The sequence below is a fragment of the Triturus cristatus genome, chromosome 3_1, assembly GCF_964204655.1.
Source record: "Triturus cristatus chromosome 3_1, aTriCri1.1, whole genome shotgun sequence".
Classification (NCBI taxonomy): Eukaryota; Metazoa; Chordata; class Amphibia; order Caudata; family Salamandridae; genus Triturus; species Triturus cristatus.
Window position 1 is genome coordinate 969,869,335 of NC_140583.1, and position 253,998 is coordinate 970,123,332.

A 253,998-nucleotide genomic window follows, 5' to 3' on the forward strand; every position below is an offset into this window, starting at 1 on the left:
TAGGGTTATTTTTTATTTTTGGGGCCGGGTTCAGGGTGGTGGGGATGCAGTTTCTCCGTGGTGTAGTGGGAGGTGGAAGTAATGTTTTTTTCTTTGGGTGGGTTTTTTGGGGCTGAGTTCAGGGTGGGGATGCTGTTCCTCTGGGAATGAGTGGGAAGGAGAAGGGATGGGTGTGGGTGTGGGAGAGGTAAATGGCACTTTGGGGTGGGGCTGGTATCACAGGGGAAAAGGCATGGGCAAACAAGACATTCTCATGGGGAAAATGGGTATGGTATTTGAAATGGAGTTCAGGTTGGGAGGAAGAGGGAGTGGAAGTGTGCACTGTGTCTGCACTGTTTGTTGTGTTGGTGTCTGTTGTGTGGGTGAGTGTGTGTGTTTTGTGCCTGTATGTGATATAGATGCGCTCGGTGTTGTTGAAGGGGCTGTGTGTGCTTCTGTGTCATTGGCGGGTATGGGTGTGTCTGTGGAGGGCTCTGTGTGTGTTGTTGGGTTGTGTGTGGGTATAGGTGTGTTTGGAGGGCTCTTTGTGTTTTGCTGTGTTGTCTTTGAGTATGGGTGTCTCTGCGCATAGTTCTAGGTGTGTTGCTGTATCATTTGCAGGTATGAGTGTGTCTGCGGAGGGTTCTGGGTGTGTTGGTGTGGGGTCTGGGTGTATGGGTGTTTCTGTGGAGGGCTCAGGGTGTGTTGCTGTGGTTTCTGGGAGTAATCTGGTATTGGTAGGGGAGGTGAGGGCGGTGACTGCTGTGTACATGCATGTTTGAGTTTTTTGACTGTTTTGTGTTTGTGTGTGTTACTTGTATCTGATGAAGTGTGAGCATGCTTAGGTGTGCTTGGGATAGGAACGGGAATAGCGAATGTGGATGGGGAAGGGGCAGGAGGTTGGGTGGATGGCAGCCATGAGGGAGGAGGCCAGAGCCTGAAAAGATCTTTGAAGGGCAAAGATTACTGTGAAAATGCCTTCCAGGCAAGCCACCATCTGGTTCAGCTGGTTGCTTTCCTCCTGGATGGCATTCAGGACTGCATTCTGACCCACCCAGATGTGCCTCAGGATTTCAATAGCCTCCTCAGGGCAGTGGGCTAACACGGTTAGCGGCTGAGGTGCCTGGAGCGAAGGAGATCAGTCCCCTCTTAAAGGAGTGGAAACTCTCAACTTATTGGAGGACAACAGGCAGGGTGTCAATGGAAGTCAGGTTGGCAGACACAGATGAAGCTGGTAATGATCCTGTGGGGTCCGCCACCAATTGGGAGTGTCCATTGGTGATAGCTCAAAGGTTGTAGAGCTTGTGTTGCTGTCCTCCAAGGCACTCCTGACACCCTCCGGTTACTGGGTCCCTCCGTGTCTAATGTCTTATGTCTGGAATCGCTGAAACCAGCTGTGTCCACATCATGGTTGGTCCCTTCTCCTCCGCCTGTCCTGGATGTATCAGTAATGACATGTAACATAGGTTTACTGCAACTGCGTTGCCACGCCTGCCCATCACAAATCAACAGAAAACATTGAAGAAGTCCACATATCACACCAGCTTCATGGTTCACTCTAGAGGCTTCCAAGTTAGCATGAGCACATGTATGCATGCCACATAGCCTCCAAAGTGTTGGGGCCACTAATTTCATAACCCCAGACGGGGTCAAATGCATTGATGGAGTTGTCTATACTGCATCCTTATGTCCATACTAGAATAGTTGGTTCACTTGCATACTTTGGTGCTTGTAGTATGCCATTGTACAATGATGTCACCAAATAGGATGGAAACAAGTGTGAGATTTACACAAGGCCCAGAGTGAAACACATCCACCTATTACTCGATGCACAGCACGATGTGCTGAAGGTCAGGTTCAACACCAATGTACCACCAATTAGTGTTGTGGCAGATAACATGTTACATGCAAATGCTCATTGCACACTGACAATACTTTGCACTCAAAATCACATCATATGGCCATTACCTGAAAAGTCAAATGAAAGCTGTAAACTTGTAGTTTTGCTGTGTTTCACATTTACCATATAAAGTTCCTTGAAAACATTGAGGTCCAAACATTTGGGAGATAGATACATTGAATTCACACAGCACAGGATACCATATAAGGATATGAACATCCCCAGTCCTGCTTGGTACCGGTCATGTCGCCAGTCATAGATTGTATATCCACAAGCCAATACACCTTTGAAGGTTTTGGGTGTCACTGATTACCTATAATGTGAAGATGTGGGATCACTAGAGTCCCAAAGGGCAGGCAGATCAAACCACTCTTTGGTATTGCATACTCAGATTGCCTTGTAAGGGTCAGTCTACGTACTCACATATGATACATACAGTTCTACATCTCACTCACTCATGCATGTCACCAATCATTGAACAAGTCTTTTGAAACACTATTGCAGATGAACCACAACTGGTAAATGCACACTGGCCCACATGTAGGCACTAATGCTGATGACACCACTGATCTTTGCACCCTCATTTCACTGTATAACCAGTACTTACCAATGGTAACCGTGGTACAGGCACATGTAATAGGGCCACCATCATATGATAGACAATACTAAGGGAACATCACTCCTCACACAAGCAAGACAAGTTGCCTGTGTGGTACAATCATCGCCCAGATTCACTAAGAACGTGAAATGATAACTTAATTCACTAAACCAAGTGTCTGCACAAAAGGAGAAAAATTGATTTTGACTGAAGTCTGCTGTGTACCAGGTCTGTTGATAGCAGCAATCTCAGGAGGCAAGTGAGTTACTTTTTGAACTGCAGTGTACATGCACGCCATGTACGCTGTCATCACCATCAGCGTACACAGCCATTGGACTATGACTATCGCCATCACCAGTGTGATGGCTGTGACCACCGTGCATGCAACTGCCCACGGGGAGGTCGACTTCCACCAGTGGTGAATGTTTAAATTGTCCTAATAGTGAGGGCAGGCATCTGCCATGTTTGCGGTAGGGAAAACCGTATTAGTGACAGTTAGCTGTGTCATCACCGCTACCAATGAGGGCAAACATTTACTTTTGAAAATAAATCTCCTTTCCCATGTCATATCACATCATCTGTGTAGTGCATTACTGTGCACATATGCAGGATGTGCTTGGTGCTGTGTACACCACGGTTGGCGATATTTCACATGAAATCTAATGATACCCTCATTATAGTGCAAAATGACAAATCCTCCTTTGATGATGTGCACAGTTCTCTTACAGACATGTGAATGCCTCATTGGGGATGACTGATGGATGTTCAACATTTGGCAATAATGATGTGAAATGTGTAATACTTCATGAACCATTTAGTTTAAGTTACATGACTTTTACCTTACTCTTCACATATGTTACTGTGCACACTGTGACCAATATACATTTTTACTGTTACTCCTCACATAGACCTGGGAGAGGGAGGAGATGCAATGCTCCAGTGTACCACCTATTTACAGACCATCAGAACATGGAAGAGCGACATGTCATACAAAAGTTTTGTTTGAATTGTCAAACAATGCTGGACTTATGTCATCAGTTGGAACCTGACAGCCTACCTCACGTAAATAATCCTACATCAATTCCACCACTTGTTAAAATTATATGTCTATTGCATTTTTTGGCCACAGTTCACTCTCGCTATTTCAGGTAAAATGTTGCAACTTATGTTCAGTCGGGTAGTCCAAGAGGTGCTAGCAGCACTTCTGAGACACGTGGACAGCTACATCCAGTTCCCCAAGAGTCAGGATTTAGCCACTGTGAAAGCAGATTTCTATCCTTTTGGTCACATCCCACTTGTGATTGGATCCATTGATGGCATGCATATTGCCTTAGTACCACCACAAAACAGGGAACAAGTGTCCTGTAACAGAAAGCACTTCCATCTAACAATGTGCAAGTTGCCTGCTTATTGGATTTGTACATCTCAAACATCTGTGCCTGGTTCCCAGGATCAGCACGATTCCTGCAGAACAGTAGTTTACCCCAGCTGATGTCACAACTACTACCGGAGAGGTCCTGGCTTGTAGGTAAGTGTGATCTTTCCTGTTTTTGTGTGGATGATGTCAGGTAGTATAATTTGAAAGTGTGTAACTCATTGTTACACCGCTGTTGATCTTACAGCTAGGAGGCTCAGCGTATCCCAACCAGCCATGGTTGTTCGAACCACTGAGGAATCCTACTATGCCAGATGAAGTCCACTTCAAAATGGCCCATGAACGAACACGGCATCCAGTGGAGTGGGATTTGGGGATTCTGAAAACCAGATTCAGATTTCTGGGCAAGACAGGGGAGCCCTCCTCTACTCACCTGTGATGTTGTGTAAGATCACTGTGGCCTGCTGCATGCTCCACAACATTGTCCTGCGACGGAACATCCCTTACATCGCAGAGGATGTAGGCCATGAACAGCCACCTGGTTGGAACCTGAAATGCCGAGTGTAAGTATGGTGTGAGATGTGATGACTTTGACTATTATTGCTACCCTTGTAATGGCGTTGTGAGGAGGATGTCAACGCTACATACTGGGAATCTATGTGTCTGGCAATATATGGGAAAAGGGGTTTGTTTTTAAAGCGTAGCTTTATTCAGCTGTAAATATTGTCTGGGACTGTGTTCTCTAGGAGTTAACTATGCGATTTGTGCCATTTGTATGGTTGCATGACTAATCCCTCTCTTTGTTGGTCTGTTTCAGATTCCTTCACCATGGCATCTTTTTAGGCACATTTCAGAGTTTTGACATCAGCAGATATATGATGCTGTGCAGACATACGAAGTGGACATGGATTGGTTCTGTCACAGTCTTTTGGTATACAAAGCCAGTTCCAAGACAGCATGCACAATGATAGGATGGAAATTATGTGGCTTCCATTCCTTGTGGTGTATTGGTACTTATGCAATATGTATGCCATCATGTAATCCAACAAAAATGGTGTGTTGGGCTCAATTCATGGTATCCTACCTTCACATTGGCGAATTTCTCATTGTGTATGAACTGTATGTTGCTGTTGTCGCCCCTCATTGTAGGCCAAAGTGCTTGTGGCACATCACTGACTTTGTTTGTAACATTCTAGCAAATGCAAGGAGCACAGCATTGAAATGCCCCTGTGGTCAGAAACTGTTGTATTGGCGTGTGTCTATTTATTTGTTTATTTGATGTGGGATTTGTTTTGTGAGGTAGGCAATATGGTTCAGGCTGATGATGTAGACCTAATTTATTTTTGCCCATTGTGTAGTATATTGTCAGATGTATCCCCTCCTTCCATGTTGTGAAAGTCTGTCAGTGATTATGTTGTCAGTGACAGATTAACTGAGTCATGTCTTATTTGCTATATTTCTGACATCATGTCAGCCTGTGAGTCGAACAATGGAATACAGATGCTATCAGCCCAGACACTTGTATGTAGTGTTGTTGTGACATGGTATTGATCCTGAGTTGAACATTGTTTATATACAACATACACATGCTTCCCGAAGTACCTAGTTTAGACATTGCAAAGTTCACGTGCTAGTACATTCACATTGTTATATGTGAGATTCACAACAGAAGACTATGGTTTGGTGACATGCGTTTTTAATGAAGTGAACAAGGATAAGAGGAATAAATGTACTTATAATTACACAGTGACAACAGAAAGTGAACTATTTAGTCATGGTGGATGAAACCATTGTAGTAGAGTCCAAATTGTCTGGAGTCCAAAGTCCAACATACTGCTCCAATTAGATATGGAAAAGTGGGTAGGTGTAGTCCACAAAGTGAATGTATACAACACATTAGGGGCAAGGTTTATTACTGGTGGTGGTGGGTGTCTTGCCATCCCCACCTCCTGGAATCTTGCGTGGATGTCCCCTCTTTCTGACAGAGTGAGGATGTGTAGCTGCTGAGACAGAGGTGCATGCAGGCATGTCCTCCTTTGGCAGGGCCTCCCTTCCTGTGGCTGTGGCAGATGTTGACAGCCTGGCTGAAGTTTGACCACAGGAATGGGTAGATGCAGGTATAAAAGACCTACAAGCAGCACCCCAACCATGGAGACCATGTTGGTGTGCATGCCGACCACCTCGATCTGTATGCTGGCAACCCCCTGGTATGTGTCCCACTGCAGCTCCTTCATTTCCCGGATTTCGGTCGATACCTGGCCCATGACACTTTGGGAGTCATGGTAGACTCCCAGGACTTGGGTGATGGAAGCCTGTGTGTCCGTGGCCCCGGTGGGCTCACTCTGATGACGGACAGTTACCCTACCATGATGTCCCTTACACTCACAGGCTTGTGCCCATGGCACAGAGTGCACCCTCTCTCTGAGTCCTTGTTCCTCCTTGACTGGGGTGGTGATACCTGCCACAGAACCCAGGACTGGGGGGCAAAGGATGGTGCTGACTGTGCTAGGTACACAGGTTGTGGGTGCAGTGGTTGGCTTTGTTGTAACCGCTTTGGTGGGAGGTTGTGTTGTGGGCATAGGGAGCCCCACTGTTGCTGTCTGCCCAGGCTGACCTGAAGGGCAGGACCATCATCCACATTCACATTTGCAGGACCGTTGTCATCACTGAAGGAATCATCCTGGGGTAGAGAGGAACTCTGTTCAGCTTCCAACCTCTGTGCAGGTACTATGACCGATCGACTTGTTGAGAAATCGAGAACATTGTTATTGGTGGCAATGAGGTATCTACATCCATGTTGTTTGTGTCAAAGTGAATAGGGACCTAGAATGAAACAACATAGGTAGAGATTAGCATTGTCATCTATTTGCGTGGAGTTGAAGTTGGTTACTAGACATTTGAAGACATTCAATTCATGTAGTAGATTTCAACAGTTCATCAGCTGTGCCGATATGTGGCATTTTGGCTTTAGGGATAGACATGACATCTACGAAAAATTCAACAAACACTGTGTAGTCGTAACATCCATTTTTCCATTCCCTGGCCTAGTTGTATATAATACAGGCAAACACACAGCTTGGTTGTATAGTTAGCATTGTTCATCATCTGAGGAATGCAGAGTCCCGGGGTCACCCGTGATGTTGTGGAAATTGCTTCTTATTTGTAGGTGTGCATTATAATCACCCGCATATAATCTTTTGTCTTAGTAACATATGGTATTATAATTGTGAAATGTTTTACTTTGTAACATAATGTGCTTAGGCCTTTGAGAATTAACGTAGAAAGTGAATGCAACTAGCAGAAAACATTAACGTGAAATCTCGTGTTATGGAATTGATATTTATTCATGTACTAAATGTGCTTTTTAATTGTGTCATTTTAGATGTAGGTAAATGTATTAATTGGATGTGCCTTATTTTCCTATGAAAATTCATAAAGCTCAGACACTGGTTTCTTATGTTAGCTGAATCTTGTAGGCCTGAAATGCATTTCCCTGGAAACTCTCCCTTTCGAATAAATAGCTGAATTTCATGGGTGCTGTGGAATTTGTTCTTTCTCATGTTTGTGTTACAGGTGAAAGAAGTGTCAGTGTTAGCTAGAATAATGTCTTTGTTTTACTAGTCAGGCAAGGAGAGAAGAAGTTACAATTGCACAGCCTGAGTCGATAAAGATGGGTCGTTGCGCTTCACACAGGACCAGGCCTGGGAACCAAGAACAAACTGTTGCAAGAAGAAGAACACCGTTATCCCATGGAAAACTACCTTTAGGATTATACTCGGAGCAGATGGCTGGACCCACAAAGACTCTTGGAAAAGATACCTGAAATGATGTGCTGTTGGTAGTAGGGAAAGTGCCCTCTTCTTCTTTTGCTTTCGGAGAAAGAACATCTTAGGACAAGCTGTGTCTCAATAGTTTTATGCTATTGACCCATCGGAGAGAATTCTCAGGATGACTCCACATGCTGACACCTTATATACCTCCTTTATGAAGGTGCTTAGGTATAGATGTCATCTTAGAGTTAGTGTAGGGTTAGATTAATACTTTATACTCATCAACCCTCAATGCAGGGAAACTTGGATTCATGCTTTCTGATACCATGCATCCTGCTTTTTGAATTGTTCTGCCTATGTTAACATCTCAATTGGATACGCAGATTTGGCTTTATGCTGATTCCGATGTACTTTTACACTCTCGTCTTGAGGTGTCTTTATGTCCAACTATTTCTGGCTTTTTAATAAATTAACTAACCGTACGCAGTTGTATGTGGTTACAATGTGTCCAAGGGATTTCTTGTTGATTGGATTGGCAAAAATAACAAATTTTGTTCCCTCTATGCTTCCATGCTGCTAAAAAGAACAATCTGATTGTGATTCTAGAATGAGTCCAGAACTTATGGGCCCGGCCCTTTCACCTACCACTGCTAATCAGTTGACTTTCCTTCATGGCTTACATTAATTAGGGGTACACTGTTATTATTGTGTCAATCATGCCATCAATAGTTTCAGTTAAAACTATTGCATCAAGCAAAGTAGAGCATTGTTTGTGCATTACACAGTCCATTATGAGTGTAGATCAGTTGTAGCTTGTCAGACAAGTGAGAAGGGGCAAAGGGAGTCAAGCATCTTGGTTAGAGTTCCAGTGACTGGGTCACATGGTAGTTGTAGTCACTTCAATCTCACTTTAGCAAGACTTGACAAATGATAACCTGCATGATAAATGAATATCAGTTGTAACATGGCAGACAAGTGAGAAGGGGCAAAAGGAGTCTAGCATCTCGCTTAACGTTCCAGTGTCAGGGTCTCATGGTAATTGTAGTGATTGCTATGTGGGCTTACCAAGACTTGACAAATGGTAAGCTGCATGATAAGTGGACATCATTTTTTACATGGCAGACATGTGAGTAGGGGGAAAAAGAGTCTGGCATCTTGATTAGAGTTCCAGTGACTGGGCCTCATGGTAGTGGCGGTAGCTTTTCTATCTCACTTTTGTAAGACTTATCAAATGGTAAGCTGCATGATAAGTGGAGTATAGTTGTGACATGGCAGACAAGTGTGAAGGGGCAAAAGAAGTCTAGCATATTGGTTAGAGTTCCAATCACAGGGCCTCATGGTAATTGTATTCACTTCAATCTCTCTCTTTACCAACACTTGGCAAACGTTTAGTGTACCACACGTGTTGGCAACATGCATTTGGGATGGACCATACATTTGCATTTTAACACATATCAAGGTTCCTAAAATTATATTTTATAGTTATCCACTTACAGACAGCATTGCAACATGTGGCATGTCATGGAATTGGGCACATGTGCTCTAATATGCAACAATACACATTGACACAGACAAACCAACATCTCAGATACTTTGAGTACTGCATGTTAGGAAAGTAGCTGAAGAACACAATAGCAAAACCAGATTTGAGAGCAAAAAATACATTGTGATATTATGCGAGTTATTGAAGTGCAGTGTACCAGAGTCCCCTCCCCCAGCTATTCTTGCTAAGCCCTCAGTATGCAGGATGGCAAAGGTCTTCGCCTCCCCAGGAAAGAATTTTAATGGGGCGCTGGGAGGGCCACCGCCAGTCCTCTTAGCCTTCAGGTGATGGTTGTTGTACCGTGTACACATCCTTAACCTGAGGTCAGCCCACGTCCTCCTGATGTTGTTTTATGTGCACAGAGTGGTATCAACAGCATTCGCTCTGTTGACTATCCTGTCCCACATTTCAGTTTTACTACTGAGAGGAGTATGGTAGACTTGAGAACCCAAAAGTTGGGGCTCTATTCTAATGATTTCATCCACTGTGAAGAGTGACTTTCTTTTGGGCGCTGTGAGTGACTATATGAAAGATAAAACAAACAAGTGATACAGGTAAAAACGTGCAAAACAAAAATGACAGGTGGTGGAGAGTGCTAAATGGGAAGATGAAAAAAGGGGTGCCTTATTTCCAAATGTACAAAACTGTGGTGCCTGTCTTGTGGGCTGCAGTTGAGAAGCAAATGATCATGGTCAGGAATGGGATGTGTTTTATAGTGTTCTTTGCAGGTGTGTCCACTTGACCAAAGCACATTAGTTGTGTAGTTTTTAAATCCATCCAATGTTCACTGTTGTGGTGCTTTTCTGCTTGCGTACCCCATTAGTCTACTACCATTGAGTAACCACCGCTGGGAGACCGCCAGTACAACTGGAAAGGTGCAATAGGCTTGGCGGTACACTGTGGCCCTGACAGCATCGTTGGATGTCACTGCCAACATTGCAGACCGCTGCAGTTCCGGCTGGAAGAGCGCCGTGGCCATGGTTAGTGTTTCAGGCAGCACATCTTGTAATATAGCTGGCGGTAGACCGCCGGCGCTGTGGTGTCTTGGAGGACACGGATGCGACAGTCAGGCGGTCGGACTGCCAAACTCCTAATCGGCCCCTTAGCGCGAACATTAATAATAAGCTGCAGAAACAGTATTTTTATTAATTGTGCGCTGATTCTTTCTGGGTTTGAGCATTTCGTCCTCAATTTTACCATCAGATAAAGGTTGTTGGCAAATATGACCACTCAATGTATTTTCCTCACAATTATCGATAGTGAAAAAGCAGGTGTACCTTTTTCTAGTCTCGATTACCTAGTAGCTACTGAAGGTACAGATTATTCATGATGTAGCTATAAAATTAGCTCAAAAACATTTTGCACCTGTACTTAAGCTACTCCAACCTCTAAATACCCTGATTTTGAGTGTGTAGTAAATTTATTTAAGAAGCTTATAAAGCGCGCAGCTACCCCCGAGGGGGTGTCCCGGCACTGTAGACCTAAATGCTTAGAAGAGAGACAGCTTAATGAAAGGAGAACAACCAGGTTTTCAAGTTGCTGCGAAAGAGGGATTCTGATGGGAGAAACCTAAGCTCAAGTGGTAGGTTGCTCCAAAGTTTAGCCGTCATGACGGTAAAAGATCTACCGCCCATTCTGGAGCGACGGAAACGAGGAACCGTCAAAAGGCGAAGGTTATTAGATCGCAGAGATCTAACCGATTGGGAAAGCACAAGTCTCTTTCTCAAATAACCTGGGCCTGATCCATTAAGGGCGCGGAAGGCAAAAATCAGCATCTTGAACTGAATACGACGAGAAATGGGGAGCCAATGCAACTGCTTGAGATACGACGCAACCGACTGACGATAGGGGATATTGCCAATAAGTCTTGCCGCCGCATTCTGGACAATCTGGAGACGTCCAATTAGGTACAAGGGAGCTCCAGCATAAAGGTTATTGGCATAATCCAAATGTGAAGTGATCAGGGCATGAATAACAGTTCTACGAGCATCCAAAGGCAAATATGGGAGGATCTTCCTAATCATACGCAGCTTCCCAAAACATGCTGCCGTGACCTTATTGATTTGAGCCTTACAGGAGAGGTCATTGTCAAATTGAAAGCCCAGGTTGCGAGCTGTTAGAGCAGGTACAGGAGGGGGGTTGAGCACAGATGGCCACCACAGAGTGGCAGGAGGGATGGATTTCTGATTGAAAAATAAGACCTCAGTCTTATCGGTGTTGAGTCTGAGATGGTTGGCAGACATCCAAAAGCATATGTCGCTCAAACACTTGCGAAATCTGGCGAAGCTGGAATCTGAGTGATCACTGAAGGAGAACATAAGCTGAGTATCGTCAGCGTAGGAGATCACCCTAATACCCCAAGACTCCACTGTCTCGGCCAGGGGTGCAAGATACACATTAAAAAATAGAGGACTGAGTGAGGAGCCCTGAGGCACCCCACATAAAAGGGGTTGACTCTCTGATACAAACGGGTCAAGAAGGACTTTCTGGGTGCGTCCGGTAAGAAAGGAGGCAATCCAAGCTAAAGCAGAGCCTCCCAGTCCAAACTGCATTAGACGATCCAGTAGGATTTCATGAGAGACTGTATCAAATGCGGCGGATAGGTCGAGGAGGACCAGCATGGCCTCCTCTCCCCTATCCACACACTCACGGATCGTTTCAGAGACCTCTAAAAGAGCAGTCTCCGTACTAAAGCCAGTTCTGAAACCTGATTGTGAATCATGCAGTAAAGAGTTGGTTTCTAAGTACTCTGCCAATTGTAGCTGCACAGCCTTTTCAAGAACCTTCGCAGGCTTGGGTAGAAGGGAGATGGGTCGATAGTTACAAAATTGCATAGGGTCCACATCCACTTTCTTCAAAATGGGAACTAATAAAGCCTCCTTCCAAGCAGACGGAAACTGGCCCGAGCGCAGTGAGGAATTCCAGATGGAGAGGAAAGGACCAATCAACAGAGGGGCCAAATTACTCATAGTTTTGGCAGGAACAGGATCAAGAGGAGAGCCCGACTTACACTGAATGAGCAAATTAAATGCAGTCTCAGTGGTAAGTTCTTTAAAAGCCATAATTGATGGGCTAGCAGTATCATACGTGCTAGAGATATCAGAGGTGGACACCGCAGGAAAAGAGGACGTAATGTTGGCAATTTTGTCGTAGAAATAAGCCGACAGACCATTACACAGAACCTGGCTGGAGGGATTCTGAGGTACCATAGCAGGGGGTTTAACAAAGTCTTTTACGATCTTAAAAAGAGTTTTAGATGAATTATCTGCATTATTGATTTGTAGGGTAAAAAAATCTCGCATCGTGGATTTTTTCAATTTAGAAAAAGTTTTTAAGGCGGATTTATAAACATTCTTAGCCTCTGGATCATAATTTAGACGCCAATTGCGTTCTAATTTTTTACAGCGGCTCTTTTCCAAGCGAAGGGCTAGGGAGAACCAGGGAGCAGCAGGGCGAGATCTGGCAGAAGTGACGTGTTGAACCGGGGCGATAGCATCAATAGACAACAATAAAGCCGAGTTGAGCTGAGCCACGCAAACATCAACATCTGAGGACAAGGAATCAGATGGATAAACAAAAAAAGGGTCCAAAGCCGAGCAAGAGACTTTATGCCATTTTCTCCTAACCACCCCGTCAGGCACCCCCGGGCCAGACGCCACAGAGAAAGTGAGATCGAAAGGAATAAGGAAGTGGTCTGACCACGTGAGGGGGAGAGGAGAGTGGACAGTAATATCAGAATGATTAAAAAAGATTAGGTCGAGAGTGTGGCCTGCAATGTGTGTCGGGCCCTGGACTAATTGGGTCAGATTTAGACCCTGTAGAGTGTCTATTAGCTGATTGGCCTGGGAGCAGGACGGATTGTCGGCATGAAGGTTAAAATCACCGAGAACTAGGAAATGTGAATGTTTAAGGGATAAATCAGCTATCTGATGTATCAATGGTAGCAAAGAAGAAGCTGAGGCATTGGGGGGATTGTAAACTAAGATGCCTGCTAAAATGACAGAAGCCGAGTCTGAGATAGTGAAATACATGGCTTCAATAGAACCAATGTGCATAAGTTTGTTAGTAGTTAAATGAAAGTGGGATTTTAATATGATGGCAAGGCCCCCACCAGTTTTATTTCCCCCACGATTAATGCCCGAGAGGAGATAGCCAGGGGGCAAGGCAAGATGAATATCCGGGTTGGAGGAATCTTTTAACCAAGATTCGGTGAGAAACAGAATATCCCAAGAGTGGGAATCAAGAGATGACCAGATATCACTGGCATGACGAGGAAGAGAGCGGCAGTTAATTAAACCAGCCTTAACCAACAAAGGGAGAGTAGGTCTCTTAATAGAGTGGGAGCGAGGTGAGGCCAATTTCCTCATGGGGGGGAGCTCCAAGTCACACTGATAGCAGGAAAAAGGGCTACCCTCCAACCCACACGGATCGCAGCAACGGCGAGGCAGACACATACCCACTTGCAGTTGCAGAAGCTGTTCTCTGGTCCAGCCTAACGAAGTATTTGCAGAGGAGTTGGTAGGGGGACCAGCCCTAAGCCCGGAACTGGCGCGGACGGGCGCAGACGGGCGCAGACGGGCTTGCCTTAGGCGCGCCTTCGGCGCGCCATCGGCGCGCCCGCCCGCTGCGCGGACGGGGAGGTCGCTTAGTTATAGACATAGAGAGGAGGGTGGGAGGCGTCCAAGATCTGGACCGCTACCCTGCCTTCCCCTAAGATGGCGTCGTCAATCCTCAGCGTGCAGCGTCAGCGCCAGAGATAGGACTGCGACAGTGGCCACAGAGGAATGAGGAATGCGGATCTAGTGGATTTCACAAGCAGGCACAGGTAAATCACACAGTGAAAATATAGAGTTATAAAAAACGATTTAAAATATACACAGTTATTAAAAAAACGATTTAAAAGCAATAGCAGGTAATAGCGTAGCAGGTAATGAGGAGCTAGTAAGTACCCCCGGCTTCCGCCTCAGGGGAAAAATTAAGCAATCAGTCAGTAAAGGGTGAGGCAATAACTGCACCGGTTAAATACAGGTACCTAAGAGTGAGGTATTTACTAGGTGCTGTAAACACTTCCGTATTCATTCAGAAAATGAGAAATTAAATGCAGAATATACGTTTACAAGCTGGGTTTTGACACCGCCCCGCCCCCCTCCACCCATCCTCCAAATTTGTCTTGGACAAAATGCAGGTGGAATGAGTTTATTGAAAAATGTGCAGGTCCGAGCCCTGTGCAAACCCTTGCTCGGGAAAGTATGAAAAAATTACCCCCATCGTTGAATTATTTTACTATGCGTCAATGTATATTACATTTTATTAATCAAATTCATTATCGATTTTTTTTGCTCCAAAACTACTTTGAAAAGCTATAGTTTCCCTTTTTTGCTTCTGTAAGAAAAAATTCTGGCGACTCTCGCGGTTTTGGGGTGCTGAAAATAAATACTTACTTCTCAGTTCAGCCTTTTGAATTGTGTTAAAATGTGCATCTCAGAAGTCATTTGAGGCAAATGTTTTTAATATTGTACATTCTGCACCCTACAATCAAATGGAATCCTATTATACTGCAAGTCTGAAAAGCATATTTTGAGCTCCCAGAAGGATATACTTGGGAAACTGAGGGGCGTACTTTTTTGCTAGGTCTATTTATATTTTACAGATTCAAGAACTGGGCCTTCAATTATTTTCTAGCTGCTCTGCTGCTCCACAGAACTTACTTCACGGATCTTTGAAACAATACATCTTCAAAACAGATGTGAAGCAAAGACCGGAGACATATTCATATTTTAAACGCGAGACTGAGGAACAGAGTTTTGACGTTTCTAAATGAATAATAAAACAAACCATTCTAGTTAAAATGAGATGCCAGACTCGCTACCGCACACTTATAAACCCACACTGCTTTAGATTCTGTGAATTAGCAGCAAATTCAGTTGCTCCCTGCAATTAATTATTAAGAACTCTCTGAAAAAGCTACTTATCAGATAAAACCCACAAAGAATTACCAGGATGCCTTTCTGTCACACCGAATTGAGCACCATGTCACATATTCATCAGTCTACAGATCACAGTAATGTATTGAAAATGACGGCAAAAAAAAGGGCAGGAATGAGCCGTATCTATTAGATATGGCGCATTCCTGTCCTTTTCCCCTGCGCCGGTGCACAATGGGCTGCCTTGCTCCAACGCGGACACCTTTGCACCATGGTGCAAGGGTGCCTGCGTTGCGGCATGATTTTTTTTGTGCAGGAAGAGAAACCTTCCTGCACAAAAACAAGCACAAGAGGCTTTTTCCTCTTTCTATGTCTGCTGCATTCAGCACATATAGAAAGAGAAAAAACTGTAAAGACGCCTCCCCACCATGGGTAGGGACATGGAAAAAGGGCCTTGATTTCTGCATAGGTCTAGAATTACCAATATCAAGTCAAGTCAATTAAGCTTTATTCGGTGTAAATGATACCACCATAAAAGCATTCTATTCAGAGGAAACAGTTAAAATTACAGTTTTAAAGACCTAAAAATATACAATCAAAAGATAAAATCGACATTTCATAATCATACAGTATGTCGATCTACAATACAATTTTAAATGAAAATGCAATCTGACCAATAGCTACACAATCAAAGGGTACGATCAATGATTCATAAGCATTCAGGTACATAAAATGCAAGGTGTTCAAGTGTATAAGAATAATTCTGTCTCCATATCTTCATACACAGTGAAGAGCAAGCAGGATAGCCTTTGTCATACAAATATATAAAGTGCATAGTGCTATTGTGTGTACCACAACTACGTGCAGTCATCTGTTTTTTCATACGACAGTGCGTCCAGATGTGCATAGACCTTTCTTCTCCTTAATGCCAGTTGTATACACAAAAAACCTGCATTTGTCATTTTCTGGTTTTCCGGGCTATATACAAAATTAAAAGTATGTTTATAATAAAAAAGCGTCTTAGATAAAAACAGAGGTTTTAAAATGGATTTCCGGATATCCATATAAAAACTACAAAAAAATAAAAAGAGCAACGTAGATTGGGGGGACTTTCTGTCACATTGGCAATTCTGAAGTTTATGGTAACACTTTTCCTGTTTGGGGAATGCTATTAAATAGTGAAGGGTGCCAAACCTAAGCCTTGTCAAATAAAATCTGTGTTGTATATTTTGCACCTGTATTAAATAGGTTTGTGTGCCCCTTACAGAAGGGATTTCACAGTAGGAATTAACGCTATGTTTTTGACTAGCTTCAACCTCTCTAGCACCTTCCATAACTTTCATATAACTTGTCTTCAGGTCTCTTTTACTATAGTCTAAACTTGCTTCTGGGTTATTTCTATCAATATACACCCTACAGCGTGCCAGAAGGGTATGTATATGCTCAAGCCAGGGAATTTTACTACTGTGATCAAGAGCTAGACAGTCTAAAATAATATCCTTTGTGAATTTGGTCTCATCTTTAGTCCATATTACTTGTCAAAGAGTGAGACCAGCCATGTTTATCAAGCAGGTCAGGAATGGTACAGATAATACTTTATGTATTATATGATTCGTGGTGAAACTAGGAACTGCCAGCAGTCTTTTTAAGAATGTATTTTTGTGGATTTGTAGAGGGACGGTGTTGGTTCTCCCCAATAATGCAGCCCCATAGCAAACACCTGTGACACACTTACTACGCTACGGGTGAGGATTTCCCGTATGGGTTTATTTCCTATTTTGGCAGAAAATCTTAGAATGCCCCCAGTGGTTCTTAAAAATGTCAGATTGCACAGTTCCATATGTGTGTTCCATGTACCATTCCTGTTAAAAGTCAAACCCAGGTATGAAAAAGTTGAGACTGTTGATGGCTACCCCTCCCTCGTGGTGTTGTCTGTTCTTCAGTTTGATGCTCCCACATGTCATAACAAATGTTTTTTTAGATTTATCTGAAGATCTTTTTCAGACATGAACAGGGCAAAGTTGCCTAGAATACATTGCAGACCATTAGCTGTCCTTGATAACAGGACAGTGTCGTCTGCGTAAAGAAGAACGGGGGTCAGGCACGCCCTAACTTTTGGTACATCTGCAACTAGGTTTTGTAAAAAAAGGTCTACATTACTAATATATAAAGAAAATTAAAGGGGCGCTAAAACACAGCCTTGCCGGATTCCGTGTGTTACTCTGGAGTGCATTTCCCCATTGTACCGAACCGTACTCTGGAAGGTAAAAAGGTGTAAATCTGGGCTAAATATATAATTATATCGTTAGGGGCACCTAGCGCCTTTAGTGTCTGCCATAATTTAGAGTGGTTAATAAGATCGAAGACGCTAGTAGGGTCAACAAAACAAAGGTGCAAAACCCCGTCCTAAGCTAAGGTATACTTCCCTATCAATAGCTCCAGATTGACGCATTGTTCCAACGTCCCAATACCCTTTCTGAATCCATACTGGGCCTCAGTCAAGATGTTATTATCGTTGGCCCAGTTTTCTAGCCTTTCCAACATTATTCTCCCCTACAGTTTGGAGGTGGAGTCAAGAAGGGATATGGGACGATAGCAGTTAGCCTTCCCTCTGTCCCCTTTTTAGGTCTCGGCCTGGCGTCGGAGCGCGCATGCGCCCCTCGCCTGCGAGAGCTATAGTAAGCACTCGAAGAAAGGGACTTAAATCCACACCCCTGTATCCAAATCGTTTATGATTCGCTTGTGTCCTGATTTATGTTTCATTCTGGCTTTCAATTGGCTGGACGTCATTTTTGTTACCGCCCTTGCAGTTTTCGCCCATCGGGACAAACACATCTGTTTTCACTCAGCCCAGACGCAAAGACAAGCGGCTGAATGAAAACAGATGGTCTCTTTGTGCTTCACGACTGTTGTGTGAAGATTTTAAGAATAGTCTTCACAAGGGCTGTGAAGCAGAGAGGCACGGCGCACAGGCATTCCGAGGGCGCATGTTGCTTCCCTCTCGGTGTTGTCTTTCTCAGTGAAGCTTGTTTCAGTGCTGCATGTACATTAAGGCCGAGCGCAATTCACTTCTCCAGTATAACAGCCACCACCCTAGAGGTCTTAGAGAGGTCTTCGAGACAATCTGCCGTATGGACAGTTCCTACGTATCCGCAGGAACTGCTCCTTGAAACAACATTACATGGAAGAATCGGATGACCTTGCGGACCGTTTGATTGAACGGGGTTACCCTAAAAGACTGGTCAAAAAGGCCAGAAAACGCGCTTGGTTCAGTCCTCGCGAAACTCTCCTTCAACCTAGAAAACGTGCTGAAACGCATGACCAGAGGATGTGTTACTACTTTTTCCACTAAGAGTAACGCAATAAAGAAAGTTATTAACAAACACTGGGGGCTTATTTCCGATGATCTTCTACAGGACGGGTTGCCTATGCACTCGTACAAAAAGGCTAAAAGCATCAAAGATCATGTGGTGCGTTCCTTCCTTGAACCATCTGACCCCAGAACTGTTCTGTCTCTCTGGAATCTACCACTCATTATCGGGCATCACAGATGTGGGCAATGCAAGGCCTGTTCCATGACTATCCAGACCAAAGAATTCAATCATAATCAACATAAGATTGTCCTTAAAACCTACACTAACTGCAATACAAGCAACGTCATTTACGGGATTGTCTGCCCGTGCAGTTTGATCTATATTGGGCAGACCCAACAGAAGATAAAAGCAAGGGTGCTGCAACATTGTAGCCGTATCCGCTGTGAGACAGTAGGGGCCCCTTTGGTAGACCATTTTAAAAGACAGAGCCATGCCCCTGATAGTTTTAAATGGATCGTCCTTGAGAATACCACCCTGGGACCTAGGGGTGGGAACATTGGAGATATATTGGACATCTGTGAATCCAAATGGATGTGCTTTTTTGATTCCATAACCAATGGTTTGAACGAGGTAGACAGAAGTAATGCTCAGTTAGCAACATTATATCCTTAGATTTAGACATCTTATACCGTTTAACACTCTGGTATGGTTTGTTGTTACCTATGCTCTGTTTTTCTAATAGTTTTGACTCTCCTAGTTTGGAAGCTTATCTTGGTTTGATTAACCTGTGTTCCATTACATTCTATTTGGACAACTTACCCTCCTGCGTGAGAGGTTCTTGTCCTACATCTTACTTTCTCAATTTAAAGTTTCCTTGAGGGATATGTGACGTTTTTACCCCCATGCTTGGGTGGTACAGGCCACAGGGCTCAAGTGAATGTTGGCCTTTGCAGCCTATTCTGGCTTTGTACCTATTTGCAATATGTTCAAAGTTGCCATGTTTCTGGGTGTATCCTTCAACGCCTCAATTGTTTTTCTGGACTACAATAACTCACTTGCGTCTTTACCTTCCTGTGAGAAAGGTACACGCATTAACATGGTTTTAATCTGTCACCACTATTCGACTCAATTTCTCTCTCCAGGTCTTGGCACTTTATTTATTTATCCATACATTTCTCCAGTCTTTAAATATATATATGGATTTGCCATGTATTCATTTTTCATCAATACACCTTGGTTATAGGCACCGAGTCTTCCTTTCCTCTCAGTCTCCGCGTCGAGCGTGAGACTACGTGCTCACGCGCCACGTTTCAATAATATACGGCATTTAAACTGTGCCGCCGGATAGTACTCCTTCCTGCCTTTTAAATCGTATGGCCCCCTAGGATGACGGATTGACTCCAGCCCACAGGTATTCAATGGTATTAGACCACGTCAACCATGCGGTTGGCATCTTGCACGCCTAACCCTCTGTACTTGGGTTTGAGGCGTTTGTTTAATTTTGGGTTTTGTTTGTGTATTCCCCAATTAGATTAGCTGACCGTTTTCCGGCGGCTTCACAACCACGAGGTCGGTGACTTTTCAGCCCTTCCCTCGTAAGTTGTTTGACCTTCACATTCTAAATTCGTTCGATTAGGCGCCCTTAGTTCGAGTAATATAGCAATGAGGCTTTTGATTTAATTAACTGTTAGGTTTGATCTTTGCTCATTGCGTGCTTCTAATTCGTGTTCTTTATGAATGGCGCTTTTACTCTTTTTATACTTTCTCATAGATATTTGCACTGACGTTACTCGTATCCACATGGATTTTTCCTGACCCATGACCCGTGTGAAACAAGATCCACAGTAATAATAACAATAATACATTTTTCCACAGTTTATCTTTTGTCAACACTCCGGATCATTCTAGACCTTTTTTTATTTTTGATCCCATTTTTTCGTAATTTAGGTGATCTGCCCCCAGCTTCCCCTGTCCTGAGGAAGACCCTCCTACAAGGTCCAATTGTTTCCTATCATTTTGTGGGGTCGAAACGTCGACAACTGGTCCATTTGCCAGCTTCTACCCAGATTGGATTGATTCATACAAGAATTTTAAAAGCATGGCTTGACACAAATTATGAACATTTATTGTACATCACTCTGGCTCTGTGCTGAAGCCAGGATTCATAATTGTTTTAATTAAGGTCGTATGACCTTCCCTCTTTCACTCACCTAATCCTGCACTATTCTTTTTCTTGACACTCTCCTTCCCTCACCCTGTGGGACACCATTGCTTTTGATGATGACATTTTTGCAATTTGTGTGTAATACATTGTCAGATGGCGCATTGTGATTAAATAACAGTGTTCCTTTCAACTTTTTTAGTGTTACTAGTTATTTATTAATAACTGTTTGTGATTTACATTGTACTGGGACCCCTTCCCTTTTGTACTGGCATGTACATTAAGGCTTATGTTGCTTCTGAAGAACGTGGTGCCTGATTAGTTAGAGAAAATACTTGGTAGGTTAGCAGCTGTTGCTATAGCAGCAACCTGCTTCCCAGTGCAGAGCTTCGTTGCATGCCTTAGTCTGACCTCATAGGGGTACGTCATCTTCTTTCAGACGTTCGCCAGAGGTTTCCAGTTTTGGCTTACATGCTGCATTATTGTAGCATGCGGCAACTAAAAGCCATCACAGCCCACTTGGTGTGGTTCGGAAGGTTTCCTAGCATTCATTTACTGCCTCTCCCTCGTATTCTGGTGTCACACGTTCCTTTGTTATTCCTGCGCCTAAAGATGGGCCCCAACTGTCGAGTGCCCAGTTGTGCCTATCTGTTCAAACATACGGCTACTTGTTGACTCGTTTAACAGCAAAGGAGAGAGTCGGAGGGCAAAGGTGGTTTCAGTGATATAATAAAGGAGCCCACAGATCCTCAAGGCGCTTCTACTTGCACACTTTAGGCATGATATCTGTTGTTGGAGGGATTTTATTTTTTCATTTTCTGCCTCGGGATGGTTGTCAATTACCTGCATTAATTTCAAAGCCTTTTTAAACAGTTGACTTAAAGAGACATTTAAACACAATGGCTAGAGCTTCAGACTTCAGTAGCGAAATTAAGAGCAACAAGTTGGCCTTTCGTGCAGCACAGAAATTACAGCTACGTTTGCCATCTAGTTACTTAAATCTGACTAGTAAAGGTTCTGCGAAGTTTACAGGTGCAAATGACCAGGTTTTGTTGCTCGTCCTCATGAGAAGATTAGGGTTCCTATGACAAAACTAATCAGGCAGGCTCAGACTGGGGAAGAATTAGGGCCTGGGCAACAAATTAAGAATACCCCAATTTGCAAATCAGGAAGTAAAAAAAAAAAAAAACACAAATATGGCTACATTTTCAAATGGCGGTAACTCCGAACTTACTAACACATACGTAATGCAATGTTGGACTACACAGAAGTGTGGCTCAGTGGAGAAGTGTGGCTCAATGATTAGAGCAGCAGACCCTGATGCAGAGGTCTAGCCCGGGACCAGGGTTCAATTCCCTGCCTTGGCGGGTCTTGGGCTAAAAAATTCCACGGACATGATAATTCTCGCCTCGGTGCCTATTCCAATCATGGAGTCCCACTCTGCAACTCTGGGCAATAGCTTGCTTAATCTCCACAACAGCCCCCACAACGCTAAGGATGCCTGGCCTCCACCTTGGGGGTGCCCAGGAGTGAACGCCTCACAGGGAAAGCCAGGATGGGTTCCACAGCGGTATTCGTACAAGCGCCTTGAGACGCTTGCGGGTGAGTAGTGCGCTATACAAGTATCAATTTACATTTACACAAAACCCGCTTAGAAATCTCTCTCGAGGAGATTAAGAGATTTGCTCAGAATCACAGGATGTTGAGCCCCCACCGAGACTCGAGGGGTGATTTATAGTAAGATCTAAATAATATATATACTAAAGAGTGCATATATAGGCATTCCATTTTTTATATACACTGAAACTAGTTCTGTGTTTAGTATGTTTGCAAACTCTACAAATTTGGTGTGTATGTAAGCCCAAACAAGGAGTAAAGTGCCTGGTCCAGGGTCACATAATTTTATCATGTGGGTGCGCCATGATTGGCACTCAGGTGTTCAGGTCTCTTAAGAAAAACTTTAGCTTCTGCCAGGCCCCATTATTTTAATGGCGAAATGACACCCTCTGCTAAGATTACATTGCATATGAGAACTGCACATTTTATTGGCCAAGTCCGTTATTTAGATAGCACTATATACGCAGCATGTGACATATTTGTAAGTACTCCTAGGGTTGGCATACTGGGGCAGAGGAACACTGAGATGATGTAATTTGTCCAGGATCACAGGTTGTGTGGTCATGTGGCACAGCCTGAGCTAGCACTCAATCCTGGTGGATACACATTCACACATTAGTCTCTAGAACATGCCATGTATGGGAGTCAAAGCATTTTATTTATTTTCTCCTTGCTAAATTCTGTCAAATAAATACAATTGGATAGTAAAAATGAAATGTCTTGGTGTGAAAGAGGGGGTGCCACGGACGATTCGAAAAAAAACCCATGCTTGTCACTAATGAGCTTTTAATCTGGATAAAAGGCTGCTTAATCGGTTGAATCCGCAATTTGTAGTTGGGGGGTGAATGATGTAGTGGCATATTGTGCTTGCAATAGCAAGCAAAATGGCTCTGCGCACTAAGTGTTATTATCTACTAAACAAGTGCAATGTTCAAGTCACAAGCTCTGATCCCGGCAGGAACAACTCGGAATTTCACCCGGGAGTCCTGACACAACCCTATTCGGAATAAAAATATTACAGCTACTGAGTTAAACACACTGCTATAGAGCTCAACAAAGTAAGAGGATACCTCACTCAATTTATAGCAAACATTCGTGACACTCACCGGCATGGTAACCAAAACGATGTTTATTAGTACCAAGGTCTGTGAACTCCATGTAAAGCTATGGCCGCCATATATATGGCCCAAAAGCTAATCACGTGGTAATCATGTGTTCCATTTGACCACCATGAGCTTGATTGCCAGATTCCCGTGAGTGACTGCGCGTCCTGGCAGTCGTTTCTTGCTTTTTTTGTTTATTCAAAAATAAAACAAGCATTTGCAATGCAATAGGTCTCGCCTTAGAGTTTGAGCTATTGTCATTGTAAATGACAATGCCTTTCATTTATGTGTTTTGAAAACCTGTAAGCGGTCCGTAAACACGCAGTTTGTACTAATAGCTGGCAGTAAAAAAGGCGCAGTTACTGCCAGCCTTGCTTCTCGTACGCAACGACTAGAAGTACAAAGTGTGTGTTTACGCACCTCTTGCAGGTTTTCAAAACACATAAATAAAAGGCATTGTCATTTACAATGCCAATAGCTCAAACTCTCGCAAAGGCGATACCTATTGCATTGCAATTGCTTGTTTAAATATTGGTACGATTACACTTTCCACCCAGGGTGCAGACAGCACTCCCCCTAAGGTGGCATTAAAAACGATTAATAAAATTGGAATCCAGAAATCCATGTTATGTTTAAAAATGTCGATAGGAACCCCATACGGTACTGTGGGTTTACAATTAACACTTTTTTGTAAGGCGGATATTATTTAATCTGACGTCATAGGGGATAATGTTACTGGCTCCACTACGATGCAATTGGCATTATTACTCTTGGTTACTTTAACAGCATCAGGATTAAAAATGCTCTCGAAATGTGATGTCCAATCTTCTAAAGGGACAACTGTATCAATTTTTACTGCAGTATTTTCCCTGAAAAAGGTGTGGTCAATTGTTTTACGGAACAGAGTTGCATTTCGTGTCTCAGCAGCCTATATTAGTGTATTCCAAGCCTCCTCACGGATCTCTTGTTTCCTTTCTTTCAGGGCATTTTTATAAATTTTCCTTAAAAATGTAATCCTTGCACTATCTCTTGGTCTTAATTTCATGGCCTTTTTTAAATCCCCATTTAGCCTTGAACTAATCTGATTAAACCATCTGGGGTTAAAATCACAACCGTTCTTTCTCCTCTTGGAGGTCAAGTTGCTAGCTATTTCGGTTGTGATATTGCAAAATGCATTTATAACAGCCGGGTTTGTTGAGGTGCTATCAGAGCATGTAGCTAAATCTCTCTGTTTTTGCCCCTTAAGATTTTCATAAAGGAAATAGGCTCAACACCTGTCCACCGTATGGTAGTAACATTATTACCCTGAATCCTGATATTTGAGTCCATAGTCTTGCCCCTTTCTTGGCGTGTCAGGGTAAGCCTCAGGGTCAAAATTTGTGGGTGGTGATCACTTAGAAGACTCTCACGAATCAGAAATTTTTCCACCAAGTCCCCACAATTTGCCGAAACAATAAAGTGATCAATATTGGACGATGACCTAGCCCCCATAAATGTTTGTAAGTTTGTTACTCCAACAGGGATAGTAGGGTCCACGACAACTAGATTATATTTATGAACAACATGGTTAATTGCCTCGCCATAGGGCTCATGTGGAAAATGGGGGATTCGTTCACCAAAGTGGTCACAATATCCACAGGGTTCTCCCGCTTCAATATCACATTAATCACAATTTAAGTCACCCGCCCAAACTAATACATAATCCCCTCTCACTTCCTCCAAAAAGTGGTCCAGATCTTCTTCCAATAGCTTAATGACGATGTCTCTTGTTTTATCAAACATATTGTTATAAAAATTGATTACAATAAAAGACTGTTTTCCCTCTGAAAAGAAATGCAAAAATTGATAAAACTCTGACGTAATGTTGGCTTTCTTTAGATTTAAAGGTGATTTTATCGCAATTAATGCCACTAGGCCACCTTTAGCTCTCCCCATTCTTGATGGGCTGGCGTTGGTACACACAATTTGAAAGCCATCAATAAAAAAGGGCTCAGTATGCCAAGTCTCCTGTATTAGGATTAAGGAACATCCCTCTAACTTTTTTAGCCATACCTCATCATCTATTTTATTTTTAATCCCTGCAATATTCCATGTCATAATACAGAGAGACTCGTCAGATCGATTTAAAAAGGAACTGGTGCCTAATTGAGTGTGAAGACCAATTTCCGACTGGTCACAAATAGGGGGGGTGATCCTTATCATTGGTCTGTGACTCATCTATGGCCCCGTTCAAAACGTATTCACTTATTTCAGCCAATGACTGATTATGCACTAGAGTGTGAACCTGGCCCTGAGATTGTACCATATACCCCTTCTCAGCTTGTAAGCTAGGGTCGACATTTAAATTTTTGCAAGTTGCCATAGGTTCAAATTTCCCAACTGGCGGGGCAGCCAACACCCCTAACAGACAATCAATTTCACTACATCTACGCAGGGGTGCATACCTATTAAACAGTGGGACCATCACACTTGAGTTTTACGTAAGCATTATTTTAGCTATACTATATCTAGGTCTATAAAAAAAAGCCTAGTGGAGTAGCTATTATATGTTCTTGTGGTTGGGACCAGACTCAGTGGCATTATTATGGAGAACTTCCAACAAATTCCCTACAAATTCTCTACTTCGAAAATTCACCACGACACAGTCACCCTGGTATAAGTTTCTGGAACTGCCCACCCAGTGCACCCTCCTCAGCATTATAATGTTCTGGTGTAACACGTTTATGCCAAAGTTAGACCTTCCCGATATCCAGTGTACCACCCGGTTTTTTTAATGTCTCGTATGATTCACTCTGATTTACTGCTAATGTTGGAACATTGTTCAGAACTATAACATACGGAGTAGCTTGTGAAGGAAGATGTAGCGGCTCATCAGTGTTGTTATCAGGGTGCATGACTCTATTTGTTTTGTCCTCCAAGTTAGATTTTGCAAAACTCAGAGGGGGAGCCTTAACTTCTTTATTAGTCCTTAAATCATGAGTGGGTTGGTCAGTCCGACAACCCCTAGTGGAAGGAGCAGGGGTAGGCTCTCTTTGGTTGTTTTCGCCAGCACACATGGACATGCCTACTCCTTCTTTTGATCCATCCATTGGTTTATGCATTCTAATATTTTTATTCAAAGTTTGAAGGGGCAGTAGTTCAGAGATCAGATCTCTTAAAAAAGCCACATCCTGTTGAACCAACTTAATTTCAGGTTTACTATGTAACTTTTTAGAGAACATTTCATTCAAGATCTTGCGGTCTCTGTACATAGTTTGAGGTGTTAATGTCCTCCCTTGTCGCCCCCGCATTTTTACCTCCTTTTTATTTGCTTTGGTTTAGTTTTACCCTTGACTGATTTGTTTCTCTACAGAGCCATTGTCCTTTAATGGGTGTTGTTTCACTTTTTTTGCTGGCGGAGATGGCAAATCGGAACCGTTTGATAACACTGTGATTTCCAGAGGGGTTGTTAGTATTCAGGGGTTGACCAGATTACATATTGAGTCCTTATTGGTAGTTGCAATGGGTTGTAAAGGTTCTAACTCAATGGCCTCGGCAGCCTTGTCTCTCTCTTTGTTCATAAGAACTGAGAATTCGGACCTGCCTGCAGATGTAGAGTCCTTTAAGCCAGCATCTAGTGCAATTTTAGGGGCTGCCAGTTGTTCCTCTAACTTTTTTAGCCATACCTCATCATCTATTTTATTTTTAATCCCTGCAATATTCCATGTCATAATACAGAGAGACTCGTCAGATCGATTTAAAAAGGAACTGGTGCCTAATTGAGTGTGAAGACCAATTTCCGACTGGTCACAAATAGGGGGGGTGATCCTTATCATTGGTCTGTGACTCATCTATGGCCCCGTTCAAAACGTATTCACTTATTTCAGCCAATGACTGATTATGCACTAGAGTGTGAACCTGGCCCTGAGATTGTACCATATACCCCTTCTCAGCTTGTAAGCTAGGGTCGACATTTAAATTTTTGCAAGTTGCCATAGGTTCAAATTTCCCAACTGGCGGGGCAGCCAACACCCCTAACAGACAATCAATTTCACTACATCTACGCAGGGGTGCATACCTATTAAACAGTGGGACCATCACACTTGAGTTTTACGTAAGCATTATTTTAGCTATACTATATCTAGGTCTATAAAAAAAAGCCTAGTGGAGTAGCTATTATATGTTCTTGTGGTTGGGACCAGACTCAGTGGCATTATTATGGAGAACTTCCAACAAATTCCCTACAAATTCTCTACTTCGAAAATTCACCACGACACAGTCACCCTGGTATAAGTTTCTGGAACTGCCCACCCAGTGCACCCTCCTCAGCATTATAATGTTCTGGTGTAACACGTTTATGCCAAAGTTAGACCTTCCCGATATCCAGTGTACCACCCGGTTTTTTTAATGTCTCGTATGATTCACTCTGATTTACTGCTAATGTTGGAACATTGTTCAGAACTATAACATACGGAGTAGCTTGTGAAGGAAGATGTAGCGGCTCATCAGTGTTGTTATCAGGGTGCATGACTCTATTTGTTTTGTCCTCCAAGTTAGATTTTGCAAAACTCAGAGGGGGAGCCTTAACTTCTTTATTAGTCCTTAAATCATGAGTGGGTTGGTCAGTCCGACAACCCCTAGTGGAAGGAGCAGGGGTAGGCTCTCTTTGGTTGTTTTCGCCAGCACACATGGACATGCCTACTCCTTCTTTTGATCCATCCATTGGTTTATGCATTCTAATATTTTTATTCAAAGTTTGAAGGGGCAGTAGTTCAGAGATCAGATCTCTTAAAAAAGCCACATCCTGTTGAACCAACTTAATTTCAGCTTTACTATGTAACTTTTTAGAGAACATTTCATTCAAGATCTTGCGGTCTCTGTACATAGTTTGAGGTGTTAATGTCCTCCCTTGTCGCCCCCGCATTTTTACCTCCTTTTTATTTGCTTTGGTTTAGTTTTACCCTTGACTGATTTGTTTCTCTACAGAGCCATTGTCCTTTAATGGGTGTTGTTTCGCTTTTTTTGCTGGCGGAGATGGCAAATCGGAACCGTTTGATAACACTGTGATTTCCAGAGGGGTTGTTAGTATTCAGGGGTTGACCAGATTACATATTGAGTCCTTATTGGTAGTTGCAATGGGTTGTAAAGGTTCTAACTCAATGGCCTCGGCAGCCTTGTCTCTCTCTTTGTTCATAAGAACTGAGAATTCGGACCTGCCTTCAGATGTAGAGTCCTTTAAGGCAGCATCTAGTGCAATTTTAGGGGCTGCCAGTTGTTCCTCCACGTGCACTATCACACTATTAAACAACCCCAAAGCATTTTTCAGGTACTTGGTAATTGGTGCACTCTTTATGGGCCTTTTCTTCTCACAAGGTGACACTTTCCTTTTACCCATGGTATAACACAAGGGTATTCAATTGGGGTAAGAATACAAACAAAAGATGGATCAGCTTACCATGAGTTAACTGGTTCACAGCTCCCATGGTGAGGAACCAAGGGGGGTGGCCCAGTCCAGCCTCGGCAAGTCGCAGACGGGCACAGATGGGCCGGCCATTGGCCCGGCCTTCGCCCGGGTGCGCCCGCGCGCATCCTGCGAAGCGGGGCCCGCAAGCTGTTTAAATGCGCCTACGGGCGCGCTGTGAGGATGATGGCGCTTCCTGGCGCAAAAAGCAGGGCAGTCTGGGGGCTGTAGTCCCCCCTGCAGTAAGATGCCAGTGCCGGTGTGCCTGAAGCGAGAGGATGTCCCCAGTAACGTCCCAAGATCTGGATGAGAAGGGCAGACTATCGGTAATTATATGTGGAACCTATCCGAACTGAATTGTTCGATTAGTAGTGGGTGAAAAGGCTGTATTGTGGATGGGAGAATACGGCTGTCATTGTATAGGTATGCTACATGGGTGGCGAGGAAGGGCATGCATTGTATTGTTTATTAGATATATGACACTCTTGTTTATGGTTGTCGGAATATATTTGATTGTATTCAATTTTGAACAGTTATATTGCAATTCAAAAGTAGACATTACTATTGCTACACTGTCTATTGGGCTACTGGTTAACCAGGCCTGGCCAGGCTTGGTTCGGCTGTTGACAATAACATTTTGTTGTGAAAAAAAGGAAAAACAAGGGGAAATATAGATATTTCTCCTTGTTCTGCCTCCCTTACGCCTCTCCTAGGGAGGCGTAAGATTTTGGCGCTGCCTCAGACTTACGATTTCTCCTAAATCTGGGGCAGTGTCAAAAAGCTATGGATGTTGCTGGGAACGCCCCCAGCAACACCCATTGAACGACCCTTTCATGCAGTTTTCTGCGTAAATAGGGCACATTTTTATAAGGCCATGAAAAGCCACGTAACATGGCTTTACGTGGCCTTATAAATATGCCCATGGCATATTGCACCACCGGAACGTCAAAAAAGTGACGTTCCATTCGCGCAAAAGTGCTAAATATTTTTGAGTTTTGAATATATCTACAACTTGGTTTTATAGGTATCACCTGGTGCAAAATCATGGCTAAATGCCCAAATATTTACGCAACGAAAACAAATGATTATGATGTTCATTAGTTCAGTATTGATTATATCCTCAGTTAATTTGACAGCTAATTAAAAATGCTGTGCAACAAAATATTTTACTGTATATATTGATAGCAAATGCTTAGTGAGGCAAAAGTGTGGTATCCAAGTACCTTCCTAAATGAGTCAATCTTTGGAACAAGCGGCTGATTTTGACCTCACTTCTCTTACTTGGCTAAAGGACACAGAGTGGTATATGTACAAGAACTGACGCTAATGCTAGTTAGCTGGAGTTTTCTTAATGCGGCCTATCACCAAAAACTATCGCCCTGTTAACGATGCTAACACTAACGTGAAGGTGATACAAATCACGTTCGCAAAAGACGTTAGCAGGCGAAAACTGACGGAAGGCCCATTAGTGTAAAAAAAAATCACGTTAGTCGGCCCAACGTGACTTTTTTTGCCTCTAGAGGCAAAAATAGCCTGTATGTCCACCTCCAATAAAAAATAGGCAACAAAACCAATGGAATGCAGAATGGAGCAGACTGGGCTAAGTGCAGCACAGATCAGCAACCCCCCTGAACCCCTCAACAGCCAGGATGACCAGACAAAGTCCCAGGGGAAGAGGAAATTCAGGGCTACAATCATGAAAAGACGCGCATCGCTGGGCAAAACCAGTGATGCATCACTTATTATTGCGCACTCCTTGCAACACCATGGCATCCAAAACGTTGAAAGCGCGGAGAGTCCCCGGGGTCTAGAGGCCTCGGTGGGCCTGTGCCTGGGACCTGGAGTGGGATGCGGAGATGCTGTGGAGTTGCTAGGCCATGGCGGTAGACATTGAGGCGTCGTCGATCGCCCTTACCTGGTGGTGAGGTGTGCCAGGTCGCATGGAGACACGTTGCTGACCTGTGTGAGAAGACCGCCTGGTGCCCCTTGGAGGTGTGAACGGTAGAGGCGTTCCTGCGCACCATCGTAGGGAGGTCTGCATCACATACCACGCGCCACCACTACACTGGGGTGCACAGAGGGGCTCGCCAATGGTGGGCCACGCCTCTCTGAATCACAAGCTGGAGGACGTGGCACTGCCTTGATGCTGTGGAGGATGAGGCCCCAGAGCAGCGCCGAACTAGTGTGGCTGGAGTGCTGCAACTTCACGCATAAGGGGCCCTGTTGCATCACCTGTATCAGGAGGTTCCCCAGCGGGCTTGATGGCGACTGCTGTACCCAGGCTTGTGAAATCCCGCCTGGCTGAGGCTCCTGTTGGCTGAGTCACAGATTTGGAGAAAGTGCAGCGTATTGCGCCACTGTGTCAATGTCCAGGTGAGGAGAAGATGGGACACATAGTGGAGGAGGCCCAGGGATCAAGTCGGGCAGAGGCCTAGCACGTGTGGGTGACGCACCCCCAGTTGCGGCTCATCCACTATGGCGGAAGATTGTCGCCACACTGCTTTCAAGCAGTGCAAGAAGAGGAAACATAACATGATGATAACTTTCTGATGTACTCATACTATGTTTTCTTTGCAGGAGTTGCCTTTGTTTGGGGCTGCTCTACTCATGGAGCAGAGCAGGGGCCGAGTGGAATACCCACTCAAGTGCGCAATGACTGTTTGGTCAGCCTTCTCAGGCTGCCTAAAACAATCATGCGCACGTCTCTGTTTGCAATGCAGGCTGCATTCCAACCTGCATAGAGTACACGCCTACCCCTCCAGCCCCTGGCTGAACGCCTTGTCACGTCGCTCAAGAACAATCACAACGCTGCATTGCAGCGTTGTGATTGGCTTAGGGGAGGGAGCCTGGCTGCCTGCTTCCTGTTCCTAGAACCAGACTCAGGAGAGCAGGAGCAAAGAAGATGCAGAACCCAGCATCGAGGTAAGAATTATTTAATAATATATTTACAACCCCCGCTCCCCCGTGTCCCCGCCACCTCCAGTGTCCTTTCCCATGTTTCCCACCTCCAACTGTCTTGTTCCCCCACAGCACTACTTAATGGTGGCTGTTGTGCCACCATGCGCAGTGGGCGTACCACTGGTGCGCCAAAGGCAAGCCTGTCTGCATCCGTCAGTCCCTGGACCGAACCCAGCACCAAGACCCTTCCTCTTGGACACTCCACCACTATGACGCCAACACCCTCCTCGCCATCAAACCTGGATGCCACACCGCCTACCATCTAGCAACACTGTAGAATTCTCTTGCACCCTGCGCCTGTCGAAACTGCAAAAAAACTTCTACCACATCAGCACACCAGCTCCTCCTGCTGCCCAGCCGAACAACAGCGCAGCCAACGGGCTCAACTACATCCTCCTCAATGTGCTGTCCCTCCACAAACACGTAACAGAAATCTGGGACCTCCTCGACGCCACCTCTTCAGACATCGTCTTGGCACGGAAACCTGGACCAACCTCTGCTCCGGACCGGACATCGCCATCACCCTCCATGGCAGCTACAAATTCACCTGCACGGACCACCCCAAAGCAACCCGGAGGAGACATTGCCATCGTCTACAAAAGCACACTCCGACTGTCCATGCACTCTAATGACCTGACAGTGACCATGGAACACCTCCACTTCAGATCCAGACCAACTCCAACACCACCCTCCATGGCACCCTCATCTACATGCCCCCAGGGCCATGAACCCCCATTCACTGATGCCATTGTAGACCTCCTTGCACCCCAGGCTCTCCCATCCACCGACTACATTCTACTCTGAGACCTCAAGTTCCACCTGGACAACCCCAGTGACCAGAACACCACCCCCCTCCTAGGGAACCTCACCAACATTGGAATCTACAGTCACACAGGGGGTGCCTCCCTGTTCCACCACGGATCGTTCCATTTGAGTGGCGGGAGTCGACACCACCCGGAAGTGACGTACAGAAACTCAACCTCATTCACAGGTCAGCAGTTCAGCTGCCTGATAGTATAAAACTCGATGGTGGGACCAACGCGCTTGAGGCAACCAAATCAGGTGTCAGATACAGAAAGATTGGCACTGCAGCACTGGGAGTGCCTAGGTAAGGGCTCCTCGGAATCTTTGAAATGTGCTTTGGTGCTAGCTCGCCTTAGAAAACCACCTTTGTAAGAAATCACTCGTGCCTAAGAAAAAAGTAACTATCACTGCTTTAAAATTGCACAATTGTTTTTACCAGCTACTTTTTAAAAACGTTCACTTGCTCTATTGTCTGCACTTACCAGTCACACAGGGGGTGCCTCCCCGTTTCAACGCGGATCATTCCGTTTGAGTGAAGGGAGTCGACACCACCCGGAAGTGATGTTCAGAACCTCAACCTCATTCACAGGTCAGCAGTTCAGCTGCCTGATAGTATAAAACTCGATGGTGGGACCGACGCGCAGCGGACGCGCGCAGAGGGCGCGCCTAAGGCAAGCCCGTCTGCGCCCGTCCGTGCCTGGATGTTGCCAGGAGCCAGACCCGCACCGGTTTCGACAGGGATCAGGTAAACAGCCCCGTAACCTGCCTGAACTATTCCAGCCAAGACTTGTTAAAAATCAGGGACAAACAATGAGGACTCTGTTTGAAAAAAAACAATCTATGTCCCAGCCCAATAGAACTCGAAGGCCCTTTCGCATGTGGAACATGTGGCTATCAGAGTATGCTACCCACACAACCCAAGATCAACGCCACATTAGCCAAGTCTAATACTAAAACTAAAAACTTACATGGGCCCAATAAGAAACAGTTAAGTCCTTCACTTCCCATCGGTAATACTGCTAGTTGGGACTGCTTTTTGGCAAACGTAAGATCCCTCCCCAAACACGCCATCAACATATGGGACATGCTTTCCTCTTCCCTTCCCCCACATCGGGTTCCTGATGGAAACTTGGATTAAACCATCTTCCAATCCTGCTATTACTCCAGCACTACCCAATGGCTATCACATCCAAAAATTGGATAGACCCCTAAGGGCGGGGGGAGGGGTAGCTATAATATATAAAGATCCCATCAAAGTCACAATCTTAGACCAACTTTGCAAGGACAAAATTGAAATTCTTGTGTTTAAAATTGATTTAAATGCACAACTCAGCTGGAAAGGAGCCCTAGTATATCGCCCCTCATGACCACTCCTCGACTCGGTTAACATTCTCATGGACCTAATCTCCCCTTATGTCCTCTCATCTAAAAAAAATGTTTACTCCTCGGAGATCTGAACCTACATAGCGATAACCCTAGTGATCTCGACGCCTCCTCCCTTCTGACAGAGCTATCCACGCTTGAGCTGACCAAAATCAACAAAGAACCCTCTCACACATGTTCGATTTAATCCTCTCTAACTCGCCCAATATTGTTTGTGGAACAACATGCCCTCTCACATGGTCCGACCACTCCAAAATAGAATTCTGTATTATGGGACCTAAAGAACACAATGCCCCTAAAATACATACCATCAGAAGCAACAAACAGTGCCACAAATTGACGCCCGCTCTCTTCCAAGATACCTTTGTTCCACAACAATTTGCTGACTCCGACAATGTAGAAACACGTTTTACAGCCTTACATGCAAGCATGAAATCTACTATTGACACGCTGATACCACTAAAAACATCCTGTGCATTCTCTAAAGGCCCACAAACACCTTGGTACACCACTAACCTCCGAACTGAAAAAAGCCAGTGCAAAAAACTAGAAAGACACTGGTGACGCACACACGATCCCCTCGATAAAGAAAGATTCAAATCTGCCCTAACAAATTACCACAGCAACTATAAAGCCACCCGAAAACTGCATATTGCAAACCTAATTGATCAGGCAGATAATTCCCCCAAAGTACTATTTCAGGTCCTTAAATCATTCACCAACCATAAAGCGTGCAACACGGAAGAGGAGCCATCTCAGTCCCTATGTGACAATATTGCAGGATACTTCACCTCAAAAATAGATAATATCTATAATAAGATCACAGTGGCTAATGGTACCCAATCCAACAGCAAAATCAAACCCCCCGCTATCACGCCTAGCGCACATAAATTAGAGGAATTTCATATGCTCTCCCCTGAGGAAACTGCATCCATACTAAAAAAGTCTAAATCTGGCTCTCCTTTAGACCTAATCCCAGAAAAGATCTCTGCCTCACTCGCCAATCACCTTGCTGTCCCTCTTGGTTCCATCCTAAACAGCTCCTTAAAGAAAGGTGAGCTCCCTAAAGAATGGAAAGCAGCCCAGATCTTGCCTATTAGGAAAAATCCCAACCTCCCCCCAGATGATGTCACTAACTACCGTCCTATTTCACTACTCCCCCTGCTACTAGAGAAGCACATAAATAAACACCTGTCCAGCTTCATAGAATCCCCCAACTGCCTGGATTCCTCACAATCAGGATTTTGGCCCAGACACAGTACATAGTTGGCATTGGTGACAACATCCGAATGCTGGCAGACAATGGTCAGGCAGTGCTTCTCATCCTGCTTGACCTGTCTGCAGCATTCAATACCATCTCCCACCAGATCTTACTGGGAAGACTCAGAGAGATAGGTATCGTGGGGAATGCACTAAAATGGCTGACTAATTTTCTGGCCGAGAGAACCCAAACCATTAACCTAGGCCCTTTTAGATCACAGACCACCAAGGTTACTAAGGGAGTTCCCCAGGGCTCGTGTGTGAGCCCTACCCTGTTCAACGTATATGTTACCCCGCTTGCTAACTTACTGAGAAACTCTGGGTTCATACCAATCTCCTATGCCGATGACACACAACTGCTTCTTTCTTTTGACAAAAATAACACCAGCATTCAGGCTATCTTCTCAGAGGGCATGAAAACCATAACTGACTGGATGAGTAACAACTTCCTTCAGTTGAATACGGAGAAGACAGAATTCATGTTATTTAAAGAAGCAGTAATAAAGTGGTCCTCTAATTGGTGGCCAGGAGAACTGAGTCCGTCCCCAAAACAAGTGGTAAAGAACCTAGGGGTCCAAATTGACCAAAAGCTAAACTTGGAGGAACATGCAACTTCTACTGCAAGAGCCTGTTTCCACATACTAAGCCTACTTTGCAGAGTCTTCCCCCTACTCCCGCTGTCCACACGGAAAACACTGATACAAGCATTGGTCACTAGTCATCTGGACTACTGCAATGTGCTGTTGATTTCAGCCAAGGAATCCTCCTTAAACAGACTGCAAGTAGTCCAGAACACGGCAGCTCAATTAGTGACCAACACCCCCCCTTCCCCAGAACAGCTTCACTTCCACTTCTCCGCAAACTGCACTGGCTCCCTATTCGTAAAAGGATTAGATTCAAATTTGCTGTATGGTCTACAAAGCCCTTAACATCCTGGGACCAAGCTACATTACTGACAAACAGCTCAGATATACCCCCTCAAGGACCCTTCGCTCAGGGTCCAAAGACCTTCTTCTTATGCCTCGCATAAAACAGGCTAGGTTGGGGGGGAAATCCTTCGCTTATCTAGCCCCATTGTATTGGAATCAACTGTCCATCTACCTTCGACGCTGCACTAATTACACATCCTTCAGAAAGCTGTTAAAAACCGCACTATTCTGATCATCCTGTACTGGTAGCCAAGGAACGTTACAGGGCAGAGATACCCCGGATGGGGTGATTCATGCGCTTTATAAATGACTCAAATAAATAAAAATCAAGCAGCGTGTCACTGCACCAACCCACATAGCCTGACACATGCTCAAAACCGTGTTCTCCACCAGCAAGAACTTCAACTGCAGCCACACCACAGGACTCTCCTGTACCGACCATCATTGTTTACATCATGCCTTTACCTTGCCCACCGTACACCATCGCCATCATTGCCCCCCCCCCCCGGTCGCAGCTGGATCAAGGCCACCAAAGAACTTCCCGTCAACTCCTTCAGCAACACCACTCCACCATTTCTTACAGACTCCAACACCGCAGCGCGCAACCTCCACCGATGGATCTCCAACTGCGCCGACACCCTGGCACCCCTCAAGAAAAGACCAGGCAAACAATACTCCAATAACGCCAAATGGTTCACTCCCACCCTCCACTAGTCCAGCCCCACCTTTAGCGTCTTGAGAAGTGATGGAGCCACAACATCAATCAACTCCGCAACTCAGTCACCCTTGCACCATGGCGCAAGGGTGCCTGCGTTGGCGCATGGCAGCCTTTGTGCACCAACGTAGGGGAAAAAGACGGGGGCTTATTCATGAGCCCCTTCTCACAGTTTCACCCCGCCTGTGTGTCCTTTTCCTGACATACTTGCAGCGTGATTCTTGCACCACTTTGAGCCGCATTTGCAAAGTGACGGATCTAAACATATGCGTGACCTTGTGAAGCCCTGTGCCACATTATACCTGCATCAGGTATGAGGTATGCAGGGTAGGCTTTCCCATGCAACAAAATCTCAAAGGAGTGGCACAGTGAAGTCCACCAGATTTAACTGCAACAATTGTAGGACACCACTGCATCTTTACCTTATGCCTGCCTCATGGCAGGCGTATGGTTGACACATTGTCACAGGGATAGACTGGCCCCATGCATTGCTAGAGTTGCGTCATGCTAGTGACACAACTGCAGCAATGCGTCACTTTAGCGCTGCCAGATACGTCAGGATTCCAGACGTATCTGTCCTTAATTGTGACATGGAGAGCCATACAATGAATAGGGTGCATCCATGGTGTCGCAAGAAGGGCGTAGTGAAAAGTGTTGTGACGCTGTTTTGTTGCATGGCTAAGCGTTGTGGGCAAAACGTGGACTTCTTTTTGAGGCCACTAAAGTTTCTTTCATTGCTCTCATTATATTCTGCAAAAAAGATTTTCAATCTAATTTTCCTGAGGAAATGTAATACTTCAGTTTTGGTATCTACAGGGTCTTGCATAACTGTAGGTACAAACGACAACCCTTTACGGAGAACTGCAGTTTCTACATCAGACAAAGGGTGTTGAGACAAATTATATATAGGCATTAACTCCAGACTCGTATTAATGTGACTCTCATTGTGATTCATCGTCTGTACACTCTCTGACGTGTCCTGAAGAATCCCTGCTCTTGATTCTGTGGCATCGGAGTGCCCCATCCTCTTCGAAACCCGCGGCCCCTGGGCCTGCCTCTGTCTAAAAAAGGGGGTGGGTGTTGGTAAGACTGAGGATATTGATAATAGGGCTGGTACGTCGGGTAGGTTTGGGCGGGGGTACCTTCTCCTGATTCTGAGTCAGATGAAGAAGTGGAGAAGGTTACAAATTTGGTACGGGATCTGCCTCTATATTGTAAATTGAGGTTACTTGGATTATTGTTTTTGAAGAAATCCTCTTTTAAATATGGATACACCCACTCTAGTTTGTAATTCTTGATGTCTTTCACTACTTTAGTAGTTTTCAAATTAACTGTGTGGGTTTTGAAATCCGCCAATGTTTTTTCGATAGTTTCTAACAGTGATTTTGCATCTGTTATAGTTGTATCGTCTCCAATTTCTTCTTCTAATCTCTTAATTTCCTTAAGTTCCTCTTCACTAATCCTTAAAGCAGTTTGGATAGATAACACAATCCAATCCCGGGAACACTTAGTTCCTACCCCACTGAAATCAACCAAGTAAGTTTTGTCGTTTATGAAAATCACAGGAATATTTTTGACCTGCAAGCCTGCAGGTATGGTGTTGGATTTTAGATATTCCAGTAATACTTGTGCATGTAGTTGCGTCCTAGTGTTCTTTTTTCTAAGTTGGATCAACCGTTCACCTTTGTCTGAACTCAAGTTGGTTAATCCAGCAGTATCTACTCCCAACAGTGATGGTATCTGCTTCAGTTTGTTAATGTCCTCCTCTGAATAACTCACCATATAGGGCTCAGACATCCTCAACAATAATGGCTAAAACACAGCACAAATTATACATTAACATTCACTTAACACAAAAAGTGACATATAACAATTTTAACAAAGAAGAAAAAAATCTGTCTCTCAATTGCAAGACGTCGTACCTGTGAAAACGAGTGTATAACTTACTATCCACATCCAATGTGTTATAATTTGAGACGAACCTCACACTTAACAAAGTGTAACTAAACTGATCAAAAACAACAGGGCTATACCCAAATCACCCTATGATACCTGGGTATAAGGGACAATATATATATATAGAAAAGGGGTATCACGGAAAAAATACGTACAATTATTCATAGAGAGAGCACATTTAATTACCCTTTCAGAATTATTAAATAATAATAGCATACATCTGGCATCATTTACAGTATATCACAAGGAAACAGGCGTTTATACAAAGAAAGATACAGACACATATATAACATACCATCAATACAATATATAACAACAGACAATTAACCCAAAAGAAAACATTTTTATGGGAGTGTCCCCTTAAGAGGTATCAGGCGGACCACTCGGAGGTAGTCAAACTGAATAATAGGGAACACAAGCAATGTGGGCAAATATAACCCGAACTTTGTAACATGTGTCCCAGCGACAGTCTGTGAATCACTGAAACTCAAGTGACTCCTCCATTCAATATCTGTCGACGTGACCACGTTTCAGCCACAATGAACTTCAGGCCTCTTCAGGACAGGGGTTAAATGGCAACTAAAAAAATGTATATATATATATATAAGAGGGGGGTTGCCAATAAAATATTTACAATAATATAGAACTAAGGGTGGTTACCAAGTCGTGCGCACAAGCCCAATAGCCAACAAAAAAACAGATAACTCCCTGTATGCCAACGTGATTTATAAAGAGAAGAGAGTGATAAATATTGGTCATGCAACGCAAGGTGCCTGGGAATATCTAATAACAACCCTAACCTTAGTGTCAACAGACATTAATAAAGTGTAGGCCAAACTTCAAATGAAATCTCTTATATAGCCACCATCCATGCGTGCTGTATATGTGTGCCCAATAAGAAACCTTATATCCCTACTCATACAGAACATGGATACACTTGCATGTATCTTCCAAAATTAGGTCCAAAAGTAAACTCACTCGCAATTGATGGGAGCGTTCTGTAATGGAGGTCAAAAAGGAGGAACAACGTGTCAGCAACGCTGCTGGGGGGGAAAAATATAAAGTCCACAGGGCATACTATCGTGACAAACATCAAAATGCACCTACCTAGTGGTGACTTAATTGCGCTTCAAAATTATGCCTACGGCAGAGATCGAAACACCGTTTCACCGACTGATTCGCACTTCGTCACTAAGCCTTCGTCAAAGCTCAAAGCACCGTATCGCCAACAGATTCTAAAATAGGAATGGAGACAGCTATTTCAATGTGCTCCGTTTTTTACTAAGCCTATCTAAGACGATCTGTCCAGGGAGAGGGGGGCACTTACTAGGTCGAACACGGGCAGTCTATAGACTCGAATCCTCAAAGTAACTCCAATCCACACACACGCGGGTTCCGAAGTAACGGAGCCAGACGCGTCCGACCCGGAACTAAATACTCGCGCTGTACAAGGGTCCCTCCCGCTGCCAACGAAAACATGGATATAGAGAGAGGACTGCAAGGCATCTAAGGCTCATAGCGATCTCGGGTGTTCGAGTTCCATGAGTTGTAGGTAAACTCCTTAGATTATGTTCAATCATAGGACAAAGATATATCCAGGCACATACAGAGAAAGTCTATTTAAACTAACTTTAAAACTAACGCCACCATAGCGCAAGAAATCTCAGGCTCATAGGAATCTCGTGTCTTCGAGTTCCATAAGTAGGGAACGAACACGGGGCACCAGTATACATAAAACAATTCAAAAAAGGATATATTGAAATAACGACACCGTAGCAAAAAGAATTCTCAGCTACATTCATTACAACTACTCACTCAGTCCCTCAAAAAAAGAAAGAAAGAAGAGGAAATTTATGAGTGGGCATTGTGAGCACAACACGGTGACACACCAAGGAAATCCCACCACTCACTAATATACAAAGAATCTGTATAATATATACAGTTACACTGAACAAATCTCTTTACAAAAAAATCTAAGTACATAGCCACAAATGAGGGGAGAAGCGCCCTACAGGTGGCTCATCAGTCTGATACAGCAAGGTCATATAACGGTCAGTTTATAGTTTTGGCCAAGAATAAACTTACATACAGAACCTTACGAAAGCAAGGGTCCCCCTAGACAATTATATAGCACATCCAGTCAGAAATTGCCTAGGGAAAATCAAATCTAAGTAGGATTAATTTCCAATCAACGACCAAACCTCATCGCGGTCATTGAGCCCCCTACTACTAGAGGTCTGAAATCTTTCAATAAGACGTGCTTCTAGAGTATTCAGTTTTTTCTGTAGTAGTATTTTAGTGGTAGCCTTCACTATTGCAAGGACAGTCCACTCCAGCTCGTTTTCACCATGTTCTTTTTCCAAAAAGTGTTGGACCATGGGAGCCCCCAAGGTCTTGCACCGAATGCGGGATTTGTGTTGGATAATCCGCATTTTGACTGCTTGTGTGGTCTGTCCTATATAAGAACACCCACACGGACATGTTACGCAATATACGACATTTTTCGTATTGCAATTTGAAAACATCAACTGTCTATGTATTTTACCATGAATCGTGACTGTTTTGGAATCCTTGGTATGTACACATACAGCACAATTGTTACACTTGAAGTGTCCTACAATTTTAGGTAACCCCAGTAGACCTCTAGTGTCTGTGGGCATAGGTGCTTGCCTGGAAGCTTTAACAAGCTGGTTTCTCAAGTTCCTACCGCGCCTGAAGGCGAACAGTGGCTTGGGAATATTTAGATGGTCCAGTAATCTCAAGTTCCTCAAGATAATCTGTTTGACTTTGTTGGCTTTCGGGCTGAAGGTCAATACACATACCAATTGTTCTGTGTCCTTTTTAGTTTTAGGTGTAAGGAGATTTTCCCGGGGTGTGTACCACGCCCGTTTAAGTGCTCCCTTTACCAATCGCTTGGGGTAACCTCTATTTACCAATTTTTCTTGTAGATTTTTTGCATTCCTGAAGTAGTCGTGTTTTTCTGTGCAGTTCCGTCGTACCCTCAGGAACTGCCCGTAAGGCAAGTTGTCCCTGAGGTTACGCGGGTGTCCGGATGAATAGTCTAATAGAGTATTTCTATCAGTAGGCTTAGTGAATAAATCCACTTCCAACTTGCCGTTTCTAGCAATAATCCATACGTCCAGAAAGTTAATGCGTATATTGCTCACATTTTTGGTAAATTTGAGGTCAGGAGTACGGTTATTGAGCCATATGTGGAATAGTTCTAGTTCTTCATGCGTGCCCTTCCATACCATAAATACATCGTCAATGAAGCGTACCCACTCATGGATGTGTTCCCTGAATGGGGTCTCCTCATTGAAGATGTACCTATTTTCAAAGAAATCCATCACCAGATTAGCGATTTCGGGGGCAAAACAACATCCCATCCCTACACCTTTAACTTGCAAAAACAAATCAGATTTAAAGGCAAAGAAATTGTTTTTCAAACAGAGAGTGGCCAATTCAAGAAGGAATTCTGAAGGAACTTGGTGAGGTCTCTGTCTAGTGTCCAATACATGTCTCATCACCAGTAGTGCTTCATCTTGTGGTATATTCGTGTAGAGACTCTCGATGTCCAAGGAGACCAGCAACTGTTGGTCTCCATCGAACTCCGAGAGCTCCACTTTAGAGATGAGGTCCATTGTATCTCTCACGTAAGCTTTCGTTAATGGGACGAATGGCTTAAGGAACACATCAATGTATTTTGCTAGTGGTTCCAAAATTGAACCACAAGCGGCAATAATGGGTCTACCTGGGGGTTTGGAAGCATCTTTATGTATTTTTGGTAATACATATATATTTGGTATTTTCTGTTCGGTGACATTTAGAAACTCGTATTCCTTTTGACATAGATATCCTGCTTCCATAGCTTCTGTAGTTAAATGTAAGATTTGGGCTTTTAATCTAGCTGTGGGGTTGTCATTTATCGGTCGATAGTGCTCTCTGTTGCTTAACTGCTTATTAATTTCCTCATCATAGTTTTTTGCATCCCAAAGAACTATTCCTCCGCCCTTATCCGCTGGCTTAATAACCGTAAGGGGGTTGCTAGCTAGTTCTTGTAGCGCCAGTTGTTCTTGTTTATTAAAGTTAGATCTGAACGCAATATGTTTAGCGTTCAACAGATCTATTTCGCGCAAGGTTTGATCTTCAAAGAACAAAATTTCTTCAGGCATGGCTAAGCGTTGTGGGCAAAACGTGGACTTCTTTTTGAGGCCACTAAAGTTTCTTTCATTGCTCTCATTATATTCTGCAAAAAAGATTTTCAATCTAATTTTCCTGAGGAAATGTAATACTTCAGTTTTGGTATCTACAGGGTCTTGCATAACTGTAGGTACAAACGACAACCCTTTACGGAGAACTGCAGTTTCTACATCAGACAAAGGGTGTTGAGACAAATTATATATAGGCATTAACTCCAGACTCGTATTAATGTGACTCTCATTGTGATTCATCGTCTGTACACTCTCTGACGTGTCCTGAAGAATCCCTGCTCTTGATTCTGTGGCATCGGAGTGCCCCATCCTCTTCGAAACCCGCGGCCCCTGGGCCTGCCTCTGTCTAAAAAAGGGGGTGGGTGTTGGTAAGACTGAGGATATTGATAATAGGGCTGGTACGTCGGGTAGGTTTGGGCGGGGGTACCTTCTCCTGATTCTGAGTCAGATGAAGAAGTGGAGAAGGTTACAAATTTGGTACGGGATCTGCCTCTATATTGTAAATTGAGGTTACTTGGATTATTGTTTTTGAAGAAATCCTCTTTTAAATACGGATACACCCACTCTAGTTTGTAATTCTTGATGTCTTTCACTACTTTAGTAGTTTTCAAATTAACTGTGTGGGTTTTGAAATCCGCCAATGTTTTTTCGATAGTTTCTAACAGTGATTTTGCATCTGTTATAGTTGTATCGTCTCCAATTTCTTCTTCTAATCTCTTAATTTCCTTAAGTTCCTCTTCACTAATCCTTAAAGCAGTTTGGATAGATAACACAATCCAATCCCGGGAACACTTAGTTCCTACCCCACTGAAATCAACCAAGTAAGTTTTGTCGTTTATGAAAATCACAGGAATATTTTTGACCTGCAAGCCTGCAGGTATGGTGTTGGATTTTAGATATTCCAGTAATACTTGTGCATGTAGTTGCGTCCTAGTGTTCTTTTTTCTAAGTTGGATCAACCGTTCACCTTTGTCTGAACTCAAGTTGGTTAATCCAGCAGTATCTACTCCCAACAGTGATGGTATCTGCTTCAGTTTGTTAATGTCCTCCTCTGAATAACTCACCATATAGGGCTCAGACATCCTCAACAATAATGGCTAAAACACAGCACAAATTATACATTAACATTCACTTAACACAAAAAGTGACATATAACAATTTTAACAAAGAAGAAAAAAATCTGTCTCTCAATTGCAAGACGTCGTACCTGTGAAAACGAGTGTATAACTTACTATCCACATCCAATGTGTTATAATTTGAGACGAACCTCACACTTAACAAAGTGTAACTAAACTGATCAAAAACAACAGGGCTATACCCAAATCACCCTATGATACCTGGGTATAAGGGACAATATATATATATAGAAAAGGGGTATCACGGAAAAAATACGTACAATTATTCATAGAGAGAGCACATTTAATTACCCTTTCAGAATTATTAAATAATAATAGCATACATCTGGCATCATTTACAGTATATCACAAGGAAACAGGCGTTTATACAAAGAAAGATACAGACACATATATAACATACCATCAATACAATATATAACAACAGACAATTAACCCAAAAGAAAACATTTTTATGGGAGTGTCCCCTTAAGAGGTATCAGGCGGACCACTCGGAGGTAGTCAAACTGAATAATAGGGAACACAAGCAATGTGGGCAAATATAACCCGAACTTTGTAACATGTGTCCCAGCGACAGTCTGTGAATCACTGAAACTCAAGTGACTCCTCCATTCAATATCTGTCGACGTGACCACGTTTCAGCCACAATGAACTTCAGGCCTCTTCAGGACAGGGGTTAAATGGCAACTAAAAAAATGTATATATATATATATAAGAGGGGGGTTGCCAATAAAATATTTACAATAATATAGAACTAAGGGTGGTTACCAAGTCGTGCGCACAAGCCCAATAGCCAACAAAAAAACAGATAACTCCCTGTATGCCAACGTGATTTATAAAGAGAAGAGAGTGATAAATATTGGTCATGCAACGCAAGGTGCCTGGGAATATCTAATAACAACCCTAACCTTAGTGTCAACAGACATTAATAAAGTGTAGGCCAAACTTCAAATGAAATCTCTTATATAGCCACCATCCATGCGTGCTGTATATGTGTGCCCAATAAGAAACCTTATATCCCTACTCATACAGAACATGGATACACTTACATGTATCTTCCAAAATTAGGTCCAAAAGTAAACTCACTCGCAATTGATGGGAGCGTTCTGTAATGGAGGTCAAAAAGGAGGAACAACGTGTCAGCAACGCTGCTGGGGGGGAAAAATATAAAGTCCACAGGGCATACTATCGTGACAAACATCAAAATGCACCTACCTAGTGGTGACTTAATTGCGCTTCAAAATTATGCCTACGGCAGAGATCGAAACACCGTTTCACCGACTGATTCGCACTTCGTCACTAAGCCTTCGTCAAAGCACCGTATCGCCAACAGATTCTAAAATAGGAATGGAGACAGCTATTTCAATGTGCTCCGTTTTTTACTAAGCCTATCTAAGACGATCTGTCCAGGGAGAGGGGGGCACTTACTAGGTCGAACACGGGCAGTCTATAGACTCGAATCCTCAAAGTAACTCCAATCCACACACACGCGGGTTCCGAAGTAACGGAGCCAGACGCGTCCGACCCGGAACTAAATACTCGCGCTGTACAAGGGTCCCTCCCGCTGCCAACGAAAACATGGATATAGAGAGAGGACTGCAAGGCATCTAAGGCTCATAGCGATCTCGGGTGTTCGAGTTCCATGAGTTGTAGGTAAACTCCTTAGATTATGTTCAATCATAGGACAAAGATATATCCAGGCACATACAGAGAAAGTCTATTTAAACTAACTTTAAAACTAACGCCACCATAGCGCAAGAAATCTCAGGCTCATAGGAATCTCGTGTCTTCGAGTTCCATAAGTAGGGAACGAACACGGGGCACCAGTATACATAAAACAATTCAAAAAAGGATATATTGAAATAACGACACCGTAGCAAAAAGAATTCTCAGCTACATTCATTACAACTACTCACTCAGTCCCTCAAAAAAAGAAAGAAAGAAGAGGAAATTTATGAGTGGGCATTGTGAGCACAACACGGTAACACACCAAGGAAATCCCACCACTCACTAATATACAAAGAATCTGTATAATATATACAGTTACACTGAACAAATCTCTTTACAAAAAAATCTAAGTACATAGCCACAAATGAGGGGAGAAGCGCCCTACAGGTGGCTCATCAGTCTGATACAGCAAGGTCATATAACGGTCAGTTTATAGTTTTGGCCAAGAATAAACTTACATACAGAACCTTACGAAAGCAAGGGTCCCCCTAGACAATTATATAGCACATCCAGTCAGAAATTGCCTAGGGAAAATCAAATCTAAGTAGGATTAATTTCCAATCAACGACCAAACCTCATCGCGGTCATTGAGCCCCCTACTACTAGAGGTCTGAAATCTTTCAATAAGACGTGCTTCTAGAGTATTCAGTTTTTTCTGTAGTAGTATTTTAGTGGTAGCCTTCACTATTGCAAGGACAGTCCACTCCAGCTCGTTTTCACCATGTTCTTTTTCCAAAAAGTGTTGGACCATGGGAGCCCCCAAGGTCTTGCACCGAATGCGGGATTTGTGTTGGATAATCCGCATTTTGACTGCTTGTGTGGTCTGTCCTATATAAGAACACCCACACGGACATGTTACGCAATATACGACATTTTTCGTATTGCAATTTGAAAACATCAACTGTCTATGTATTTTACCATGAATCGTGACTGTTTTGGAATCCTTGGTATGTACACATACAGCACAATTGTTACACTTGAAGTGTCCTACAATTTTAGGTAACCCCAGTAGACCTCTAGTGTCTGTGGGCATAGGTGCTTGCCTGGAAGCTTTAACAAGCTGGTTTCTCAAGTTCCTACCGCGCCTGAAGGCGAACAGTGGCTTGGGAATATTTAGATGGTCCAGTAATCTCAAGTTCCTCAAGATAATCTGTTTGACTTTGTTGGCTTTCGGGCTGAAGGTCAATACACATACCAATTGTTCTGTGTCCTTTTTAGTTTTAGGTGTAAGGAGATTTTCCCGGGGTGTGTACCACGCCCGTTTAAGTGCTCCCTTTACCAATCGCTTGGGGTAACCTCTATTTACCAATTTTTCTTGTAGATTTTTTGCATTCCTGAAGTAGTCGTGTTTTTCTGTGCAGTTCCGTCGTACCCTCAGGAACTGCCCGTAAGGCAAGTTGTCCCTGAGGTTACGCGGGTGTCCGGATGAATACTCTAATAGAGTATTTCTATCAGTAGGCTTAGTGAATAAATCCACTTCCAACTTGCCGTTTCTAGCAATAATCCATACGTCCAGAAAGTTAATGCGTATATTGCTCACATTTTTGGTAAATTTGAGGTCAGGAGTACGGTTATTGAGCCATATGTGGAATAGTTCTAGTTCTTCATGCGTGCCCTTCCATACCATAAATACATCGTCAATGAAGCGTACCCACTCATGGATGTGTTCCCTGAATGGGGTCTCCTCATTGAAGATGTACCTATTTTCAAAGAAATCCATCACCAGATTAGCGATTTCGGGGGCAAAACAACATCCCATCCCTACACCTTTAACTTGCAAAAACAAATCAGATTTAAAGGCAAAGAAATTGTTTTTCAAACAGAGAGTGGCCAATTCAAGAAGGAATTCTGAAGGAACTTGGTGAGGTCTCTGTCTAGTGTCCAATACATGTCTCATCACCAGTAGTGCTTCATCTTGTGGTATATTCGTGTAGAGACTCTCGATGTCCAAGGAGACCAGCAACTGTTGGTCTCCATCGAACTCCGAGAGCTCCACTTTAGAGATGAGGTCCATTGTATCTCTCACGTAAGCTTTCGTTAACGGGACGAATGGCTTAAGGAACACATCAATGTATTTTGCTAGTGGTTCCAAAATTGAACCACAAGCGGCAATAATGGGTCTACCTGGGGGTTTGGAAGCATCTTTATGTATTTTTGGTAATACATATATATTTGGTATTTTCTGTTCGGTGACATTTAGAAACTCGTATTCCTTTTGACATAGATATCCTGCTTCCATAGCTTCTGTAGTTAAATGTAAGATTTGGGCTTTTAATCTAGCTGTGGGGTTGTCATTTATCGGTCGATAGTGCTCTCTGTTGCTTAACTGCTTATTAATTTCCTCATCATAGTTTTTTGCATCCCAAAGAACTATTCCTCCGCCCTTATCCGCTGGCTTAATAACCGTAAGGGGGTTGCTAGCTAGTTCTTGTAGCGCCAGTTGTTCTTGTTTATTAAAGTTAGATCTGAACGCAATATGTTTAGCGTTCAACAGATCTATTTCGCGCAAGGTTTGATCTTCAAAGAACAAAATTTCTTCAGGCATGGCTAAGCGTTGTGGGCAAAACGTGGACTTCTTTTTGAGGCCACTAAAGTTTCTTTCATTGCTCTCATTATATTCTGCAAAAAAGATTTTCAATCTAATTTTCCTGAGGAAATGTAATACTTCAGTTTTGGTATCTACAGGGTCTTGCATAACTGTAGGTACAAACGACAACCCTTTACGGAGAACTGCAGTTTCTACATCAGACAAAGGGTGTTGAGACAAATTATATATAGGCATTAACTCCAGACTCGTATTAATGTGACTCTCATTGTGATTCATCGTCTCTACACTCTCTGACGTGTCCTGACGTGGGCTGGCATTCACAATGGGCTCGCAAATTGCGAGAGGCTCATTAATATTAATGAGCCTCGCAATTTGTGACCCCATTGGGAATCGCAAAACAGTGTAAACACACTGTTGTACATTTCATTTAGCTCAAGAAGAGGGTATGCAGTTCCTTAGGTGTGTCAAGAAAAGTGTGGAGAGATACACTACATAGGGTTGTCACTAGGGGGCCTCCAATGATCCGCCTGCGGAGAGATACTCCTTTCGGAACTAGGGCCCTCACACACCCAGCCAGCTAGGTGTCATGCTTCATCATATGGGCCTGCTCCTCGTCGGGTCGGTGCTGCAATACCCAACGGGCACCCATTGAGGGGCTCTTTAGCGGAGATCTTTTGTTCCTTGCCTTTTGGTTCAGTGTCGGTGAGGGACCTGAGGAGTGTAGATGTAGTATAATGAAAGTGGTTAAAACAGGTTGGGGAGTCCAAAAAATGGCTTTTATTCAAGTTGGCTCTCCACCTGTTTAAAAAGGGGGGGACGAGTTGCGACTATCTGAAATTTAGGGTACAGGATAAATGCGCTCTACTCTCAAGGGGTCGACATGTTTCTTGCCATAATTGTCAGGAGGATCAGTGGCAATTCATCAGGACCTAGTGGAAAACTATCTACACGCCATGGAAGATGGAAAACCTACCTACCACATGTAAAATCTGTGGGTAAGGTACCTACAGCTGCGGAGGATGACCGAAATATTCTAAGAGTCTTGCCTCAACAGTGTCTGGCAAGCGTTGGAGACATATTAAGTGTTGTGCCCAGGAGTCCAACGAGGTGGTCGGAATGACCTACCCCTCTCTGCCACAACCGGGTGGTACCTCGCAATTTGTGACTCGCAATGTGTCGCAAATCGCGAGGCGCTAGATGAAAGTGTCGTACAACTGGCTCTAAGTCTCCTTCTTGAATCGAGGTGCGTAGGTGATCTTTCTAATATTTGGTGGGAATGAATTCCAAATTCTTGGTGCAGCCCCCGTGAACGCTCGATCATAACTTCTCTTCTTCCGGAAGAAAGCTTTTTTCAGTGAAAAATCTCCGGCACCCCTAGAGGATCTGCTACCTCCAGACAACGTGATTTTCTGGGCAAGGTACCGTGGAGTAGTATGGTGTAGTGCCATGTGTGCAATACATGCAATCTTTAGCTGTATTCTTGCCTCATACGGGAGTCAATTGAGGGCTTTCAGATGTGGCGTGATATGGTCACATTTTTTAGAGCCTGCTGCAGCATTGAGACAAGCTTTTAGGGGAGCAGTTGAAATATTAGGAAGACCTAAGAGTTGTGCAACCATACTCATTTCTTGATCTGACCAGCGCCTGGATTGCCGTTTTCAGGTCATCTGTATCAATAAACGGCTTCAATTTTCTAAAGTAGCTCAGATGGAAGCGGGCATTTTTAGCCATTGTGTTGATGTGGGTACGCATGTTTAATTCCTTATCCAGCGTGATTTCTAGAGACATAGTTGAATCAACCAGAATCGTGGAGCTTTTTAGTGCAGTGATCATCTTGGTCCATTACTTAACCCTGGTGGCGCTTTTAGGATGGGAGAGTAGAAGGAATTCTGTTTTCTGCGAGTTGAGATGATTGCAAGATAGCCATTGAACAGTCTTCTGTAGATCATAGTTCATTATGTTGATCTCTTCCACTAATGTAATCTTCATATACAGCATATAAAGCTGAGTGTCATCTGCATACATGTGGAAGGAAATGTTAGCTTGCTGTAATACTTCTGTTAATGGTTCAATGTACAGATTGAAAAGGGAAGGAGATAGAGTTGATCCTTGTGGAACTCCAATTTGAATCTAGAATGACGGGGATAGCTTGTGGTTCACCAGGAATCTCTGCGATCTGTTCTCTAAGAAGGAATAAAACCATTTTAAGACTGTTCCCTGTTCTCCAGACGGTCTAATAGCTTAGCATGATTTATGGTGTCAAATGTGGTGTCAAATACGGACGATAGGTCTAGCAGGACAAGGAGGTTTTGTTACGGTCTAGAGCAAGAAGAGTGTCCTCTACTATGTGCAAAATAGCTGTTTGCGTACTGTGATCTGGTCTGAAGCCCGATTGGCAATCGTTTAGTAGCTTAAATTCAGTAATGTGTTGGTCCAATTGTTGTTGAGCGCATTTTTATAGTACTTTGGCCGGTATGGGAATGTTTGTTACAGTCCGAAAGTTGTTAGGGTCCAAAGAGTTCTCAGTATGTTTTTTCAATAGAGGGATGACCTGGCAAGTTTTTAGACAGTCCGTAAAGGATCCATGGTTAGCGAAGCATTGATTATCTTAGTCCAAAGTGGTTGATTGTAGGCCAACATTTTGAGGGAAGAGGATCATTGGAATGGTTGTTTCAAAGTTAGTATGGTTTTGCCAGTGTCATTCTGGTCGTATAGTTTGAAGGTTGACCAATGAGCATTATTTTTAGGCATTGTTTGTTCAGGTTGTGCTGGATGCTCCACCAGTGTACTCATTAGATTCAAAGCTTTGTCAGCGGTAATCTTGAGTTCTCTCTCAAGTGAACTGGCTTTAGCTGTAAAGAATGATGAAAAGCCTTCACAGCTCAAATCCGATTTAGATGTTAGGAGGGAGGATTTGGCCAATTTGTTCGATTGATCTTTTAGCAGTTCAGAAAGCTTTCTTGGTCTGTTCTTTGAGTTATCCAAATTACCTCCTCATCAGTCCAATCCTTTCATCAAGAGGTGTGTCCAGACTACAAAAACAAGCATCTCACTGCCTACCTAAAAGAAAAAGAAAATAAAGTCATTGATCCACTTGGTGCGCCTATAAAGGACCATTTCTATAAAGAATGCTCCAGTTTTCTCTGTCTCCTTCATGAGTCACTCACCCAGTGCTTCTTGACTCTGGGTCGGAGTTTCTGCTTGTCTTGTAACTGCATTTTATGCTTGCTGTTTGTGCCTGTTGGAGATTGAGTTCCCACATTTGCTTGCATCCTGGACCCCTGTTCTATGTGTGCCGTGGGTTGAACTAGCAGTTTGCATACCTAGGCCTCCTTGGTTTGTTTTTTTAATTTGTTTATTGAGTTTTACCTCACAATCACAAAATGTTCAGTCAATACAAATAACACATTTACAGACACACAAAGAAGGGAGATATATATTATAAGTAGTAGTACCCTTAACAGTGATAATATAGGTTGTGGGCAGGGTGGATATGTCTGAAAGCCAAGCTCAGGAGGTGAGAGACAAGTGCCTATAAGAGGCAAGGACCGGGAGTTGTGACCTGAGTTACGTAGGATCAAATTAGTGTCGAGATGTCTGAGGGGCGCAAAGGAGGGGCTGACGCTTTAGTGGAATTGGGAACAGGAAATCTAGAGGGCGAAGAGATTTCCTTGGATGAGAAAGCAACAGGAACAAAGCATGGAGAAGCACAGAGCAATTTGGGATTTCTTTGGAAACTTTCTTTTAAGACGGGCTGTCTTCAAGAATGCCCAGCCAGATGCTAAACTAGGTGTCGACAGTTGTTCATTCTTCACCAGACCTGTTTTTGTCATGCTACAGTCGAGAGACGCTGGAGGTTGAGACAGCTGGTTAAGACTTAAAGTTCTCAGAAATGACAAGGTTCACATCTTTGACTCTGAGGTTAAGGCTAAAGAATTTCTGGCACAAATGACCTGAGGGCTTCTATAGTAATAGTATAATGCCAGAGGGACTTGGCAGACTGGCATTGGACAAGGGATAAAGCTGTTGTGGAGACAGACGATAAGACCTTTGAACAGATTCAGTGGTGGTTCAGGGACCGATCTGTTTCACGAGTTCTATCCATGCCTATTTCTTTTTTCCTGATGGGTGTCTTCTTTCCTTTTTTTCTTTTTTGGTTATTTCTTGGTTTATTTGTTGAGTAACGTGGGCTATCTGGCCTGCATTTGCTAAAGTAAGGCCACAGTGATTGACATTTTTGAGATTTGGTGCAAGGGAAGAGCGCACCTTCCATAGACCGAACCAGCATATGTCCAAAAAGCTTAACTGGGGTGGGAGAGTTGTGGGGGGGAGTTTGGTGAGGGGATGGAGATGGATGGATGGGTTGGCAGGCACCAGGAAGGAGGATGGGATGGAGGGGGTGTTTACTAAATCAAAATTCTGAAGTGATGATGACTATCATCAAAACAGTACTGCCAGCTATCATGAACTAATAGATGCAAGGAGCCTCTACAATCTAGTGGACAGGGGCAAAACAAAGGCCCCCGCAGACCCGTGGTGTGAGGGGTCCTCCCAGGCTTAACTATCCTGAAGGAGGCCCCCTCAGCCCCTACTGATTTGAGTATGGGGGGCCCGTTCAGCATATCGTGCAGGGGGGCCCCCTTGCATTTTATGTCACTGCTTCTGGGTCAATAGTGTTCTGAAAATGACTAACGATGTGCGCTAAGAAAGTTTCTATATGCACTGCTTGTTCGACATAGGGATTAGCTTCAAAAGGGGGGTCACTCTTTTGGCCAGAAATGATCATAGTTAAACGGTCTCTAGAAGATAAGCTGTGGTGATGGGTGATTGTGCAATGCCAAATTGGGGCGGGGGGAGTCATATTCACTATTTGCTCTATCCGTCACTTTAATATAGACCAGGCGTTAGTTATACATAGTCTGGATGTTGAGCTAGCTTCTTGGCCAGCTGCTTTAGTAGTTTGGGGGGATCTGAATATTCATATCGAATTCAGCCAGGACCGGGGCCGTCCGGGAACTACCACAGGAAAAAGACCAGGGCATACAGGATTCTCAATCAGTTGCCAGAGGATCATGTGCTGGTTGATGTCTGGGCTAGGCTCAAAGCTCCTGACCGGGTTACACCTATTTTTCCCATCCACATAAGAAATATGTGCGACTTGACTATTTTCTAGTCTCTGCAGTCGTAGAATTAGGAGGCTTCCCAGGGTTTTCGCAGACCATAACCCACTGATTTTGGAAGTGAGGATTTGGGGACAAAGAGGACAACACAGTGCTGAACAATTGATAGATAGCTACTTCCGAACATGAGCTGTGTGTAGCACATGAGGAGATGGCTGGTTGGGTTTCTGGCTATTAATCGGAACAGTGCAGCAGAGGATGGTATGGTATGGTATGGTCTGGGATGGTTAAAGGAGGTATTAGAGGGGAGACCTTAAGCTTCAGACTTCATAATCAAAGGTTAGGCTAATGAAATCTGTAGTCTCTACAGGGATTTGTCTGAATTTGAAAGGCAGCACATGATATTGATCAGAGAGAAACAGGATGATTAGGAACTTCAGCAGAGAATGATTGTGGTTAAGGCTAGGATTATTTTATCATAGTCGGATTCGTGCTGAAAAGTTTAAAACTCATAGAGCCGAAGCATATGAATGAGGAAAGTGTTGGAACATCACTGGCCCTGCATACATGGCACAGGAAGTTGAATAGGTGAATAGAAGCTTGCTCAGATAGGAAAGGACCCGGATTAGTACTTCGATGGCTATCTCAAGGACTACTACCAAGTCCTTTAACAGGAGGATGTGACCCCCACTAATGGATCAGTGAAAGCTTACCTAGATGATGGAACCATATCAAGGTTGGGAATCGAAGATCATGAAATTCTAGATAGTGTGTTTATCATAGATTAAGTCAAAATAGCACTATTTTCACTGGCACTTGATAAATTGGCTGGGCCAGATAAAATCCATAAGCCCCTCTGATTTAGTAGTAAATATGCCCCATTTTGGAACCACTCCTCCTGTTCCATGCACATTTAATACTAAGTACTAAAGTTACATGTGTGGGGATCTCCCCATAGAAAATATAGAGAGATGGAGGTGGAGATTTACACTTGTAGGTTTGTGAATAGCATTTTGGAGTACTTTAGTAGTGCTTTTGTACTACTACTAAATATACTATAAAATGCTCTCTGTGAATAAGCCCCAAAATTGGCTAGCATCATGTACAAAAGTTTTTTTTTTTTTCTAAATGGAGGATAATCATAAGGCTTGGCGAGTGAGGCCAATGCCTTCACACTCTTGTCCCTTTATTCCCAGCTGGGTCGTCTTGCATCGTCTAGTTCAAACTCAAGGCCATCCATCAACAAACATAATGAAAAAACCCCAAAAAGAATAACAATTGATAGCCATAAGATAGCAGTAAGATTTTGCCAATATTTTGGGGCCATTGATATTTTCATTTTATTTTTCTGCTGTTTTGAATGTAATTTGATTACTAGATTACTTAATAATATTTAAATAGAGAAGCGAAGGCAAATAAATGTACATTTATTAAATTATGCTGTTTAGTATGAGTTGCAGGTATGAGTTTGGAGGGGAGTGGCTTAAAGGCTGTCGATGGCGGACGCGTGAGCTAACAGCTCCGCGCCAGCCTGTACAGTTATCCTGCTTTGCGTGGAATCCACCCGTGCCTGGGGACCTGCTTTCATGAACCTGGTACGCCGGTGAATCTGGGGACCCGACTCCGGTCTCCGGTGCCGGACAAGAGAGCAGAGCGAGCTGTTGGGGGCTGAGAGAGGCGAGCGCTGCTCCGGCAAAATGGTAGCTTGAGGGACCGACGGAACAGCAGACACGGAGGAAGCCGAGAGCTGATGCCGAGATTGACCGGTGGCGACTGGGTGCGGGTGACCGGAGCCATAGCGATGTGCCGGTGAGCTGTGACCCGATCAGAGGAGCTACGCGCCGCATCTGTGGAAGGCTGTGGGCTTGACGGTTCTCCCTGAGGCGATCCCGCTGTCTGGGGTGAGGAGGAGAGAGCGTGGGACGGATCCTGGGGCCACTTCCTTGGAGGCTTCATCGGCGAGTGTGGTGCAAGGTACGGACATTGCTGGACTGCACTGGGGGATGCCTGCCTGGATGTTTATGGTTCAGTGATTCCGGACGCGTGATTGCAGGGTTCAGCAATTCCTGCTGCGCAGGGCGAGCGTGACCTTTTGGAAGAGGTGAAGTCGGCTTGCAGGCCGGAGGAGTGAGCTGATACTGAGGGCTCATGGCACCAGTGATTCGGGGCCCCTGCATGCTGGCACAGCGGCTGAGCGCAGGGGTATTGCTGGAGGAGACAGCAGTTTCCAGAGGCCTTCAGGAACTGTGGAGGTGAGCCCATCTGTGGTGGTTGGGAGCCTGCTGCTGTTGTAGTGCCACCACCCGAGGCCGGACAGGGTTGAGCTTCAGTGTGCTGGCTGGTGCACGCGGTGGCCTTGGAGGGGCAAGTAGCTGGTGTATCCCTCCCTCATGACAATTAATTGTCTGGATTCATGATGGGTGCGCTATGTTGCGGCCTTCCTGGGCGAGAAGCGGTGTAACCGTCTGGTGGTAGGGCGAGGGGTTGCTTTCACTGCAATATTGGCCAAGCACCCCTAGTAACCACTGGATGTTTTCCAGACTCATATGCTGCACTACACCAGATGTAGTCCATGTAGCAACGTGGTAGCGTCTCAGGCTTTGATTTTCTATGATCATCAGCGTAGTCTCCCTATCACAGAACCCCTAGATCAGCGATGGCCAGGAGGCTTGGCCGAACCTGGACTATTTTGCCTTGATTGAAGAAATGGACTGACGTGGCGCATAGGCTTTACTGGGGTGGAGCAGCCTAAACTGGACTCTGGTGGTATAAGGCGCTTAAACAGTCTGACGGCTGCCCTTGGGGGGCGGGTGCTGGGCCACCGTGGATCAGGCCTAGTTGCTTCCGGCTGGAAGACAGGAGGTATCGAATAATCCACACGCTGGAGTGGGGGCTGCCTGGGTTGGTGGTGACTCCTCACCCCCAGAGAGTGGTTCTTACCCGCTCGGAGGTTGTTACACATACGGAATTGGATATGGCAAAGCTTAAAGGGAGACCGCGACGGATTCGGTGCTTAAAGACCTTGGAGGTGACCCTGCGGAGGGGCCGATGCACCAACAGTTTGCAAAGATTCTGGAGACCATTGCTGACACTAAGGCAACGCTGCATCAGGACATTAGTACAGTGGCAGTGGGCCTGGGCCTGTTGCGGGCGTAACATGGCAAATTGTCAGACCGGGTGAAACAAACGACCCTCGAGGAGTTTGCTCCGGCCCACCAGACACTGGCTGCCACAGTGAAAGACATTTCGGGGAGGTTGGAGGTGTTGGAGCGTCGAGCAGAGGACGCCGAAGGCCGCAATCGTCACAACAACGTGCGGGTACTGGGCCTGCCGGAAGGAGTGGAGGGGCACGATATGCTCGCCTACTTGGAGACATGGCTCAGAGAAGTGGTGGCGCCGGAGGGCCTCTCGCAGTTCTACACCCTAGAGCGAGCCCACCGGGTGCCTAATAGACCACCGGCACCAGATCTCCCTCCGAGACTGGTGGTGGCTAGATTGCTGCATTACCGGGATAGAGACTCGTTGCTGCAGAAGGCACTCACAAAGGGACCGTATGTTGTAGAGAACAGGGTGTCATTATTCCCGGACTACACACTGGAGGTTCAACGGCGCCGTACCTCTTTTTTAGAGGTTAAGCGAGCACTGAGAGACGAGGGCATTCAATACTCGTTGATGTTCCCGGCTAGGCTTCGGATTGTGTTAGACGGGAAGACACATTTTTGTGATGATCCGAAATCTGCTTGGGACTGGATTGAAGATTACAAAAAGGAAGGCCAGGGTGTGGCCGGTCCCAGTCAGTGCAGGCCGGAAGCGGGGGAGCCTGGCAAGCGGCCCCGGAGACTGCAACGACGAAGAGCTACTAAGAAACCGAGTCCAAGGACGGCAGCGGAGAGGGCAAGTGCACTACAGGCCGTTGCGGAAATGCTATGGTCCACAGAGTCCTCGCAGGAAAAAGGTTCAGACTCACATCATGGGATGGAGAACTCCGGTACAGACACATCTCATGGTGGCGACGACGGCATGCCAGACGGGACTCCCCAGACGGCGGATGAGATCATCGGATAAATGACTGGTTCTTTTTCACCTCTTTTGTTTCTTCCGCTTCCCTCGTCTTCTTTTTCTTCTTCCTCTCTCTCGGTAGCTTCCCTCCCCTTTCCTCCCAGGTTCTTATGTTACTATTTTTGGACAGATTGCCAGGGTTTTTTTTGTGGCTGACCATAGATGGCAGCTTCTGGTGGAGGTGGGGAGTGGGTGAGGGGGTGGGGGGGCTGGGAGGGTTTCTGGGCACGGGTAGGAATGACCGGCTGTGCGGTTTTGCATATTGCATTGATTTTAGTCAGATACTAGAGGTTTTGGCCACGCTCCCTCGTAGGTCCTTGGTGGTTAAATGGGGCCTTGATGTCTTGCTCTAAGATTGTACTATGCGAACGTTTTGTAAGTTTGGGCAGCTGATTGTTGTCAGTCCGCTCGTAGGGGTGGGCGTTAACTGGTTGGGGTTGTTGTTGCACACCAGGAGGTCCATGATAAATGTGCGGGCTCGTTGGGGGGGGGGACCCGGGTAGGATGTGGTTTTCCATGTGATGACACACCAGAAGGATAAGGTGGTGGGGTTTAAGCTCCTTACACGGAACATACAAGGTATGGGTTCACCTGCAAAATGCTTTCACATTATTTCCCTCTATGTTGATGATGATTCTGCTATATTTGCGGGATGGAGCTGTGGGGGTATGGGAGATGTTGAGCATTTTGAAAGACTTTGAGGAGCCCTTGGGCCTGTGACTAAACAGGCGGAAGACACATGTCTTTCCATTGCGCCCCTGCCTGTTGAGACCCCTGACTATCCCACTGGACCTGGATTGGGCATCCATTACCTTTAAGTATTTAGGGTTTAAGATTTATCATACGCAGACTGACTTGTTGGACGGTAATTTAGGGGGAGCATTGCGGGGGCTTCGACAGACTGTGGCCTTCTGGCGTACTTTGAAACTCCCGGTGATGGCTAGGGTGGCACTGTCTAAGATGGTGATGTTGCCCCGCCTCCTGTACTATTTAGTTAATCTGCCAGTCATCATACCACGGAGTTGGTTTAAGACGCTAGATACGCTACTCAGAGATCTGGTATGGAACGGTAAACGGAATAGGATGTCTTTGCAAACCCTGCGGCTCCCATTGTCAGGAGGGGGATTGGGGGCCCCGGATTTCGAGGCATATTATTTGGCGGCCCAACAGCAATGGCTGGCACGGTGGTTAGATGAGAGGGGACTGGAAGTTTTATCTTCACTTCCTGGCTCACCTACGGAGATCTTGCTGACTAGGATGCTAGACCATCACCACAAGATGAAGCATGTGGGGGTGTTACTTTCTGTCGCGATGGCGTGCTGGGTTCCGGAGCATGGCTAGCTCTAGAGACGTGCAGCTCTATTCACCTTGTGTTCCCCTGGGGGGCCTGCCACAGGCAGGAAGGGCCCGGCCTCTTAAAAGGAGTCCGTTACAGGGCTGGGACGACGTTGGAGTACTGACAGTGGGGGACTGTTACCGAGATGGGGAATTGCTGCCACTTGACGACTTCCTTGAATACCACGAGTTGCCTCCGGGACAATTCCTTAATTACCATAAGATACGAGGGGCGATAGCAGAGATATGGGGGAGAGGGATGGCTAAACCAGATACTCGTGCAGTTCTACAGGCAATGGTGTGTTATTGGGTTCGGCTGGGCGTTTATTAAAGTGGCTCTACCAGGCGATAATGGAGATGACTACTCATTCGTTACCTCGGCTTAGGGAGAGATGGGAGGGTACACTATATAAACAGTTGACAGATAAAGAGTGGGGCAAGGTTTTGGTAGGTCCCAAGAAGGTGTCTCGCAATGCAGCATTTAAATACTTGCAGTTCAGCTGGCTTCATAGAACCTACCTTATGCCACATCGGCTTAATGTGGTGTATGAGGGAGAGGAGCAGGAGTGCGCCCGTTGTGCGCAGAGGGACGCAGACTTTGATCATATCGTTTGGTTCTGCCCGCGGCTCCATGATTTTTGGATGCGGGTAGTGGAGCTGATAAACAAAGTATTGTCTTTGGGGCTGGCATGTCTGCCGGGGTCTGCCTGCTGGGACTATTTCCCAGACCTAAAGCTAAAAAGGATGAGGCTGAGGTTTGTGGACTTGGTGTTACTCCTGGCTCAGACGTGCATAGCCATGAGATGGAAGGCACAGCAGGCTCTGTTAGTGACTAAATGTGAGGATGATGTCTCCTGTTGGGCGAGAGCTGAGGAAAGGACCTTGATTAAGGAAGACAGGATCACTAAACGGCGTAAACCACTTGCGGAACCCTGGGCAGACCTAGTTAAAGCTTGGGATACACGCCGCATCACCTTGCCATCCTCGGAGGCCACTCCGGTTGACTCGGAAGATTAGGGTGGGGCACGTTTCTGATCTGTCTCGAGACTGGAGCACATTTGATCCCATACTTTGGCCCTCAAACAACTGAGTTGCCTGTGGATGGACGGTGCTGGGGAGGGGCACCTGGGTGAATAAGTGTGGGTAGGAAGGTAGGGGCGCTCCGCCGCCAGGGTCCCCTCATGCCCCTGTTGATACTATTGGCCCGTAAAATGTATGCGACTTACACGGATTTAGGACCCCTGGTAGCTGGTTATGTAGTTTAGTTTTTATATATATAAAGAGAGACACGAAGTGGTACGCTTGTGTTATGTTTCGTTTTAAATGTAAATGTGGCTGTCGCTGCTTGCTGCACTCAGACTGTATTCTGGTTCACATTGTAGTCATGTGCATCAGTGAGATTATTATACAGCACTGAGGAGGAGGGTGGTGGCTTACCTTGGAATATTTCCAAACGACAAAATGATTATGTGGATGGAGACTCCTGTTTTCTCTCTTTAATTTTTGGTTTCGTTTCCGTTGATGGTGGAACAGTTGTACAGATGTGGAAGCTGAACACTGTCACTCTTTTGGAAACAAGGGGTTTAAGTTTATTGCAGGACACACTCCCCATACACTGTTAGTCGAATGAGTTAAATGCTGTACCGCTTCTTGTGTTCAAAGATGAGACGCATGTATGATACCCAGAGGCGTAATTATAGACCAAATGAAACAATATAGCCTTATAGCCCGCCGTAGCAGGCTATACTGGCTGTTAAAGGCCCGCTGCAGCGTTAAAGGCCCGAGCCGAAGGCGAGGGACTTTAACAACAGCAACGGGACTTTAAAAGCCGGTATAGCCCTGCTATGAAGGGCTATAAGGCTATTAGAACATTCTGCCACTAGAGGGCAGAATGTTCTAACAAAACGAAGCCTTCAGGGAGCGCGAGGGGATTCAAATCCCCTCAGGCTCCCTGAAGTCTTTGTTCACAGCCAGAGCTGTGAACAAAGACACATTGGAATGTTGGCGCTCCGGGCTTATATCAGCCATTATAAGCCCGGAGCACTCCATTGTTTTCAATGGAGCTGCCAACATTCCAATGTTCTAAAATGTTATATATGTGTAATATCTGTTTGAAATACTATAAATGCCAATAAAAACAATAGTTTAAAAAAAAGAGTTACCTTCAGTTTCAAGCGAGAATATTCAGGAAAAGGTGATGAGGAAAGAGATGCAGAAGGATGTTCAAGCATCTATCAAATATGTGGATTTTATTTGGTGATGGAAAAGGAAATCGGAGGAAGGATCCAATATTGATGAGGAGTTTTTGATGGTGACCCACGAGAGATTGAAAAAAGGGGCAAAAGAAAGAGGAAGACAAAACATGTATAGAATGGTGAAGAAGAGGTTTTATACTCCAAAGAAGTGGGTTGTCTAAAGCACACTAAGAGATGATGGTGTCCCTAGTGTCACAAAGGAAGATTGGGTATTTCCAATAATAAGGTGGATGATGAGTACATTTTGGAGCACTTTAATGATGATTACATGTGGGATTAGATCGAGCTACTAAGGAAATTGACAATTATAATAAGGGTATTATTAAAGATCTTCAGGGTGAGGATATGTTCTGTTTTGACATGATTAGGAACCATAGGAGTGCAGATTCATGGGATTTGAATCACTTAGCAGATTTTTTAAAACAATGGATGCAATAATAATCTGAATATTGCATTTTATTGTAGGATTATGCCTATAAAAGCACCATTGCTCTTACAAAGCAGGCAGGGAGAAGGACAGAAATGATTGAATTGGTTGTCCTCATGTGCCATCAAAAGTATATTTTTATACACTTAAAAAAACAAGCAATTTAAATTTAATTGATTGATTTGTTTCAAACAAAAGCTCTTGAAATTTGTTCAGTGCATTAAGATTTCTGTTCAAATTGAATTGAAGTTCCTAGTTTTTATTGATGAAAGATAAGCTTTTTGTACCAATGTACTAAATCAATTATATATAAATGCACTTTATATTAAGTAGACTTTTGAAAAGAGTTTGCAAATGCTATAATGTTCTAGTTGTAATGTATCTCTCTCAACGCAGAGTTGCAAACAGCAATCTAATCATTAACTTCAAATGGCCAAACATAGCTGCAATACAATATCACTATTGTACGTCAAAATGTTTATTCATGAGTGTTTTCACTGATAATTATTGTAATTTTCTGCAGCTTGTTTTCAAACTGTGATATATGCAAGCATGCCTGTGTCCTTATCCTTCAATGGCGATTTTCTATATCATTAGCCTGTCTGGGGATAATTAATCTGAATGTGAAATCAAGTATATAACTACATTTCAGACATGTTTTCAAGCACTAGTAGCCTTATAATAGAACTGAACTGACCATCTACATTAATGTAAGAGCGAAGCATTGTACCTTCTTATTATATGTACTGTGCACTGCTTGACAAGCCAAATTAACAATTATTAAAATAACAACACGTTGCCATTCAATGTATGCAGTGACGAAAATATATTTTATGTCACATTAAGGCTAAAAATAAAAATGCTTGTAATCGAGTTTTTGTGATCACTGAGAAATCTAAATGGAAAAAAGAAGTCACGATGACAAGCCTTTCACCCGAAGAATGTAGTAAAAGGCCATTGAGATCAATGCTCGCTGTGGTGCAACTGTACATCAGCTAGGGCTAACTTTTTTTTTTTTTTCTAAATTCTTTTTATTAAACATGTGCAGCTTATCCAACATAGGTACAGTTCCATCAGATCAATGACAGGGAACACAGCGATATCAAGGTATGTAAACTTGGGAGGATGATAGTACATATATAGCCATGATATGCATTCCAAGGAGACCAGATCCTAGACCACTTTCGGGGACAGCCCCTAGCTGCATATACTGTTTTTTTCCCGGAGCATACACCAGTCAAGGTCCGTCTCCCAATCCACAACCCTTGGGGCTTGTGTTGCCCCCCAGAGTTGAGCAATGTTTCTTTTGGCAATCCTGCAGCCCAGTGTGACCCATTGTATAGCATGTGAGTTTAGGTCAGTAGGTTCCCAGATATTAAGGAGGCATCTGGGAGCTTCAGGCCTTATAGTAAGCTCCAGTGCCTGGCTCATAATGTTATGAATATCTCGCCAGTAAGCCTGTATTGGGTCGCAGTGCCATATTATGTGAATAAACGTACCCATCTGGGTGCATCCCCTTCTACAATACCCATCCGCTGAGCCACCCATGTGTATCAATTGGGGACCCGTGATGTAGACTCTGTGTAGTATTTTTAGTTGTACGAGATGGAGGCGCGCCGGGATGGCGACAGTTTTGGGGGAGGAGACTGCAGTCTGCCAATTTTCATCGTCAAGCTCGATACCGTCCTTCACCCATTTCTCTCACAGTAGCATCAGTGGGTCATCCATATTGTTAATGAGTTTCCTAAATGTTAGGGAGATGGCTCTCTCGGGCAGATAGCCATCTTGCAGTCTGTCCTCCAGTGGTGAATAGTCAGGTGGGGAAGTGTCACGAGGTAGTGCTGTTTGCAATGCGTGGCGAATTTGCAAGTAGCGAAAACGTTCTGATTCCGCCACGGAATATTGGAGTTGGAGAGAGTCAAAAGACTTAATACCATTTTTGTCCCACAAATCTCTGATGTATGAAATGCCAATTAGGTCCCACTTATCAAATCCCTGTGAGTTTCCCAAGTCTACGAGTCTCTTGGAGTCCCACAGGGGCATGGACAGAGTCAATTTGTTGGTCCAACCCAGCGAGGCAGTCGCCGTGTGCCAGATATGGACGGAGTGCTTGGTGGGGCCAGTGAGGGGGTATCTATTTGGCTTAGAGTAAAGGGCCCTGGTAAAGGAACCGTTAGGAAGGAGCAGTCTGTCCATACCAAACCCGGGGTCGTCAGGCCGCCCATAGGTGCTGTGGTTTATTGCCATTAGGTGTGAGGCCCAATAGTATTTCCTTATGTCAGGTAATCCAATCCCCCCGTCAAACCAGTTGAGGGTGAGTTTTTTGAGAGCGATACGAGGCCTCCCTTTCCAGAGGAGGTCTCGTTGAAGTCCCTCTATTTGTTGAAAGTAAGAATTTGGTACTGGATCTGCCGAATTCTGAAGGACATAGAGGAAGCGGGGTAGGGACATCATTTTGAAGAGGGCCGCTTTGCCCAGTAAGGAGAGGGGAAGCGATTTCCAGTTTGCAATGTCCTGCTTTAGGCGTTGTATCGGGGGAGCAAGATTTCGGGTGAAACGGAGATTTTGTCTAGCGAAATAAAAATGCCCAGATATTTGAAGCCGTCTGAGACTATTGGTATGGGACAATTTCGGGGTATTGGGGGTCCTTCCCGCTTAAGACGTAAAGGAGAGATTTTTGCCAGTTGATGCCAAACCCGGAGTATCTATCAAAAACGGAAAGGATATCAAATAAAGCAATAAGGGATCATTTAGGGGATGCGAGGTATAACAGAATATCGTCCGCGTACAGGGATATTCGGTCTTCCCAGTCGGTCGACCACCGCAACCCACGGATCATTACATCCCTGCGGATCCAGGCCGCGAGGGGCTCAAGGGCTAGGGCAAACAATAGAGGGGGCACCCCTGACGGGTCCCTCGGCTAAGTAGAAAGGAGTCGGATTTCCTGTTGTTTACAATTACTTGAGCCGTTGGGGCGCTGTATAGCAATCGTACCCATTGACTAAAGCCCGGCCAAAATCCTAATTTCGTGAGCACTGCGAAGAGATAGGGGCATTCAAGTGTATCAAAGGCCATTGTGGCGTCTAAGGAGACCACAATGGCGTCCTCGCGCAATGTCGACGCCCTGCCCAAGACCCCATGCAGTCTGCGAAGGTTAAGGGCAGTATTTCGCCGCGGCATGAACCCCGATTGGTCAGGGTGCACTAGGCCACCTATAACCTTGATCAGTCTATTAGCGAGCACCTTAGCCAATATTTTGGGCTCAGCATTCAACAATGAGATAGGCCTATAAGAGGCACAATCAGTTTTGGGTTTCCCTTCTTTCTGAATCGCGACGATAGTCGCGATTCGCTGGTCCAGGGGAAGTGATCCCTGCTCAAGACTAGTCTCAAACATTGATTTCAGATGCGGTACTAGTCTGTCTGGGCGGAGTTTGTAGAGTTCGATCGGGATGCCATTGGGGCCCAGGGCCTTGCCCGGGCGGAGTGTTCTGATTGCGGTTGCAATCTTGTCCCCTATAAGGGCGCTGTCCATAAAAGCAAGGTCACTGTCAGATAGCACCGGTAAAGAGATGTCTCGAAAAAGTTCAGAGGAATCCGCTTTGGCGTGAGGCGCTATGGAGCGGTAGACTGTACGGAAGTGGGCTGCGAAGTGGTCAACTATTTCTTGGGGATCCACTATGGCGGATCCTCCAGGATTCCTTAGTTCAGGAACTAGTCGGCTAGCTTGCTTCTTTTTATCTAGCCAGGCAATTAATTTCCCGGCTTTGTCACCCCAGTCATAAACCCGTCCCAGTTTGCACTGTCCTAGGATCTTAGCGCGGTCGGTGACCAGGGCACGGTATTCCTCCTGCCGGAGTTGCAGAGCGTGGAGGGCCTCCGGCGAGGGGTCAGGATCAAGATCATTTTCCAGACGATAAATGTCTTGTTCTATATCAGAGACCACCGCTAGCTTGTCTTTTTTGGACCCCGCTATTAAGGAGAGGGCTTCGCCCCGTACCAGTGCTTTGAAGGCTTCCCACAATGTCTGCGGGGAGTCAACCGAGTGTTCATTATCCAGAAAATAATTGTCGATGGATTTAATAAGACCGGTCCGTATTTTAGAGCACTTAAGGTGCCAGGGGTTGATTGGGGCGATGCGTCCCACCGGGGAGTCGTCAAATACGATATGGGCCCAAAGGGGAGAATGGTCGGAAAGGCCTCTGGCCAAGTGCCGTATCTCATGTACGTTCGTCACCTGAGGGGCGGGGACAATGATATAGTCTGGTCGCGAAAGGCTGTTATGGGCACCCGAGTGGAAGGTGTGTTGGATCTTGTCAGGGTGATAAGCCCTCCAGCAATCCTCAAGTCCCATCGCTTCCAGAAAACTAAAGAAAGAGTGAGCGGTGGGCGGCAACGTACGTGGGGGGTATCTGTCCAGTGTGCCTGATACTACTGAGTTAAAGTCTCCCCCGAACACTAGATGTCCCTCTGGCAATGTCAACAGCACAGCGCTGAGGTTGGAGAATGTGGTGGCCTGCAACCCCGGGGGGGCATAGAACGACATGAAGGTGATGGTTATTCCCTCCCATGTGCCTGTGACACCCACGTATCTACCTCGGTTGTCCATATGAGTGGAAGCAGGTAAGAAAGGGAATAATTTATTTTGTATGATGCCCACCCCTCTAGAATTAGACGCAAACCCCGAATGGGTGTGCATGGAATAGCCCCATCTGTGCATGGCTTTACATGTGTGACCGATGAGGTGGGTTTCCTGGAGTAGGACAATATCCGGCGACAGCCTCCGAATCTGTTGCAACACTATACTGCGTTTGATTTTGTCCCCCAACCCATTCACGTTCCAGCTTAGGATTCTAACTTCCTTGCTACACCGTACCCCCATCAATGCATTTGCGGAGAGTGGGATTGATACCCATTAAGAAAAGGAACTGTACCATCGTCATAGCAACAAATTCAACAAACAAAAAACTAACAAACAAAAAACCCCCTACCCAACAACCCCCCGCCCTGCTCCCCTGCCCTTCGGGTTCAAAACTGCCCATTAACAACTTGCAGAGTGCCTGTCGCCCTAGAAAGTTCAAAGAAAGAAGGAAAAAACAATCCAGGGGGTAAAGCGGGGAGCTCCGTGCCCATGCCCTTAGTCTACATCTATGTCACACCATAATTGTTACTTTAACGTATGTCCAACATTAGGTCAAAAGTCCCATTTTAGGTTGGAAACCGTGGATCCCACCCATCCCCCAACCCCCCAGCCCCCCCACCCCCAAACCACGAAGTAACCTGTCCTCGTCGAGGTACCCCTTCAGGTCGGCGCATTGTCATCAGGGCCGCCAGCTCTCCCTGTCCCAGAGTTTTTGGTGTCCCGATACTCGATCCAATCAGCCACGTCCTCAGGCCGATCAAAAAACCAAGCTCTCCCTTCCACCTCGACACGGAGGCGGGCCGAGAACAGCATCGAGTACTTGAGGCCTTTCTCTCTGAGGACACGCTTGATAGAGAAAAATAGTCTTAGTTGTTTCTGTACTCTTTGTATGAAGTCCGGGAAGAAAGAGATATCTGCGTTTTCATAGAGGAGGGGGGTGCCGGCCCTGGAGTTTTGGAGAATCACATTGCGGTCTCGATAGTTGAGGATGCGGGCCAACATAGGCCGCGGGGGAGCGCCCGACTTGGGTCGGCCACCCGGGAGCGCCCGGCTTGGGTCGGCCGCCCGGGACCCTGTGGGCCCGCTCGATCACAAAGAATTTACTGAGTCCCTTGGGTCGTAGGTGCTTCAGGATGAGGTCCTTGACAAATGGGTCAGGGGTCTGTCCCTCTGCCTTCTTCGGGACACCTATGATGCGGAGGTTGTTGCGACGAAGACGGCCCTCATAGTCGTCCAGTTTAAGGTCTGTGACATTCCGGGAGTCCTGCAGGTCGCGGACTTCCCTCTGCAGCTGAGCCACGTCACTCACCAGGCCCGCGGTCGTGACCTCCACCTGCTTCACCTTTTCATTAAGTTTCCACAGGTCGGCCCTGATAAGATTGACGTCGACAGCCACCGAGTCCAAAAAGGTCCTAACCCCTGTTATTGCCTCCATGCCATCTTTAAGAGAGAGTTCCTGCTCCTCAGGTCCAGGTCCACCCCGTTCGCCGTCCTCCTGCTGGTGCCCTCGCTGCGGGTCCCTAGAGAACGTGTATCTGTCAAGTTTATTCGTTTGGACCGACTTTGCTGTCCTGGCACCAGATCCCTTGACGCGGTCCGCCATGGCATCAGATGTCAACCAACTCCATGTAGGCAACAGAGCGGACAAAGCGGTACCCACCGCTCTCCGGTCGGGGCGTCCGGGGTCCGCCCGGGCTCCGCCACACCAGCGGCCCACACAATCAAGGCGCCGCTTACCAGGCGCTAGATGGCGATTCGCGCTGAGGCCGGATTCCGCACTCGAAAGGGCCCACCAACAAAGCCACTGTCCACTCCGGATGGGCAGTCACCAGCGATGCCACACCAGGGCCAACAGCGCCACCGCGTCCAGCTACAGTCCACTGCGGCAGCCCAAGGCACCCGGCGTCATCCACCCTTCGTCTGGCACCGCGCGCCCCCAATGCCCGGCAGTCCCCACGGCACACTGCTTAACGGGAGCGAGAGAGTCTCCACTGCAGGCCGCCAGCATTAATGGTAAGTCACCTGATAGTTCGCCTCAGTTGGGTCGGGCCCTGTATTGAGACTATACTTGCTGAGTCACTGCAGGACCAGGCTGCTCCCCATACTCTGCACGGTCTCTCCTCAAGCAGTATTGCGATTGCTCCAGCCGTCCCGTAAGTTGAGGCAAGTCAGCTATACCTCAGGTAGGTAGGTTGTTCGGCATCACTAAACTCAGCTACTATGGCGGCGCCAAGCGGGCCCTTCACTCCCAGCGCCATACCGCCACCATTTTGGGACCCGCGGCTGGCTCGCTCCGGATAAATCGCGTCGAGGAGTGTTTACAGCTCTCCCAGACTCATCGGGGGCATCACAGTCCCTCCGGGGCGGCTCAGGACTCAAAGGCAATGTCAGCAGCCGTTGGGGGGGAGCCCCCACGCCGCCGCTCAGGCCGCGGCTTCAGCAGCAGGAAGGGAGGAGTGGCATGGATCTTCATAGCGGCCGCAGCCGCGACCACAGGACCCGGCTTCTGGGATGTGAGCAGGCCGCGATCTCGCGGAAGCCCCCACCGCCTCGCCGCCGGTCTTCCACACACCGGGCCACAGCAGAGGGGCTCCGCCGGCGACCCGACACTCGGGATCGCTTCCAGGTGGTTCGGATAGACAGTCAGGATGGTTAGGGGCTGAGTTGGACAACGGAGCTCACACGCTACGCGGCCATCTCCAGTCTCTCCTAGGGCTAATTTTAAGCAACCCAGCTGACCAAAGGAGAGCCATTCAAATATTTTGCTTTAATATATTTCAAGGGCTTGATTTATATTTCGGCAGACAGGATATTCCTCACCATTGCGTAGGAGTAACCCATCCGCCACAATCTACATCAGACCCTTAGTCTAATGAAGCTTGATGCCTGTACATCATTGTGGACCTACTGAGTGTCTTACAATAGGTATAAATATTCACTCATGCAGATCAAACTACTAGAATGCAAATGACCTGATTTCAGTCTTATCTAATGACTTGTACATGGACATATCAAGTTTACTAAGTGACACCTCTTAGGGACAGCTCACGAGTGTCCCGGTCAGGGGTGGACTGTAATACCAGGTGTGGAATTACTGTTACCATGCCATATTCCTGCCTTTGTGCCAAGCTATTATAATATATAACAGTTCTACACTTAGGTCCTGATTACGATGGCAGTCATCACTGCGGGATGGAGACTGCCCGACATGTGGTTGGCGGCTCCGCCCACCATATTACGATCCGCCTGCCGTGAAGGCGGTCGGAAACATGCAGTCTACTATTGCAGCTTGTGCTGCGGCCCGGAAAAGAGCTGCAGCACAAGCTGCAATAGTAAAATGCAGAAATACAAACATCCATGCACCGTGTGCCAGGCACCATGTGGTACCTGGCACATGGTGCATGGATGCTTGGGGGGCACCACATGTGCCCCCCAGCCCCATAGCAGAGGTGCAAATCGCTAAAAACCGCTGGTTTCTTAATCTGGCACTTGGTGAAATACACTGGATGTCGGTCAGACTGCTACCGACAGCGTGTCGGTGGTGGTCCACCTGACATCCTAATGAGGCCCTGAGAATGGGGAATAAAATGCAGAAATAAATATTCCCATGATGATACCCTCATGTTATTCTCCATTTCAGCTAGATTTTCATCAAGACAACTTTATCTGCTTATAGCAGGTAAAATGGCTGGGGCGGAAAACTCCAATTCTGAAGTGCGTCGCCAACATATTTTATTGCAGTGCTGCAAATTCAGAACTTTAAAACTGAATAAAGCAGAGAGATGATGACGAGCTCATGATCGCACAGTCTGTCAGGCACTGAAGTGGGACTTGTGTTTGCAATGCCATGATTGCAATCCCTATACTAAACTTTATCTTTCACTGTAGATGGGCATGTACCTCTGAGGCTTCTTTCAAAAGTGAGCAGTATGAACTTTCTGTGGAGTATACAGTTATTTCTCCTTGATACAAGTAGGCCATGCAATAATAAATCCTGATGTTGCAAGCTTTGTCTTATTGTGATAAAGTGATGTAAACATTTTCTTGTATCACTGACATAATATCCATCACACCAATATCGTGATACAGAAATATCATGTCAAAAAATGTGATTACACAAATATTGATTGCCTATACTCAAAAATATTGAAAAAAAATCATTTTACAATTATATCATTAAAAAACATACAAAAATATCATTTTGTGAAGTAAACATTGTTTAAAATAGTACATCTTAAATATTGTAATACACAACATTAATATAATGTAAATTAAACAAATGTAAGTAACATTTAACACTATATACATACACATATCTACTTATGTAAACATACACTCAAACATATATAATATAATACTATTAAAAAATATATTTTACATTATATTGAAGTCCTTTTTTTTTAAATAATATACAAAATAATATCAAATTAAAAGCAAAATATTAAATAAATTACCAAATGAAATAAATACAGAAAAGCTTTTTAAAAATTATATATAATATGTACTTATATAATCATACATGTATGTGTCTGTATGCTTATTTATACATATTTAATATAACACTACTATTAAAAAATATATTTTACATTGTAATAAAGTTTATTTATTTGCTGCTATAAAAAGCTCATTTTTCTAGTCCGAGTAGAAGTTGGAAGCGAGTTGTGCTATAAATATATATATGTATATATTATCTACTGGCGGTCGCCAGTAGATAGTTATAGTTAGGACCGAGTTCCCATAGGAAATCTGAAAATCCTATTTTGAATAACTTTGGCGCCGGTTGACTTATCTTCGTGAAATTTTCAAAACTAATGGGGTGCTCCGCTCAGCTCCTACCCTGAAAGTCTCAGGGTGATTCGTCAAGCGGGGGCTGAGAAAAAAGGGGGGTCCCAACACACGTTTTCCCCATGCATTTTCCCATAGGACCTTTAGTCGAAGGTACAGCCCGAACGGCTGAACAGAATTACATGAAATTTGGCAAAGAGGTAGTCCTCAGGTCAGGCATGTGCCATTTGCATATATGGTGTCAATCTGTTCAGTAGTTCCTGAGAAAATTGCAGTTAAAAGTACATAAATATCTATATGCGCGCACCGTGCGCGCACGGGGCGCGCACCAAATGTCCGCGAGCGTAATTCTGATTGGTGGTTAGATGTCAGTCAACATTCCAATCGTCGAAATCAGGAAGTGTTGGACGCCATTTTGTGTGTGACAGTGAAAAAGAAAGGTGGAGAACGTGAAAAGGGGGCAGGGTAGAGAGTTCCTGACCCCCTAGCCGTTGTCAGGGGGTCCCTGAAGGACCCCGAAGAGGGAAAAAAACATTTTATATTTTTTCAAAAAATCGCGGGGTGCGCGCACGGTGCGCGCACGGTGCGCGCACCGTGAAAAACCCTTAAAAAAAACAAAAAACATTTTAAACTGTTTATAAGTTTGTAGAAGATATTAACTATGCTGTTCAACTTTATCCAAATTCAAAATAAAAGAGCTGAGCCATTCCATATTAAAGGATACAGTCAATCTATAACTATATACATAGGTAGTTTATTGTAAAATAAATATATAAAAAATATAATAATACATACATAAATTAGCATTTAAAAAACCTTACAAATTCACTAACAAAAAGCATAGGTTTCACACACGTTATAGTTAGAAATTAGCATTTAAAAAACCTTGCAAATTCACTGAAAAAACCATAGGTTTCACACATGTTATAGTTAGCTGGACATTTCACTCGTAAAATACCATTGAAATTCCCCCGTTATAGTTAGTTCAGCTAACTATAACTTGCGCGACCGCAATCCACTGCTGATGACATCACATATTACATCACTATTTTATGGTTATCGATCCGCGGATGGATTCCAAGATGTTAAGGAAATCAGTAGTGTCCTTTATGTAGGTAGTCATAGATTGTACTGAAGCCTGGAGATGTTTATCCAAATATTTTCCAATAGGTTCATGGAGTGAATTAATGGTGGAAACAATAGGTCTGAACGGAGGTTTTGTGGCATGCTTATGGATCTTGGGCAGCATGTAGATGTAAGGAGTGGATGGATTGGTTTTGATGAGGTATTTTTTGTCTTCTTCAGAAATGGTACCGTTTTCAAGAGCGGTGTTAATGATGGTTTTGAGAATGTCAAGAAAGTTATTTGTAGGGTCACTAGGTACGGGCATGTATGTTCGTACATCCTTGACATGTTCATCCACACTTTCAACGTAGAAGGTTGTATCCATGATTACTAGTGCCCCTCCTTTGTCAGCTTGACGGATGGTAATTTCAGACCTGTTGGCGAGTGTATTAAGAATTTGTTCTTCTTTTTTGGTGATATTCTTAAATTTCTTTTTGTTGTGGTAACCAATTTTTTGGAGCTCCTTTAAGACGATTGTCTCAAAAGCATCAAGTACTTTATGACTAGTCGGTGCGTTGTAGGTGCTTTTATTCCGAAGTCCTAGCAAGGTGTTTTGTCTTGGAATGTCCGGTAGTTTCAGTATGTTGTTAAAGTAGTGTTTGAGTCTGAGAACACGCAGGAACTTAAAGAGGCTGATTTCAGTCTCCAATGCGTTTGAATGGTAAGTGGGAACAAAAGAAGTTCCTTTTTGTAAAGTCGTAGTTTCGAGTTTAGTAAGATCATAGCTGGAGATGTTGATCACAAGGCTTTCTGGCTGCGTGTGTTCTTCGCTACCGATTTTGTGTGTGTTTTTCCTCCTGGATCTTCTAGTGGTCTGGTGCCTGCCCCTAAAAAATGCGGTTGTCTGGGTGCACTGATGGTAGACTCCTCATTGGCTGCTGATTGTAGATCTCCTGTTTCGGCTGGTCTTTCTGTTGACTGTGAGGTTGAAAAAGTTCTGGGAACTCTGTCCCTGGAAGAAGAATCATCAGAGGACGTAGCATCTGTCTCAGATCTTTGTCCAGTTTGTTTGCGTTGATGTCTTTTGTAGGCGTAAGCCTCGGCCCAAGTGTATACCTCTCCTAATTTGTAATCCAAATTGTCACGTTTGAATTTTCTTAGTTTTCTTTCGTTGATCTCTTTAGTGTAGTCATCCAGTTGTTTATTAAGGTCTGCTAAAGTGGCATTCCAATCTGTGTCTGACATTTTGTTGGAGACTTCTTGCCGGAGTTCATCAAGTTCTTTGTTAAGGTCTTCAAGTAGTATGGATAATTCTTCCACAATAAGTAGTATTAAATCCAAGGAGCATTTGTTAAGGATCGCTTCCCATTTTTCAGAAAACCGTGAGTTGTTTTTGCACAGGGTAGACTTTAGGGCAATTCTGAGTCCTCTTGGAATTCGCTGGACTTTATGGTATCGTATGAGAGTACTAGCGTGTAGTTTCTGGTTGATTGCTCGTTTGGATGTGTATAATAGTTGTTTGATGTTCGATTGGATGGATGTGGTGCTGGTGCTGGGTCCTGTAGTGTCCTCGAATAGTGCATAGATCCGTTGGGTTTCTTCATTGGTATACATAAAAGTATTCGTTCTCCGATCAGATATATTTTCTAGTTCATCCATCGGGGTACTTTGTTTAAAACACGGAGTGCGCCCATTTCTGTTTCTTTCTTATCGTGAAATTGACTATTCCCACTTCAGTCTTTGCAACAGTAGAGAAAGCGTTGGACTTCAGAGGGGTAAAATTTACTATTTTCACTCCAGTCTAAGCAATAGTAGGAAAAGTGCTTGACTCCGGAGGGGTGACAATTACTATTGCCACTCCAGTCTGTTCAACAGTAGGGAAAGTACTTCATTTCAAACAAATAACATATATGAACCATAACCCTATTAATTTATAGTAAATGTAAAAATCTTATTGTGAACTTTATTAATTAACCAAAATAAATATATATAAATATAAAATTAAAATAATGAAACAATGAACATGATTAGTGAAAAAATTAATAAGTAATTATCAATTTTAAAGCAAATTCATGTATTCATTACTTAATTAACTTACCACACTATACCCGCAGAAACATACCAGCTCACACTTAACATATAACTAAAATAAATAACACAATTAACCTAATTAATAATCAATTCAATAATTATTCATAAGTTAATCAATTAACAATTAATTATCAAATAATAATTAGCTTTCCACCCTATCCCCTTACAAGCCCAATAGCCCACACCTAATATATAACTTAAAAATATAATTGTTAAACAATTTACATATTTACTGGTCAATTAAACCATTAATAATAAATTGTTAATTAATTGTTAATCAATTATTTCTTAGTTAACTTCCCACTCTATAGTCCTAAAAACCAAGCAGCTCTCACCTAATATATAACGTAAAAAATATAATTATTACACAATTACATATTTATTAATCAAATGACTTAATAATGAATTAATTATAATTATCAAACTTCCAATCCTGCACCCTTACAAACCAAGCAACGTGCTACGACAATATAAAGTACTTTTAGTAACTAAATTAAAAACGTATAAATCACTTACAATTACAAACTATATTTCAGAATGTGATTAACAAATTTAAAAAATAATATAACATTTATATATGAACTAACACATAAAAATAAATTAAAAAACAATATTTTTTTACAGATATAATATTGAAAACAATATTAACAACAATGATATTATTGAAAACGATATTACCTACCGCAAAAAATAAAAATTCTTGACAACAATATTTCTGCATCTCGATAGTTCTAACGCGATATTTTGTCCAAATGCACATTTTCCTTAACTATTGGGGATATTGAGCTTGTGTAAAGATGAATGGAGGAGCAAATTTGAACTCTGCCCCTCATTTTTTGTTCTCAAGGCCCAACACTACCACTGCTCTCTTGACTGGAGGTCAACGAATTTTTGTGATCTGAGCTGCTCAAAGTCTATCCTAGGCCAGGGCCCATATCAAGTATTTACTAAAATCCTACTTGCAGAAATACATATTATTTAAAGTAGGCTACCATTTCATGGTTATAGATGCAGGGCAAACACAAGGAGATGATGGATGGAGTGCTGACATTTTTCAGACACTCCCCCCCCGGCCCCAGTCACAGTAGCTACCAGATTGAACTGATTTTACGCGTAGACTATCTTAACAAGGTTATCTGACATAACACTACTTAACCCCTATTGTGGGGTATTCCCTAAATTGCAGCGTGTATATATGGAGCTATACCCTCCTATCTGACACCCCAGGAAACTAGATGAGTGCTTTTGTTGGCCTTCATTAAGAAGTTTTACCCTGAGCTATTTTACATGAATACCGTGATGCTATTCTTCATGTTACACTCTTAGCCAACGCATTTCCTTCCTATGTTGGAACTTCATCAGGGCTAAGGGCCATTTTAAAATTTTGAATACAAATAAAGAAAACTGCTGGACTCATTTGGATGATTCTGACTCCTTTCCTGGGGCACCTTCCTTTCTCACGAGAATCTGAACTTCTAAATCAGGCCCTACATTTCTAAACCATGCAATAAACACCCTGTGTCATATTTTATATAATGCTAGATTTGGTTGGTTACGATCTTGTTGTAATAATTTTTAACAACTTTCTGATATCTGGTTAGATCTAAGATACCAAGGTTGGCTTCATTCTCTATATTTGTGTGGTAACGTTGAAATGTATGGAGAGCAGTCAGTTTTGCATGATTTATGATGCTGCTTTATATACTGTTTTACTTTCTCCATGGCTAGAGGGCCCCAAATCCTGTTATCCCTGTCAGAGATCGATGGGGGTTTTTCTTCCCACATACTGCAACTATGGTCTGGACAGCCCCTACCAGTGATTTCCTGGTTGTTTCTCCCTTATTGATTTCTATGACCTCCTTCCCAGGATTGATAAGTGTAATGATCATGCATTCAGTATGGATAGAAAGTCTAGGATTTATTCTTGGGACAAAACTCTCAAGCATGGTGCTCCCTCCACCAGTCAGGGAGTAACTGCCAACAAAAGTAATATACACAATAACCTAGGAATGCCAAAGATAAGGACATTCTATTCTTAAAGTAAAACCAATAGTTTAATAGAAAGAAGATTGCAACATATTCACCTGCCTTATCAATACAAGATACAAGTAAGGACAAAGAGAAACTTATGGAACAACCAATGAGTAATGGAAACAATGTGAAAGAAAGTTTGAAACGAGTATTAAAAAAATTCAACTTATAAACTCTTGCAGATAACTCTGAGGTCTCCTTACTCTGGGAGTTCTTTCCACTCTATTGGCAACCTTTTTCCACGCTTCTCTTTTCTACACATGGCATGCCATATTTTGCAACCCTCTGCAGATTTCACCACTCAACAGTGGCCAAAACCACTTGCCACTGATATACTTCTTTCAGAAATTTGCTCAACACCTTCTTCACATGCGGAGAATGTATCTTGAACCAATCACCAGGTGGAATCCTCCCTCGGAAATTGGTTCCACAGATAAAATCAATGCAAACACTATGTCAAAACTGTCCGGGATCATGAATACCACCTAAATCTACCAGAGAATCAACTTGGAGTATTTCCTCACACTCCTTACACTCATCACAGTGTTCCACTCAGGATACTACATCATCTTCCATCCCCAGCCACCAGAATTCCATCCTTAATCTCTTTTGGATAATAGTTTGCCCCAAATTCCATTCATGTGTGTTTTCAAATAATCTCTTCCACACATTACTAGGCAGGACAATTGTATCCCCATGCATTATACCGTACCGTCCACATTGAACGACTCATCCAAACCATTAGCATTATGTTGCAACGCATTGGGCAACATACTCTCTCTCCTACCTTTCTCGATCATCTCCAAGACTGCTTCAGCACCTCATCATTACTCATTGCACTGGTACACTCCAAGACACTAACAGCTCCTTGACTCCAATGAGCAATATTCCCTGCACTTGCCACTGCACCTTCCTTTTCACAACAAATCACACCTTTCTCATCATCACACTTCCAATCCAACAGCATACGAGACCAGCAATACACCTGGACATTCCTCCACCCTGGTGTATGTTCAATATTAAAATGGTATTCTTGCAAACGCAAGGCCAACCTGGCAAGTCTTGCCGAACCCTTCCCAGCTCCTCATGGAGAAAAGATTTTCATGAGGAGCTTTGATTGGTACAGAGAACAATGTGACATCCCCATACATACGTGTTTAAAATATTCTACCTCCCACGCTGCAGCAAGTGGCTCTCTCTCAATTACAGAATAATTACGCTCTGTCATAGTTAGAGAATGTGAGGCAAAAGCAACAGGTTTTTCTGAGGAACAATACATTTGTGATAACATTGCCCCAATACCAGCAGCACTTCCATCAATAGTGATAATTAAATTTCTTTTTGTGTCATAAGGAAGCAAGATCCGAGTATTGCGCACCTCCTATTTAATATTTTTAAGACAGGTGTGCTGGTCTTGACCCCATGTAAAATTGACACCCTTTCTCATTAGCACTATAAAGCATTCCGTTTAGACAAATTTGGAATAGTACTCAATCAGCCCAAAACAAGATCACAATTGATCCCTATCTTGAGGCTTGGGTGCCAACCTTATAGCGGTTAGCAAATCCTTCTTTGGTTTGACACTTTCAGCTTATAAAGTTTGTCCCAAATACTACATTTCGTTTACCAAGCATACACACTAATCTTTCCGAAGTGTTAAACCTGAGTCTGACAGTCTATCCAAAGTTTGTTTCAGTGCAATATTGTGATTTTCCACGCTATCACCAAACACCACAATGTCATTCTGGAAATTGATGACATCCTGGTAAACTGGTAAGTGCCTTACATACTTATGAACGCTGTCAAGGGCTTGGGAGCAATTGTGAAAACAAATCTGCTGATATGCATGCTTAAGATCCAACTTTTAGAATCATTTTCCCCCTTTAAGCAACAGAACAAGTTAATTTATGTTTGGCAGAGGGAAATTGTCAGTGGTGATTTTCTGATTAAAACTCCTTATGTCCACACAGAACCTCAAATTCCCGTCAGCTTTCTCCATTATAACTACCACCACCTCTTCTTCTAATTTATCCACATCTGACACTTTGCTGCTCCACAGAGAACCTCAAATTCCTATCACAATTCTCCATTATAACTACCACCACCTCCCCTTCTAATTTATCCACAGCTGACACTTTGCTGCCCCCTATGACATCCCTCCTTTCCATTTCTTGCATGCAATATGCTGACTTTTCCACTACTTTGGCTATTTCAATTGTATCTTTCAAAGAAGGATTTTTAGCAGTCCACAATCTCTCTTGCATCGTCCTGCCCCTACATTGCACAATGAATTGATCTCTTATCATCTCCTTTGACATAGAACCAAATTTGCACTTGACTTTCAATTCCCGCAACCTAGTCAGAAAGTCATCCACAGATTCATTAGCTCTCTGTGGCTGTGTGTAAATATTTTATCGCCTCATTTCCCCATTTGAACTTTTGGTAGATCTTAGTTCAAGTCTCTTTCTTGCTTCACAGTACACATCTTTTACAGATTGTCTCTTCAGATTAATGGCTGGAGGCAAATACTTGAAAATGTGCTGCCCTTACTTCCCCAAATCACTAGAGAATTGCTTTTTTCTGACTTGGTCGAAAGTCCTGCCCATTAAGTGACTCCAAATAGTTATCAAATATACCCACTCACTCCTCCCACTCTATGGGTGGCACGCCTGGTGATGCGAAGAAGAGTGGTGATGGTGTTATGGAAGACACTTCCTTTGCTAATTATAAAAACCTTGAAAAATTGAGCAAAAATTTATGTTTTTAATCCATATGAACTCGAAGTGAGTAAGCACAAGGGTATTTCCTTTAAGCCTCGTGAGGAGTCGTAACCAAGAACCTCGATTTTCCTCTGCCAACAGGGCTTTTTCTTTCATTCTGAGATGCTTTTCCTTTAATGCTCGTGGGAAGGCGTGAATAAGAGCCTGGAGGTCCATTTGCCAAAAGGATTTTTCCTCTAATGCTTGGATGAGTGTGGTGATATCTAGGCCTGGGCAAAGCACTACGCTACGCTCGCGAAGTTTGCGAAGTTCGCGCTACTTCGCACTACGCGAATTGCACATAGCACAGTGCGAACACGCGTAGCGTAGTCTTGCGTAGTGCTGCGGTCATTTTTTGCTTGCTCGCGGTCCTCAACGTCAAGTTGGCGACCGCGAGCAAGCAAAATGACATCCCGGCGAGACTTTTTCCTTGTTCGCGATCAGCAACATCAAGTTGGCGATCGCGAACAAGGAAAATAAACCTCCCGGCGAGATTCCCAACGCGAGGAGGTCAGGTTTCTCATTGCGAGGGGTCGCGTATGCTCGCGACCGCTTGCGATGAGAAACTACCAGTTCGCGTTGAGAAAGCTGCCGCTCGAGTAAAAATCTCCTCGAGCAGCAGAAAACTACAGCTCGCACTGTGCAAGATGCCATTTTCAATGATTGCACAGTGCCGGTTGCTTGTCCGCACTGTGCAATCATTGAAAACAACATCTTGCACAGTGCGAACATGTTACTACGCAGTTCGCGAAGTGCTACGCGAAGCTCGCGTAGTGCGAACTGCACTTTGCGTAGCTTCGCGAAGTGCTACTTCGCGAACTACGCCCACCCTTAGTAAGATCACACAAATGACAAAGCACGTCGCTCTTCACAGCAGTAAGCGGTGCAAATGCTGTGTGTCTGCAATATCGACTCCTCACACACAAGCTCACCTCGCACCTGAAAAGCAGCATCCAGCTTGCAAGACATCTACCAATTTCAGTGAGTACAGCCAGCGCTTGCTGCAGAGTGCATGGAGCCTGTATTGAAGCAAGATTCTGGAGATTGCACGTGGGAAGGCTCAAGGTACAGTTGTACCATATGCCTGGTTAAACAGCAGCGCAACATATGCGTGAGCAGAGCTGAATCATAGGGATGCTTCAACAGAGTGAAATAATTTAGAAATGTACAGTGAAAACATACTCAACACCCCCAAGAACAGCCCGGAAGTCTCTCCTAAATGAACTTCAAGGGTATATGCCATGGGTTCATTGCATCCAGTGGTAGAGAGTTAATTCAGTGAATCATCTCACTGAACATTGGCTGGACTGGCAACTCGTTGCCAAAATTATGTAATGATCACGCATTCAGTATTAATAGATAGTCCAGGAGTTTTGGGTTCTCCGTCCAGCAGTCAGCGAGCAGCTGCCAGTGAAAGGAATATACGCACAAAACACAATAACCTCAGAATGCCAAAGATAAGGACATTGCATTCTTAAAGTAAATCCAATAATATAATGGAAAGATGATTACATCAGTAAGCCTGAAAGAATAACTCCTAGATCTCTCAGTGTGGAAATGTTAACCTCTTTCTCCATTTCCTTGATCATCTCATCTCAATACAGAACCAATTTCAGACAGTGCTGCAACAGGTGAGACCGATATGGCTCCACAACCTCTTCAATATTCCTCTTTCCTTGTCTTGTCCCACTCTGCAAACCTTTGCAGTGCTCTATACCAATACATAAGAAATGTATATTGTGTCTCCTTCATTTAAAAGCTCCATGCTGATATTTGAGCTCAGTTGTACAGTCTGCCCTACTTTTTATCTGTGAGACTTCTACCCAATTCTAGTTCCCATCTCTGTTTAGCTGATATTTTACGTGTCGTCTAACCTACTAATAAGTACTAACATAAAACCAAAATGGCATAAGTGTGATGTGTGGTATTCTTGAGACATTACTCAAAAGAGGTAAGCTGTGTTAGACTGTTTTCCTTTTCATTGGCTGAAGTACCCAGTGTCTGATATGAAAATAGGAAAATCTCTCAATTTCTGGAAGATTGTATTAGTGCTTAAGCTCTTTCAATTGTTTGATTTGGCGATTCTTACAAAAAGACTCGCCATCACCCATCTATTTTTGCTCTACTTTTGAATGGAATGCTCAGCACTTCTGAAAAGAATGTTCAGGTTTGAACCCTGGGTTAATACATACAGGAGTAATAGGAGAGGAAAATGTTGTGAGATCCTTTATGGACTGCTACCTTGTCATATATCACTATGGTTCCCTGCATAATGGGGGAAGAGTACAAACCACAGATTCTTTGAATTCTAGGGAGCCATGGAACCTTCTAAAGTGAAATGCCCATATCTAGATTCTCTATCTCACACCAGTGCTTTCAGCTTTCCATTTTCCTCCATTCCACCAGAAACCCCACCATTATGGCCCGATATTAAGGATAAATGTGTGGAACTGCTAACCCACCCTGTAAGAAATTGGGTTATTGGTTGAGGCGAGTTGCAGCACCATGGATCCCTCCTACATATAAAAAACAGTTAACACAATACTGAGACAACATGAAGCAATTATTAATTAACAAAAGAGAAATAAGAGGCCTTAAGGGTGTTCCTCAACGTCCATTACAGCAAGAAACAAAGGAAGGTAAATTCCCCGATGAGGGTCTCATCTATGGTATTGTTTACATTTCAGTCCTTTATAGGTGATTCATTGGGACCATTATCAGGCTTGGTGAGGTACCAACATATTAAAGATGCTAGTGAAAGCAAAATATAAAAAGGAGAATCAATAAACATTACATTTTATGATTAACAATGTAAGAAACTGTGGTTAATGGTTGAGGAAGTCCCACTTAGGCAACAATACAATCCTTGTCAGGCTGAACCACAAAGTCACTAAATTAACCTATGCTTAACCCGTTGATAGCTTGGCACAAAGCAATCAGGCTTAACTTAGAGGCAATGTGTAAAGTATTTATTCATCATCTCAAACAATAATAAAGTAAAAACACAACACAAGAAAAATTCCAAACCAATTTAGAGAAATAGTCAATTTTAACAAATCCATTGAAACCAGAACAACAAAAATCTAATCACTAGAACCTTAGATAGGCAATTTCAAAGATTTACATAGAAATAGCACCTGAAAACACACAGTGCCACTCATGGTGATCTGGTCATACTAGACCGGGAGAAAGTCACAACTTCAGACTGACTGAGATGGAGCATGTGCCAGGCACAGGTTTCAGGGGAGTCCCACTGTAAAAGTTACCTTTTCAAAGTCCAGCGCAAAGAGTTCTATTCGGGGTGGAGGAGGTCGAGAGGAGCGGGACAGCATCGCGGATGGTCGTCTTGTAGCACGAAGATTCTGTCGAGCATCACAGATGCCATTGCTGGAGCATTACGTTGGCAATCGTTGCTGTAGCGTGAAGTTTAGATCTTGTGCTGTCGATCATCAATGATGGCCGCTTAGGCGCATAAGTCTGGTTTACCAGAGCTTCACATTGGTAGTCATTGCAGAGGGAAGAATTTCAGTGCGAACGGCCTGTTCTCAGTCACAATGAGCTCAAAACGTCAGGATTTCACCTTCTTTCATAGGAGGAGTTCAACTGATGCCAGTCAAGGGTTCAAGACCTGGGAAGGCACCTCTTGGGGATCAGTAACTCACCCCAGCAGAGGCCAGCAGGTCTCAAGCAGGTTCAGTTGCAGGTCCAGGCGGGCCCAGTGCAGCAGGTCAGCTGGGCAATGCACAGAGGCCTCTGGAGCGTATTGTGGCCCTGTAGCTTAGACAGGAGGTCAGCCAACTGACCTTTGAAGTCACTCAGGTAGCCTAGGATGAAGCGAGCAGTTCCAGTGTTCCTTCTCAGAGAGCAGAGCAGTCCTGAGGCCTCTGGTGATCAAGGCAGTCCTCAAGCAGCAGGGCAGTCCCCTGGTATTGGCAGGGCAGCCCTCAGGGGAACAAGGCAGACCTCAAGCAGCAAGGCGGTCTTCTGGGGAACAAGGCAATCCTTCTTTTGTAATGTCCACAGGTCGAGGAGTGTCCTCAAAAGTGGCTCTGGTGGTCCAATATATATATACCTTGTGCAAGCGTTTGAGGTGGGGGGATTCCCTATACTATCCACACATCTGATTCTGGAAAATTCTTCACTTCCCCTGTCAAGGCTCCAAGAAGTCTGGAGTGAGAAAAAAACTAGTGTTCCTTTATGTGTGCTAGCCCTTTGGAGTATAAGTGGGGTAAAGCACAGCTCTGACGCCAGCCATCCTGGCAGGATGGCCCATCCTGCCCACATCTAGTCCTGTTTTGCCTCACTGTCTGGGAGCAATACAAAAATCCAACAGCAGAGCGATTCATAGTCATGTAACCCAGGACACCGGCTAAGGCACAAATGGTTAGGACAAGAAAACGCCAACCTTCTAAATGTGGCATTTTATGAATTGTAACTTAAATTCCAACTTTAGCATTAAAGAGGGTTTTAAATTACAATTCATTTGAGTGCAAACACCATATTCCTATCTGCTACCAATCAAAATGTATCCTTTATAAAAATAATACAGTAACCCAATGATGTTCAATTGGAGAGATAGGCCTTACAATAGTGTATGGCCTTCAACCCCCATCCTAGCTTTCGAGGGAAAAAGGTATTCATGAATGGCCAACCACTAGAGATGGTTAACAACTTCACGTACCTTGGCATGCACCTAGCAAATGATAACAAATGGCGCAAACACATTGAAATGGCCACCCTGCGATTTAAACAATTATCCGGTGCCTTAAGCAGGGAATTCAACAAATCTTTTACAAAACCAATAAACCCTGTACTACAAGTTTATGAAGCCAAGGCCTTAAGCTCTGTGCTTTATGGGGCAGAGCTATGGGGTTTTGACCAGTTAGCAACTTTATCCAGCGTTGAACATAAATTCTTTCGAAGTATAACTGGTCTTCCCCAGAGCACTCCTCTGATTCCTCTTAGATATGAATTAGGTAGGAGGTCTATTCTGGATATTGCAAAACTTCGACCGGTTCTATACTGGCGGAGACTCTGGACTACTCCTGAGCTCTCCCATTATGCTAACGGTCTTATGGACATTATAAAAACAGATGTTTTCCATAAAATTGGTTGGCTGAAGAACCTGCATGAGACACTGAAAGACATGGGTATGGAGGGGTTATGGTGTGACCCGGTGGCCGCTCCGTTTCCATCAAAGAGATCCCTCAAAATGGCATACTGGGAAAGAGTTGAATTCCAGGTATGGAGTAGAGATTCTGGGATGTCCGGTAGCTATTTAGAGGCTAAAATTACTCCTGCACTAGAATCATATTGGGATTCGGTTACTAATGTCGGTGACAGGAAACTTTACTTCCAGTTCAGAGCTGGTTCTCTGCCTCTTCGGTCTTTGACTGGAAGGTGGGCTAGGGCACAGGAGGAACCATGCCCTGCTTGTGGGGCACAAACAGAAACAACTGCCCACTTTTTGTTTGCCTGTCCGGCATTTACTATCCCAAGGCGCGTTTGGCTCTCTCCCATGTGTAAGATCCTTGGTACCAGGAGCAGCGCTGTGGCATTACGAATCCTGCGCACTAGCTCCCTAACAATCATTTCTGTGGCCTTAGCTAAATATCTGGGATGGGCGTGGTCTCCACGGAGAAAAGCGATCAAGCACACCTTAGAAGTCCCCTAATTAAATTGGAGCTTGGGTCTCTTCTGTGCCTCAAGACCTGTTTTATAATCTAGTGATCAAGATTTCACAGTAGTTTGTGAGTCTTTTTAACCTTGTACATCTTTTCGTCAGTATTTTGACTTGTTTAATGTTTTTTTAACATACTTTTTAATGTATTTATTAATGTTTTGTACTTTCGTGGGCACAAAATATTGTGCTCTTTGTTTTATGTTTGTGTCTTTTATGATTCATTTTAAATCGAATAAAGACTGATGATGATGATGATAATGAATAGTGTAAAACAACTTCAGGATTTTTTTCACGGACATATTAAACTTAAAAACACATGTTCTACTTTTTAAATACAATGCACCCTGCCATACGAGCCTTTAGGGCCTACTTTAGGGGTGACTTAGATGTATTAAAAAGGAAGGATTATAACTAGCAAAAGGTTTACTTTGTCAGGTTGAAATGGCAATTCAAAACTGCACTACAGGCTACAATGGCAGACCTGAGGCATGTTTTTAAAGACTACTTTAGGGTGTGGCACAATTAGTGCGGCAGGCCCACTAGTAGCATTTGATTACAGGCCCTAGGTACATGTAGTATGATTTACTAAAGATCTACAAGTTGATTATATGTGCCAGTTAGGTGTAGGCCAATTCTATCATGTTTTAGGGAGAAAGCACAAGCACTTTACCACTGGTTAGCAGGGACAAAGTGCAAAGAGGCTTAATGCCAACAAAAATGGGTTCAGCAACAAAAGGCAAAAAAGGGTCAGATCCAACATACCCTATGACACCAGTCTCTATGTATATTTCACCGCTATTCTCAGAGTTTTGTACAATCAAATATATCTGTTTATCAGGACCTGCAAAGGCTATAGGATCATTTGAGGTAGAGTGTGGTATGGTAAACCAGGGATGTTGAATGTATAACGTAGTAATGGAATATAATGTATAAACGTAGTAGTGGAATTGTATTACAGGGATGGAATGTAGAATGATGTGAGGCTTGGAGAAGGAGCTGCGCAGTGAGCTGGAGGTGTCTGCACACCTCTTCGGTATACACCGCTGTTCTCTCAGACCTGGTGCTGAATAAAGGAACTTAACCTCACTGAAGTGTGCTATGTTCATTTACGAACTAGAGTAATCAGCAGTGTCTGAAAAAGATAGAGGATCTTTGTTAGAATCCTCTTTTTAATTATTGTAACTCTGTCAAGCCAGGAGAAGTGCTGCAGTCTGAAGATCAGTTGTTAATTCTTTCAGTAGTTGGGATTTGTTTAATGTTACCAATTGTGGGATAGAGGGGCCAAATTTGACCCACAAGCATGCTATTGCTGTTGCCCTCATTTAATTGGTAATAATTTCTTGAGGTCCTGTGTTTGATTTGGGTGTGGGTGTAGTAGTAAGGTCTCTGACTTCCCCACGTTCATCTTAACTCCTGAAACAGATCTGTATAGTTCCATGTCCTCTAGGAGGGGCTCCACAATGTCATCTGCGAACTTAGTCAAAAAAAGACACCTTACACCATTTTGACCCCCTTTATCTTTTCTCTATCTCTAAATGCATTGGCAGGGCTCTAAGATTAGTGCAAATATCAGAGTTGAGAGTGGGCACCCCTGGCTCGTGCTTTGTTCGATACGGAGCAACTCAAAGTTTGTGCAGTCACCTGGAAATGAGTCATTGGGGATTGGGAGCTAGCTAGAGCTCTGTTTTGGAATCCATGCCCAACACTCATTGCCTGTAGAACCTGTTTCATGATCATCCAGTCAACTCTGATGAATGCCATATGTGTATCCATTGAGTGCAACAGGATGCTCTTGTGTTTCACTTGGTCATTCTCTGATATGTAGCAGCTTTTAATACTGTTATGCATTGGTGGCCAGGAATAAAGCTGACCAAGTTAGGCAGAGAAGCTACCAAGCTTTTGCGAAAATGCTTGTGAAGATTTCTATATCAATATTTAAAAATGAAATTAGCATAGAGGAGGGACAGAGTGTCGGACTTTTGGGATAAGTAGAAAAGTAGACTGTGTCATTGTCTCTGCAATATCCTATGCATCCCCAAAACTGTTATATATATGTATATATAGATTAGTTACTATCAGTTCTATTGATGTACAAAATGTTTTAGAAAAAAGCACATATTACTTCTTCTATAGCAATGGGTTAATCCAAGTTATTCCTCCAGTCTAGAGGAATGTTGCATTGGAGTACCTCTAGAGCTATTGATGAATTGTCTGAGGTGTTGTGAGTTCTTTGTTATACAGTGAATCTCTAACACTGTTTTGCATGTCATGTCTCTCATTTGTACCTCCCCTAAGCATCTATGATGTTATGCACTCTCCTAACTGTAATTGTCACCTTCAGTTGTGATACCAGATGTTTTCTAGCCATTTTCGCAGCTGAAATATACTTCTGCATTGTATGCAGAAGAACGTGCTCTGCCTTATCAAAGTCCATCGCTTTCACTTGGGCATGCATATTCAGAATTTGCCACCTTATTTTGTTAGATCCTGATTGCTTATGATTCCCCAATAGTTCCTGAAAGCTGAGTTTCCAGATCTTCCCTCAATTGTGCTTTGAGACTTCTCATGTAAGAATTTATTGATAGCAGCTTGCCCATTGGGACAAGCTTTGATGAAGGTTCCCTATCTCTCATTGAAGACACAATCACAGGACCAATGATGGCAACATATGTAGTGCATTACATAAAGGGCAAGTGGGCATATAGCAATTAATAACCAATGGCTCTCAACCACTATGGCCGGAATGTTTTGGACATGCACACTGGGTTTTTGAATTCATAGTGGCCAAAACGGAGAACCCCAGTATGACATGAGGATCACAAGATGGCTGAATAAAACCAAGAGCGATATCTCTATAAAAGAGATGCTGAGAGCGAAAGGGGAAAAGCACAAAGGTGAAGGACAATTTCATTACAAGACCGGAGACTATCATTATGCAGCAAATGCTAGCCTCCGTTTGTCTTTAATGAAATCAAGATTCTCTCTGCATAATAATTGGAGAATCGTCATTCCCCTATCTAGGCATTCCCAGTCTTGAGAAACTGAATAAATATATGTGACAAGGCTCTCAAAATACTTCTTGCAACAATTGCTATAGATGATATGGGAGTAAGTGGCAGCAATCAGAGGTGCTGAAAGACTATCTGAGAGACAGAGAAATATATCAACAAACGAGCATACAGTGGATGATCAATTGGAGGAGAGCCATCATATCCGCATCAGACTTGTGAGAAGCGGATTGATGCCCATGAATTAATACCAGTGGAATAAGGTGTGTTCAAAAGAGGGCACACAACACTGGACTACTGATTTAGCCCACGTCTATTGTCTGGAAATGTATTGAAATCATGTTGCTTTTTTATTATCTTTAAGGTGGCATTTGACATGGTAAACTGAGCAATACTTTGGGAAACACTTATGGCCATATTTATCATTTCTTCACACAACGTAACACAGCAAGACAAGTTGCTGTGCTGTGTTATGTGAAAAAGAGAGGGCAGGAAGGCACCACATCTATCAAGATATGGCTCATTCCTGCTCTCTCTTTGTGCTGGTGCACTTTTGGCTACCTAGTGCCAATGTCGGCACCCTTGTACCATGGTCCAAGGATGCCTACATTGCAGGCAGGATTGTTTTTGTGCAGGGAGGGACACCTACCTACACAAAAAAAAGGTCCTTTGAGCTTTTTCCTCCTTCTACATGTGCTGCAGAATGTAGAACACATAGAAAGAAGGAAAACAAGGTGAAATAAAGATATTTCTCCTTGTTGCGTCACACTTGGGAAGGTGTAGCATTTTGATGCTTTCCTAGGTCTACCTCTCATGGTTAATCTGGGAATGTACCAAAATCCATGGGTAAATGCGTGGGAATACCGACACTCCACCCATGGAACATCTCTCTGGAGCAGAGTAACGCACAGCAGCGACTTGCGCTGCCTTGAGATACTCCAGATTTGCCAAGCACATCAGGGCCACACAAGCTGGCCTTGCATGACTTGGTAAACCTCATCTAGGTTTTGCATCACTCTTACATTACTTGCATGGTGCAAGGGCAGTGCAAACCTGGAATACTGTCAATTCTTCAAAATACGCATAGGGGAAATTGGGTTAGAGTAGAATTAAATCAAGACGGTCCGTTGTCAAGAAAAGTTCCCATCAAGAATTCCTTACACCAGGGTTGTGTACTGGCCCTGACTGCATTTGCGCTTTACCTTATGGATTGGCCCACTATACCATTGGGCTCACTTTCTTTTTCAGCTAAAATAGGAGGATGGCACGTACCCTGCCTTTTATACTCTGATGACTTGGTTGTTATAGAGACAACTCAAATAAGTTTACCAAGGAAATTGAATGCTTCTGCTAAATTTCGTTAAAAAAAAAGATTTCAACAATTAATATGAAAAATATCAAAACAATGGTTTTTAGGCATAAGAAGAAAAAGCACTAATTGTTTATAAGCAAATTAAGGGTAGAGGAAATGTTCGCCTATAGATAACTTGAAATCCTTTATACCTCCAATTTGGATTGGAAGATTAAGTAAAATCCAGGGCTTTACCAGTGTAAGGTTATGGAAGTTTAATAGGGACCCTCCCTTCTATCAGTGTTAAATGCATTCAAAGCATTTGTACAGAATGACTATAGATGAGTGGGTTTTAAAATTGGAACAGATTTGAGGGCATGTGTATAAAAGCATTTTCAAATCATCCTAAGTATTCTATAATTTAAATAATAAGGTTGAAAACAAGATTAGTATCTTCATACTTTATAATTATGAACTTTATTCTGAAATTTTGGAATAGATTACTATCATGAGGATAAAATTGTGTTTTATTGTAAAAATGAATTGTTGTATAGTGACCGGAGGTGGACTAAGAGTGTAAGAGGACTGAAGAAAATGAGAGTTGGTCTGGTTTCTTTAGACTCACCATCCTCTGATGCTCCTGTGAGAATCTCTCGATCTGACCTAAATATGAAAATAGAAATTATATCTTGGGTTCAGGATCTACAATATTTGCAATTAAAGAACTCGTTTTCCCACTTTATAGACTCTTGAATTAACGATTCAACATTTCTGTTCATGTCAATGCTTCCGGACCAAACCATGTGACAGAAATTAAAAATATAGGAACGGAGCTCACCCTATATTTGCTTCGGACTATGTTAGACAATAGGATACCGAAAGCAGGAGTGGGCATTTTAGACAACATATCTATTACCACTAAAATAGTTGTGTGTTTATTGGATTGGGGCAGATCAGTAATTAAATCAATACCAAGTTTTGCCATGGTAGTGGCAGAATTGGCAAAGGTTACAGCAACCTAGAAGAGGCAATATGTTATGCTTTATTACGGGGATAGGTGGGGCAGATAGAGACATTGTGATACACATCCTGATGAATGGATTCCCACCAGAAGGTATGTAAGCAATTGTCCAGGGTTTAATGTATTCCTGGATGCCCAGGAAGGGGAGTTTCATAACTCCAAGTCTTGGTCTGGTATGTATAGTGTATAGTTTGTCTGCATGGAAATAGTATCTTTCTTTTATAGTGTTGTGTGGTTTCTTGATCCATGTTTCTGGGGAATGTTTTTTGTATTGGTCCTTTACTCTGTCCATAAAGGTATTCACATCACTTGTGATGGCCACTATCTTGCCTGGAGGAATTATATTGGGTGGCATGTCGGTGTCATAAGTGCCTTCTGGGTGTCCTAACCTATTGCAATTGTTTAGCCTCTGGGCAATATGTGATAAGGAAGTCAAAGTCACTAAAGAAGTGAAGCCAGTGCATTTGCCGTGGGGTAAGGACCTTCAGGGAGGACCTGGCTTGGCAGTTCGGGCTGGACTGTTCCCACAAGGAACAGGGTCAAGACTGATTTGCATATGGCTAGGTCCAAACTGGGGTGGTGCGGTGAGCAAAAGAATGATGGATTAAACGCAGATCCTTGTGACTGGGGGGTGAATGTTTGCATTGTCCAGCATTCCGTCCATCAATTGTTTCTTTTGCATATGTCACCCTAAGTGGGAAGGGTATGCCCAGACGTGGGTCCCGTGCTCACTGCACCACTGGCTGATGAAGGGTGATGCCCTGAAACCGATCCCAGGATGCTTGTTTCCGGTCCAGGGAGGACCTGACTTGGCAGTTCGGGCTGGACTGTTCTCATACAGGGTCAGGACTGATTTGCATATGGCTAGGTCCATACTGGGGTGGTGTAATGAGCAAAAGAATGATGGATTGAACCTAGATCCTTGTGACTGGGGATGAATGTTTGCATTGTCCAGCATGCTGTCCATCAATTGTTTCTTTTGCATATCTCTTCCTGAAGGGCCTGAACAATGGCAGTTAACTGTTCTGTGTCAGGGAAGAATTAATGTAAGGCTTGTGCTAAGGGGTCCATGACCACATCGCCAAGGGTAACCTAAATGTTGTGGCTTGGCTTTCTGTTGCGAGCCACTCAACTGAACTCCAGGCTCTTACGATGGGGTAACATTATTCCCTCAATCCCAGTGGAATCTAACACGGCAGCAATGATTAGACACACTGCGTCCTTGTGTGTTCCCAGGGGGAGGGGTTTGGGATAGGAGAGAAAGAAATCACCAGCTCTTCCAATGGGGCGGATTCTCTATGTCAGGGCTGCTGGGCTCAGGACAACGTGTAGGGTATTGACTCTGAATACTAGACCACCAAAACCGGGATTAATTGTATTGAAGGATGCTTGTCCTGCAATGAAAAGTACTAATTACCACTGCTTTTGTGATGACAGCATAACATACTTGTATACATATTACAGTGACATTCACATGATACTCAGCGTAGTCCTAACATCTCTTTCTCAGGAAGAGGTTTCCAGCAGTAATATGCCATGAGCACCAATAGTTTTGCTGCAGATCCAAAGAAGAAACAAGTTCAAGGTATAATAAACACTCCGTCTCTTAACCATGCAATTTCTCTTCCAAGTACAACCAACACTCACTATCCGTGCAATTTGTGCCTCAGTGTCTCTTCCAAGTACAACCAACATTCAGTTTCTTAAAGCCTTCAGATTGACTGCAGTTCGTGGCTCAAAGTCTCAATATTCCTTTGTTTTTATAGGTGCAGCTATTAGAGAAATTACGTCTTTCTAAATTTCTTGGTCAACCTCAAGTGTTACTGTCACTGATTCTGATAAGGGGAAAGGCACTCTTCCATGAAAATACAATACGGAAATCAAGCACTGCATAAATAAGACGGGCCGCACTGTCTCTGCGCGCGAAGACGTGACCTTGTTTTAGCTTGTTCGTGGCCTTTTGAATCGCGTTTGCCTAAACGTGATGAGCATGGTCTATTTCACCTTTCTTGTGTTTCCAATTTATAGGGAATGCGGTAGATGCACCTGAAGTCTAGAGTGGAGGCGGAGCACCAGAACATGATCAGACCCCTGGAGAGTCGCCGCGGCAGTGGGACGGGAAGCTGGAGGAGCGGACTCTGCCGCAGGAGCCAGGTGAGTGGTTGCCAGGATCAAACCAAGTCAAGCAATGGGTTCTTGGGCAAAGCGACTTAAATAGTCTCGGGTGGCTGAGTCAGTGCACATGTCTGATTGTCAGAAATTAGTACACTAGTGAAATTATCCACTTGTCTTTCCTACAGGTTGTGCACATATTTGGCGGTTTGCACATCGGCACGTAGAAGCAGTGCTAACTCGTGAATGTCGGCAGTTAGCACACTGGTGTAATTATCCATTTATTTTTCCTATACGTTTTGACGGTTTGCGCAAGGGCACGTGGAAGGAATGCCAACTCGTGAAAGGCACATTGTAAACAAGCAGTACTAAATAGTTCTCATGCTTATTAGCATATGAATCGTCATCCACTCGATATACAGTGTGAATAAACAACCATTGGCACCTACCACTGCCACCAGGGTTACCATAGGAAAATAAGTAGTTGTTTCTCGCCACTACTACACAATGTTTACTGCTACCGCTACCAGCATTAAGGGGCACAGTTCAGAGGTATGTGGCTGTGCGGTGGCCCATACAGTGTGATGTGGTGTGACACATGACATACGGGGTGACCATTCTCCTCACCATCCATGAATGGACCACTCTGGTCTACCTATAAGCTTGCGCCAAGCACGCAATCCTACTCCCCCCTATGGCCCATTCATTGAGACAGATCTGAAATGTATCCTCAACTGTTTGTATCCTAGAATACTGTTGAGACATACTCTAACTCACAAAAGGGTTGTTGTTTGCATTGAGGACCTGATTTGGATTAAATCTGGAAGCATTTGTATTTAGTTGTGGTCTTGGGGCTTATGGAACCTGCATTACCTGAGGTTGGGGAACCAGAAGATTTTGCGGGCTTTGCCTCTGTACATGCTGTGTTTCAACTGGATTATTATTTTGAGGTTGCAAATTAACATTCCCGCTTCTAGTGGCCCAAATTGCTGCAAACGTGATAAGGATTTGACGTCTTCAAAGTCGCCACATCAATCCCTGTTCTCAGATCAATTGGAAAACCACAACCTCTACCTTGTTGTGGAAACCCTTGCATTATTAGGACTCCCTGTTGATACACTTCCTGCATGGGATCAACATTCCCAACTAACTGTAAAATCTGACCTCGCTGTGCAGCTTTTATCTGTACCACCATCAACTTCTCCTTCAGTTTCTTGTGCTTCATCTCCAATTCATTAGTGCAATACTGCGCATACCTCAAGAACTCATCAATTGAATTCTGCCAACAAATCAGATGCTGTTGAGTCATGCTAATTTCATGTTTCAATCCCTGCACAAAATGTCCCAAGCCTGTGGGTTCAATAGTCTCGGTACCACTGTACTGTTTTAATGCTTGCAGCATTTTCTCATAATAGGAATGCATTGTTTCTTTGGACTCGTGGGTCATTCTGTCAATCTCTAGCCAATCAATATCTTTAGGGGATACCTTCGATTTTAAAAATGTAATCACCTGCTAATACTTTTTCATCACTACTAGCGATGTAGCCTTTGTAACAGGATGAATCATTGGCTCCTTATCAGGCCATTCTACAGCTACTTACAATCAGCCCACAAGTCTCTCAGAACAACTTCAATCAAAGTTTTCAAATCTGTCCACAAAAACACTGATATTTTCACAAACCAATCAACCTGTTTGTACCACTCCACTGGTTTCTCTCTCAGTTTTAGGAAATCATTTATGATTGACGCAAGATCACTCCTACTCAAAGGCACATAGAAATTACCATCACCGGGCACTTTTCTCAATGGAAAATTCGATGCACCCTCTTTGTCTTATATAGATAGATGCAGCTCTACCCTTGGTTTCTTTTGTTTTTAATTTATTTCCCATCGACCTTCCCTTCTATCTAGTTCACTCCACTTTCGGATAAGGCTAATTAATTCCTTAATTTGGAATTTAATTCCTGATGTTCTGATGCTAGTGATGTCCTCGTCATTAAAGCATGCACAGTAACTTTTCTGCAATGTTTTGATCCTATTCAAATCAATTTTGTATTTCTCAGCCAACTCGGACAACCTTTCATAAACCTGTCCTGCATGCCTTCTAACATCTTTACACTTGAACACAAGTTCATTCTCATGGTATGTAGCTAATTGGGGCAACTTAAGAGTTCCAAGTATGAATTATTCAAATTCCACTTTTAATTTGGCAACATCCACTTTGTTCTCTCTCACTTGAGACTGAAAAGTCTTGGTCCTGATCTTTCACCTTCAGTCAAGGTTTCTATTTGCTTAATCCAGTCATCAAGTTCTCGAGCACTAAACCCAGGTTGTTCTGCATGGGTATTTAACAATTATTCTGGATTTGCATTGGGTGGTGAATTCAAAGGAAGCATATCAGAACTTGGCAAAGCCATAGGTATTTATGTCCTGGGGTACAGTAATTAACACTTTTTTAAATGTATTTATTTTTATTTGTTTATTGGCATTTAAGTAAAAGTACAGCAAGTCAAAGTTAAAGCATATGGTGCCAAATGTTACATGGAAAAAAATGATATCTAGAACATAACAAATAGAACACAACCAGAGCAGAAGCAGCATATTGTGATTACATGTGTAGGGGAGAATTCAACATCGCACATCAGCAGAGACAGCATGAGTATACAGAAATGAGTTGCACAATGATGATCGGCAGGAGAGAGCAATGAGAGAATAGCATAATACAATGGCAATGAACAAATCTCAAAGCATCTGGTTGAACATGAGTTGGAGGTTGGAGTGACTCAATGTTAGGAGTAGAATCGCGAGCAGTAGTTGAGCTTCGGGCTGCCAATCAAGCTATAAACGGACCCCAAATGTCTTTGGGCCTAGACGCTAATGGTAGTAGTTCCCAATATATACTTAGTTGTTCCTGACAGAATGTGGAGTCAAGGACCCAGGCTTTAATGTCGGGGTTTGCGCTTGCCCCAATGCATCGCAATCCTGTGCTTGGCTAGTAGCAGGAGCATAGCAAGAAAATTACGGTGTCCCATGGGGGCCTCCTTGACATACCCCAATAAGCACATTTTAGGAGAAGGCAACATGTTAATCCCCAGGATTGAATTGATTGAGTTTAATATCGCTTCCCAAAAGTTTGCTATGTCCGGGCAGCACCAGGCCATATGTAAGAATGAATAGTTTGGAAGCCTGCATCTCCAACAGTCCGCATCTGGGGAATACGAATATCCATATGCTTAAGTTGGAAAGGAGTTCTATAGATGCGGTGTAGGTATTTAAAATGTATTTAACGCAGTCTATAGTTGGGAGAGAGCATCTCTAGCTGCTCACAGCAGAATAGCCAATGTGCATCTGAAATGGGATCATCGAGTTCCTCATTCCAGCTCGCCAAGGCCTTGCGGTGTATTATTGGGAATGAAAGCTGCATAACACTGTACAGCCGGGTAATGAGCCTGTCTGAAGATTAATTTGTGAGCATAGAGTCTACTGCCGGAAGCGAGGGCGGGTGGCGGAAATGTGTCGTATAGTCTGCAACATGTCCCTCTGATGCTATAATACAATAATAGGTTTGAGAATCTTGAAGTATTGCCCGGCTCTGTTGTCGGGGGAGGTATGAAATTGTCATTGGGGTATATATCTACGAACGTGTCCCATCCCATGCTGTGCGCACGTGTTCCATTGCCCTTGTCTGAGAGTATTGGCGTCATTGGGTTTTGCGCTAGTGCAATGGATGGTGCAAATAGTACCGAGTGTCCCGCGCAGAGGCGGAGTCTATCCCAGCCCCAACGTAGTGTGTGTGAAGTGTCCAGTGTGGCATGTTGGCGTTTAAAGGGTTGATGTAGCACCACTGCTAATGTTAAAGGGGCTACACTGTCTGCCTAAACTGCAACATGGGATTGAAAGTGGGTGGGAAAGATCCAGTGGTGGAGAAACTGGGTCGGTGCACAAAAATTTTGACCAAATAATCAGTCTATCTTCTAGCCACGCGATTGTACGGCTGAAGTTCATGTCCCAGAGATCTTGGATGTCAGTGCTTAACCATATCCCCAAGTAGCAGACGGGCCGGCCGCCCATTGAATAGGATAGTCTGTGTCAAATGGGAGTGTGGTAGTGGTGAGTGGGAGCAGGGTGGATTTGGACCAATTGGTTTGTATGCCTGAAAGGCATCCAAATTTGGTAAGCTCGCGTAGGACTGGGTTTAGGTTATCTGTATGATCTCTCTGATATAATGTTATGTAATCAGAGTATAGCGATATAATCACATCTCTGGTGGGGAAGTTGAAGCCTCAAGTTTTATGGTGTTGTTGAATTCTTGCAGCAAGAGGTTTGAAATGATGTAGGAGGCAGCAGGTTGATTGTAGAAGAGGTTACTTTATTAAGTATAAGTAGTAGTAACACTCCAGCCTCAGTAGCTGATCTGGCATCAGGCTCAGATCCGGGCTCCTTGTAACTGACTCACTTCAAAACCTAACATTCTATTACTAAGGACAACCAGAATGCATTACAAACATTCAAATGGGCTAACACTAATTTACAACATACATCAGTGTTAGCAATAGGATACTACAGGGTTCCATTGCAATGGCAAACAGGAGGGGGGCAAAGGACACCTCTGCCTAGTGCCTTGAATGACATCAAATGGAGCTGAGATCAGTCCATTTGCGCGCAGCCTGGCAATGGGCTTAGAATACAGCAGCCTGATCTGACCAATAAATGAAGGGCTGAGACTGAGCCTAATAAGGATAGTGAAAAGATATGGCCATTCGAGTGAATCAAATGCCTTGGTGGCGTCAAACGCCGCCAGGGCGGGCGTCTGTGGGTCTATATGATGCAGGATAGAGAAAAAAGTTCATAAATTGTGGGCTGTGGAGCGCCTGGACAGTAATTAACACTTGGAGGCACTGTTGTGGTGGGCATGAAAAAAGGTGGCGATCTTTGGGGAAACCTTACGTGTGGGGAAAACCATGTCTGAATTAAAGTTGGATCTTCACTTGCGGCACATGGAGTATTCACTTGTGTCGGAACCAAAGGAACTTGAGAAACCCTTTGCATTTTCTGGCCAGCAGGAGTGTTACCTGTGGCAAATATTTCAGTAGGAACTGCAAGAGTATGTGTACTATTTCCTGTCAATCCAGGGTTATACAGTGGGACCTATGGTGACCGAAACAGTAATTTCATCTGGAGTATACAAAGCAATCTAGATAATGGGGGTACTGGCCCCTATATTCCCTCCTATCACAATAGAACGTGTAACTCACTTGTGCTGTAGCTATTCCTGTAATTCAATTGACGCCTGCATCACTCATTCCTACTTGTTGAGGTTCATTAAATGAGGGTGGACAGGTCAACAATAACTTGTTCAAAAGGTCATCACTAGAATCACAATGACAAGCATCATCTTCACTCACAGCATTTTCTGTTATTTTCCCCTTTTCCTTTCCTGTTTCTGTCTCTTCACTTGTTAAATTTAATTGTCAAAGATTGCCGTGCACTCCTGTTTTAACTATTCCTTTTCAGCTGGGTTTTTTTCAAACTCTAAGTTGTATACGTACTCCCTGGAGTACGTGATCTGCCCCTTTTCACATCAACAATTGCAACATCAAAAATGGAGCGATACTGCACTCCAATCCAGGTGCACAGCTGGTGTCGTGATTCTCACACATTCAATATCAATAGCTTTGTCACTTTTAGCAATAATTACTCCATGTGATCCAAAACTTTCCTTAATTCCATTTTATTTTCATTGTTCTTTTCGCACATGATTTGCTTATGTTTTAACAACTTCTCATGCCGGCGGATATGCCCATCCAGGCCTTTTTCCGGGCACGCCAAAAAACATAAAACATCCTTGGTTGCAAGTTCTTATATTACCCACTGCATTTCGGACTGTTAAAAGTCCTTCTTCAGGGGTTCACTACAAAATAAAAGAACGTTGCTATTAAAATCAGACTTCAGATCACTGTAATCAACACTGTCCATTTTCATACCAACAACGCCATGTTATGTTTGAAATTAACCTATATGCAGCGCTTTCCCTCTAAACCCGGAGCTGTATGCTCCCGTAATTAAACCTGGGAAATACTCTAACCAACCTCTTTACCCTGTGTTTTTTATCCTTCCTTAACATTACGTGACACCCCAAATCTTAAAAGCTAGTTTGCTCCTCCCTCCTCCTTCCTGCTACCAACTTTCCATTCCCCAGATTGCGTCCACTTAAACTCTTACCTACGCAACTTTAATTCGCGTTCTTTCTTACACCAACAATTCTCTCGCTCTGGCGGCATTTAACGATACGCCATGTTTTCCCACTACTTTAACTCCTGTGAAGTTGCCCCACCTCTTAAACTTGACCTATCACAGCCTTTCAATTAACACTGTTATAATCACTCGTCCTATATTACCCATAATTCACCTCTTCTTAAATCTTTCAACCTCCATGTTTATGGCTGATCCTTTATGTATCACTTTTCCAATTTCCTAATTTCCCAGGTGATACAATACTCTACCCCGCCCTCCCTGTCGATGTTTTCTATTGCGCCATAACTCCAATATAAGAATTCACTTCATAATTTTGATACTACTGATAACACAACGTGTACGGTATTCAAAAGCTGTTACAAAAAGAAGATGTTACGGAAAATAAATCGTGTCTATAAACTTGTTGAAGTCAAATATTCACTCGCAAAAAAGGAATAGTTAAAACAGGAGTGCTCGGCAATCTTTGACAATGAAATTTGATACAACTGCCCCACTTGCAAGTAGCACCCACAGAGAAGATCAACGGATAACAGATTATTCATGGATATGAGCACACACGTGAGATGCACATCAAGGGAATAGAAGAAACTTGCGAGTGAATATTTGACTTCAACAAGTTTATAGACACGATTTATTTTCCGTAACATCTTCTTTTTGTAACGCGTGAAGACACGGCGCTCACAGATACAATTGGGCACCCTGAAGTTAAGGACGCACTCTGTTGAATTTAGCAGTGGGAACCAGCTGACTGTGACCACTATCTGGGTTGCTTTCTATCGGCATAACAAAATCAGGGAAATGGCTTCAAAAAATCAGCGGGCTGCAAGGGGGTTAAGGGAGCTCGGAGAAAAAGAGAAAGACTCCCAGAACGATAGCCTGGTACATAGCGACCCCGGTGCCCCCACAGACAATTTGAGAGCCAAGACTCGCCTGAAAAGCCAGGCTCAGCCTCCGGTACAGAAGGATTGGGTTAAAAATAACGGCGTGGAGAGAAACGAGAAGATCTTCGGGAGTGCCCTAAAGAAGGAAAAATAACTTAAGAAAATGAAGGCTTTACCGGGCAAGAGAGCCGCTAAAGAGCGATCAGCCGACACAGGGACAGGGTTGTCTGGAGTCGAAGGAGTGAAAAATACGGTGCTTAGTCAGCCTACCTTGATGGAAGCTTTTTCCGCCTCAACAACAGTAATACCGGCTCCTCGGGGATCGGTCCAGGATCAAGAAAAGGCATTTCCTCCTCCGTCGCCCCTCATCGATACTGCCGAAAAAAAAGCTGGCAGCAACACAGACTCACGCATGCAGGGTGAGAAGACGAGCGGTGAGCTATCGGCCGAGCCAGAAACGCAGTTCACGGACTACGCATCAGGAGTTCAGAGCGCGAGCGTAAAGCAGATGCCTATCGGTGGGGGTGTTGAGAACTCAACAGTGTTGGATTTGGAGCAGCAGCAACACGAGAATGAAACCAATCTGTTCCCTGCCAACGCTCCTACGAACACCCAGGTACAGACACAGCTACGGGGGGCAGCGAAAATGTGAGTTTACATTTGGCACATGGAGGGCCCTTAGCAGAAATTGTTACTAACTTGCCTTGCAAAGCTATAGAGACTGAGCCTATGACTGAATTGGGCACAAGAGCTGCTGCTATGGGGGAAACAGGTGAAAGGCAAAATTTAGATGAGTCTTTAATTGAACCTGCTCAGACTATTACTGATGGCAAGCAAATAACACAATCTTTAAAACAACAAAGGGTCATGACACTGAAGATATTCGGGGCATTAATGACCTCACTGTGCAGGGAGTAACTATCCCGGGCTCACCAACTGATGAATGCTTTTATTCAGTTGATGACGATGAGGAGGATGATGCGGGCAAAAATAAGGGCAAGGGCACTTCCCTCACAGACTTAAATATAGAGTCAGCCTCAGAATTAAGCGAAAGATCGGATAGATCTGACTCATATTCAGACTCAGGCTCACCCTCACTTTCACCGGGACATCAGACCAGAAACTCTGAGATCGAAACGTCAGAAGTAGAAGTAGAAAGGACAATGGGGAGTGGAGACCTCAGATGTCGGAGGTCGAAGAGTGCTAGAAAGAGGTCGCATGTAAGAGTACAGGACTCAGCACAGAACTTATCGAGCCCTACGCAGCGGGAAGTGGCTAAGAAGCTGGACTGGGACTACTCAGCTACATCACAGGTTTATCATGAGGGAACCATTCACTCTCAAACCCAGCAATCTCTTCAACATTGTCAAGTGGAGCAGTTAACGACCCAGAACCCCAATTTTGACTTGCTACTTGGGACATTAAAACAGATGCAGAGCGAAGCAAGGGCAGAAGGTCGAAGAGCTAGACAGGCTAATAAAAAAATAGAAGGATCCCTGCGGAAAGTGAACAAACTATATGCAGATATGGCTGGTAGAGTCACAGAGGTAGAGGAGAGGACTGGGAAGCTGGAGGATGTAGTTGCCAAGCTTCAGGAAGATAAACATGTTCAGGAGAAAACAGTAACAGATGTCCTTTGGAAATTTGAGGAGTTTGAGAACCGGCAAAGGCGGAACAATATAAGACTCCTTGGCGTGGAGGAAGGCAAGGAAGGCCAGGACGTACGTGCCTTTGTGGTGGAGCTGTTTAGGGGTGCATTCCCTGAAATTACTAAATGCAGTTGGGAAAATGAGATTCAGCGGGCCCACCGTTTTCCTCAAATCCAGAAAAGAGGAAATACAGATGGTAAACCAAGGGCGATTCTCATGTATGTTGGCAACTTTCTGGCAAGAGAGGAGATTATGAGCAAGGCAAAGCCAGCGGCCAAGAGATCTTATAACACTTCTTCGCTCGGCCAGACTTTTGTCACACTACCGTCGAAAGAAGGTGGCGGATGAGACAATTAATAACTCCCTTTCAAAATGCAGGATGTGAAGCCTATTTGATGTTCCCCTGCCGTCTTAGAGTAGTAGTTAATGGGCAACACAGGGTGTTTTTCTCTCAGGTACTGGCTCAGGAATATCTGTCAGCATTGAAGGAGAAAAGGGGTCAAAAAAGTCAAACAACTACTTCAGATGCAATTTGATTAAGAAGTTGAACAATAGGATGTTTATAAACTAAATTAATCTGTAGGCATGAGCACAAACTGGGTAACAAGGATGATACACGGGTGGTTATAGTGGTAGCACATGGGTTTAAGGTAGGAAAAGGGTAGTAGGTGAGAGGGGGGAGGAGACGGACATCCTAGGTTTTAGGTTGCCATACATAGGTCAGGATTGACCTATTTGCCAGTAAGGGGGGAGGGCTTGTAGGGGGGGGATCGGGGAGGGGAGGGGTGGAGTGAAGAGGGGAGGGCACGACAAACTAAGAGCTGCACAATTGAAGAAATGCAAGTATGGGAAGGATTAGGAATGTTTTGTACTTTAAGAATAGAGGGAAAATCATTTGAACAGAAATCAGAAAACAGTATTAGATGTAATGCAATGACATCTTTGAAGCGAAGTCTCTTTAACTTCTGTCTCTTTTTGGGAATATCAATCTTATTTGATCTACAATGGCTATTAGAGTAGCGACGTGGAACGTCAGTGGCCTGAACGATCGCCAGAAAAGACAAAGGATTGCCGTGTCATTAAAACAAATCAATGCCGACTTTATATTCCTACAAGAAACTCATATCATGGCCTCACAGGCATATCTTTTAGATCAATTAGGCTTTCAAGTATTAGCATACTCAAAACAAGGCTCTAGACACAGAGGGGTTGCAATATTATCAAAGAGTAGAAATGTGAATACCGGAAAAAAGCTAGAAGACCAATGGGGTAGGTGGGCATTAATTGAATGTCTTATTGAGGGAGAGTGGTGTACCCTTGGGGTAATTTACGGGTCAATGGTGGACGATCCAGAGAGTCTCGAATTCTTAGATGCAGAATTATCCTCCTGGGCACCTCGGATTATACTGGGAGGGGATTTTAATATAAATGGTGCAGATGGGCTAGGTGTAGAGACAGGATCATATGGGAGGTATCAGGGAAGAAAGAAAAGAGAACATCGAGCACTAGGAGAGCTTGTGAGAAACAATATGTTGTCAGATGTCTGGGGGAAGCTAAAAAATGGGGATAGTGGATTTACGTACTACTCTGCCCCTCATCAGGTCTGCGCGAGACTAGATTACTTTTTTGCCTCTAACTCCATGATCTCCTATGTAAAGATAGATAGACTTCCCCGTATACTCAGCGATCATAATCCTTTGATCCTGAGCTTGAATATGCCCACACGACCCAGGAAAGTTAGAATATGGACATTTGAGCGTGGGCTTCTTCAGGACCAAAAATATATTCAGTATATGACGCGATGGATTAAGGAGTTCTTTGAAAATAATAGAGGCAGTGCAGAGACAGGAATAGTTTGGGATGCTTTCAAGGCAGGGATACGTGGGGAAACTTTAAGTTTTAATACCTTTAAACGAAAACAAGAGCAATTCAGATCTAGAGAACTAACTGGGGCAGTCTTGGATGCGGAGGAGGAGCTGCAACACTGTGTCTTAGTAGGGGCTTCTTTAGATCAGGCTCTTCTAAAATTAACAAAGGCAAAAATGGATGCTGGAGAGGTTATTGCGAATAAGGCAGCTAAGATATACTTGACCAACAGAGAGAGGTGCCACGAATTTAGTGAAGCAGCTGGGCGAACATTAGCTATTCGTACAAGACAAAGGACTGCTTTAGATGAGGTAAGAGAAATCACAGACTCTGAAGGTAATTTGCGCACAGACCCAGATGAAATAAGAGAGGTATTTAGAAAATTCTATACCTCGCTATATGATGAGCAAAATGGTCGGGATCTGGATGAGATAGGGACATACTTGGAAGATATCCCAGTGGTGCGACTGACAGAGGAAGAATCAGAGGGGTTGGAAGAACTATTGGACCTAGAAGAGATTAAAAATGCTATAGCGAATCTCCCTTCGGGTAAAGCGTCAGGCCCTGACCAAATACCAATTGAATTTTATAAAGTATTCTGGGATGTTCTTTTTCAAGATCTGGCGACAACGATGCAGAAAGCACAATCTGGGGTCTCTATACCAGGGTCATGGGGTGGCGCTGAAATAGTGGTAATTTTGAAAAAAGGAAAGCCTCCCACCATGCCGGCATCATATAGGCCAATCACTCTCATGAATTCTGACGCCCAAATTTTTTCTAAGATATTAGCAACAAGATTTGCTCAAATAATAGGTTCCCTCGTGAGCAGTAACCAGCATGGGTTTATTCCGGGTAGGGGTACGACTCACCATACTCGCAAGGTTATCACACTGTTTGACGCCATGGAGGTCTCAGGAGACCCGATGGCTGTAATGTTACTAGATGCAGAAAAAGCATTTGATCGGGTCTCCTGGAACTATCTGTGGCATACCTTGAAAAGAGCAGGTTTTAAAGATGGATACATTAAGGCAATCCAAACACTATATAGAGCTCCGAGCACTGTAATCCGGATTAATTCAGGCTTAACTAATTCTTTCCAAATTAAGAGAGGTACCAGACAGGGCTGTCCTTGTTCTCCGCTTTTATTTGCGATGTATATCGACCCTCTGATCCGAAGATTAGAGAGATGCGATAGGATTTCCCCAGTGTATACGCGCATAGGATATTGTAAGGTGCTCGCATATGCTGATGATGTGGCAGTGATTACATCTAATCCCACAGAGGCTATAGGGCAGGTTGAAATTGAGGCCACTAGATTTGGACAGGTATCAGGTTATAAATTGAACTCCAATAAGACACAGATAATTAAGAATAAATATGTAGATTGCTCTGATTATCGAGTGGTACAGGATGGGGTGTATTTGGGGGTAATTATTTCTTCCGATTTAGACACTCTGGTAGAGAAAAATACCACACCGGTTTTTTCTAAAGTGAGAAAGGATTTAGATAGGCTTGAGAATCTCCATCTCTCAATTGTGGGGCGCACTAACATCATAAAGATGTTGATCCTACCTAAGTTTTTATATCTCTTTAGAGCAATACCACTACTTTTTGAATCAAGATGGTTTAAGGGATGTGAATATATGATCAATAGATTCATCTGGGCAAAGGGAAAGACAAGGAGAGCTCTTAGGTATATGGCATTGCCTCGGGATAGGGGTGGATGGTCGCTTCCGGATTTAAAATTATATTATTGGGCAGCGGCCCTACAGAACATGGTGGGCAGAGATCGAAGGACAGGACGAGTTTGGCACGTTAGCAATCTATGGCTTAGTCATGGGGGTAGAAGCCGAGAACTTATTTTTGAAACAAACCGATTTTTGTTACTTTAAAAGGACGCGATTCAAGAGGATTTTAGCGGCTTATAATATATGGAAAGCATTTGCAAAAAGCTTTGGTTTGGGGAAATATAATGCATACACTAGAATGAATGCGAACCCTACTTTACCAGTAGATATTTTTACAGGTTGGGTTTTTGGAGAATGGGGAAGGAAGGGGATAAGGATGATGGGAGACATTAGGACTACACAAGGGATATTGCAATTCTCGGAGTTACAGGCAAACTATGGTATAGAGACAAGGCATTTTTTTAAGTTCTTGGTTTGGTAGGATTCCAATTATGGATTTAGTACAAGCAGGATCAGACTGCACTATTAGGAGGTTCTATTCAGAATTGATAAAAGCTAAACAGGATGACAAGGATAGAATGACGCAGAAATGGGCGACAAAGCTAGACATAGTAGAAGAGTGCTTTCTTGTATCGCTAGAGCTGGGACAGAGTATTTTATGCTCTGCATCCCTACAGGCACAGCACTATAAAACTATTTATCATTTCTACTATACTCCTGCGAGAATCGCACAGTGGGGAGGGATCTCGGGGATTAGATGTCCCAGATGTGGAAGTTCAGAGGCTGATTTGGTACATATGCTCGCAACATGTATTCATCTGCAACCAACTCAAAAGAATATCGAGGAATTTCTTTCCAGAGTGTTGTCTGTTGAAATAACCTTGTCTCCATCGATAATTCTTCTTGGTGTTATTCATTACGATATACACATGAAGGGGGGATATCTTATATTTGTTGTAATGGCAGTATTAAGACTATGCATAACTTCCGCCTGGCTAGATCCTATACCGCCAACGTATCATCAGTGGCTAGCTCGATTATTGGCAATATACAATCTAGAGAATGCAATATATGCTAGAAAGGGGAAAAGAGGGAGAAAACTAGGGGAAAAAATTTGGGATCCAATTAAGCAATGGAAAGAGGAATCTAACTTTCTCCTTATCTGAGCTTTGAAACAATAAGAGTATTTTATAAGATTTGTCTTTATTTTGTACAGAAAGGGTACTTATTTGGTTATTGTTTTGCACAATATTTCATTTCAAATGTGTCGTGCCCTGTTTATATATTTATATATGTATATCAGAAACTCAAATAAAAAAAATTTAAAAAAAGGAAACATAGGCAGGGAGGGCGGGGTAGAGTATTGTATCACCTGGGAAATTATGAAATTGGAAAAGTGATACATAAAGGATCAGCCATAAACATGGAGGTTGAAATATTTAAGAAGAGGTGAATTATGGGTAATGTAGGACGAGTGATTATAACCGTGTTAATTGAAAGGCTGTGATAGGTCAAGTCTAAGAGGTGGGGCAACTTCACAGGAGTTAAAGTAGTGGGAAAACATGGCGTATCGTTAAATGCCGCCAGAGCGAGAGAATTGTTGGTGTAAGAAAGAACACGAATTAAAGTTGCGTAGGTAAGAGTTTAAGTGGACGCAATCTGGGGAATGGAAAGATGGTAGCAGGAAGGAGGAGGGAGGAGCAAACTAGCTTTTAAGATTTGGGGTGTCACGTAATATTAAGGGAGGATAAAAAACACAGGGTAAAGAGGTTGGGTAGAGGATTTCCCAGGTATAATTACGGGAGCATACAGCTCCGGGTTTAGAGGGAAAGCGCTGCATATAGGTTAATTTCAAACATAACATGGCGTTGTTGGTATGAAAATGGACAGTGTTGATTATAGTGATCTGAAGTCTGATTTTAATAGCAACGTTCTTTTATTTTGTAGTGAATCCCTGAAGAAGGACTTTTAACAGTCCGAAATGCATTGGGTAATATAAGAACTTGCAACCAAGGATGTTTTATGTTTTTTGGCGTGCCCGGAAAAAGGCCTGGATGGGCATATCCGCCGGCATGAGAAGTTGTTAAAACATAAGCAAATCACGTGCGAAAAGAACAATGAAAATAAAATGGAATTAAGGAAAGTTTTGGATCACATGGAGTAATTATTGCTAAAAGTGACAAAGCTATTGATATTGAATGTGTGAGAATCACGACACCAGCTGTGCACCTGGATTGGAGTTCAGTATCGCTCCATTTTTGATGTCTTCACTTGTTAAGGCAGGGTACAATCTAGCTCCTTCTATCATATAGTTTCTCCACCTCTTTTGCTCTGCATTCCATCTAGCATCGGCTTAAGTCCGTCCTGCCTTTCTAGCTCTCCCCTGAAATATTTTCTTCTGCCTTTCCTGAGTTGCTCACTCCCAAGCATTAAGTGCTTTGTACTGTGCACGTCTAGGAGGTGGTTTCATGTTGTACAGTACTTTCCTCAGATTTTCAATGATTCTCAAATAAATGTGCCAAAGAGCGGAAACATCATTGCACCTTCTTCTCAGTGATCTTATGCCATTGGTTAAGCCAAATACATGTATGGATTCCTAAAATATATCGTCATAGTATGACCTTCTGTGTATCCTCAGATGGTGCCTCTTCTCCCTCACAAATAGGTATCTTTACATCTCTCCTAAACATGTCTCACACAATTTTGTTTTTCAATAGTATATTAACAATTTCAATACATCTTTTCATTTCAAACCACAAAATACTTTCTTTACCCACAGTTCTCATTCAGCATCAACAACCAATACCAGCATGGCACTCTATGGCGTAAACAACCAATCTCAGCATGGCTTAACAACCACCAACCAATCCCAGAGCGGCACAGTGTGACGTCAACCTCACTCCTTACAGCGGCTCACCCTCTTTTACAATTCTTCACAAATGTGTTCTCTCAGCAATTTTTCACACAAAACAAATGCAAACAATTTTAACAACTAACTTTGCCTATATCTCTAAAAAATTAAAGTATTCATACACACATGAACCGGTCTGGAGTAACACTTTCCGACCTACCCTGACGCATACTCAAATGAAACATCGACCAACGGGGTCTCACTCAGATTGATACAGTTCCTCCCTGTGCACTGGGATTTACTATACCAATCACACCTCACAATAACGCAAAGATTAAATCTCTATCTCAATTGTACTGTCAACAACATCTCGCAACTAGCACTACAACATAGCAAACAACTACAATATAGTGTATTCTACACTTTTTAATACCATCCATGGATCTTAGGCCACGTTGAATCCAATAACTACTTTGATTTTGCTGCATTAAGTGCCACATTCACACAACAACTTAAAACATCTCCACAGAACACCACAAATTCACAGCAAGATACTGCAAGCCAAGCATAAGCAATTGCAACGTTCAACCCTATTAATGCTCACACCTCTGCTGTTACAAATTGCTCCTGAACTGCTGGAACTCCATCAATCCTTCACTCAGGAGGATTGCAACAAACCACGGGCTTTAAGGGTTTGGTATGGGTTTGGACAATTTCTAAATGGGACACCTGAACTCCCTCACTTCAGTGAAAACCATCGGACAATGCCACCAGTTGATCCAACAGAGGGCCAACATCATACCATAGGTTGTCGGATGGGTCTTTATGTGTGACTGAGAGGTGATGGGAGTTAGCAATTTGGCAACACAATAAGGACCACAAATCAGAAAATAAAGTCAATAAATGTTACTATGCACTAGCAGTTAGGTTAATGTAAATTAATCTCAATACTATGCTTTAAAGGTACCGAATAACAACTGGATAGCCAAACCTCGTGAAGAAGTTCAGGTGCATCAATATGAGAAAAACAAGCAGTTCAGCCACAGCAATAAAAAGAATTAACAGCAGAATCTGAAGCTAAGAGAAGAGTCTTTGAACTTCTCTCCTAAACATGAGCGATATCTAAAGTCATCTAGAGTCTAAAACTAATAAGGAATGTGTTCAGTCTAAAAGGATTAAAACAATTTGGAAAATTGCAGAAAAAGAGAAAAATATGGGAAGTTCTTAGAAGATTGTCAGCATTTCAGAAGCTCAGTCAAGAGTCTTCTATGGTTAGGGTCAAGAGTCTTCTATGGAAAGGGAAATACGTGATAGCCTAAGCCACACTTCAGCAAAGAGTCAAAGGGATAAGCATGTAGGCCTGTACCTCTCAAAGTCCAAGGGAAAAGTAGCCAGCATCAACCTGTGGGAACACTAGTTCATATCACAAGAAGCATCTGGGCAACACCCATTGATCACACCATCAGTAGCTCCATTGTCCTTTCCATTCTCACGCTGTGAGCTGCAACATTAGCAGATTCTCCCAGGGCAGTCCTGCGAACGGCATCGTCCTTGGGTACCTGTAACTCCTCGCAACGTTGCTGAATAGACCCTGCCAGTAAACGCTCTGGCTCTCCATGTTCTTTGTCACCGTGCTCTTTTCAGGATTTCTCTTGCTAATACGGTGTTACACCAATAGTCAAACTAACAAACCATGTAAATGTACCTTCAAGGGAAACGTCACGCAAGCAGAAATGGAAAACAGTATTTTATGCAGAAAGAAATACAGGCCTATTCATGCTAACTTAACATGTTAACTCAATGGTCCACATTTAATATGTGTGTGCACATACAACTATAAATGAAATAGGAAATGGCAGTACATTAGATTCAGAAATAAATTCATATTACAGTATAAGTATTGGTATTGTAAGGCGTCCTCAGTCATCTGGATGATAACGCTCATCTAGATGGCGCGATTGACCGGCACTTGTCTTTACCGGTGAGCGTTATCATGCGCGGTGACTTTGAGGACGCCTAACAATAACTAATGATATGGATGCATCATTATCGTGATTTATACCGGTTGACCTTATGTTTGGTCACGTATTTGCTTGACTTAGAAGATTACCCTGACTTTAGCCATTTACATGGTGTGGACTTTCAACTTTATATGTACCTATTTCTCTAAGCTTGTCATCGGACTCCATCATTTATACTTTCAATCGATAGCCTTGAGAAACTCTGTAGTACTGACAAGTACTGACGAAACACGTGTTGGCTGTGCTCTATCTTGGATATTGATTTCTCTAAGAAATAAAAAAAAGAAGATCTTCTACTGACATCACGTGGACCTTTCATCACATTTTGTTGGATCTTGGACTGTCATATATGACTTGTTGATGTATGAAAATGCTCATTTGACTTTGAACGACGTAAGGTCCCCATTACTGGTCATTCAGCTGGACCTTCTTACATGATTTGTGGATGTGCTGTATTAGCTTTTGTTTTTCACAGTTGATAATATAATGACTTGACTATGGCTTTTGTAGATGTAGAGTAATAAGCAAAGTTTAAAGTTGACTTAGGTTCTTATAATGATTGAGTGTGGATTCAGCCTAACGTCAATCTTCCATACTAATTTAATGAACCTCCACCGCCAGGGTATTTTTGACACTTTCTACAGTATTGAGCGTTTCACCTACAAGTCAAACTGTTTTAGTTCAATGGTAGTATAATAGAACTGCACCACCCAGATTCACAAGGTTCACACACATATGTCTAGGCCTGGAGACGGTGTCCTTAACTACCAGGTGGGTGGTGGTTGTAGTGTTGTATGTTTATGTGCCGTAGGATCCTTGTGATCCCTGCCGGGCTTCTTTCAAAGTTACAAAATCAGTTGGGTGGTGTCTGGGTGTGGTTAATAAAGTTTATGACATAGTTCATTCAGTTAACGGTGGCATGCCGAAGAATAGACACTTGTGTTATGGAGCTGTGTGTGTGGCATGGTCATTTGAATGCTCCAGAGCTGGGGAGGACGCGACAGTGGTCACCCAGGTAGACAAAGAAGTCTTCTTCAAAGGAAATCTGCCAATCATACCATATGATTATTTGAAAGTCCCCTTCATTGTGAAACAGTTGAGTTTCTCATGCATCCATTAATCTTCTTGTGGGGGATTTTTCCTTGTAAGTCCTGTCCCCACATGTCTGGCACTGCCCACCAAATCAAGTGGAAAATGTTCATTATTTCAACTAATATCATTAGTCACATATTTATGATTTTCTGGGCAGGTGGCAACTAATTGGACTCAATTAGCATCATGTTCATATCAAGTGATGCGCATAGAGGCTGACCACATTTTCAATTAAAAATTAATTAGCCATTTTAGACAAAACGTCATAGTAAAATATTTAATTTTAAGATTTCTCAAGGTTAACATTTGAGACTTAAGAGAGAAAGGTTAACTTAAAACATCAGAGATCAATTCACCACCCCCCCTGAATATTCTTAGAATTGTCAGGTACTAATAACAATATTGCTATATAAATAGATTTGTACTGTAGACCCACAATGCCAGATAACAAAAAGAGGAAAGAGGAAACAATGATCAAGACAGACTGTGAATGTTCCAAGAGACTTCAGAATCCCAATGACAGAAAATGTACAAAGATGCAACTGATTCTCCTGACGAAATAAACCTTTTTAAGGCTTTAGAAAAGGACATTTTTAAGTCTTAGGTAAATTATACTTTGTACAAATATTTGTTATTGAAACTGCTGTTAGTAGACAGATAAGACTGGAAAAGACAGCCTCGCCACATTTCCAGATGACAAAATCAATCTTTCCGAGGCAAAGGATTCACAGGCAGATGTGAAATGGTATTTTCTGGTTGAAAATCTAGCGATTTGCTAAATTACAGGGTTTTCACTGCAAAATCCTATTTTCTATTGGACTAGCCACATTTGAGATTCAGAAAAGTTTTTTCAAATTGCGAAATGGGCGTTCTGACACCCACCAGATTGCAATTTGGAAGGGGTGTGTTTTGGGTGCTCTTTCCAACATGTGTGTTGGTTAGGTAAGAGTCAATAGTTTGCGACTACAATTCCAGTTGTAAATCACTCACCAGTTACCATCAATGGTAACTGATTTGTAAAGGGGAAAGACTCTAGTTTGGGCACCATCCCATTTGGGAATCTGGGTGGCACTGTCAGGGGTGGAGGGAAGTAGGCAGTGGTCAAGAGGGCCACTGCCAATTCTCACTAACTTTTTCAATTGGAATTTGTTTTGAAAAGATGCGCTCGTTCTTTTAACAAACTCAGGCTACTTTAAGAAAAAGATTAGGGAAGTAGTCATGGGAAAGTGGTCTACTGTCCCTTTGAGACAATCATCCTTGGGATTGTAGCCAATCGCAGGGGGTCATAAATCGCAACCTTTCTGATGAAAATTAATTATGATGATATTAATGTATACTGGATTCCTTATTTTGAGAAACAGCCTATTAGTACTAGGGTTGGTTTGCAAAATACAATACTGGTTACAAACGTCGGTGAGTAATTTGCAACTAATTTTTCAACCAGAACAAAAGTACTTCTTGCCCAGGTTTCTTTGAATAAAAAAGAGAATTCCCTCTCTAACAAGAAACTTGCTGGCAATCTCTTAGGAATGTGCATGCTAAACACCTTGTTAATGCACTATGTGCAAAACCTCTCCTTCACGGACATATTCCAAAGCGATTACCTCCAGATACTGTTCCAAACAAATTTCTCTCACATAATGAGGTGTATGATGTGCTCCAAAACATGGGTTAAAATGGTTCCATGTATGCCTGACAGCAATCTTCAAAGGGAATCTGTGAGTTGTAAAGGATTTTACTACTGCATAATTGTATGCCACAACTCTGTACTGTTGGTATATGTTCCTGCATCATATTGCAAGTGTAGCTAAGCACAAAATACTACACAAACAAATGCTACCTCACGACAGAAAATGATCTACTCATCATCATTCTCTGTTTCAGTTCTCAAAAAGATCTGGGATCACATATTGCCCCTCTGTTTTCCCAGCCTCTCTAGAGTTGAATAGCGTTATCGGAATTGTGGACCCTTCAGCTGCATCAGCTGTTTTTAGCACAAATGTATAAAAGGGACCATTTTCTCTTAAGTTGTTTTTTTTGCTGGTTAATAATTTTGATCCTTGGACTAACGGAATACTTTTCTTCCGTAGTAACCCTCATTTCTATTGATCATAGAATACCCTGTGCCACCTGCATGTTCCTGTAACTATATTCTCAGGACCATTTTCCATGATACCAGATACCGGGGCTCCTGTCCTGATGATGACCTTTCAGTAACTAAGGTGCTCATTACGATGGCGGGCGAACATGAGTCTGCCCGCCATCTTGCAGTGGTTGGGACCGCCCACCAGTAATGCGGCGGTCCCACCACACATATTACGATGTCCGGGCCCTTAACATTGCGGACTGTGCTGCTGGCTGCAGCACTGTTCGCAATGTTAAAATGGCATGTGCTACATTTCCCTGCACTGCGTGGCAGGCACCACGTGGTGCCTGCCACGCAGTGTAGGGAAATCCCCCCTAAGTGCTGCAACACCTCCCCCCAGAACAAGAGGAGCCCGCAAATGGCCCCCAAACCCCATCCTCGCCAGCCTTTCTATGGCGGCATTGCTGCCATAGAAAGGGCTCTTCTCCACAATATCCTAATTTGGTGGATGGTGCCTGCTAGGCACCGCCACCATTTTAGGCACCCTGCACCGTCTGCCAGGCAATCGGTACGATTGCCTTTGGCGGTGTAGTGGCAGATGCACTTTGCATCCGCTGTGGTACCCACCGCCATCCTAATTGGGCGGTGGGTAAATCGCTTAGTGATGGCGGAAGGAGCGCCACCCCCGGGCCCAGCAGTGGTGGGCCTTCTGCCATCCTAATCTGCCCCTAAGGTCGAAACACCGTTGACAATGGACTTATATAGATTCCAAGCACATTGTTAAAATTAAAAAAATGAATTATATGTCTGTTTAATTGTGATGCATTTTGTATCTAAGCTTACTCTCTTCACTGCACTTTTTTCTTCACTATTTGCATTTGCACTGGATCTTCTAAAAACAGTGAAAAGTTATTCTGTTTTTTGCTTTTACAAATATGCAGTGAAAAAAGTAATTGCAAAATATACTTGCCCATATTGTATACCTTGGTACAATATACATTTTTTCCACAAACGTCTACTACGAGAAGTCTTCTTATGTATACAATTATGATTTTAACCCTACTGAACCAATGTTTCTCATAATATAACTTTCTAAAAGTGCCAGTTTTAGAACTGTGACTTAAAATCTGACATCAGTTCCTGTGATGTCACTAAGGTTCTTGGGTGTGATGTAACTTCTGCTACTCCTGGCCATTAAGTAGATTGACACCCATGGAGAGACAGATCTAAACTAAAATATGTAATAGGCAGTTTCCTTTAACCTAAAGTGAAGGAACTACTCATGAAAATGAAAGGGGCAAAGTGGATTTTAAATATAGACTATAAACAGCTATACATGCATTCCAAGGGTAGTTAAATGACTGCATTCATAATGCTTGAAAGAAAGTCAGTTATGAATTGTGATGGATGTCACTTCATCACAAGCAAGGCCAGCTATAGCACTGGTGGCGCCCTGTGCGACAATGTTTGTTGGTGCCCCCCACTGACCACCTCTGCCACGGATTCCCTCACTACCACCATTTAAAAGTGCCCCTGAAGTCTCCATAACCACTCTTTCTCAGATTCACTTAGTTTTATAGCACCACTCATGCAAGTGTAGGGTGGCAGAGTACTTTAAATCACACACACACTACACAGAGACAATCATACGTGTGTAAATCAGTGCATAGGAAATGTTACATAAGTCAGAGGGCAACAAGGTTTAGGAGTCACATGTTATCCATACTGGTAGGCAGTATAGTTTAACAGTCCTTGGTCTGGAAAAGCAAGCACAAATTCGGAATTTAAAAAGTAACACCATTGTTTGGGGTTCTCTATAATAATAAGAATTAGTTTCTACCCAAATGAACCCTTTTTGCAAGATTAGGATAATGAAAGACTGGGCAAAAAGACATATAGCTCTAATGTATACCTTGCAATGTGCATGCAGCTTTTTGATGACAGTTAATAGCTCACTGTTCTAAATTAGTTTTTTAGCTTATAAACTGCAAGTAACAGAAGGGTCTCCCTGACAAAAGCAGTAACCCACTGACCTATTTAAATTATATAAACTTTGTGATGTGCATGGTACAGGCTCTTAGCAGCAGGCATATTAACCCTCTGCGCTACTTTATGATGAGTCCCAACTCCCACTAAAAATTGCTGGAGGCAAGGTACGGGTAGCAGGTACTTTTAATACGATAATATACTTGCAAACATGGCGCCCCCCAAATCAGCGCCCAGTGAGGTAGTACTGATCGCACCACTCTAGAGCCGGCCCTGGTCACAAGGAATAAGACCACAATCTTGTCACAATACAAAACAGTTTCAATAATTTAAGCCAGTGCTCAATCACAGGTAGGTAGGGCACAGAGCAGACAGGATTAATTTAGAAAAATGTGTATAAAGTATTTAGCAGTAACCAAACACTTACAAAGTCAAAACAGAACACAATAACAAATCCCACACAAATGTCTAAACATAAAGGGATATTTAATGAAAACATTTACAAAAATAAGATACGCAGAACCCGAGATACGAATTTTTAAAACTTGACAGTTAATGACTGAAAGGTAAAATTAAAAAAAAAAAGTAAAGTGGTAGTTAGTAGGCTCAATTTCAGACCAACCACAATGGATCATCAGATTCAACTGTCATCTAAGATGCATGGGTAGCTGATTCCAGAACTTGCAACTGGAATATATCATGCTTCCACCGTCCCACGAGGCAGTATTGATTCTGGGTACTCTGACAGTTTTGGAAGCTGCTGATCTAAGGCATGTTCTGAGGGTGTACCAAGAGAATTTGTTCTTCAGGTAGTTTGGACCTGCTGGTTGCACCTGGTACCATATACTAGGGATATGTAGGCAAATTAAATTATCTCATCAGGTGTATACCAATATTACCATTTTGAAAGGAACAGCACAAGCACTTTCCCACTGGTCAGCAGGGGTAAAGTGCACAGAGTTCTGTAGCCAATTAATATAGTGTTCAGCAGAAAGGCAAAATAATCTGGGGTGACCCTGCAGAAAGAGTAAATAGACAACAACTGGATTTTTAATAAACATTCAAAATAGTGTTTGAATTGGTCAGATAACATGCCTGAACCTTAGTTTTTCTCATAGGACAGCTACTGCCCTTTACAGTGAAAATAGGTTTTGGAGGCTATTCACTGTAGGAACACTCCAACATTAAATTCTTCTATGTAACACTTTTAGGCACCCTACCTTGTAGGCCTACGCAGCAGTGACATATATAATACATGAAAGGAGGGTTCTTTTCTTTCAAAAAAGGATATTTTGGCAGGCACCCATGCAGGTTTAAAAGCTGCAGGAGTCAGGCTACACAGGTAAGCCTCAAGTCATGTTTCCTTTTGTAAGCCTGGTGGATGCCACAACATGTGATGTCGTCTAAGGGTGACATTTATCTTTCCAAGTAATTGGTGTATTTCCTGCACCATAAACTATGACCTTATTGGGATGTTAAATATGCCAATTAGAAGTTTGCCAATTTTACTATATTTTAGGGGATTAGATAGCAGTGCCGTAGGGTGCAGCATTAAAAAACGAGCAGCATCAGTCCACAAAAAATGTGGATGACCATGCAAAAATACGCACTTGCTCAGAATGTCCATAGGAAGTTGTCAATTCTCAAGCAAGCTTTTTTGGGCTGGCATCAGATAAATCCGTTTACCAATGGTTAATGTACAAACTAATTAAAGAGGTGAAAGAAGTCTCTACTTTCAAGGTTATATCCTGTTTATGGATAAAACTAAAGTGGAGCATGTTTCAAGGCTTTCAGAATCCTTGGGAATTTTGGACAGGAAGCGTCTAGTCAGAGAAATTAGCAAATGTAAATTTGTGTAATACAATGTAATTTACTTGGGTCATCAAGTGAGTGGTGAAGGTATGTAACTGAAACACACTCTAACTGTACTAATCAAAGATGAAGCAGCACCTATGGACAAGGACACTTTGGGGCTGATTCCGATCCGAGTCGGAAGGGCACCGACCGCGATCCGGCCGGAAAAACTATGAGCCGTACGCGTGTTTTCCGGCCGACTCGTACAGCTGTACGAGCGAGCAAGTACGATGGGAGCTACGTGAGATTCACCGACCGAGTCGTTTCCGGGTCCGAACCGCTCTGTACGTCTCGGTTGGAAGCTAACCGTGGCGTGCAATGGTTGCGATATACAACCGAGCCAGTACGATGCACGCGTCGGACAGCCTGCGCGAGCCGGAGTGTCCGGCTCGCAAAAGCTCCTGGAGTCGGACTTCGGGCGTCGGACCCCCTGACACCCACAGCCCTACAACTCGGACACAGGGGGAGACCTATGGGTCTCCCCAACACAGGCATGTACGGTGCGGATGGCACCAACGCGTACCCACTGTAGAGGGCGCACTTGTTCGAGACGTACCCATTCAGTCAATGGGAGCACATGTACGCGTCGTACAACTGGCACCCATTGACTTCTATGGGAGTCCGACCGAACCGAGTCCGACAGCATAGGTGCGCATCGTACTCACTTGGTCGGACTGTAGGGTCCGGCTCAGTCGGAAAACACTCCGGATCCGACTCGGTCGGAGTGCTTCCCGACACGGATCGGAATCGGCCCCTTTGTGATCTTTCTAAGGATTATCAGAATTTTACACTATGGAAAGTGGAAATTTGCTGAGAAAACATAGGGGCATATTTGCAAGAGGTTTTCTCCACCAAAACGTCACTTGTTTTGACGTTCTGTGGCAATAACCCCTTCAACTTATTTAGAAGGTGGGGAATTAACGTGGCTTAACACCACCTTGCAAAAAATGCCTCTATTCACGCAGCACTTAGCGGGAAAGGGGCAGGCAATGGATGTTGCAGTTGGCGTTCTGCCACAATACCCATTGCTTTTTGACGCTGCCCCCTTTTTACAAGGCTGGCGTAAATATGGTACAGTGCCAAAAATAAGACCAGGGAAAACCTGGTCTTAAACTGGTGCAACGTAGAAGAGCAAATCGCCGTTAGTGATTGTTCATGTACAGGAAGGTGCACATAAACAATCATTAGATAATGACAGTTGAAACTTCTATATGTGCTGCATTCTGCTGCACACATAGAAGTTACAAATTGCCATTAGTGATTGTACGTATGTAAAGTTGGCTTACACATGATTAGCATATTTATTGTTCCTTTAGACCCCTAGTAAAGTGAAATACCACATACCCACGGCCTGTAAATTAAATGCTACAAGTGGCCATGCAGCACTTATTGTGCCACCCACTTAAGTAGCCCCTTAAAACATGTCCCAGGTTTGGTCTGCCATTGCAGCCTGTATGCAGTTTTCGATTTGGCAAAATAACTCCCTAGACAAGCCTTAAATTCCCCTCTTATTGTATATAAATAACCCCTAAGGTAGGCCCTAGACAGCCCATGGGGCAGGACTCATTGTAATTAACAGGTGGGACATGTACTTTTAAGTTTTACATGTCCTGGTAGTGAAAAATTCACAATTTCATTTTTCACTACTATGAGACCTACCTCTCCCGTAAGATAACATTGAGTTGCCTTATTTCACTTATTAAGTCTTAACTTTTGATTGGGAGCAGGTAGAAAGTATATTTTTGGTGTCTGAGATTGTGATTCTAAATCCTCTTTAATGATAAAGTCCTATTTTAAATCACAGTTTTGAAAATACCACGTTTAGAATGGCATGGGGAGCAAAAAAACAATGGATTTAGGGCCAGATCTCTGTACTGGGGTGAATGTATGACCTTGTTCTACATTCTGTCCATTAATTGAAACCCCGAAACCAGTCCTAGGATGCTTGTTTCCAGTCCAGGCAGGACCTGGCCTGGCAGTTCGGGCTGGACTGTTCGCATTGGGTGCAAGGTCAAGACTGATTTGCATATACTTGTATCTTTTCGGAATTGTAATAAAGGTTTTCAAAAAAAAAAAGACTGATTTGCATATGGCTGGGTTCAAACTGGAATGGCATGATGGATTTAGGCCCAGATCTCTGTACTGGGATGAATTACCTCTACGCAGGTATCTCGGCCAAACACTTACGACGATTGCAATGCATTCAAAACGCATCCGCCAGACTGATCCTCAACGTCCCTCGCCACAGCCACATCACCCCCCACCTGAAAAACCTACACTGGCTCCCCGTCGAAAAGAGGATCACCTTCAAGCTACTCACCCACGCACACAAAGCCCTCCACAACACTGGACCAGCCTAACTCAACGGACGACTCAGCTTCTACACCCCCACCCAACAGCTCCGCTCCACCAGCCTCGCCCTCGCCGCTGTCCCCCGCATCCAGCGTACAACCTCCGGTGGCAGATCCTTCTCCTTTCTCTCCGCCAAGACCTGGAACACCCTCCCCACCCACCTACGACTGACCCAGGACCTGCTCATCTTCCCCCCCCCCACAGCGCCTTGAGACCCTCACGGGTATGTAATGCGCTCTATAAGTACTATGATTTTGATTGATTGAATGTATGACATTGTTCTGCATTCTGTCCATCAATTGTTGTTTTTACATTTAGAAAGTTGGCATTTTCCTGCCCTAACTGTTTGGTGACTGCAGTCTGTACCTGGGTCACATGACAGGCTGCAGTTGGCAGATGGACTTTGTTTATAGTTGTGCCTGGATGTGCCATTACTGGCAGGATGGGGGCGGAGCTGGGCACAGCCCTCGTACAAGTCAATAGACTGTGCCCTGCCTTCCCACAAAGGTTTTCAAACTAGCCCATTATGCATAGAGCCAGGCTGGGATCAAGGTAGGGGATGCAGGAAACTCTACGTATTTCAAAGAAAAATCATTAGAAACTTCTCCTACTTCTCATCCAGGGGCAAGATGGCCTCTGAGTGAGGCCACCGCTTACTTCTCTCCTCTTCCTGGCTTACGGAGAGTGTCATGCACTGGAGCTGGGGCCGGTTCGGAGATCCCTTCGGGATTACTCCGGCTGAGCGGCAAGTCATGCACTAGGCACGCTCTCGCTAGATGTAAAACATATAGATGAAAACATATACAATGCAAAAATATCAACTCCGTATACTTAAACAGGCAAATACAAAAATATCAAGAAAAAAATATCAGTCAAAAATATAGTTGTACAAGATATATATATATATATATATATATATATATATATAACTATAACTACCTACTGGCGGTCGCCAGTAGGTAGTTATAGTTAGGACCCTGTTTCCATAGGAATTCCGCAACATTCTATTTGGAATAACTTTGGCGCCTGTCGACGAATCCTCGCGAAATTTTCAAAACTAATGGGGCGCTACGCTACGCTCCTACCCTGAAAGTCTCGGGGGGATTCGTCAAGCGGGGGCTGAGAAAAAAGGGGGGTCCCAAAACGCATTTTCCCCATGCATTTTTCCATAGGACCTTTAGACACAGCTACAGCCCGAACGGCTGAACAGAATTACTTGTAATTTGTCAGAGAGGTAGTCCTCAGGTCAAAGAAGTGCCTTTTGTAGGTCTGGTGTAAATCTGTTCAGTAGTTCCTGAGAAAATAGCATTTAAATCAATATATATATCTGTAAGCGCGCTCCGAGCGCGCACCGTAAGCTTACCGTACGGTGCCGTGCGCGAGCGCGATTCTGATTGGCTGTTAGATCTTAGTAAACATTCGAATCAGTCGAAACCAGGAAGTGTCGGCCGCCATTTTCTCTCTCGCACTCTGGGGGGGGGGGAGGAAAAACAAAGTTGGATATCATGAAAAGGGGCAGGCTAGACTGCTCCTAACCACCTAGCCTTGGTTATGGTGTCCCAGAAGGCCATCCAAGGCCAAAAATTAAAAAATATTTTTTTTTTGAAAAAACGCCGAATGCGCTTACCGTACGCGTACGGCAAAAAATAAATAAAAAAAAACCAAAATCCATATTTTTCCCCCCCCCCGTGTGCAAAATGTTCCCGCAGGGCACCTTTTGTGCATGGCATATTTTTGCTGTGAACATTTAATAGATAACCTTTCACAACGAAGCGCATAATATGTCCTCCGTGTGCGGACGGTGCGCGAAGGGCATCGTGCGTACATGGCCCATCCAGCGTAACGTGGGACGCGGTGCGCGTAGCGCACCGCGTGCCCACCGTGCGTGCACGGCACTAACTGCATTAAGTGGGCGCGCGGTGCGCGAAGCGCACCGCGTGCGTGCGCGCACGGAACGAACTGCGTGAAGTGGGCGCGCACGGCACGAACGGCGTAAAGTAACTTAGTATTTAAAAAAACGTACAAATTCACTGAAAAAACCATAGGTTTCACACACGTTATAGTTAGGAATTAGCATTTAAAAAACCTTGCAAATTCACTGAAAAAACCATAGGTTTCACACAAGTTATAGTTAGCTGTACATTTCACTCGTAAAAAACCAATGAAAAACGTTAAAGTTAGTGCAGGCAACTATAACTCACGCGACCGCAATCCTCTGCTGATGCTAATACTGTATTTAGACACTTATTTGCCCATGTCTTCTTCCATTAAATTTTAGCTATACATATATTACAAATATTTTTTTTTCATAAAGACACATATGTCATTAGCAGAGGATTGCGGTCGCGTGAGTTATAGTTGCCTGCACTAACTATAACGTGGAATTTCATTGGTTTTTTACGGGTGAAATGTACAGCTAACTATAACTTGTGTGAAACCTATGGTTTTTTCAGTGAATATATATATATATATATATATATATATATATATATATATATATATATATATATAAAATAAATAATTACTATTAAATATATTAAATAAAAAAATGAATTAAAAAAAATAAAGTAGATTTAATATACATTTTAACAAATATAACAAATAAACTTCATTTGAAAAAGTTAAATACCATACATAATAATTAATATATATATTTACTTTAACCCCTTCGACGCGCATGACGGAACGGTTCCGTCATGCACGTCGGTTGCGCTGTGCGCATGACGGAACCGTTCCGTCATGGCCCTGCCTGTGCACGGAACCTTCAGCGTGGCGCGGAAATCCGCGCCGCGCTGAAGGGGTTAAAAGAATTAATGAACTATTAATTGAATTTTATAATTTAAAATTATATATACATTTTCAAATATATATATATCTCAATAACATAAAATCTAATAAAAAACATTCTATTATAAACTAAAACATTAAACTATTTAAAAATCTTTAAACATAAATGTATCCCTCCAGTCAGTGCAACAGTAGGGAAAGTGTTGGATAGCGGTGGGGTACAAATTACTATTCCCACTCCAGTGAGTGCAACAGTAGGGAAAGGATTGGATAGTGGCGGGATAAAATTTACCATTCCCACTGCAATCAGTGCAACAGTAGGGAAAGTGTTGGATTGCAGAGGGGTACCATTAATATCCTCACTCCAGTCAGTTCAAAATTAAAAACAAACAAAATATTAACAACAAAAATATTTAAAAAACAAAATAAATAAAACAAATATATAAATATGTTAATAATTTAAATGCAAATATATTCAATATAAAAACATATTATAATGTTAAATACATTTGACAAATACGTACAAAAATGTTATATTACATAAAATAAAAATTAATTTTCAAATAAATATTTTTAATTAGAAATTTAGAAACAAAAACATGAATTTACTTTTTTTATTTCCTACCCTATAATACTACACAATTCACAACCCACATCTAAATTTTAAAACCAATGTACTTTTATGATTAACATAATTAATTACCAGTTAAAGAAATATTATTAATTAAAAACCAAATTAAAACTCAAAATAATTTATTAAATCCCCACATTTCACCTCTATAATCCCCACAACCCACAGCTAAAATCAAACTGTAAAAAATGAATTACACTGTTAAAACTTAATTTCAATTAAAACAGTAATAGTATTTCACAAGTAATTATAAAGTAAGTAAAATTAATTTACTCCCCACCCTTTACGCCTATAAAAGTAAAACCCCCACAAAAAAATATAAACTATTACGTAAACAATAATTATACAAAAAAAATACATCACATACATTTAAAATATAAACTAAAATACATAACACATAAAAAAATTGATATTTTAAACAACTATATTTTTGCAAACGATATTAATGACTTCTATATTTTTAGGTCTCGCATAGGGCAGCGCATGCGCTGCCTCCACAAGGCATGAAGTAATCTGGATATGTGTAGAATCTCCGCCTACTGCAGCTGTTTGTTAGTAATTGGTTCCTGAGCTTGTCTGTTTTCTTGTCTTCGTTTTTGACAGGCTAATGCGCTTTGTAGATCAGCCTTTATTTTTTCAGGAACGCCCATGCAGCACCGCCTAACTACAGTAAACATTCAGTAAGTGGCCTGAAGTGTTTCTGTTGGAACTCTTTTGTTTCTTTCGTGACTATTGCTTTCTGCTATGTAGTGTTTATTTTGGGGGGGATATACTTGCGTTCATTTTATTTTTCTTCTTTATCGGTATTTAAGGAGTTTCTTTGCTCTGTATTTGCAGTGTTTGATGTCTTAGTTGCAAAGCACACTAGGATCCTGATCTATCCGGGTCATTCGACGTTGCCTAACAACCCCCCTCCATGCCGATTCCAACAAGAGGGCATGAGGCACATGATGTAGCACGTGTGACCCTCCCTTCGAAATTTCACTCTAGTTGCGCCTCTGCACCTTGTCCAGGTTAGATGACGCCACAAGTAAAGACAGTCAAACACGTCACCAAAAGGCAAGTACCAATCTCTCAATGGTCCTAGTTGAACATATACCTGCCTGCGCATGCTGAATTGTTCTTGTGGCAGCTTGCATAGCAAAATTGTTGTATTTATCGCACATTTTTTGACTTTCCCGGGTTGCACGTATTGAAACGGTGCTCATAAAGGATTGTTTAAAAGCGTCTTTAAATAACTTATTACAATTTTGAGATTTACACGCTTATTTTCTAGCATTGGTCATGTTGCGTTACGCTCTGCAAAATTGTTAGTATTTCATTGCGAATTTATTTGCGCTTTCCCAGCCTGCACGCATTAAAACTGTGTATTTAAGATGTGTTGGAAGGATTGTAAAAGAGTGCCTGTAGCTAACTTTTTACAATTTCTATGTTTACACACACATTTGCTAATATTTCTGTTCCTGCACAAATTTTAAGCTTAAACCTTCTGATTAAAAAATCCTTTCCTAGGGCTTAATTTGTAACACATCTAATGCTAGTGCGCCTATTAATGAGCAGATTTAAATAGTATACTTTATTTACGGGTAGCTTGCTTAATATTTACCCCTGAAACTGTGGAATGGGCAGGACTAGTGATTTAAAATCTTAAACATAGATATTTATTGCATTAATGATGATTGAATACTCATTTTCTTACTGCTGCGTTTACTGTGATTAATTTGTGTTCTTTAGTGTTGCCGGGAGTCTTATTAAATTGTTCCTTGTAATGTTAGCAGAGATCCTATTAACAGGTTTGGCATGGTTCACACTTCAGATGTATGCGTATACATAACTGGTGCAGCAGGTGCAGTGACACCAAACCATAGGCTATTAACTATTTATTTTTTATTGGACGCCCATATGCACAAAAATAAAGACTAAGAGGTCCATTAGGATGTAGGGCGGAAAAACACCCCGACCGCCATGGAAGCGGAAAACAACCGCCCCCCGGTCCCGTGGGAAAACCGGCGGCCAAATTAGCATTAACCGCCAAAAAAATCAGACCACGGCGGTACGAGGCCCAGAATAATCAACCGTCGTGGGCAGAGATGGCCAAAATTCATCCGTGGCGGTCGGAATCGCGGCGGAAAAACAACAACCCGCCGCAAGTATAGCGGAGACACCACCCCGGAAATTAGTACATCCCCGACGGTCCCGCGGTACGTACCGCCGTCTCCGACCGCCGCGGTCGCACAATGGGATGAATGGGAGAGCCAGCGGAAGAGCTGAAGCACAGCCACCGCGGCGGACAAACCGTCAAAAATATGGCGGACGAAGCCAAAACCCCACAAGAAGGCCAAAAAGTGCACACAGAAAACTAGACACGCCTCCGACATACACACAACACACACCCCAATGACACAACCACATGGCAAAACGAAAAATGCAAATCCCAGGACTACATACCTGTCAGCAACACCCCAATTGGACACACCCACATAGCTGTGTATAAAACCAGCCCTTCACTGACCACAATCCCTTGCAAAACTCCAGGAGAGAAGGGACACATACCCCAGCTGACAGGAGAGGCAAAGGACACAACATCACCAGCCACACCACACACAGCACCACCACCACCTCCAAACCAGCACAACTAACCCCCCTGCACAACACACACCATACACAGCACAACCACAACTACCACTCACACACCTGCACCCACAATCACTTTGCACACCACACACCATGGCCACACAGTAAATGCCCAAATTCACTGTGAATGAGTTGAAGGTCATGGTAGATGAGATAGTCAGAGTGGAACCACAGCTTTTTGGTACCCTGGTCCAACAGACACCATTAGCCACAAGGACACAAATGTGGGCTAGGATAGTCCAAAGGGTCAATGCAGTAGGGACCACCCCAAGATCAAAAAAGGAGATCATGAAGCGGTGGCATGACCTGAAGAGGGTGGTCAAGGAGAGGAGGAGCAAGTACCGTGAGCTGCCTCAGAGGACTGGCGGTGGCCTTCCCATTCCACAAAAAACATTCACACCATGGGAGGAGAAGGTGCTTGCCATACTGCATCCAGAGAGTCTCACAGGAGTAGCCGGGGGAGTGGAGGCTGGTAAGTACAAACAAATGACTACCGCCACTCTGCTATGTATTGCCTTGCACAACTACAAAGCTACACCACCTAGGACTCACACCATCCATCTGCACCACACACTCAGAAAAACATGGCTCACAGATCCAACATTCACCCACTCCCATTAACCGCAAACATAGCTAACAACATAACCATGGGGGCATGTGTACAGGCAGATAGCACTACAACAACCACCAGGCCCCCTGGCCCACACCTGAGCAGGATGGATCCCTCCCCCACCCCACCCAGGAGCAGTTGGAAGCCATTGCAGTACACCAAAAAAACTTACAGGTAGGTAGCCATCTTCACAATGAGGGTGTTTGTGTCAGGGAGGGCTGCACTACTACTCCCACCATGTCCCCTGTCCCACATCTGAGCAGGATGGATCCCTCCCCCACCCCACCCAAATTAAATGGTGCCATATGACAACACCAGCACTCACATTGCACAAAGAGCCGTACCTACCCCATTGCAAAGCACAGTGTGCACACAGGTAAGCCAAGGAAACTGTCACAACCACCAAAGTGTGACACACCAATGCACAAGTAGAAGAACGCCTGGGCACCTTCATGCACAGCAACTAGTTACATGTGCCTCACCATGGGGCAAGTGCAACAAGGATCATTCTCAAAATATGAAAGCATGTGTGGTGGCACAAATCAAGATATGCACATGACAGGACAAAGGGATGCAGGAGATGACAATGGGCAGTCCATGGCCAGATGTGACATCTGCTAGATCAGACAACTAAACCATGAGTCCACAATTAAACACATGTTGTGTCAGGCCCTAGATGGCAACAAGTCCCAGTAAACCTAAATTGGACACGGTTCGCATGGTATGCCCTGACACCTTGCACCATGGACAAGTAATGCTTGTACCACTGAATCATGTCAGGGAGCACAGTACTGCACACAGTCAACAATGTGATGATATGTCAATTGTGCAGTGTACAAAATGTGAATGACACACAGCTAACCCAAAGCTTGCCGGGTGCACTGCAATGACCATTTCCCATCTGACCCACAGGTGACCAAGAACTCACTGCAGAGGACAACACCAGCAACCTGCAGAGCCAGTCTCCACCCCCTGTACAAGGACTCTCGGATGTTGACTCCCAGGATTCCGTGGACGATGAGCTCGAGGCCGGCCCATCTGGTGTCCCAGGGAGCAACAGGTCCCAGGACCCCAGCATCCCCCCACCACATCTGCGGCAACAACAACTCCACAGCAGACCCCTGCTGTCATGGCTGTGCGGCCACCGCCGCCACCACCACCACCACCACCACCACCAGTGCTGCCGGCAACACCCTCCCTGTCCCAGAGGATGCCCTGCACATACCACCCATGGAGGAGGGCAGGGAGAGGATGCGGGGGCCCACAGTGGTGAGGCAACAGGTCCGTGGCAGTAGGGCAGGTGGGAGGGGCAGGGTCACCCAGGGACACCAGGAGGCTGGGACCCACTCCCTGGAACACATCACCAGAGTCCTGGGCGCATACGAACAGGCCTTGTGAATGGCATCTGCCTGTTGGACTGGGTCACCACAGCAATGTCATCTACCACGACTGTCAACTCACTCCCCCAATGGAAATGTACACCCCCCTTGCATCTCACCATAGTAAATAAAATATCCTCACACACGTTGTCGTGTCTGCTCCGTCTTTATTGCAGGGTGTACAGTCTTCAACATGATCACAATGTACCAGGACCATGGGCTGTATGTAGGCAAGGAGAAGTCGAAGGCACCTAGGGAAACACAACAGAACAACTGTCACTGGTCTGGGTGTGGCATCACAGACATCACACAAGCCCTAACACCAGGATAACCCAACATGCACATGTCACAATGGCCCGAGTGTCAACATACATGTCCCGTTGATGTTCCCAAATGACATGTCCTAGAAACATTTCCAACCACCACTGAGTCTACAACTGGCTGATGCTACAATTCTCACATGCCCCTTTACGACAACAGCAATCTCATCAGACAATGGGTATGTTGCATATTGCCACCCACCGTCAAGTGAAGTAGCGGGTGATGAGCTGTTCACGCAGGTCAACACCTTCCTCCTCTCCACTGTCCTCATCACTGGACACGGCTTGGTTTGCAGGCTGGGGCCTTGGGTCCTCACCATCATCCAGGAGCTGGGGAATCTCCCTGCGAATGGCTAGGTTGTGAAGCATGCAGCATGAAACAACAATCTGACACACCTTCCCGGGCGAGTATGCCAGTGCACCTCCGGTCTTGTCCAGGCACCGGAAACGTGACTTGAGCAGGCCAAAAGTGTGCTCCACCACACAACGTGTCCTCCCATGGGCCTCATTGTAGCAGACTTCAGCCGGGGACCTGGGATTCCGCAGTGGGCTCAGCAACCAGGGACGGTTGGGATATGCAGAGTCACCTAGGTATGACAAACACAAATAGACATTGCAATGTCGCAGAGTCCCAGGGGAGCAGGTCACACACACAGCACGCCACACGACTAGGCATACTCACCAACAATCCATGCACGCTCTGGAATAAGATTAGCCATCAGCTGGGGCACTATGCTGTTCCTCAGGATGTAGGAGTCGTGGGCCGAGCCTGGGAATTTGGCACACACCTGCGAGATGGTCATATCTGCCAGGCACACCACCTGCACATTGATGGAGTGGTAATGCTTGTGATTGTGGTAAATGTGCTCACTTTCCTGTGGTGCCACAAGAGCGACATGGGTGCAGTCAATGGCCCCAACAACATTGGGGATGTGTCCAAGGGGATAGAAGTCTCCCTTCACAGCTGGTAATTCAGCACCCCTGGGGAAATGGATGTATCTGTCCTTGTATAGCATCATGGCGGACAGTACATCACGCAGCACCATGCTGAACATTGGTTGTGACATCCCACCAGCGCTGGCCACCGTCTCCTGGAACAATCCTGTGGCAAAAAAATGCAGGGCTGCCATCACCTTATACGTAGGGGTGAAAGCTGTTGGATATGTCCTGCGTGGCTGCAGGTGGGGCTCCAACACATCACAAAGGGTCTTCAGGGTGGCTCTGTCCAGGCGGCATTTGCGTATGATCGCTACATCCTCCATGTCCTCCAGCACCGTCAAGTGACGAATCAAATTTGGCCTCCTCCTATTGGAGTTGATAGTGGACACATGTCAATACAATACACCAAGAGATGTGCACAGCATATCACATTCTGGATAACACAACAACAACAATGACTGACATCTAGAGTGAGTAACAGACCAGCTTACATGGAGGGACACCTTCAGCTACACAAAGGGCACACCTGTCAACTTACACAAGTCAAGTTCCTCAAACACCAACTTGGTCAATGTGAATGCACATAGGGAGATAGCCACATTTCACATGGGCACGCCTGGGAGTATAGCATCCAGCATATGTGCAACAAATCAAACCCACTGTCTCATACCTAGCTGCTGTACCGGTCACACCTTAATGCGTCATTACAACCTGGCACAGATCCATCACACAATGACCACCGTCGGCACAGGAATGACAAATGTGTGCATGAGCAGACATGAGAGGCAATGCAAAATGGATCATCATTCATTAAGATGAGCATTGCTGTGATTGTCACTGCACGTCAACACATTGACATGTGTACACATTGTAGAGTCCAGAACAACACTGTCCTGCCCACCCAACCATCAAATCCATAAGTGACATGTGAGTGAGTACAGGCCAATCTATGAAATCATACACACAAACATGGCATGTGTAGCCATCAGTGGAGTAAATGGAACATTGGCATTGTGTGCACAATGATGTGCCATTGACCATGTGGGCACTGTGCACTGTTGATGGTTGCCAGATGGCCATTGCGATTGTATGGCACCCATATCGCGGTAGCTACTGCCTGGCCCCGGCGGTGTATCACCATCACCCCCATTCACACAAGTGCGGTAGTGATAGGCATGGATACATGTGGAAATGGCGGTTGGCATGCTCCGCCGCCAGAATGGCGGTGCCTCGTGTCAATGCATGGCACCCATATCGCGGTAGCTACTGCCTGGCACCGGCGGTGTGTCACCAGCACCCCCATTCACACCAGTGCAGTAGTCATAGGCATGGAGACATGTGGAAATGGCGGTTGACATGCTCCACCGCCAGAATGGCGGTGCCTCGTGTCAATGCATGGCACCCATATCGCGGTAGCTGCCACCTGCACCGGCGGTGTGTCACCAGCACCCCCATTCACACAAGTGCGGTAGTGATAGGCATGGAGACAAGTGGAAATGGTGGTTGGCATGCTCTGCCACTAAAATCGTGGTAGCGCACCCCGGGCCCCAGCGTTGTTACACCGCCATGGAGCTCGCCCTAGAGCCAATGGGAAGCTCGATAGCGGTGGCAAGATTCAATTTTGAAGGTCGCGGTAGGCGTGCTCCGCAGCTGCGCAGGCGGTCATTGGATGCATTTGAAAGAGGCAGACATGGACCACCAATTGCTGCAGCTTGGCACCTTTGAAATGATCCCAGGGGGCTATATATGTGGGAGTGAGCCTCACATTGCCACTGCTCACAGAGCCTGCTGACTGAGACCCATCACCTGCTGCTGCCTCCAGGGAATGCTGCCTGACACCCCTCACCTGCTGCTGCCTCCAGGGACTGCTGCCTGACACCCCTCACCTGCTGCTGCCTCCAGGGACTGCTGCCTGGGGACCGTCACCACCAGAATCCCATGCTGTTGTCTCACGTCCACAGTGATGGCAAGGACAGAGAAGATCCGTGCCAGTCCCTTCACGAGCGAGGAGCTGGAGGTCCTGGTGGACGAGGTGCTCACGCAGTACCCAAGGCTATATGGTGCCCCAAATGTCCTGGTGAGTCTTAAACAGTGTTGTGGTAGGGCAGGGGGCCACACATGTAGTGGACTGATGCAGTATGTGTCTGGGAGTGTGGGGTAGTGTAATGCACTGCCTGACATGCTGTCTCCAGTGGGATGGTGTGAGTACCCAATGCCACAGCTTTCCCTCCCTGCACATGTAAGTATGAGTGACCTGTGTTGTGTTGTCAGCCATACAGTGACACAGAAGGTTGTTCATGCTGTAGTCAGGACAGTGATTGCTTGGCTGGATGGCTGTGTGTGCCCCTGTAGTCCATCTCAGTGTGAGCCCAGCTGAACAGCACAGTCCCCGTCTACAAAGACAAGGACACATCACTTCACTTACAGAGTATGACATCAGTCTTTTCACATTGCACTCCAGCTGTGGCCCATCTCAGCACTGTAGATTGCACACAACCGCCCTTGTGAAGGGCATTTTGTATTTGTGACATCATGTCCCTCAATGTGACATCCATGACACAGTTATCTATTCACAGGGTAGGGACATTGAGGGCTGCGCAGTCTTGGACACAGTGGGTCACCCCCCAAACACAGGTTGATATGTGATGTATGTGTTGCTCAACCCAACAATTGACTGGAGATGTGGGCAGACAGGTTTCAGTGCTGGCATCCTGCATGTGTGTGAGATGTGTAGGGACTGTGTTCCCCCTCACACCTGCATGCTTTAACATCAGCTTTTCCCATGCAGGGGTCACATGTGGGCTGTACTATAGTCTCTGATTAATCTATTGTTGGATATGTGATTTGGTTGTATTTTGCTGCTATACTGATAGATGTCAGTACATGGCACTGTACACCTGATCATTTCTCCCTCTTGTCTCCCATGCCTGCAGCTCAAGGTACACCAGCATAAGGCTGTGTGAAGGGCCATTGCAGCGAAGGTGCAAGCCCTGGGGGTCTCAAACCGACGACGCACCCTCTGCCACAAGAGATGGGATGACATCAGCCGGCTGGCAAAGAATGTGGCGGAGATGACCCTGGGGCTGCTTCCTCGCACTGGGCGTCTGGCACGGCACAGCATGACACCACTAATTGGGTGCATCCTGGCGGTGACACAGCCTGAGCTGGATGCACGTTTGAAGGAGCATCAGCAGCAAGCCAGGGGTGAGCATTTGGGGAGTCTGACTTTGGATGGGAGTGGCTGCATGTGTACAGAGCCTGTGCCAGCGCTGGCCTCTGTGATGTTCGTAGTGTGATGCTGTGGCATGTAAGTGGCTGCTGGCCTGGGTGCCTGTGGCATGCATTTGCCCTACCTGTACTTACAAAGTTGATTTGGAAGCTGTGCCTTCACATTACATTCTGAGTTGTGCTCTTCAGGGCTCTTCTGCATTGGTGTAGTCTTGGGAATCCCATGGGAGGGAACGGCAGTGTGCCCAATCTGACTGTGCGTACATCAATGCGTCCATTGCATGCACCCATATTGGGGAGGGCTAGATATCTTACAGCAATGTGCAGCATTCTGTTGTCCCCAAGGTACGACATGGTGGGTGGCATGGGCTAATGTCCATTGTGGACTATCATGTTGTAGTCTGGGTCTGTATTGTCCCCTCCTGTTACATCCAGTTCTGTCATTGGCAACAAGTTGTGTGCCCCCATCATGTCCCTAGGTGTGCTCAGAACTAGTTGTGTGTCTGTTTGAAAAGAGCCATAAGCAGGGTGTTGTGCTGTGTGGTCATCACATGGCTCACTCGTGCCTGAGTTTCCAGTTTCCATGCACTGCTTGAGTCTATGTAGTGAGTTGGCACGATGTGATTGCACAGGGTGGTGTGCAACATGTAGATTTGCTCAACTTTTGTCATGCATTGCTTGCATATGTTTGTTCTGGTTTTGCCACTGACCTGACCCTACATCTCTCTCTCCCATGCAGCATCACCTGTGGTTACGGAGGGACAGGAGACGGACACCAGAGGGGGTGAAACTAGCACCACAGCTGCCCAGGAGCCCAGTGACACAGATGTCACCAGCACATCAGACGGGGACAGGAGTCTGCTGGAGGAGTCCCAGCCTGAGACTCAAAGCATCACATCATCCGATGCCAGCGGGGATGCATCCATGTTGGAGGGCACAGGGAACGGGGACTCTGCATCAACTTCCACCACACAGCAGCCATTGCCCACCCTCCCATCCACTTCCTCTGGCACTGCCCGTGTCCACCTCAGTAAGAGGGGAAGAGTGTCCTTCACCCCTGGCATGGCTGCCCCTGCCCCCCCCACTGCCATCAGTGCTGAGTCTGTGGACCTTTTGCGCCAGCTGTGTGTGGGCCAGACAGCTCTCCTAAATGCCTTCATTGACCACGACAAGAAATTGGCCCAGGTGGTTGCTTTCATGGAGGTCATACATTCCAACATGGGTGGGCTGCATCGGACAGTCCAGGCTTTGTCATCAACAGTGACGTCTGCCCTGCAACAGGCACATTCTCACAGTCCAGCTCCATTCCCTTTGTCCACCACCCAGGCAGTGGCCACCTCTGACGATAGTGACCACGGTCCACATACATCAAAGTCACGATACAGCACACGGAGCACACAGCAGCAACAACCCAAGCGGTTCCGTGCGCAGACACCATCCCCACAGAAGACCAAAGGCACCCCAGAGCGTAGGGAGAAAAGCCCGTCAGGCGACACCAGGGGACAAGTAGCAAAGCAGCAGACCTCAGGCACACATGCCTCAGTGGCATCCCCATCCAAGGACTCTCCTGCCCCTAAGGCATCGCGCAAAGATAATCGTACAGTGTCTGTGCCCACCAAGGAGGTGGTGCATGCCAAGGGTACACACGGGAAGGGCTCAAAGGCAGTATCACCAACCACCTCAGCTCCTATTCCAGTCCCAGTGAAGCAGGGGCCGGAGGGGACTGTATGGGTGACACCTAGTAAACAGGGGAAGGGGGGGCAGAGGCGAAGCAAGGCAAAGCATTCAGCTGGGTCCAGCACATCACCAGAGGGGCTGCCAGCGCCTGCACCTGCTGCAGCAGTGGTGGTGAGTGCGCCTGTTGTGCCCACACCACTTCCCATTGATCCCAAGTCAGGCAAGCATTTAGGATCCCCAAGAAGTGGAAGGGCACCCCTCCACAATCTCCCAGCCACATTGTGACTCCCGTCTGCATGACTCCACCTCCACGTGACACTACACCACCTGGTCCAAGCAACCCTCCAGCCTGCCAAGACACTTATCCCTCTACCTCAGCTGTTCCCCTCTCTCCCCCTTTAAGTGCCCCGACTGTCCCCGAGGCACAGCCAGCACCCAGTCCGCCTGACAGCCAAGTCTGAGTGGTAGTCACCCTCACACACCTGTGTCTCACACAGGAGGGCCTGTACTGCACATTGTTGCCCTCTGACTGTGTTGCTGGCCATGGAAAGGTACAGTCTCATACATTCCCTGTGCAGCTTCTCATGGACTCAGTCTGCACTTTGTCATGCCCACTGGCCTTGCCGTTCACCGCTGTGTTGGACCCTTGCCTGTGCAGCTTCTCGTGGGCATACTCTGCACTCTGCCCTGGCCACTGGCCTTGCTGTTTTGCCCTTGCCTGTGCAGCTTCTCATGGACATACTCTGCACTCTGCCCTGGCCACTGGCCTTGTTGTTCACTGCTGTGTTGGACCCTTGCCTGTGCAGCTTCTAATGGACATACTCTGCACTCTGCCCTGACCACTGGCCTTGCTGTTTTGCCCTTGCCTGTGCAGATTCCCATGGACATACTCTGCACTTTGCCCTGTCCACTGGCCTTGATGTTCACTGCTAGTTTGCCCTTGCCTGTGCAGCTTCTCATGGACATTTTGTGCCTTACTCTTCTCTTCTCATGGTGCCTATCTGTGCAATTTGTGAATAAAAAACAGTTGCTCCAGTTGTCTATTTTGTCAGTGTCCTAAAACAGTTGCTCCAGTTGTCTATTTTGTCAGTGTCCTTACTGAATAAAGTTATTTTGCTGTGTGTAAATGGTTTACTGTGCCACATGTACTGCGTGGCACTTCAACATGTTCAATGTTGGGGCTCACTTGCTCTCTTTTTTTCAGGGTTGACAGGATCTTCAGTTCTTCTTGGCCCAGATACTTGTGGTGGCAATGGTGGCAATTTTGAATGTTTAGCAGTAGTCATTTACTTGATTAGTTCATGTTTGCTCTATTGTACACATGTCAGGTTGGGGGGCACTGCCAGCACAGGGTGGGTTTCTGCACACAGTTTTGCAGGCAGGCTGTCCAGGGTCATCATGTGTGTGTTCTTCCCAAATGTGTGCCCAGTGGTGTATGTGTGTGGTCATCTTGTGATAGCCAGCCATCCTAGTCCCATGGCTTACTTTCCATGTGTGCTCTTGGATGGCCAGGTATTGTGTAGTGTGAAGGGGGTGAGTTTGTGGGGAGTGTTGATATGTGCATGCCTCTGCAATGTCAACTACACACATGTCACCCAGGAGTTGTGTGCCTGTTGTTTTGATTGTTCATCCCTGTGAATGTGGTTGTAGGCCCATGTGTGAGTTGTATGTTGTGCACTGTGCAGTGTGTTTGTGTGTCCTTGCAGTTCTGTCTGACTCCTACTTGTTGTTTGTGTCACTTGTGAGTATACAGGGGGTGTTACTGGCAATTCAGTGTTGTTTTGTTGCACATCTCTGTGTCTGGTGGCTGTTTGTGGGGTCTGTGCAGTCCTGCTGCTCCACACTGCCATTGTGGTTGTGTTTTCTCATGCCTTGCTGTCCCATGGTGCCTTCTTGCCTCCAGTGTGGCATGTTGTGTGTGTTGTCATACCATCCCCTATCTGTGCTTCAGCTGCCTACCCATTGTGGGTCTGCGCTCCCTCTCTTTGTGTATGGTACACTCCTGCCATGTCCCCTACTGACATGCAGTACACTTCACTTTGGTGTGAACTGTCCCCTTGGTTTGTATGTGTGTGTGCCTCCCCATGACTTCATTTGTGCCACTGAGCTTTGTGGTGCAGATCTTTGTCCAGGGTCAATGTGTCACTCAGTGCATTTCCCCAATGGGCCCTGTGTGATCTTCTGGTGCTGTTTGTCAGTCATGGTTGCTGCTATGCAGTTCAACTGTGTGTGCTGCCCAGTCCTGTGGTCAAGTTGTTTCCACCTTTGTGTCCCAGACTTGTGCATCTATTGGGTGTTGTGTTGGATGTATGTGTGTTGTTTGTGTTATTGCTTCACTTCCTGGGTGTGCTGTTGTCTTTATGCTGTGCTGTATGGCGTTGTGTGGGTTGCTGTGCTGTCACTGATGTCTGTGTGTGTCTGGTATGCTTGGTGTGCACACACAGCTTGGTGTGCTTGCTGTGCTGTGTGTATGTTGCCTTGTGATTGCCTGTTGTGCATCCCCTGATGTCGTGCTATGTTTGCTATGTGATTGTTCTGCCTGTGCATCTGTTGTTTGTTTGCTGTGGCTGTGTTGGTCTGTGATGGTTTATTTCTTGTGTGTGTTGTGGAATGTTGTCTGTGCATTGTTCCTGAGTGATGAGGTTGTGCACTCCTGTTGTGTCTGTGCTCCCATTGCCTTTCCCCAGTTTAGCTGCACATGGCATGTCTGTTGTTGTTGTTGTGGCTCTGTGTGTGTTTCAGTTGGGTTATGTGTTTGTCTGTTGTATTTGTTTCCACATTTGTGGTGGCATCCCTGTGTGTGTATGTGTGTGATGTTTGTGGCTGTGCCCAGGGTGTGTGGTTGTTTGTGTGTGTATTGCCTGTCAAGTATTGGCAGCCTTCAGTGTGTTTGGCACTGGTGTTGTGTGATGCTGGTGTGAGGGGGGTTTGTGTGTAGATTCTTACTGGTGTTTGTCAGTCCTGAGGTGTGTAGATGGTCCCTGTGTGTAGTGCTGCTTGTGTACTTCTGTGAAGTAGTTGTATGTATGTGTGGCTGTTCCCAGTTTGACTTCAGGGCCTTCCTTTCATCCGTGTGCCTATACATGGTTTGCCTTGCTGTCTCCCTGTGTGGTTGCACTGAGCTGTCTGTGGTTTGATTTCACTGACTGCCAGCCATGTGTGCTTTGATGGTGTGAGGGTGTTCCTTGTGTTGATGTGATGTACACATGCTTGTTGTGTGTCTCCACGGCCTTCCATTTGTGTGCAGACCACTTTGGTTTCCCTATTTGTTGTGCTCCATTGCTGTTGGCATGTGGGGTGTGTATGTGTGTCTGTCAGTCTGTGATATGTATGTTGATTCCTTGTGTGTGTTCATTTGTTGCTTGTCCTTATTGCTTTTTCCCTGAGTGTGGCATAGTGTGTGTTTCCCTGGCCCTGTGCCACTGTGCTGTGTGTTGTGTGTTCCTGTGCAGCCACTCCTGCATTGTGTGTCTCCACGATTGTTTGTTGTGTGGTGCAGGGTATGTATTGCCCTGGCTTGTTGTTGTGCATGGGGTGCACAGGGGGGGCACATGGCATGTGCCTTCATGGGGTGTGCTAGTGTGTGGGTATGGCCATGTGGTCTTTGTGCCCTGCCCATGCCTGGCGCTGGCCCTCCCTTCTGCATTGCACATGTATTTGCTTGTGTTCGCCGATGCGGTGACGTGAACGGGACATTGCTGCATGGTGGCAGTAGCTGTGTGTCCAGGATGCAGCGGGGTGCATTTGTGGCAGGTGGGTGATGTGTGGGTGCCCTTGTGGATGTGTCCCTATCCCCCTTAGGGTGTCTGATGTGGATTTGGACCCTGTGTCAGGCCGTGGGTTGTGTGTTGTGTGTTGTGTTATTGCGTACCTGCGGCGTTGTCCTCGGCGGTCCATGAGTTCCTGGTGATGTAGCAGGTACAGCACCAGAAAGACTTGTAGAGCTGGGTCCATTGCGGTCGTGTCCGGGTGGTGTGGACCGGGACTCTGGTTTCGCGCTCCGCTGTCGAGTTTCCGCCGTATCTGATTGGGCGGTGTCTCCGCTGCGGTGCGTCTGCTTGCTTGGCTCATCCTAATTTGTGGACCAGGGCGGACGTCATTTCGCACGGCGGAGGGTCTCCATTGGCTCCCACCGCCGCGGTGGCAGGCGCACTTTGATGGCGGTGCGCGTCGCACCGCGGCGGTCGGGATTGGCCAATGTTTGACCATACTGAAATGGCGGCCATGATGTCCACTGCTAGCGGGCAGAAATAGGCAGTTTTCCGCAATGCCAGCGCGGCGGTGGTCCCACCGCCCTACATCCTAATGGGCCCCAAATATTTTAAGTAAAGCAAATTTTTTAATGTACCTGGGCGTAGCGCCTTGTTTTAGTGCTTTCTTGTAATTTATTTTACGGCTTTTAACGGAGTTTCTTGGGTCCGTACTCTTTGTAAAATATAGGCAAACATGAACTATTTTTATTTCTTGATGACAACAAAGTAATAGCATTTTGTGTGCATTTGAAAGTATCCGATTGCGAAGGGGGGAGTTGTGTTTTTAGCCCTTCCTTCAGCAGTGACTTCCATTTTTTTTCGGAGCTTAGCATCCTGCTTTTAGTTGTTTTGCATCTCCCAGATGCTGCCAGGCACCAGATTACAATATTTACTACACGGCTTAAAGCACTTAATTAGCCTTAATCAGACTGGTGAAAACATGTCCCACTATAGCAGACTTTCAGGCTGTGTTTTTCGTTTGAACTAAATGGGAATGCATTACAATAGTTTTGCCCAGTTACAAAATAAATGTACGCAAATTGTTTTGTTTAAATTGTTTAAAGCGTATTGCCTAAAACATATACTTTTTTTGTAAACACGAAACTGATTATATTTTTCTACACTTTTAAAAGCGGAGCTGCAAAATTCTTTTTATAAGTTGTTATTTCGTCAAGAAAAATAAAGTACCTGGGTTCACATTATTTGGCAGTTTAACGCAATGTTTTCAGCTTCCTGGATTATATTTCTTTTGTTAGTTTATGTTACAGAGAGCTCATAAAGTATACATAATGTGGCTTAAAAAGAGACTTAATCAGTAATTGGCATTTCCCTCATTATTTAGACCGCAATAAGACGCAAATGCACAACTAACTTTTCCTCCCACCAACTCATATTGAGACGAACCCTGAGTCATTAAATATGGATTGCGACTACCTTTAACCAACAGCGCTACTAGAAAAGAGGCTAAATCAATAATTGGCATTTCCCTCATTATTTAAGCCGCAACAAGACGCAAATGCACAACTAACTTCTCCTCCCACCGATTCATATTGAGACGAACCCTCAGTCATTAAATATGACCCCGCCAAACCACACCCGGAACTCTAAACTCCGGCGCTACGGACCCAACTCATGGCCCATAAATTACCCAGAAAATATGACCAATTATGCAAAAAAGAACCTAAAGCACAGAACCTTAAAACAGCACCCAGAAACACTTATAGTAGACAACTACCACACCGCGACTAATGGAAAGACGAAAACTAAATTCATCCTTTACACAAATCGCCCAACCAAGTGGAAAAACACCTTCCTTCTTTACTTTCAAGTCGCCAAGTCAGTAAACATTCCCAATGGAGAAAAAAATCTCCACTACCATCTCCCCTAACTTTAAAGGGGAACTCACAATCTCCATCTTCAGAACAGGAAACATTCTCATACAGGCCACGTACCCGCACCTCACCATTTGTGATCGACACTTCACAACATTACTCTCCTCTCAAATTCTTCAGGATCCTCAAACCAAATCTCCTCTATCCCCCCTCACCCTGACAGCAAACCCTGAACCAATCCAATCTCCCACCCTAGACGACCCACATCACAACTCATGGACATCCACCATCACTAATTATAACCTCAATACTCCTATCATCACACTCCGCCGTCAAACACCCATTACAATGGCTCCAACCGATACCACCAGGTCCAGCAAAAACACAGTTAAGATCCTAAGCTAAACAGATCAGACTCAATTGACAATCCTTCAGTTTCTGAACTCACTACAGATATCCCCCCAACTTCAGGAGTCCCGACTCTACCCTGGCAAATTATCCACAACTCCATTACTGTCCCTACTCCACCTAACCAAATCATCTCCATATCCAACGCCACCGATAAGCCCTTGGGCACTGACTCCCCTCAAACCACGGCACACTCACCCTCCCCCGACCGACCGCCACATGCCCAAACAGCCCACACTCCCAATCCCACTGCCAGTCCCCTTGGCACGGACCTCCTCCTAACCACTGCTCAGTCCTCGCCCTTGGTCCCAAGACCCACTACACCTCTGCCTAACCCCTTGACCAGAAGCAACAGCAACCCGACTCCTCATGTCTAATCTATACCCACTGCTAATCCTAATGATGCCTCTCAATCCCACAACCTACTATTCTCTCCTTCTACTGACTCTAGTCATACACTGCTACAGATGAAGGCATTATGCCCTTTCAACATTCTTACCCAGTTACTGACCCGAATGGAGCAGAAAATAGACTCCCTAGCGGCAGATATCCTGCACCTACAACAAGACCTCCCCAACCAAATTAAGCCACCATGCTCACACAATCCGGGTAGCTTCACACCTTCCCCCAGACAACCTCATCCATGACCCCGCCTGGTACACCATGGCCCACCAACCTTATGAGGAATCAGGCTCATCGACCTAGCCAAACTCTCTGCCCTATCTCAGAACGAGAAGCAGAGGAGATCAACGAATCGTACCTCGCAATAAGCCAGAATACGGCCCATTTTGCCATCCCGGTTATAGTGAGCACAAATAGAATCCCTAGACCTACTAGCTTGCCAAGACCCCCTATACTATACACGTCTATACATACAGAACACACCAACACTGAGGCTCCCCGTCCTCTATAGTGCATGCTCCTCAACTGCAGATCAGCAGTACAACACACCACAGATATTGCGGAAGTTATACTTGCGGAAGAATTAGACATTGCATTCCTCACAGAATCCTGGCTCAATGACCATTCTACCCCCATCCTAGACCTTCTCACCCCTCCAGGCTACAACATCATCAGACACGACAGACCAATCAAAACAGGTGGCAGCCTAGCTATCATTCACAAAGAAGGAATACAGTTTACCAGATTAAAATCCACCGAATACCAGACTCTCGGGTACCTAGGTGTTGAACTTACAATCAAAGGCACCACTCCCATTAAATTTCACACCATCTACTATCCTCCTGGTGATCGTGCCATCTCCACTGAAGAACTAACCGACCTAATAACTCACTTCTCCCTAACAGACACAGAAGACGTGTTCCTGGGTGACTTCAATATTCACTGGAACAACCCAGAAGACACCACTACACAGAACCTCTCCAACCTGCTTGAAATAACCAACCTCAAACAACTTTGCAATGGACCAACACACATCAAAGGAGCAACACTGGATACGATCATTACCATAAAGGAGCTGATCCCGCTGAGATCGATTTCTCCCATTGACTGGTCCGACCACCACCTCATACTATTTAATATTGACTCACATGTCAGAAACCAACCAATACGATCTGACAAACCAAAGCACTGGACCAGGAATATCAAAGGAGTCCCTATAACTGAACTGGAATCCAGGATTCATGCCCACCTACAACCCCAACATTCCAATATGACGGCTGATAATCTTGCAGCCCATTTTAATTCCGCAATGACAGAGGTGTTAGATCAAGTAGCTCCACTCAAACTCAAAAATTTGAGATCTACCAAATCTAAATCCTGGTTCAATGTAGATCTTAATAATGAAAGACGACAACTCAGACAATCGGAAAGGACTTGGAGACTAAACCCTTCGACTCTCCACCTAGCGCAACTTAGGTCAACCCGACAGGCATATAAAAAACACATCTTTAGCGAAAAGGACACGTTCTTCCACTCCCGAATAGACCTAGAGAACTCTTCAACATTATAAAAAGTCAAACAAACGTCACACACCCACAAGAAAGAATAGCCACCAAGGATCAATGCGAAGAAATTGCCAGCCTCTTCACAGATAAAGTCACAAAAATTGAGCAATCCTTCATCCAAACCCCAAAGCCTCCCTCCCCCGCAAGCTGCCCCCTTTTAACCACCCCTGACCAAACAGATCAAAATCATACCATGGACAACTTCTTGCAACTGAAGAATTGCGCCAATTGGTCGAACTTCGAACTCATGTCAGAAATCGAAGTCTTCAATACAATTGCTAGCTTAAAGCCTACTTCCCACACTTTGGACCCCTTCCTATCCACAATAGTAAAAAATCTCAACCACATCATTGCCCCTTTCTGGACTAAAATCATCAACGCCTCTCTCACCTCAGGTGGTGTCCCAGACTCCCTACAACTAGGACAAATCACCCCTATACTCAAGAAACCAGGGGCCGACCCCAACGAGCTCAACAACGTCAGACCTATCTCAAACCTTCCGGTTCTAGCTAAAACATTAGAGAAATGCGTTCTCCAACAACTCACCAAACATATTGATGGCTTCAACCTGCTGGACACCTTTCAGTTGGGTTTTAGGAAAGGCTGTAGCACTGGAATAGCGATGCTCAATATTTCAAACGATATCCACAGAGCCTTAGATGAAGGTGAGGCCTGTCTCCTCATTCTTATTGACTTATCAGCGGATTTTGACACTATAAACCACCCAGCTTTACTTGCGACTCTGAAGAGGCGTTCTGGCATTAATGGCACTGTACTAGAATGATTCACGTCCTTCCTCCAGCACCGCTTGCAACAAATTAAAATCAAATCCTGCCTCTCGGCTCCACTACGAGTCAAACTTGGAGTCCCGCAAGAATCGATCCTCTCACTATCCCTCTTCAATCTCTTCATGGAACCCCTTGCAATTATTTTGAAGCAAGCAGGGGTTCAATACCACCTTTATGCAGATGACACTCAAATATACCACAAAATCAAATCACCCAAGGATGTCCAACACCTCAATGCCACGTTAACCAAGATTCAAACCTGGTTTAACGCAAACCATTTAAAGCTCAACCCGGAAAAAACAGAATTAATACTGTTCTCTCTGAAAAGTAACCACCGACCAATCCAAGACTGGCTCAAGAAGCTTGATGCCCTAAACTGCCCCCTCGTCTTATCTGACTTTGTAAAATTACTAGGCATTACCCTGGATAAGAACCTGTCAATGAAAGACCACATCAAGAACTCTGCAAAAGGTGCGCTTTACTCTCTAAAACATCTCAAGAAAATTAAACCTCTCATTCCCCAGGATGATCTTAAGACAATTGTACAATCCCTAGCCCTTTCTAAACTGGACTACGGGAACGCCATTCTAACAGGTGCTCCAAAAGCTCCCCTAGCCACACTAAGGTCAGTCCTTAACATGGCGGCCCGACTCATAACTGGCGGAAAAAGATTTGAACACATCTCACCAACCCTCTCAACTGGGTTCCCATGGAATTTAGATGTATTTACAAACTGGCCTGCATTACACACAAGGCCCTCCACGCCCAATCCCCCAATTACCTGAACAGCAAACTGGTAAAAGCAGGAAACTCAAGAACTCTGAGAAGCACCAACTCACTGCTTCTCATCCCCCAGAAATTGAAAAGGAAAGCGACCCAATGCCGTTCCTTCTCTGGTAATGTTCCCAGGATATGGAACACACTCCCTACGGACCTTTAGATGCAACCCCTCCTTCCCCTGCTTCAAAAAGGACCTGGAACTCCTGCTCCTCAACCAATACTTCTCTGACCAAGCCAACCAACCTAGGCATCAATAGACTAATGGACTCGTCTCTCACGCTGACTTTCAATGATGGGGGTTACCTGAATGTTCCAACCACCTGCGTTTTCCACTCCTTCACTGTATACTTAAGTGTGATGTCTTTGCTTATATATTTATACATCCTCATGTCCTGTGATGTAGTGCAACTTTTTCTTGTCCTTTGTGTTTGTAAAGTGCTCTGATATCCATGGGTCTAGCTAGTGCTATATAAAACTTTACAAATAAATATTGTTACAATATCGTCTGAAACTACAGCTAAATAATGGCTTTGTTACATTTGCTTTTATAGCGCTTAATTTGTAGCTATAGTGGTGCAGGGGCTATTATAAAAAGTCAGTCTTTTACAGTGTATTTTGGGAGGTTAATTTATTGAACAGTGCGCATACAAACTGTGCACATGTGTTGGTAAAGTTGTTTTGGAGCTCAAACTGCCAATGCTTATGTTGCAGTGCCCATGGGCCAGCGCTTTTTGTATTGTGATTACTTTGTTTTATTTCCCGGCATTTTACAAAGTTTCCCGGCTCTGGACTCTTTGCTCAATTTATAAACTTTTTAAAGTTCACGGAAACAGTGTAATTGGCTGCGCGCACCCTGTACGGATTAGGGAAGGGTACACCGTTGCACATTTTAAAAGCAATCAACCTAAACCTCGCTTCCATCTATAGCCACAAGTGTTTCTGTAATGCTGGATTTAGTACAGTGCTTGTTTGTTTCTATTTCTTATGACGTGGTGAAAGGCTTTAAAATGTGTACTAGAATGTTAGCAAATATCTTATTGAGAGCATGGACATGGTTTAGAGTTCACCTTTATGCGTATGGATTAGTGGTGCAGCAGGTGCAGTGACACCAAGACACAAAGGACCGAGGGGCCTGCCAAACAGTGGTTATATGCATTTTAAGCACCAGCACAACAGCTAGAGACGAATTAAATTACTGCACTCCTTGAAACATCTTATTAACAGATCCTTTCCTAGGGCTTAACTGGTGCCACATCTAATGCTAGTGCGTTTATTAATTTTCCGGTTTAAATAGCATACTTTATTTAGGGGTAGCTTGCTTAACATTTAGCACAGAAACTGTAGGAATGGGCAAAAGACATGCTTTAAAGGCTAAAACAGAACTATTTATTGAATTATCTACAATTTATTACTATCTCTCTTACAGCTGCGTTTACTGGACTGAAATTGTATTTTTAGTGTTGCCGGGGCTTTTGTTAAATTGTTCTTTGTAATGTTAGGAGAGATCCCATTAACAGCATGGGCATGGTTCACACTTCAGATTTAGGCGTATACATCAGTGGTGCAGCAGGTGCAGTGACACCAAGACACACAGGACAGTGGGATTCTTAATCACTGGTTATCTGCATTTTAAGATTCTGAACTATAATAATTAAATGGATACTGGTTGCTACCCTTTTTTGCATAGCAGTGTTTTATGTACGTTTGTTGTGGCCCGACTGTTATCACCATTATCATACCTAGTTACACACCTTCAGTGTCCACAACTGTTTACCCTTTTTTTTTTTAAAAACAATAATTAATGCTTCAAAGTTGCCGAGACTCCTATTTAAATATGCACCGGAATATTAGCAGAGATCATATTAAGAACATGGGCATGCTTCAGTGTTCACATTTATGCGTATGCGTTATTGGTGTAGCAGGTGCAGTGACACCAAGACACATAAGACAAAAGTGCAGGACAAACAGTGGTCGTATGCATTTTAAGCACCAGCACAACGGATACAGATGAGCTTAATTGCTGCACTCCCTGACACGTCTCATTAACAGATCCTTTCCTAGGGCTTAATATGTAACACGCATTGATCAGAAACAATGCTTACATTTATAGCCACAATTTTTTCTTTAATGCTGTTTTAGCACAGTGCTTTTTTTCTATATGTTATAATTGGTTAGTGGGCTTGGGAATGTGCACTGGAATGTTAGCAGAGATCCTATTAAGAACATGGGCATGCGTCAGTGTTCAGATTTATGCGTATGCATTATTGGTGCAGCAGGTGCAGTGACACCAAGGCACATAAGACAGAGGAGCCGTACAAACAGTGGTCATATGCATTTTAAGCACCTGTACAACGGATAGAGATGAGCTAAATTGCTGCACTCCCTGAAACGTCTCATTAACAGATCCTTTCCTAGGGCTTAATTTGTGACACATTTAATGCTAGGTCGCTTATTAATTTGCCGGGCTTAAAAAACATCCTTTATTTAGGGGTAGCTTGTTTAATATGTAGCCCAGAAACTGAATGAATGTGTAGGAGTAGTGCTTTAAAAGCTAAAACATATAATATTAATATAGTATTCACCTTTAATATTAACACTACAATATAATGTATATATAAATATATATATATATAGATATTATATAATAGTGTTCAAATTTAAGGTGAAAGCTAAATAAATGCCAAAAAAAAAATGTTTTATACGTATATATATATATTTTTTTTAAATATATATATATACATGTATTTTTAATATACAATAAATATATATATTACTGTTTTCTAAATAAACATAAAAAAATTAAAAGTTGAATAATATTATGTTCATAAGTTTACAGTTTATATATTAAAGTTAAAATATCGAAATAAATATATATTATAAATACATTATATATATATATATATATATATATATATATATATATATATATATAAATATTCACTGTAAAAACCATAGGTTTCAGGCACGTTATAGTTAGGAATTAGCATTTAAAAAACCTTAGAAATTCACTGAAAAAACCAATGGTTTTGTACGAGTGAAAAGTCCAGCTAACTATAACGCCCCTGAAACCTATGGTTTTTTCAGTGAATTTCTAAGGTTTTTTAAATGCTAATTCCTAACTAGAACGTGCCTGAAACCTATGGTTTTTTCAGTGAATTTCAAAGGTTTTTTAAATGCTAATTTCTAACTATGCCTACAGAGATAGAACATGTGAAGAAAGAAGAAAAAACGCACAGAAAGAAAAAAAAGAAATGCAGAAAGAAGCAACAGAAGTCCTCAAAGACGAAAAAAAGTGCAGGAAGAAGGATAACGTGCAGAAAGAACAAACAGAAGAGCAGAAAGAAGCCTTGTTGCAAAATCATCCTGTACCCTCAACTTTTTCAGACGGATACTGGTGGTAACTGAGTCTGACTAACCAGTCCTAGAGCCAGTGCTATGTTAAAAGACACTCAGAATACAGTGAAAACACCTACATACACTAGGGAATACTATGCGTTGGGGTCCCCCTGTGATCAGCATGACCTCCTCTGTAAGCCCCTAGTATATAATAGGGCAGGGGATTAAAACTACCTCTTAAAACGCGCCACAGGGCGTGTTTGCACACGTCACCTCAGGCCCCGTCCCCTCACTTCCCCACTGTGTAAACACGCCATGTGGCCGTTTTAAGTTGGGAGATTAAGTCCCCTTGAATCCTGAGGGTCCCTAGGGTCCAACTAGACCCCTAGGTACCTCCAGTAAGCGCCACAGAGCTGCGTTGCAGAGAGATGTAAAAAGGGGCACGGCCTAGAACACCTCTCTGCAACTCAGCGGAGTGGTGCTTACTGGAAGCACCTGGTGGGCTAGTTGGCCCCCAGGGTCCCTCAGGATTGAAGGGGAATTATTTCCCCAACTTAAAAAGCGCCACAGGGCTTGTTTGCACACGTTAACTCAGGCCCCGTCCCCTCCCTTCACCACTGTGTAAACACGCCCTGTGGCTGTTTTTAGTTGGGAGATTAAGTTAATTTGAATCCTGAGGGTCCCTAGGGTCCAACTAGCCCACTAGGTACCTCCAGTATGCGCCACAGAGCTGCGTTGCAGAGAGATGTAAAAAGTGGCACGGCCTGGACCACCTCTCTGCAACGCAGCTCAGTGGCGCTTACTGGAAGCACCTGGTGGGCTAGTTAGCCCCCAGGGGCCCTCAGGATTGAAGGGGAATTATTTCCCCAACTTAAAACGCGCCACAGGGCTTGTTTGCACACGTTAACTCAGGCCCCGTCCCCTCCCTTCACCACTGTGTAAACACGCCCTGTGGCCGTTTTTAGTTGGGAGATTAAGTTAATTTGAATCCTGAGGGTCCCTAGGGTCCAACTAGCCCACTAGGTACCTCCAGTATGCGCCACAGAGCTGCGTTTCAGAGAGGTGTAAAAAGTGGCACGGCCTGGACCACCTCTCTGCAACGCAGCTCAGTGGCGCTTACTGGAAGCACCTGGTGGGCTAGTTAGCCCCCAGGGGCCCTCAGGATTGAAGGCGAATTATTTCCCCAACTTAAAACGCGCCATAGGGCGTGTTTGCACACGTCACCTCAGGCCCCATCCCCTTCCTTCCCCACTGTGTAAACATGCCCTGTGGCCGTTTTTTAAGTTGGGAGATTAAATCCCCTTGAATCCTAGGATCCCTAGGGGCAAAACAGCCCACTAGGTACGTTCAGTAAGCGCCATTGCAGAGAGGTGTAAAAAGGGGCACGGCCTGCACCACCTCTCTGCAACGCAGAGCAGTGGCACTTACTGGAAGCACTTTGTGGGCTAGTTGGCCCCCAGGGTCCCTCAGGATCGAAAGGGAATTATTTCCCCAACTTAAAACGCGCCACAGGGCGTGTTTGCACACGTCACCTCAGGCCCCGTCCCCTCCCTTCTCCACTGTGTAAACGCGCCCTGTGGCCGTTCTAAGTTGAGAGATTAAGTCCCCTTGAATCCTAAGGATCCCTAGGGTCAAACTAGCCCACTAGGTACCACCAGTAAGCGCCACAGAGCTGCATTGCATAGAGGTGTAAAAAGGGGCATGGCCTCAGAACACCTGCCTGCAACGCAGCTCCCTGGCACACACTGGAGATACCTGTTGGGCTAGTTGGCCCTCAGGGACCCTCAGTATTGAAGGGGAATTAATTCCCCAACTTACAACTGGCCAGGGGGCGCGTTTACAGAGCGCGATGCCGGTTTTTTATTTATTTTATTTTTTTAAGACGGAGGGCTGTGTGGCCCCCCCCTTCTTTTTCTAATTTACTGGCCCTGGAGACCCCATCCCCCAGGGCCTGCACCCTAATTATTTTTGTTGAAAAAAAATAATTTGGCCCTCCCAAGGCCTTAATCGGCCCAGGGGACCCCAACCCCCGGGACATGGCCTTTTTTTAATTTAAATTCTTTAGGAGGGGGCTGCGTTGCCCCCCCCTCAGGCCACTTATGGCTCTGGGGACCCCATCCCCCGGGGCCGGCCTTTGTTTTTTATTATTTAAAAAAAATATATATTTATAGAAACGCCTAGGACATGCTGGACAAACCGTATGTACCTATCACCATGACGATTTGCGTGATATTCATTAAAAGGCGACTATGCATAGAATGAATCCACATGGAATGTATTTGCACCGCTAGTGAAGCTCTGATGTGTCTGACGCCCTACCGTGCCTAATCCCGGCGCCCCCGCCGATGGGTACTCTCCAAGTAGACACCCTTGTCGTTTATTTATACCAACATGGGTAGCTATTGACGGGCACATTTAATATACACGCACACCAAGCCATTCAAAAGGGATTCGACAAAAATTCGACCAAACTATGCAAGAAACCCCCCTCACGATTAATAAAAAACACATCCACCGCCGGATGTGTAATACTTTTTATTTTACTCTCTGGAAAGGAGACGAACCTCACTTGAGAGTCACAGCGTGCTCCTGGCTGAGCCCAATGCTGTCTTACACCCACCAGTGCCCGCCGATTGCCTCACACCTCTGTGTTGTATTCCACCAGCTAGTGCGTATGCTATGACACTCTCTAGCCCATGTGCACTGTAACACCACCCCTTGAATATGTCATGCCACACTTGCCTTCGCAAGGGTTATATTGCCCCATCTAACGTGCCTTCCTCGATGTGTATGTTATAACGCACAGCGCTATGCCATACATATTACAATCTGGGATCCATATCTTTGTCACAGTGCATATGCAACGTTACACTCCCCAGCACATATTTTATATTACAACTTTAGAGACTAGTAATGTTACACAACACTGCCCTGTGCATATTACACTCCAAGGCGCATATCGCATAGCACGCGCTAGTGCCTGTGCTATCTCGCGCTCTCCAATGAATCTGTCATTGCGCACAATGTATTCCATATTATATTTCACGCCCCGGTTCATCTTATATCACACTTTTTGGTGCATAGTTTATACCATATTCTACATCTAGTTTTCATTTTCAATCGTGCTCTCAGGACTATGTTCTATATAACAATGCGTCCACCTACCCTTTTCACGGGCATTACATTTTGCGATGGGGTGGAGGGTCATGGGGTGTTTCTGCCAAGTGAGCCCGGAGTCACAGTCACAAACGTCCTCTTCTTCCTGAATAAAAGTGAGATTATGCTGCATACTTGTTCATATTTTAAGTAGTTCGCAAGACACACATTTTAAAAACAATAAAGTTCCTAATACCCACCTTCTCTGAACAGTTAGCTTGCTGCCCCATCCACCTCCTCCCTATCCTCTGTTGTCTGAATCCATGGACTAGCCTCCTCCCTCCTGCCATGCATGGTCTGATGTGCTGCCACTGCCCTCCATTTAGCATGATGTATCAGTCCACTCCTCCTGCCCTCCATTGCCCAATTCTATGGCCCATCATTGACCTCCTGCTTAGCCTCTGTGCTTAGCTTGCTGCCCCTATTCTCCTTCCCCCTGCCCTCCGATGTCTTTGTGCATGCCCCTGCTCCATCCTTTTTGCCCACTATGTTCCATGGACCTGCCACTCCTATCTACTCTGAGTGTTCTGTTAAGCTGCCACTCCCCTCCCACCTGCCTAGCATTGTCAGATGACTGTAACCTGTCCCTGCCACCTCCACCCTGCCTGTCCACATGCCATGCCCCTATCCCCTTCCTCCTGTCCTCCATGGTCCATTTTACTGCCACACCCTTCTGCCCTCCCTGATCTGTTGTGCTGCAGCTGCTCCTCCTGCCTGCCCCACGCGGTCTGTTGTGAGGCCCCTTCCCCTGAACTCTCTTGTCTGTGCCCAGGTCCTGACCCTCCCTTCTATCCTCCATGGTCCTTTGTGCACCCTCCTTCTTGCCCATCATAGCCATTGTGCTGCCACTAACCCTCCCACTTGCCATGCATGGTCTTCTGTGCTGCCATGGCCCCTCCCACCTTCCCTGTGTGGTCAGCTAGCTGCCCCTGACCCCCTCCCACCTTCCCTCCATGGTCTGTGTGTATGCCACCATAGTCTCATTGTTGCTCTCTATGGTGTGTCTTGTTTCTAGTGCCCATCCTGCCTGACCTCCATGGTCATCTTGCTGCTCCTGCCCTGCCACCTTGCCCCCAGCCCTCTGTTTCCATGTGCAGACCCCCTATTCCCTCCCTCCTGGCTTGTCTGTTCCATTGTAATGCCCCTGATCCGTCCCTCCTGCCCTTTATGGTCTGTTATGCTGCAGCTTTCTCTCCTGTCTGTCCATTATGGTCAGCTAGCTACCATTGCCTCTTTCCCATCTGTTCTCTGTTGTCCATGTGCATGGTCCTGTCCCCTCCCTATTGCTTTCTATGGATTGTTGTGCTGCACTCCCGTCCCGCATGCGCTGTGTGGTGTATTGTGCTGCTGCAAACCCTGATGCCTGCCCTGTAGGGTCAGTTTGGTGCACCTCTCCATGTTCCTCCTGTTCTCTGTTATCCGAGTCCATGTCCCTACCCCAATTCCTCCTGCCTACCATGATTCAATTTACCATACTTGCGAACATTTTGAACTTGGTAAGAGGGAGATTTTGAAAAAAAACTGGGGTATTGATTTTCCCCTTTGAGTTACATTGAAAAAGAGAAGATTGTAGACAGGAGACAGATCAAATAAAGCCCATTTGAGCTTAAAAACATTGGACGTTTCCTGGCTGAAACGGGTCTGTTGGCATGTATGGTTGTACTACCACTGCCTCTTCCTTCTGCCCACAATGGTCTATTATATTGCCACAGCCTCTCTTGCCAGTCCTGTATTGTTGGTTTGTTGCCCCTGCCCCCCTTTCCACTGCCCTCCATAGTCTGTTGTGCTGCCACTGCCCTTCCTGCCTGCCCAGTGTGGTCAAATTGTTGCTTCTGCACTCTCCTATCTGCCTTCAATTTTCAGAGTCCGTGCCCCTGGCCTCTGCATCTCAACAGTATCCCAATGAACAACTAGATTGCTAACATTCTATATTTATTACAAAAGTGTGGAACGCCTGACGTCATCTTGATGTAATCAAAACTGTAATACCTAGAGTATTTCCTTTCGAAATTACATATATGAGAGAGTCTTATTTGCATCAAAATTATGGTTAGTGCTCTAAAAAACTAAAATGAGGACATATTTTCTGAGTTTTCAAATAGCGACAAAGAACTTTTAAATTATTTGTAATCTTTATGTTTTTTTATCCAGTTGACCACTTGATTAAATGTTGCACCTTGGCGAGAGGATGTGGTGTTTCTTCCAGAGCTGCAGACTTTGCAACTGGGGAACCAGGTTGGAGTTTCTGCTTCAGCTCAACATTCTGTGATTGTGGTCAAATCACTTAATCTCCCCATGTCTACAACCAAAATGAATTTGATCTTGTGTGATGTAACCAATGCTCATGTAAAGCATTCCAATACCTGACAAGTCTGCACTATATAAAACTGCAAATACACAAAAAATAAGTGTTTTGAACACTTCTGTCATTGGGCTACATGTGGGCTACATCTGGGTGATATTTGTGCTGCATTTAGGCTCTTTTGTGTCTGGTGGCCATCTTGGGGGATTTATTTGTTATGAAGCTTCCTAATTTCCTCATTTACTGCAGTCTCCTCAGTAGGAAATGCTTTCAGTTTTTTACTTTGATTCCATCAAGAAGGTATTCAGATATGTCACACGTTTGCCATAAATTCTGAATGTTAGCACTCTAGTTGCTCATTAGATCACTGTAGTAAAGCTACTGCTCACCACGGAAGTCTGCTGCTGGTATTAAAAGTGCATGTTTCAGTCTGCATATCAGAATTTTTTTATGAAATAGAAGAGGATTTGAGAAGTCACTCAAAATGTGCCCTAATTTTTCTTTCTTCAGCACTAATCATAATTTCTATGGCAAAATGAACCCCCTCATTGTGTTCCTTTTTATATTAAATGTTTTAAGTGTTACCAGTTTATTCCAATCAAGATGGCTTCAGGTGTGCCATACTTTTGTCATAAGTAAGACAGTAAGCGCTCTAGTTGTTCTTAAGAACACTCTGGGACATTCTGTCATTAGGCTATACTTGGGCTACATCTGGGTGATATTTGGGCTACATTTGGGCTCTTTTGTCTCTGGTGGCCATCTTGGGATATTTATTTGTTATGAAGTTTCCCAATTTCCTCATTTACTGCAGTCTCCTCAGTGGGAATACTTTCAGTTTTTTATTTTGTTTCCATCAAGAAGGCATTCAGATGTGTCACACATTTGCCATGTTAGCACTCTAGTTGCTCATTAGATCACTGTAGTAAAACTACTGCTCACCAGGGAAGTCTGCTGCTGATATTCAAAGTGCCTGTTTCAGTCTGCATGTCAGAATTTGTTTATGAAATAGAAGAGTATTTGAGAAGTCAAAATGTGCCCTAATTTTTCTTTCTTCAGCACTAATCATAATTTCTATGGCAAAATGAACCCCCTCATTGTGTTCCTTTTTATATTAAATGTTTTAAGTGTTACCACTTTATTCCAATCAAGATGGCTTCAGGTGTGCCATACTTTTGTCACAAGTAAGACTGTTAGCGCTCTAGTTGTTCGTTAGAACATTCTGGGACATTCTGTCATTGGGCTATACTTGGGCTACATCTGGGTGATATTTGGGCTACATTTGGGCTCTTTTGTCTCTGGTGGCCATCTTGGGAGATTTATTTGTTATGAAGTTTCCTAATTTCCTCATTTACTGCAGTCTCCTCAGTAGGAAATACTTTCAGTTTTTTACTTGGTTCCATCAAGAAGGCATTCAGATGTGTCACACATTTGCCATAAATTCTGAATGTTAGCACTCTAGTTGCTCATTAGATCACTGTAGTAAAGCTACTGCTCACCAGGGAAGTCTGCTGCTGGTATTCAAAGTGCACGTTTCAGTCTGCATGTCAGAATTTTTTTATGACATAGAAGAGGATTTGAGAAGTCAAAATGTGCCCTAATTTTTCTTTCTGCAGCACTAATCATACTTTCTATGGCAAAATGAATCCCCTCATTGTGTTCCTTTTAAAATTAAATGTTTTAAGAATTACCACTTTATTCCAACCAAGATGGCTTCAGGTGTGCCATACGTTTGTCATAAGTAGGACTGTTAGCGCTCTAGTTGTTCTTTAGAACACTCTGGGAAGCTGCAGTAGAACGCAAAGGAATCAACTGACAGTCTCTGCCCTTTTTGGATGTACATGTTTTACTGAGAATGTCAGACTTCATTCTCACATGACTGAGAAAGATAATGTGAATTTACAGAAAATATGCTCTCAGTTAGCTTATAGATCACCTTCCAAACCTCTGTGGGAAAAGCATGAGAAAATAGTTTTCTCTCAAACATGATTCATGATATCACAGCAGAAGGCTTTTTCACATGGTAAAATCACCCCTAGAACACACCACAATTCCTAAAATGAGTATGGTACCATCAACAAATGATTTATAATGTAACTAAAGTCTTAAAACCTTCTATTAACTGCAATGCTTTTTAATGAGGTGCTATCATGTATATTGGTCCCAAGATGGCTGCCAACACTTGTTGGATGAAGTGCTGACCGCCAATCAGATCTCACGATGAGATGTGTGGTTAGGCTCCGCCCAGATATATATGTGATTTTACTTTTGATTTTCTCAGGAACTACTGAACGGATTTACACCATTTAAGCAAAAGGCACATGCCTGACCTGAGGACTACCTCTTTGCCAAATTTCAAGTAATTCTGTTCTGCCGTTCGGGCTGTACCTTCGACTAAAGGTTCTATGGGAAAATGCATGGGGAAAATGCATTTTGGGACCCCCCTTTTTTCTCAGCCCATGCTTGACGAATCACCCCGAGACTTTCAGGGTAGTAGCTGAGCGGAGCGCCCCATTCGTTTTGAAAATTTCACGAAGATAAGTCAACCGGCGCCAAAGTTATTCAAAATAGAATTTTCAGATTTCCTATGGGAACTCTGTCCTAACTATAACTATCTACTGGCGACCGCCAGTAGATAATACATATATATATATATATATATATATATATATATATATATATATATATATATATATCTATATATATTTATATGTATAGATATATATGTGTAAAATTTACAATGCCAACAACTCTAAATTTTGCAAATGCAAGACCTATTGCATTGGAAATGCTTGTTTTACATGATATTTCTTACCTTAACTTTGATATTCTTGACCACGATATTCTTGCTGTCAATATTTCTGTGTCACGATATTTCCAACTCGATATTTGTGTAAGTAAACATTTCCAACTCGATATTTTGTCTGAATACCAGTTTGCGGACAGTGATTGCTCTCAGAAAAACAGACCGATTGGAGGGCCAGATAAGATGGCTAACCGTGGCAAGGGGAAATCTCGGTCGGTGCCCCCTGCTATCTCTAACTTAAGACACAAAGGTATTGACAGAAAACAAGGTGGCAAAAAAGCAGAAGCTCATACCGGTAAGGGGGATAAGCCGATTGGGGACAAAAGCGATCTACATACAAAAACAGCTTCACGATATATGCCGCCATCTGGGGTGTTATTGGGGCGACAACCTTCCAATCTAAGCAATTTCTCACCCCAAAAGACTGAGGGGAAAAAAGAAAAGGATGGGCAGGAAAGTCTACAAAAGTGCAGTAATGGGAAAATGGACGATTCGGTTCTTACTGCTTCTGTTACATTCAAAGACCAATGGAAGGAGTCTGAGAACATCTCTGCTAAAAGTGTGAGCCCCTGGACAGCAAATAGTGACATTACTGTCTTAGAGGCACCCCTACATACCAGTTTGGTGGTGGAAACAACCAGCGACCCCTGCTTTCCCCCATGCTTCTTGACAGACCAATCAATAAGATTGTTTTTTGACACCAGATGTAGCAAGTGGGGGCAGATCCTGCACATCTGGGGGGGTGACATTAGAAGGAAAACCACTGAGGCAGGATGTTTGTCCCCAGGTTCTTTGGAAAAACATTTTTCCTTGACTGAAGATTCAGAGGTGTCTGATACAAGTCTATCTGTAATAAGAGATGGTGGGGCTTCCCCCTCAAGCAACAGCAGCGAAGGTTGTCATTCCCAAGACGCCTAAACGGGGATCCGGGAGAAAAGTCCACAAGAAGAGCCTGGGTGGTATGGAGACCTATGGTAAAGAGACGGCTGAGGAATTGGGATGGGACTACTCAGCTACACAATTGCTCCCCCCAGAGACAGCAAAAGAAATGGAGAAGCTTTCAACTGAGAACTCAGTGGGGGATGCGGAGTCATCAAACGATGGAAAATAGGCTGAACCTTTGCTAGCTTTAATTCTATAATCCCTGTGATCATTTGGGGAGGATGTCAAATCCGATATTCGACAGGCATGGCTGGCTTCGAAAAAGCCCCAAGGGTCCATACGGAAGTTAGGGAAAATTTGCACTGATATTTCGGGGAAACTAAACATGGTCGAAACACGAACAGAAGCACTTGAAAATGAAGTTGAAACACTCAAAGCTCAGACCACATTACAGGAGGGTACTCTAAAAGATGTTATGTGGAAACTAGAGGATTATGAAAACCGCCAGCGGCGTAACAATTTAAAGCTTCTTGATGTCCCAAGAGCCCTGAGGGTAGTGACATAAGGAAATATGTAATCAATATGCAGAAGGGTTCCCTCCCCGAACTATCCTCCTGGGATTGGGACAATGAGGTCCAAAGTGTCCATCGATTTCCTTTGTCACTGTCAAGGCAGGCATCCAGTGAGCCTGCACGCCCTTGCGCTGTATTGGTTTATTTTGGTAATTTTTTGTTGTGTCAGGCAGTTTATGATGTAGCCAGACCTCATGCCAAAAGAAGCTTTGAGGGGTTTTCATTCTTCTCTAGAACAGATTTTGCACATGCCACTGTGGAGAGGAGATGGAGGCTTAGATAGCTTATATCCCCTCTTCAGTCTGCAGGAGCAGTAGTATTTTTACAAAACTCTGCAAGGCTGAAAGCAGTTTATTATGGTCAGAATTTCAGTTTCACATCTGAAATTCAAGCCCAGAAGCTTCTGGATGATGTTCTAGTGGGGGCCTTTGGGGTTAAAAAATAAGTTTGAATTTGTGTTGGCCTTACGTTGAAATTGTGCTTTATGGGGAGATTGTATATGCTACTGATTATTTGAGGTGGAAAAACAAAGGGGGGGAGAGAGGTGGTGGGAGAGGAGGAGTGGTTCAAACGTTATCACGCATGCTCATGGTTGAGGCTGGTTGCCTAAAGTGGTGGTGGTGGGTGGGAGGGAGAGGGTGGAGGGAAGGGACCCCCGAACAGGTGAAAAAAAGAAAGTGTTTAATTGTGTTTGTTTTCACTTTTCGTGATCTGTTTTTTTTTTTGGTGGGATGGTTGTGTAGTTGTGTGGCTCCAGAGTCAGGTCTTATAAATAGGTATGGGTAGAATTAGAGTGGCCACTATTAACATTTGTGGACTCAACGATGTCAAGAAAAGACAGAAGGTTGCGACTGGGCTACAAATTTTTGGAGTAAATATTATTTGTATGCAGGGAACGCATTTGAGCAGTCACAATTGCATCTATTAAAATCATTGGGGTATAGGCTAATTAGTGCAACAACGCAGGGGGACAGGGTTAGGGGTGTAGCCATTCTGACCAAAGGAAGTGGGATTCAATTTCCACGATCATGTTCGGACAAGTATAGCCGGTGGGTTATCACAGAGTGCCAATTAAGTGTGGGAGAGAAACTGACACTTTGTACACTATATGGGAGTAACAGTGATGACCCTTGTGTCCTTGATACCATTTCTAGTAAACTTGCCCAATGGCCACTCCCACTTATTTTATGTGGGGACTGTAATATTAATTTACCTTGTGATTGGTCCCTGGAGGATGGGTGGGTGTATACGAGTCAGAAGCCAAAGGTGTTTCAAGCATTGAAGAATTTGTGTCAGGTTCATGGCCTGATTGACTGCTGGCCTCTGTTAAAATCAAACGATTTAGGATTTACTTATTTTTCCAATCTGCATATGACTTACGCTAGACTTGATTACATGTTGGTGTCTAATACATTAATTTCAAAATGCCACATAGAGAAGCTACCACAGGTTTTTTCTGACAATAACCCGCTAGCCCTTGACTTAGAGGTGGATAAATCTAACACTAAATCAAGATTATGAACCTGCGAGAGAACGCTGTTAGTAAATGAAGAATATTGTACACACATGAGGCAATGGATCCCTATGTTTTTGGTTGATAATTTGGGCAGTACATCAATTGAGATGGTATGGGATGCCCTTAAAGCTGGCATCCGTTGGGAAAACACTGAGATATTCCCTGTATTATAGCAAACGTGATAAGCAAACAATGTAGCATTTACAGGATGACTTAGTGGTGGCCAAGGAGGGTTTAATGAGGGCTGTTCACGGGAGGAGGGTTTCAGAGATAGAGCAACGATGGGTGGCGATTGCCAAAACCGCTATTGTTGGTTTTTTTATACGTTTTATTTATAGATTATTAAAGTAACAACATGCCATCTCTTCAAAGGATACATATCTCGATAGACCGACAATTCTCAAACAGACCGATAAATTGCCATCAATATTGTTATAATAGATGATGAACTCCAAGAGAACACCCCCACCTAAGTCCCTGTACACCATTCAGTTATATTGTTTCTTGCTCTTGACCTTGTCTGGAAATTGGGCTACACAGCATTCCCTGATAACTGTTCCACTTCCCCAAATCTTTGTCCAGTTTTGTGGGCATCCCCTGAGTTCATACATCATCCTTTCCGCCTGCATACACCAATCTAGATCTATTTTCCACTCCTTCAGTGTCGGAGTATCCACTGCTCTCCATTTCTTTGCGATATTACGTTTTGCAATCATAACCCCCAATGTTACCCATAGGCGTTCAGTATTTGTAAGGTCAGAGTCTCCCCAAATGTTTAACAGACACCATCTTGGTGACTTATCTTCCTCTACATTATAAACGTCCCTAATAGTCGTCAGTATTGCTGCCCAATAATGTTGGTGTTGTGGGCACTCCCACAGTAGGTGGAAGAAGGTACCCTCCCATCCACACCCCCTTGGGCAGAATGGGGAGGTGAGTATCCTCATTTTCACCTATGTGGTACACGCATAATAGGCCCTGTTAAGAATCTTGAGCTGTATAAGTCTGACACGCAAGAGTATAGTTTCAGCGAGGGGTTTCAGAGAAAGCAAAGACGATGGCGCTCAAGCAGATTACCAAATTAGTGTGAAATAGAAATGGAGAACTGATGCTTCACGGTGCCACCAGTGCAGAGGTGGACCCCAAACCTCTGAAAGAGTTTGAGCCAAAGGCCCTAAACAGTATAAATATAAAAAAAAACTGGGCACACGTAATAGATAAACAGTTAATACAATAATGAAAAAATATCTGGAAGTCGACACCGGTGGTTCCATTAAAGCAGTTTATGTAAGAGATATTCGTGAGAAAAACAACAACGCCAGCCGACACGTGTTTCGTCAACAGGTCAATGCCTGTGACTCTTCAGGGCTGGAAATATTATAATGCAATACAATCATGATGTGAGAAACTAAATATAAACATCTTGAAATAGTGTAGTGGCATCACACAACACCCAACTGACAGTGAAAGCCCTTGATAGACCTATTCTACGAGAGAACAAAAAAAAAGGGGGGGGGGGGGGAGAGTTGCCTAGTAAATTACAGTAAAGTGTACATACAAAACACCGGTGGAGATCTAAAAGAAGATTCATCTCGAGGAGAGAAGGTCACCAATGGGTAGATTACACATGTAGCGCATACAACAATATGCACCAATAACAGAGAGCAAGAAGCGAGTGTGGAAGAATGAAAAAGACAAACAAATAATAGTGCGCGCACAATAGAGTGAAGTGGTGTTTAAAGCTACGAATGCAGAGCATGAGTATGGCCACCTCTCTGGGTGAGGCCTTGGCTTCTACCCACTCCTCGTCATCTAAAACACCCAGGTCTTCCTCCCACTTGTTCCGTAGGGTCAAGGGTCTGGAAGATTGTTTATAAGTTTACGGTAAACCACTGCTATCAATCAATCCATCAATCAAGACACTTGTAAAGCGCACTACAGACCCGTGAGGGTCTTAAGGCGCTGGGGGGGGGGGGCGCTGCTACTGATCAAAGAGCCAGGTCTTGAGGAGTTTTCTGATATCACTTTTGTGGCGAGATAGCCATCTAGCAGCCTGTCCTCATGTGGGGAGGCCTCTGGCAATACAGTCCCCTTGGATATTGTTGGCCTTAGTGCGTGTGTGATTTGGAGGTATCTAAAAGTTTCAGATTGTGGCATCTGATATTCTTTCTGTGAAGCCGGGAAGGTCTTGATGTCCCCTGCCTCCCAAAGGTTGCCCATCTTCGAGATCCCAATCATGTCCCACCCACCAAAACTCGCCCGGCGCTCCAACTGGCCTAACCTCCTTGAGTCCCACAGGGGAGTCATCAAGGTAATTCTACCCTCCCAACTCAGTGCCTTTGTATCTTCCTGTCAGACCCGGAGCGTAGTCGAGGTCGGGGAGTCGGAAGGAATCTGACACAATCCCCCCCCCATATAGTGCCCTAAGATATCCTCCTGGTTGCATATTGTGACGGTCCATCCGGTACGCGGGCTCACTCTGGGTTTTATATACCCAGTGGTTGATGACTGTGAGCTGGGCTGTCTGAGCGAGGGAAGTGCTACACCACCATCGTACCATCCCCTGGTCAGTTTTGTTAACAAGATTCGGGGCGCTCCCCCATCCCACAGCAGCTGTCGTACTGCTGCATCTATTTGCTAAAAATACAGCAAAGGCAATGGGTAAGGTGTATTGTGGAGCACATAAAGGTATTTAGGCAAAGCTATCATTTTAAAAAGTGCTGCTTTACCTAAAAGGGATAATGGTAGCGATCGCCAATGCTGGATATCACACTTTAGGCAGTGTAACGAAGGGGCCACATTTTGCTCATAAAAGCTCATGTGGTCTTTAGTGATGTATATACCCGAATATTGAACCCTTTGTATCTATTTGGAGTTGGCATCCACTGGGGAGTATAGGCCGACTTCCTGCTAGGACATATATCGCTGATTTGCCCCAGTTTATTGTGTACCCCGAATACTTACGGAACTGCTCAAAAATATTGGAGCATCCGACGGCCAAGCGGGATCTGGCTCGGGCGTGGAAGGCCCCGGCAGCTCCCTCTCTTAATGTTTGGAAACAAGGCCTTGATTTCAATATGGGCCTGGAGCTGCCGATCTTTAGGGCGCGAGGGTGTCCTCGGAAACACTTCAAGATCTGGAACCGGTGGGCTGATTATAGGGGCATTTTCTTTGCACCGGTTCCTGCGGATGGAGATTTGGGGCCTATTTGAAGGTCAAGCGTGGTGCTGTGCTCTAATTGTACTGGGATGGTTCTGGTGGTGTCTGGCGGTGGCGCGGTCCGGGGGTGGGGGGGGTTGGGGGATGGGAAGGGAGGTTTTTTTTTTTGATTGTTGATGTATGAATAGCTCTCCATTGTTCCTTTATCTGATGAACTGTCAAGAGCTGTTGCTAGCTATTATGTGGCAGATCCCCTGGGTATACAGGGACCTGCAGCCTTTGCCTTCTTGACCAATAAAAAGTGTTGTTAAAAAAAAATAATATTGGAGCATCCTGTGGATTGTGACCTTTGGATTTACTACATACATACATAAGAATATCATCCGCATACAAAGAAATGTTATTCGCCCAATCTGGGATCCATGGTAACCACCGGATCGTAGGATCTTCCTGAATCCAGGTCGCCAGGCGTTCTAGAACCAACAGGGGTCACCGCGGGCATCCCTGCCATGTCCTGCCATGTCTCCCTCCGAAGTCCAAACACTGTAGACACATTCCCATTTACTGAAACCTGTGCCAGGGGTTCCGCATACAAGAGTCAAATCCAGTTTGAAAAGTTTGGCCTGATGCCCGGTTTTGTCCAATACTGCGTACAAAATGTGTCATTCTGACATATCAAAACGCCATACGTGCGTCCAGCGACACCACCAGCGCATCCTCCTCAGTGGACGCACCTCTGCCAATTATCCCAGGTAAAAGAGCTGTGTTACGTCTTGACATAAAGCCTGATTGGTCAGGGTGGACCAGAGAATGTATCACTGGGAGCAGTCGATTAGCCAAAAGCTTAGCCAGGATTTTAGATTCAGTATTCAAAAGAGAAATTGGCCTATATGAGCCACAGTCGTTAGAGGGCTTACCCGACTTTGGAATCACCGCGATATTAGGTATTCGCTGGTCTCTAGGGAGTGTCCCAGTATTATAGCTTTTACTACACATTTTATGCAACAGGGGTGTCACTTTGGTAGATGTGATTTTGTATAATTCAATTGGTAGCCCATTGGGACCGCCGGCTTTACCCGATCTGAGATCTCTGATTGCTTTAGCTATTTCAGACTCTGCCAAGTCTTGCTCTAATAATTACCTTTCCTCTGGCCCCAGACGCGGCAATTGAAGTGTAGCCAGTAATTCCCACAAGGCAATGACTGTGGTGCCGGAGTCCAATGCATAGAGATGTTCATAATAGTCTGCAAACGCATCAGCAATTTGACTCCCACCCCGAGCAGTGATTCCATCCCTTTTCTGCACTTTCTGTACCCATCTAGAAGCCTCCGATTTTTTTTTTCCAACAACTCCAGCAATTTGCCTGCTCTGTGTCCCACCTCATAAAGGTTTTGTTGCATCGCCTGATATCTGGCTTTTGCTGCGTCTTCGGCTATTGACTTAAACCCCGCTTCTTTTAAAGCCAAGTGGTGCATTACCCCCATCTCCTTATTACTGATTAAGCGTGCCTCTAGAGCCAGGATGTTTCATTCTATCTTGTCTAATTGTGTACGATTATGCTTTTTTTCACCTGATATTAGAGATGCCATGACCCCTGATCACTGCTTTGTAAACCTCCCAGAATATGCAGGCCTAGACTACTGTGCCAGTGTTTACAGATATATATTGATCCGTTACTTCTTGCATTTTAGATCTGGTAGTCCTGGTCAGAGACCTTTTCTCTCCAGGCAGATCCACTGTCAAATGCCATCACTGTTGTTCTGTTGATCTGGGCGCTGCTGCTGCTCAGGTAGGTGTTGAGGCCTTCCTCCACCCGCAGGCTCCTGCCTGCGCCTCATCCCTCGTGGCCCAGTGGGAGAGCCTTGCTCTTCTGCTGGCCGCTGTTGTCTGTGTCTGTCTTTGTGCCACCTTTCTGGTTTTCTTTCTCTCCTCTGCCCGTGTCTGTCCTTGTGCCATTCTCTTTTGTCTATCTCCTGATGCCGGTTTTCTGCATCCTCTCTGTCTTCTGATTTGTATTTTATTCCTCTGTGTCTCTCTCTCTGTCTTTTTTGTGCCCATTTTCTGCCCTGTGCCCTTCCTGCCGCTGCTGCCTCTGCAGCCCCCCCCACCGGTTTCCCACCTCCCAGCTGCGCTTCCCTCCCTGCTCCCCTACTTAATGGCGGCTGCTGCCGAAGGCCCGCCAAAAGCACGCTAAAGGCAAGCCCGTCTGCGCCCGTCCATGACTCTGCCGCGGCCATCGCCAGGGACCACCTCGCCACAGATCGATGCTGAACACCACCCACGGCCAGTTCTCCTGCCAACACTGCTGACAATCCTTAACCATCAACAGCCCCCCCACTACCGCTGAACCCACGACAGACGCCCGCACCACCGACGCCCTGACGTGCATACTCCTCAATGTACGCTCCCTCCACAGACCTACCACGGAGATCTGGGACCTGCTTGACACCCTCTTGCCAGACGTCACCTTCTTCATGGAAACATTTACCAACGCCAGCTCTGCCCCCGACATCGCTACCGCCATCCCTGACGGAGACAAGATCCAAAGAAAAGACCGCCCCTATGGCCCAGGAGGACTCGCCATCGCACACAAGAGATCCCTCCGACTCTCCACATCCAGCACTAGTGACACCCTCTCCAACACACAGCACCTCCACTTCCAGATCCAAACCAGCCCCAAAACCATGCTTCGTGGGACCCTCGTCTACAGACCCCCCCCCCCCCCCCCCCGGCCTCGCGCTTCTTCCACCACCACCATTACCGACCTCATCGCACCCCACGCCATCGCCTCCACGGACTACATACTCATCGGAGATTTGAACTAACACCTCGAAAACCGCAATGACCACGACTCCACCACCCTCCTTGCCAACCTCGCAAACCTTGGACTGAAGCAGTTCATCACCACCCCCAACCACAGAGCCAGACACACCCTTGACCCCATCTTCACAGGAGGGATAAACATCCACTTCAGCCACACCACGCAGCCCCTCTGGACAGACCACCACTGCATACACTTCACCTTCAACACCCCCATCACACCCAAACCCACTCACGTCCGCCCCAAAGGAACTGGAGCAAGATCACAGAGGAACACCTCAACACCACCCTATTCCACGACCCCCCCTCTGCCGCGGCCAACGCCAACTCCGCAGCCAAAGAACTAAACTGCTGGATCTCCAGCTGCGCTGACAAGCTTGCACCCCTCCGCCACCCCGTCAATCAACGCCCCCTGAAGGCCACCTGGTTCACCACCGACCTCCAAGAAGCCAGGCGCTCCTGCAGACGCCTCGAGAAACTCTGGCAGAACAAGAAAATAACCGAAGACCTGAACAACTACAGGAACACCATGAATGAATACCACCAGCGCATAAGAACCACCAAGAGGACCTTTATCAAGAACAAAATCCACTCCAACTCAAGTAGCGCAAAAGAACTCTTGTACGTCATACAGCAGTTCACCAAACCGCCCAGCGAAGCCACGGGCGTCACTCCATGCCAGGACCTCTGCAACAAGCTTAGCTCCTACTTCCACCTGAAAATCAAGGCCCTCAACAACCACTTCAGCGAACAGACTCCTGACACCACCCCCCTCTCCACCACTGACAACCGGCTGACCATCACCACCTGGAAACCTGCTACCACTGAAGACACCACCAAGAACATAAAGAACACTCACTCAGGAGCACATCTACCACAGAGCCGCCGCCGCCATAGCTCCCGAACTAGGCCGAACCATCAACGCCTCCCTAAAATCCAGCATCTTCCCCGACGACTGGAAGCGGGCAAAAGTCCAGCCCTTCCTCAAGAAACCCTCAGCCGACCCGACAGACCTGAAAAACTACCGGCCCATCTCCTTCCCATCACAGCCAAAGTCACCGAGAGATTCATTAACGCACAGCTGACCACCTTCATCGAAGAGAACGCCATCCTCGGCTCATCCTAGTCCGGATTTCGCAGCAACCACAGCACCGAGACCGCCCTCCTCGCCGCCACTGATGACACCCACATGCTCCTTTTGCAGATCCGTGCTTATCAAGTTCACCTCCACGGAGACCGTGTCTATCTTATTCTCCAGAGTGGTTCGCACCTTTTGTATAGCGGCCATAATATCGTTAAGGGATGGGGAGTCATCTTTTTTTGTACTTTGCGTTTGGCTGGGGGAGTGCTGGTGTCTCCCTCCCCGGTGTGGGCTTCCGCTCTCGGTTGGGCATACTTATCTATTTTCCTTTGGAGGGCCGTCCGGTGTCCCTTTGTAGTCATTCTGGAGCACCTTCGCAAATCGTTAGCGAGAGGGGGAAAGGCGGGTGGGAAGGTAAGACAGGAGCCCGCCGCCTACCAGGTGTGAAACAGCCAACCGTGGCCTGTCGGGGCCTCTCCAAGTCTCCATGCCCACCACACCACACCCGGCTTCCGTTGTGGCGCTAGGCACCCACTCCTTGGCGGTTAACAGCTTATTTGGCCACAATGGCGTTTGCAATGCCACACCACCCTTCGCCAGCTCTTTGCATGAAATGACTGGGGAGGGAAAGCGGACGGGCAACCCAGTGCGCTCCAGATGCCCAGTAATTAGTCACAACACAATGGGCCCCGCATCCACTGCCACATCTCAGGTTCAGGCACCACTTTAGTCTGCCGGCCGCCCTCTCAGCAATGCCTGTCCGAATTCAGTGTTCCATCGAGGAGGAGGGGGGCCCGCATCTCCCGATTATTAAGGGGACGGCCAGGGGGGAGAGCAGGTGCAAACGATGTGGCCTCGCTCCCACCCTGCCACCCGAGTCTTATATACGGACCTCCTCCTGCATCAATCTCCCCCGCTGCTCTCAGGGCGTTGCACTTGCCTCAGGCCCCGGCAAACTCCTCACCTCTCGGGGGCCCTCAATCCTGTACCATACCATCCGGTTTCACTCCCTGGGGTAGCCGGCACCAGTCCTCCAATGTCCCAATGCGAGGCCCACCAGGCCGCGGACTCGGAGCAAGGTCCCAGCCGACGTCTCTTCTCTTCCAGCCGACTCCGTCCTGTCACGTCCGCGCGCTGTGCTGGAGTCTCTACTAGGCCGCCACTGCACCTTCACTCCCGGGAACTCCCTGTAGACTGAGCGCTGTTAGTTCGGGTACCGCAAACCTCTTACTGGCAGTGTGTTCTGGATAATTGTATGGATATATGGGAGACTTTGGTGGCGGCCAGCTGGAGCTTTCTCAGGCTGCCCCCATTTTAATTGGCAGTTAGCCACCCCCCCCCCCCACCCCCCCCCCCCAAACTGCTATGGTTGACATCTTGGTGGACAAGGTCATGAGCAAATTAACAACTCAAAAAGAAGTGGCATATGAGTTCAGGGAACAGATCGGTCATCATCTGGCAGTACGGACTAGGCAAAAAATAACATCTAACCTAATCTGTGAAATTAACGATACGGTTTTAGGTCAGATTACCGACCCAGACCTGATTAGGGCAGCATTTAGGAGGCATTACCAAACCCTATATATGGCTAGTACGGGGATGGAACAGAGTGATATTATGGAATATCTTGACTCAGCTCCATATTCAGAATTCTCTAAAGAGTATCAGGAAAATGACACAACTCTCCACAGTGGATTGAGATTTTATTGTCCATAAATAGCCTAGCGAAGGGGAAAGCAGCTGGTACAGATGGCATCCCGACCAAATTTTATCTCACCTTTTCCCCTCAGTTGAGTGGAATCGTGAATTAATTATTTTTATATATTTTTAAAGGTGGACGACCTCCTGACTCATGGTCCTCAGCTAAAATTGTGGTTAAAAAAAAAAAAAAGAATAAATCTGCTCTCAAATTGGGTTCCTACTGCCCGGTTTACCCTGATAAATGGGGACTCGAAAATTGTATTCAAAGATGTTGGCTATGCGACTCTCACCAATAATTCACAAGATTATTTCAGTGCACTAACACCGGTTCATTACCGGGAGGTCCACAATAGATCATATTCGGAGAGTTATATCACTCTTTGATGTTTCCAATGTTGCAGAAAACCCTATGGCTGTTATCCTATTGAATGCAGAGAAAGCCTTCCATAGGGTCTCCTAGCAATACCTATGGACTGCAATGTCTAGAGTTGGTATCGGGCATGTCTTTATCCAAGCAGTTAAAACCCTATATGTGGAAACTACGGCGGCGGTGATGGTGGATGGTACTCACTTTGAAAAAATGTTAATCTCTTGTTGAACCAGGCAGGGATGTCCCTGTTCGCCTCTTTTATTTGTGGTTTTTATTGATCCATTTATCCATAGGTTAGAAAGTAATAATCAAATTCCGGCAACATGGTCGCAAAATTGGGCAACCAAATCATTGGCCAATGCGGACGACATTGCTCTTGTAACACTTGATCCAAGCTCTGTCATAGGGACAATTGAGGAGGAGGCTGACCACTTTGGGCGTATTTCCGGTTATGCTCTGAATAGAGATAAGGCACAGATAGTTCCTAATGATCAGGTTAAGATGACTGATAGCCGAGTATTTGAAAAAGCCATATATCTTGGTATTAGTTTGTCTACAAAACTAAAAAGTGTGGTTATAGACAACATGGAGCCCTTCGTGGAAAAAAACAAAAAAGATCTAACAAGGATAAACAATTTACATCTATCCATAGGCGGTAGGTGTAATGTGATAAAGTAGCTCTTTTTTCTGAAAACGTGATACCTTTTCAGGGCTACATGCTTTACTCCCCAATGGTTCAAAATTATGGAAAATATATTTTCCCAGTTTATACGGGCTTATTCTTGAACTCGACGAGCCCTTAGGTTTCTCTCTCTATCAAGAGAGAGAGGCGAATTGGCTCTCCCAAAATTGAACTTAGATTATTGGGCTTCCACACTGATTTATAGCTACGTGTTGTTGAAGGCGAATTGTGATAATATACAAACAGACCAGGTTTCATCTCCATTTGAACTCATGTTGGGGAGAGAGGCTTGAGGATGTTTGTGGCAACAATTACATGACCGCTATTATTGAAAAGTCTGCGTTAAATCTCTTTTAGTGTGTTTAAGGTGTGGAGTGCTATACGTACAATTTTAGGAATTGGTAGACTATCTTTTTATACACCCATATTTAATTCTCCCAATCTACCTGAGATATTCGGAGATTACTATATGGAGTAATGGATAAAGATGGGAATTGACCAGATTGGCTGCTTTTTCTCCCCCTCAGGGTTCCGCTCCTTTGATGAGATGAAAAAGGAATACAATCTTAATTGGAGGGACTTTTTTAAATTTCTTCAAATTAGGGATTTTCTTCTATGGAAAGGAGGTGGATGGGCTAAGTTTGAGAGTGGAAACCATAGAGAGAATAATACAAGCTAAAGTAATTTCTCTTGTGGGGATCCATGGTCGCCTGAATTTAGCCATGCCTGATGATTTGGAGAAATGTTCTCAAAAATGGCAGATGAAAGTGGGGGGTTCCGATAATACATTAATGTACACGTATAATCTGTCTCAATCTATTTTAATGTCAGCTAGGTTACAAGCACAGTTTTATAAGACCTGCTTCTTTTTACACTATACACCCGACAAGATAGCAAAATGGCGGACTGGAAAGGGAGCACTCTGCCCATGCTGTTCTCTGTATAATGCAGATATTATTCACATTTTCGTGTTGTGTAATGGTTTGCAAAACCTAACTAAGGATCTATAAAATTTTGTATCTGAGGTTTTAAAAATAGAAGTAATATTATCTAATGATGTAATTTTGTTAGGGATATCAAAGTTAGACCTGTTGGTGAAGGGGCATGAACTGATCTTTCTCATTGGTGGTTTTAAGGTTGTGTATCGCCTCAGCCTGGCTGGACCCAGGAGCCCCAGTTGATCAGCAATGGTTGGCCAGGCTTTTAGCAATATATAGTTTGGAAATAGCCATATATAAGCGGAAAGGGAGCCGCTCACGTCATAAAGGTATGAGAATATGGGATCCCCTGTTGGAGTGGGTTAAAGATCAGGGTGAGTAAGATAGATTTTATATTATCATCTCCCCTTGCTGTTTCTGGGTGTGGCATGGCTTCTATAAAGAAGGGTGGAAGTTTGCACGTGTCACTTTAGGACTCTGATGGAATCACACTGGATTTGTTTTAGCTGAGTTGTATTGTATCAACATTTCTTTGGGATATGTATTTAAATAATCATGAAATTATTCAATGTAATGTATTTGATTATTTAATGAATTTAAGTTTTTCCCGTCTGAGGGGGTAGGTGGAAGGGTCGGGGTTGGGGTGATTGTTTTACATTGAAAACTAATAAATATTATTATTATTTTTTTGTTTAAAAAGAATCTTCTCCTACTTCAAAGTATGAACCAGGTATAAAAATGGGACCCTTAGACCCACTCTTCAGATCACTTTCTGGACCTGTGGAAGGACTCTCAGAAGACTGCTTTGCTGCACCTGGATGGACTGTTCTGCTGCTTGAAGCCTGCCTTGAACTCTCAGAGGCCTGCCCTGCTGCTTGAGCCATATTCCACTTCTTGAACCCTGGACTACCAGAGTGACTCCAAGGACTAGTTGGCTGGCCCCCTGATCGGAGCCTCAGGGACCCACAACTGGACCCAGCCTGAGTGAGTACTGATCCTCCGAGAGGTACCTCCCCAGACCTTTAGAAGTAGTAATAAAGGTGCCAAGTAGCCAAAATCCAAAACTTGAGACTTAGAAAATGTTTTGCTAAAAAGTGCTCTGAGAACTGATAGGAGACCGGGACCTACCTGCTTGTTGATCTTCCTAAGGTGCATCGTTGATCGCCCTGAATTTGTGGCGGCTCCTGCTGCATTCTTCTCCATGGAAGCAAATCTTGTTCAGCAGCTGTTCGCAAAAGGAGTATACAGCCTTGTGAAATGCTCAGGGGCTACAGCCCACATATTTGTCTCTTTCCTGAATGCGACGGGGGCACAACAACCAAGCGCACTGGTGAGCAATTCAAAGTCTTATATTGCAAATCACGAAGTCCTATATAGATGGCGCTTCACTCTATCAGGTCCCGCCGCCAAAAACCCAGTTCTCAAAAATGAATTCTACAAATGGAAAGGAGCGTCGATGTATCAGATGTGGTATCCAATCAATTATTATTTTTACTTTCAAGAATCAAATCCATTGGCAAACTTGTTTCATATGAGTATTCCATTTATTAATTCAAAGAAAAATCATCGCTCCAAAATATAACAGTATCCAATCGCCAGCCTACTTGTTTCGTCCTCACTTGGACGTCAACAGGGCTGGAAAAAAGGATAAGTGCACATATCAATATCAATATAAATGTAGATTTTCATCAGCTTTGATGGACAGAAAATCTGGATTTTATTAAAGACACGGAGGCTAATATTATGCAATCTTCTTTATTGCGCCCACAGCAGCACCTTTAAAGAATATAGAACACAACAAAGTTCTATGAAAAACTAACAATGAACCAGATCGTGCAGACCTCTTCCTTCTTTTTTGTGCTCTGCAATAAATACAAACATAAGTCTTTAGAATCATCAACTTGATAATCCAGAAGAAAATATTATCCACTTTTAACAGAAATCCATCTTCCTGTCTCATTGTTGACCACGAGCTGTAAAAGAACAAAGAACAATTACCAACAAGGGCAGGGAGAGAGGTGGGATAATATTAGCCTCCGTGTCTTTAATAAAATCCAGATTTTCTGTCCATCAAAGCTGATGAAAATCTACATTTTATGACAAGACCGGAGGCTAAGATTTTGCAAGTTCAAAGCTTCTCTAACAAACCAGAAGCTGCATTAATCACAGGTTTAAAATAAAACTTTCTAAAAACAGAGTCATTAGACCAATCAGCACATCTCAAAATACCATGCAAAGCACCTCCCAGCAGATAAGCTTTTGAGGCGGAAGCACCTCTCACCAAATGTGCACCAAACATGCTCAAATCAACACCAGCATTGCTCCTCACTTCTTTCACCCACCTTGCCAAAGTCGGACTAGAAACAGCTCTATGTGGTCTCCTATAGGATATTAAAAGTTGCTTTTCATTAGGAGAATGAACACCTGAAGTTCTCTTATCATATTCCTTTAAACAACGTACAACACATAAACACTTGTGATCATCAAAATAAGGATAGAATAAGCTTTCCAAATTTGTTTTCGTTCTTCTGCATAGATAAAAACAAACTCCCTCAGGATAAAAAATCCTAGCACCAACATCTAAAGCCTTCACATCCGAAACTCTTCTAAAAGATAACAAACACAATAACATAGTCAATTTACCACTTAAAATTCTCAAATTCAGTCCACAGTTATTTCCCAAACTTTCTAAATACATCAAAACTTTAGAAACATCCCAAATGGACGAATATCTATCCACAGGTGGCCTCGAAACCATCACACTTTTCATTATTCTTTTAACCAAAACATTTTGTCCAACAGAAACTCCATTAACCAGTACATGACCAGCAGCAATGGCTGATCTATGTAGATTAATAGTTCTGTAAGCTAATCCTGAAGCAAACAAGGTAGCCAAATAATTAACTATTATGACTACATCCACTGAAACAGGATCGTAATCCCTCTGCACACACCAGCGTAACCATTTCTCCCATGCCAATCTATACATTTTCCTTGTTCATGGAGCCCAGGATTCTCTAATAAGGTTAGAATCTTCATCCAAAAGACCAGGCATTTCCCAGACTCCCCTGAAATTTTCCATGCCATCAGTCTCAACTGATCCGATAACACCAAATCGTGGAGTTCCCCCAATGGACCCATCAGAACGTCTTGAAATGATGGAAGCAAGACTGGAAAATCTATCGACATTTCTAGAAGAATAGGATTCCAGACTTGGGACTTCCAAAGGGGAGTTATCAAAACCACTGTTTCCTTCCATTTGCGAGCTAACAAGGTTACTTGTGTTATCAAGACAAATGGAGGGAAGGCATAAGGACGAAGTCCCCTTCAATCCTGTGTGAAGGCATCTATCCCTGCAGCGTCCGGATCCGGACGCCAACTAAAAAACTTCACCAGCTGAGTATTCTACTTGTTGGCAAACAGGTCCACATGACAAGGACCTCACATCTCCATCAACCTATAAAACACCGACCTGTGCAGAGTCCAGTGGCTGGAATCCATGTGATTCCTCGAACACCAGTCCGCGTGCACATTTTTCAGACCTGGGATATATTCCGCTTGAACCAAGATATTCTGGTTCAAACAATAGTCCCAAAACAATCTTGCCAGGTCTACCAAATCCCTTGATTTCGGTCCCCCTAGCTTGTTCACATACCTCACAGCTGAGACATTGTCCATTCTCAACACGACTGAACACCTTGCCTTGTCTTTCGTAAAGCTCTTTATTGCAAAAGACCCTGCAAGCAACTCCAAGCAGTTTATGTGCATAGACCTTTCCTCTATAGTCCACATTCCACCTGTCAAAGTAGCACCACAATGAGCTCCCCATCCAGTTAAACTCGCATCTGATTCTATAATCAATTCCGGATTTACTCCGAAAATTACTTTCCTATTTCATGCCTCCATATTTCTTAGCCACCAATGGAGCTCTGACCTTGCTTCCCCTGAAAGTGTAATCTCCTGAGAATACTTCATACCATGCCTTAAGTGAGTGCTCTTCAATCTTTGTAGGGCACGATAGTTCAATGGTCCTGGAAAAATAGCCTGAATAGTTGAGGACAGCAGACCTATAATCCTCAAAGAAATCACATCTAATGACAAAACTCTTCGAATTTCCTTCCTTATTCTCTTTATCTTGTCCATAGGCAACCTCAGGTGACCATGAATCATGTCTATCATGAATCCCCAAAACTGCATTTCCTGATTCGGAGTCAAGCAAGACTTTTCTCTGTTTACTACAAAACCAAGACTCTCCAAAAGGCTTACAGCTAACCTCGTGTGATCTTCCACTCTCGTCCTCTCCTGATCATAATCAAAATATTGTCTAAATAAATAATCACACGTATCACTCTCTCTCTCTCAAGAAAGCAACCACTGGACGCAGCATTTTTGTGAAACACCACGGGGCCGAGGTCAGCCCGAACGGGAGACAAATATACTTCCATAACTTTCCTCCCCACCTGAACCTTAGACATCTCCGATGTTTCGACCAAATGGGGATAGTTAAATAAGCGTCCTTTATGTCTAGGCGAGTCATCCAATCTCCTGTCTGTAAAACATCTCTCAGCATATGGATTCCTTCCATCTTGAAATGATGGTACTCCTCCCAATCATTCAGTTGTTTCACTTTTATCACGAGTCTCATACCTTTCCCTTTCTTTTCAACTAGGAAAATATTGCTTACGAAACCCACACATACATCCAGTGATTCCACAATAGCACCTTTCATTTCTAAATCTCTTACTTCTTTTTCCACTAATTCTGTTAGATCTGAATCGAATCTTATCATTGGAGGGCACCAATTCTGAGCTGGATCGTCTACGAAATCTATGCGATACCCCAAAACTGTCTGTAGAACCCACGGGTCCCCTGTTATCATACACCAATTCTGATAAAATTGGACAAGTCTGCCGCCCAACTTCACATGGGTAACAATAGGGTCTATCCTTACCTGATCTTCTTGATCTTCTATTCCCTCTTGAATTTCCTCATTCCTTTTGAGGGTAGAAGTTTCCGGATTGGTAACCGGATTGTGATTGGTAATTAAAGTTGTAGGGCCTGAAACCCCTAGAAAAAGAGGTCCTTGTAATTCCTTGACCTCAGCCGGGGAATTTCTGGAGTGAGCTAAATGTTCCAACATATTTGCTCATCTCTTTAAAGTTCTCTCCAAACATGCCATTGGCCTCCAAGCCACCCTCATTGTTTGCTAACTCAGCCAACTTAGGGTCTATCTTAAGGAGGATACTCTTCCTCCTTTCAACAGAAATTGCGGTGTTTGCGTTCCCCAGCAAACACACCGCTCTCTGAATCCACTCTGTTAGATTTGGGGGTCTCTTGTTGGCACAGGTAGGCACTTTTGACAGATAGGGATCCTAGCCTCTAGTCAGGGTAAGGGGGTACACTCCTAAAATAACCCCTGCTCACCCCCTTGGTAGCTTGGCATGAGCAGACAGGCTTATCTCAGAGGCAGTGTGTAAAGCATTTGTGAACACATACAGTAATCCAGTGACAACACTACAGATGGACACCACACAGTTGTATATTAAAAATAAGTATTATTGATATATATTTAACACAAGACCACAAACGACAAAATTCCACAATACTGTACATAAAATGGTAGAATTGGCTTAATTCTTTTTAGATCTTAAAATGCAACACTTTGAGTCAATGTACCTTTAGATGCGGCACACAGGGCAACGAAAGTGTTGCAAAGATGGTGATGCGTTGATTCCTTACTGCGCTTCCGGGGCGATGCGGCGAGCAATGCCGTGATGCGATTACATTTTGGTGCAAAGAAATAAAGATGTGGTCTTCTTCTTGATGCGGCACACTTCTCCGATGTTGCAAGAAGTCTCGACAACATGCGTCAGCTGCAGCGGTGACACCCTTGTTCCATGATGCAATGACAGCGGCTTGGCGGCGACACTCTTCTCCGACGATGCGAGATACTTCTGCTCGATGCGACAGCTGCAGCGGTGATGCCCTTGTTCAGTGATGTGACGACAACGGCTCCAACGGCAGCATGCTTCTCCATAGATGCGAGGCCCTTCTGCGGTGCAATGCGGCAGCTACAGCGGTGACACCCTTGTTCCGTGATGCGACGGCAGCGCCTGCGACACGCTTCTTCTTTGTTGCGCAACGCTTCTCGTGATGCGGTGCAATGCGACAGCTACAGCGGCGACATCCTCGATGCGACGGCAGCGGCTGCAACGGCAACACGCTTCTTCTTCATTGTGAGATGCTTTCAGCTCCGTGCGACACGCAGTCCCTCAGAAGCCCCAAAACAACTTCCCATGAGGCACAGGGTCAAGACTAATTTGCATATGGCTGGGTTCAAACTGGAATGGCATGGTGAGCAAAAAAACGATGGATTTAGGCCCAGATCTCTGTACTGGGGTGAATGTATGACATTGTTCTGCATTCTGTCCATCAATTGTTGTTTTTGCATTTGTCACCCTGAGTGGGAAGGGTATGCTCAGACGTGAGTCCCTTGCTCTCCATGCCACTGGAATCAAGCTATCCTGGCTGACGAGGGCTGAAAGCCCGAAACCGGTCCTAGGATGCTTGTTTCCAGTCCAGGGAGGACCTGGCTTGGCAGTTCGGGCTGGACTGTTCCCATGAGGCACAGGGTCAAGACTGATTTGCATATAGCTGGGTTCAAACTGGAATGGCATGGTGAGCAAAAAAACGATGGATTTAGGCCCAGATCTCTGTACTGTGGTGAATGTATGACATTGTTCTGCATTCTGTCCATCAATTGTTGTTTTTGCATTTGTCACCCTGAGTGGGAAGGGTATGCTCAGACGTGAGTCCCTTGCTCTCCATGCCACTGGAATCAAGCTATCCTGGCTGACGAGGGCTGAAAGCCCGAAACCGGTCCTAGGATGCTTGTTTCCAGTCCAGGGAGGACCTGGCTTGGCAGTTCGGGCTGGACTGTTCCCATGAGGCACAGGGTCAAGACTGATTTGCATATGGCTGGGTTCAAACTGGAATGGCATGGTGAGCAAAAAAACGATGGATTTAGGCCCAGATCTCTGTACTGGGGTGAATGTATGACATTGTTCTGCATTCTGTCCATCAATTGTTGTTTTTGCATTTGTCACCCTGAGTGGGAAGGGTATGCTCAGACGTGAGTCCCTTGCTCTCCATGCCACTGGAATCAAGCTATCCTGGCTGACGAGGGCTGAAAGCCCGAAACCGGTCCTAGGATGCTTGTTTCCAGTCCAGGGAGGACCTGGCTTGGCAGTTCGGGCTGGACTGTTCCCATGAGGCACAGGGTCAAGACTGATTTGCATATGGCTGGGTTCAAACTGGAATGGCATGGTGAGCAAAAAAACGATGGATTTAGGCCCAGATCTCTGTACTGGGGTGAATGTATGACATTGTTCTGCATTCTGTCCATCAATTGTTGTTTTTGCATTTGTCACCCTGAGTGGGAAGGGTATGCTCAGACATGAGTCCCTTGCTCTCCATGCCACTGGAATCAAGCTATCCTGGCTGACGAGGGCTGAAAGCCCGAAACCGGTCCTAGGATGCTTGTTTCCAGTCCAGGGAGGACCTGGCTTGGCAGTTCGGGCTGGACTGTTCCCATGAGGCACAGGGTCAAGACTGATTTGCATATGGCTGGGTTCAAACTGGAATGGCATGGTGAGCAAAAAAACGATGGATTTAGGCCCAGATCTCTGTACTGGGGTGAAGGTATGACATTGTTCTGCATTCTGTCCATCAATTTTTGTTTTTGCATTTGTCACCCTGAGTGGGAAGGGTATGCTCAGACGTGAGTCCCTTGCTCTCCATGCCACTGGAATCAAGCTATCCTGGCTGACGAGGGCTGAAAGCCCGAAACCGGTCCTAGGATGCTTGTTTCCAGTCCAGGGAGGACCTGGCTTGGCAGTTCGGGCTGGACTGTTCCCATGAGGCACAGGGTCAAGACTGATTTGCATATGGCTGGGTTCAAACTGGAATGGCATGGTGAGCAAAAAAACGATGGATTTAGGCCCAGATCTCTGTACTGGGGTGAATGTATGACATTGTTCTGCATTCTGTCCATCAATTGTTGTTTTTGCATTTGTCACCCTGAGTGGGAAGGGTATGCTCAGACGTGAGTCCCTTGCTCTCCATGCCACTGGAATCAAGCTATCCTGGCTGACGAGGGCTGAAAGCCCGAAACCGGTCCTAGGATGCTTGTTTCCAGTCCAGGGAGGACCTGGCTTGGCAGTTCGGGCTGGACTGTTCCCATGAGGCACAGGGTCAAGACTGATTTGCATATGGCTGGGTTCAAACTGGAATGGCATGGTGAGCAAAAAAACGATGGATTTAGGCCCAGATCTCTGTACTGGGGTGAATGTATGACATTGTTCTGCATTCTGTCCATCAATTGTTGTTTTTGCATTTGTCACCCTGAGTGGGAAGGGTATGCTCAGACGTGAGTCCCTTGCTCTCCATGCCACTGGAATCAAGCTATCCTGGCTGACGAGGGCTGAAAGCCCGAAACCGGTCCTAGGATGCTTGTTTCCAGTCCAGGGAGGACCTGGCTTGGCAGTTCGGGCTGGACTGTTCCCATGAGGCACAGGGTCAAGACTGATTTGCATATGGCTGGGTTCAAACTGGAATGGCATGGTGAGCAAAAAAACGATGGATTTAGGCCCAGATCTCTGTACTGGGGTGAATGTATGACATTGTTCTGCATTCTGTCCATCAATTGTTGTTTTTGCATTTGTCACCCTGAGTGGGAAGGGTATGCTCAGACGTGAGTCCCTTGCTCTCCATGCCACTGGAATCAAGCTATCCTGGCTGACGAGGGCTGAAAGCCCGAAACCGGTCCTAGGATGCTTGTTTCCAGTCCAGGGAGGACCTGGCTTGGCAGTTCGGGCTGGACTGTTCCCATGAGGCACAGGGTCAAGACTGATTTGCATATGGCTGGGTTCAAACTGGAATGGCATGGTGAGCAAAAAAACGATGGATTTAGGCCCAGATCTCTGTACTGGGGTGAATGTATGACATTGTTCTGCATTCTGTCCATCAATTGTTGTTTTTGCATTTGTCACCCTGAGTGGGAAGGGTATGCTCAGACGTGAGTCCCTTGCTCTCCATGCCACTGGAATCAAGCTATCCTGGCTGACGAGGGCTGAAAGCCCGAAACCGGTCCTAGGATGCTTGTTTCCAGTCCAGGGAGGACCTGGCTTGGCAGTTCGGGCTGGACTGTTCCCATGAGGCACAGGGTCAAGACTGATTTGCATATGGCTGGGTTCAAACTGGAATGGCATGGTGAGCAAAAAAACGATGGATTTAGGCCCAGATCTCTGTACTGGGGTGAATGTATGACATTGTTCTGCATTCTGTCCATCAATTGTTGTTTTTGCATTTGTCACCCTGAGTGGGAAGGGTATGCTCAGACGTGAGTCCCTTGCTCTCCATGCCACTGGAATCAAGCTATCCTGGCTGACGAGGGCTGAAAGCCCGAAACCGGTCCTAGGATGCTTGTTTCCAGTCCAGGGAGGACCTGGCTTGGCAGTTCGGGCTGGACTGTTCCCATGAGGCACAGGGTCAAGACTGATTTGCATATGGCTGGGTTCAAACTGGAATGGCATGGTGAGCAAAAAAACGATGGATTTAGGCCCAGATCTCTGTACTGGGGTGAAGGTATGACATTGTTCTGCATTCTGTCCATCAATTTTTGTTTTTGCATTTGTCACCCTGAGTGGGAAGGGTATGCTCAGACGTGAGTCCCTTGCTCTCCATGCCACTGGAATCAAGCTATCCTGGCTGACGAGGGCTGAAAGCCCGAAACCGGTCCTAGGATGCTTGTTTCCAGTCCAGGGAGGACCTGGCTTGGCAGTTCGGGCTGGACTGTTCCCATGAGGCACAGGGTCAAGACTGATTTGCATATGGCTGGGTTCAAACTGGAATGGCATGGTGAGCAAAAAAACGATGGATTTAGGCCCAGATCTCTGTACTGGGGTGAATGTATGACATTGTTCTGCATTCTGTCCATCAATTGTTGTTTTTGCATTTGTCACCCTGAGTGGGAAGGGTATGCTCAGACGTGAGTCCCTTGCTCTCCATGCCACTGGAATCAAGCTATCCTGGCTGACGAGGGCTGAAAGCCCGAAACCGGTCCTAGGATGCTTGTTTCCAGTCCAGGGAGGACCTGGCTTGGCAGTTCGGGCTGGACTGTTCCCATGAGGCACAGGGTCAAGACTGATTTGCATATGGCTGGGTTCAAACTGGAATGGCATGGTGAGCAAAAAAACGATGGATTTAGGCCCAGATCTCTGTACTGGGGTGAATGTATGACATTGTTCTGCATTCTGTCCATCAATTGTTGTTTTTGCATTTGTCACCCTGAGTGGGAAGGGTATGCTCAGACGTGAGTCCCTTGCTCTCCATGCCACTGGAATCAAGCTATCCTGGCTGACGAGGGCTGAAAGCCCGAAACCGGTCCTAGGATGCTTGTTTCCAGTCCAGGGAGGACCTGGCTTGGCAGTTCGGGCTGGACTGTTCCCATGAGGCACAGGGTCAAGACTGATTTGCATATGGCTGGGTTCAAACTGGAATGGCATGGTGAGCAAAAAAACGATGGATTTAGGCCCAGATCTCTGTACTGGGGTGAATGTATGACATTGTTCTGCATTCTGTCCATCAATTGTTGTTTTTCCAAAACAACTGCAGGCACAACCAAAGAACTCTTGGGCAGCTGCGGGTTGAAGTCTGTTGTCCCTGAGACTTCAGCAGGAGGCAAGCTCTTCTCTCAAGCCCTTGGAGATCCTTTACAAGTTGAAATAAAGCACCCAAAGTTCCTTACTCCTTTCTTTGGCAGTCAGGCAACCACTGCAGGCCAATCCCGCAAGCAGCACTTCAGCTTAGGGATAGTCTCTCCTCAGTTTCTTCTGGTTCCTCTCCTCAGCAAAGGTTTCTTCTTGTTGTCCAAAAGTGATCTAATTCTCTGGGGTTTGGGACCCCTCTTTTATACTAAGTTTCTCTCTGTTCTCTGAAGGCAGAGAGGCCTTTGCCTAGTCCAAACCAGTTCTGGTCAGTCCTGGAGCACTTTGTTTACATGACTCCTTGTTTCCTTTCAGAGAGCAGGGCAGAGACATCAGACGCACCGCAGGGGGTAGAGCCAGCATTGTGAATGGAAGGCACAGCCCTATTCAGGTCCCAGGTGCAACTCCTCCCTCCCATCTAGATGCAGATCTCTCTATTCACCACTGGGCTGACTCACCCTGTCTCCTGGAATCCCCCAGCCCCTGTCACTCAAATTCCAGACAAGGAATACACAACCTAGCAGAGGCAGGTTTGGATGATTAGACAAGAAAATACCTACTTTCTAAAAGTGGTATTTTCAAACACAGAATGTTAAACCAACTTCACTAAAAGATGTATTTTATCATTCTGAGTTCAGGCATACTAAACTCGAATTTCTACCATGTTCCCCGAGTCAGTTAGGATTATAAGGTGTAATAATCAAACTGCCCATTCTGGCCTATGGAGAACAGGTAGCCTTGCAATAGTGAAAAACGAAAATGGCTGTAATTCACTATTAGGACATGCCCCTCACATCAGGGCTTGTCCTACCTTATACTTACAATGCACCCTGACCGTGGGCCTACCATAGGGGTGTCTGATATGAAAAAAAGGGAAGGTTTAGGGACTGGCAAGTGGGTGCACGTGCCCAATGAACATGGCAGTACCAGACTGCACACAGGTTCTACAATGGCAAGCCTTAGACACACTTTTACAGGCTGCTTCTGTGGGTGGCACAACCAGTGCTGCAAGCCCACTGGCAGCATTTGGATTACCAGCCCTGGGCACTCCTGGTGCACTGTACTAGGGTCTGACAGGTATACCAAACCAGCCAATCATGGAATCACTAATCTATACATTAATTTACAATAGGTAGCACTTGAACTGTGGCACTGGACAGCAGTGGCACAGTGCCCAAAGCATCTAACACCAGCAAAAATACATGAGGCAACAGCAAAAATGGAAGGTTGACCGACGCCAAGGTGCCAGGTCTAACACACTCCCTAAGATCCTCAACATCCAAATCTTTCTTCTCAACAGATGCCTCCTCGGCCATATCAAAGATCTTTGTGAGCGGGCCCGTTAGATCCAGAAGTCTGTCCTGACACATCTTTAGACCTTTGTCCAATCCCTTCTTTGGGTCTCTCCCACCCTTCGCAATGAACGCTATTATCTTTGCATCAAGATCAGGTGTCAAAGAAATTTTTTGGGACAAACTAGGTCTAGGACATTCTGAACGGAGCCTCAATCTCACGTCCTTAGGGATTTGTTTCCTCATACATAATTGTACATATTCTGCCACATGAGAAGCCAGGCTCCATTCTGGCGACAATGGATGTTTCAGCTTCATTGGGTCAAACATTGACTCAACAAAGGGTCAACGAACCCACCATGTTCATCAGGCGCATCTTTTGCCCTTACCTCAACAGGTTTAACTTTTTCCACAATTTCTACCTCTGAATCAAAGTCAGAGGAACAACTCAACTCAATCTCTGCGCTACCCGAAGACTCATCACACATGATGGTAGTATGTCTACTACTACTCATCTGACCTCTATCAAGGTCCCCCTGTGTGTCTTCGACACTTCCATGTTTCGCACGTTTGCGAACACCCATATCCGGGTAGACATGTATTGCTTTCTTATTCTTAGCACCATCTGCTTCTGAACTCTTTCTTTTCCAACTAACTTTTCCACCCTTTTTCTGAATAGGTACTGGTCCCTCTCCCGCGGACCAAAAATGCTCATCTTGTGAGGGATTGGCATTATTTCTTAAAAGATCCTCAAATTTCTTTTCCGTTTTCCTGTCTAAATCAGAAGCAAAATTAATTAGCATCTGACTAATTTTATCTTCTAGACTCTTCTCAGACTGTCTAATAACACCTTCTTCAGTCATTTTAACCTAATTATTTCAAATGAACAACTCCCAGAAATAACAAACCCAAAAGGTAAACACTGATAAAACAATAGACCTATAAGGTTAGTTAATAGCACTCTGCAATAATTCAAATATGAAGAAAACATCGTGAGTCTCAATACCCAAACAGACACTCACTGTCACGAGAATGAACTGACACTTCCTCAAAAGAACTATCGCCCAAATCCTAGAGTGATATATTCACAGTCACAGAATTATTAATGTACTACAATAACAAATCAATCCTACGTGCCACACGCTCCTTAACCAAACCAGCAACCTCCGTGCTAAAATCCTGTCAGATTCTCCCGATTGAGAAACTGACTCAAGGGCTCGTGCGCACGTCAGCTCTACGTTGAACATGTGTGTATCGTCATGTCACTGCTGACTTCCTCAATCATTGTACAGTAATGCTCGTGTACAGGACCATCATTGTGACGTCCTTGAGCTTAAACCAGCTCGCGCTATGCAACGGTAAATTTTAAGTAAGCGTTTGAAAAACATGCATTTACTTGAAATGTTTAAAGAAACCGAGTTTCTAGAGCAAGCGTGACCCAGTTATTGGAATTTTTCTCCTCTCTAACATTCGAAAGGTCGAGAGCTCTACGCGCGGAAGTCATGTTAAATTTCTGTCTCAACTCGTTTGCACTAAATCTTTAAAAGCAGACAGACAAACCTCTACACTGATCTCTTTTGACCTTGACGACACGTTAAGATATTTAAACACATAAAAGAGGTTAAGAGTTTTCTTTTAGAAATAAAACTAGAGTTCGAGCTATCAAGAATAAATTACGAGGATTACTCATAAATAAAACATTATATTCAAACTCACTCTCACATAGATTCATTCATTCCATATACAAACCATCATACTTTCAATTTTAAACATAAATAAAGATTAATACATTCATGTAATCAAAGAGCGACAGCAGACAAGACTTATCTGTTGGGCAGCAGCAAAAAAGAAGGAAGACGTCTGCAAGTTTTGGCTCATTGTTAGTTTTTCATAAAACTTTGTTGTGTTCTATATTCTTTAAAGGTGCTGCTGTGGGCGCAATAAAGAAGATTGCATGATATAGTATATGAGAGAAATTGATGAGGATTGATGTGGAAGCAACAAGGAGGGTGTTGATACCATATAATGTTTTCCATCAAAAAACCACAAGTGGAATGCTTTCTTGGGGGTAATTTATGGAAAATAGACTGTATATAGGCAGACTTGAAGGGGTTGTTGGAGAATGATATCGATATGATGTTCCAAATTTTGTAGAATGTGATTTAATCTTTCATTTTCTAATGTGCATAGTGATTTTATGGCTAGACCGGAGGCTAAGATCATGCAATCTTCTTTATTGCGCCCACAGCAGCACCTTTAAAGAATATAGAACACAACAAAGTTCTATGAAAAACTAACAATGAACCAGATCGTGCAGACCTCTTCCTTCTTTTTTGTGCTCTGCAATAAATACAAACATAAGTCTTTAGAAACATCAACTTGATAATCCAGAAGAAAATATTATCCACTTTTAACAGAAATCCATCTTCCTGTCTCATTGTTGACCACGAGCTGTAAAAGAACAAAGAACAATTACCAACAAGGGCAGGGAGTAAGGTGGGATAATATTAGCCTCCGTGTCTTTAATAAAATCCAGATTTTCTGTCCATCAAAGCTGATGAAAATCTACATTTTATGGCAAGACCGGAGGCTAAGATTATGCAAGTTCAAAGCTTCTCTAACAAACCAGAAGCTGCATTAATCACAGGTTTAAAATAAAACTTTCTAAAAACAGAGTCATTAGACCAATCAGCACATCTCAAAATACCATGCAAAGCACCTCCCAGCATATAAGCTTTTGAGGCGGAAGCACCTCTCACCGAATGTGCACCAAACCTGCTCAAATCAACACCAGCATTGCTCCTCACTTCTTTCACCCACCTTGCCAAAGTCGGACTAGAAACAGCTGTATGTAGTCTCCTATAGGATATTAAAAGTTGCTTTTCATTAGGAGAATGAACACCTGAAGTTCTCTTGTCATATTCCTTTAAACAACGTACAACACATAAACACTCATGATCATCAAAATAAGGATAGATTAAGCTTTCCAAATTTGTTTTCGTTCTTCTGCATAGATAAAAACAAACTGCCTCAGGATAAAAAATCCTAGCACCAACATCTAAAGCCTTCACATCCGAAACTCTTCTAAAAGATAACAAACACAATAACATAGTCAATTTACCACGTACAATTCTCAAATCCAGTCCACAGTTATTTCCCAAACTTTCTAAATACATCAAAACTTTAGAAACATCCCAAATGGACGAATATCTATCCACAGGTGGCCTCGAAACCCTCACACTTTTCATTATTCTTTTAACCAAAACATTTTGTCCAACAGAAGCTCCATTAACCAGTACATGACCAGCAGCAATGGCTGATCTATGTAGATTAATAGTTCTGTAAACTAATCCTGAAGCAAACAAGGTAGCCAAATAATTAACTATTATGACTACATCCACTGAAACGGGATCGTAATCCCTCTCCACACACCAGCGTAACCATTTCTCCCATGCCAATCTATACATTTTCCTTGTTCATGGAGCCCAGGATTATCTAATAAGGTTAGAATCTTCATCCGAAAGTCCAGGCATTTCCCAGACTCCCCTGAGATTTTCCATGCCATCAGTCTCAACTGATCCGATAACACCAAATTGTGGAGTTCCCCCAATGGACCCATCAGAACGTCTTGAAATAATGGAAGCAAGACTGGAAAATCTATCGACGTTTCTAGAAGAATAGGATTCCAGACTTGGGACTTTCAAAGGGGAGTTATCAAAACCACTCTTTCCTGTCGAAGTAGCACCACAACGAGCTCCCCATCCAGTTAAACTTGCATCTGATTCTATAATCCATTCTGGATTTACTCCGAAAATTGCTTTCCCATTTCATGCCTCCATATTTCTTAGCCACCAATGGAGCTGTGACCTTGCTTCCCCTGAAAATGTAATCTCCTGTGAATACTTCATACCATGCCTTAAGTGAGTGCTCTTCAATCTTTGTAGGGCACGATAGTTCAATGGTCCTGGAAAAATAGCCTGAATAGTTGAGGACAATAGACCTATAATCCTTGCTAACATCCTCAAAGAAATCACATCTAATGACAAAACTCTTCGAATTTCCTTCCTTATTCTCTTTATCTTGTCCATAGGCAACCTCAGCTGACCATGAATCATGTCTATCATGAATCCCAAAAACTGCATTTCCTGATTCAGAGTCAAGCAAGACTTTTCTCTGTTTACTACAAAACCAAGACTCTCCAAAAGGTTTTCAGCTAACCTCGTGTGATATTCCACTCTCACCCTGTCCTGATCCATAATCAAAATATTATCTAAATAAATAATCACACGTATCCCTCTCTCTCTCATGAACGCAACCACTGGACGCAGCATTTTTGTGAAACACCACGGGGCCGAGGACAGCCCGAACGAGAGACAAATAAACTTCCATAACTTTCCTCCCCACCTGAACCTTAGACATCTCCGATGTTTCAACCAAATGGGGATAGTTAAATAAGCGTCCTTTAGGTCTAGGCAAGTCATCCAATCTCCTGTCTGTAAAACATCACTCAGCATATGCATTCCTTCCATCTTGAAATGATGGTACTCCACCCAATCGTTCAGTTGTTTCAAATTTATCACAGGTCTCATACCTTTCCCTTTCTTTTCCACTTGGAAAATATTGCTTACGAAACCCACACATACATCCAGTTCTTCCACAATAGCACCTTTCATTTCTAAATCTCTTACTTCTTTTTCCACTAATTCTGTTAGATCTGAATCGAATCTTATCATTGGAGGGCACCGATTCCGAACTGGATCTTCTAAGAAATCTATGCAATACCCCAAAACCGTATGTAGAACCCACGGGTCCCCTGTTATCATACACTAATTCTGATAAAATTGGGCAAGTCTGCCGCACAACTTTACATGAGTAACAATAGGGTCTATCCTTACCTGATCTTCTTGATCTTCTATTCCCTCTTGAATTTCCTCTTTCCTTTTGAGGGTAGAAGTTTCCGGGTTGGTAACCGGATTGTGATTGGTAATTAAAGTTGTAGGGCCTGATACCCCTAGAAAAAGAGGTCCCTGTAATTCCTTGACCTCGGCCGGGGAATCGACCTCTAATTCGCCTGGCCCCGCCAAAAACACGACGGTCGAAGACCTTTTTCATCTCTCTCTGCGATTTCTGGAGTGAGCTAAATGTTCCAACATATTTGCTCATCTCTTTAATAAAGTTCTCTCCGAACAACATGCCATTGGCCTCCAAGCCACCCTCATTGTTTGCTAACTCAGCTAACTTAGGGTCTATCTTAAGGAGGATACTCTTCCTCCTTTCAACAGAAATTGCGGTGTTTGCATTCCCCAGCAAACACACCTCACTCTGAATCCACTCTGTTAGATTTGGGGGTCTCTAGTTGGCACAGGTAGGCACTTGTGACAAATAGGGACCCTTGCCTCTAGTCAGGATAAGGGGGTACACTCCTAAAATAATCCCTGCTCACCCCCTTGGTAGCTTGGCACGAGCAGACATGCTTATCTCAGAGGCAGTGTGTAAAGCATTTGTGAACACATACAGTAATCCAGTGACAACACTACAGATGAACACCACACAGTTGTATATTAAAAATAAGTATTCTTTATATATATTTAACACAAGACCACAAATGATAAAAATCCACAATACTGTACTTAAAATGGTAGAATTGGCTTAGTTCTTTTTAGATCTTAAAATGTGACACTTTGAGTCAATGTACCTTTAGATGCGACACGCAGGGCAACGAAAGTGTTGCAAAGATGGTGATGCGTAGATTCCTTATTGCACTTCCGGGGCGATGCGGCGAGCAACGCCGTGATGCGATGAAATTTTGGTGCAAAGAAATAAAGATGTTGTCTTCTTCTTGATGCGGCACGCTTCTTCGATGTTGCGAGACGTCTCGTCACGATGCGTCAGCTGCAGCGGTGAAGCCCTTGTTCCGTGATGGAACGACAGCATCTTGACGGCGACACTCTTCTCCGACGATGCGAGACACTTCCGCTCGATGCGACAGCTGCAGCGGCGACACCCTTGTTCAGTGATGCGACGACAGCGGCTCCGACGGCGGCACGCTTCTCCGTGGATGCAAGACGCTTCTGCGGTGCAATGCGACAGCTACAGCAGCGACACCCTTGTTCCGTGATGTGACGGCAGCGGCTGCGAGGGCGACACGCTTCTTCTTCAATGCGAGACGCTTCCAGCTCCTTGCGACACTCAGTCCTTCAGAAGGCCCAAAACAACTGCTGGCACTTCCAAAGAACTCTTGGGGAACTGGGGGTTGAAGTCTGTTGTCCCTGAGACTTCAGCAGGAGGCAAGCTCTTCTCTCAAGCCCTTGTAGATCCTTTGCAAGTTGAAATAAAGCACCCAAAGTTCCTTACTCCTTTCTTTGGCAGTCAGGCAACCACTGCAGGCCAATCCCACAAGCAGCACTTCAGCTTAGGGATAGTCTCTCCTCAGGTTCTTCTGGTTCCTCTCCTCAGCAAAGGTTTGTTCTTGTTGTCCAAAAGTGATCTAATTCTCTGGGGTTTGGGACCCCTCTTTTATACTAAGTTTCTCTTTGTTCTCTGAAGGCAGAGAGGCCTTTGCCTAGTCCAAATCAGTTCTGGTCAGTCCTGGAGCACTTTGTTTACATGACTCCTTCTTTCCTTTCAGAAAGCAGGGCCGAGACATCAGACGCACCGCAGGAGGTGATGCCAGCATTGTGGAGGGAAGGCACAGCCCTATTCAGGTCCCAGGTGCAACTCCTCCCTCCCATCTAGATGCAGATCTCTCTATTCGCCACTGGGCTGACTCACCCTGTCTCCTGGAATCTCCCAGCCCATGTCACTCAAACTCCAGACAAGGAATACACAACCTAGCAGAGGCAGGTTTGGATGGTTAGACAAGAAAACACCTACTTTGTAAAAGTGGTATTTTGAAACACAGAATGTTAAAACCAACTTCACTAAAAGATGTATTTTATCATTCTGAGTTCAGGCATACTAAACTCGAATTTCTACCATGTTCCCCGAGTCAGTTAGGATTATAAGGTGTAATAATCAAACTACCCATTCTGGCCTATGGAGAACAGGTAGCCTTGCTAGAGTGAAAAATGAAAATGGCTGTAATTCACTATTAGGACATGCCACTCACATCAGGGCTTGTCCTACCTTATACTTACAATGCACCCTGACCTTGGGCCTACCATAGGGGTGTCTGATATGAAGAAAAGGGATGGTTTAGGGACTGGCAAGTGGGTGCACGTGCCCAGTCAACATGGCAGTACCAGACTGCACACAGGCTCTACAATGGCAAGCCTTAGACACACTTTTACAGGCTGCTTCTGTGGGTGGCACAACCAGTGCTGCAAGCCCACTAGCAGCATTTGGATTACCAGCCCTGGGCACTCCTGGTGCACTGTACTAGGGTCTGACAGGTATACCAAACCAGCCAATCATGGAATCACTTATCTATACATGAATTTACAATAGTGAGCACTTGCACTGTGGCACTGGACAGCAGTGGCACAGTGCCCAAAGCATCTAACACCAGCAAAACCACATGAGGCAACAGCAAAAAATGGAAGGGAGACCCACACTAAGGTGCCAGGTCTAACACACTCCCTAAGTTCCTCAACATCCAAATCTTTCTTCTCAACATAAGCCTCCTCGGCCTTATCAAAGATCTTTGTGAGCGGGCCCGTTAGATCCAGAAGTCTGTCCTGACACATCTTTAGACCTTTGTCCAATCCCTTCTTTCGGTCTCTACCACCCTTCGCAAGGAACGCTATTATCTTTGCATCAAGATCAGGTGTCAAAGCAATTTTTTGGGCCAAACTAGTTCTAGGACATTCTGAACGGAGCCTCAATCTCACGTCCTTAGGGATTTGTTTCCTCAGCCGTAATTGTACATAATCTGCCACATGAGGAGCCAGGCTCCATTCTGGCGACAATGGATGTTTCAGCTTCATTGGGTCAAACATTGACTCAACAAAGGGTCAACGAACCCACCATGTTCATCAGGCGCATCTTTTGCCCTTACCTCAACAGGTTTAACTTTTTCCACAATTTCTACCTCTGAATCAAAGTCAGAGGAACAACTCAACTCAATCTCTGCGCTACCCGAAGACTCATCACACATGATGGTAGTATGTCTACTACTACTCATCTGACCTCTATCAAGGTCCCCCTGTGTGTCTTCGACACTTCCATGTTTCGCACGTTTGCGAACACCCATATCCGGGTAGACATGTATTGCTTTCTTATTCTTAGCACCATCTGCTTCTGAACTCTTTCTTTTCCAACTAACTTTTCCACCCTTTTTCTGAATAGGTACTGGTCCCTCTCCCGCGGACCAAAAATGCTCATCTTGTGAGGGATTGGCATTATTTCTTAAAAGATCCTCAAATTTCTTTTCCATTCTCTTGTCTAAATCAGAAGCAAAATTAATTAGCATCTGGCTAATTTTCTCTTCTAGACTCGTCTCAGACTGTCTAATAACACCTTCTTCAGTCATCCTAACCTAATTATTTCAAATGAACACCTCCCAGAAATAACAAACCCAAAAGGTAAACACCGATAAAACAATAGACCTATAAGGTTAGTTAATAGCACTCTGCAATAATTCAAATATGAAGAAAACAGCGTGAGTCTCAATACCCAAACAGACACTCACTGTCACGAGAATGAACTGACACTTCCTCAAAAGAACTATCGCCCAAATCCTAGAGCGATATATTCACAATCACAGAATTATTAATGCACTACAATAACAAATCAATCCTACGTGCCACACGCTCCTTAACCAAACCAGCAACCTCCGTGCTAAAATCCTGTCAGATTCTCCCGATTGAGAAACTGACTCAAGGGCTCGTGCGCACGTCAGCTCTACGTTGAACATGTGTGTAAGCGTCATGTCACTGCTGACTTCCTCAATCATTGTACAGTAATGCTCGTGTACAGGACCATCATTGTGACGTCCTTGAGCTTGAACCAGCTCGCGCTATGCAACGGTAAATTTTAAGTAAGCGTTTGAAAAACATGCATTTACTTGCAATGTTTAAAGAAACCGAGTTTCTAGAGCAAGCGTGACCCAGATATTGTAATTTTTCTCCTCTCTAACATTCGAAAGGTCGAGAGCTCCACGCGCGGAAGTCATGTTAAATTTCTGTCTCAACTCGCTTGCACTAAATCTTTAAAAGCAGACAGACAAACCTCTACACGGATCTCTTTTGACCTTGACGACACGTTAAGATATTTAAACACATAAAAGAGGTTAAGAGTTTTCTTTTAAAAATAAAACTAGAGGTCGAGCTAAAAAGAATAAATTACGAGGATTACTCATAAATAAAACATTATATTCAAACTCACTCTCAAATAGATTCATTCATTCCATATACAAACCATCATATTTTCAATTTTAAACATAAATAAAGATTAATACATTCATGTAATCAAAGAGCGACAGCAGACAAGACTTATCTGTTGGGCAGCAGCAAAAAAGAAGGAAGAGGTCTGCACGTTCTGGCTCATTGGTAGTTTTTCATAGAACTTTGTTGTGTTCTATATTCTTTAAAGGTGCTGCTGTGGGCGCAATAAGGAAGATTGCATGATCTTAGCCTCCGGTCTTGCCATAAAATCACTATGCATATTAGAAAACAAATGATTAAATCACATTCTCCAAAATTTGAAACCTCATATCGATATCATTCTCCAACAACCCCTTCAAGTCTGCCTATATACAGTCTATTTTCCATAAATTACCCCCAAGAAAGCATTCCACTTGTGGTTTTTTGTTATGGAAAACATCACATGATACCAACACCCTCCTTGTTGCTTCCACATTAATCCTCATCAATTTCTTGCACTTCTTGTATCTGACAAGTGGTCCATTGCGGTTATTTATTTGTTTGTTTATTTATTTATTTATTTGTAGAACGCATGGTTAAACCACCGGTGTGTCCCCGCGCTAAGATAGGCACTCTGAAAAGATGCGACTGAAATTTGCATGTCCTACCGAGTTACACAGACTATCCAAGATATAAACTTTATTCAGTTTTAACGAACAGCCAGGTCTTTAGCTGTTTACGGAATCTACTTTCGCATGGCTCTGTTCTTAGGGCCTTCGGTAGGGTGTTCCATGTTTTTGCTGCATGATACCTGAAGAAGCGTGCCCCATTCTTGCTCTAAATATTCTCGGTAAAGTCACCAGTGCCTTCCCCATAGATCTTAAACTCCGTCCTGGGATGTATTGGGTTAGTAGTGGTTGAAGGTACCTTGGGTCCTTCTTTGATAGAATACATTGACAATGGCACATTGCCTTAAACATGACTCTCTTTTCCACAGGCAGCCAGTGGAGTGCTGTTGGTGCAGATTTGTATGCCCTAATCTGCACCAACAGCACTCCACTGGCATGGCATTCTTCGTGTTAGCTCTTCTCGGGAGGCTAAGTACCAATCGAGCTGCCGCATTCTGCACCCTCTGCAGTTAGGATAGTCCTTTTATGTAGCGCCAAGATATAGTACATTCCCGTAATCCATTTGGGAGGTTATTACCGCATGTACTATGGTTTTCCTGGCGTTAGGTGGTTAAAGATCAAGGACTTTCCCCAGTATTTTTATGGCCCCGTAGCATTTACCCGCTACCTTCCGAATCTGACTGGCCATAACTTTCAACATTGCCCTTGAGCAGAGTTTACACCCTACTCAAACAACAACCAAATTTCTCCCACCAATCAAGTCTTTGTACTATTTTGCTTCACTTTGTGGCAGCTCAAGGTCTGAAAAAATCTGCCCTTAAGTTCTTAAACAACTGAGAATAGCAATTTAATTGCTCCAGGTTCTTGTGTATGTATTTGCGAAAGCAAACTTGAACAAGGAATTTTCATCTTTTAAGGTTCTGAGCATAACCATGGCCTTACTAAATTATCGAACTCCATATCCCTTACTGAAGGAAAGTGGTTTACTGGTTGGGTGATGTGAAACCCTACTCAACTAGGAACCAAAATCCTTGTAAGGGTGAAGTCACAAGGAAACCCCAAATAACCTGAGCCAGGAAGGTGTTCCACCATGAAGTACATTCCCTGGAGATGGACCACCTCAACAATTTTGGATTCTCACCCCTCACCTGTATCACCCATATGAGGGGCCTGTAATTTATCTGAACCCAGAAGTGAGTCCCAAACAGGTTTGGTCTCCGTTTCTTAGCGCCCAGACTGTTCCCTTCTACTAATGAAGGCTACATATTTGTCTAGACCCTCCTCATTTACCTGGGACAATAATGCCCCTATGCCATGATCTGGGGCATCCGTTTTCACAATGCATTCCTGGGAAAAGTCAGGGCCTTGAGTACAGGTGCTTTACACATAGCCTATTTGAGGGGGTCAAAGGTGTCCTGATCACCTTCTTAGGCTGCTTCTTCAAAGTTAGCTTAGTCAAGGGGGCAACAATGGTGCCATACCCCTTGACACACCTCCAGTAATATCCAGTGTGGCCAGGAAGGCCCTCACTTTAGTCTGCATTTCATGGGGGATCCCAGACCATGATGGTTTCTATCTTGGCCTGGAGGGGATGTACCTTACCCCGGCCACCAGGTGTCACGATTACACCACAGACCCCTGCCGTATCTAGCATTTACTGCCATTGATAGTCAGGCCTACCTGTTGTAGAGCCTGTAGGACTTCCTGGAAGTGGAACAGGTGGTCTTCTAGCAGCTTTTGAAAAAAGCTATATCTTCCGGGTAAGCAGCACTACTAAAGGCCTCCATCCCAATCAGGACCTGATTGACCTACCACTGGAAGGAGGCAGGGGCATTCTTGAGTACAAAGGCCACTACCTTAAAATTTAAAGTGGCCCTCTCTTTCACCCCCTCAGTTAAGGTGATCTGCCAGTACTCAGACGTTAGGTCAAACATGCTGAGGAAATTTCAGCTCCCAACCGATCGATGAGCTCATCATTTCAGGGTAAGGGGTATACAGCAGTCTTCGTGACTGACTTGAGCCACCTATAGTCCAAACAAAACTGGAGTTCTGGGGGGGTTTCCTATGGGGCGGCCTTAGGAACAAGAACTGCTGGGCTGGACCAGGGACTACTGGAGTGCCCAATCACTTCCAACTTCAGCATCTTGGAAACCTCTTCCTTGATATTGGCCCTCACTTTGTCTGACCGTCTTTAGATCAGTGGCGGCTCCTCGAGGGACTGCTGCAGGGCGGTGAGGCGTGGTGGGGGCGGGCCAGGGTGGGGGGTAGTAAACTCCAGCATGCGGCCGAATGGAGTTAAGTAAATAAATAAAATGAATTACATTGCGCGTGCTGCATCGCTATTTGGCATTGCAGCGCGCGCAATGTAATTCGTTTTTTAAATTAATTTATTTACTTAACTCCATTCGGCCGTATGCCGGAGTTACTACCCCTCACCCTGCCCCTCCCCCGCCCCGCCCCACCTCCCCGCAGCACTCCCTCGAGGAGCCGCCACTGCTTTAGATCTTGTTTATGACAGGGAAACTTCCACCAGTGTCAATTTTATGGGAAAAGGAGTGTGTTAGCCCAGGGGTGAGGAAGACCAGAAAGGTGAACTGTCCCAATAGTTGGTGACAATCTCTCTGCTGCTCTAGGGTCAGGGTAGGGGAGAGGTTGACGCCCTCCACAGACTCATCTTTCACCTTGGCTGACAGGAAATTAAGTAGAAATTCACTCTCCTCCTCTGCTCCATCATCTGTCACCAACAGCATGGGGACATCAGACCTCTCATCATGGGGCTTGAGGCAATTGATGTGAATTCCTAGGGGTTTTGAGATCCACCAGGAAGGTGGCATCCCCGTTCCTGTCAATCACCCCTTAGCATCCTGTCCAATGAACATGTAGGGGCTTGGGCTCAATTGGCTTCATCAACTACACCTCTGGCCAGGCTAGAATTTGACCAGAGTGGCCTTCTGGTCATACCACTGTTTCATCACCTCCTGGCTAGTGTGTACATTTTTAGAAGCCTTCTTCTAGAACCTCTGCATTTGGTTGCAGAGGGCTAGCATGTACCTATACACATCCTTAGGTGGCTCCCTGGGAGCTTGCTTCCACCCCTACTTCCCCAAACTGAGAGGTCCCCTCACAGCGTGAACATAAATGAGACCCAGAAAAAGAGAGAGAAAGGCAGACAAGGAGAAAAGAAGGGAAATAAAAATATAGGAAAACAGTGGGAAATGGAGAAAGCAGGGATGTAAAAAGAACCTGCAAGATAAGGCGTGTAGGGTGGTGGAAGAAACAGTTATAAGATAGACTGAAGACTCAACATTGTTGGTATTCAGAATGACATTCAGAAGTGCAGGTTGTGGGCTTCTGAGAAAATCTTTGGGCACCTTAATTTTACAAATTAGGTACTGCCTATAAATAATCAACTTAAAAGGAAATTCTGTAACTTTCTAAGGTGTTAAATAATGCCTAGATTTTGCTAGCTGTTGCAGGTGGCAGGTATCAAGATTATTTTCTGGGGGCTCTGACTTATTCTCCATCATCAGCCTTTGACCCATGATAAGAGCAGAAAGTTAGGAAGCCGAAAAAAGGGATGAGAAAAAAGAGATAACAAAACATGAAGTTCAGGTAGTTTGAAGAAAGAGTCTTTGAGTGGAATGAAAACCAGGCAGCCTTAGGGTGTTCTGAACCCAAACCTTTTGACTGTTTCCCTCCATTTTTCTGCTGAAATTCGCTTTTGTGAAGATTGCAGGTTTCATTTACAAAAGTGCATATTTTTTAATTATTTTGCAATTGGCAAAACTCTGGGTCCGAATATTTCAAAGTTGCATGTGCTCAGAACTTAGAAAAAACTATTTCATCTTTACTCACAGCCTGTGAGTGTGAAGGGGCTGGAGTCACTCCCAAACATTTTCCCTTTACCCTCATCTTTTTTGCTGAATTTGTTTTTGTTGGCCTTAGGACTCTGTGCACTTTACCATTGCTAACTAGTTCTAAAGTCCTTGCCTCACTCCCCTAAATATAGTTACATTGGTTTACACCTGACTGACATATTTTGCCACCCACTTAAGTAGCCCCTTAAGATATGTCCCAGGCTGCCATTGCAGCCTGAATGCAGTTTTAAACTGCCAATTCAACTTGCCACTATAACCCCTTTGCCAAGTCTCACACTCCTCATTTATTACATATACGTCACCCCTAAGGTTGGCACTAGGTAGCCCATAGGACTGGGTGCATTGTAATTAAAAGGTTGGACATTTACTTTTAAAGTTTTACATGTCCTGCTAGTGAAAAACTCCTAAATTCTTTTTTAGGGCTGTGAGGCCTACCTGTCCCATAAGATAACATTGGGTTGCCTTCTTACATTTAATAAGTGCTAACTTTTGATTGGGGACAGATAAGCATAAGATGTTTGGTATCTATGAAATTGTAATTAAAACACTCTTTAATTGTAAAGTCAGATATTAAACTACAATTATTAAAATGCCACTTTTAGAAAATTGGCATTCCTACCCTTAGCCATTTGGTGCTTGCAGCCTTCCTGGGTCACATGACAGGCTGTAGTGGGCAGTTATGTTTTTGTGAATTCCTCCCAGATAGTCACACAACAGAGGGATTAAGTGTGCCTGAATGGGCCATCTGTTGGAAGGATGGGATGACACTTTAAAGAGAAAACTCTAGAAACTTCTCTTTATTTCAAAGAAGGCACTAGGTATTAAAAACGGTCCCTCAGACTCTTCAGTTCACTTTTTGTGGATCTGCCGAAGGACTCTCAGATGATTAGCTGCTGCTGTGTACTCCACAAGACAGCTTTCCTGCACCTGGAAGGACTGTTTTCCTGCCTGGAGCCTGCCTTGAATCCTCAGAGGCCTTCCCTGCTGCCTGAGCCCTACTTCATCACTTGAACCAAGACTACCAGAGTGATGCCAAAGGCTAGTCCACTGGCCTCCTTTTCTGACCCACAGGAACATAAATGGCTCCCACCAAGAGTTCTAAACCTACAAGGAGTGCCCCTCCCATCCTGGACCCTTGATGGTGATGGTGCTAAAGGTGCCCAGATAGCCAAAATCTAAAACTTTGACTAAAAACTGCTCTGAGAACCTGGACCAACGTGCTCGTCGATCCGTCCAAGATGCATTGCTGGTGGGCCTGCCCTCACTACGTTCTTCTCCACAGCAGCAAATCCCGTTCAGCAATTCTTTTCAAAAGGGGTGGTATCTGGCCTTCTGAATCTCTCATCAGCTACAGCCCTCTGCCTCATCCTGCTGGAGATTTTCGACAACCCAAAAAGTAACTAAGTCCAAACATAGAATTCTTCACTGCAATGTCATTTAGCGGCTTCCCGAAAATGACACTCCTTCCCCGGACACTGCCTTCAGCCTTGCCACGCTGAACTATGCATTTCAGAATTTTTTTCTTGAGAAATGCTTCTAAGTCCGGAGGTAAGCCCGACAGAGCCAATCTACTACCTACATCCCACCAGATCTTTTTCGTGGTCGGCCACATTTTTTTCCTTTGACCCAGTTTCGTGCAACTAGAGGTCCGTGGTTGGCGCTTTAATATTTTAGGCGCTAGTACTTACTAAAAACTTTAGAAATTCCTAACTTTGTTTCTACTAATAAAATTTGGTTGTTTTGATGTTAAATCATTTATTAAAACTTACTCTATTTTTCTAAATTGGTGTGGGATTTTTCTTGTGTTGCGTTTTCACCTTATTACTGTTTTTGCACTGCATAAATACTTTACACAAAACCTGATTTTTTAATTATTTTTTTGTGCCAAGCTACCCAGGGTTGAGCACAGGTTAATTTAGTGCTTTTTTGTGGTTCACCCTGCTAGGGATTTGGGCTGGTGCTTGACCAGGGCTCACTCTCCAACTAACCAGTAACCCAATTTCTCACAATGACTTAATATTGGACGCCCGTTGGGAATATTGTGGGGAAGAATGCATCAAATAGAGAAGCCGGGGGATGTTACTCTAAGAGGAAAGACAAATGTACCCCAAAACTGTGCACTATGGAAAAATACCAGCAATAGAAGGGTTGAAAAAACTGGCACCTCATAGCAAATAGAGTAATTATTAGGGAGGTTAGTATTAACAACTTCTCTAAATTACGATTCAAAAGGCAAGATGCAGTGTAGGAAAGAAAGAGGCAAAGTTGAAGGAAACATGCTAAACAAGGAAGAAAATGCTCGACTTTCCACTTTTGCTATTAATGGTTAAATGTCTGCAAAATGAAACCGCATATTTATTGCGCAGATATTATTGCAGTGCATTTAAATTGCCCTCTGCATTTCTAGAATATTCAACAGATTTTCATATTCAAAAGGTGGGTTTCATTAATGATTCACTCTATTTTTTAGTTGTGCGGGCTGTGCAGGAAGCAATCTGGCGACCGTGTTCCTGAAACATTAGCAGCTCTGCTCGGCGAAGTTTTCAAGTGCAGGATATGCCAGGCTTCCATCAAATTATAATTTATGTAAGTATCAATTATCCATGCCAACTCATTTCTAGCTGCAGATTGTCATGGCTCCATTTCTAATGAAGTGCTGGCGTCTGTGGCATATGGAAAGTGCCCTACCTGCCATGCGAGATATTCCAATAGGAATACACGAGGAAGCACAAAGTCCTGAATTATTAAGACAATTAGAAAGTTACAACTTTTCGATTTGGTGAACTGTAAAAGGTTGAAATGTCGTTTGTATTATAGTTATGTGAGTAGTTTTACATTTGAATTTAATTCCATGAAACCAAAAGGACATTCTCTGAACGTACACACTGACTCCCTTCCATTAAAATGGAACTCATAATCTCAACTTCTGCTGCATTTGTGTTCGACTCTTAGATTCTGAGCCACACTGATTTTGTGTAATTTGGAGCCAGAAATATTGCATTAAGCCAAAGACATATTGTAACTTAGCAGGAAGACATCAAAGCCTTAGGGTTCTCCTACCACCGGTTGCCAACCCCAAATAGTTACATTCCTGAATTACAAATATTTACTGAGTTTCATGTGTAAATATGTGAACGTTAACTCTTTTTCTTCATTTAGAAAAACATCCATGCCAAAGAACTCTCCTGCCACAGGCAGATGCACACCTCAAATTCTTGTCTACCACTCTGTCATGTTTCGATAATTATAACGTGCTGTTTTTGTTTTATATTTCTGGTGGGTTTTTTTTCTAAATCTGATCGACGGTCCTGGTAGCATATGAGGTAATAAAGACAGACATTCAAGGTGGTTGATGTAAATCAATTAACAGATGGCGTCTTCCCCTAATTATCTCCCATCCTTGATTTCAACAAACTGCCTGTCCTCATTCAAAGAAAATTTCCTCCAACTCGAAATTGGCACTCTCACGAGATTAATGCTGTGCGGGGATTATATTTGTCACCCGGCAGTATTGCAGTCACTCGTTATATCTGATGGTCTGATAATACCACCAGGGCAAATACCTTTCACTTTAGTTACCACTGATGGGAAACCATAACTACATAGCTAAGTAAATGCCATAAGGCAGAATTTGTGGGCTTATGGTAAAGTTACATCCTGCCAGAAAGTACACTTCAAATCCAGGGGGCTACAGTGCAGCTCCTGAAAACATTCCTGTTTAATTTTCTGAGTGTTCTGTCATTAACAGGTTCTTATATAAATTAAGGGATTTTGCTTGATGTGAGTTACGAACGTGAGCTTTTATTTAAATTCTTCATATCTTGGTGGGTCGCTCTTTGAGTCCTGTTGTAAGATTACAAAAACTGATCTCAGGTGTCTCACGAATCTGAAAAAACTAACCTCTAATTTGATTTTTGAAGTCTTAAGTTTTTTTTAAAAGATGTACCTCGCTGAAGAACTTAAAATTCAGTTAGAGAATATTTGTATATGCATAATTTCTTTTTCGTGAAGCTCATTTGTGTACCCAATGTAGCTCATCGAGGATGGCGTAGTTCAAAACTGAAAGAAACAGAAAAAGCAACCTCTAGTAAATCTTTTTTAGCACCCACTGGATCAGAGGAGGGCACAGTGAAACAAAAAGGTCAGTCAGTATCAAGCTTTCTAAAGCTCTCCATATGACTCAATAAAAGAACATCATACTTTCCCACTCTGAAGAGCAAGGGGACAGTGTAAGCCTAACTTGCCACCTCTTGTTGGCCATCTACTATTTGGCCAACATGGTCCTGTGCTTACTAAAGCCATTCTCTTTTCTGATAAATGCTGATCATTGGGCATAATAGAGCTCAAGACTGAAGGAAACAGAACAAACAATTTCTAGTAAATCTTCTCCAGCATCCATTGGATCACATGGGGAAAATGGATCATGAAGACATTCCAAGTATGCGGTCAGTCCCATCCACCTCACGTGCTGTGCATTGTTAAGGCATTTGATCCTCTGAAGGACCAAGAGGGGCAGAGAAAGACCTATAAAACGTCAACAAAAAACACATGTGGGGGGCACTAGAGGGCACACGGCAAGATGGCTGCACCTTAGTGCTGCTCTCACCGGCCGAGCCATCATCTGCCCATTATCTGCCTGACATCGCGCCATCTCAGCCCCTGACTGGGCCGGCCTGCGCTAGAGTGCCGGTCTGCTGGTGCTGGGAGTACTAAATCGCACTTTGGTTCATCACATTGAGAGAAAACTGCCTCGTTAGCCTGCCCGGCCTGCGCTCTCAAAATGGCGGCCCCCGGGAGCTCCCTCGGAGTAGGTATTGTGGTCACCGCGGTGCGCTAGCTGCCTGGGCTTCCTCTGGAGATACATTGCAGACCTGTTCCTGCAGTGGGGGTGAAAAGCCTGCTCGATCGGCATGCAGCTGTGAGCGGAGGACACACTGGGGAGAGCGGCTGCCTACCTACGAGCTACGTGACCGGAGCTGGATTGCTGGAGACCGCCGGCGGATCGCATTGCTCCTGGGGCTGGCGGCAGTAAGTGGGGTGCTGCTCCTGTGGGGCCTGCAGCTGCAGAGGCGGTTGGGGCCCTAGCGGATGCGGAGCTCTGATTGCTGCTGCCGGGTCCGGTGGGAGCGCGCGACTGGTGGTTTCGCAGCTTTGTGAAAAGCGTGGGCCTGGACTGCGGTTCTGATCGGGACTGCAGATCGTTGCCTCTCCCGCTTTGCCTGTGTCCCCGCTGGGTCGCTGTGCCCCCCCCCCTAATTTGTGGAGCTTGCGGAGGCTACTCTGCTCTCGCTGCCTTGCATTTGGCCCTCATTGGCAGTGACACTAGCGGCGGCCTTCACTGAATACGCCTGCCTTGCCGAGACATTGTGTGTGGGGCTTGCATTGCGGTTCAGTACGGGCAGCCCGGCTCACTATTGGGGACTCCCTCTGCTGCTTTACCGTCCTCTAGTTTGCGCTCCTTGACACGTGTCCAGGTTGGTATTCGCTGGCCTTGGGGGCTAATCCTACCTGTTCCACCAAGGGTAGAACTGATAAAAATGCAACCTCGCCTCACTTTTGAGGCTCGTAAGCCTGCTAAATCCTCACAGAAGGCGGCCTCGGATTCGGAGGCAGATGTTCATGGTGACAGTCCCCCTATGTTAGAGACCACTCTTCTGGCCATGCAACGGAGCCTTCAATCTATTGAGGGCACCAAGGCTGCAGTGAATCACCGCCTAGACCACCTCTCGTCGCAGTTGGAGGAACAAAATGCCCGCATGGGTGAGGTTGAACAGCATGTGTCGGCAACTGAGAATGGTCTGAGAGATGTTGCTGGCAAGGCACTTAATATGGAGACGAAGAAAACCTTCCCAAAGAATGGGGCACTTGCTACTCATTTGTCCCCACTAGACTTCCGGTGGCGCTACAGCGGAGCATAGCAGCAGCAGGAGGAGCAGGAGGAGCAGCGGTCAGAAGCGGCTCGGAAACAGAGCCGCAGCCACAGCGGGGTGCGGTACGGAGTGGAGCGGAAGGCACTGTTTGTGGACGCCGCGACTTTCAGACTTTCAATGACGCGTACATTGAGGCCGCCGCCACCGCTGAGAGCCGCGGAGAGCCACGGGTGGATGGCCGCAGTGATCCGGTGAGAGCCGCGGGGGGGCACTGATTTTCCGAGCTGCTAGAAAAAGCGCTACAGAGAGCTACAGAGAGCCACGGCAGCGCTAGCTGAGAGGGCGTCACTGCCACCACCCGCCACCGCCCGCCTTCCGCCGCCAGCCACTACACAGCCACAGCCACTACACATAGCCCCGTGAATAGAAATCTGGAGCACCAGGGATAAAGGGCTGAAACCGGAGAGGACGCACAAGTCATTTTTGCCACATTAGGGCCACACCAGGTGATACGCATTCTCTGAACCTGGGAGTTACGGCCAGTTCGAGCGCGAGTTGCGCAAGGAAACCAGAGGAGGCAGGTTGCGTGTAGGTGTGAGCGCTGAGTCCAGCGCTGTGAGAACAACACCGCTGCTGATCACAGCCCTTCACCAACAGTGAGAATCCATAAACAAGAAAAAAAAAAAAACACAGGGAGAAAGCCGCTGGGCATAGCGGAGAAGCTGTGAGACTCTAGCCGCGGGTGCTCCAGCTTCCTCCGGCCTATACATGAGGTCTGGCAAAGTAAGAAAAGCCCCTGGCGAGAAGTTAACAACACTTAAGGGCACAGCTAAACGGAGAACTGAAAAAACAACTGCAAACAAGGCAAATAACACCTTAAAAAACCCCTTAATTTCACCAATTGCCACCCTCTTTGAAAAGTCAATAGCGAGCAAAAACTCTTACAGGATTTACGACTCCAGTTCCTGAAAGATCCGGGCTCAGCACTGTTTTCTTCAACAGCAGACGCTGTGGGATTATTGACCCCAATGGTCCCAGCAAAAGAACTTGAAGCTAATGACCGGCCGGTGAAAGCATCCGTGAATCAAGTTGCACAATCCAGCAAAGACCGCCCGGTTACTATAGCTCAAGACCACCAACTAAACGGTGAGCCCAAAGAAAATTCGCCTTATAGAGAAACAAGCTTCACTATATCAGCATTAATACATACAGCGAGCAAGGAGGACTTAGACACCTCCGTACAACAAAACTCTCAAGTAAATCAAATAAGTGGACCTCCTAGATTAAGCATGGAAAGTGGGGATATATTACAACAAAATCATACCCATTTATTCCACTCAAGCTTTGATGAGCCTCTTCAATTACGGTCTAACACTGGCCCCTCACAAGTCAGAGATCTATTGGTTGAAACAGGCTCTGACCATTGGTTGAACCAGGGAGTACCTAATGCAGAGACCACAAAGCTCAAGGAGAACGAGGCTTTACACTCACTAGATCCGAGTAAAAACAGACTCTCATCCGGATTAACGGACCTTGCCGGAAAACATGCCCCATCAGAAAACGAAACGCAGCATATTAAACCGTCAATAAATGAAGCAGACATGAATTCACACAACGGCGAAGGGTCCCTGATTTTCGTTGCTCCCCTCCTGCAAGCCCTACAAACAGCGACGGCTACGTTAATTATGCAATCCGACAAGTTGGACATCCAAATTGATCTAATGAACATAATTGCCTCCTATATAGCTGGGATAAATAAAAAATTAGATAACCTTAACACCCTAATCAAAAGAGCCCAAGCTAACACCTCCGATTTGCAACCATCTTGTCCTTGTGGCCCTATTCTCGACAAAATGAGTACCCTACCAATGGTCCTTGAACAGATCATTAACTTAAATAAACGAGCCATTAGCTGCGAAAGAGATACAGACGGCCCAAATATTACCATAACTGGGCTTCTACAAATAGGCAGCAACAAGTCCTGGGTAAAAATGACTGAAGAACAGCCAGCCAAGTCCATGATCAATATAGAGAGCAATGACATCATGGAAAAATCAATGACTGAGTCTATTATTGCTGAGCCGATGAAACAAATATTAACAAAAAGACAAAAGAAAAAAGAACGGAAAGCGAGAAACAAAAAAAAAAAGAAGACTCTCTTTCACATACTAGCATGTACAAACCAACAAACACTAAAAACGACAGAGGGTTGCCAAAGGAGAAGTAGTCATGAGGCAACAGGAGAAGTCAGTGAGCACTTTATTATAAATACATTGACAAAAAAGGAACCCATGGCCTCACGCTCATCAGAAAGTCCTACAAACTGCCCATTAACGTCAATAACCGAGCTAAAGGCCGCTGTAAAATTGATTAGCCTGCCGCCAATGGGCACAGAACAAAAAATTCCCGTAGAAAGGGATAACATCAATACTACTGATCAAGAGATTACTGAGCAGTCTAAGACTGTCTTAAACGGGTCAACTTTTCAAGACACGATGCCAGTCCTGGTAACTAAAAACGTGGAAAGGGATAACATCATTATTCCTGATCAAGAGGTTACTGAGCAGTCTAAGACCGTCTTAAACGGGTCAACTTTTCAAGACACGGTGCCAGTCCTGGCAACTAAAAACGCGGCACGGCACACTAACTTAACCAATATAACACCAATACTAATACCCCAAATCGCTCAATCCGGAGCACACCAAGAGGGATATAAAGAGGCCCAAGAACGTGCTAGTAGTCAACCAGATAAGGCCTACCTGAGTAAAGCGGAAAAGCCGGCTTCAACAGCTAATAATTCAAAAATAGCTCACCAATGGGGAATACAAGACATTGCAGAAAATTCCGGGCCAATACTTCATAACCTAACATCAGTCACTCAGCGTAATGTGGTCCAGACAAAACTGAACTTCTGCACTGTGAACAATGAAAATACGCAGTCAAAGAACGAGGTGGTAACGAAGCCAGCGACAGACAGCATTAAGCTAGACGACGTCTGTTTCCAAATTATTTTCACCCCGGAGTACGTGACTCAAGGCAGTCATGATATCCTAAACAGGAGTAATATTTTAAAACTGATGAAGGAAATCAAGGATCTGACTGCCATCAAATCTTCCGACCTAGATCGAGTTCAATTTTTAAGTAGCACAAAAGAATTAACAAATGAACAAACAATGACAACCTGGAAAACCGCCTCGATAGTGCAATTAATATTAGGGAATTCGGATATATTCCAATCGTGGGGTATCCAATTATCGCAGCCAATCACTCCAAGATACCCGCTTCCCCTAAAGACAAAGAGCTGCCAACAACTTACAAGGAGCATGGCGGACCTTGCACCGAAAAAAACAGTTTATTCTATTTTATACAGCGCCAAAGGCAGAAGTGAGGCAGATACCATACGCGAAGTACCTGACACCGATAGAATGAGGGACTCGGTAGCGCCATCTGACGATTGGAAATGGCTTCCCGGTACGCTGAATAATCGGAAGAATTGACCGAACGGTTCAGAAATAAATAAAGTAGTAAATAACAATATACACATAATCTCATGGAATATAGCCGGAGCAAAAAGATTGCTGGAGGACGGTCTTGCTCCGGATGAATGGGACAACATCGACATAATTGCACTGCAAGAGACCTGGTTCCAGGAAGACATTGCACTGGCCGGATTTATTCACTACACAGTACCTGCGAAGAAAGGCAAAACCTTTGGCCGAGCAATTGGAGGTCTTTCAGTTTACGTGTCTACTGCCCTAAAAATTAATTCAGAACAACTTAAATCTCCAGATCCAAGCATTCAGCTTGTAAAATTATCTGGCCAAAATGCATGCGACCACAAAACGACAATTTTGATCAATTACTACATTCAACCAAATCACCAAGCAAAAAAGACAAAAAATGATATGCTATGTAAGGAAATACTAAATTTACGAAGCACAGAGCCAACTTGGAACATTATATTAACAGGAGATTTCAATTCCAACCTGATCTCCACTCCAGAGGAAGACGAGATACTAACTGAAGAGAATACGCACTGGAATGTCCCTCAGCAGTTAAATGGAGCAATAAAGAGTCGAAAGGACAGCCTAGCCATACATCTGGTAATGGTGCTGTAGTACCTAGTTATGCGAGTTTTGAATGGCAGGACAGAGGAAGACAGACCCCCGAAAAAAACTTATTACGGGACATACACCCAATCAATACTGGACTTTACCGTTGTTACTCTTCAATTGTTCCCCCATTACTCACCTTCTACATAGAATATACACCAATGAGTGATCATGGGATGCAACATCTTAAACTCAACTTCTTTGCAGAAACACTTCAACCTGCCTATTCCCTACAGGGCCAACTAGGTACACTTAACCTAAAACGTATATTCTGGAATAGCTTGAATGAAGAGAATTGGTTCGCAATAATAAAGGTCACATTGAAAGAGTTGGAAAGTGCAACAATGGACAAAATTCAAGCCTGGTCCCTTTTTATAGAGAAACTACAGATAAAAATGAAACCACTTAAAACAGGGGCTAAGAGAGAGAACCCAAGAAAGAAATTGCCGCTGGAGCTACAAGAACTAAGAAGGGTTTTGCGAAGAAGTCAAAAAAATCTGCAACTAAACACTAACGACCGGAGCTACTTGGAAACTTTTCTTGCTCAAAGAAAGTCATATAAAAAAAAGATTTGGGAGCATAAAAGGGAGACGAATGACGAATTCTGGATCAATTTGTTGGCCAGCACTAACCTCCAGGATTCAAATACATTTTGGGATATTATAAACCAGCTAATAAGACCGCGAAATGTATTAACATCAAACATCCAAGAAACTGAATGGGCAACTTTTTGGTCGTCAAAATTTAAAGAAAACCCAACGAAGGCACTTGGGCAGCAATTCGTTTCGGGGGATCCCTATACGAACAATAGCAAAGATCAACGCTGTATCCACCCAACGACATTGGTCCCAAGGAATTCGGTACACCCCGCGACCACAGTTGGCGCCTACTCAGTTGAGGAGATAATCACCATTATTAGAAAGGGTAAAAGTAACGGGGCACCGGGACCAAGTGGTATCCCGCAAATTGCCTTTAAACAAACACCAGAATTTTGGGGTCCTGTTCTGCTCGATTTTCCCGGCCTTCTTGTGAGGAACAATGATGGAATGTGACTTCAGTCTCTTATCATTCAAGTCTAAGGGTTAGAGTAGTGAATGGAGCCTATTTACTAGGCACTTCGACATGATTCTGTGCTCTTCTCCATAGATCAGAGCTTGCACACATAGCCTAGGGGATAGATTCGTTAGTATTAGGGATAACCTGTCCTGTAGTGAGGGTATTTCATGGAGTTGTGCTGAATTCAGGCCTGGTAGGCCTCAAACGGGAGAGACTCCATCTTTCTTTCTGCTCCGGCAGCTTGGGATGCTTCTAGGTCAAATGTAATGTTTTAGTTATGAGGTGTTATTCGCTTGGAGAGAACCGGTTCAGGCCGGCCCTTATCGAAGGATTGTATTTTTCTTCATGCCGAAGACACTACATCAGGCCGGCCGGCTGGGAACGTGTCCTTGGTACGGGGAGGTACAAGAATTTGGTGGGCGGCAGGTTACGGGCCGGAATTTTCCATGAGGAAACGCACCTCTATATTAGTGAAAGTCTGAGGCAGTTACATGTTCAGTCCGTAGGCGGCATCTAGCCGTTAGCAGTAAAGCTACTACTTATTCCAGGGAAGACAGACGCCATCTTGAAGGCGGAAAAGAACCGAGAGACAGATACTCTCCTAGCAGAATAGCCAGAGAGGAGAGAGTAGCCGAGAAGGAAGAGGTCCCAGTGACTCGGAGAAGGGTGAAGAGAACAGCGCATAGTGGTGCAGACATGTATCCGTGACTGCGGAGGTGTGACTTCCAGGCGAGCCGAGGCACAGACGAGAAGGGAACCTAGATGACCACTGAGTGCAGGCTACATACTACTAAGGTGATGTCGACCCTTTCTTATTAGAGTGTACAACTTAATCTTTCACTTTTCTTTGCAGGTTATGTGTTATATCGTAATGTTATGTGATTGTGTATGTAATGAGTAATAAAGTACCCAGTTTGTAGTGAACCAACATGTGCTGCGTGTTCTTGTATGAGAGGGTAGCCTATTCTTCTAGTCAGCTGCGGCTACATGAACAGATGTTAACCCTGATCAGGTAAGTGGTAACTGAATAAGGGAAAGAGGAGCCCCTCGAACCTGAGAACAGGCTATGCTCGAACTGGCAATCCTTGTGTGATCTGATGAATAGTGAGACTGATTCCCTTTTTGTATGTTATGGTGATCATAGGATGAACTGTCGTATGAGACTGCCGTCTAGGTAGAGAGGTCTGGATTCGTATAGGATCGCGAGGCCGCCACTTGTGATACTGTCGTATGGGCAGAGAGGTCTGGATTCGTAGGGGATCGCGAGGCCGCCGATTGTGCTGAGACTGCCGTCTGGGTAGAGAGGTCTGGATTCGTATGGGATCGCGAGGCCGCCACTTGTGCTGAGACTGCCGTCTGGGTAGAGAGGTCTGGATTCGTATGGGATCGCGAGGCCGCCACTTGTGATACTGTCGTATGGGCAGAGAGGTCTGGATTCGTATGGGATCGCGAGGCCGCCGATTGTGCTGAGACTGCCGTCTGGGTAGAGAGGTCTGGATTCGTATGGGATCGCGAGGCCGCCACTTGTGATACTGTCGTATGGGCAGAGAGGTCTGGATTCGTATGGGATCGCGAGGCCGCCGATTGTGCTGAGACTGCCGTCTAGGTAGAGAGGTCTGGATTCGTATGGGATCGCGAGGCCGCCACTTGTGATACTGTCGTATGGGCAGAGAGGTCTGGATTCGTATGGGATCGCGAGGCCGCCACTTGTGATACTGTCGTATGGGCAGAGAGGTCTGGATTCGTATGGGATCGCGAGGCCGCCACTTGTGATACTGTCGTATGGGCAGAGAGGTCTGGATCCGTATGGGATCGCGAGGCCGCCGATTATAAGAGGTCTTGGTATGTATAGTAGGAATTCCCTGTCCTTAGGTGGTAGATACATGTGGTTGCACTATTGTAAATAGGCCCTAGGGAGGGGGTAACGTTCTGTCTGGGTTAGTGAGGCTCTGATGAGCGGGTTCTATCTGATCCGAAAACCCAAGCAGAACATTTGGCGTCACGAACCGTTTACGAAACCTGTGTGCGTTGTGGTTGTATCGTGTTTGCTTTCGGCTCGTGCGTGGTTTCGTTTGTATATTATTTCTATATAATTGTGAGTGTGTTTTTTTTTTTTTTTCCTTCTCTTTCTTCTTTCTTCTTTCTCTTTTTCTCTTTTTCTTTCTTTTCCGAGATGTTTTCTAGAAAGTCGAAATCTACTTTTAAGTTGCCCATTGATATTCCCGGTTGGGATTCAACGCCTTATGAAGCCTTAGCCCGTGAGTGGGCTGATTCTACTGGTTTGAGTGAGAATTGGAATTCTTTTTTGGAGCTGGCGGAGCCGGCTAATGTGATTACTTGTTTACAGAAGGCGCCGGTATCTAAGGGTGATGAACTTCCCGTTTTGGGGCGCAGAGGTTGGATTGTTCTGTCTGCGTACAGGATTCTGCATGAGAGGTTGTTGAAGTTGCAGAAATCGCATAAGGATGTGGAAGCGAACTTTGTTGAGATTCAGAATGCTCATACTTTGTTGCGGTGTCAAAATAAGTTGCTTGCTGACAAACTTGAGACGTACCAAACTATTGCCGAGAGGGCGGCTGTGCGAATTGCTCGTTATAAATACAAGAATCGGCGTGGTAGGGTTTCGACGCGAAAGGTGCGTCTGGTCGTGGCGAAAGCCGGACTGGATTGGAATCCTGATGAATGGGATGGTAATATCTGGAACTCGAGTGATTCTCCTTCCTCGGGTGAGGAGTCTGCCAAGCGCGAGTCCTCTCGCTCCGGCCGTGATTGTAAGTCTGCTTCTTGCGCCTCTGATGGTGCACCCCGTGATTGCGCTCGTCCTCCGAGGGGGGTCGATGCTTCTTACACTGATTGTTCCTCTATGTGTACTGGTCGAGCTCCTTGTGATGCTCGTCCCGCGGTCTCGGTGCATCCAGTTTTTCGGCGGAAGTTGCAGCAGGCTCCCGGTGCTCCAAATGGTATTGCTTTAGACTCTTTGGAGGATTTTACTCAACAAGAAATTAGTGATATTTTGCAGAGATTTCGGCAGCGAGCTGGTGAGTCCTTACTCACATGGATGGTGCGCCTTTATGAACTGGGCGCTGCTGGCATTATGTTGGATGCTGGCGATTGTTTGAAGTTTTGTTCCTTGAGTTCGGATTCTACTGTACAGGATCATTTTCGTAACTTTAATGGTGGTGGTCAAATTTCTTTGCTTCAATTGGCGACTGAGGGTTGTAATCAAAAATATCCTACTGAGTCTGACTGGCCTGTGAATGACAAACCGTGGTATACTTTGCGCGACGCTGCACAACGTCTCAAAGAGGAGGTGATGAAAACGGCAATTTTTCTGAATACTGCTGACAGGTTGCTTGATGGTTTGTTAACATCTTCTGTGCGGAATCGTATTATTCGTTCTTCCCCTGTTGCTTATAAGCAGGTCATGATGACTTTATTGATTAATCAGACTGGTAACGTATTGTCTATGGTGCTGGAATCGGTACGCCAACTCGGTGAGTTGGGTGAGTGGTTTAAACCTGAACGGCAATTCCGGCCTGACACTCGTACTCCTGGTGACAATAAACTTACTAGACGTGATATGTTTTTTGGTCTTATGGCCGATGGTGTGCGGAAGGAGGACATTGACGGTGAGACTACTTCTCGTTTGTGGGAAATGTTTCGCAAACGTGGCTTGGATCGAAAGGAGGGTGCCCGGCGTGTTCGGACGACTGAGTGTGATCGTGGTTTTTCTGACGGTAGCGGTGATGACGACCGCCGTGGGCGCTCTGATCGTCGTGATGATCGACGTTATGTACGTGATTTGTCCCCCCGTCGTGAGAGAGACAGGGAGAGAGAGGGGGAAAGAGAGAGGGGGAGAGATGATTATGTTAACAGCAGACGTAGAGATGATAGGGATCAATCCCCTGAGTTGAGAAGGAGAGAGGATCGACACAGATTGGCCGATCGAAACCCGCAGTACAATGCAGAGGACAGGAATCCATTTCGTAATGGAGATGGATATGAACAGGAGGTATCGATACCTGGGAAACATGAGAGTCTTTATCCTGATTTATCCTGGTACACAGAACGCAGTAAACATGACTAGGAAATAGGTCAAGCTCCAGTACACAGATGGGCTCACAGAGATAATAGACCCTATGTAGATATTGATATTTATTGGAGACATCGTAATGTCCAAAGGGCCCGAGCATTGGTAGATACAGGAGCGGAGGCCACTCTTATTCATGGAAAATCAAAGAAGTTTAAAGGTCAGCCTTTTACAATTACCGGATTAGGTGGAAAGGAAACTCCCGCAGTTCAAACTTTACTTGAAATGAGAATAGGTAGAATTCCTAGAAAAGAATACTCTGTATTAGTGGTACCACTCTTAGAATTCATAATTGGAATTGATATTTTGAAAGGAATGACTTTGCACTTAGATGATGGATGTTACCAATTTGGAACTAAACATTATATATCGTCCAGGCCTGTACGGGTTGGTCGTTTAAGAATGCCCCCCATAAAAGTTCCCCAGGCGACAAAAGTGGTTCGTCAGAAGCAGTATCGTATTTCAGGTGGTCATGAAGAGATTAGTACTACTATTCAGGAGTTGGTGGATGCAGGAGTTATAACACCAGTTACTTCTGCTTGGAATAATCCTGTTTGGCCTGTACGTAAGAGTGATAATTCTTGGCGCATGACTGTTGATTATCGAGAATTGAATAGACACACACCCTCTTTGACTGTTGCAGTACCGGATGTTATTACCCTAATTGAAAGAATACAAAAACATCCAGGTACATGGTATGCGTCCATTGATATTGCTAATGCTTTCTTTTCGATTCCGATTGCCCCTGAGTGTCAGGAACAATTCAGTTTTACGTGGAACGGGCGTCAGATGACGTTTAGAAGTCTTCCCCAGGGCTATGTGCATAGTCCTACGATATGTCACCGGCTGGTGGCAGAGCATTTGGCTGAGGTACCGGTTCATCCGCAAATTCAGATATGTCACTATATTGATGATATTTTGATCCAAGGCAAAACACAAGAGGAAGTTCAGACCCAATTGGATAGAGTCATTGAGTGCTTGCGTGAGAAAGGTTGGGAAATCAACCCGGATAAATTACAAGGTCCGTCCCAGGCTGTGAAATTTTTGGGCATTAATTGGCATGAGGGGCACCGAGAAGTGATCCCTCAGGTTAAACAGAAAATTCTTGATTTTGCAGTTCCGAGGAATAGGAAAGAAGCCCAAAGCTTCATTGGCTTGTTTGGTTTTTGGCGCCAGCATATTCCTCATTTGAGTCAAATATTGGCCCCTTTGTACCATGTCACTCGTAAAAAGAATGCATTTGAATGGGATAAACCACAGCAAGATGCGTTCAGTCTGGCAAAAGAAGCGATTCAGCATGCTCTGGATTTATGGCCTGTATGTGATGGTGATGTGGATTTGAATGTGTCTGTACAAGGCCTTTATGCGAATTGGAGTTTGTGGCAGAAACAAGGCAAGAGTAGAGTACCGTTAGGTTTCTGGACCAAAAAGTTACCTGATGCTGGTGAGCGTTATACACCTTTTGAGAAACAGTTACTTGCATGTTATTGGGCTCTGGTGGATACTGAGCAATTGACTTTGGGACATGATATAGTTTTGCGACCTGAAATTCCTATCATGCAGTGGGTTATGAGTTCGCCGAAAACTCACCGAATTGGACACGCTCAAGAGGCGAGTGTGATTAAATGGAAATGGTATATTCGAAGATGCAGAAAATCGCGCCCGGCGCAACAATCTGCGCTTAGTGGGATTTCCGGAGGGAGTTGAATCGGGCCGAGCGGACGACTTCATGGAGCGATGGTTCCGGTCCTGGATGCCGGCGGACAGCCTATCTCCCTCGTTCGTGGTGGAGAGAGCCCACCGCTCCCTGGCCCCCAGGCCCCCTGGTGCGCCCCCCCCGGCCGTTCATCCTCAAACTTCTGAACTTCCGCGACCGGGACGCCATCCTCCGCGAGGCCTGCTGCCAGGGCGCCCTCCATTACCAGAACCACAAAATCATGATCTTTCCGGACTACACCCGCGAAGTCCAAGAGCAACGCCGCTCCTACACGGAGGTGAAACAAAAGATGCGCTCTCTGGGACTCCAATATCAGCTCCAGTTCCCGGCCCGCCTCCGGGTCGTCTTCCAGCACAAGACTCTGTTCTTCGATACCCCGCGGGCGGCCTGGGCCTGGTTGACGGAGGAGCACCCCCTGCAGTGCTCTGGACGCGGCTCGCCTGCGGGTATGCGGGGGGGACGAGGACGGCCCCGGACATCGAGGACCCGTCGGCGGCATCGCACGTTACCCCGGGAGCGCACAGCTGAGGAGGTGATCAACACGCGCTCTGGGAGAAGGTCACGCCGGGGGTCGAGAGCCTCCTCTGCCTCCTCGGCCGCACACGCCAGTCCCGGGGCAGATGGACGGCGGACCGTGCCGCCCCGGCCCACGGGCCCTGCAACTCAGCCTGTCGAATTGGTGGACTCTTCGGACCTCTCTCGCAGCCCCACCATTTGACTTTCTTTGCTTCTTTTGGGGGAGGGGGGCTGGGGATGCCTGGGCGGGGGTGGGATGCTCCGTTATCAGTGTTGCTCTTGGCCAGGGCAGGTAACTCAGGTTTGAATTTATCGGTATCAGGGGTCCACTAGCGCTCACGCCCAAGCGTTTTAGCTTGGTGGTTTTTTCATTTGGTTCGGGCGACAGATGCTTCCGTTTTCGAAGTGTAGGGTGGGGGGGGGGTTTGGGGTTGGTTTGGGGTTGTTTCTTCCCCGTTGGGAAGACTTTGTTGGTGGGGGATGACTCCCTCTTAATTGTTGTACTAAGGCATCATGTGCTGTTTGGCTTGCTCTCCTGCCCGCTGTCCCGTTGTCCTTCCTCTCTGGGGACCTGCTCAGTCGCGCCCCTACTGGCCCCCTCTCCTGTCCTAGACCATGGTTGACCCGCCTGTCCCTAGGGCCGCCATGCGCATACTATCCTGGAACGTCAATGGTCTTCTGGACCGTTTTAAACGTATGGCGGTCCTCAAATACGCGCAACGCGCTGAGATCGATGTACTCCTCCTCCAGGAGACTCACCTGTTGGGTAACAACTGCCCCTTCCTTGGCCGCTACGGTTATGACAGGGTATGGCATTCCGGTTTTGCACGGGGATCCCGAGGGGTGGCCATTTTGCTCCGCAAGTCCTTCCCCTTTGTCCTGTCCCGGGTGCATTTGGACCCTCAAGGTATGGTAGTGGTGGTTTCTGGCAGTCTGGAGGGGCGACCCCTTACCCTGATGTCCCTTTATGCAGCGCCATCCCTCTTGCAGTCGGCCCTCTCCCACGCAGCGGGTCTCCTCCCGACACTCCCGGCGGGCTCCCTCATTCTCGGCGGAGATTTCAACGCCGTCTACTCGCCTCACCTGGACTCGACGGGCCCGGTCTCCCTGTCCCGCGCCGCCCGCGCAAAACAGCTCTCAACCTGGGCTGAATCGCAAGGCCTCTGCGATGTCTGGCGGATCTGGCACCCGCAGGCACGCCAATACACCCACACATCGGCGGCCCATCACTCCCATGCCCGGATCGACCTCATCTTCGTACCCTCCACCGACTGCGCGGGGGTGCGAGATGTACGCATTCTTCCGAGGGGCCTTTCGGACCACTCGCCTGTGCTCCTCGCCCTTGGCCCCCCACCCCTCTCTGCCCGTCCGATGTGGCGCCTGAACGCCTGGTTCCTCCACGACAAGGCTTTCCGGAAGGTGGTCGGGGGCGAAATCGCCGACTACTACTCCCATAACGAGGGCTCTGTCATCTCCCCTGCCGTCTTGTGGGAGGCCGGCAAGGCGACTGTCCGGGGCGCCGCTAAGGGGCATCTGCAGCGCCAACGGAGGGCCCAATCCCAGAAGCTCGCGGACTGCGAAGCCCAGGCCTTGGAATTAGAGCGCGGTCTGGGGGAATTGGACGACGCCGTCCGATCTCGTCGATTGGCCTTCCTGCGGGAAGAGATTCGCCTCCATTCCCTGGAGGCGGCGAAGATTCTATGGCGCTCCTCGGTGGCCCGGGTCTACGGGTGGGGAGACAAAAACGGCACTCTTCTCCACCGACTGGCGACCTATCCCCGGGCGGGAAGGATCATTCCGGCCATCGCGGACCCAGCGGGTGGTACTCACACAGCCTCGGTGGCGATAGCCCAGGCGTTCGCTGACTATTACTCCCAGCTATACCGCCACAGGCCGTCCACGCTCTCCCTTGAGGAATTGCTGGGGACGACCTCGGTGACACTTACGCGGTTGCAATCTGAGGTTTCTGAGACCCTTGATTCGCCGATCGAGCTGCAGGAGATCGAGGAGGCCATTGGCCGCTTGGCGCCTGGGAAGACCCCGGGTCCCGACGGGTTCCCCCAGGAGTACTACGCTCACTATCGTGAGATGCTGGCCCCGAGGCTTCGGGACCTCTTCGCAGCCGTGGTTGAAACGGGCTCGTTCCGGCCCGAGACGGATACGGCAACCATAGTTGCCCTCCCCAAGACTCAGCCTCCCTCGCGGTCCTGCTCCGACTATCGGCCGATATCCCTTATTAACACCGAACTCAAAATCTATGCTACGGTCCTGGCACAGCGGTTGCGCCCGTCGCTTGCCTCCTTGGTCCACCCGGATCAGTGCGGCTTTATGCCGGAGCGGGGGACCAGACACTGCCTGCGGCGCCTGCATCTTGCGATGGCGCACCGCGGCCGCCTTTCCCCCTATCTGGCCCTCCTCCTGGTTGACTTTGAAAAGGCCTTCGACTCCGTGGGGTGGGCGTACTTGGCCGACGTCCTGGAACGCATGGGTTTCGGCCCCCGGTTCCGTGCCATGGTAGCGGTCCTGTACGCGCACCCGCGGGCCCGGGTGTTGGTCAACGGGGCTCTCTCTCGCCCGTTTCCCATAGGTCGGGGGACGCGCCAGGGTTGTCCGCTCTCACCCCTCCTTTTTGCGTTGGCCATGGAACCCCTGGCGATGCTGATTCGCGCGGATCCCGTTCTTCGCGGATGGGAATGGCCGGCTGTGGCCCCCGATAAGATTGCCCTCTACGCGGACGATGTCCTCCTCTATCTTTCTGACCCAGCGACCTCGGGGCCCCGGGTCCGCCAGATCCTCCATCGGTTTGGCCAGGCGTCGGGTCTCCATCTGAACCCCAAAAAATCTGTTCTAGTCCCGCTACACCCGTCGCGGGAATGTTTCGACTGGCAATCAGATATTCCCCTCCGGAGACTCTCCTTTAAGTACCTGGGGATCTGGGTCACCCTCCTCCCGGAACTCTGCTGGGCACTCAATGTGGCTCCAGTAGTAAACAAAGCCAGATCAGATATGCTCCGGTGGCAGGCCCTCCCATTGAATCCGTTAGGAAGAGTCGCCTTATATAAAATGATGATCCTCCCCAAGTTTCTTTACATGCTGCAAAACACTCCATGCCCCTTTCCGCGCCCGTGGTTCCGGGACCTGGATAAGATGGTGACCAAATTCCTTTGGGGCGGTGGTCGACCTCGGCTGGCCCTGGACCGCTGCAGGGTCCCCTCCTACGACGGCGGCCTAAGCATGACCAACCTCTACCTCTACTATCTGGCCACCCAACTACTGGTGGTCCACGATTGGTTCTCAGGGGGCTTGGGCGACCCGGCTTATCGACTCGAGGTAAACTGCCTCGGGTTCTCCTCCATCCAAAACATGCTCTATGGCACAACGATCCCCCTGTCGCTCCCCGGCGTCGTGCGGGCTCCCTTTCTCGCGTGGCGTGCGGCCTTGCGACACACCAGATGGTCGGGGACGTCCACGCAACTCACTCCGCTTTGGCACGGGACGTGGTTGCGGGAGGTGGTGGGACTAACGGGCTTTCGGCAGTGGGATCTTCTCGGTATCTCCTGTCTGGGCGATATATGGCGTGGAAGCCGCATGTGTTCCTTCCAGGAGCTTCGGACCCGCTTCTCGCTGCAACCTTCTCAATTCTACCGCTATCTTCAATTGCGCCACGCGGTTCGGGCTCACGTCCCTTTAGATTCCAGACTGCCTTCCCATAGTCCGCCTGAGGCCCAGGTGATGTTGGGGTATCTTGGGAGGGGGGGCATATCCCGCATTTATAAATCCCTAATTAACAATACACCGGTGGATTGGAGCGGGCTAAAGCAGCGATGGGAGGCTTGGGTGGGACCCCTGGATGAGGCGGACTGGAGGGACGCTCTTATGGGCCCTCAGTCGCTTACCACCTCCGCTAGGCTGCGGCTTATCCAACTTTATTACCTCCACACTGCCTATTTGACCCCGGACCGCCTGTATCGTGCGGGCCTCCGCGTGGACGCCTCTTGCACTCGCTGTGGGGAGGTTCCGGCAGATTTTTTCCACATGGTGTGGTCCTGCCCTCGTCTGGGGGACTACTGGGCAGCGATCGAGGCCGATCTAGCGGAGGTCCTGGGTTGGGAGGTTCCCCACGAGCCTAGAATGGCCCTGCTGGGCATCATGGACGGGATGGACGGGTCCCGTAATGAAAAGTACTTCCTCACCACTGCCCTTATGGTGGCCAAGAGAGATATAGCGGCAGTGTGGTCACAGCCAGACCCGCCCAGAGTGGCTACCTGGAGTAAAGGGGTGGATTGGTGTGCGGCTCAGGAGCGGTCGCTATACGCTGTACGGGGCCGCCCAAAAAAATTTCGCAAGATATGGGGGAAATGGTTGGGGGGCCTGTTTTGAGGGGTGGGTGCACAGGGGGGGGGGACGGAGGAGGGGAGGGGGCGGGAGGGTTTTTGCGCTTGCCTGTTGATGCTTTCCTGATTGCAGATACTGATGCCTTGTTCACTGCACTGCTGTATATTATTCCTGATATTGTTCTTTATGCCGCAAAACACAATAAAAAGAAGTTTATCAAAAATGGAAATGGTATATACAAGACAGGGCACGTGTGGGACAAAAAGGAGTTGCATCTTTGCATGAGCAGGTGGCACGGGCGCCATCGACTGAGACTGAGAGTGAATGTTCCGTACCTTTAGTACAGGAGTCTCCTGTTCAGTGGGGTAGACCTTTTGATGATTTGTCCGCAGAGGACAGAAACCATGTCTGGTTTACGGATGGTTCAGCAAGGTTCATAGGGACGAAACGGCATTGGAAGGCGGTGTCCTATAATCCGATCACACAAAAATTGCTGAGTACAACTGGTGAGGGTAAGAGCAGTCAATTTGCTGAACTCTATGCTGTTTATCAAGTTCTGAAACAAGAGTTACCTGGCACATGTCATATTTTCACCGATTCTTGGTCTACTGCCAATGGACTGGCAGTTTGGTTACCGACTTGGCATTCCCATAGTTGGAAAATCCATTCAAAAGAACTGTGGGGAAAAGAATTATGGCAGGAGATTTGGGAAATGCTCCCACAGAGTACTGTTACAATCTTCCATGTGGATGCTCATACCCCGATAGACTCTCTTGACAAATTCTTTCATAACATTGCAGATGAGAAATCTAAAATTGCTGAGGCAGTGGTGGACAGGCAAGACTCTGATATTGCGGGATTGGCGAAATGGGCCCACCAGAAAGCAGGACACTTTGGAGAGAAAGCCACTAGCAGGTGGGCTGCTGATCGAGGAATTTATATTCCCCTAGATTTAATTAAAAATGTTATTCTACATTGTCCCATTTGTCAGCATATCAGGCAGCGCAAAGTGCCCCAAATTGTTAAAGGTCATTTACATCGCGGGAAATTACCCGCTCAAATTTGGCAGATTGATTACATTGGTCCACTTCCTATGAGTAGGAATTGTCAATATGTTTGCACTATTTTTGATACATACAGTGGCCTGTTGGTGGCCCTTCCCTGTAAGCAAGCTACCCAATTGAATACTATTAAAACAGTGGAATTGATTATGATGTATTATGGTGTGCCATTCCAAATTCAATCTGATAATGCATCCCATTTTCGTGGAAGATTGGTACAGGAATTCTGTGTGGAAAACAATATTGAATGGGTGTTTCATATACCATATTATCCACAGGCCTCGGGTCTTGTGGAGAGGTTGAATGGCCTGCTGAAAAATCAGTTACGTAAATTAACAGATGACAAGTATAAGAATGGGCGAGACTTTTTGCCTCAAGCGCTATTGATTTTGAATAACCGTCCTTTTCTAAATGCTGAATCCCCACTTATGCGTTTGTTTCCTCCGAATGTTGATGCTAAGCCCAATGAAATCAGAGAGACTGTGATGTACTGGGAAATTACTCCCGGAGCTTTGGCTCCATGTAGAGCGACCCCAGGGTCGGCAGGTTTAGACTTGCATGCCATGGATGACACCGTTATAAAAAGTAAGGATCGAGTCATCATTGAAACTGGTGTTGGTGTTCATATACCAACTGGAAATTTCGGATTAATCGCCCCTAGATCGGGGCTGGCTGTAAAAGGCATTCAGGTGCTTGGAGGAATCATTGATAGTGATTATCAGGGAGAGATTAAGGTGCTCCTGCTGAATAGCAGTGAGGTTGACTTTCTGATACATCAAACTGACCGAGTGGCTCAATTGCTAATAATGCCTGTTTTCAGTGGTGAGATCACAAAAGGCACTGCCCCAACGTTGCTAACTGTACGAGGCCAGAAAGGTTTTGGCTCCACAGATAATCCTGGGGCCAGAGTTTGGGTGCAGTCGCCTAAGAATCCCCCTGAACAAGCAGAAGTCATTGCAACCGGTCAAGACAACACCATTTTAGTTATGAGACCAGGGAAAGATAGCTGGGAAGCAGTCCCGGCTGACAAATGTTACTTACGAGAATGAATAATGCCTGTATTTGATTCTCTTTCAGATCATTCTTTGGACTGTTGCTGCAGGATGTGTCGGCGTTGGACTCCTTTTGGGCTGGTACGACGAGAGAGGAGGGATCCCATCAACCCGGGCTGAGTTGAGAACCCGAGTGTCGCGTTCCTTCGCTGCGTGGGATTCGTCGTCGAACTTTTGGATTACATTAGCCAAACAAGTGACTAAAGCCCCTCATTTCTGCTTGACACCGATGAGATCGGTGACGGACATTCTAGCGACTTGTTTAGTTGCTGTCCCTGCTTCATTGGAGACTTTGACTCATATTTTTAATATATCGAATGCTCGCCCCAATGTTCTTCTGGGCGATTTTGCTGCCCATGAGTATTGCCCCTTGTGTACTGTACTGTCAGACCCGATACCCCCCATCCAGTCCCAAATAGTTACCTATAATATCACACAGGGTGATTTGTGTTTTTTCCTTACTTGTGATCCTAGTGCGATTTCTGAATGTATGCGTTTAAAATTGAAAGGTGCCACTTCATTCACCGCTCATGAACGAACTTTGTGCCTTCAAAGGACACCGAAAACATGTACTTCTGTTCAGAATAACATGACTTGCAAGAGTTTGGTAGTTACCCCCAGTCATTATCGTACGATGTTACTACCTGCCGGATGGCTTTTCTCATGTGGTAATACTTCCTGGCCATATATTCCCGCAAATATTTCTGGAGGCCCTTGTGCCATTACTAGACTGAGCTTGTTAATGTTTTCATCACATCCGAATGCCAACTCTCGTGTGATTCGAGATACAGTGAGGTTACAGGAGGATTGTGACTCATCTTTGCATTTATATTCCAAGTCTGAATACCTTAGCCTGGCTATTTCAATTGTTGGTGTTCCTGCTTTGGCAGTTTATAATGCCAAATCTATTGGGAAAATGGCCTGCTGGATGGTAAAATCCATCAATCATACTTCTACAGTCCTGTCTGACATGCTATTAGACGCCCAGGGTGAACGTAGGGCTATCTTGCAAAATCGAGCGGCCATTGATTATCTTTTGCTTAAACATGGACACGATTGTTCTGATTTTGAGGGTCTTTGTTGTTTTAACTTGTCGGATCATACAAAATCCATTCAAGCTCACATTGATAAACTACATGACTTGACAGAAGAAGTTAGAAAACACATTGATCAGGGCTGGTTTGACTGGCTCTTTAATTGGTTACCTGATTTGCATATGTTACGTCAGATATTAGGAGGTATTCTGATTACTATCGGCATTTTGATTTCTATCTGTTGCTTTATTCAGTGTATTCCTTCACTACTTCAATTCTGCACACCTGGTACTAGACATAGATCAGTTAGTCTTGTTTCATATTATTCTTCCACAGATATTAGTTCTGTTTCATAAATGTATAATAGACTGAAGTCAAGGGTGAAATGTTCTGCTCGATTTTCCCGGCCTTCTTGTGAGGAACAATGATGGAATGTGACTTCAGTCTCTTATCATTCAAGTCTAAGGGTTAGAGTAGTGAATGGAGCCTATTTACTAGGCACTTCGACATGATTCTGTGCTCTTCTCCATAGATCAGAGCTTGCACACATAGCCTAGGGGATAGATTCGTTAGTATTAGGGATAACCTGTCCTGTAGTGAGGGTATTTCATGGAGTTGTGCTGAATTCAGGCCTGGTAGGCCTCAAACGGGAGAGACTCCATCTTTCTTTCTGCTCCGGCAGCTTGGGATGCTTCTAGGTCAAATGTAATGTTTTAGTTATGAGGTGTTATTCGCTTGGAGAGAACCGGTTCAGGCCGGCCCTTATCGAAGGATTGTATTTTTCTTCATGCCGAAGACACTACATCAGGCCGGCCGGCTGGGAACGTGTCCTTGGTACGGGGAGGTACAAGAATTTGGTGGGCGGCAGGTTACGGGCCGGAATTTTCCATGAGGAAACGCACCTCTATATTAGTGAAAGTCTGAGGCAGTTACATGTTCAGTCCGTAGGCGGCATCTAGCCGTTAGCAGTAAAGCTACTACTTATTCCAGGGAAGACAGACGCCATCTTGAAGGCGGAAAAGAACCGAGAGACAGATACTCTCCTAGCAGAATAGCCAGAGAGGAGACAGTAGCCGAGAAGGAAGAGGTCCCAGTGACTCGGAGAAGGGTGAAGAGAACAGCGCATAGTGGTGCAGACATGTATCCGTGACTGCGGAGGTGTGACTTCCAGGCGAGCCGAGGCACAGACGAGAAGGGAACCTAGATGACCACTGAGTGCAGGCTACATACTACTAAGGTGATGTCGACCCTTTCTTATTAGAGTGTACAACTTAATCTTTCACTTTTCTTTGCAGGTTATGTGTTATATCGTAATGTTATGTGATTGTGTATGTAATGAGTAATAAAGTACCCAGTTTGTAGTGAACCAACATGTGCTGCGTGTTCTTGTATGAGAGGGTAGCCTATTCTTCTAGTCAGCTGCGGCTACATGAACAGATGTTAACCCTGATCAGGTAAGTGGTAACTGAATAAGGGAAAGAGGAGCCCCTCGAACCTGAGAACAAGCTATGCTCGAACTGGCAATCCTTGTGTGATCTGATGAATAGTGAGACTGATTCCCTTTTTGTATGTTATGGTGATCATAGGATGAACTGTCGTATGAGACTGCCGTCTAGGTAGAGAGGTCTGGATTCGTATAGGATCGCGAGGCCGCCACTTGTGATACTGTCGTATGGGCAGAGAGGTCTGGATTCGTAGGGGATCGCGAGGCCGCCGATTGTGCTGAGACTGCCGTCTGGGTAGAGAGGTCTGGATTCGTATGGGATCGCGAGGCCGCCACTTGTGCTGAGACTGCCGTCTGGGTAGAGAGGTCTGGATTCGTATGGGATCGCGAGGCCGCCACTTGTGATACTGTCGTATGGGCAGAGAGGTCTGGATTCGCATGGGATCGCAAGGCCGCCGATTGTGCTGAGACTGCCGTCTGGGTAGAGAGGTCTGGATTCGTATGGGATCGCGAGGCCGCCACTTGTGCTGAGACTGCCGTCTGGGTAGAGAGGTCTGGATTCGTATGGGATCGCGAGGCCGCCACTTGTGATACTGTCGTATGGGCAGAGAGGTCTGGATTCGCATGGGATCGCGAGGCCGCCGATTGTGCTGAGACTGCCGTCTGGGTAGAGAGGTCTGGATTCGTATGGGATCGCGAGGCCGCCACTTGTGATACTGTCGTATGGGCAGAGAGGTCTGGATTTGTATGGGATCGCGAGGCCGCCGATTGTGCTGAGACTGCCGTCTAGGTAGAGAGGTCTGGATTCGTATGGGATCGCGAGGCCGCCACTTGTGATACTGTCGTATGGGCAGAGAGGTCTGGATTCATATGGGATCGCGAGGCCGCCACTTGTGATACTGTCGTATGGGCAGAGAGGTCTGGATTCGTATGGGATCGCGAGGCCGCCACTTGTGATACTGTCGTATGGGCAGAGAGGTCTGGATCCGTATGGGATCGCAAGGCCGCCGATTATAAGAGGTCTTGGTATGTATAGTAGGAATTCCCTGTCCTTAGGTGGTAGATATATGTGGTTGCACTATTGTAAATAGGCCCTAGGGAGGGGGTAACGTTCTGTCTGGGTTAGTGAGGCTCTGATGAGCGGGTTCTATCTGATCCGAAAACCCAAGCAGAACAGGTCCACCGCTAGAAAAACTTTTTGTAGATGTTCAAAACTGTAATCGCATTCCTGAAAGTTGGAAAGGCTCTATCATCACGCCCATATATAAAGGAGGAGATAGAGCTAACCCTCTAAATTATCGTCTAATAACACTCCAGGACATAGAAGCTAAATATTTCGCTTCACTCCTTCTAAAAGATCTGGTAAATTGGGCAGAAGACAAAGTTATGATCCCAATTAACCAGACTGGATTCAGAGCTGGAATCGGAACTACGTCGAATATACTATCAATAACCATGATAGCAGAAAAATGCCAGCACGCTAAACAGGACCTTAACCTCTGCTTTATTGACCTGCAGGCGGCATTTGACAGTGTTGATCGTAAGCTACTATGGGCGAAGTTAAGAGGATGGGCCATACCGGAGGGGATACTTAGGGGCCTACTCTTGTTTTACACTGAGACCTGGACACAAATCAAGCTAGGGGATGTGTCACATCTATCAAGAAAAGTCTATACATCGATCGGATTAAAACAGGGTTGCGTCCTAGCACCACAACTATTTAACGTATTCATTTCTGACCTCTCAGGCAAATTAAACAACTGTAATGCTCATACACCGAAACTTGGCAACCTCCAACATACTCATATGGCTTATGCGGATGACATTGTGCTTCTGAGCCTAACCAAAGTGGGCCTGTGTAGACTACTAGAAGTAACATCGGAATTCTTAGAGGCAAACAACCTAGCTCTCAATCTGTCCAAGACAAAAATAATATTAATAACCAACCGCCGATCTGCGCATCTTAATATCATGCTTGAAGGAAAACTCCTGGAAAGAGTATCAAATTACAAATGTTTAGGATATTACATCGACGACAAACTGAACTTAAACGCTCAAAAAAAATACATGACGCAAAGAGCAGGAGCTTTAATATTCGCTTTAAGTATACTTTCAAAAAAGCTGGAAGGTCCTTCGTTTACACCCCTATTGACAGTGATGGCCACCAAAGTTCTTCCTACCCTAGCGTATGCTAGTATAGCAATGCACGGCAAGGACGCTGTTATTTTAAACAACCTCATCACAAAAATCTATAAGAAGGTCTTAAAACTACCAAGCTCAGCTTCACCTGCTCAGGTGCGCCTAGAATTTGGCGTAATGAATGAGTTACTGGGACGACTTTACACAAGCATCAGAGTATGGTACCGAATTAAAATGAACTCCACAAATAACACTATGAACCAATTTTTGTGGCAGGAATTAGAAAGCCAACAAAACTCAGCCGCTAATAAATATCTGACTTGTGCACTGGAGCAAACATGCACCGCCAAACTTTGGGACAAAAACCTGCCATATATTTCGTTTAAACAGGCACTAAATAAGGGGGCCAAATTTCACTCATTAATTACAGACAAAGCCATCTTTTCAGACCGCTCCCATTCTTGGTCCATGATTAACAGTTATAAAAAACTCACCCCGGCTGCCTATTTAGAAACAACATATTCGGTTTTCATTAAAAAGAGGCTGATGGCCCTGAGATTCCGTAAATTACCAACTCTGGCAGACGAACCGGTCTGGAAACGACCAGACTCAGATGTCTGTCGACTATGTGGCACTACAAAAGAAAATTTAATCCACATCGTATGCCACTGTAAGACTCTGAACCAGGAGCGTATGTACTTTTTAAAGAACATTTTTAGGGCCAAGAGACTACGCACCTGTAGGTCTGCCATTATTGGTGCTCTGGACTCAACATCCCCCATAATTAACTGTAAGCTGATAAAGTTCCTGATAGCCTTTGAAAAGCGTTTGAAAGCAATATGAAATTTTAAAACAAAAAGGCTTTTTATATTAATGATTGCCTGACTGACGTGCAATTGTTAAAGTTCTTGTTATCCTTAGAAATTTTGCCTTTTAAACTATACTTTGAAAAAAACAAAATTTTTACTTGTTTTATTGTAAAGGACAATTTTTCTTTTTAATCGTTTGTTACGGTTTTAATTAACTAAACAATAAAAGTTTATACAGTTGATACATATGGAGAAGGTGTTGTCCCTTATCCAGGCCAAGAATGAGGACTTGGAGGTGCGTTCCCGGTGCAACATTAGACTCATGGGGCTGCCGGAGTCCACCAATGTGGGGAAAATGGAGTATTTTCTGGAGAACCTGATTAAGGAACTGTTTGGCACTGAACATCTCTCCAATATGTTTGTTATTGAGCGTGCTCACCGTTCTCTAGCGGCGTGTCCTGTGCCAGGTGCTCCACCATGTCCCATAATAGCCAGGCTATTGAACTATAGGGACCGGGATACTATTCTACGTCTGACTCGGGATAAGGGGACTATTGAACACAAGGCCAACGCCTTGCCTTTTTTTTCCTGACTTTACTGTTGCTGTGCAATCTGCCAGACATGAATTTATTGCAGTCAAAAAATTCTTGCAATCTGAGGGGGTCCCCTATGCAATGCTATACCCTGCACGATTGTGCATAGGTCCCGAGAGGGACTCCAAAATCTTTTCCAATCCTAACGCAGCCCTTGAACATGCAAAGCAGCTCGAGCGTAGGCGTACCAGTTCTGGCTCGCCGCAGGAAGAAGATTGAATGTTGGACTGCTTGCTTCTGCATTTATATTGCTTACACATTTACCTTGTTTTTATTCTAGTATCCTCAGAAATGTATTCTTAGTATGATGTTATATGTCTAACTGCTGCTTTTGCTCTGGTTGGGCGCCTGCTTCTCCCCGGGGTGATTCATGTTATACTGTTACACACTGTGTTAACTGAAGTTTGATTGTTTGGCACCTTTCGAGCTCTTCTCGGCCACCTCCTACTCGTTGGGAGGCTCATTGCACTCTGCACCCCTTACATGGGTATACCCCAAATGCACAGTTCTTTTGTTGGGTTTTGTTAGGAGGGGGATTATTTGGGTTGCGATGGCTTTGGCGGGTTTGGGTCGCTGAAGTGGGTGGGGTGTCCTTTTCAGGCATAGGCAGACGGGCGCTGCAAATGCCTATTGAACTGCCTGTATATAAACAACACGAGTCATCAGGCATGTATGATTCACTATGTGGTTTAGGAGTCTCCATAACAATGGCTTGCTGGTATGAGTGGTAAGATCAACTTCCTCACCTGGAATGTGCCTGGACTCAACAACCCAAAAAAGATAAGGTCGGTGCTCGCGTATCTGGATAGGATGGAGATACACATAGCCTTCTTGCAAGAGACCCACCTTACAAAGGAATCAGAGCACAGAGTGGGCGTACGCTGGGCGTCTGCAAGGATTGCCTCCTCTTATTCTACATACTCTAACGGCGTGCTGATTCTTGTTAAAAAGGGTTACTGTGGATTGGACTGACATAGACAAGATTGGACGTGTGGCGATAGTATATGGGCAATTGGGTGGCGTGAATGTGCTGCTGGTTAAAGTCTATGGGCCGAACACTGATGAACCATCCTTTTTTTCAGACGTTTGGCGGAGGATCTCTCTGTTTCCTACAGCCGCAGTGATTTGGGGCGGCGACTTTAATATCTGTCTTAACGCCACGTTGGACAGGTCTGGTATAGGAATAGCTAGGACTAAACAGGCGGCAGAAGTGCTATTGGGGTTGCTTGATGCTGGCCACTTACAGGATATTTGGCGGGAGGGCACGTTTGTATCATCTGTACATGGAACATGGTCCCGCATTGCTATCTGGCTAGTCTCGGAAGTAGTGTGCACTTGGGCTGTGAAAGTGGTGCATATGGCTCGCATGCTCTCTGATCATTCCCCGGTAGTTCTCGAGTTGCAGGGACCTGCATGTGCAATTCCGCCATTTACGTGGAGATTGCAGCCGACTGAGTTAACTGACCCGGTTTTTAAGCATATGATTGGGGAAGCCATTCATAACTTCTTCAGAGAAAATGAGGGGACTGTTGATAGTGCTGGATTGCTGTGGGAAGCATTTAAAGTCACTATCAGAGGGGCTTGTATGGGGGTGCAGTCTGGCGTGCTGCGGGACCTACGCCGCAGAATTCACAAATTGGCCTCTGACATTTCGGCACTTCAGCGCGCATACGACTTGATCCATCCCCTGATAAATTGGCTAGATTACTGGATTTAGTCACGGAACATAACCCCACGGCAGATCAGGAGATGTTGCACCATTCCCGCCGTAGCTCTGCTCGATATTATGGGGAGGTGGGACGACCGAGCCGCTCCATGGCACAGAGGTTAGCGGCTCCTCGCAGCCAGGAGTATGTTAAGGGAAATATTGGATGACGAGGGGGTTGCACACCACTCTACTCCGGAGCTGTGCGCTATAATGATACAATTTTATACCAAGCTTTACGCTGCGAGGGACTCTCCAACTTCTGACGAGATTGATGCATATCTTGAAGATGTTGCTCTGGGGTGGATCTCGAATTCCCATCGGGAATATCTTATGCAGCCGTTTGATGTCGCGGATGTGAAACTCGCCATTATGTCCTTGCCTACCTGCAAAACCGCTAGAATGGATGGGCTGCCCAGCGAGTTCTATAAGGCATATGTGTCAGATCTTGCCCCCAGGCTTCTTGATGTCTATGCGGAAGCTTCTGAAAAGGGTCGGCTTCCGCCTACTCTTAAAGAGGCATTGCTGGTGACTCTGTTGAAACCTAACAAGTCCCCTAACCTGCGTGAGTCCTATAGGCCTCTCTCTATCATTAATATAGATGCTAAGATCCTGGCAAAAATGATTGCCACCAGGCTCCAACCGCTGGTTCCCCTCCTGGTTTTACCCAACTAATCTGTATTTGTATCTGCTCGTTCTATGACCCACAATTTGCGCACTGTCTTTTCCACCTTGCACTACTTTGAGTTGGATTTCCAGGCTGTCGCCGTGCTGCTTGACGCAGCGAAGGCTTTTGACTCCCTCAGTTGGGTCTATATGTTTACGGTGCTAGCCAGAATGGGCCTTCCTCCATTTTTTACGAAATGGATTAGAGTGCTTTATGAGGAGCTGGCTGCAGGGGTGCGAGTGAACGTATGGGTGTCCTTGGTATTACCCATAGAGAGGGGTACTCGGCAGGGTTGCCCATTGTCGCCTATGCTTTTTTTGCTCGCATTTGAGCTGCTGGCCTGCAAGCTTCATCAGAGGCATGCAGCTGCAGCATTGCGCTTTTGGCAGAGGCCGCTTTCAGTCTCATTGTATGCAGATGACATGCTATTGTACGTTCGTGAGCCCGCCACGTTTCTGCCTGCCATGCTTCGGGAATATGTTAAATTTGAGCGGTTTTCAGTCCTTGGGACAAAGTCAGTAGTGTTCCCGCTCACACCTGGCACGCAGGAGGTGGAGTTGGACTTCCCCCTCACCTGGACATCAGAACAGCTGAAATATCTGGGTGTTTGGCTTCAAAGGGATCCAGATAAGGTAATCTCTGAGAACTATGGACGCACTCTTACGCGTATTACCGAACTGGCTGAGCAATGGGCGTGCCTGCCCCTCTCCCTTGCGGACAGGACAGCTGTTCTAAAAATGGCCTTTCTCCCCAAATTGCTCTATTTCTTTGTTAACATACCTGTTAAGTTGAATAGGGCAACGTTTATAATGCTCTAATCGGTATTATTCACATTTGTGTGGGGCGGGAAGAAACCCAGATGTAGCTTGGATACTCTGGTCCAGCCCTTCGTTTGGGGGGGGGGGTTTGAGGCGCCTGATTTTCGGTTATATTATCTCTGCACACAGGTGCAATTCGCCCACTACTGGCATTTCCCGCTACGGTTTCAACCGCATACGGCTATTTAGGCGGATGCGGATTTGCCATTGCAGGCCGTGACTCTATGTGGGGGATCGGGAGACCCCCGGTCCGAGATAAATCTGGTGCAGTGCACTGCTTGGGCCTGGCGAATGTTAGCGAAATGAGCGCAGTTGCCTTATTTGTATGCTCCTCTGCTGCCTTTGGTCGCACACCCTGATATCTCTGTCGCAGGTGAGAAGTGTGCCCTCCGTGTGCTGATAGGCGTAGGCATCTCCCGGATGGGGAACCTGTACGCACAAGGTCGATTTAGGACATTACAAGCAGTTGAAGGAGACTCTGATCATGGATTCATGCTAGGATTTACCTATGTCCGAGTCCGACAAGCTGTCAGGACTATCTATCCGAACTTCCCGGATGAACCCACGACTCTGCGAGCATTGCAGGCGATGCTGGAACGAGAAGATCGTAAAGGTTTAATTTCCAGGCTTTATAACACCTTCTTGCGAGAACGCGAACCTGAAGACTCCCCCTCTTATCTCCGTTGGCGGGGGGTCCTGGGCCCCACCCTCACGGACGACATCTGGCAAACGTGCTGTGACCTTACTGGCCTTCTGATGGCGAATTGCAATCTTCGTATAATTCACTTTAAATATCTGCACCAATTCTATTATACCCCTCTGCAACTCTGTAGGTATGGTCTCCGTGAGTCTGCGAGCTGTGTGCAGTGTTTGCAGGCTGATGCTGATTTTCTGCATGTGGCATGGATGTGTCCTGGTGTCTTCTCATTTTGGTCCAAGGTGACAAAGATGCTTGCAAATGTTGTGCTGGTACCAGTAGCTTGCACTCCCGAGCTTTGCATTTTTGGGTATGTGAAACGTCTCAAACCGTGCAATCGACGCATAGTTGCAGTGTCCACATTATTTGCTAAGAGGGCTGTCGCACAGTGCTGGGGAGCTAAAACTATCCCTACGATGAAAATGGAGCTTCGAGAACTACTTTACTGTAGGGATCAGCTGGGGGTTTATGCGGAAGAACTGCCCGAGGCCTCATGCCCCAAGGATTTCTGGGCCCCGTTAACTGCATATTTGTTGTCCCATCCAGATTTAATGTAACTGATGTGAAAAATGCGCCTCATACTCGGTATATGCCAGCGGATCTGGTATGAGAGCTCTGCCTTTGTGCTTGTTGTTGTTTTTCTGCCATATATGTGTCTCATTACTTTGTACAGGATATCTCTAAGTGTGTTCTGTCTCTGTTCTGCTCTGCCTGGGTTATGGTGGGCGGGTCATTTGTTATGGGAGGGTGGTGGGTTAGGGTCTGGTTCCTCGGGGGGGCTACTGTTTGGTACGCTTCTCTTCGTTTTAATGTAAAATACCGCTTACTTTGCTTTTGCTGTTTGTGACACATGCCGGTCTATTCACCTGGACCTTTGTATATTCTTGCTGTAAGCTTATCAATAAACAGATGTAAAAAAAAAAAACACATGTGGTATCAACAAATAATAAAGAAAACATCTAGGGCTATATCACGATGGTCTTTAATAGCTTAGCACACCTCAGAGTCAAGTGCTTGTATTAGGCACCTGCAGGGCATAAACTGAAATTAATTTAACCTCTTCAGTGCCCCGCCCTTTCCACGCCCTGTGCCGGGCGTTTCATTAGCGGGCGGGGTTCATGACGAGATAGTCTCGTCATGGGCACAGCGCAACCGCGCTCCATGACGAGACTATCTCGTCATGGGCACTGAAGGGGTTAATTTGAGGTACTGTTTTATTTTCAGATGATGTAGCTCGAAAACTGTTAACAAGGGTTGTCTCTTTCAGTTTCTGAGCTGTACGGTCTAAAAATATAGCACTACATCTGAAAAAATGTAGGTTATATTAATTTATTTTTTGCTCTACAGGTGTAAAAAAATAGGTGTATTATGATGCAGTCCATGGGTAAATTTATCAACACTTTGCGTTGGTGCAATGTCACAGAAATTGATGCAAACTGGTGCAAAGTGCTGATGAAGTATTTACTGTCCTTTGCTTTCCAGTTCTTTGCACTACTTGGTGTTAGTTTGCATCTAGAGGGCCTCCCTCAGGGGTGTGGGGGGCAGGTACATGGGCTTTCCCACGCTACTGATACAGCAGAAGCGGTGCTGAATATTGTATGCATCAAATGTACCATAAACATAAATCATTTACAAAAACCAAGAGTTTGGGCCCATGGAAACTCTACAACCACTTGCAAATAATGAGGTCCTCCGATAGATCTTTTTGACGAGCAAATAGGGACTCATATAATTAGAGACTGAAGCATTTCCTTCATGAGGACCTATAATGAAGTAATGCCTGTCTAACAACAATTGTCAAAACATATCATGTCAAAACTTTCGTCAAGAAAGACAAACCCACTATATTTATCAAGGCACTTTTATCTAATCTTCAAAATTAATCATCAATACACAAAAACACATTAGAATTTGTTAGTACTTTTTGTTGTTTCAATGAATACAGGTAAATTCACAACAGGAAATACAAATCATGGCAAAATACATCAAAATCAATAACTGGCAAGAGGGGGAGAGAGAGAGAGAGAGAGAGAGAGAGAGAGAGAGACAAGGAAAGTTATGCATTGCAATTTTCTCTTTCTGTTTCTGAGCTGTACGGTCTGAAAATATACCACTACATCTGAAAAAATGTAGGTTATATTAATTTATTTAAATCAATAACTGGTTTTCTCAATTATTTGAGTTAAATTATTTAAGGATGAAGACAAAAATAAGTACATTATTGGAGCAATGGTCATTGCTTCCATTATCAATAGTAGGGCGAGTATCATTAATAAAAATGTCTATATTACCCCTATTGATTTTTCTATTTTCTAATGTTCCTATCAAAATTAATCAGGTATTTTTCAGGGAAATGGATACGCTTTTCAGACAATTCATTTGGGAGAAGAAAGCCCCCAGAGTTAAATTGAATACTTTACAACTACCAATAGATCAGGGGGGGCTCGCGCCGCCACATGTAAGATCATATTATGAAGCTGCCCTTCTTGATTTAGTATCCGGGCTGTTAGGATCTAGCTCTTGTAGAGATACTTTTTTTATCAATAGAATGCTGCTAGAAATTGTTTCATCCACTTCAGTGTTTTTAAAAACTGCTAAGCTTCCTAAGAAAACACAATATAAAACTTTAAAAGACTTTCTTATCAGACTTCAAACCGTTTCTAGGGAAATGAATCTGATGGGCTTTCAATACCTCAATATAAGAGAATGTGCCAGCCTCGGTTTCCAGATACAAGTTAGTCACATCAATGTTTGGGAGAATTCTGGATTTACCGAATTGAGACATTTTATAGTTTAGAATAGGCTGATTTCCTGGCAGGAAATATTGGCCAGGATAGGGACTCATCGGAAACCGGCCTTTTTTGAATATCTGCGGTTAGTCTCCTGGTTGAGAAGTACCGGTGGTATAACTGAACCCCCCAATCATTCGACAGTTGCCCTCTATGGGGCTAAACTATGAGGAATAGGCAACTGGTATAAGTTGCTATATAAAACAAAATATTCTTTGGTGATCCAGAACCATTTGGAAAAAATAAATCGGGAAACTGACTGCAGATTATCCGAAAGGGAGTGAGAGTGGATCTGCTACTCAGGAAGTAGAGCATTGCGTGCTGCTAATTATAAGAGGATGGCCTTTTTTTCAAGGTGGCTGGCCTATTTAACACCTTCTACTCTAAATAAAAGGTTTCCAGATGTCTAAGATAAATGCTTTCGGTGCTCTAAACATGGGGAAGGTGGTTGGCACCATATTTTCTTTGTGTGTCCCGGCCTAAGGTCTTTTTGGGAAGTCGTATTTTCAGACATCGAGCGTGCAATCGGAAATAGAATCCCGATCGAAGCCGAGGTTGTGCTATTTGGCTAATGCAAGGAAGGGTTACAATTGTCTAAACCAGAAAGAGTTTTTATTTTTATTGCTAGTGCGGTAGCACGCTCATTAATCTTGCAAAATTGGAGATCTATAGAAGCCCCCTCTCATTTGAAATGGATTAATAAAATGAATAGAGTAAAAAAATTTGAGGAGGCCTATGCTAGGAGGGTAGAAGCTGTAAAAAAGTTTGAGCGAAATTGGAAGATTTTTGAAATACTGGAGAAGACTTAATAGAAAATGAAATATTGGAAGTGATATACCTAGAAGTCTTCTCCTAATGTGGTTTTTGTATGGAAGTGAACCTCCTTTTTGATTGTTTTCTGTTAAGAATGCATTAGCACTTTATAGATATTACATTTTAAATACTGGAAGTGGTGAATTGTTTCGAAGCATGTCTTTTTTATTGATGTTTTTATGCTAATGAATTCCCTTTATTGTAACATTACTGCAATTACTTATGACTTGCACTTTAGTAGCTTCGAGGATTTGTATCTATGCTGTTTTTGTACATGGCACATTGCACTTGCAATTAGTGCCTTTTTTTACACTTTCGCGCTTTAATATTATATTCTATGATAAGATTGTGGAAGTGAATTTCCTTTTTGACGGTTGTTCGTAAAGAATGCATCAGCACTTTATAGATATTATATTCTAAATACTTAAGTGGGGAATTGATCCCTTTGCACCTGCACTTTAGTAGTTTTTGAGTATTTGTATTTTTGCTGTTTTGCACAAGGCACATTGCACATTCGGTTAGTGCTCTCTTTTCTTCATACTATTTCATTTTAATGCCATATTATCAATAATATAAATGTTACATTTATTCTGTAATGTATTCTTGAACCTCTTGCTCTGAAATAAAAAAAAGAAAAGAAAAAAAAGATACTCCAGAACTTGGCAACTCAATTGAAAATTGCAAGAACTTCCATCGAGGTGTTCAACTTGGTGGATTCTTAATGATTTTGACAGACTACCTCAATGGTACTGTAAAATACAAGTTCTGGAGCTCACCACTAGGCACCAATTTGAGAAAAGGGTTTATTATATGAGTGGTTGTTTGAGGTCACTGTGTAATATAAATTCACTAATCCTGTTGCTCAATGATGATTTTGCCTTAAATCAATGAAAAGACAAGAAGTGTTTGGCAAAACAAGAACAAATGGGGTTAATTAAATGCAGCAGCTGGGAGAGTCTCGACAGAGTGCGTCTGAAGAAAGTCTCTTGTTGTACAAGTTTCAGCTGACAATATATACATTTTGTGAGGTATAATAAATCAATTCTGCATTCTTGAAAAAAAAAAATCAATAACTGGCAAGAGGGAGAGAGAGAGAGAGACAAGGAAAGTTATGCATTGCAATTTTTCAGTATACAATTCAAGATTTCATACAAACCGAAGATCAATAAACTAATGCACCATGTGCAGTAGTCTGAAACGGCCAACCCTTCAGCTGGAAAGGTTTAGCTTTTGCAACATCACCAGCCAATGAAGTGCAAGGGAATCAGGATAGATCAATTCAGGGCAGAGTCAAAGTTCAGATTGACAGCATGTCATGCCCAAAATTGCAGTATAATAGTCAGCCAGCTAGGGAAACATCAGGCATAGCAGCAGCATCAGCAGCAGTTCTTTTCTCACGGGATAGTTATACCTCATAATCTTTAAATTCCAGACCCCAAATGTAACCTTTTCACAGTTTTACATGTTTCCATTAGTTAAAGTCCACAGTGTGATTGTGGTATGATCATTTTCCAGTCCAAAAATCATTCCGGAATACTTTTGTTTTCTTTTGTTCATGACTCTTTATGTATACACTATCTCATTACCTCGGAAATAGGAAATCACATTTGCTGCCCGTCATATCCACACTTCCGAGTTAGCTTGCAATAAAGTTAATACAATATTTCAATGAAAGAAATACTCTAACCGTAGAAGAGGAAATTCTAGTGATAGAAAACCCATAACTAAAACAAATAAATCAGTATTTTTGGACATAATGAAGGACAAAATACATTATTTTAGGCCTGCAATAAGAAAGGAAATACACTCACAGGTTTTGGGCCTACATTAAGAAACCACTAAATCATCATTTTTTAAAGCATAAATTCATTATTATTAAATTCATTCAAGAAAGTAGAGTAGTGAGAAGACAGCGATTTGGGTTTCCCTACCCCGTTCCCTCACCCTATATTACTGTTTTTTTATACTGTATATTTTAGCAACTTACTACTGTATAATAATGATCAATGCAGATAACAGCCCTGAGAGAGCTTTAGGGGCTGTAGCCCCATCTAAGTTTGTCTTAATAAGGTCTTTCTTTCAAGCTTTATGTATATTTGCAATGTCAAGCAGTTATATATGTCTCCCTAATATGTACAATGCCTGCTTCTATAAAAATAAAAACATTAAAAAAATAAAGAGTATGCATAGGAAAAACGATATAAGAAAAAACGTCATTTTAATTAAACCTCTAACCATAGTCTGAATAAAATTCACTAAAAGTATAAGGGTAATCACTTGGTCTATTATGACTTTCATGTTCAAAGGAAAACATAAGCAAGAATCATTTTACTTTAAGCATTTTCATTATTATATTTCTATATTACTGTTTGCAAGTTTCTCTTGAACTATATTCTTTAGTACATTTTAGTAAGATTTCTCTTTTATCATAAATGTCTCATTACACCAGTTTGTTTGCCTTCTGCATTCTTTTACGATGCAGTTTTGGAATTCTAAATGTGTTGTGTCACTTCTGCATGTTGTTACGTTGTACTGCCATGTCCTTTAGAATAGTCCTGTCATGTATGTCCCCTTTTTACATATATTGTCCTATTTACACAACACTAACGGTTCTAAACAGATGACCTTTTACCTAGTAGCTTGCTCCTGTCTGTTTGACACCAGGCTCTTAGTATTCTATCATAATCCCTGTACCTGTCACACATAAAAATGTCCTCAGGCACTGCATAATTATTCTGTATAAGGGTCACAACTTTTTTCATCCTTGGCCAACAGTCCACTGTGCATGATCACATTTTTTGGGGAAAACATGTATGATTGTTTTCAAAACATTTATAATTGTTTTCAAAACTTATCGATTCTAGAAGAAACCTTGGAGTGTCCACTCTAGTAAATAAGACCGTAATTCCCCCTAAACGTCAGAGAAGAATTCCTTCCATGCTGACACAGGGTCCTGCATGCTGAAACTTCGACACGCAGTGGTCTGACATCCCTTGCGGGGTCCTTCATTCTCTACCACCAGGTGAGGGGGATGGTTCTTCCCTAGGGGATTCTTGGCTTTATATACATATATATCTGTACATATATACATGCTACACCTACATATCTAGACTAGGTACATTTAGGCAAATTGCATAGGGCACGTATTATAGGAGTATGCAAATGCTACTTTTTTATCTGAATTGTTATGTTCATCTTCTTAGCACTGTGGTAGAATTGTATCTACTGTTTACTATATTGGTACTAGTGATTTCTTTCGTATGCTTCTGTCTCCTGATTGTTGCAGCAAATATGTTTTACAAAACTGATGCTGGACCAATATATACTTATTGAAAATAAGCAAGCCGAGTGACTGAGCAAAAAGTTCTACACTGTTTTCCATGATCCCTGAGGAATCAGTGTTGTCATGTTCAGTGGTTGCCAGAAACTACCTACACCACTGTAGGATACAGGGAGGAGGTAGTGGCACTGTAAAGTCAGCTGGTCTAATGGCCGACTTATCCTGTGGGGGTGTCCCAAAGTGGTTTGGACACCAAGCCCTCAGTTCAAGTCATCTAAAACACACAGGTCCTGGGTATTGCTAGGAACTACAAGACATGGTGCCCAACACTGGTTTGGTTCTTATATTAACAGTTAAAATCTGAGTAGTTCAGTCGTTCTTTTCCAGAAAGCCCGACTCACATTTTTCAGAGACGTCTGAAGTGGCAAGGGAAATTCGCCTCAGCTGAGCAGATATACTCTGTGTATTGGCTGACGGTTTAACAAGCTTGTAAAGATAAAAGCTTCCCACATTGTGCAAAACTATTAGTTACTAGAACCGTTTATTCTTCTCCTGAGAATGACTGAGTCCATGAGAGGTGGTTTGGGCTCGGGGGAAGAAGAATTTGCAAATGCTCTCAACTTTACAGAGAACTGCAAATATGCAGTAACTATAAAGTTGTTAGAACACTGCATTTCAGCAGTAGGTGGCTGTTTTACCATCGTGATTGAGATACACAAGGTGTTTGGATCAGAGGTATTCTATACTTGGGTTCAGTTCCTGCCTGCAGATCCACAGACTAAGTTGTTTCACACATACATTGTAGTTGAACCACTGGAAGAATACACTCCAAATGAAGACAGTGAAGTTCCGTTAACGTACCAGTAACATGGAAAGGGGTTCAAAGCCGTTCTCCCACACACATCATCTGTCGTAAGACTCAGTCCACTCAGCAGAGGAGTGACCTGGCCAGTCTCTGCAACATACACTCCACATCCTGAGATAGATACACTACCAGTGGATGAAGTCTGTACAATATACAATGACATAGCCAGGCTATATAGACACATTGTCCAGTTTGTTATGAGAAAATTAAAAGTCCAACCTGCGAGACAGACACAGACACTAAAATCAGTGATATGGGCAATCCCCTCCAAACGGGAGCAAATTTGGTTCTGGATAGCACAGAAAATTACACAGCTGGAAGAAGTATTTCCCCATATTGGTCCGCAGGAAAAACCTAAAATGCATTTGCTTGCCAATGGTAATGGTTCCCTCAATTGAGGATCGTACCACTTGAGGAACAATCTTTGCTGCCGTTTACATCAAAATACACGGTACCCATTCGATAGCAGTCGTTCCAGAGGTATTGAAACAAATACAGAATGAGTATGGGGCAGGACCTGCCCTGGACTTGGGAATGAAACTGATGGGTAACTTTGCCCAAGTCTCTGCAATCATGCTGAGCAACATAAAAGGGGAGGCAGCAGCAGTGGCCATACCACACCGCCTAAGGGAATTAGCTCCAATAAATGAGGAGCGAGAGTTACCAAAAATTATCGAAGAAACCTATGCCGCATTAGGTAGAGATAGTTTGGGAGCCAAACCAGGGAAACCACAAATGGCGGGTAATCAGCCCCTGGTAAATGGTCTTGTGACCAGGGAAGGTCTCTAAGGGCTGCAGCACTTATTGTGCCACCCTTACAGGCCCTGTACCCTAACACAAACACACTGCCCTTGCAGGCTGAGTGTCTGGGTACAAGACAAAACAAAGAGTCGACATGGCACACATCCCTGTGTGCCATGTCCACAACCTACACTGCCCTGGCATACATCAGCCACCCCTCTAGCTGGGTGCCCTATGCCAGTGGTGTGGGCACAGGAGCATGAGCCCTGTGCCCCTACAGTACCCAGGTCCATTCCTGCCTGCATTTAAGAGTATATGGTGCTGGGAGCTCGTCAAACACGAACTCCACAGCACCATAATGGCAACACTGAAGACCGAGAAGTTTGGTATCAAACTTCTCAGCACATTAAACCCGCACTGATGCCAGTGTGGGATTTAATGTACAAAGCACTACAGAGGGCATCTTAGAGATGCCCCCTGAAACCTAACCTACAATCCTACGTCTTGTCTGAGAGGCTGCCTAGGCTGCCACACAGCAGACATGTTGCTGGACCCCTGGGTGGAGAGCCCCCACTCTCCTGGGCCTGCAACAATGCACATCCTGGGTGAGGTGCTAGGACTCCTGTCCCAGAATGGGTAGGGGGAAGATTCAAAGGCATGCTGCCTTTGTGAGCTTTTCCAGGCCACTTGCTGTACCCAGCAACTGGCCCCCATCGGTTCTGAACCCCACTCTAGCGGGAAGACTGGCCGGAAACTCCAAATAAGGACAGGGGATGTGCCAGCCCTGCCAACCCCACCCCTCAGGTGGGGGAGGCGTGGTGAAGCACATCTCCTGGCCCTTGCCATCTTGAAGATGGGGAGCCCTACCCAATCAGGACTAGGCCACTGCCCCCTCCCACAGGAGAGTGGCATGATGGGGTGTACCCACCCCTGGACAGTGTCCCAGTGGTCCCTGCCCTTTACATACCTGTAACGCCCCTAAATTTAGTATTTAGGGGCACCCTGAACCTTTCTTCCTTAGATTCCAGATCCTAAAACAGCAAAGAAGATTAAGAAGAAAGAAGACCTGCCGTGCAGCTGCTAAAAAGAGGAAGACACCAACTGCTTTGACCCCAGCCCTGCCGGCCTGTCGACCCTCGAACCTGCTCCTGCTAAATCCCGGCACCTCCTGAGGCCAGCAACCTCACAAACCCTGGAGGACCGGGCTACCTTGTGACTCTGAGCACCTGGGATTCGCACGAGCAGTGGCTTTGCTCAAAGCAAGTATCTAACCCCTGGCATCAGCCCAGAACCGCAAACTCTGCACACTCTGCACCCGCCAAGCCCTGGCCTGTGTCGGAGTGGACAAAGACCCCGAGGACGCCCCCCAGCGGCTATGTCCCCGAATCTGGCACCCAAGGACCCACCTCAACGCTCCTAATGATGCCTGCAGTGTCAGAACCAGGGACCCCCCCAACCGTGATCAACAGAGGGTAAGATTTCCCGACACCAAAAGGCACCCCTGCACCCGGCGCCCTGCGGCCCCCTGTGCCCTACTCCTGGGTACCTACCTATCCTCCAACTACCCAACTTACCTCTCGAAGTGGTGGTGGCACCTGAAGAACCTTCGTCCCCGAGCTTGCAGCCTTTGTTCGTCCTTGAGCTTTTCCATAGCAATCCATTGAGCGGCCGAAGGCTCAAAAGCACCCTGCACCCAGCCACCCGAGTAGCCCTGGCAGTGCAACTTCTACTCCTATCTACTTCCCCATTTGCCCTGAGCAAGTGACCAGGAGCCCAGCTCCCACAGCTGTGTGGCCTGCTAGTCAGCAGCCACCAAGCAAGGGCCCCCTGCCTTCCATAGGATAACTTTGGGCCTAACTCACTCTGCACCCGGCTGCCCCTGTGCTGCAGAGGGTGCAACAACTGTACTTACCTGACACTGCGAGAGTCTATGCCCAGAACCTTAACTCTGCCAGTCGAATACTTACCCAAAAGCCGATAACTCACTTTTGTTCCATAGGGTAACATTGACTGGTTCCTATTGAAATTTCTTCTAAGTGTGGAGTTTCTAAACTTTAAAATATTCACCTAAAATCAACCGAGTAACGAAAACGGAAATACTCGCCTGCTATTAGGAGAGCTCCCAGTGTTGGATCTTGGTGCCCAGCACTGACCCTGAAAAGTACTTAAGATCGTACTTACCACTAACTCAATTTTCTCCCATAGGAAACCATTGACTGTTTTTCTGTGAAATTTCTTCTAAGTGTTGATTTTTGCAAACTACAAATATTCTTTAAAAATTGTACCAAATGTGAAAACGTAATTACTTACCTGTTTTAGATAGATGCCCCAGTACTGAGCCTAGGAGCCCAGCACTGGATTACAAAAGTAACGAGTACATACTTTACCCGTAACTTGAATTTTCTCCAATAGGAAACCATTGACTGTTTTGCTGTGAAATTTCATCTAAATGTCGATTTTGCAAACTTATAAATATTCCTTAAAAATCGCCTGTGTATCTTAAACGCAGTTTCTCAACTGCTTACAGGTGGTACACTAGTGCTGGATCTAGGATCCAACACTGACCCAGAAAAAGTAACCATAACCCCACTTACCTGCTAAGTGAATTTCCTTCCATAGGATAACATTGGTAATTTGATTAGAAACAGTTTCTAAGTGTCAACTTTTAAAATAGCAAAATATTGCTTAAAAATCACAACAGTAACTAAAACGAATTTACTCACTTGTTTCCAAGAACTGTCCCAGGACTGAATCTAGGATCCAGTCCTGGAGTTAGAAAAGTAATCCTGAAAGTAATCAATTGCACATAACTTAAAATTCCCATTGAGCTGAATGTATTATTGTGTTTGAAATTGTGTTGCCTATTGCAACAAACTGTAACTATTATCTGCATAAGTCAATTGCCTAATGCAAAGTATTTAACTAAAGCATCTCATTCTGAGAAAGTGTATTTTGATACCTATTGTTGGTTCTACAATAAAACAACCATATATTTTGTATATAAACCATTGGCCAAGAGTTCAGTTCTTGAGTGTGTGAGACCATTTGCTGACTGAATGTGTACAACAAATGCTTTACACTGCCCTCTGATACTGCCTTACTGCTCGACCAAGCCATCACTTTAGAGAGTAAGGTTATATCTAACTTTAATCTCTGCCAAACCTCTGGGGACTGTGGACTCTGTGCACACTGTACCTATTTGGGAACAGTGTATACAGAGCCACTTTCTCACAGACACTGATACACGTTTCTTTCAGGGTTCATCAAAAAACTCGGTGAGGGACAACCGATCAGAACAAAAGACAGAAGATCGACCAAAGACAAAAAGGAAAACACATCATAATTCAGATTTCAATATCAAACAGGGAGAACAACCTAAAGCAAAACCTCATTTCAAAAAGTAGAAAGTAGTGGGCTTGAAAATTAGACATGCCCAGGTTACTGAGGCCTCTGCTTTGGAACGGGAAATGGGCTCTGACAATGCTAGACAGCGTGGCAGAAGAAACAATAGCTCGCCAGAACCTGAAGGATTTTCTGATGACAGCAGTATTGAATGAACATATCACGGTGGAGACACCTGATCCAAGAGTTAGCATCTCACATTGACTGTACGAAATTACACTCCAAATCAAGGGTGACATCTCAAGAAAAGTTAAAGGTCTCTTTTGGGAGAACTTAACATTTGGATACAACATCCTTTTAGGCGAAAAAGATTGGCCGCCAGAATTTGTGATGGATTGCCCAAAAGGGGAAAGAATCATTATGCCTGCTTTTTCCTACCTTTTTCCAGAAACTTTAAAACATTCATACGCGCAAGAATGGGCGCTAGCGCTAGCTCCGGCATTATACCGCAACCATGTAGGGTGGGACGAAATCCCATCAAAATCTACTCCAAATCCACAAAGATAGTACCCTTTTAAGAATGATGCACAAAGACAGGTCAAAGAAATCTTTGACCAACTTGAATACCAAGGTGTGATTGAGACTTGCACCTCCCCAATGAACAATCCTTTGTTTTCAGTAATGAAACCCGAGAACTCATATTGTCTAGTCTTAGATTACTGACACTTAAACATATGCAAACAATCATTTGCAATTCAAAATGCACATAGTGCTGCATTAATGAATAACATTGTGCAGAAAAATACAAAACAACATTGGATATCTTGAATGGATTCTTCTGCGAAAATGTAGCTCCATAAAGCAGATATTTGACAGAATTCTCTGCCCTCGGCACTTGGAGAATTGTTTGTCGTTTGCCCCAAGGATATAGGAACAGCCCATGGCTATTCTCGGCAAGAATGTCGAAATTATTACAAACATGCAACGAGGCAGTGTCCTATGTAGATGACAACTATCTGATGCACGATGAATTACTTGAACACTTGAGCAGGGTGAACAACATAATTGTGGGTTTCGCCAACTTTGGCTACAAATTTAACTTTAATAAATCAAAAATTGCCCATCTCAATGTCCTATTTTTGGGATATGAGCCATCAAGTGAAGACAAGAGCCTGGCAGCCAACTTTTTAGAAAAATGTGCGCTGCTCCAACCCCCAAAAACTCTCAAAGGTTTACAATCCATTTTAGGATTTCTGAATATTGGCAGAACATACATTCTGGATTACGCGGAAAGAGCAAAACCTTTCTATGACTTAATCAGACCTGATTTCACAGCACATAAGTGGACACAGGAACACACAGATACTCTCCGTTCAGTTCAGGTTTACTTGATAGCATCAAAACATATGCACACACGTGTGAATTCTACCAACTTGGTGATCCAGGCACTCCCAGGTTTATCAAGATATACCTACATCACTTTCAATGAAGGTGAGACAGTCCCAATTGCATACAAATCACATTTATACAAAAATGCTGAAATGGGATTTCCGGCCACAGAAAAAATACTGACAGCAGTACAGACTGCTGTAGTGAGAGAAAGAACACTGGCACAGGGGAAACGCCTCATAGTTGTAACCCCGTACCAACTTTAGAAGCTGTTACAAAAGCGAGCATTCCAAATGTAAAAGCACTGCATCTACGATGGATACAATGGGCTAATTCTCTCATTGCAACAGATGTAGATTACAAATACGATCCTACACTGAAAACCTAAGCTTTACTGCAGTACGAACAGGAATATCCTCTCCCGAATGAAATCTTGCTTCTAGAAAAATATGAATACATCATTTATACTGATGGTTCTGCTCAGCCTGCCATTGGAAGTAAACAACAGTACAGCGCAGCATGTGCTATAGTAAAAGGACATATGTGGGATGGTAAGTTCCCTCCCAGCAATACAACTACACAATCTTTAGGGGGCCAATTCACAGAACTAATCTGAGATAAAATCCTAAACTTTTGGTATTCACAGAAGGCATTTAGTAGTAGTAAAGTTAGGATTCCTAGTGACGGGATGTAGGGAATCAAGGGGTTAATGGGTGGGAAAGTAATTTAATACCCAGGTAACATTTTTATTGTCTGTGTATTAAATTATTAATTTAAAGATTAATTATGTATTTATTGTTCATTTAGGGAATTAAAATGTAATTTATAAAGGGGATCTATTTTATCAACCCAAATAATTACCTCTAGGTACGGATGTAGGGAATCAAGGGGTTAATGGGTGGGGAAATAATTTAATACCCAGGTAACATTTTTATTGCCTGTGTATTAAATTATTAATTTAAAGATTAATTATATATTTATTGTTCATTTAGGGAAATAAAATGTTATGTATTTAAGGAATATATTTTATTAACCTAAATTATTACCTCCAGGTACAGTGTGTAGGGACTCAAGGGGTTAATAGGTGGGGGAAGTAATTTAATACCCAGGTATTTAAAAACAAAAAATACATTGACATAATTAAATTGTTTTATTGAAATTAATTTATTAATATTGTAAAATGGATTTAGAATTGTGTTTTCTAAAAAAACATAACTCTAGGGATGGAATGTAGGGATGATAGGGGTAATGGGTGTAGGATGATAGGGGTAATGGGTGGGGAAGTAATTTAATACCCAGGTAACATTTTTTTACCTGGGTATTAAATTAGCAATTTAAAAATGTATTATATATTTTTGATTTATTTAGAGAACTAATCTTTAATTTATTCAGGGAATGTATTTTATTGACCTAAATACTTACCTCTAGGGACGGGATGTAGGGAATCAAGGGGTTAATAGGTGGGGAAGTACTTTAATACCCAGATATTTTTTAATTCTTTCACAAATAAATTTAATTCAAATAAGTTTTAAAAGGATTAATACACATTTACGAATATTAAAAAAACCTTTTAAAAATGTCATCAATCTTTAATAGTAAAAAACAAATAACATTGGTAGAATATATTTTAACATAAAAAATATTTTCCAAATGAATAAAATCAGAGTCAAAGAATTGAATAAACTTAACATTTACTATTAATATGCAATATAAATATTTTCAGTCATAAGTAAAATGATATATTATTTAAACTTTTAAATGTTTTGCTCTAACATGTTTTTTGAAGATGATTTTTCATTGCTTATATACATTTTCCCATGCTTTTCAATATATTTTAATTGGTATTTATGTCCTTTTTTCTTTTTAATGAATCTGCTGAAGTATGCGTGAGAACGTCTTCTTCTGTTTTCCGTAGAGCATCTCGGTGATGAAGAGGAGACGAAGGTTTCGCAGACAGTACGTTTTTTAATATAATTACATTTACACATGGTGGCTACCTGTAAAGTAAAGATAACATTTAGGGATGTGTTCAAGTATGAATGGGATTAACTCTTCGTGTTACGATGAGTTACCCCGATTATAGTCACGGTGCATGTATCTTTCTGCATTTCCTCCACGCAGATGTTTTATTCTTGTTAAAAAAAAGAAAAACGCTGATATAGATTGAGACTGCTTTTTGTTTTTTACATGTGCATTTGATTTAGAGAAATTACTAAATCGGGGCATGTCTTTTTGTCGAGGTTGATGCGTTCTTTAAGTAAATGTCTTAATAAAGTTATATTTGAAAAATGACATACAGAGATGCACTGCTGCTTTATGGGGATGTGCATGTTGTAGGTGGTTGATTCTTTCGTATGTTCAAAAAAAGATTTTGAGGAATATATTTGGTTCAGTTCACATTTTCAGTTAATTCTTTGTTTTCTTTTGAGCACAAATTTGGATCTTGCACGTATTAAGGCTTATTTACTTTTTTTTCACTTAATGGAAATGTGGATATCTTAATCATTTTTCACAACATGTCCAAAAAACATTATCTTAATGGATTTTTGCATATATAGTTTTTTTTTTTTTAAAGGAAACATCAGTCACGGTATGGTTTGAGGCTAATTTACTTGCCCTTTGTTATGATGTCCTATTTTTGGGGCATGTATTTAAAAAAGTGGATTTTCTGGATAGTCTAAAAAATTGGTAATGACTGTCGTGACTTTTGGTTTATTTTGCAGTCCCATTGGGTTGAAATAATGAAGACATCTTAAGGTAGGAACCCTAACTTTACTTTTTTTTGTGAAAAATATTTTCAAAAAATCCAATTGAATTGTTGATAGAGGAAAAACTGACAAGTAATTTGTTTATGCTGTTAGTATTTTTCAGTAATGTAATATGTACGCAATACTGTCAAAGTAGTCAGAAGTCACTATCAACGTAAAATGTTGAAGTTTTGCCAATAGTCTCTCAGACATTTCTTTACTTTTTTTTTTTAAATCCGTGGATTCAGACTACCTGACAGTGATTGCGCCAGTCTCATTTCTTGGAAACTTTGATCCTTTTTCAAAATTTCCAGAAAATGATCAAAATTAGGATGATGTTTAGCTAGTGTTTTATTGTCGGAATTGTGCCATCCTTCAATTGCATTGTTTGTTTTTGCACCACCCTCCAAGCAGGTTGAATATCAGTTCCACCATGCAATAGGATACTTCGGTTTCCTCCTGCGACCCGACCTGCTTAGACGGCCAATCCATGTGTCCTCAAAGTAATTTAGTATAGGTGCCAATTTTTCTCCATTTTGTGTTAAAATAAATCTGATTCCGTAATTGAAGTGTAGTATTCATCTACACTCTCAGGCGGTACAAAACATAACGCAGTTAGTTTTCTAAATTCAAATTGTAGTTTGCTGCTTTCTAAATAGTCTTCAACCAAGGGTGATTTCTGAATTTTTCGCCAATAAGCCTGCGAAAAGTGAAAGAAACATCCTTGGATTTGTGTTTCTGGGTATAATTTTGTAATAGTACTTATCATTGCCAATTCAAAATTTATGATTACTTTTCCAGGACTTTTATTCATGGTTTTGCTTTTTATCACTAATAAAAATTCAGTGTACGTTGAAGATTGTTTGTCATGCATCAAAGCATACACTAAAGGGACGGTTGTGTTATTTATATTAGCATGAACAGTGTACATTTGTGAAAATGGATGGGGTGTTGATTTGAAAGTACCATTCATCATCCAAACTGGACTGTTCTCTAGGGTTATAAGGTTATGATTAGTGCTAAAAATGTAAATTCTTTTAAGAATGTTTTCATTAGCATACAATAGAAAGGATTCATTAGAGAAAGTTAGTCTTAAATGATTGGGGATGCTAATCTCTTTGAAGTTGCGGGGTGTTATGTTTTGGGGATTACTTGTCAATATTTCTCTTTGCACCCTCCGTCTGAGGTTGAGGATGGAAGGCATGCTACCTGCAACATGTGAAGGTATGTTTTGAGCCACTTCCCTTAGAATTGTACCACAGTTTTCATTGGCGATGTGCACTGGAAGTTTAATTTGTTGGCCATTTTCTCGTACTTCTATTTCAATTGCAGAGGCAGAGAGGTTATGGTCTGTTGTCCTAACAACGGTTTCTCCCAGATTAACTGCTCTGCCTGTGCAATGGGACGAGAAATATTGCAGACACCTCCAATGACTTCTGGGTTCTACAGATTTATCTTTACAATAGAGGTACCTACCATATTTCAGTAGATTATTCCTAGTTGTCAGGAACGTTCCTATCCTCAGAGCTTGTTCGATGCTAGAAAATTCCACCTCCAGGCAGCTCCAAGTCTGCGTATCGTAATGGTTCAGACTATTAGAGTGGCCAGGTGAGGGAAGGGGGTGGGAAGGGAACAGCAGGGGAGGAGATCTATAATGATAGAAAACAGATGTGTTTGTTAGACTATTTACTCCCTAGATGTGTTATTATGAGACTCAATTATGACTTATATTGTTACCTGTAATCTTCCTTACTGACACTTGTAATTGTGGGAATGGAAAAAGCTAAAAGACATAATACAGGGAGATTCCTTTTAGCGCTGACTGCTCAAGTCTAGGTTTCACATCCTCAAATCTTTCCACACTTTTCTTAAATCAAGAGATCACTAAAAAGACCTACCATTGCTCTTTCTTTGTCTTTTCAGTGCTTACACAGCTCCTTGATCTGCTGCGTAATAAGAGAATGGAAAAGTATCCTTATTATGTAATTCTTAATTCAAAACTGCTTCCAACTGGAGCGGGACCTGCCTCGCAATTATATACAAAATATTCTTAGTTTTCAACAGCAATAACATGCACCAATGTAAAGTACTTCCTTTGTTTTTGCATTAAGGTCTTTTCAGCGTAGGACGCAAGGAAATCCAATAAATGTTTATTGCAGTCTCTTTGAGCCAGTTATACCATACGGACCTGTGCCACAGACTCTTAGATTCTTGGGCCTGTCATACACAACTAGGTTTCCAGAGTCGACAGGGATTGCAAAAGAGAGACGCTTACCCGATCTCCATGAGCGTTCCAACTCCTGACCTGCTACGGGCTCTCGTGTCAGCTTCAGGACTTCTGCTCCGCTCTTCACTAGGATGGGAACAGTTGGGCTCCGCTTACGGGACTTCTCGCCAGACGGGATCAGCTGGGCTCTTCAACGCCAGACCTCCGCAGGAGCTTCACTCGGGGAGGAAAGAATAACGAGCGGTTAGGCTTGGGTGTGGCTCTCTTTTATAGAAGAGCCCCACCCAAGATGGCTTCTAAGTTCGGTGGGGTTTCAGTGGGCGGGGCTAAGCACTGCTATCTATATTAAAATAAGGAACAGTTAGTTTGTGCAGCATATTCAAGATATCCAAAACATGCGTATATCAGTACATGGGAAGGTAAACCAGGGAATGATGCGCATCACAGTAAACGGGGGAAGGTTAACAAAGGACAATGCCACCAGTAACGTGCTGTGTGGATGGAGCCATACATCTTGCCACAGAGAGATCGTGTTTTTGTACACTGTAGACGAAGGGCACATGCGTGAGATGCAATACCAATGCCATGTCCAAAGGAGCCAGTGTTGGTGCCCCGAGAGCCGCAGCCCATAACCATGACACTAGTCCACGATTTTACATACGTTGCTTGTCTGTGGATTGACATTGTTAATTAATCGGTTTAAAAAAATATATATGTAGAGAGAGAGAGACAAGGAAAGTTATGCATTGCAATTTTTCTCTTTCTGTTTCTGAGCTGTACGGTCTGAAAATATACCACTACATCTGAAAAAATGTAGGTTATATTAATTTATTTAAATCAATAACTGGTTTTCTCAATTATTTGAGTTAAATTATTTAAGGATGAAGACAAAAATAAGTACATTATTGGAGCAATGGTCATTGCTTCCATTATCAATAGTAGGGCGAGTATCATTAATAAAAATGTCTATATTACCCCTATTGATTTTTCTATTTTCTAATGTTCCTATCAAAATTAATCAGGTATTTTTCAGGGAAATGGATACGCTTTTCAGACAATTCATTTGGGAGAAGAAAGCCCCCAGAGTTAAATTGAATACTTTACAACTACCAATAGATCAGGGGGGGCTCGCGCCGCCACATGTAAGATCATACTATGAAGCTGCCCTTCTTGATTTAGTATCCGGGCTGTTAGGATCTAGCTCTTGTAGAGATACTTTTTTTATCAATAGAATGCTGCTAGAAATTGTTTCATCCACTTCAGTGTTTTTAAAAACTGCTAAGCTTCCTAAGAAAACACAATATAAAACTTTAAAAGACTTTCTTATCAGACTTCAAACCGTTTCTAGGGAAATGAATCTGATGGGCTTTCAATACCTCAATATAAGAGAATGTGCCAGCCTCGGTTTCCAGATACAAGTTAGTCACATCAATGTTTGGGAGAATTCTGGATTTACCGAATTGAGACATTTTATAGTTTAGAATAGGCTGATTTCCTGGCAGGAAATATTGGCCAGGATAGGGACTCATCGGAAACCGGCCTTTTTTGAATATCTGCGGTTAGTCTCCTGGTTGAGAAGTACCGGTGGTATAACTGAACCCCCCAATCATTCGACAGTTGCCCTCTATGGGGCTAAACTATGAGGAATAGGCAACTGGTATAAGTTGCTATATAAAACAAAATATTCTTTGGTGATCCAGAACCATTTGGAAAAAATAAATCGGGAAACTGACTGCAGATTATCCGAAAGGGAGTGAGAGTGGATCTGCTACTCAGGAAGTAGAGCATTGCGTGCTGCTAATTATAAGAGGATGGCCTTTTTTTCAAGGTGGCTGGCCTATTTAACACCTTCTACTCTAAATAAAAGGTTTCCAGATGTCTAAGATAAATGCTTTCGGTGCTCTAAACATGGGGAAGGTGGTTGGCACCATATTTTCTTTGTGTGTCCCGGCCTAAGGTCTTTTTGGGAAGTCGTATTTTCAGACATCGAGCGTGCAATCGGAAATAGAATCCCGATCGAAGCCGAGGTTGTGCTATTTGGCTAATGCAAGGAAGGGTTACAATTGTCTAAACCAGAAAGAGTTTTTATTTTTATTGCTAGTGCGGTAGCACGCTCATTAATCTTGCAAAATTGGAGATCTATAGAAGCCCCCTCTCATTTGAAATGGATTAATAAAATGAATAGAGTAAAAAAATTTGAGGAGGCCTATGCTAGGAGGGTAGAAGCTGTAAAAAAGTTTGAGCGAAATTGGAAGTTTTTTGAAATACTGGAGAAGACTTAATAGAAAATGAAATATTGGAAGTGATATACCTAGAAGTCTTCTCCCAATGTGGTTTTTGTATGGAAGTGAACCTCCTTTTTGATTGTTTTCTGTTAAGAATGCATTAGCACTTTATAGATATTACATTTTAAATACTGGAAGTGGTGAATTGTTTCGAAGCATGTCTTTTTTATTGATGTTTTTATGCTAATGAATTCCCTTTATTGTAACATTACTGCAATTACTTATGACTTGCACTTTAGTAGCTTCGAGGATTTGTATCTATGCTGTTTTTGTACATGGCACATTGCACTTGCAATTAGTGCCTTTTTTTACACTTTCGCGCTTTAATATTATATTCTATGATAAGATTGTGGAAGTGAATTTCCTTTTTGACGGTTGTTCGTAAAGAATGCATCAGCACTTTATAGATATTATATTCTAAATACTTAAGTGGGGAATTGATCCCTTTGCACCTGCACTTTAGTAGTTTTTGAGTATTTGTATTTTTGCTGTTTTGCACAAGGCACATTGCACATTCGGTTAGTGCTCTCTTTTCTTCATACTATTTCATTTTAATGCCATATTATCAATAATATAAATGTTAAATTTATTCTGTAATGTATTCTTGAACCTCTTGCTCTGAAATAAAAAAAAGAAAAGAAAAAAAAGATACTCCAGAACTTGGCAACTCAATTGAAAATTGCAAGAACTTCCATCGAGGTGTTCAACTTGGTGGATTCTTAATGATTTTGACAGACTACCTCAATGGTACTGTAAAATACAAGTTCTGGAGCTCACCACTAGGCACCAATTTGAGAAAAGGGTTTATTATATGAGTGGTTGTTTGAGGTCACTGTGTAATATAAATTCACTAATCCTGTTGCTCAATGATGATTTTGCCTTAAATCAATGAAAAGACAAGAAGTGTTTGGCAAAACAAGAACAAATGGGGTTAATTAAATGCAGCAGCTGGGAGAGTCTCGACAGAGTGCGTCTGAAGAAAGTCTCTTGTTGTACAAGTTTCAGCTGACAATATATACATTTTGTGAGGTATAATAAATCAATTCTGCATTCTTGAAAAAAACAAATCAATAACTGGCAAGAGGGAGAGAGAGAGAGAGACAAGGAAAGTTATGCATTGCAATTTTTCAGTATACAATTCAAGATTTCATACAAACCGAAGATCAATAAACTAATGCACCATGTGCAGTAGTCTGAAACGGCCAACCCTTCAGCTGGAAAGGTTTAGCTTTTGCAACATCACCAGCCAATGAAGTGCAAGGGAATCAGGATAGATCAATTCAGGGCAGAGTCAAAGTTCAGATTGACAGCATGTCATGCCCAAAATTGCAGTATAATAGTCAGCCAGCTAGGGAAACATCAGGCATAGCAGCAGCATCAGCAGCAGTTCTTTTCTCACGGGATAGTTATACCTCATAATCTTTAAATTCCAGACCCCAAATGTAACCTTTTCACAGTTTTACATGTTTCCATTAGTTAAAGTCCACAGTGTGATTGTGGTATGATCATTTTCCAGTCCAAAAATCATTCCGGAATACTTTTGTTTTCTTTTGTTCATGACTCTTTATGTATACACTATCTCATTACCTCGGAAATAGGAAATCACATTTGCTGCCCGTCATATCCACACTTCCGAGTTAGCTTGCAATAAAGTTAATACAATATTTCAATGAAAGAAATACTCTAACCGTAGAAGAGGAAATTCTAGTGATAGAAAACCCATAACTAAAACAAATAAATCAGTATTTTTGGACATAATGAAGGACAAAATACATTATTTTAGGCCTGCAATAAGAAAGGAAATACACTCACAGGTTTTGGGCCTACATTAAGAAACCACTAAATCATCATTTTTTAAAGCATAAATTCATTATTATTAAATTCATTCAAGAAAGTAGAGTAGTGAGAAGACAGCGATTTGGGTTTCCCTACCCCGTTCCCTCACCCTATATTACTGTTTTTTTATACTGTATATTTTAGCAACTTACTACTGTATAATAATGATCAATGCAGATAACAGCCCTGAGAGAGCTTTAGGGGCTGTAGCCCCATCTAAGTTTGTCTTAATAAGGTCTTTCTTTCAAGCTTTATGTATATTTGCAATGTCAAGCAGTTATATATGTCTCCCTAATATGTACAATGCCTGCTTCTATAAAAATAAAAACATTAAAAAAATAAAGAGTATGCATAGGAAAAACGATATAAGAAAAAACGTCATTTTAATTAAACCTCTAACCATAGTCTGAATAAAATTCACTAAAAGTATAAGGGTAATCACTTGTTCTATTTTGACTTTCATGTTCAAAGGAAAACATAAGCAAGAATCATTTTACTTTAAGCATTTTCATTATTATATTTCTATATTACTGTTTGCAAGTTTCTCTTGAACTATATTCTTTAGTACATTTTAGTAAGATTTCTCTTTTATCATAAATGTCTCATTACACCAGTTTGTTTGCCTTCTGCATTCTTTTACGATGCAGTTTTGGAATTCTAAATGTGTTGTGTCACTTCTGCATGTTGTTACGTTGTACTGCCATGTCCTTTAGAATAGTCCTGTCATGTATGTCCCCTTTTTACATATATTGTCCTATTTACACAACACTAACGGTTCTAAACAGATGACCTTTTACCTAGTAGCTTGCTCCTGTCTGTTTGACACCAGGCTCTTAGTATTCTATCATAATCCCTGTACCTGTCACACATAAAAATGTCCTCAGGCACTGCATAATTATTCTGTATAAGGGTCACCACTTTTTTCATCCTTGGCCAACAGTCCACTGTGCATGATCACATTTTTTGGGGAAAACATGTATGATTGTTTTCAAAACATTTATAATTGTTTTCAAAACTTATCGATTCTAGAAGAAACCTTGGAGTGTCCACTCTAGTAAATAAGACCGTAATTCCCCCTAAACGTCAGAGAAGAATTCCTTCCATGCTGACACAGGGTCCTGCATGCTGAAACTTCGACACGCAGTGGTCTGACATCCCTTGCGGGGTCCTTCATTCTCTACCACCAGGTGAGGGGGATGGTTCTTCCCTAGGGGATTCTTGGCTTTATATACATATATATCTGTACATATATACATGCTACACCTACATATCTAGACTAGGTACATTTAGGCAAATTGCATAGGGCACGTATTATAGGAGTATGCAAATGCTACTTTTTTATCTGAATTGTTATGTTCATCTTCTTAGCACTGTGGTAGAATTGTATCTACTGTTTACTATATTGGTACTAGTGATTTCTTTCGTATGCTTCTGTCTCCTGATTGTTGCAGCAAATATGTTTTACAAAACTGATGCTGGACCAATATATACTTATTGAAAATAAGCAAGCCGAGTGACTGAGCAAAAAGTTCTACACTGTTTTCCATGATCCCTGAGGAATCAGTGTTGTCATGTTCAGTGGTTGCCAGAAACTACCTACACCACTGTAGGATACAGGGAGGAGGTAGTGGCACTGTAAAGTCAGCTGGTCTAATGGCCGACTTATCCTGTGGGGGTGTCCCAAAGTGGTTTGGACACCAAGCCCTCAGTTCAAGTCATCTAAAACACACAGGTCCTGGGTATTGCTAGGAACTACAAGACATGGTGCCCAACACTGGTTTGGTTCTTATATTAACAGTTAAAATCTGAGTAGTTCAGTCGTTCTTTTCCAGAAAGCCCGACTCACATTTTTCAGAGACGTCTGAAGTGGCAAGGGAAATTCGCCTCAGCTGAGCAGATATACTCTGTGTATTGGCTGACGGTTTAACAAGCTTGTAAAGATAAAAGCTTCCCACATTGTGCAAAACTATTAGTTACTAGAACCGTTTATTCTTCTCCTGAGAATGACTGAGTCCATGAGAGGTGGTTTGGGCTCGGGGGAAGAAGAATTTGCAAATGCTCTCAACTTTACAGAGAACTGCAAATATGCAGTAACTATAAAGTTGTTAGAACACTGCATTTCAGCAGTAGGTGGCTGTTTTACCATCGTGATTGAGATACACAAGGTGTTTGGATCAGAGGTATTCTATACTTGGGTTCAGTTCCTGCCTGCAGATCCACAGACTAAGTTGTTTCACACATACATTGTAGTTGAACCACTGGAAGAATACACTCCAAATGAAGACAGTGAAGTTCCGTTAACGTACCAGTAACATGGAAAGGGGTTCAAAGCCGTTCTCCCACACACATCATCTGTCGTAAGACTCAGTCCACTCAGCAGAGGAGTGACCTGGCCAGTCTCTGCAACATACACTCCACATCCTGAGATAGATACACTACCAGTGGATGAAGTCTGTACAATATACAATGACATAGCCAGGCTATATAGACACATTGTCCAGTTTGTTATGAGAAAATTAAAAGTCCAACCTGCGAGACAGACACAGACACTAAAATCAGTGATATGGGCAATCCCCTCCAAACGGGAGCAAATTTGGTTCTGGATAGCACAGAAAATTACACAGCTGGAAGAAGTATTTCCCCATATTGGTCCGCAGGAAAAACCTAAAATGCATTTGCTTGCCAATGGTAATGGTTCCCTCAATTGAGGATCGTACCACTTGAGGAACAATCGTTGCTGCCGTTTACATCAAAATACACGGTACCCATTCGATAGCAGTCGTTCCAGAGGTATTGAAACAAATACAGAATGAGTATGGGGCAGGACCTGCCCTGGACTTGGGAATGAAACTGATGGGTAACTTTGCCCAAGTCTCTGCAATCATGCTGAGCAACATAAAAGGGGAGGCAGCAGCAGTGGCCATACCACACCGCCTAAGGGAATTAGCTCCAATAAATGAGGAGCGAGAGTTACCAAAAATTATCGAAGAAACCTATGCCGCATTAGGTAGAGATAGTTTGGGAGCCAAACCAGGGAAACCACAAATGGCGGGTAATCAGCCCCTGGTAAATGGTCTTGTGACCAGGGAAGGTCTCTAAGGGCTGCAGCACTTATTGTGCCACCCTTACAGGCCCTGTACCCTAACACAAACACACTGCCCTTGCAGGCTGAGTGTCTGGGTACAAGACAAAACAAAGAGTCGACATGGCACACATCCCTGTGTGCCATGTCCACAACCTACACTGCCCTGGCATACATCAGCCACCCCTCTAGCTGGGTGCCCTATGCCAGTGGTGTGGGCACAGGAGCATGAGCCCTGTGCCCCTACAGTACCCAGGTCCATTCCTGCCTGCATTTAAGAGTATATGGTGCTGGGAGCTCGTCAAACACGAACTCCACAGCACCATAATGGCAACACTGAAGACCGAGAAGTTTGGTATCAAACTTCTCAGCACATTAAACCCGCACTGATGCCAGTGTGGGATTTAATGTACAAAGCACTACAGAGGGCATCTTAGAGATGCCCCCTGAAACCTAACCTACAATCCTACGTCTTGTCTGAGAGGCTGCCTAGGCTGCCACACAGCAGACATGTTGCTGGACCCCTGGGTGGAGAGCCCCCACTCTCCTGGGCCTGCAACAATGCACATCCTGGGTGAGGTGCTAGGACTCCTGTCCCAGAATGGGTAGGGGGAAGATTCAAAGGCATGCTGCCTTTGTGAGCTTTTCCAGGCCACTTGCTGTACCCAGCAACTGGCCCCCATCGGTTCTGAACCCCACTCTAGCGGGAAGACTGGCCGGAAACTCCAAATAAGGACAGGGGATGTGCCAGCCCTGCCAACCCCACCCCTCAGGTGGGGGAGGCGTGGTGAAGCACATCTCCTGGCCCTTGCCATCTTGAAGATGGGGAGCCCTACCCAATCAGGACTAGGCCACTGCCCCCTCCCACAGGAGAGTGGCATGATGGGGTGTACCCACCCCTGGACAGTGTCCCAGTGGTCCCTGCCCTTTACATACCTGTAACGCCCCTAAATTTAGTATTTAGGGGCACCCTGAACCTTTCTTCCTTAGATTCCAGATCCTAAAACAGCAAAGAAGATTAAGAAGAAAGAAGACCTGCCGTGCAGCTGCTAAAAAGAGGAAGACACCAACTGCTTTGACCCCAGCCCTGCCGGCCTGTCGACCCTCGAACCTGCTCCTGCTAAATCCCGGCACCTCCTGAGGCCAGCAACCTCACAAACCCTGGAGGACCGGGCTACCTTGTGACTCTGAGCACCTGGGATTCGCACGAGCAGTGGCTTTGCTCAAAGCAAGTATCTAACCCCTGGCATCAGCCCAGAACCGCAAACTCTGCACACTCTGCACCCGCCAAGCCCTGGCCTGTGTCGGAGTGGACAAAGACCCCGAGGACTCCCCCCAGCGGCTATGTCCCCGAATC

The 253,998-nt window shown here is 44.5% G+C and overlaps 1 long non-coding RNA gene across 2 annotated transcripts; it reads left to right on the forward strand.

The window, feature by feature from the left end:
- The first annotated feature begins 19,753 nt into the window (after positions 1–19,753).
- LOC146861335 (uncharacterized) lies at positions 19,754–168,583 on the forward strand. 2 transcript variants are annotated; one of them, XR_014979245.1, is made up of 4 exons: positions 19,754–19,814; positions 19,935–19,998; positions 91,949–92,074; positions 168,364–168,583. It is a non-coding gene; the product is annotated as an uncharacterized LOC146861335 (long non-coding RNA). The 2 variants fall into 2 exon arrangements; XR_014979244.1 differs by lacking the exon at positions 168,364–168,583 and adding an exon at positions 106,319–106,428.
- Positions 168,584–253,998: the final 85,415 nt, after the last annotated feature.